The sequence below is a fragment of the Xiphias gladius genome, chromosome 4, assembly GCF_016859285.1.
Source record: "Xiphias gladius isolate SHS-SW01 ecotype Sanya breed wild chromosome 4, ASM1685928v1, whole genome shotgun sequence".
NCBI lineage: Eukaryota > Metazoa > Chordata > Actinopteri > Istiophoriformes > Xiphiidae > Xiphias > Xiphias gladius.
The window spans coordinates 15,290,576-15,551,145 of record NC_053403.1 but is presented as its reverse complement, the minus strand read 5'-3'; the positions used below and the strand labels follow the sequence as shown (position 1 = coordinate 15,551,145).

The window sequence follows — 260,570 nt, the reverse complement described above, 5'->3', positions numbered from 1 at the left end:
ATATATAGGCCACATGTTCCATAAAGATGGGACCAAGAAAAAAAAAAATAAAAATAAAGATGCACAGTAAATTGTAAGCCTTATTATCTATGTCAGACTTTATCTATAACAGAAAAAGTGGCAGAGTACATACTGTACACCACATAGCAACACTCATTCACATATAAGAGTTGCCTGTTTCTCCAATTTAGGCCACTCTCAGCAGCTCCAGTTGAGTTACTGGGTGGTTAAGTGTCTTGCACAATGACATGAGGTTAGTAGTTGTTTTGGAAGGGGAAACTATTTTTCTTCTCTATTTCCTGCCAGATTGACCAAGATTCCCCTTGTTGGCTCAGTCCACTTTTGACCTCCAGGCTGCTGCTAATGAAGAGCAGTCCTTTGTAACTATAGATTCTTCCAGCTGTGCGTCACAGCTTGAAAGTGGCATCGTGTTTCGGTAACACAGCCAGAGCAGTGCAACGCGGCATGTTTACATGTATAGTAAAACCAGCAGGGAGCAGCACTGTACAACTTTTGTTATTGCATTGCAACATTTTAAACTGCTCCAAAAAATTAGAGGCACGAATGCTGCATTTTTAAGCCATTTGTAAAATTATATTCTCCTTTCTCTGTATATGTATAAATGTGACCAAAATGTTTGGGTGTTGGATACACAGCCATAATAAATAAAGTGGAAATGTTTCTGGATCAAAGTTGCAATCAAAGCACATGGCCTTATACCGTGGAGACTGACCCTGTTCACTATATGGTGTGTGTGTCTGTGTGTTTTGACTGTCTGTGTATTTATCTGTCTCTCGCCGAGTGATGCGAACAGTGCTGATTAGCGAGATGATTGAGTTTGATTTTGGATTAAGCTCTTTCCTCAGACAAGCTGTGTTTTCTTTCTTAGCACCCAGCATTCTAGATGTACCATGGAGAGCTGAAAACTAAAGAAAAGTAAAGAGAGATCTTGAAACCAAAAGCAGCTGGGTTTTTTTTTTGTGTTTTTTTTTGTTAAGTCCAGTGTCATTCACCAGTTTGTCTGCAGGTGTTAGATGCTGAGTTTCCTCTTGGAACCCTTTTGGCAGTCACTGACAGTGTGTGAAGTGTTTTTCATTCCTTTTTTAAGAACTTCTGCAGGGGGCAAGACAGCTCTTGGTGGCTCTGCTCAGTCTCCTTCATGTATGATGGTGGAACAAGAGACAGTTTTCGTGCAAATCTGTCTTTGTAACATAGCGCTCCCTATGTAATGACATGCAAAGTCTGTTTGGGATTGTGTGAATGTTTGACTACTCCTTCAACAATTTAGCATTGTACCCAGGCAGCCGAGATGCTTTTGATATTAGATTCAGCCTTTGAAGCCTCTTCAGTGGCATCTTGGAACAAAACACAAAAATTAATTATGTCAATAGAGGAATTAATGCTTTATTTGCAATGAGTACAACCGAAGTTTTTTTTTTTTTTCATGTTTTAGTCTTTTATAAAAAAATAAAAATAGGTTACTCAACCATACATTGAACTGCCAAGCCTGTTAAGCAGTCTTCACTATTTTTACAAGCCGTGGAGAAACTTGCCAGTGGATGGTAATGGGGTATCAGGAGTCCATCTGTTTGATCCAGCAAATGCAGGAATCTTGATAGAGAAGTTTAAGGGCTGATTTGGCCTCCAGCCTATCTTTTAGATCAAGTCTGCAGTGCATCAGATGATTTTAGGATGGAGCCAACAGTTAACACAAACAGATGTCTCAGTCTCACTTGCTGGTGTCATTTGTGAACGTCAAGATTATATCAAACATGATTGACTCTGAGTAAGTAAGTCAAGATTGATTTATCGAGCACTTTTCAAAGCTAAAGCCTTTCAAATTAAAAGCACCCAGCACAAAATAGCAAGTAGGCAGGACAGCAACCAACATCAGATTAACAAATTTTACAATTTTAATCATTTAAATGGGATCATCTCATTTTAATAGGGAAACTGTTACAAAATTTATATGTAAAAAATCTTTATTTATAAAGCACTTTTCCAAACCCAAGTTACAGAGTTCTTAGCGCAAGTCAACAAATTACAGCCTACAACAACAACATCAAAAGTGGTCATTCCTGATTCTGGTAAAAAGCTTGGCAGCTGACCTCTGTACAGCCTATAGTCATTTAGTGAGTCTTTGGTTCAGACTGGTAATAAAGGCTGTTGCAATAATCAAGAGACAAAAGCATGTTAAACATTTTCCATGTCTAATTATCAAGACTCACATTCGGTCAAATTTGCCAAGACTCTTGTGAAGTGACAAAAATAGCTGTGTACATCTGAACTGCTCTTGTTTTAGACCACAGTTTGTTTGTTCAGATAATATTATACCCTTTGCCTGCTCCATCATCTGCTCTCTACTGTTTAGGGTTGACTTTGGATGCTGGAACACAAAGGCAATTGTAAAGCAAACTGACACTGGCAGAAATGTTTGCAGATGAGCTTAGACTTCTATGATGTGATCAGAAATATCAGACTCTTTTTCAGTTTGGATTGAGTCATGATAATAGGATTATATGCATTGTGAAGCCCCTTGTTTACACGTTAGTTACTTTACTCAATAGCAGTGAAGTGGAAACAGTAGCATCTTGGCAAATAACGTAACAGGTGTGGGTGTTTTTCTGCGACAATCCTCAATTCAGGAAATAATATTAATAATATATAATATTCCTTCAGGGAGACGGAAATGATTTGCAAGACAGTATAACAATAGGAATTAAAGGAATTCAAATTGATAACTGAACCATATCAGTTAATATACTGGAGGAATTCCTAATTTTGTTTTTTTTTATTGCATAAAATCCATATAATTTAGAAAACTAATGGAAGAAAACATTATGGTTCCACTGCAACAGTGAATGAAATCCAAAAGACAATCAAAAATGTGTCTCATGACTAACCATTTCTGCAATTCTCTAATCTCAATTCTCCCTTGCAGACATGCCACAAAAAGAAAAAATACAATTAAGCAGCAGTTACAGAAATAAACTCTCTTAATATCTGTGCATACTGGATAGAGCAGATGTTGATCTGTGGATGTTATATACAAGGAACGGGTATGGAAAGACAATGTGAAGTGGAGGGAAGAAATTCTAATGCATTTAGTCCTTTGATATGAGCGGCAGTGAGATAAGGAAAGATGAGAAGCTGCCATAAAACACGGAACCAATGATGCAACTCATGCTCCTTCACACCAGGAGTCGGATCTTTCCTTCTTAACATGCTCAATTATCGCAGAATGTGATTTTCTCTCATCTAGGCAGAAGCAACATGTTAGATTAAAAGTCAAGGCTTTGTAGACAGAAATTCACTCACACACACTTGCACACACTCACACACACACACACACACACACACACACACACATACACACACACACACACACATACACACTTGATCACAGTCACAGACACTGCCCTCAGTTATTATGCATTCATAAATCAAAAGGTTGTGACAGGAATTAATCTAAAACGATGGCGAGTGTAAGTCACCGGATGCAAATATGACAGCTTTATTAGAAAACTAGATTGCTTGAATTTGTCTGAATTAATGTGACACTTTTTTGATTAAATAGAACCCCCCTCCCCTCACTTACTGTGTTGGGCTGAAGGGGGAGGTGAGTTGGGCAATAGCAGAAAAACAGAGGTGGCTCATTCTCACTCCGTTAATTTTCCTGTTGTTATCCGTTCTCATACACGATACAGCAGTGCTTTTTTTTAATTATGTTTAACTATGTTTATAGAATGAGCATGGATTTCATCCTGAATAAATCTAAACCACAGACTGTCTATGATCCACAGAAAATGAGAAAATTGCTGAGAGTGAATGGCTTTTCATATTAAGCTCTTTACACGCTCATTTGACTGCCTCATAGCACTACACCCAAAGTCAAACTTACTGTCAGAGCTTCAAGTGCATGGCCTGGATATTGACAAGAATACTGGTTCTAAGGCTGAATTAATGAGTCAATTTATCAGTTAGTCTACTGAAAGAAAATTTTTGGACAACAATTTTGATAATGGATGAATTGTTTAAATGAACTTTTCAAGAAGTCCGTGAACCTGTTAGGCGCATTGTTGCTTTCAGCTAAATGCTAACTTCAGCATGGCAACATGCTCCCAGTGACAATGCTAACATACTGATGTTTAGAGGGTATAAGGTTTACCATGTTCACCATCTTAGTTTAGCATGTTAGCATGCTAACATCTGCTAATTAGCACAAAGTAAACAAAAAAGTATTTCTGATGCTCATGGGAATGTAGTTACTTTTAGAGGTATTTATTCATAAACCAAACTACTGGAAAAATGTTAAATTTGCCTTGATTGTTGCGCTTAATGAAATTTAGAGGATCGCCAAAATGTTTGTGATTCACCCTGAGTGGACCAAGAATGTCAATCGATGGGCAATCCATTCAATACTTGTTGAGATATTTCAGTCTGGACCGTATTGGTGGACTGACCGACTGACACTGCCATCCATGACAGTGCTATCCTTATAGCCATGGTGTTAGCTTGACTATAACTGCTAACCATTGAGCTTCTCATCGATTTAACCTGCTGCTTTCCTCTGTTTTATATCATTGAAAAGCAAATATCATTGGGTTTTGGACTATTGGTTTGACAAAGCAAGTGATCTTGAGACGTCACCTTGGGGTTTGGGAAATTGTGAAGGACATTTTTCACATTTTCTAATTTAAACAATGAACTGACTAAAAATTTGTCTTGATTAATTTATGGAGTAGAAATTTCAAAAAATAAAACCTTGCCAGACAATTGATACATGATTTGTATATTTTTTTTCCTGACCAGGTCTATTAGCTTTTATATGAACCACTTATGCACCAAGGTGGTGCAACAACATCAAACTGTTCAGTCTGTTGGTTCTGCCTATTTATTTTACTCAATGTCTTCCTCCATTGTCTCAATATTGCTCTTGCCCATTATCTCTCTCTCCCTCTCTCATGCTTTTTCCTATTCTCTTTGGTGCTTGTTCACCCTACAGCGTCCTCTGAGGAAGGAAAATGAAGCATTTTTAAGCTGAAGATTTAAATCCACTCAGCTTTACCTGTCTGTGCAATTTTATCTCTTTTACAACAAACACAATTTGCAAATGATCCCCTCTCCCAGTTGCATTTACGTAAAATATTAGAGGGAGGAGGCAGAAAGGATCAGAAGGGGGAAAATATATTTTAAAAAGGAGATGTAAGTCAGAGGTGACGTGATGTATTTATTGAAGAGACAGGGTTTGGGGTTATGATGGAAAAGTAGGGAGTGACTCTGCTGAGTAAAGTCACTCCACCTTTTGAGAGGAGGAGGTGGGAGTGTGGGGGGAGGCGATAACCAGCCTGCTGCAGGGGGAGGAAAGCTTAAGTGGCAGGTAATGACAGAATGCAGATCACAGGCTGACGAACCCAACTAGACTTCGGTCTGGAGGTTTGAGCAATGGAGTTTTGTATTCAATACAAACAGCCTCGTGGAGACTGCGGGATGTGAGTGAGTGTGTGTGTGTGTGTGTGTGTGTGTGTGTGTGTGTGTGTGTGTGTGTGTGTGTGTGTGTGTGTGTGTGTGTGTGTGTGTGTGTGTGTGTGTCCTGGGGAGAAATCTGGATGTAAGGGCTAAAGAGTGCTTTGGGAGTCGAGCCAGGAGGGATGTTGCAGCAGCCCAGGCAGGGTGACTAAAGCATGAAAGGAGGGGTTGGTTAGAGTCCCTTTGCGAGGTAGGCGGTGGGGGTTTGTTACAGTGGATGCTGTAGACTGCAAACCTGCAGCAGCACATCTATGATAATTGGTGGTACAGTACATCTTTAGAACAAAAATCTTAGCAAAGGTGCAGGTAGAAAACGATAATGGAACAATCACCAAAATACAACCACCATCTGTACTAGTCTCATAGTTTCTATGGCTTAGCTGCAGCCTTCAGACCATTCAAACGCCTCTCTGGTAGACATACTGAAATTAAAAGCAACATAAGAGTTACAAGCCTTTGCGTAGCTACCATTATGTCTCATAGTACTATGTTAAATGTGGGATTTTTACAAAACATCTAAACTGTTAGAAAATTAAATAATTTTTCTCTCTCTCTGCAATCTCAAATTGCGTGGGAGCTTTAACTGATCACTTACTCTCTTGTTGGAGTCTGCTGTGCAGCTGCTTTGAGTATTGGTGTGTGAGTGTTTATCTGTGTGTGTGTGTGTGTGTGTGTGTGTGTGTGTGTGTGTGTGTGTGTGTGTGTGTGTGTGTGTGTGTGTGTGTGTGTGTGTGTTCATTCTCCCACTGCTTCCCAGCAAGAGCCAAGCTTCTTAAAGAAAGCACAGAACATCAAGCGATAGTGAGATTTGGTTTGTGTTTGTGAATGTAAGTCGCAGTATTTGTGCTGTTGCGCTGTAAAGTCCATGTGAATGCACAGGTACAGTATTTGTGTCTGTATGTTGTACCTCTGCATGCCTGTAGGTGTGTATTCGTGTGCCTCATTTTGTCTTTGCACGTGTCTGCGTGGGCTGTTGTGTGTGATAGTCATGGGAGTATGATTCCTTTGATCACGACGGCAGCATGGAGTAACAGATTACCTTTGACTGGCGCGATGACAGAAAAGTGCTCTCAGATTGGCAAACCTCACTCACAAATTTAATATCCTCCTCATTTCACTGACAAACACTGGGCTCCAGGACTTGTATGTGAAGTCAGATTGAATTTGTTTGCGAATATAATGCTAAATAATGTGACAATATCTGTCCTATTATTCCATTCCTGCAAAATTGAGAATACAATGTTGTGCTGAGCTGCGGAGGGCTGTGTTGTGCTTTTAAACAGACCGCACCACTATGCCAAAATTCAGCTGTGAGAAGATTAAATGGATCTCCAAAAGTATTGATATAGCACAAGAATTGCTGGCTGGAAAATTAGAATTTACCTCAAAGATGCTGGTTGTATGATATTACCAAAGTGTAGTATCACATAACATGCTACTCTACAAGAACAGAAGAAAGAGTTTAAATCAGAGCTTTCACAGGACCAGTTGGAACAAACGAAATTTACTTTCAAAAAAGATTAATTTTGTAAGCGTTGTTTTTCTGTGCTTCTATTAGGTGCATGTCCAGTACAGTGTCTGTCATGCTTGTCTGTTCTTTGATAGATTGTTATATTCATTGTTACATTCATTGCATTCATGTGCTGTGCTGTGTTTTACTAGAAAGTCATCAGTCCTGCTGTCTTAAAATATTTTGAAATATACACCCTTCTCCCACACGCATGCACTCACAAGCACAAATGAATGCACACATTAGTAGACGTTCTGCCCAGCCTAAAAATAGCATCCTCTGTATTCCCTCACTACACCTCTTCAGGGTCAGGCTCCCTTAAAATGTTAGCTTTCCCCACACAGCTCTGTCCCTTTAAAGAAATAGTTTGACATTTCTGGGAGATGCCCTCATTTGCTTTCAGGCTGAGAGTTAGATGAGAAGACTGTTACCGATCTCATATCTGTACAGTAAATACAGAGCTGGAGCCAACAGCCGGTTATCCTGGCTTAGCGTAAAGACTAGAAAAAGGGGAAATCTGTACATAAACCAATCTCTAAAAATGACAAGTTGTGATTTTACAGAGGGATATAGTGTATGCTGCCTACTTTTTGGCCGGGCACAGTAAAATCCTGGAGTCTTGCCATTACTGTGATAATCAAACAGCTGAGTCAGTCTGTGAACTTTAGAGACGCTGGTAGATGGATTTTGTTACTCCCAGACAGAGTGAGGCTAGCTGTTTCCCACTGTTTTCCAGTGGGACTAAATAAATCAGCTGCTGATAGCTGCTTCATATTTAGCACACAGACATGAGAGGGGTATTGACCTCATCTAACTCTCAGCAAAAAAAGCAATTTGAGACAGATTGCGGTTCCGGTAATAACAATAATTAGGGACTTACAACCTTTGACACAACTGGTTTTGTTGCCACTAAGCTGACACACTTGCTGGTCAGGTGCTCATTTTAACAGTTGTTCACCTTACAACCTCGTAACCAGCGCTTTGTCTCATAGAATATTCAAAAACAGTTGCATAGAGACAGTCAGACAGTAGTTGCTTTCACACTTACATTAATATTAAAAGTGAACTCTTGATTTCAAGAATCATAGTTCAGGGTTTAGTATTTTTGTGCCATAAACCAAATAAGGCTCCTGCTAACTCCTAATCTGGTTGAATGGTGGCTTTTTGTGTTCTGTGTAATATTACCATCTAAAGAGTAATTAATGACGGCCATATGAAGATGTATGTGCAATAAACAGCTTACTGTGAATAAGAACTCAGCGGGATCAGTGGCAACTAACCACAGTGCTGTGAACACCATCTGTAAACACACTCTAGACTTTTGGCAACTTGAAACCAATCATGGCTCGAGTGCGATCAAAGGCTGGTGGCACTGCTGATCCTGGAATCTGTTTTGGATTTATGAGATGCCCCGGTTAGAAGATATCAGACATTAAAAAGGCTGCCGTCCCAAATCCAAACATGACTAGAGCCAGAGACCCGTGAGGCTGCATGATATTTACTGTATGTTAAATTTTTATTTCATGTACATGAAATGGATGAAAAATCATGAATAATATATCACAAAGCAACGCAAGTGTGAACATTTGACAGTTGTGTTGGGTGTCTAGTAGAGAGTTCACAGAGTTCAGTTACCCACACATTTCCTCATACATTAAAGTCAAACTGATTCTGAACCCCCCCATCAGAAGCTGGCAACCTCTGCTACATGTTACACAGCTGTAATGAGTTTGAACCTGGCAACCCAACCCTCAACAGATGCTGATGTCTGATCAGCAGACTTGGGGGGGGGGCACTAAATCTGGCAACCAAAAAGAAGTAGAAGAGAAGGAAGCTCCATGTTTTTCAATCTTTAGTACAGCTTTCAACAGAGTTTTGTAACTTGTTCTTCAAGCAGCTGCCAAGTATAATCCTGTCATATTGTATACATGATTCCTTAACTGTCTTTTGTGGCGGGGTGGCCTTTCGGTTGAACAACTTCTATTCCTCTTTGTACAGTCCTTGTAAAACACTGGAAATTTTAGATGGATGATGTCAGACCACATTAAATCAAAATTGCATACTGACACTAAGAAGTACAAGAGCAGCCGCCATTCCCGATACAGTTTTCCCCTCAAACACCGTGGTTTCTTTGAAAAAATTTTGACAATTTGAAAGGGACAACCATGCTACATGGTATGCATGGTATGCAGTGCCCCTGAGCACGTTGTGATCAGGGGCCTGAATCCAACCCTGAATGCAACATCCTGCATACAGTGGAATTCACTATTTGATTTAAGACTGATACCCTCTATAAGACATGTGCAAACGACCATCTTTTACAGTTTAATGCAAGTTAAATGGTAAACTTCTTTGATGGACAATATTCAACATTAATGAATAACTTAAAATAGATATTAAACTTAAATACACATTAACTTCTCCAATTAAAATAAATGAACATTATCATCTATAGAATGATAAAACAAACAAAAGAATAAAACAAACAGCAGATTTTTGAAGTAAGTATATATGACAACTAGAAAATAAGCAGCTGTAAAAGTTTCAAGATGCCGTTTTTGTTTCATATAATGATCATTCTGTGAAAAAATAATTACAGTGTTTGAATTCTTATCATTGAAAAGGATTTCATAATTTTTAAGAAATTCCCAGGGACCCCCTGCAGTTATGCCGACTGACATGACATTCACGCTTTGCCGCTCACCCCCTTCTACAGTTGGGAGTAGGGGTATGGGGATGGGGAGACGGGGCTGCTGAGCCTGAAGCTGCATCTGTTGGGCCAGGGGCAGGGACGCCTGATTTAGTATGGATAGCTTGCTAAAAGCTGCCCTGCGTTGATTAAATGTCGACTAAAAGAGGAGCGAAATCTTAACCCTTTTTTTGTTGTTGTAATTAATAGAAATCATGAGGTGATAGATTTTCAAGAAAATGTTACAAGAAAAAAAAAATGTAAAGCCTGTGGGTAGTGTGCTACTCTGCTTCAACCAACTATCTGCTGTGCGCTATTTTCAAATCTCACATTAGATACTGTAGCTCTGTCCTTCCTTCATTTTGTTAATTTGGGTGGTGCACCTGAAGAGGTTCATGACAGAGCCACAGCGGTGCTCAATCTCATCTTTAAATGATATCAAAAAAACTTCTTCTTGTATTATTTTTCATTCAGCTCCTGAAGTTTTCGCAAGATCCATGACAACGGAGCTCACCTGAGAGCCTGCAGCTCAGCCGTCTGTGTGTCTGTGTTGCACAGGCTGCTGCTGACAGGATTTTCGGAATAAAATAATGCCAGACATTGACAAACAAATCATTTTTTCACAAAATGCTAAAAGTTGTGTATGTTGCACGCACCAAGGAGACGACGTCAGGAGTTGGAACGAGCCAGGGACAGACGTCTGACGTGAGTGTGGTCAACCTGGGCCCGGTCTTTGTATGTGGATGTGGGGCGAGTCAGCATGTTTCCACTGTTGCACCGGGCTGAAATATAACAAAAGCTTTTAGAGCATCAGGTCCTGAAGTTCAGACCCCTTTAAACCACCGTGGGATCACGTTTGGCTTTTTACAGCATGTGTGAATTAACTGTTGGATCTGGATTTACTGCACATTTCCCTAGAGAGGCACCGGTAGATCAGAGGTGATGAAGTTAGTGGTACGTTAATCAGAAATGTTAGACAATAACCTTCATAACTTTGAAGTATACAGAGGGTTATAATCAGCAAGATAAAAAAAAAACATCCTTCTGGACATTGGGGTCTGTGTAGTAACATACTTGGAAGAGCTTTGAAGTTGGATTTGCAGATGATGTGCACGGCAGTCAGGGTGTTTTTGTGTGGGATTTATTGTAATGAAGGTACACACAGTGGGTCAGTGTGAAAAAGATGTTAACAGCACATGCAGCCCTGTTTAGTTCGAACTGGCATCTAAACAGTGCTTTGCGGTTTATAACATTAAATAATTATAATGCATTTTGTTGGAGTATGGCAGCAGAATTGTGACTGTACTTTGGTTAAATTTGATGATTCAAGAAACAAGTAGACTATCTTCTCTGGAAAAGTCTCTCGATATTCACGTACAGTGTCAATACTGGAAACAGACAGTGTTTGTGTTTTTCCTGGCGGTTTTATCCAAAACCACGGCTAAAACAGACAATTGTTTCTTTAACATTTAAAGGACGTTAGTGTTGAATGTAAATGCAATTAATGCGAAAGTATTGATCATTGATGTCCTTCAGTTCCCTTATTACTGGCCTATTGTGTCTATATATCAGAGAAAGAATGAAATATGGAGCATTAATCATTCTTAAATCTCTGCACAGAACACCAGTGATCATATGTGCTTTTAAATATGATAGAAAAATACATTTTTGCTTTCAGCTACTTAAGTTTTCTTTTACTAATTTATTCATTATTAAATAAGTCTGGACCATGACTGTGGTCTCACTGTAAAAGAAGCATTTTCATGATTACTGTAATAGAGGCAGGCATTCCATCTAAAAGATATTTAAATCATCTTTTATTCCTTTGTCAGTTGTACCAAGAGCCAAAATCTTTTTTGCAAACATTACATTTTTAGTGTTGACAAAATGTCCATCGGCAAACAGAACTTAGATTGGATTCACAGATTTTTAATGTCATGTTTTGTCTTCACAAAATTGTTTTTTTTTTTTTTTAATATGCAGTGTGTTAATGTATTTTTGCTGGGCTTGAACAACATGACTAATCTTGAATAAGGTTTTTTAAAACAAGTCCTTATGTTCTTCAGTGTGAAATGATGTGAACTGTGCTTTAAAGTCATAAATGCAGCTATTCTGACCTATCAGTCCAGGCTTTACTTAGCCCAATCATGTCATACTGACTGGTGTGACTAATGATGGGGTTTTTTGTTCTTCCCGTTCAGCTGATCTGCCTCGGCCAGGACGAGTCCTTCAGCTGATAGTTACCGACCTGAGGAAGCGTCCTCTGAGCACTCACAAACTGAGGGAGTCCATCCTGAGCCTGTGTCACAGCCCCATCACAGGCTCTAAGGACTTCCCTGTTATTCCATACAAAGGGTCCTTCCGCTCTCTTCAGACGGCCGCACCCTTCGTCCATGTGGAGCAGGAGCAGAGGGAGAAAACGCCACCATCTCCCCCAAACAGAGGAACCAGCAGGTATGATAGTGCCCGCCGCAGGCTCCAGCTCTGCTCCTTCATCTATACTGACTCCAGTTCTTCCTGAGAAGACAGAGCCGGGAGGACTGCAGGTCGACCGCAGAAACTGCGTCCAACGCATGGACTTTGATGGCAGGACCGTGACCAGAGTCATCTCCCCTGTGTACCGCTCTGAAAGCTAGCTGACAAGCCTCTGGAGAGTGAGCAACTACAGAGCGGACGGACACTTTCTCATGTCAGTCCTCTGTCAATTTACTAAAGAGTCTGCACAATGTGCAAAGACAGAGAGGAAGAAGACTTAGGACACTGAGGAAGAGAGTAGCAGTAGCAGCTGTCTGTGCTCCACCAAAAATTTTGGAATTGTAGGCCTGAAGTGATGCCTTGTAAATGTGACTGACCATGTATGTGTCTTGCATCGGGCAGGTTAACAGAAGGGAATATTTGTTTTCCTCAGAGCTGGCCTGAGCATCTGGCAGGACTAGCAATGCCCAGGGTAGCGTCTTGCACCAGGGCCAATTTGCCGTATACCCTCATGCAGGGCTGGCCTGTGTGTCTGACAGGGCTCGTGATGCCCCAGGTATCGTCTTGCACTGGGACCCAAGTAGACATGCTGCGCCATATCAAATATGTTTTGGGCTCAGGAGTAAATAGTGTGTATTTGTAAATAGTTTGTTCATCATGGTTTTGGTACACAGGTCAGTGTTTTCAGTGCGTCTTGCACTGGTGCTTCTTGCGCCTTTCTTTATGCCTTAGAGCTGGTCTGTGTGTCTGACATGATGCTGCAGAACGCTGTTCCTGAGACATGAGTTCTCTTGAAAGAAGCAGCCTTGAACAGCACAAGCGTTTAAAATGGATTTCTTCATCCTCTCTCCAGTAACAAATAAGGTTGAATGTGTTTTTCTTGAGCTAGGAAGCTAGGAACACATACAGCTTTGTTTCATGTTTGCTGAGTCCTCATCAGTTCAGATCACGCTTCAGAGTTCAGTCCGAGTGAGGAATGAGGATCCCAACAGAAAACATCCCAACTGCAGGGGCAGAGTCAGAGCTACAGCACTGCTGATCCCCCGGTGACAGGCACGACGAGCAGAAAGAACAGAGTGGTAGGAGAAGAGGGAGAGGACAGAAAGAGCTTGACGGATGCCGGAGATGATATTAACTCCACCTGCACTTCTCTGCCAGCTAACTGGAGTAGCCAGCAGTGGACAGATTGATAAACACTCATCTGTTTGTGAAGGATTGAAACCCAGGAGCCAAGATGTGTTTACTGTTAAATGAAGGTAAACTTTGCTTTGAAAGGATGTCCCGAATCTTAACTGAAGAGAAAAGGAGAAAGCTGTCACTGAGAAACTCTCTCATTAAAAAAGATAAATACGCAGTTATTGGATGTTATTATCAGAAATATTGATCAGTAGTTCTTCTGTTTACCCCCCTGAAGTTATTAACTGCTATTCTCCCTTATCTGACATTAGTCTTTTAGAGAAAGAGACAAGTAGGGCGGAGGCAGCATGCACTGTGAACCATCTCATTTACAAAGATTCATTTATTGTATGTGATTGTCAGAGTTTCTATTTTTTTTTTTCAGAGTGTCTCTCTTTATCAGTAGGGCTACTGTTTGTATCATTGCTGAAATAATTAGCTGTTATTCCCCTTTATCTGTCGTCTGTGTTTTAGAATGAGGATAGGAAACGACACAAATGAGAGAAGAAAGGACACAACATTCACTGTGAATCCTTTTTTGAAAAGATAGGTATATATTCATTCTGTGGTATTATCAGAATTTCTATTCTCTCTATTTTATTTTTTTTTCACAAGTTGCAGTGTGTATTTTCTTCATTTTTAAAACAGTATTTTTACAGGGGTTTCCATGGGGAATTTTAGTGTTGAATGACCCTGTGTTCCATTTGCATCACTGTAATACATGTGAGTGAGTTTGTTTAAACAGTAAAAGTTTGCAAGAAAATACATGCGTTCATCTCGAGTAAATGATCCAAGGGCTCTGAAAAATTACACACAATAGTTTTTCAACTACATGAAGAAGTCAAGAGGAGTAATTGAACCACAGCTTCTAATAATTCAGATTGTTTTGACTACGGATCATACTATGACAGGGAATCAGATTTGATCAGAAGGTTGTTGGTTCTAATCCTCGGATGTCTTTGCTCGATATGAATGACGCACACTGTCTTATTAACGTCTTTTCACGTCTGGTGTGAAGAGAAATGAGTAACTCTACTATCTTTTTTTTTTGTAAATGGAAATATTTTCCATGGAACGCTGGTAGACTGATGGTGATGGTGACATCTGTTATCACGACACTTTCATCGAATATTCAATACTAACTCGCACTGTTTCTTTGTGAATGTGTGAGGCCAACAGATTGTGTCTGAGATTTAATTTGCAAGCAAGACATACAACAGTATGTGGCATACCTGGTGTAGATGTGTTTGTGTGTATGTGTGTGTCTGTGTGTGTGTGTGTGTGTGTGTGTGTGTGTGTGTGTGTGTGTGTGTGTTTGTATGTGTGTGTCATATGCACACTTATCAGTTTATCATGCGTGTGTGTGTACATGTGTTATTGTGACCCCCCGGTGCGGTTCGGTTCTGTGTAATGCACCTAGCCTGAGGGCAAGGGTTGCTAGGTTGTGTAAATAAATTAAAGCAACAAATTATGTTTAAAAGCTTCTCCCTCAGGCCAGGGAAAACTAAGATCCATTATTCATGGCTTTTACTGCCGGGAATCTAAAGGCAGGTGTGTCTGTGTGTGTGTGTGTGTGTGTGTGTGTGTGTGTGTGTGTGTGTGTGTGTGTGTGTGTGTGTGTGTGTGTGTGTGTGTGTGTGTATTTGTGTGTGTGTGCGCGTGTGTGCGTGCATGTGTGTGTGCATCACTATTTTTCTTTGTCAATTATTCAAAGATTAAATGCCCTTATCCCAGCACATTATCTTGTTGATGAAATTGAATACCATTTAAATTTTGATACCAGTAATGAAAAGCACAACAATGGATGTTGATATTCAGTTTCCCTTGTCCAGTAAATGGAGAGATTCTGGTCACAATCTAGTGCAAGAAACCCTCAAAAGACAGAATGAAGAATGTGCTTATTATGTGCAAAATTACTTATTGCAATCATTTCTAGCAGAATAGATTTTAAAGGGTTGAAAAACCATGACATGCATGTGTGGCAATACTTCTTTAACATCTTATTTGAAGATTTAGTTGGAGTTTAAATGCTTTGTTGAAATTCTGAGCAGAAACCAGGTATTTGAGATGTACAACTTATCACAACTGAAACCACAAGCCAGGGACTCAAATGCACAACTCACAAATTAAAAGGTCCTTTACTGAGAAAAATGGTTCGGTACACAAGCAGGCAATTAGGAACAGGCAGACAAAACCAGAGGGGTTAAGCTAAGGTGAGGTCAAAAAAACTAAAAAAGAGTCACACAGAAAATATTAAAACTAGAAAAAAGGCTGGAACGTTTGTTGCAGAGAGCGAAGACGAACTGGCACAGGGGGAAAGGAGCACAGAGACTAAACACACTAGGAGAGGGGAGACAATGAGACACGGGTGCAACAGATCCGTGGCAGATAATCACAGTAGCAGGAAACAAATGAGGGCTGGAAGTGGGGAGCTGAAATGAGAGGAAAAAAGGGTTAGCGACACAAAATAAAACAGGAAATGCAACACAACTAAATAGAGCAAAGATACATGACACAACTGTAGAGAAGTACCACACAGGAGAGCTGCAGCAGTGTCTCATCCTGGTCAGATGAGTTGTAATTCTGCAAGCAGGTAGACGCATTTCTTTACTTCTGGACAGAGTCAGACAGGCAGTTTCCCTCGGTTGTCATTCTTTATGCTAAGCTAAGTTCACCGGCTTCACATTTACCTTACAGACATGAGAGTGGGATCACGGGTCTAATCTAACTCTCGTCAAGACCGCACATATGCCTATTTCCCGAGATCTCAAACTATGTTATAGAACAGTTTTCATTACATGCAATCCCATTCTCCAATCTGCATCCTTAAAAAAAAAATTTAATAAAAAAGTTAAACTTTTGTTTGTACTGTCAAGTTTAATTAAAAGTATAATTCTGTCCTAAATCATCATCTGGATGCTGCTCAACACCCACACAAACCATCACCAGAGTGGAAGTGGTGTTCATGTGCTGTTCATTTACTTTTAACTCTGATGAGACTGCGGGAGTGGGTATTGGAGAGGATGGAGTGTTTGCTCTCACAAATCAAAGGCCCCCTTTTCATTTGCATCTCCGCAGAGAGGAATAAGCTTATGTAAGGGAATTTATCTTCATATCTGAGTTGCTGTATATTTTCTGACGAGGATTTCAGTAATGTTGTCTGACCACTCCGGCTGCATCAAGAAATACCAAGAAATATGGTTTACGTCATATGAGGTTAATGTTTTTTTTCTCTTTGACCTTTTTATAAGCAGGCCATTATATCAGGAGACATTTTCTGTAGTAAGAAAAATTGTCTGATATTTCTTTTGAAATATCTTACTAATCATTGTCTTCACAGATGATTTTGTATAATGTAATGTCATTTACTGAATCAACTTCCTGTACAATCATGGAGATTTTCTGCCACACTTACATGTTCACTGCAATGTGGTTAAAATCCATTAGAGCCATAATAAAGTTATGATTTCATTGTAATTTCATTTTAATTTCTTGACAATTTCATTATGCCAGCAACACAGTCCCACAGTACTGATTGCAAGCCAGCTCATTTTAATTAAAAATCAATTTACTCTATTTAAATTTTGTAAATTATACAAATGCATCAATTTAAGAATGCAGACAACATTGAAGAGAATGAGAAAGGAAGAGGCAGGAGCAGATATATTTGTCTAGAAAATGCCATGGATGAGTGATAGCAGGGATGATGTTCAACGTTCAGCGGGATCAAGTGCTAAACTCGGACTTTTACAAGGGTTACAAACCAATTCACTGCTGCTGTCACTCATTTCTATTTACAGTCATAAAAAGATGACAAAAATACTGCTGTTTACCGTAAGCTATATGTAGTTTTTAAAAAAACCCCATTATACTACAAATAACACAATGTGACATCTGCTCAAGCACCAGCATCACAAATGTAACTCATAACAATAAGTACAAGATCCAAACCGTGATTACTGCTAGTACTCACCTATATGTGCAAGTGTAGGAGGAAAATTACTTTGGTATTAAAAATCTCCCCTCCGCCTGCTTTGCTGTGCCAGTGTTTGCATTAGTTATTCACACAGAAGTGCGTCGGAAAGGCAGTTAAGACACTTTCAGTATCAAGAAGGGGGTTTCTTGTCTCAAGCATTAATAATTACTTTTCAGATAAAGATTTTACACACAAAACATATAAACTCAACATACTCATCCTCCACCAGCTACAACATCAGTATACATCTTACATGTTAATGCATCAATAAGAATGATCTACAGTTACAGGAGCCATGATGAGTATATGTACTTTTGCTCTTCTAATTTTGCTGATTCTGCTCCTGAACAATTTTGAATGCAGGACTTTTTTTTTTTTACATGTAATTGATGCATTTTCATGTTGAGGTGTGGCTATTTTTACTCACGTAGCTCTGTGATCTCGTCCTCCCTGTGTGGAGTCGGCATGTTCTCTTTCTGTTTGTGTGGCTTTTCCTTAGATGTTCCCTTTTTTTGCAACAGTCCAAATACATCCAGGGTTAGGTGAACTGGAAACATCCCCCTCATTCTAATAATTTGTATTTCTTATTGAATTGCTATGCTTCTGTGCGGCTGTATAAGGTGTTCATATATCTTGCTGGTGTTCTTATGCTCAGGTTTACACTTCATTGTTCTTATTTTCTCACTTCTCTTATTCAGTCATGTTTTTTTTGGTTTGTTTTTTTTACTGCAGTTGCTACAGTCCTCCTTATCTCAAGAAGAAATAAATTTGCAGTTTGCAGTGTTTTCTCTCTGTTTTCTCTCTGTTTTCTCTCCTACCATCATCTATTTCTTATGTTCAAGCTCACTGTTGGAGTCACCCAGTCTGATACTGGAGTGACGCACTACAGGAAAGCCGGTCCTTATCTGCTCCATATCTGCTTCCTCCTGGCATAACTGTTCATCTCCCTGCTTGACAGGTTTTTACTGTTACCTCACAGTTTGCCTGATGTTGACTTGGGGGCTTGTTAGTCATTGGTCATCTTGGACCAATTATTAAACCAAACCCAGAACCTGTGTAAAAAAACAGTGTATGGAACAACATGGAAAAAGACAGTAATGATGTTCCAGTCGCACTCAGAAAAGAAACCAGAATCCAGGAATTTGAATTGGCAGTTTTTATTCATCAAATTCCAGTTAACAACAGACAGACAGAAAGAAATATTGCTGTGAAATACATCCTCCTCCTCCTGTTTCCATCTCTCCATTTTTCTCTCTTCCTCTTTTGTCAGACACACTCCTCTCTTTTTGCCTTCTCGTCATCTCCCCAGCTCTTTATACTTGTCTGTTTTTGTCCCCTCTCCACAGTCCTCTCTTTTAGAGCTCCTCAGAGTGGAAAGCTGAATGACAGAGGAGAAAAATTAGACGTTCATCACTCCCAGTAGTTCATCAATCACAGTTATTGCAGGCATAAATATTAGGGGAGGAAGAATGATACACATGCAAACTACTGATTGTGAAATATGAAAAATGTGCTCTTTTACATACATAAAACAACAACAGCAACAAAAAAAAGCATTTTCTTGGCAGATATTACTGAACCTAGCAAAAAATAAATATTATTTTTTTTCTTATTTTTCTGTCTGTCCACTGTTGTTTTGGCCTTGAACCTCTTCCTCTCACAATTAACTGCCTCTCGTATTGCGGATGCAATAACTCTGACTAACACATCTTTCTGCTCCTCATTGTCTGTCTGAATCAGAGCACGTGTTATGAAACACAGAAGTGCTAAAGTTCAAGCTTTTAATTACAAATAATTAGCAGTATTGTTTAATGCAGCGCCGGTTTTGATAATCGAATCAAAAAGATAAGATGGAAGGTTCATTTTCTGCCTAATGTATTCCCACAATTTTGCCGATTAAAAGGGGCATCATATTCATCATAACTCGGTTAGTCAGCAAGTGATTATCTTCTGACAGCTCCATCATTACTATCATCTGCACCATCATGGTTATCACCATGAGCATCTACATTAAAAACCTCAGGTTTTAGCATATACATTTGAGTTTGAGTTTGAGACACGATGTATAGTTTGCTTTTTACTAGTAATCCTTTTTACTAGTGTTTAGTAGTCCTTCTTAATCCAGAATAATAAAAATGTTTCACTCTTGATTTGGTGTACGTAGATGTCATGTCCTGAACAAAATGCTAGGTAGGGTAAACATGGACGGATTATGAGGCAACAGGCCCCTGGGCGCAAAAGACCTTAGACTTTAAAAGACCCTCCTACCCACCACCCTCTACGTAGGAGCAAGACTCCCAGACTGAAAGAGACAGAAAATTACCTCAAAGGACGCGGTTGCTTTGTGGTCATTTTGCATCTGGTTGTAGAAATTTGATCAACTTTCCAACAAGAAATGATAACGGTCACTTAAAACAGAGGCTGTGGACCAGGAGATCCCAACCCCTTGAGCCCCTGAGCCTGTGTCTGGTTGACCCGTTCAATAATCCATCCATGAGGGTAAGCAACTTATTCAAGATATCTGTTATTAATTCACTCTCGTCACTAGATGGTTAATTAGTGTGAGGTGATGTTTTCTTACATGTGAGGGTTTCGGTTAGCTGGTGAATACCTTCCTCGGCCTCATCCGGCGCTACCAAACTGGCTGCAAACGTCCACATCATCCCCAACCAATCAGTGCTCTCCTGAGCTGGGATTCTAGCAGGGCTGGATTTAATTGGACGGACACCACCTGAATAGAAGAGAATAAATAAATAGACCAGCAGAACAGAAAAGAACAAAACTTGTAAAAAAAAAAAAAAAAAGGAAAAAGTAGATTGGTACAGTATATAATCAAATATTTAGGAGATAATAAGATAATTTAAAAAGTAAAACTGGAATTGAACAAGTAAGCAGGGGTGGACAAAATATCAGGAACCCTTACCTACAAACTACAGTCTCAAAGAGCGGAAATCACTCCACACACACAGTTTTAACAAAAACGGAATAAGCTTCACAAAGTTTGTATGTATTAAATAGTGTATATATACTGTATAAATAAAATGCATATAAAATGTACATAAAATACGTTATTTTCTTCACCCCATGCAGCTGTTAGTGCTCACACACACTTGCTAGATTGATTACATGTATAATGTAAGTCTCAGTTTGGTCACAACCGGTTGCCAGAGAGATACACGTTAAATATATTTCAACTTAGTATGAGGGAGTGACTGGGACTGAGAAATGTATGATGACTTAGAAGTTTCTGCTTGCCTCTAGCCTTCAAACCTCTCTTAGCGATGGCAGGAGGAGGAGGGAGACCTGACGGGGAGAGACACATGAACACAACATTAACAGAGACAGCGTTATGTGAAGTGTAGATTACAGGTTGCAGAGAGAAAAGAAAAAGGGGAGCGCGGGCAAACAACGAGGGGCAAAATGACACATAACAGAAGAAAAAACACATAAAGCTATGAAGTCATACAGAAGAGCAATGATCACATACAGCTTTAGATTCATACCCTCACTTCAATAATGCAACAAACATGTTTAAAAGAAAAACAAAACTAAAAAAAACATCACGCACAAAGCAAACTTTTCATCATCCAGAACATGTTAGGACTTATCTCTCGATGATACAGAGAACGTGCTGAATGAGAACACAGCAAGACACAGCAGCAACACAAGCAGCTTTCCGGCCGCATTTAAACATGTGAAAATGGCACTTCAACGCCAGAAAAAAACATACTTGTACTACTTTTTAAAGGGTTTAAAGTTGTAACTAATGGCCTTATTAATGCCTAATAAATAGTTTGCTTATGTTTTGGAACAGCTTTTCATATTGCCAGGTTGCTGTTTATCCCCCTCCAGCTGGTCTCTTGCTTTGTCTGTTTAGGCCTTTAATTCATCAGGACGACACCTCCAATGGACCATTTGGCCTCTGACCTTCTAGAAAACAGTTTCAGAAGATCAGGAAAAAAATCTTTTTATTAATATATTATTATCATTTCAAAGTGCTGACTTAATCGATAATCATACAAGTAATTTATTAAAGACTTTATGTTTAATTATAATTTTAAATGAATGACTAACTTTTGCTGTTGGCCTATTAGACAGTGTGAAACCTGTGACACTTATTGATCACTTATTAAAACCATTAACAACTGCAGACTTAATGCCTAACTAGAGAGTTAAACTCATTACCCTTTATTTAAGATTTCATTATTTAGTTGACAATAAATGTCTCAGACTTGGACATTTTTTAACAAACTGGTAACCCAAAATTTGTTCTTTGTAATGACTTTATAACTGATCTATATAAATTTGATAGATGATTAACTGACCAAAAATGAAGCCATTAACTATCAATCCTGAACCCTTTATAAAAGGTCACTTAAGAGAGAGTGGTACCAATGTTTTGACCGTCTCGATTGTTTTTGTCGGTTTTGTAGGGTCACGTCTTGTGCAGCCAATTTTGCACACTTATTACCGAACGCAGGTGTTGAACACTCTGCAGGAGACAGGTGAAGTCAGAGTTCACCGGCTAACAAAGACGTGGCTGCTTAATGAGGCATTTTAAAGCCTTGCAGCTAGACAATTATAACAAAAATGATTATCATCATGTGCAGATTTAGTCAGTCTTTTGTACTTTGAGCCCTGTGTGCTAGCCACAGTGGATTTGTCGTAGCGATTGCTCTCAGTGCCTCTAAAATGTATTTTTTCTCATTTGCTTTAAAGTCTGGCTGCGTTTCACAGCTTCTTGAACAATTCATTAAAAACTAATTGCTGCTGCATGTGTTTAATGTTGTATTGAAATTCAGTGTGAAGGTGTTTTGATTTTATATTTAGTTAATACAGCATGCACACTATACTGTAAATATTATGACTTCCTGCTGCCCAAGTGTTTAGCTGCTGCTCTGCGTCTGTAATAAGCCAGATAATACTTGTACACTGGCGTAAGCTGCTCTGGCTGTGAAAATAATGACTGTTGTCAGAGTCAAGTTCTGGCTAGTGGCGTTAAAACAAACTGCAATCATATAGCTGCCGATGCAGTGCAGGTGTTTTGCATTTGTCTCTCCGAGGAACACGTAAATTAGCACATTCATCGCTGCTCCGTGAGTGTTATGGTAACTCTTGGCTCTAAAAGTGCTAAATGCATTGTTTTTGTTGTCTCCATGGATCAAATTAATTTTCCCTCTCCCAGCTTTCTGCCTGTTTTATTGCCCAGTGTGGAGGAGTCATTTAATGAATCCTCATGAACAACTGATTAATGCAGTGACATTTCTTTGATTGGCACTCCAGACACAGTGCCAGAGACACCAAGAATAGAAGGCTAGCCCCCCTCAGAAGAAGAGAGCATAAAGGAGCTGGGAGAGACACATCTGAGCCAGATAAGAGAAGCTCAATGATACATAGCTTTATTTGTTTGTTCTGTCTTTCTTTCTTTCCTTCCCTTTCTCTGTTTTTCCTTCCTGTTGCTCTTTCTTGTCTTACTTTCACTCTTTCTGTCCTTCCTTCCCTATTACTTTCTTTCTTGCTTTACAGCTGTGACAGTGACATTGCATAGGAGAATGATATTGTGGCTATCTGGCAAACTAGACTCCATCCAGTATAGTTTGAACTAGAAAATACATCTTGTTCCTCTTGCAACATCTCCATCTGTCTCAATCTAAGTGGTTTCTCTTTTCAACCTCTGTCTCTCTTTCAGGGGAAGAAGGGACAAGGGTTTGATGAGGTGACTGATTAAATGCTCACCTGTCTGCAGTGCTGCGTCTTTGTCTCTCCTCCACCTCCTCTCTTTCTCAGACAGCTCTGCATTTTTCCCCTGCTACCTTCTATTACAGTCTGCTTTTTATCTCTTCTCAATTACTGTATTTTTCAATACATCATGTCTACGTATGTCTCCCCAATTCTATATTTGTGTCTTTTTCTGTTGCAACTATGCCTGCTTGTTCTCTATACACACACACTTGCACTCAACGCATACACACAAAACTCTACGTGTGCTTTTTTACAACCGAGAGAATGGCATTTCTTCTTTATTGTCCAAAAATGTCTCCTTGCTGTTTCATTTACACACACTGGCCTTTATTGAAATGTCATTGTTGAGGAAAAGCCTGTGATTAAAAATGCAGCCCAGCATTTTGTCATTGACAACTTGCAAATATTTGCTTCATGAAATGGAAGATAACTTCAATGTGCAGGGGACACTTGTTCTTTGTGTGCATTTCTTCCTCAGTTCCAGACCATCCTTAGCCCTTGGAGAAATGTTTCCTTGACTTAGGGAAAGGATTTGTAACTTTTATTGATAACTTCATGAGATGTGAGTGATAAATGAATCAATCTCATTCAAGGACTCTATATTCCATTTTCTCTGTTAAAGTTTTCTTGGATGATCATGTTAGCCACATCAACTTGAACATATTTCTCAATGTCAGCGGTTATAATACAATAAATCCGCAAATTGCACCAATGATTCAATTTGAAATCCCAACAGGCTGGCAGATTTACTGTTGTCATGAGACAAAATAGTTGTACCCAGTACCTAGATGTCTATTTTAAGCCTCTGAATCACACAACTTCTTTGTTACTAAGAACTGTTTCAAGGTCCAGAGGAAACACAGACACACATGCAATCCCACACCAGTGATGCAGCACATATGTTGAGTTATCATGCACTTTAAGACTGGGATTGAGAATACACAGACAGGTGACAAATTAAATAAAAACCCCAATAAATGAGTGAAACATAGTGGTGGTTTGATCATTTCATAAAAATGATATTAATTATATGCTATGGCCTTACCAGATCTCAATTAACCTAACTACACACCTATGGGAAGTTTTGGACCAATGTGTTAGACAGCACTCTCCACTTATCACAAAAACACCAAATATGGGAAAATCTTTTTTAAGAATGCTGTTCATCCCTTTAGAAAAGATCCAGAGAATAGGAGCACTGAAGCTGTTCTGGAGGGTTTTGGTGGCCAAACACCTTTCTAGACTTAATGTAGTTTTTCCATTAATTGGCCATCCGTGTGTATCCGAGAGGCTTGATAAACACAGGGTTTTTGCACCTGACAGCAGACCAGAATAAGAAAACATGCTAGTGAAAAAGTAGATTAAGAAAAGGTTTATATCAGGAAACAATTCTCAAAGGCAAATCAACACAGAATCACTTAAGCTAACACAGCTAGTAAGCTAGTCACACCAAGGTCCTTTCCGTGCTCAAAACAGTGAATTACTTCAAGAGTCAGGTAACCAAAATGTCTGTCTTCAGAAGTACAAAACAGAACAGAAACATAGAATCACCGTGACCAATTTGCGTTGTTGACCAATAGCTTTGGACAGTGTTGATCTTCGAGGGAATGAAGCACCAGAGAGTCTGAAAGGGAGCAAGCTATGGTAGCGTATTTGCTGTGATGAACCATTCACTTTTATTTAGTATAGCCTGCTCGACAAGAGAGGCACAGTTTCTAGCCAGCTATGAGACATGAATGTCTCATGGGCAACCAAGCTAACACATTTGCTAACTGACAGTTAACAAGCAGTTAGCAAGCTAGTTAGCTCAGGAAGGAAATGCTGGGGGGGAGTAAACAGCAAAATACAGAGAAATTAGAAAGAAGGTGTGACCAGGCAGGATAAGATACAGACTTTGCTTTGGACAGTTTTCTTTGAGAACCATTTTTGAGAACCATAAAATAGTAAAAACTTTCCAGACTAAGGCAGAAAACTGTTGCTACACAGCTCTTAGTCATTTGAAACTTTCAAGCACGGCGACTTCACCCTAATCAGTGGTATCATGGGTCACAGCAGATGTCAAGACAGCTGGTTGAAAACGCTTGCTGGTAGGAGGTTTCAGCAAATGGAGACCACTAGGCTTTGTCCTGATTTAGTGTTGATTTGCCCTTGAAAAGGTTAAATACAGAGCCTCACAATTTGAAGTGCTGGACACACAATGGAAACGGATGGTCATGAATTTCACTGCTTTGTCAAAGGCACTGTTCTACTACGAGCAGGCAACTCAGTTAAACTGTTAGTGGTTTCGTTGTGGTTTTTACCGGGAGATAAACACACGGGGTCGTCACAGTATGATGTGTACTCTTTGGATGGGATGGCAGGTGATTGACAGCATGAGGATGGAGAAGAGGTGATGGGGTGTGGGTTCGGGGGGGGTGAAAAAAGGAGGAGAGTGAGGAGAAGCATTGAAGATGATTGTGTTGGATGTGTTCGACAGGTCTATCCTTACACTGTAGGATAGTCCAAATACATGGTGATGTGTAGTAGTTGTGGGAGTGGTGGGAGTGAGAAAGAACAGATATGAGTAGAACTGATAGAAAGGTCATTATTTCAGTAAATTAACTGAGCGCTGACATACACCAGCTTTGTGACAAAATCAAAATGATTGATTTTCTGTAGTGTGGTTGGAAGATCGGTGGCAGTTTGACCTTTGTGATTAGTGCATGCTGTACAGCTATGCTTATATATAGGGTAGTGCTTTTTTTTTTTTTTTTAATTCATGGTGCCAAGAAGTTTTCTGGAAAGAGCAATACAATTTGTTACAAAATACTGGGAAACTAGGAACATCCTTTAAAAAAATTTAAACACAAAAATATATATTGATTATTTATATATCACAGGAAATGTTACTCTCCATATACTGTATGTTGAATGCTTGTTGGTAGAAAAATTTCACATTTTTGTATGTTCAGCTCACCTGCTGACTAAACCAGACTAGGTCACATTCACAAGCTTACAATAGCAGTTCATTTAAGAAATATTTAATTGGAAGTGTAAATTATTGCCAAATAACATTGTTCTTTCTGAAAGACACCTGCATCATATCAAAAGATGTACAATTGCAACAGAAATACTTGTAGCTAAGGTGAAACTGCAACCTATCATCCTTTCACATACTGTTCAATACAAAAGTAATAATTTTACTGAGCACTGTACTCCACTGTTTTCAAGCCCTGCAATCTGCAATCTCATTGCACTCTAGCAGTGAAACAATGTTAAAGGATAGATTCAAACAATTTCACAAGTCGGTCTTAAAACACAACTCAAATGCCCACATGCACATCAAAAGGCCAATTGGTGGTTGTAGTTCACTATGAGAACATTAATATGCACACCAAATAATTTGATCCTACTGTACTGCTTTAACTGTAGCTCAGTTAAAGCAAAAGATCATCCGTTGAAACTGTCATGGATATATACAGTAATAATCTCACTGCAGCTCCTTAGTCTGGGTATTTAATGTACTTAATAACTCCAGCAAACTCACATTAACACAGCTATGTCTTTCTTAAGTCTTCTGATTTCTGGGGAAATCAACCCATAGGCTATGCTTACAAAAAAAAAAACCCAATATGCTGCAGTACAGCATGAAGTAATCTGAGATTGCTACCATCCTTTCACATACTGTTCAATACAAAAGTAATAATTTTACTGAGCACTGTACTCCACTGTTTTCATTTCTTCTTCTTCATCTTATGATGCTGCAATCAGGCGTTTCTCATTATCTCAAGATACTGTATAACTTAATGGGTTTGTAGAGCTTTGGAAGCCTGATCATGATGCCAGTGAGCAGAGCGTCTTAAGCAGGACTGAAAAGGTTTGAAGGAGAGCTCTGGACTGCTGCTTTAATCAATCAGTAACCTAGTTGTGATCTCGGGGAAATTCATTTTCTGTTATCTCATGACAATGAAGTAATTAAAGCGTGATCACAGAAAATGAAATTTGATCACTCATGACAATTAAGTCATGATAATAGGATTTAAAATCTATGAGGATACAAAGCCGCTTCCACCTCTGTAGAGCAGCAACAGTCAATGTATAGAATTTCAAAGAATTCCATATTAGAGAAATCATTTAACTTTAAACTACTTGGTGTTGTAATCAAAAAGAGGACTGATTACCACCTGTGACTGTGTTATTATTATGCGTGTTAACACCTAGTGCCCTTTATAATCCATCCTTTGAGTGTGTGAGTCAGACATGTAAGTGAAAATGAAGAGGAGTGGATAGACGTCGGCATGTACGCAGCTGTATCACTACACTGGTACATAAACTGTCAAATGTTAGAGCCTATAAGTGAATGTGTGAGTGTGAGAAAATGCCCTCCTAAAAACAGTGTGTCATTTTCAACACATTTGTCTGTCAAGTGACCGGAAACACACCACGTGTTACTTCAAACACAACTGGTGTTCAAGCAGCACCGATGTTGAGACATTATGATGTTATTAACGTGTTTAAAAGAAATATGAGACGGTGTGTGTCCCGTAATTTGACACAAATGTAAAATGACGACCTTCGTGAGAGCACGTCCACTTTTGAAGTCTGCTTCAAAAATGTCTGAAAGGCTGTTGAACAATGCTCAGATGAAATATGGATGTGTGAATGAAATGTGAAATATGGGTAATGTATGAGTGGAAGGAAAGTGTCATTAGGTACTGTCAAATATTACGAGCATATTATAATCACATTTTTATGGAATTATAATCATTGTGGAATGGTAAAAATGAAAACAACAACATGTTTTTAAAAAATTAAACTTCAAAAAAAGGAATTCAAATATTAATTCTTGTTACCTGTCAGAGTGTTATAATCAAGCAGATCAAACAGAACAATGGCTACTGCCGACCACGTGATGATCAGAGCCACAACCAGCAGCCAGGCCATTGGTGAACTAAAGGTTAAAATGACATCATCCAAAAATGTCCTCTGATTGTTGCGAGCCGAAGGGACTGCTCCCCTGCCGTTGGTCTGACTGCTCATTGGTGAAGAGAGCTGGTGGGACAGGAGGAGGGAAGAAAGGGAGTAAAACAGGGAAGAGAGACCGAAAGTAAACGTTTGGAAGAAGAGTGGAGAAGGCCCAGTGTTTGGATGACTAAAGGAAGTGCTTTCCAATTTTCAACAAAATAAAATGCAAAACTAGATCCAGTTTTCACCATGACAGTTTTTCAAAAATAAAGGCATCGGCTAACACAGTCACAGTTATCTTAACACCAATTTAAATGAGATCAAGTCCTTTGAAGAGAATCATTTAGTAAGCTTGCTTTTTTGAACAGCATATTCCACACCTGCAGTTTGTAAAGCAGGCTTTCTGCTCTAAATTTAAGATCTTCAAGGCCAAGCCGAGATAACCTGGATGACATCATCAAAGGTTATTTTTTCTTAGACTTTGCAAAGCTCCCCCTGCAACCCGGTCTCCTAGAAAATGATGTTTGTATGGTACTAATCTGCAAAAGCAAACATGTTTTGTAGGAAACATAATGCTGCTTAAATGATGTTTATTTTTTTAACAAAGGAAACTTTCGTAATATACATATCTGACTAAATCAGCGAAAAGTTCCTTGATGATGTATTTCATTTCCCTATCCACAACTGCCGTGCAATATCCACTCGCAGCAGCTAAGGCATGATTAACTTTTTATAGTCATGTTTAAGCTCTCACAGCACTTAAGCTTAACATTAGCCTGGGTTTGATACAGAAAAATTCCACTGAGAGTTGAAGTACCAGACACGATGTGTTTACTGCATTAACATTTAATTAAAACCACAGTCTTCCTCTAACCTTTCCCAAAGTGCTTTTGGTGCTTAATCGCTATCACGTGAAGGACTCAGGACACAAACACCAATCTCCAAGGTCAAAGTCTTTTTACACCCTCCCTCTACCCCGACAATCTCCCTATGGCTTGTGTGCGGTACAAAAATATAGCACTTCCTTCTCTCAAAAAAAACCAAACCCTGTGCAATAACGTTTCAAGTCAGTGTAATGGGGAAAATAAATTCGTATTTTATAAACATAATTTCTAGGGGGCATGGTTTCCACCAGAGCTACAGAAAACATTAGGTCTCTGTTCACAGGGTGAATACTACTCACCATGATGCCTAAACTGACCTTTAAGTGTACGGTTTTTGCAATACCCCTTTAAAGTTTTGGGAAAACATGTGACAGTGTGTACCCATCAGCTTTTGACAATATGGCCTTTTAACTTTAATGACAACATCATCTTGTTCACGTTTTCCAAGAAAAGGCATACAGTAGATCCCACAGTGTAACATATTTTGATGAAACAGTACTTTTTTTTTTTTAACGTCTCTAGAATTGCTGACCTTACTATTTAAAGTCAGTACCTCTAGAAGTCTATAGGAATTAAAGGGCCTTGCAACTAGTTTCTGGTTTAGGAAATTATGATTAAAAGGGAGATATTTGGGTTACACTTTGTTTTGAAATTTGAAGCAAGTTGTCTGGTTTTGGTAGTAGTTGGCTGTACCGTGAGGACAAATTAAAAGACAATCAGCAATAAAACCAAGCTACTGCATCAACTCAAACTAACTACAGAAACCTTGGGAGTATTGTGGCGGTGGAAGTTCCACCTTGCCCTAAGGTGTTTGGTAGCCAAACTGAGTACAACACAGGGTTATAGGCCATGGTGCTGTTGATACTGTAAGCACGGCTTCCCACCATGAATTCACCACTGAGCCCAATTTGTGTAACTTGTAATCCGTGCATTCTATGAGTAATATCTACAGTATGTACAACAGGCATATCTTTTGCAATCATGTCACAAATTCTTTTGACTAATGCATACAGCGGCTGTTTATTCACACGGATGTCAGTGAGTCAATCAAGTATGTTATATTTTTTTTCTTTTTTTTTTGTTCGACGATGAGATTGAGAGATATGAAGAGGAGAGATGAGCAGAAGGGGAATGAGTGGGACAGAGCAAGGAGACAGAGAGACAGACAGAGACTACCCAAGGTGATGAGGAGATTATATTCCATCTCACTTTGAAAAATCTGCTCTACAAGACAAATGACTTCTCTAAAGAAAGTTTTCATCATTGTATGGTTGTGGGGCTGTGTGCCATACCATGATTTTGTGCCAGCCGTAGGATGTTTGCGTGCTGTGACGAACTCCTGAGATGATTTATTTTTCCTGCTCTTTCTCTGCCTGCCTCTCACACATCTTATCTGCAAATGCAAAGTAATAGTTACCCTGGTGTGGAGTTTTGAATTAAAACGGTAATGACTCATTTGATTATTAATGAGGCCCTGAAGGATGCAGATCCACACAAGTCCTGTATGCTCTGTGCTGGTCCAGCTTAAGTACTTAACACCATTCATTATGACACACTAGTTGAAAGAATTAGGCGGTGGTTTGGATTCTAATGGCCCTCATCTTCTCTGCCAATTAAAGGAAACTCAGTCTGGTGACATTGTTCCTCTGTCCCTTCATTATATATTATACCTCACGGTGTAATTCAGGCTACATTTTTTCTCACTTATATATTCTACCTCTTATGAGTGAAACCCAATTCCTTGAGTAAATTGGCCATATTATCGCCTATTATGTAGCCTGTGCAGGCAAACTCGAAAGACGGGGTGCTCGACTGCAGACGATAAAACAGCAAATGTAGCAACAAGTAGTATAACTCGATTCAAAACGCAAGAGCACTTTGGCATAGCTGGATTAACCTGTTATATCACACTATACATGGCAGCATCACTATATGCCCAGAGACCAGGACTCCCATTATAGATACAACCTGGCCACAGATCATGTGTGAGCAAATTAGTTTTTTATAATTTGATTAAACACAACTTTATTTAGGACAATGAACTATATCAGCGCAATATAAACTAAAGTAATTGAAGTCTTACAACAAGATTTTGACACAGAGGCCCTCTACAAGACACGGCCACAAGATCAGGTACAACTGCACGTCATGTTGGTTGCTGATAATGTGGTTAACAAATTTGCATTTCAAAAACCAATTGACACTCAGGTCCTGGTCATATGTAGCATTAGCATGTGTTTTGGCTGATCCGATCATAACCGGACAGCTCTACGTCAGATCACACCTGACATTAAAATTCGTCTCCACATGCGTCTCGAGTGAGATTGATCTCACCTCCCCGCTCTATATGCAAATAAACCCGTACATGAATTCTTGCAAAGACCAAATGTGTTGTTGTTTTTAACTGGCGGGAGGCAGCAATGCACTTCCTGTGCCTAGTCTGCTGGAAATTAAAAGAAGAAGAACAAGAAACAATGTGTACGACTTGTATTTGTTTGTGAATGAGTATGTCTGCATATACCTGCATACACAGAGGACATCAGCTGAGTAGGCAGTCTTTCAGTGTACCCCAGCACACATTTGTGTGCAGACAGCTAAAGAATATGACGATATGCAGCCCAGGCCACCTCCAAATGTGGTCTAAGTGACCGGGTCTCAATGCTTCCTCAATGCGTTTTGGGTGCATTCGCAACTGTACTTAGAGCCGTCCACTTGTGATCAGATCACCTGAGACACATGTCAATGCCAGGTATGAACAGGGCATCTTGGAATCAGTGAGCTTTGGGGACCCCCGGGAGTCTGATAATCAAGAATGGAGGCATATAAACTTTCCTCTGTTCATTTTTGATAAAAGCTCATTTCTACACATTAGTCCTAGCTCCATATAGGCACAAACTCAGTAATCATTTTATCCTTTATCAGCTGACATTAATTAATTAGTTTTAAGTATTTAGTGTCTTCAATTTGGAAAATGTGATAAAATATACTCAAAAAACTCAACATGCATATTAAAGAAACATAGTTGAGTGCGCTATCTATCTTTCTATCTATCTATCTTCTGTACAGTATGGCACCCAAGATGGTTGTATAATGTGAAGTATTTGTGTGTTTTGACTCAGTAGCTGGTCTCAGGCTGACCTTTCTGTTGCTGCATTCAGATAACAAACTACAAAATCAATTTGACATAACTCTGTCCACACACACTTGAATGTGCATTTGTGTGTGCATCTGATTCAAGAAAGCTAAACATTGATTTGGTGAACAACAACTGGCGTGTGTGTCAACTCAGAAACAGAGCCAAGAGTGCTTCTGTGCGTGTGCGATATAAAAGCCATTGATCTAGTGAAGCCGTGGCAGTGGCGGGTCGGGCCAACTTATTGATCCACGGCAGGTAAAACAGTCACGATGTTACAATGACAAAAGGCTGGAGCAGTGTGGAAATGTCCTACAGCAGATAGAATAGGAAAAGCTGATCTGCGCAATCAGCCACTTCACCATTTTTCTTCAAACCATGTAATTAAAGTATAGTTCTCTTATGTTTTTATCAAGGAGTTAGTCACAGTCTGAAAACATTTTTACCTTACGTGTCTCTCCTCTTTTCAAAACCAGATGACCCAGCCCACCTGTTGTTACCATCAAGTGTTGAGCTGATCTTAACACACACAAGGACACCAACTGCTGCTGCTGCCTCCTCCACACCAAAGGAATGAACAGAATTAGAACGATGTGGGTGCAGGCTACTAACCGGCATTTGAGGTCAAATGGAAGGTGACAAAGGCACGGTCAGGAATGTGAGTCATTAAATGCATCCCCCTTTGTTGAGAGTACACAAACTTTCTGACAAATAGCCACGGTACTGCTCATAAAGTAATCCTGTTGGGTAATATTGCCAATGGTAGAGAGTAATTGAGTACATTTACACAAGTACCGTTCTTAAGTTACATATTTAGGTACTTACTGTTCTTGATTATCTTCAGTTTTCCTAGAGTAATAATGTAAGTGTGTAATAACAATTCCATCATTCTCCTGTAGGTTGTATCATCAACAGAATAAGCTGGTCAACAAAACTAATTGTCAGAAACTCAATCTGTTCTCATGTGTGTTAAGTACAGTTCATGCACTGTTTTACATTTCAAAGATTCCTCTTGGTTACTTTTTAGCATTTACCTGATGACACTGTCAGACAAAAAAAGAGAAAAAAGATAGTTGATCATCCTAACATCAGAGTGAATATTTTCTAATGCATCTGTTCCCAACCCGGGGGTTGGGACCCCCTAAGGTTCCCAAGACACATCTGACAGATCCCAAGTTGATATAAGGTAAACGAAAGAAAAAATATATCTTCATCTTTTCGTTTCTTGTGACATACTGGATACTCTCCACACTTAAGGCTTCCAAATATCCTGGGGGACAAGTAGATATTGCTTCATTTAAAGCCAAACACGATGGGAATCACTGGTTCAGCGGACTTCTATGAGAATAGCTCATACTGTAGCTTACAAGGTATAGATTATAGCACAAATGGTCATTATTTTGGCTAATTTGACCAATACATTTAAATTCCATAAACACCACATACATTAGTTGCAGCTCTCCACCTTATAAAGTTATTTTAAATCACAGGGAGAAAGAATAACTGTGTGGACTTAGCATTGACCTCCAGAAATCAGTAACACCAGTATCAGATCATTATTCTAAAGATCACGCAGAGTGAAATGGATTTTTACTGTACCTTGGACTTGCTGGACGTTCTTGCTGGATGTTCAGTCCTTCAGAGGCCCAGTGAAATGCAGTGTTACCATAGAAACAAGCATGTAACTCCTTCGTTAAATCCTTTTTTGCCCCAGTTGAACGTGAGAAAAGATGATGTAGGCAACACTCAAATCCAGCAGCAAAACGCGCACAGCAATAGTGTTAAGCTGGATCACACCGGGGTCTAAAAATATACTGAAACCTTCCTCACAGGAGAAAATGGAAGTTTTTCATGTTGTTATCGGTATTCACAAAGTTGTTCTAGAGGTTTTCAATTTGTATCCAGGAAATTCTTGAGTAAGATTTTCTGAGATTCTGTTTCTGTCTGATTAAGTAGCTGGAGAGAGTGAGACAGAAAGAGAGAGAGACAGATACACAGAAGCAGGGAGAAGGGGTTGACCGTCTGAGATTCACCCTCCCCCCTCTGACTGTCCAAAATAGAGAGAGAAAGAAATGGAGGGAAGGAGGGGGAGATTCAAAAGAAGAGAGGGAGTGAATAAAAAATGGGAAGGAAGAAAAAGGGGTGTAAAAGAGCAATAGATCAATGGATGGAGAGGAGAAAGAAAAAGGAGGAAAGAATAAAGTGAGGGGATAAAGGTAAAAAAATCCCCTGCACTGTGTCTCAGAAAAACAGAGCTTATTATTCATGTTATAATGATGGGTGTAGAGGCCTATTACTCCATTCCTGACCTATCCTCCACTGATCTGTTAAAAGTATCAGGGCAATTCCCTTACACCTGTAATGTGAATCAAGTGGTACTTTCATTCATTTTTTAATTCATTTCATTATATGTTTTAATATGGTCTAATAATATTAAATGACTGGTGGGTCCCCCAACGACAACAGCACCAATAGTTTGTTTTCGAAACTTTGTCAAGAGACCAAAAATATACCCTTTGTGCCCTTGACAACAACTTCAAGAATAAAGCACTTAGAACTTTAAACTTCTAAGTCTTCCAAACCTTCCGGCACTTCCTCCAAGGGAAACATATTTCCTCCAAAGTTGCCAACCTTGTCAAGCAGAGGTCAAAGTGAGGAGTAAATAAGTGAATAAATATCTAGTTGAGCCCCATGTGAGTTTTTAAGCCCTGTCAGAACCTGTCCACATTAAAGGAGGGTGTGTGTCTATGAGAGAGCACAGTGGGAAGGAGTAACCTGACCCCCAGCCTTGCCCTGGGGGCCTGCGCCACAGAGGCTATAATTAGAAATACAGACAGCAGCTGGTGTTAACGTTGGACTAGACTGCTTTATATGTAGGGCACAAATAGGGGGCTGAGGGCTCGGGGACACAACACACACACACACACACACACACACACACACACACACACACACACACACACACACACACACACACACACACACACACACACACACACACAAAAAAATCAGGTGTTATCTTTGCGGGTCCATGTATGCAAGTGACATCTAGGGACTGTGAGAAAATTATTGGGGTGAGAAATAGAAAACTTTACATTTAACAAAGCAAGATCCTCCCAAGTGTTATTAATATTTTCGTGGGACCCTAACCTAACAAAAAAAAGTACCGTACAAAGTACCAAAATACCATACAATTATGACATATTTACCCATTATTACTACATTCCAAATTATTCTGTTTATACAAGAAACATCTTGAATAAACATCATATCATATAATTTTATCTTGTTATATCTAGAAAATATCCCTGTATTCAGTGGTGGAATTTCAAGTACATTTACTCAAGTACTGTTCTTAAGTACAGTTTTCGAGTATTTGAGTATTTCCATTTTTCCAAGTTACTTTATACATCTATTTTACTACAATTCAGAAAGATATTGTACTTTTTACACCACTACATTTATTTGACAGCTTAAGGTACTAGTTACTTTACAGAAAAATAAAATTTTACACACAAAACATATGATGAGCTTTTAAAATATGATACACTGTTACAGATAAAACTACTGTATATAAAATAGTTAAAATTAGTTCCACCTCAACCAAGTAACGGAATACGCAGCAATACGTCAGGAATAATAATCAATTAATATAATATATGACACTCACAGGAGCCATTTTTTAAAATTGTGAGTTGTTTTACTTTTGTTTATTTTGCTAGTAATACTTTCATACTTTTAGTTAAGTAACAGTTTCAATGTAGGACTTTTACTTATAGTGGAACATTTTCAAAGTGTGTTATTGCTAATTTTACTTGAATAAAAGATCGGAATATTTCTTCCATCACTGCCTTTATTGGACAAAATTCATTTAAAACAAGACACATTTCTCATTATAACATGATTGGTATGTTGTTATAACAAGTAAACTTCCATATGTTATGTTACATTGTAAGTTAACTTTATATCACACATTTAACTTTATTTCCTATATAATGCAGAACTGAGTAAAGATGTGAATGACTGCTGGTAGAGATAAACCAACAATTAATCACTAATGTCCTTAAAGACTGAAATGTTTTCTGTGATTCTCAAAACATGGACATATTGTCCTACAAGTGGCTAGCTGACTGTGATGCGGACGGGTAAATAAGACCCCGAAAAAGAAACAAGATTGTTGTCCTCTGCATATAGAAGAGAACACCTTTATGAGCATTTGTGCATGCTAATGCTTACTATTTTATATTTGTTTTTGTTTTTTTGTTATATTTACAGCAATTAATCTCACAAGGGATGGCTGAAATAAAATAAAAACTTTGAGTGAAAGAAATTAAAAGGGACAGTTTTCCTATAGCGAACAGGAAGCAAAATTTAAAAAAAACTTCCCCCTTTTCTAACCTCCCTGACCCTCTAATAATTATCAAACAGTCCCTTATCAGCCCAGCTTTCTGTTTACATATCCTATGATGCAAATAAGCAAACAATGTATTCATACTACAGCCCTGTCTGCCACCTGATGAACACTGAAAGATTCACTCCAGTTACACACAGTTCTGAAACAGTACATATCAGTTCCGTGAAGAGACAAACTAACAAAGACAGACAGGCACAGAGTTCCAGTAGCTCTAATGCTCATTCAGGCTCAGTCAAGGTGCTGGTTACATGACTTCATCTCAGCCACCTAATAAATGTTTACTGTTGGCCTCGTTTTGATTTTTAGTTATTTATCTGTCATTTCATTTTTTTTTCTTTGTCAGATTGCTGCTATACTATATGCACACACAAATGCGCGAACCCATGAGAGATGCTCTGAACCATCCAAAGTACATCTGATGAAACTAATAGCAATCAACAAGAACAATGCTCATGTCTGCACTACAGTACTCTGTGTTAGTGCCTGTGTGTGGCTTTTTGTCTTGGTGTGACAGTGAGATACACTGATACATCCTGAATAATTCTTCCTTCCATCTCTAAATCCAGATATTGAAGAGATATCTGGTAGCTGTGAGATGTTGAAAGGTTGTATGAGACATTTCTTCTGAGCATCACACTGAGAACTGAATGATGTTTTTGGCACTTGGAAAGTCTTAAGAGTTACACAGGTTCTCAGAGTCTGGCTGAGGTTCAGAACCACGGAAAAAGCAACAGAGGTGCCCGGTCCCGCTGGTGCCAGTTCAGCACCTTGGACAGCGGACAAGGACAAGCTCACACCTGGGGCTGCTGGGAGACTCGGCTGGGGCTGATCACCACCAAGGAGTGGTTTCAACACCCCAAAGGTGAACTGTCGCACATCCAGCACTTCACTTCTCACATAGACTCAAATCTCTAAGGGTCTGCATAGTGCTATTGTAACTTCCTACTTACTTTTGCCTTTACGCTTCAGCCTTTCAGCATGGTTAAGCTTGAAAGTTTTAGCGTTACCCCAGAAACAAGTCCTTATATATCACGACTTGCATGACCTCAAGACATACATTTAAGACTCCAATTACTGTTATGTACAAAGGTCTGAGTCCACTAAAAGCTCTTTTGATGGTTAAAAGTCATTGAATCAATTTTAAAATACTGTTACTTGTCTACAAATGACCCATAAGGCCAAGACCAAAGTATATTTTTGACATGTTTTGTTTACATATGGTCCCTGTAGAACTTTAATTTCTTTTGACGTGAGCCTGAAGAGGCAAAAGGCTCAAGTCCAGAGAAAGCCTGAAGCCTAGAATCAAATCATTGGTGGTTGTGATCTATTCATGGAATTCACTGGCAATAAGAAAAATCTAGACTATCACCAGCCTTATCCTTCAATCATTCAATAGAAACGGATTAAAAATAAACTTTCAATCAAATGATATTTCTCAAATAAGATAATATAATTATTAACAATTTAGAATTTATTATTTGTGCAAATTGTTCAATAGTTAGTTTGCCATTCCTATCTGGGAATAAAAAATTCCCCATATATGCCTTTTTCATTGCAGATATTTTTGACATGCCTTGTTTTGTCTTTCAGTGGTTGTTTTCTGTCTCTCTGAGGTCGTTTTGCGTCTTTTTGTAGTCGTTTGACTGAGTTTTCAGCAAGAAATGTTAACCATCACTTCAACGAGCTGATGGGTCCCCTGACCTCTTGGGCCCCTGCGCCTGTGCCCTGTAAGTCTGTTCAATAATCTTTCCATCACTATACTTAAGTGGCATTTGTCTGACTCTCCTATTATTTTTCTCTTACCTGTTAGGGTAGGATAGATACACTATAAAATGAGAATAAATTAGTTAAATCATTACTTATCTGGTGAGACTGTCTAAAATATATAATTTCTTACGGGTACACAATGAAGTGCCACTTACAGTATTGAGGTCTATATTTGTCTTCACTTGAATAGTTGGGACATCTATTATGGAGTATGCTACGACACACTAAATATCCACAATTTCTGTGTGACTTTAAATGATTTTGGCTCCACAGGCTGGCTAGTGCACTGTGTGTTCGGTTAGTAATGCTGCCACAGGGCTACAGCTACCTGTTTTCGACTCACAGACAGCTGCAGGCCCTTAACCAGCAGCGGACAGGTAAGACACCAAGTCTGTGATTAAAACAGAAGTGAAGAACACAACAGTCACACATCAGCCATATATTTCAGTCTCTCCAAAACACTCTCTGCTTCTCCATTACTGACTCCTTCACCTAACCATGTCCTTTGTCTTTGTCTGTTCTTCTCTGCCCTGCACCTTTCTCTTCTTCCTCCCTCCATCCACACTTCTCTCTGCCCCTGGAACTTGATGTCCTCCTTTCACCATCACCTGGTCCTCTTTCTCTTCCTCTTTCTTTCCCATAGTCACCTTTTCTGTCCCCCTTTTCTTCCTTTTATCCAACCTGTTCTAGTTAAACTCCTCGCCTCTCTTCTCCTCTGCTCCTGAACTTTCTTTCTTCCCCTCCATCTTTCTTTCTCTCTTCACCTCCTGCACTTAAATATCTTTTATCCTTCTCTCTACACCTCACTCTGTCCATCGCCATCTTTGTTTCTCTCCCTTCCCCAAACACACACACACACACACACACACACACACACACACACAAACACACACACTCAACTCTTCTTATTAAAATAGTAATAATGTCACCATGCTCCCTCCCAGGAGGCCAGTGTTATTGACTTCATTATGCAAATGTAAACCAACCCAAAGCTATACTACTGATGGGATAAGACATACACACACACACACACACGCTGTTTGTAGGCCGAGTGTGCCGGCCAGGAAAAATTTCTTGCTGTTTCAGATAATTATGTCAACCAGTGGAGTTGATATGTATATTAGCATGAAAGCTGATAAATCCAGTGGGCCTGGGGCTTATTATAGATGTGTTATGACATTATGTTAGAATAGAATAGAATAGATAGAAAAATAAATGCCCACGATGCAAAATTTGTATCACATTTATAACACTTCAGGTATTTTTTAAAAACAGAGATGGGAAATTATTGTTGATATGACCTGTGATTGAAAGGTAGGTGGTTCGATACCCGCCGTCTCTTGTCATAATCTCAAACTGCCCTTGAGCAAGACACTGAGCTCCAACTTTCTTCCGATACTGTATGTTTATGTGGGTATAAAAAACAAGTCACTTTGAACAGAAAGGAATTTGCCAAATGACTGTGATGTTTTAAAACTTTTTTAATTTCATTCCATTTCATGTTTTTTTTTTAATATTAACTGGATCTTAAAGGCTTTTTAAAATTATATCTGACAGTAAAAAGTGTGCAGAGTCAGGAAGATTTTCAAAGCTTTTATTACCAGAAACACGTTCTACTTACCCTAATCTAAAAAAAAACAAAATTATTTTACATTTGTGTTGGCTCTGCACTGTGTTGTCCATGCCAGCTTTAAAAAACATATTTGGCTGTGAACAGCTCTTCACTGGAAACAGACTAATGGAAAAGCAGGCCAGGTTGATGTACCCAACAAGCACCTGAATGGCCTATAAGCTTCTGGAGTAATTTTGGCTTTGTAGCACAGCCAGGAAGTGAAAGTCCTCTCATCTTAACTCTGATCTGCCGGGCATGCGGTTCTCTCAGTCATACTGGCACTCGCTGGTCACAGTTCCTAAACCACACTGTGCCTTGATACGAGTTCACAGACATGGAAACGTTTCGGAGAGTACACAGTAAACACACATACACACACATGCACACACAAACACCGTCAAACAGAGTATTGGCAGTGGCAGACGAGACAGATGGAAAGACAGCAGAGAGCAGGGAGGAAGTGGAAATTAAAGTCACAGTGTCAGGGAGAATAATTAAAGCTCAGGCACTAATATTACACATACTGACTGTGTGAATATTAGTTATCATGTTAACAATCTAATGTTATTTTTGGTATATTTATTATGTTGGTCAGTGTACCATTTTGGCCAGGACTGAAATATCTCAACAACGTCTAGATGACTTGGCACAAAATATTGTACATTCATGGTTTCCAGATGATGAAGCCCAATAACTCTTGTGATTCCCTGACTTTTCATCTAGTGCCACTGGCAGGTCTTCCCTAGCCAGGGAGATATCTTTACATCTACAAGATGGATTGGCATAAAACTGTGTGCCTTTTTCTGCTCTTCAAAGGCAGTGAGCAGTAACTACAGAAAAACTGAAAGTGAGAAAAAAATGATTTCAGGTTTTCCAGGCTGACTGGGTAAACAGTGTAACAAATGGATAGGGTGTCAGACCTGATGAGCTAATTGACATAGATCACAGATACGACCTTAAAACTGCACTCTGTCTTTTGGGAAAACTTAAAGAATGATGAAAGTATGAGGGAAAACAACACAGTGTTAGCAAACAAATGCACTCTTTCAGCTTTCCATCTATTACTTGTTAATATTTAACCTGAAATGAACAAAGTTTATTAGTTTACAATTTTATACATTCAATTATGTACTTTAAAACTAGCTTCACCAAACCAAAAGAGTGCATTCCATTACAGTCAAAAGCTGAGGTTGCAGTCGATGCTACTCTGCTAACCTAGGCTAGTCAGCCTACCTTTTAGCTGTTTTTATTCTCTGCGACCAGATTGAGCTACTACCATATGTGTTTGGGATAAACTAAATTACCAAGATGTTAGTTTATCAGAATGGTTATATTTGAATTATTGTAAATAGCTAGAGGGATTTAAAAAAAAGAAGTAAATTTTGCTTTAGCTTTTAGGTATCTTACTAGCAAGCTTTAACTAAATTTAGCTCTCTTGCTTTGATTTTTTGGTTTTTAGCTGTCTTCTGTAATTTTACATTTATATGGCATCAAAATTTATACAGTATGTTAAAGTAAACAAGTCAGACTCTGGTCTTGACTAAATCTTGACAAAATATGTACATACTGCAATTTGGCATTGCAGGGTAGTAAGGTAGTATTATTCAACTTTTCATTTAGTGCCACCATCAGATAAAAATTTCATTCTGTCTAGTCCTGTAGTTTGTGATCAAATACCTGAAAAACTAATGACATTCCCATCACCCTCAGCTGAAACTGAACCAGTACTTTTTTCAAGTGTTAGCATGGTAATACGCTAAACTAAGATGGCAAACATTACATCTTCTTAACATCAGCATGTTAGCATTGTCACTGTAAGCATGTTAGCTTTTAGCGCAAAGCACTGCTGTTCCTAAGGAGAGCCTCACAGGGACTACAAAGTAATTTTCAGAGAAGAGAAAGTAAAAAGTAGGTCACTGGTGAAAGAGAGGTACAAATCAAAAGTAAGTGACAGGGACAATAAGAGGAAAGTTGAATAAAAACTGAGCCAAGGGACAAAACCACCATAGGAGAATGAAGTAAAGGATCTGATTTCACAGTTATTTAAAGAACCAATTTACTGACTGGTGCCTGAAAGGATGATGAACCAGTCTGACAGTCCAAGGCCTTTCTGTCTTGGTTCTGCTGTACAGAACCAATGCCAGACAGGCATACCACTTCACTCACCTGTTCTCTTTACAGATTCTCTTTCAGTCCATCTACAAGAACAGAGACAAAGAAGGTAAACATGGAGCTGACATTTTCAACCAATTTGTTTACGCACGACAGTTTACTTTCCATTTCAGCGTTTAAAGTTTAAGGTACTTCAGGTGTGTAGGTCATGTGTATTATATCTGTGCATTTGTAGTTGGCATTTGACTGTGAAAATAGGCTGCCTTTAAAACAACTGAGAGGAGACAGTCTTTTAAAATGGTGATTTATTTTTGAAAAAGATTATAGAGTGACTAATTTATCTACTGACTGGTTGTGTTAGAGAATGAAAACTGAGCTGAATTACTCACCTCATTTCCGTCCGCCTGACTGACTGACTTATTCAGTGCATCAAATGATGTAAAAACAGCTAGAACAGAGTTACTCGGGGAGACAGAGTTTTAGCTTAGGAATGTCTGGTCAGACGGCATTAAAATTTGAGGAGCTGTGCATCAGACACGTCATGTATTTTTAACCAATCAATATCCTTTTTTCTTCATTTATTTCTCCTTCTCTATCTATCTCTCCATTTTTCTCTGCCTCTCTCTTTCCTCCTTTCTCCTTCCTTTCTCTCTACTATTGTATTTTCTGTGCTGCCGTTGTCTTCTTCTTTCTCTCTCTGTGACCTTTTCTTCTTGAACAGCTGCAAAGTTTATTAATTTGTCTTGTCTCTCTCATCTCACTCTGTCTGATCTCTGTCCATCTCTAGCCACATTATCTTTTTCATCTCAGTCTATTGTCCTTTTTCTGCTCTCTTTCTCTTTCTATCGCTCCTTGTTTGTCTTTGCTTCAATCATTATGTTCCCTCTGTCTTCACTCGCTGTCTTGATGCTCTCATTATTGACTGGGGTTGTAAATGGCCTTCACCATTTGACTAACTTTGGAATTTTTCCCTCCCGGTTTACTTTGTCTTACTTAGAGTAAGTACGTGGTCTCTCTGAGCACAGACCCCAGACTGGGTGCTGAGACATGCAGGCATGAAGGGGCTCACAAGGCCACCCCTACAAAGACATTAACACAAAAATTTTAAAAGGGTTGGTTCACCAAATTACCAAAAAAGAAAACGTATTTTCTTACTTTCCCTCCTGATATCTATCCATAAAGACAGATATCATGATGAAGATGATGATGATGATGATAATTATTATTATTGTTATTATTTAAAGAATCTAATGTAATGTCATGTATTGGAGCGAAATGTATCATGATTTATTAGGTGAACACATCATTTATAGGCTATAGCTTAATAAATTTTAATTGATAATTTTACAAACCATAGGCATTTTTTTTTTACTATTCTCTGTTAATTACTTAATAATGTGTTGAAATGCAAGACAGCTTTCCTTTTAAATAACAAGCAGAGTTTCGCGGTAAGAAGAGTGTTCACGTGCCCAAAATGTGGACGTAAGAGGGAAGGACATCCTTGAGAATTCTTTCTGTTGTTAAATAAAAAAATGCAGGCACTGCAAATTTAAATGTATTAACAGAAATTGACCCAGGGTTGAGTTCAATTATAGGACTTAAGGCTTATCATGATTTACATTATGTTTTTTAGACTCAAGTCTTGATAAAAAGGACAAATGCATTGAATAGTTTTGAGCTCCCGTGAGCTACTGCTGTAATATCCAGTTCTAATAGCACTTACAATTCCGCCTCAAGGCACTCACACATGACTGAATACGTGAGCCCTCACACACACACACACACACACAAACACACACACACACACACACACACACACAAACACAAACACACACACTGCTCATTTTGCAAAGCAAAAAGGGAGGGGGGGGGGTAACATCTTTGATTGCTGGAAAGAAGAAGGACTTTTCATCTCTAAGTCTACAAACACATTTGGTGGGAACAGAAATACTGGGATGCTTACTGTAATCACATTGCTGTAGTAATTATAGGGGGTAAAGATACCTTGACTGTTGGATCACTCAAGAATATGCTTGAAGGCGAATGAAATAATTCTAATTATGAAATTAATGACAATCAAGTCGCAAAGCCTGAGGCAATGCTTTACTATGACTGTTGATTTAATTCCCTAAATGGGATGTTAATCAGATTGTATTTCAAGGGTGGAAATCAAAGATGGGAAATATATATATATATATATATATATATATATATATATTTTTTTTTTTTTTTTTTTTCCCTATCTTTCTGTTCCCTGAATAGGTAAAGATATGCAGTGTAATTCTTGCACTCTTGCAATCAATTACAAATGATTAAAGAAAATATAGTGAAATTACAGCACTTAACCAATATATTTTGTTTTACTCGATTGTTAGGGCAACCGATCACGGTATTAGTTGGACTGATCAACTGCCATGTTTCATTAAGATCTCACTGATGCATTGGAGCCTTTTATATGTGTTCAATATCTGTTGGGAGCTTCTGTGTTTTCTGCACTGCACACAAAAGAAGAATCCAGCCATTTTGTTATTACTCTCATCAGAACATGTTCTCAGATAATACAATTGTCTTTTTCAAGGAGGACTTTTATTTTCTGGTCACAGTTATTGTCATCGCTGTTGTTGTAGGTAAACCTCCAGTTAACATGGATGTGTACTGACTTGTGAAGTACTCTACAGGTTAAGCATGTCTCAAAAATTAGTATGAAAACGAAAAGAGTTTTTAGACTTTGTGGGGATTTATCCAACCTTTTAAAGTGTTCCATGGATGAAATTGAAAAATCGCATGTGAAATTGTCGTCTCATTTACAGGTAACAAAATAAGTGAATAGAATCTTTAGCAACCACTGAACTGTCTTCAATCCCAAGGGCATACACGGTCAGAAAATGTATAGCTACACCTGGTGAGGTGTGTTGAATAAACCTCTGAATTAATTACAGCTCGAAGGTGAAATGTACTTCGCCTATAGAGTGATTTCTTGAGTGACAACGTTAAGGAACATAATGAACTTTAAGGTGCATGCTGCTTCAGTGCCAATGACTGTGTCAGAAAGAAGACTGTGAGGATGAAATCTGAGTGTCTTTATGAACCACTCTGGAGGTGCTGAGCCAGTAGCTAAAAGCTGTGCTCTTGCTGCACAAGCACATAAAGAGATTTGGAGACGTTTGCCAAGATGTTGCTCAGTTTGGACCTTATCCTCCCTTCTGCCACCAGTTCCACATAAGTCAAAGCTGTTTTATAATAAAGCAAAATTTAGATTGAGCTACATGAGTGTTTATATTGATGTGGCTTTTCCTCCAGAGTGCATTCATGTCATCAGACCTGTCCATACTGTTGATATGAATCTAGCAAAAGGTAAGTCTGTGCCATCAGCACTTTCCTCACCCTGGATGATGACAGGTGTCTGAATCTCCCTGCTCTGTCTGAAATCTTTTTCTTTATCTTGCTGGCATTGAGCTGCAAATGGTCCAGCTTTTACCAGACAATATGGCTCTCCTCCTGTCTTCTTAACTGTGTTTTCTTGGTTTTCCAATGCCCCCTATAAATAACTAAAGGTCACTAAATAAACCCCCCAAAATGTTCAAATATTTTCAAAATCATGATCTGATCCAGCTATTATAGTCAGTATCAGACAGATATCCCATCTCCGTATCAGATCAGTGCATCCCTAAACTCAATTTTTTTTGTTTTTGAGCCCACAGCAATACTGTTTTGCTTCAGTATAACCTCTATTATGACTTCATTTTCAGCTGCAATATCTCATCTTGCAGTACAATAAACGGTTATAGTGTTTACACCATCATTAAACTTTTTTATGGTTATCTTTAGGCACTCACAGAACCTGGTTAAGGTTTGGTAAAGATCGTGGTCTGTTTTAATAAGAAAAAAGTCTATTTACATTTAATCAAATCTATGGTCTTTCAACCAAAGAATTTTAGTGTCTAAACCTAAACACATACGGGAGTCTGGATGCGAACCCCGGGCCCTAATGTGACTTGTACATCCGCCATCCACTCTGACAACCTCCTGGGGAATCCAGTGCAGCTCATAAATGTAGCACTTCATTCATTAGAACAGAACATTTCCTCTGAACATAATCCAGCCAGTGATAACACTGCCACCACAACGTAATACACAAAACACTTCAGTGATACAGTATATGAACCTAATTTCTAGGTGACAGGGTTGTACCTGCCCGGCACCGAACGACAGACAAAGCTGGCAACTAGCTAGTGGGGCTAGCCGCTAATTTTTAGTGGAGCCTTTAGCGGCTATAGCGCCCTTCAGAGTTAATGGTGACCAAAAACAAAACTAAAATGACCGAGAATATTTGACTGAGAAGGTGGCCTGACACACCACTCCAAATGAGTGATAATGTTCCTGCATGTTGGCTGGCTGGATGTGTAAATAAGCAACAGTTTGCTAACAAGGTCGCCATGTCAACTTGAAAGGTGGTAGTATGTCAGTGTTGTGTTCTAGCTTGTTTCTACTGCCCCCAAGTGGCCAGAAAAACAGTTATCGCAGGTTAAAGGACATTTTCAATAAAACTAATTACATCTACTCTAATAGTATTTAAGTGAAACAAATTCCTTCTGTTTTAGTGTGATACTGTTATGCTCTCCTCACCACTGTTATCGTCATTGTTTTCATTGTTTCTCAGTAACACAAAAAGTGTCAATCTACAATGTTTTATCTTTGTTTACCACAGTTGTCTGCACACAGCTCTTTAGTCACTTTAACATAACTCAGTCTTAAAGTTCAGGTTTTTGTTGCTATGATCTGTATTTTTATTCAATTTTTACAACAAAACCCTTAACATGGAGGTTCCCTTTACTCAATAGCACATTATCCCCTTGTTTTTCGATGACCCTTCTTTTTTCTGTCATTTTTCTTCCCCTTCCATCTCTTTCTGTCTCTTGCTTTCCCGCTCTTTATCTCTGTCCATGTCAACTTGTATCTTGATCTGTCTATCCTCAATTATGAGTCTTCAGTGGTTCAGTGACTGTAACTGTAGTCACTGTAGTTATATTCCGCGGGCTATTTTCAACTATCTGGCCGTGCAGTTAGATTGCTTTCAGACAGGACAAGGTGTAGGAGGTATAACATGTCAGAGTGGCAGAAGGTCTGTGTGTTTTCCTTGTGTTTATGTGTGTGTGTGTGTGTGTGTGTGTGTGTGTGTGTGTGTGTGTGTGTGTGTGTGTGTGTGTGTGTGTGTGTGTGTGTGTGTGTGTGTGTGTGTGTGTGTGTGTGTTTGGGTGTGTGTGAGCTGAGATAGGCTGGCAGCAGCAGGCATCTGGTGACATATGGTCCAGATAGATAAAGTAATACACACATACTATCTCACTATCTGGGAAGAGGCATAGCCTATCTCTCACTCTTTCTCTCTCTCTCTCTCTCTCTGTCTCTCTATCTGTCAGTCATTCCCTCGCTCCCTTTGTCACAGTTTCTCTCTGTCAAAAATCAAATTCAAATATGCTTTTTTGACATGACCTTAAAGCAGCGTGTGTTGGCAAAGCAGCACAATGTTTCAAATGAGGTAAGCGACTACAACAATAACTAATAACAATGAATAAATATTAAAAATAACATGTATCAACCATTATATTTAGAACAATATAAGGTGGCGTCCTTCATTTCTGCCTGTTTGTCCTCACGTCTTTCAGATATGTGATGTTTCCCTTCTTTTCCTCCTTCCTTGATTATGGTCCTTCTCTTTTCCTTTTCTTTCTTTTCACAGTCCAATGCAATCTGTATTATTAACTGAATTTAAAATGACTGTTCTACTAAATGGAAATCTGAACATATATATTTCCAAGACAGCTGAACAACTCCATCTGCCAAAGAAGATCACGTTCTACAATTGATAGGTCCAGTACCTCTAATGAATGGACCTTGTGGGGAGATGATTTTTGTCAACTGCCATTTGTAAGACCAAGAATGAACGTTTTAATAGTAACTGCTGCTCTCTGAAGGTTCATTTGTCACATACCAAATTACGGGCAGTGATCTGCAATGTGGCATGCTGCTAATGTTGGGCTATGAGTATATAAAGGATAAAAATTATAAAAATATTAAAAAATGTAACATGTACATATCACAAGTGCAATGTCCAGGTCAAATGATTCACCAAACTGACAAACTAGCTCTTCATAACAGACATTCCTTGCTTGTCAATTTCAGAAGCAATGCGCACAGCCAGCTTTTTTCATTGATCCGTATTCTGGAATCATCAGTCATGCTTTTGGGCTTGTGTCATTTTAAACAGTTGGCACCTCATCTGGTTAAACTCTGATAATTTTTTTTTACTTACTCCTAAGGTAGCAGCTAACAATTATTTTCATTTACTAATATTATTGTTATTACAAGTTTTATTAATAGAACTATTAGTATAGTTATTGGTTTTATTATTAGTGTTATTATTATTATACTTATGTATACTTATGTGGAACCTACATCATTGTACAATGCCCCCCCCCCAAACGGTCCAGGCAGACCCCCCCCCAACCATGCTCTGGGTTCTGTTCAAAGTTTTTTTTATCTGTTAAAAGGGAGTTTTTCCTCGTCACTTTCACAAGTGCTTGCTTGTGGGGGAATGTTGGGTCTCTGCAAATATAACTATAAAATTTACAGTCTAGACCTGCTCAATATGAAAAGTGCCCTGAGATATGATTTGGTGCTCTATACATAAAATTGGAATTGAAGTGAATTGAATTAATGCTCAATCTCCCAATTATTTCCTTGATTAAACAAATGTCAGAAAATAGTGAAAAATGCTCATTACAAGTTTGCAGGGCCCCAAAGTGACAACATCAAATGTCTTGTTTTGTCTGACCAGGCGATCCAAAGATATTCAGTTTACTATCATAGAGAACAAAGAAAACCAGAAAATATTAACATTTAAGAAGCCGGAACAATGCTTAAATGATATAAATTGTTGCTGATTCATTTTCAGATTCATCTTCAGATTAATCAATTAATCATTTCAGTACCTGTTTCATGTCATGCTATTAGCTCTGATTTTCACTCAGATTCCCATGTACAAAAAATTGTACAAATTTCTGATATTCACCTATGAGCTGACAAGCCTCTGACCACTGGGGGGACTGCACCCTGAGGCGACCCAAGGCCAAAGTCTAAGTGGTCAGAGGCCCCCGGGCACAGGCCCAAGTGGCCCATTCGGTAACCTTTGTAAATGAGCAGATGATGTGTGACAAAGGGAAAATTAGAGAGGCTGAATGTTTGAGCGACTATTAGAAAAGGGCAGATAAATGACAAAGAAGGAGACTGAAAGGAAGAAGAGAAGCTGGGAATGATATAAAAAGAAAGACTGATGAAGATAAAAAAGGAAGAAGTTGAGAGATGGATGGATGACTAACTAGGTAAGATGATAAATAGAAAAAGAGATGGATGGATGAATAGGTGGGTGCTTTGACACATGGCCCTGGGGAATCAGCCATTATACATGCCACTGTCACTCAAGATTAGCGGCATAATTAAAACTCCTGTCGCACTGCGTGTGGTTCCACGGCGGGTGTGTACATGGATGTGCATTTGTTTGTGTATGCGTGTGTGAATCTGGATGTGCGTGTGTTGTTTTCCTGGGTGTGTGGGAGGGGTCGGCTGTGACAGAGATTGATGGTGAGGGGAAAGCAGGCCATTATGTTGTATAGCCAAAGCAGTGATAGCCTCTACACCTCTGTGTCTGTTTAAACTGCTGGCCATTTTATAGGCGTGGCACAAGTGACCCCACAATACACACACACACACACACACACACAAACACACACACACCCAGATTCCCCCACCTTTAATTGGAGGGAAACTGCTTGTTTTAAGGAGCATTTTGTTGCTTGATTTGGCTGTAGTCTGCTGGTGTCATGCCTTGGCTTAACTCCGGCCACTGTGGGATCAACACAGAGCCACTGAGCTAAATTAATTGTCATTCACAAATAAGGCAATCACCCTCTGAAGTGTTAACCTGAGGCTCTGTCCAATAATTGATGGATAGTTTTGAGCAATTTTAATGTGCTACATGAAATGTTTAACCCCCCCCCCCTTTTTAAAAAAAAGATTGTATTCAACCTTAATAGTTGTTTGACATGAAACCCTTCAACCTTCAATTCATGAATGAGGAATGAGGATAAAATGATTATCTTTACAAATCAGACAGGATTCCCCACTAGAAAAGATAGAAGATAGAGAGAGAGAGAGAGAGAGAGAGAGACAGAGAAAGAGAGCATAGTCTCATTCATTATAATGCTTGATGGTTGAGGGCCATGTTCTTGAGCAGCTGCACGTCGGCCAAAGCTACATATTGCTCTTTCTATGTTTGTGTATTTCAGGGAGTGAAAAGAACCCCGCCGCTACCCTGCCGAGCGGAACATCAGCCTCATCAAGCCAGAGGCAGCTACAGCAGGCATGGATGTCAGGCCCCTTTGCCTTCAAAATAAAAGCACGGAACATGCCTCTGTGCAACTATCGTTCCAGATATTGAAATATTCTGAGGTGTCTTTACAGGTCTGAAACAATATATGAATATTGATACTACATAATAGATCTCTTATGGTGACTTTTGTTTCCTGATGCCTGCTCAAGAAGTCGCCAAAATTTTAAGTAAAATAAAGTAATAAAAATTGAAACAAAAATCAAGGCAGGCCACAACAAATGCAGCAGAAAAATCTGTTTTGTTGTCATTTTTTGCCATACATGGCATAAGTAACTTAAAATGCCTAAACTGTGCTTTCTGTTGTATCCATCCATAAAAATTAAAGGGCTATGGTTTCTAATTAAGTGCATGCACAAGCTAGCCCAGACTAGGTGCACAGCTGAAACAGACATGCATGGGGCTGGCCAATTTTAGCAGTGTTTACCAGAGGTGTGGGTGTGCGGCAGTTTACACAGCTCCAAAATACTTGATTTGAAATGAAAGCACAGTCAAACTCAATTTGAAACAACCTCAGGATAATAAGCCCCTAATAAAAAGAGAACCTGGCAGCCGCATGATGTGCACCAGATAACAGGTATTTGTGCCAAAGATTAGCAAATGGTTATTTTTTCCTAGGCTTGACAGTTAATATTTTCTATCTTGTGTCAAAAAAGTTCATAGTCTCTGTCTTGTAATAGACATACTGACACACAGATGCAAGCCTCAGAGCTACTTGACCTGATTATACTAAATATAATCTGGACCGGGTGTGACTTGGGGCCCATATCAGGTCTTGATACTATCAAGTCAGTGGACCTGGACGTGCAAGGCCAGCTGAGGCAGAAGAGGATGCTGGAGTAAGAAACGACCACATAGGTTGCTTGTCCTTGCCCTCAGATACAACCTATAGGAGCATACCAGCGGGAGGCGTACCAGACCTTCATCATCATGGTAGCAATAATAAACATGCAGATAACGTTGTAGTCATGGCTTGGTTGGGCTTAGGCTCAAAAACTACGCGGTTAGGTTGAGGAAAAGAATTTGGTTTGGCTTAAAATAAGTACTTCCTTAAGTTTAGAGGACCTTTATCGTCATGGTTACGGTGATAAACACGCGGCTTTTATTTTGGAAATCACAACCGGAACATCTATGTTGTCGCGTGGTGTTTGACTTGACAGATGGCAGGCGAGAGACGCTCCTCTGGGCTGGCTCTCTCGGTCCGTTGGTCCATCCCGGTTCCCATTGTCTCCCCTTTTCACTCCTCGAAGACAACCCCGAGACGACAAAACTAAACTTAGGCCGTATTTCGCCGATACCGCCTTTTGTACGTTCCGTTTAGAGACTTATCTCGACCTGAAATTTCACCCTGTCCCTCTCCACCCGAAATGTGGACATGCTTTCTGTCTCTTTTTTTTTTTTTTTTTTTTTTTTTTTAGATTGTAGAGATTTACCCGCTGTACCGGTGGAGGCACTGATCGAACCGACCAACGGCTGACGGGGCTGACGAAACGGCAGTTGTGTTTTTGGAGCTGATGGGGAGATGAACCGGAGGAGGAGGACTTACCAGCCAGCGGAGACACCGAAATCAGCTTCTAGTGGCTGTTGACATATCCCAACATCCTAGCAACAATTTGACTCATCATTGTCTGAGTGGATAAAAATTCAGGGGGGAAAAAAAAAAACTAAGACTCGGGATTTCAACCGCAGGTTTGGAGATTAAAACAAACAAACAAACAAAACAAAAAAAAACCGCTGTGTTTTGTTACGGTGTGAATGAACAGTGAAGGATGTTGCCGCTACATGCCCGTGACTTCCCCTGAGAGGAGAGGAGCTGGTCTATGAAAGGAGGCAGGGACCACTTTCACTTGTTTTCTCCACCCTAAAACAAATTAGGCTGTTTCAGTCAGCCAAATACAACTGGGGCTTAATCGGATTATTAAACAAGACGGTCTCTAATCTGGTGAATCTGTCAATCTAATCTCACCATCTCTAACTGCTTTTTTTCAGTCTTTCAGTAAGTGGCTGCTGTGCAGGACCTTGCCGAGGATGCTACTTATCGAGGTAATCGTCGACCGGACTTTGTAGTCCAGTAGGTGATGACTGGACAAGTGGATCCTTTGTGGGCTTAACCGGAGAGTCACTGTAACCTCTTTAAATGCAGGTGTCCTTTCTTAAAACAAGGTGGTTTTTATTTGAGACCCACATAATCAGAAATCAGAAATAATTCAGTGTTTTGACCAGTTACTCAAAATGCACCACACCACCTGATTTATCGAGGTACTAACCTGCCTTCAGTTGCAGAGGCGAAGAAAGGGTTTGCCTAAATAACCGAGCTCTGTGGATAAAACAAGGACAATTTGTGGACTTGAATCATCCCTAAGGCCCAGCTTCTATCTTTGATCCCTGACCCCCCCGTGTGTTGGAAATCCAGGGGACCGCATTTCAGGCTGTTAACCTGTCAGCAGCTCCTCCATTTGAATGAAGTAGTAGCCTTTCATTCCCCTGAGCTCCAGCGAGTACAGGCACTGTGCTCTGTTCTCTTAGGCCGGGCAGCGAGCGCCTCTACCTGGGCTGCCAGCCAGCCAGACGGTCCTCCGGGGGCTTTTGGATTTTGAAGGTCCAGCTGGAGATTTGGAAGTTACCCAGAGTTTTATTTACCACGTGGACCACAGGAAAGAAGGAAGGAGGACACCATGGGGTGCTGTAGTGGCAGGTGTACCTTGGCCTTCATCTGTGGCATGCAACTGGTAAGTGTTAAAATTGCTATTGATCATGTAAGGGGTTGGCTAAATGGAAGGATTAGAAAGGAGAAAGTAAAGTTTTTTTAAAAACCTTTAAGAGTTTAACAAAAAAAAAAATCGTGATGGCTAATCAGCAAAGCTAAATCTTTAACTTGGTGACTAGACATGAAGGAGGAGAGTGGTGGATAGACGAGGGGATGGAGGATGGAGGGGAAAAGATGGATGACTGAGAGGTCATATTTCAGAAGTTAATAGGTGTGTAAAAAGGTCATGATAGAGGGTAGGATCAGGTTTGAGGGACAGATTGAGGAATAGGTGGATTGAATGGATGAATAGCTGTTGGTGGGAGCTCTAAGACGGCACTAAGAGTCCTGATGGATAGATTCAGGCAGGGAGTGATAAATGGAGAAATTGGAGAAAAAGGAGGAATGGGCGGATGGATGGCAGATAGATAGATGTATGGAGAAACTACATGTGATTTATGGAGAAAAATGTATGGATTAAGGGAATAGGAGGAATAGACATGATATAAACTCATGTTATCAACTGCTGCCATTCTCTATCTGTGCCTGTCTCTTTTGGTATCTCTCTTTCTCCCATCACCATCTGTATCAATGGAAACTGGTTCCAGGCAAGACAACAGGGAGGGAGGGATGGGTCTGTAGGTGTAGGTGCGCATCCATGTGAGGATGTGTGAGAAGGAACACAAATTATTTCATTAGCTCAGCCTTATAAATTCTTAATAATAAAATGAAAATCCACCCAACACTAACACTGATATAAAGCAGCAAACGACATGTTGGTAAGTCTCTTTTGTTTCCAACAGAAAGATCTGTCAGGTCAGTAAATTTCAAGGACAGCTGTGGCACAGTGGGTTTTATTAGTGGAGAAATTTTCACCTGAAACATTTTTCTTCAGTGTTAAATAATCATACAGAAAGAAATCTATCACAGAAAAAGTAGGAGAAACTTAAAGCAGCATCAGTAGTTTTTTTTTTTTTTGGCTAGGGCAAGTGGAAGAAGCTACAAACATAACATTGACATGTTATGGCCTAATGAAGTTGATATCCAAACATTTTAGCAAACAATTGTTATTACAGAACAGAATTTACAGATCTATGCAACATTTACATTTGTTTAAAATTATGTTCTTAATCCGTGCACAAATGTAATTTCAATATTTTAGGCTCCTTTTAGCTTTGTTTTTGGTCTCCAACTCCAAGGGGAAAAAAATATCAAGCTCTTCAGCTGCTAAATGCTCCACTATGTTCCCTACTTTCTGTCGTCTTTGGTTGTCTGTTGCTGGGCAGGGAGTGTACACTGAATTTATCAGATCTTTTTTGCTGTCAGTAGTTGTGTGCTGCAGCTGAAAACAAGATTGATGAGAGAGGTTAGAGTGAAGCAATACAAGCGTTGTGGGCCCCAAAACCAAAAAAATCACCTGAAAGATGCCAATATGCCCAGTAGATTTGGAGAGAATTGCAGAGGTGGACGACATCTATCTGTGCGTTTGTCCCTACAAAGAGCATGTTTCACAGTACATTGAGTAATTTGACCCCCTATTCATAAAAAAATTAAAACATTTTTAATTAGTGCTGCTTTAATACACCATAATAAAAAGGACCCACAAGACATTTTGACTGAGATACATGACTTGTACTGTTTCCCAGCTGTAAAAAACAGGTTACTTGCTGTTACTACTGCAATCTTTACAAAGCTCTTCACCTTGCCTATATGTAACACCAAAGAATCAACATTACTGTAAATTTTATTAGCAGGACCAACAGTTACAGTACAGCAATAAGTCCTGGCAGTAATCACTGGAGGCTACCCTGGGAAATGAAGGAAATCACAGCCTCAAGTAGAAGCAGAGGAGAAAGGGTTTAGGCAAAGTGGTACCACTCATCTCAAAATGGAACCGTGAATTTCTTTAAACCTCACAGACTGATGATATGTAACATTGTATGAAGAATTTAGGGTGGAGTTTTCCTTCAAGTGCGTATAAAAAATGAAGGCATATTGTGATATAGAATGGCACGCTGCACATGCATGTGCACAGATGCATAAACATGAGCAGAAGTGCTCGTGCTGTAGCATTCTCAGCTCATGGAATCATATACAGTAAGTATGTGAAAACCGAAGACCTATTGTCACCTTGAATAGAGCATTGGTACTGACATAATACCCTGTGTGTCTGCATGCATGTGTATTTTTGTATTCAGTACAAAAGATTTATGAAAATCACCTAATTTACTGTAGGATATAAATGTGAATGACCCTTTTTGTGTGAGTGTGCGGTTGTAAAAGGTCTATTGTGTTGTGGAATGGGTAATTACTGTGCATATTTTCATTCAAAAAAGGAACAACGGCTGTTTAAGTCAACATGTCTACGATAGAATGCCAATGACATTGCCACATGTGCTGTACATGCACAAAACACACCACTGAGCTGTAAATGGGGATGCTGTGTATTTCCGTAGGTGAAATAGAGGGAGCGTTTGTGTGTTTGTATGTGTGTGTGCTTGTGAATGAGATGCTGTCACAGTGATAGTCATTGTGTCTAATGCGGTGGAACTAATGCTATGCCATAGTCAACAACATGTTTTGCTCTGCTAACTGTTGTAATAGCTAAGCCAGATGATACCACCACTAGCTGAGCTGGAGGTCTAACACTACTGTATGTTACAGCTTGGCCATGCACAGTTAGCTCTGCTATAGTTGAAACCATTCAGACACAAGCCTCCTGACTGTGAAATCTTTGTCTTCACAAAAAGACACAAATTCTCCACATTGTAAGGATTATGCAAGTTCTAGTTCTGTCATTGCTGTAGTTACTCACAGGAAGGCACACTGCCAACAGTCCTCGTTGTTAAAAGGAACCTATTTGACCACAAATTAAATGTCAGCCTTTTTCTCTGCTCGAGACCCCCTGTCGGAGGTAACTGTTTTTGCCATGTGAGCTTCTACCTAACAGATGACCTCGCAGAGTAGAAAACAGTGCTCATGAGTGTGTCTTATGTAGTGGCACTGATATCTTATGGAACTCTTAACAGCTGTTTTTCTCCGGCTTCATTAGCTAGGTTAATTGCTGAGGTAGCTGATGTCACTATAGCTGAGCAGAAATCAATGATCCAGGTTGGAGATATGTCTACTTCACAGCTGACGTCAACATGCGCCAGGTACAATTAGTCCCAACAGGTGAAACTATGCCAGCTTGTAATCCATAGAGTAAATGTAGGGTTTTCCCGTGTACTAGGCTTATTCATTTCCTTTAAGGTCACCAGTCAATATAGAATAATTGTTTTCTGCTTTCTTGCAATAGCTATTGGTGTTGGTTAATTTCAGTTTGATAAATCTAGAGACTTGGACACTTTTTTTTGTTTGTTTCTCCCATGACCATTTGAAAATTACTTTAGACATGTGAAAGTAGGGCTGCATCTATCTAATTACTTTATTTTCATTATAGATAAAGCTGCCGGTTATTTTCTCACTTAATCGATTAATCAGTTGATCTATAATATGTCAGACGATACTTAAAGATGTCAATCAAAATTTCCTAAAGCCTAAGGTGACATCCTTTTTCATTTTGACAAACAATCCAAAAAATTAAAGATATTCAGTTTACTATCACATAAAAAAAAAACAAGAAGCAAATCCTCATAATCGAGAGGCTGAAACCAGAGAATGTTTGTCCTTTTTGCTTGAAAAATTACAAAACCATTAACCTCATATCACTGTTGCCAATACTTTTTCTGTCAATTTACCAATTCGATTTATCAACTAGCTGTTTCAGTTAAAGATATAATGTGTAACTTTTCCACATTTAAATGTCTAAAAATGACTAGACCAATGTCATATATTTTGTTGAGTTGTGTACTTACATTATCCCAAATGTTCCCAGCAATTTTTAAACCTAGAGAAATACGTAATTTTAATCAAGGTAACATTTCATTTCATTTGGTCGCCTGTCGATGGCGTCATAACCCCTCAGCACATGTGCTAGCATGTGGTTATCTACTAGAAGGTGTCAAAATTGATCTTCTATCAAGCTTTAATAAACATTTTTAGAGGAAAAGACCCCTGCGGATAATTCCGCTCCCAGTAAAACCGTCCTGAACGTCTGGATCATAAGTTATCAGAGAAACAAGCTGAGCAAACGTTAGCAGCAGATCGGCTCACAGCCCCTCTGCGACAATTTTTAGCGTGAAACTGCTGTATTCAGTGTTTATTTACTGGTTTTAGTCACCTTTCACCTTTAATTATTTTGGAGAGGAGTAGACTGCTGCGGATAATTCAGCTCCCGGTAAAAACCTCCTGAATGTCTGGATCATAAGTTATCAGAGAAACAAGCTGAGCAAACGTAAGCAGCAGCTTGGCTTGAAGCCCCTCTGTCATATCTTGTTTCCAATGAACATCGTCGGAGAAACACTGATTTTTAATGTGAAACTGCTTTATTCAGCATTTTTACTGGATATAATCACTGGGTCCATTTGTTTTGGAGAGGAGAAGACCTCTGCGGATAATTTGGCTCCCGGTAAAAACCTCCTGAACGTCTGGATCATAAGTTATCAGAGAAACGAGCTGAGCAAACGTAAGCAGCAGCTCGCCTCGCAGCCCGCCCACAGCCATTTTTAACGTGAAACTGCTGTGTTCAGTGATTTTACTGGTTTTAATCACTCTGTCCAATTGTTTTGGAGGGGAGAAGACGTCTGAGGATAATTAGATTCCTGGTAAAAACCTCTTGAACAATTGACACTGAAGGAATCCTAAACCGGGAGAAGCTGACTGCAATGACGGTATTGGTGGTGAAGACAACAACTCCCATGATCCGACGCTACTTCCCAACATCACCAAACTGCGTCTTTTGTTATTGTTTTGATTGAGAGACACCCTAACGGCAGAAATTACATACTGTGCAATTAAGGGTATTTCCCAAAATTTTTAACTTTTTCTTTAACAGTCCTATTTTGAAGAAAAAAGTCCTTACTAGTTGGAAAATAACAGTGACAATTTTCTTCATTATTCAGTTAATTTCAGTTCAACTTACTATGTTTTCAAATAGTAACAGTGATAAAGATGAAACACATGCAAACTGTAAAAGGTGTGTCATAGTGAGCAGAACAGAGAGGAAGATTATAAAGTTGGATGGTACAAAACACAACCGAGCAAAAAGATCATAGCAGATCAGATGTTGTTTTTGCCAACACCTTTGCACACACCCACACATAGATACACATATGCCACTGATGACTCACTTTACTGTGGCGATGGTTGTGGTCCTTGTTGCTATATCAGTCCACACACCCACCAGCTGCTGTCACAATGATGACGGCTAAATCATCCAATGGCGTGATAGGTAACTGGACGGCAACTGGTGGCCCCGCTCCATTGGCTGGTTCAGAGGAGCCTGTACAGACGGTTGGTGGGTGTTAATGTTGATGGAGGGTTAATTATGTTGTTGGTGTGTAAGTTAATTGAATAAAGTGAATGGAGTAGAATTATAGCCTTGTAATTTAATGTAGTGCATAATCACAGTGAGATGATAATTCATAATCCAATAGAATAGATATATAATCGATCTTTCAAAAATAAAACACTAAAGAATAGGACAGACGGACAGACAATTGTTTTAGGTGGAAGTGCAAAAACCATTTTGGTAATTTTCCTAAAACATATTTTCAGAAACGTCAGGCATAAACCAAATTGTTTAAAATAGTAATCTTTGTACAAGTGTACAAGACAAAGATTGTATACATGCGACGAGGTTGGACATGTACAGCAGCTATAGGCTATCACAGACACAGTGCTTGTCTGTCTGTGACTGTACATTCATGTGACATTTCCACCACTGAGGGACATAATGAATAATTTACCACATGGAAACTGTGACATGAATGCAGAAATGGTGTTACCTGATTGCAAAACAGTGACTGTGCAGTCATTCAAACCCAGAAGTCAGTAACTCTTCAAAAGGCATTTCGTGGTGGTGGTGCTGTCTCGTAGTTGAAATGTTGGATTTTCCAGAAATACAATTAAAAGTTATTTTGACTTAGAAATTATCATCAAAACATCAATTTCCACAACTTAAAATGAAATAAAAAATTTACTGGCGACATTGGTTTAATAATTTCCGTTGAAATGGTTGCAAAATGGCATAATGACACTGGTCAATTTAAATAGCAGTTTTGCAAGAAGGTTCTCCCACTCAGTCTGATTCTTGTTCAACTCCCATATCATTTTATTAGTGATATTAAGTCACAGTTATTTTGTGACTATATGCATCCACCTCACGCTGTCAGTATTTCAGCATATTAAGCAAAACCAAATTGAGAGTATCTTGAGTTGAAAGTGAATGTAGCTCCCGCAGTCTGGCAATAAACATAATCTTCAGACCTGTTTCCTCATCGCCATAACTCTGTGAGACAAAAAGGCTTTGCTATCCTTGATGTACAATGCTGTTTTCAACGAGTACCACACACGATTTCTGAGTCTACAGATTTTCTGTTGCTCTTTTGTTTTCGCCGTCTCTAATTTGTCAGTCTCTCATTTCTCTGTCTTTTTATATATGCCCACTCTCTCTGTGCATGTCTTTTTGGCTTTTTTCCTTTCTTTATCCTCTCTCTTTCTGTCTTTGCTCAGAGGAATGCAACCACCACACCTTGGCCACTGACTTGACTGGCGTTTCATTCAATGTGTTCAATAGAGTATGTGCACAAAACACGCTTTCACCGACTGCTGCTGTTGAGGAAGTTCCATTGTGCCAAATAAGTCCAACATCAGACCTGGAACCTTGTAGATCAGGGCAAGCTGCATTCATATTGTTCAGGTTGTTCTCAGTGAATAAGGGGTATTGTACTTTTCTACCTTTCAACTGGCAATAAAACACACTGTCTTGAAAAATGCTGGCTTTTTGAGAGATTGCTGGTGAATGTAGGTAATTTGGTTTATACACAGTGGGCACTCCCATTCCAGCTGACCTTTTAACGTTTCCGATGGATACGCGGTAAACGAAAAGCCTGTAAAAGGGTTTTAAATACTGTATACTCATGATGGCTACACAAATGATATTGTGCTAATGGACTTAGGTTAAAGCAACATGTCCCAGACAGAAAGTCAGCATCTTCACCAGCAGATGATCCATAGAAAAATTGAAATAAAGAAAAGAAACAGCATTGTGATTGCAATTCAGGGTAGAACTAGTTAAGCATAGCATTGAAGTACAGTATTATTTATAAAAACTTAATTTCATTAACTTTAAGGTAACCCTTGGATGGTTTGGATTCTTACTATAGAAAAGAAACATACTAGGACAAGCAACACAGTTGTTAGATGTGTGCTTTAATATTAATATTTTAATACAGTATGCTAAGACTTTACAAGAGAAAAGGATTTGAAAATGAGGAATAATGTAGATATTAAGCTAGGTGACTATGCATGCTAATGTTGACAGCTTACGTTAGAGCAGATAAACACAGAGTTTGATGCATTCCTTACCCATTCACTCTTATATTTTTGGTTTAGGAAAGGCTAACAAAATATGTCGTGACGCAGCGAACTTGCCTTAGCATGCGGAGAAATCTAAAGTGTGACAGGTTTGTCGTGCTTAGTTGCGGTTGCTAAGCTATGATTGAACAATTGGTGTTCCCGGGTGAGGTTTAGCCAATGGTCAATTTCTTTTTGTGTGTATGAGTGTTTCTAAGTGTATCCTTTGAAGTCATGCAACTGAAACCCACACACTAACACCGCATTTGTAATAACCTTTACAAGGCTTTGCTAGTTCAGTTTATTTGCAAATGTCAGACAGGAAAAAACCAGGCCAATCAACCTGTACCAGGAAACAATGGTTAAACTGTTACCATTTATTGCCATGGTGCAGAAGTAATATTTCTGCTGCAAAAATTATATCTACAGTGGCTGAACTCTCCCAAAGCAATTACACTGCTATTGACAGTCAAACTCAGTAGGGGATGTTCAGTTTATTTCAGTGGTGCTGTGATACACATTATTTTAGGTCAGACAAATGGATCAACTCTGTTGAAGCCAACAGATATTTTTAATTTCTCAGTTGGAACCTCTGCTACTTCTACTTCAGGACACTAACACAGAGTGAAAACAGTTCTTCCTTTCTTAGTTCTCAGCATTTATTTTTTGTCTTTTGCTGTAGTTCTTCGCAAATTATCTTAAAATTCTTATGCTCTCAACAGTTATACAGTTATATCAATGCCAAATCAATGCCTGTGCTAATAAGTGTAAGTAGCAGGACAAGCATAGCTTCACTTTGCTGTTGACAGCAATACGCTGCGTGCACAAACAGGTCATCTTTGGGGGTGGGTCTGAAAAATCGGCATCATCAAAAGTGTCTGTGTCAGCAAATCCAAAAGTTTCTTGGCAATAGCTGGCTTCTGTGTTCCACTGAAAACTCAATAAAATAAAATGATTAATGACTGGCTCTTTCTGTATCATGTCTAATTTAACTAAAGCTGTTAAAGATGTTAAAGTTTTAACGTGGAATATCTGGAGTTGTGATAAATAGTGAGCCAGTAATACTGTATTGTGGGAAATCTTGCCTGGTCTACTCATGCTGTTTGGTTGTAAATGTAGTACTATATTTGTTGTCCTGAAAAATAAATCAATCAGCCAAAGAAGTCCATCAAAAAGCTGTCAGCAAGCAGCACAGAATTCTGCCCCACCTGAATTCTTCAAGTTCAGTCGATACATTAAGATTTGGAAAAAGAACAACTTTTGAAATGGAAAATGTGTAGTAAGGTGTATTTTTTATGCTGGAGTGTGTCCAAAGGCTGAGCAGAAGGCTGTTAGAGCCTTCCAGCCAGGATGTTTGGCTGCTGCCTGATGACACAGTGTATCACAAAACATCTGGAGGTGACAGAGCTTCTCTGCCATGACCCTTCACCAATTGATCTCTGATGGCTTAGATAGAGTAACGGAAGTGTGTAGTTGTCAAGCCATTTGAGTGCCTACTCTTAACTCCTGGTATAAAATTGAAGTTAATTAGCCGCTTGTGTTACTGAGAGTTGTAGACCCTCCCCCTGTTTTACCTATGCTGTGTTCCATTAGCATCTGTTATTCAATATGTTTTGTCATACTGATATTTCCTTACATTAGCCTTTTCTTCAAGGCTGAGACATGTGACTGGGTTTCCTGTCCATATTCTAAGCTCAATATATATCTACTACTTTTCTGGCTGCAAAATTTTTAATTATAGTTTTTTTACACCAACACTTAGCCTAATGTTGTTTGCATTTTAAGACATGCTCATTTCATGAAATTTAATGAAATCAGGTTTGTCAAGTCAGTAGTTGTCATTGTGGGTTCATCAGATCCCAGGGCTAAACGATATAATGTATTACTCAACTAAGAGTCTACAGCTCTGAAGGCCTGTACTTAGGTACAGCTTTCCTTTTGGCTAACACCAGCATGTTAAATGTTCACAGTGGATCAGTGGATCAACAAAGGTTCACCAAAGTTATTAAGTTGTGATGGGGGATATGGATGTCTAAATAAAGTTTCAGGGCAGTTCATTCAATAGTTGTGTCAACCTCATGATGGTGCTAGAGGAAAAGTCAAAGGATCACCAAAGTCATTAAGATACATCACCTGGGAACCATGAATGCTTCTACCAAATTTCATGGTAATCCATCTAATAGTTGTCAAGATACTTCCCTAAAAGCCAGAAGTATCAACCTGCTGGTGGTTCTAAAGGAAAAACCAAGAGATCATCTAAGTCATTAGTATTCATCAGTATTTTAGACCGCACCAATGCGGTGGACCAGCCCATCTGCGATCCCTAGAACTAGCTGTAACGGCTAAAATTTCAGCCATTATCTCTATTCGTTTCCTACTGTAATAACTTACTGTATGCGATACTGCAAAGCCATAAAATGTAAAACAAGAAATCTTGGCTCTACTGGCTGCTCCAAAAACAAGATGTTTGCATATTGGGGTTTCTGTCCATATGTCTATCTCTATGGAAGTCCTTGACCGAATTGAACGAGAACCCAAAATTGGACACGCACTGTATTATAATACAGTTTTACCCCTTAGTTTAAAGACGGATGTTCCCGTTGGGTGCAAAGTTAAAGAACTTTTAGATATTTCTGTAAGACAGATTCACCAGCACCAGGATCACTGCAACACAACTGTTCTACTTTTTTTCTTTTTGGGAAAGCTTTCTCATAAACTGCAATTTTCCACCCTAGATGTTTTTATTGTAAAAACAACATGAGTTTTTCTCCCAGCTGAGATTGTGGCATGTCTTGTAAAATCATTCAAAGGCTCACAGGAAGGGTGCAAAACCATGATACTGTATCAACTCACACTGTCATCATAAAAAAGGTCTGTGGAACACTGGAAAAGTGGAATCAGTAAAAAAATGAAATCTTTTTATTCGAGTTGGAAAAGCTGACTCAATCTATAGTCCTCCACATCTCAGTGGAGGCTTTAAATTGAACCCTTACATAGTTGGTTTATTTGTTCTATAGTCTCAGTCATACTGACACACATAATGTGGAATCAATTCCACTGTATACTGGGGTGAATCTATGTTGCACAGCACTGGCCTGTAGCACACATTGTTATCTAACAGCAAGTTATGTTGGTTATCACTGAATACTGTGAATGCAATACTTAATTTGTTCAGATAGACAAGGTTTTGGTTCAGGGCAGGCCAGGCGTTTTACTTTTTCCAGATGCTTTCAAACCACAGTTGCTACAGTCTCTGCTTCCAAGCTTACAAGTTGGAGAGGCAGCTGGTTCTGAAAATATTTTCCCCCACTCCAATGTTTTCTCTTAATTATATCCTCAAACAATCAATAGAAAAACGTACAAGTGTCCCACATAGCCATCAGTTTTAATTCTTTTCATGTTTGGCAAAGGGCTAGGCTCTAAATAATACAATATCCGTAATACTTGGCCATTGCTATGTAGCAGTAAAACAGTCAGAGGTGCAAATCAGTGTAGTAGCAATTTTTAAAAGATTTCCAGTGATGAACTGTAACGTCAGTTTTCTCAACAGAGTAATATTGAAGGCCTTTTTCACTGAAGACAATTTAACTTGTCGCAGTTAGGGGTTGGGTTCAATAGCATTTTATCCAAGTCAAATCCTGTACTGAATCCACTCATAAAATTTGAATCCTTTTGATTTCCTCATTAAATCTAGCTAGGATTACCCTTAAACATTTGCAAGTAACTATTAATAATTACAACTCAAAAACTACAAAAACATACATATATACTCGACACTCATGGTCATGCATTGGTGTTATAGAGTGGCGTGTCTTTTCATCACAAACAATCTTTAGCTGGATATAGACAACAGCTGCAGAGTGCACATTAACAAGAGAACCTAGTAGAATTTGTGTTAATTACATACAGGAGATCTAATCCTCTGCTGGTGATGTGTGTCATTTTAATGGTTGATGTTTTCCATTGCTCTTTGGTAAGAAAAAACAATGAGGGTAGATAAAAGGTTTGATAAGAGATTCGTTTGCATCAAAGTTTAATGAATAGGAGGAACATGCACCTTGGGAGTTGTAGTTAACAACTCACATTATGTTTTTATATACACAGACTTGTACATTTAACCTCTTTATCAAAGAACCAGATGTTTTATAATGTAGTTGTTCATCTTTTGTACTGATGAGTCAACTGGGAGAGTTTCATGTGTTCCAACTGAGTCACCTCTTATTGTGTATGAAGAAAATGAATGGATGCCCAAAATACCTCCTCCCAAACCGCAAGTCATTAGTGTCCACTGCCTCCCATGATTCTGCAGTTCAGTTTCAGGAACTTTATCCTTTGCAGAAATGGCAGTTATTTTATCTTATCTGTGATGCAAGAAACAATGAGGCAATGTAACATGCAGCAGACACATTGTTGTAAGTGTTCTTGTGGAAGATGAGGCAAAACAACCAAACAATGAAAAAGTGCACTTAACAATGTTTTGAATCCTTCAAAGCCTTCTTTAATTCACTCATTAGTGAGTGTTTTTATAGATCTAAATTTTCAGAGTAATCTTCACGATGTACCCCAAATTATTCAAAACCTTTCATCTTAAACTGCAGCTTTGGAAAGCACTAACTAAGCTACTGCAACCAGTTACATTCTAACAGGCTTGTTTATTCAGAGCAATCTGGTGGCCAATTTCAATCTTCCTGCATGATATTCCCGAGTCCTGACCCCATCTTTGAAAACTGCAGCCGGTTTTCGTATCAAGGCTTGGCAGTGGAGAGTGAGAGGAAAGTGCGGCGACAACATGCAACAGAGGTCGTATCACCGAGTGCACCGGCCCGCTGAGCTGCTAAGATGTGTATCAACAGTACTGCAAGATGCCTTGTGTGTGACCACTGCCTATGGATGAGCTGAGATGCTGTTTGTCCGAATGACGCTGCATCAGTATTTACACACAGGTCAACAGGCAGTCTGACATAGAAGGTGGACAGACAGACATACCGACAGACAATTGCTTTTCTTTCTGTTTTATTTTAATACACTTGAAACCGCTGTGGTACCGACTTTCTGTTGCTTGCTGCTCCTGTATTGTTATTTACCCCTCAAGGTGAAACACTCCTCTATTGTTTTTTGAGAACTCGTATCCTGTTGATGTAGTTGTTGCTATTGTTGTTGTTGCCATGTATTCTGATATTCCGCCTGCGCAGTCGTTTTGATCTTATTACATCAAAGGAGTGCTTGAATTAAAATGGCGAGCAACTGCAAAGCAATGCCCCAAGCTTCATTACACATAATTATGAGATGGCAATAGGACTGGTGTCAGATGAACACCTCCTATCTGGAGAGAAAACAACCGTATTTTCACAATGACAGTGATGTTTTGTTGAGTCTAATAGATTCTCGCTGGCTGGGAAAGTTGCTCAGAATAGAAAGGAGTATAAAGTTATCCACACTTTATATTTAGCTGAAAAACCAAGAAAAATGGGTTACAACGTCCTCAGGTGGGAGCAGTAATAAAATTGAATTCTTCTGTTTTTCTTGCTGTTTCCTACAGAAATAAATTCTATTTCTACTAACGATTTAACCATCCTCCCATCAGCAGTAAACTTACCCCTGGTAAAACATCTTTTTAGACAGCCTATAAAGTTTATCATATTGTCTACAGTTACATAAACATGGTTAGAAACTTGTACATTTCTCTTATATCTTGTTTTATTCTATTTACCATCTTTCTTTTCTCTGGTTTCGTATGCTGTTCCACCATATTTTCTCTTTCTGTGTCATCGTTGCCCTTGTTTCCTTGTAATTTTTCTCTCTGTGTCTCTCAGTCTTTCTCTCAGGCTTGCTCTCTCTTTTATTCTCTCTTTCACTGCACTGCACAGTCTCTCCCGGGCCATTTGAGTTGCTCAGGGAGCTGTGAAAACGATGTCTGTGGGTCTTTGCGTCTGCATCCTGTTGGGAGTGCCTTTGTATGTGTGTATGGGTGTGTGTGTGTGTGTGCGTGCATGTGTGCGCGTACGTGTGTTCACGTGCAGGGACAGTGGATGTAGTGGAGCATGTTAAATCTTGCTGTAGAAGCCCTTCGACTGGGATAAGGAGCCAAGGGAGGAAGGGAAGAATAGATGGTTGGATAGATATATTCTTAGAGGATAGATGAATGTCTTTGTGTGGATCGATATTAGGATAGAGATCGAAATTTGGATGAATAAATGGAGAGAGGGCTGGGGAAGATGAGTTTGGGAAGCAGGGGAGGAGCAGATGATAACAAGAGTCGATGGATTGATGATGGAGAGATACCCAAGATGTACGGATGAACAGATGATTAATGGATGAATGGGTCGTTTAACACTATCAGTAATGACCATAGATGGCAGGCAGTGGAGAGAGTCAAATATGTTGGGTGTTGACTTTGTGACAGTGGAACAAATAATGTGCACGTGCTGTAGTCTGACAGGAGACAGGACTCAGAGCCTGTCAAAGCCAAAATTAACCTTTTGGCTGACCTGCTAAGGAACACTAAGCTAAATAAATCCAAAAAGACCCATTAATGGCCACTAGAGGCCATGATGCTCTTTACACCGGACTAGACTGGTTAGGCGTCATAGAGATACCTGGTTGGGGCAGGGGTAACGGTGTTTTGAGGTTTAGCATTGCAGAAAATGACTGGTCTGTGTTAGGGATATGTTTGGGTTTGGGTTAAGGTAAGGGGAAACAAATAAATGGGGAAAAATACTTACGGTAAGCCCATCCAAATAGCTGTCAGGTTCCACGTGATGTAAATTTTGTCTTCTACCCATGTACGTGAAATTCTGCGCAGACCAAAAACTGTCAGACTGTGGCGACCATAAGCAAAACAGGCATGCCAGCTGTGCACTTACTATGCTTCTCCTCATCAAAGCATCTCAGGGGGTTCTGTTCCCAATCCTTGGTGCTGTTCTTGTTAAGCGGTCGCGCACACCATTTTATCTTATCTTATCTTATAGACCACAGTGGCCTTAATAGATCTACACTGTGGATTTGACAATGTTGCGTTTTGAGATTGTATTAGAATATTTTACAATGGATACATTCCGGTAGGAACTGATATTGAAAATGACATGTCTTTCCTTCCATTGAGTTGTACTCTCTTCATTATCTGATAATGTCTGTCTGATACTCCAGACAGATATAATAGAGCTGATGGAAGTCTTTTGCTGGGTCACAGACTCGTGCATTAAATAATTTGAGAGAAAATTTTTTGACAGTAGAACTGTAATAATTTGGAGAGTAACTTATTTTGAAGGGATGGTTTTTTTTTTCTTATAATCATCTTACTGTTATTTGAAAATTATTGCTCGAATGACAGTGATAAGGTACTGCTGTGTCAAAACTGAATAGAGGTGACAGAAGAAACACAGCTGGTTGATTAACAAGCATTACCTGATTTTTCCCTTTGCTGTAGAGACAGTATGTTAAGAACTTCATCACTGAAAGCATTTTTATAATCCCAGACAAGATAACTAGGCCACTATAAGTATCCTACTGATGCCTTTAGCTGTTTCGTTCGTTCTCGACTCTCTCATCTCCATATCTCAAAAGTCTCCCATTTGATATAGAGCCTTTCCTTTGCTTTGATGTGATTGGCTCACAGTCAGATGGAGTGGATGGTGGCCAGAAGGTGACAAAGTTTTGAGAACATGCCAAGGACAAACTGTATTGTCTGAAAAAGTTACTGGCCAATGTGATGTGTGACCTTTACTGATTTATCAGCTAAGGATTTACCGTCACTCGGTCAATACAGACTCTTCCTCAGGCTCAGAGGTTTCGATTCACACAAGGACTAAAGATCTAATAATAAACCTTGACTCCACCCATCCATGGCTGTTGAATCAAGAAAAAACTGCATGCTGTCTAATACGTCCTTGTCCTTGCAACCACTAAAACCCAGAATCTGTGGTGATACAGATCTTTCTGTCCTTCAAATTAAGTATTAATTATTTTCGGATCTCGTGAGTATACGATGAATAAAGCTCAGATGGCTTTCAAAGTACTTTTGAAACTGAGTGCATGTAGTGCTGATTAGCACGGTGACAAGCAGGTGGTTGCTTTAGGCAACAGGAGGGAAGCTCTAGGCTATTATCACACCAAGTTCACCTCAAATTCATTGTGAGAATAATTAAAGAGACCTTTAACATTCAGTTTTAGACAATAAAATCACATCTTTCCTTTTCTCCTTGTGTTACTTCAAGTGTCAGATAGTTTAAGTTTCTTACTTATTTTTTGCTTTTCTTTGGGCTTCAGTGCAGCAACACAACAGATGGTACAGTGTTTTTAGCCTGCAATTACAAGGTAGTTTAGCACCACACCTAATGTTGTCCTACCCATCACACTGTCTCTTTGTACGTCTTTTTTTTTTTTTGAAAATTATTTACGCTTAAAAAGTTATGATCATGGTTTCTGTAATATTTGGCAGGGTAATTTAGAAACAGATGTACTGAACGTTGCATTTTTCTTTGTATTGAGGCTGCAAACTTTATGACAAGATCATATTTACGACAGCTGGCACCAGGGAATTGGACAATCCGCTAATTTCAATTTGCGGGTGATGCCCCGTTACAGGGTGCATTTAAGTGGAAAAATGTTTCCAAGATGGGCTTATTATAGAGCCATTAAATTCACCACAAAAAATTAACACTTGTAAATGTGGGAGCTTTAGTATATTTCAACTGCCTATTTAATTGCATGATGCTACCATGCACCTCATAAAATTTCCCCTAAATGACGGATTCCAAGTTTGTTTGATATCTGTATCATATGTTTGTGGGCCAGAGTGCCTAAAAAACTGCTTCTAAAGCCTCAGAACATCTGGCCCAGAGTGTGATCATGTTGTTAGTGTACAACTGAACTTGTCATAATTAGGCCAAAAAGACCCTTAAGAGGGACTATAGAATAAATTATAAATACTGAGACTTTTTCTGTCCAACACATTTGGTCTGCTGGTACAATAAATTGCTGGCTCAGTATATTTACCGGAATATCCACAGAAAGACATGTTGCCCTTTTCATAGTTACATTTAGAAACCTTTTTCTGTGCAAACCGCTTCTTTTTCCTTCCTTTACCCATTTAATGAGGGATAATAATCCACTTCCCCCCTGCATGCCCACAACCTGGTCATCATCCTCTCCATTTTAAACCTTTTTCTCCTCACTCTGTTGTCTGCTCTGTAGACCACACATTCGACCGGTGCAGTGTAATAGGTTGTATTTCAAGCAATACAAGTAAATAAGTAGCTGGGTTTAACAGAAATAGTTCAACACAATGGGAAATATGCTTATTATTCACCTTCTTACCTGAGAGTTAGATAAGAAGATGATAAGCAGGCGATGATAGCCTGCTTATCATCGCCTGCTTATCAAGATGATAGCTTGGCAAGCAGATATATAAAAACAACAAGTTGTGGTGTTATGGGGGGAGTTGAGTGATGTTCCAGTTTCTTGGTCAACAGCAGCCAGGTGTAGCTCCATCCTGGAGTCTCTGCTGATAGGCATATTTTCAAATTTTGGAGAAAGCCAGGCTAGTTGTTTCCCTCTGCTTTCCATTATTTATGGCAAGATAAGCTCATCCTCTCCTGGCTCTAGCTTCATACTTAACGTACAGACATGAGCGTGGAATCGATCTTCTCATCTAACTCTTGGCAAAAAAGCAAAAAAGCATATTTTCCAAAGTGTCTAAAGATCTATTCCTCTAAGATGTTTTTTCTGTGATTGCTAAATAACATTAGGAAAATAATTGTTTTTTATGTCTTTTTTGTTTTTATACATTTAGAGAATTGTGTCTGTTTTTTTTTTTGTGATTGACTGATGAAATAGTTTTTTCTAAAAATATCAGGAATTAGTTTAAAATGGCTATCACAAAGAATTTAAGGTCTTCATTTTCCTTGTTTTGTTCAATTTACTGTCCAAACCCAAACAAAATATATAAAACAGTAAAACAAATTATCCAGTATAAAGCCAGAGCCGCAGTGCATGTTTGGCATTTTTGCTTGATAAATGATCTAAATAATTAAACAGTTATAAAAGTTGCTGTCAATTAATTTTATTTCTGTTACCTAATTGATTAATCATGCGTTTAAGCACTAATCTTGTCCTTTATTTAGCTATAATGCCAAAAATCCGAGTCATGAAAGTCGTACCATCCAGTTCCGTTTCTTATATTTATAAGACACTTGTATATCAGGCATGTAGATCGCTACCGTTTTGACAAGCATGTTTGTATTGTGAAAACAAGATTAAGCACATCATTTTACAGCCCTGATACTCGTTAGCCTCTGCGCATGAAAAAATAACAGCACAAAATGTGTTTTGACAGGAGCTTTTTTTATCTGTGATGGGTCACATTTTCACTGCTGCCTGCCAAGGTCTCCTGTCGCTTCTCCAAAAGCTGCCATTATTTTGATCTATAAATATATTACTTTGGTATTTGTTCTCTCTCACACACACAAATGAACGCATATTGTCATGCAATGCACAAATTCATATCCATGCACTGCTAGGAACGTACAAGTCGACATAAAGATGCAGTCTTGCTGTTTTTTGCTCTGAAGTCTTGCAATATGAATCCAGAGAATCCTCTTCTCCTTACATGGTCCCTGAAGGCACCAATGAAGAAGAGTTTTGTTTCAGTTTTGAATCCCTTTAAGGACTACAGAAGACATTGGTTGATGTGGGTAAGCAGAAAGAGCTCAACATTACACTTTCATCTTTACCTGTAATCATTTATCCACCACCACTCATTCCTTTCTCATGCCCTCCCCTCCTCTCCCCTCTCTTCCGTTCCTCCTTTTCCCACTCAGTATGAATTGATTTAGTCTTATTACCTTACACACCTGCTCTCTGGTTTGGCTCCACTCTTATCTCCCTCTCTCACATAGACACACATATACCAACTACTGTCTTCTATTTTTGCTGCACTCTCTGTCATACTCACACATACACAAACACACACAGACACAGTAATCAGATCCGGCAATCTCTTGTATTTTTGAATTCGGCAGCTAAAGTGAGATGCGGATACAGTCTCAACTTTCAGCTCAGCTCCGTATCAGCATATCAGCCAAACTGTAGCCACGTCGCACCAAAATAGAAGCACAATGTGTTTTTGAATGTAGGAAACATGGTGGTGGCAGCAGTGTTCAGCGTGTGTGTGAGTGTGCACGTGTGTGTGTGTGTCTGTGTGTGGAGAGGGAGTCCACACATAGTCTTTTGTATAGAGCAACATTGTGCTCCAGTAGCATTCCATTAAACTGGTAGGTTTAGGGCTTGCAACCCCACAGGGCCACCTGTATTAAAACTGGACACATTCATGGCATTATGTAACACCTAAGTTAAAAATACCATAAATCAGAATATATGAATATATACAGTATATTGAACATTTAGTCCAATGAACTTGTGTGAGTTGGTGTGTCCTATCAGCCACCACAATAAAACCACCTGCCTAATATTGTGTAGGACCCCTCGTGCCGCCAAAACAGGTCTGACTTGTCGAGACATGGACTCCACAAGACCCTGTGGTGTCAGGCACCAAGATAGTAGCATCAGATCCTTAACAACCTTTAAGTTGCAAGGTGGGGCCTGCATGGATCAGACTTCTTTTTCCAGCACATCCCACAGATGCTCATATTGCTCAGATGCCATATTCCTCAAACCCTTCCTGAATAATTTGTGCAGTGCGACGGGGCATTTAACCTTGCTGAAAGAGGCCACTGCCATCAGGGAATAGCGTTGCCATGGAGGGGTCAAAGTAACATCCATGAATGCCAGGACCCTGACTTTCCCAGCAGAACATCACCCAAAGCATCACACTGCCTCCGCCTTACTGTCTTTCCATAGTGCATCCAGGTGCCATCTCTTCGCCAAAATGTAAAAGAAAATGTAATTCATCAGACCAGGCCACCCTCTTCCATTGCTCCATGGTCCAGTTCTGTTGGTCACGTGCTCATTGCAGGCGCTTTCCGCAGTGGACAAGGGTCAACATGGGCACTCTGACCAGTCTGTGGCTAAGCAGCCCCATACACCACAAGCTACAATGCACTGTGTGTTCATACAGTTTTTTTTATCATAGCCAGCATCATAACTCTACTGTGGGACCACACAGGCCAGCCTTCGCTCCACACGTGCATCAGCGAGTCTTGGGCCCCGTGACCCTGTCACCCCTTTCCTGGTAGTCCTTTCTTGGACCACTTTTTGTAGGTACCGACCACTGCATACCAGGAACATCCCACAAGACCTGCAGTTTTGGAGATGTTCCGACACAGTCGTCTAGCCATCACAATTTGGCCCTTGCCAGATCCTTACACCTGTCCATTTTTCCCTTTTCCAACACATCAGCATCAAGAACTGAGTGTTCACTTGCTGCCTAATATATCCCACACCATGACAGGTGCCATTGTAACGAGTTAATCAATGTTATTCACTTCACCTCTCAGTGTTATTAACGTTGTGGCTGATTGATGTATCTCAGTATTTAATATTTTTCCTCATTTTACAAATTGAATGTGATTTAAATGCCGTATAAGAATTTGGGATAGTAACTATTCAACAAGTCCCCACACCTACTGTAAACCAAAAATAGTCATTTTTCAGTGCCTTCCGAAGTGGCCCATGTACTGTATATAACTTTAAAGTTACTCATGTCTAATCAGCCATGTCTGCAGTTAGGTATGGATGCATTTAAGCAACCAAAATGGCTTGGTTAAAGTTGATGGTTAGGGAAAGATAACCCTCGTGGTTAAAAGGAAGTAAAAGAGTTGACCACAGTTGTAGTTGTCAGCACTTCTAAGGCTTAGATGTATAGGAAACTCTGCCTAAATCATTAGTACAAAAGATGAAGAACTGTTTTAGAAAATATCTGGTTCCCGGATAAAAAGTCATAGGTACAAGCATACAGTATATACGTAAAAACTTCAACTTTGAAGTTAACAAGGGCTCCAAAGATGCATTTGGTAGAAACATCCAATCATTGAGCCTAAATTTCTGTTAGAGTATATCCACTACTTACAACAACTAGAAGCTAAAGATTTTGTCTTTTAGAAAACTGATAATACAATATACATCTTAAAACTAATCCACTTTCAGATTCTTGGTCAATTTTGGATGAATTTAAAAACTGAGTCGCTTGAATTTCCTGCAGCTTTGATTTGCACCTCTGGCTGGCCTCTTCTCTGTAGCAACGGTGATCAAAGTTTATGAGTATTGTTGTATTTAGAGCCATGTGCCATGTCAGACTGACTGAGTAAACATGAATTTGAAACATTTTTTCCCATTTTTGAAATGGGAATTTATACTGTGGGAAAAAACTCCGGCACTACTCCTGGAACTTTGCAACTCTATATACTGTATACCATCACTACATGGTTGTTTGTCAGGAAAATGTAAACTTAGGTGACTCTAACAACAAACAACCAATTTCTGCTGAGGAGTGTCTCAAGTCTTCATTAACTGTTGCTGAAGTTATTATTACAGTATAATAATAGTAATTACTCTCTTTATTTAATAGATTGTTCAATATGAAAAATTAGATATTGAAGATAAATTGTTTTCAAAAATAAAGACAATAATCTTCAAATGTCAGCATTCAGTAAGACCTGCAGAGACACTAGCCCCATCTGGATTCCCATTTCCAGCCACCAAACCAATCACACAAGAGTCCACAAGAACAGCATTCAAAATGGTATTTAAAATTATATATACATAAATACCTTTTTCTCCTCCCGGCATTTCAGCAATTGGTCAGTGACTCAGACGACAATTGATTTTTCACTTTTGCTAGAGGTATGTGTGTGGGAGCTTTTTAAAACTTTCCTCATACTCGTGGCAGTGTTTCATTTTGAGGTAATAGAAGAGGTTGTTTGTGTTGCCGCCTCTGGCAACAACTGTTGCTGTGTAGTCTGCAGATAATTGCACGTCCAACTTTTTGAAACCAAACCAAGGCCAGACTGTGTCTGTATCCCTGTCTGTTTTTATTGGCTTATGAGTGACATTGCATACATTAGCAGCTGCACTTTGTGGCGTGACATTTAAAATCCATTATATGCTGGTACACACTGTATAGTTGAATCCATATCATAGCAGGAGGCATGTCTACCTGTTTGCAAGAGTTATCATACTTCCCATGTGTAACAGAGGCAGAAAATTTGAAAATTCTAAGAAAAATACTAAAACACATAGCCTGAATATACATTTCCACAAAGTGAGTCTCTCCTCTGAGTTCGACATAATCGTTCACTGAGTCTGATGAAAGCAAGCCAATATCATTTTGCAATCTGTAGGCCTTTTGTAGTGCGGAGGACATGATCGATTGAAATAAAGGGAGACGATGCATAATGCCGACACTGTCAGCTGTCCAATCCCCAGAAAGGATTTTATGATTGATGGCAGGCAGTAGCATTTAGAAGTCTTACACCTCTGCACTGCACTCTCAGCACTCACGGTGATTACATCTGAGAGTGTGTGTATGTGTGTATGTTGGAGTTAGTGTGTATGAGAGATGTAGGAACAAGAGAAATAGAGGAGTGGTGTGTGAGTCTGCATGTGTGGGGTTGATTATGGTGGCAAGTGTCTGCCTGCTTGCATGTATTTGTGTGTGCGTGCGCGCTTGCGCGCGTGTGTGTGTAAAGGTGATGGTGCTGCAGTCTGTCCACGTGTGATTGTGTGTGTGTATGTGTGTGTTGCTGTGGAAACCTGAGTGCCAGTGGTGATAATGTGAACTAAAGGAGGGAGGGAATTGGTGAAGGACAAGTGAGGATGTAGCAGAACGGCATAGATCGAGGGAGGATTTGTCAGGGATTGAGGGATGCATGGGAAGGAAAAGACAAATAAATGTGCACCGGACCAAGTCCGAGGAACAAATTAAAGGTGTGGAGGATGGATGGATGGTTAAATAAAGCTGCAGCAGATAGTGACAGAGAGACAAGGTGGTGTGAAGGGGAGGAAGGGATGGATAAGGACAGAAGGATATAGGTAGTAAGGAAAAGATGGATTTGAAAGGAAGGGACAGAGAGGGAAGGAGTAATGTTTGAGCGGAGATGTAGACGGATAGGTCTCATGGATGGAGGAAGAAGGATGGGTGTACAGAAAGGAGTGAAGGACACATTAAGGTGCGGCAGAAGGGAACAAAAAGTTGAAATGGAGAAAGGGAGGGGAGTAGATGGGATAGGTGTTTAGGGGTGGGAAGCTTTAGACGTGTTTACTGCAAGTGGTGTAGTTACCACTTGTTTTGAAACACACAAAAAGTGATCAAATGAAAATTCCGCTGAAATGTGAAAACGGGGAAATGGGGGTGGTTTTTAAGGTTTTGGATTTATTCAATAGATCATAAGTTAGTTTTGTTTTTACTGACACAACAAACAACAAAATATATAATTTGTCCATGCCCCCTATCAAGAGGACAACATCATTTGTCTGTGCCTTCAAAACCCAATTACAAATTAATGTTGATACATTAATCCGATTTTTGATGTGCCAATCCTACACAATGGTTAAGATTTGGTTAGGTTTAGGGAAAGCTCATAGGTTGGGTTAAAATAAATACTTTGTTAACGTTAAGGGACCTTCGTCATCATGGTTACAATAATAAACACATGTTTAAGGTTTATTTATAAACAAAAAACCGTTGACTGTTGGTCTGATATGGGTAACAGCCATCTTCTTTGTTAAAGTTGTATGTTTTGTGATCCGTACAACCACCCCACCCAAACTGCTATGGCTGCTATAGTGCAGAAAATAATTCCCCTACCAGCAACTCTAAAGCTTACTTATTAACAACTTATATATACACCTCTTCCTGTTTGCTCGGCCAAAAAACAGTTTCGCACATAACCCTGGACTATGGCTCCAGCTTCACATGGAAAAGACAGACACTATAAGAGCGGTTTTAATATCCTCATCTAAATTTCGACAAGAAAGCAAATACGCCTATTTTCCAAAATCTCAAACTATTCCTTTAAACTCCCTTGCAGTAGCCCTCTCCAGTCACAGAAACCTCTGTGAGGAAGTGTAGCTGCTTTAGCACTTAATTTAATGGCTCAGTGTGTCAACAGATTGATTCTGTAATAAATGCACAGTGGCCTGGCACAGACTTACTTCCTTAGTTTCCCACAAGAACAGAGAAAGAAATGTGGCTCAACCAAAACAGTTCCTTGTATGAAACTTGACAGGTCTCTGCTCACTTACAAACAGTGCTCATCTACTGACTATTATGAATTTGAAATCCAGTTTTATTTAAAGCTGGCTCACACCCTAAATAATGTCTAGTTCTTGAACTTAATTCATTTGAAACTGTTCTCTTTTTATAAAGTCAAACTCGCATTGTTCTTGTGTGTCATTATAGCTGTCTCCTTGAAATAATGAGACCGGTAAAATTTCTGGTTTGTGTTTTTACAAACACTCCAGCACAAAAGTTATTTTAGGCTCTTTCTTTTTTTTTAATGCAATTGCAGATTGTGACCCTCAAAGTGATTGTGAGGAATGAATCATCCTGAGGTCTGTGTGTGCGTGTGTGTGTGTGTGTGTGCGCGCACACTAATTCATCAGCGAGGGTTGTGTGACTATGAGTGCTTCTTTGTACTGAGATGCACTGTGTATGAATGCGTACGAATGTGTGATCCTGTGTGTGTGTGCGTGTGTGTGTGCGTGTGCACGTTTGTGTGTCTGTGTCATTGAGTGTGGTTTCAAACGTAGGGTCAGTGACAGGGCAAAGAGCACGTTAATGGAGACAGTTGTGTACAATATATGTGTGTGGTTTTCAGCAGTGTCAAGAGGACAGAGCGGAATAGGTGAGATGCCACTTGACTAATTTGTATCTGTGTGTGAGTGAGTATGCCCGTCAGTTCAGTGACTCCCCTGTGACTGACTCATACTGTGTACAGCCACCTATATGTTTAAAGTAGTGGACGAAACCATTCTGCAGTTCAGTTCTGATAAAGAAGTTGTCGATGATGTAAATTGCAGAGTTGTGGGTGTGTTGCTCTTTTTTCCAGTCAGTAACTGAACAAACACAGACCAAGCAACCAGGTAAAAAACACTTAAGGCCTGGCCACAGCAGAAAGTGGTGCAGTGAAATTAAACTACATGTCTTTTTGAAAGATGTGACTGTATTTGCAGGGCTAGTTGGTGAACTGCGGTAGCTGGCAAGCTAGCCGTTAACTCGCTAGCCAGCTAGCTAGTGCTAGTCAGTCACAATAGCCCCTGGAGATTCTCTCTATTTTCTTTCTGCTGTTCTGTTTACTTCCCCATGGTGTTTTGTTCACCAGTGCACACCAATTTGTTCAATAACAAAGGAACTGAAAATAAAGCCCTCTGAGCTATCAAGTTTGCACATTCGTTAGCCTGTCAGCTTAGTTCGGTCACTAACGGAACAATAAGTGATACGGTGTATTCAAGACCTATTTGTATCATTGACTCCTCTCTCATTATCATTGCTCAACAGCACAAATTTGAGGATCAAAATTAACCAAAAATGCATTTAACATGAGAAATTTTTGCAGATTAACTTTACCCTCGTGTTACCAGACCAGAACAAATTCTTACACAACTGGTTGAAGCAGCTGTGCTGTTCTTGCTTGGATATCATCAGGAGCAAAGTGATCCAGCTAAAACAGGGCTATTTAAATCTAAGTTCTTTTCTCTTTGTATCATAAGTATTGCTTATGATAGTTTCGAGCTCAATACAATAGTCCACCCATCAGTACAGCATGTTGGTCCTTATATAAGATGACCAGGTTTCTGAAATGAAAACCAGAGACATTTCCAGTTTGGCAGTCATTATATAATTAAAATAATAAATGTTTTTGTCTATGACATAAAAAACAGGGACAGTTCCGGTTTCATGTATTTTGGCCATGGTAACTGTTGTGCTGTAATAAACTATGGTGAAGGCCGATTGATAAAATTAGGTACTAACTAAGTGACTTTGTAAACCGTGTCAGAAAACCATACAGTAGCTTACCATGGTGAGTGAAGCTATGATAAATTATGGAACACTCAAGGAAGATAATGGCTTTTAATTATAAAAAAAATTACACTATTAGATATAATACTTTGGTTAACAGATTCCCGTTGCTTGCCTCATCTTTGTATTTTATTGTCTAGAATGCTAAATTGGCAGGCTCTGTAATCATTTTCTTACCTTTCCTCCTCTGTCTCCTTCACTCTTCTTCCTATCCAGTCTTCTTCCTCCCCTCTCCTTACAGGGATTAGAGCAAAAAAAAACCTTCCCCATCCATTTTGCCCATCAACAATTTGAAAAACCAGTTACAGAGGCAGCCCACGTTAACCTTTGACGACTGCTAAGCAAATAGCATGTTAAAAATGCTAAATTAAAAATGAAGCACTATATTTATAGATCGCATGGTAGCCTACATCCAAGATTAGATTCTATGCCTACAAATCAACTACCTATCACCTGGTAGTATGATTCCTAAATCCCGTAACCCCACCCCTGATTCTAACCCAGGGTTACCTCCTGGCTTGAAAAGATGTTTTTGCTGATGTTATGGATTCACTTGACACTTGCTAGTGTCTAGTCGAGTTTTACACAGCAGTTTTCTCTAAAACTATGCCAGCAAGAGGTTAGTAGTAGAAGAAGAGTAATATGAATCTGCTATAGCGAGCAGCCAGCCCCCTTTGTTAGCTAAAACAAGCACACAGCAAGATGTCTGCTCTGCTGCAAGGTGTTTATTTCTAGTCTGTTTTTAATTCACTGTTAAAAACGGGGACATTTTCGGGGACGGCTTCAGCTGGGGACCGGCAAACAAAAACGGGGATGGTCCCCAGAAAACAGAGACGTCTAGTTACCCTATCCTTATAGTAGCAACATCTCTTGTCGGTGCACAGGAAGCAATTCATTTGCATATTGGAATGAGAAACATTTTACAATGTGCTGGTTCTTTGACTTTTCACTCTTACAGTGTCGGTGTGGCAGGGCTCAAGCCGCTCCACAGAATTAACTTCCCAATATTCATGAAAAGAAATTACATCTCTGAAACTTTCGAAGCACACCCCATACTGCACCTTAAAATTAAATATCCATACCAAAGTAACTCTGCTGTGCAGTTATCTTTAACATTAGTGATTTGGGAACCATTACAGCATTGCACAGCAGAGTTTATCTGACAAAAATAAATGGCCCAGTACTAATATTGAATCCATAATTTACAGCTGTACACAATAAAATTCACCCATTAGCACTGCATGTACCCATCACAGTTTCTGATTGACAACCAGTTGCACGAAACTATCTTAGTGCACGTAAAGTGATTTGTGTATCTTGTGAGTGATTTGTGTAAGTTTACTGATTCATATTCATTTGGCTATCAGGCTAGAGATTGTTCATTTTACAGGGCTAAAGACTCCTTGTAATACATTTGATGTGGCTGCTAGTTGGAGGGAGCTTATATTGGCTGTGATAGTTTAATTTTATTAGATACAGAAAGGAAAATAAACAGTCCAATAAACAGTCTAATACAGAACTTTAAGATTTCCTCTGAGCTTATTATAACTCAGATCCATTTTCTATATGCATACCATTTAGTGTTAATGACATTTTCATTTAATAAACGTCCTACCCTAATGCTGAGTGGTATTACACATTAGAGATTCAATCTCATTATAATTATTAATAGAGGAAACTGAGCAGTTTGCAGGCACAGTTATCACCGTGGTGGAAAGAATAGCAGCAAGATGTGGCAATAAGGACCTTACCAAAATCCCCCCCAAAAGCAAAGATTTTAATAATAATGATAATTACATCAATTATAAATCGGTCATGTTTACCACCACGTCATTCCCACAGTTCTTATCCCAAATGGCCACCAAACGGAAGTGCTGACTCCCTTGTCATGCGGTTAAGTTAATGAAAAACAAACATACAGACAGAAACACACACATGCGGACACACAGTTGTCCTTTCTGTGTTTCCCTCTGTCTGTGTATAGAGTAAAAAAAGCCAATAGAGCCTTTGTTTTGCACAGGCGGACAATGCTGAAGCTGGGATTTTTGTTTTTGCAATATCTTTAAGTAGTGTGACAGTCGGAGTGGCAAGTTGGCATTGGGAGGATGGACACAGACACAGATGCTGAAACACACACACAGATGCACACACCCACACACATACTTGATGGATTGAAGTGGCTGATAAATCACATTACAGAAAGAGCATTTGGAGGACCACACAAACAGTATTGTAGGTAGCAACTCTAGCAATGTGCGCATAAACCCATGCTTTTACACACATTCATTCATTTATCAATGTATTTAGTCAATTGAGAGAAAAGTAGTCGCCAACAATACTGATAAATGTTTATTCATTTTAGTAATTTATCAGGCAAAACTGTCATAAATTTGCTCTTTCTACTGTTTTTCTCCATTTTATATCTTTGTAAATGAAACTGAATATCTGTGTTTTGGACTGTTGGTCAGACAAACCAAGCAATATAAAAACGTCACCTTGGGCTCTGGAAACAATGATATTTCATTATTTCCAAGCATTTTATAGACCAAATGACTATTCAGTAAATCCAAAAATTCACCGACAGATTAATCAATAATGTGAATAGTCACAAATTGCAGTGCTAATACAGAATATCAGTTTATTGACCAGTGTCCCTTTTTATTTGTTAGTGCTCTGATTCCATCTTGTCATGACTCAGTAAGCACCTGCAGACCTAGTTGGTCCTACAACTAAATCAGTTTCTGTGAATCTCTGCCAGCAAACATGTATAAAACAAATCACAGATAAATTAAGGATTTGTAGACATAATGAGTGCGCTACAGGTGACCCAGGTTGGCTCTGCACTGGAATCCAGGCCAAGTGTCAGGAAGAAGAGGTCAGGCTAGTTCAGCTTAGCCCTGAACTGAAAACACGTTTGGCCTTATTTGAAAACGCTGTCTGTTTGGTGTGTAGTAGCAGGTAGCCTACTGATGGAAAAGCTGCAGAGGATTCCAGATTTACGGCATCATAATTGGCTTACATGCAGTCTGCTTGTGGGCGTTGTTGTACAGTAAACACACAGATGAGCCTTCATATCCACATGCACCAGGAGCAAGTGCTGTCTGGATGTGCTCCACTGACAGTGAATGGGCGATCAGCAATGTGGTCTCAGTGATAGCACCCAGAGTAATATTATGGCCACATTTTCTGCTTTATAACAGTGAGCAGGAGGAAATAAAGTGTCTGGCGCCCATTGATGCTATGAGCGCTGTGAGCACAATGAAGCTCATTTAAATAAGGTGACAAAGTTGGTCAGCAGTTCATTGTCAGCTGGGACACCGCAGCTTCTTTTCATGTCTCCCATTGAGCCCAGGACAAAAAGTTAATTTAGTCTTAGCCTGCAACCTAGACACAATAAACCACAGTGATGCTATTTTATCCTGACTTACTGAAGGAGCTGAAATATTTTGGGAAAGTCTACCTGGTTGTTTTCATGCTGCAGTCAGTTCTCAGATACAATAAACTAACATATGAAGCACACCCTTTCATGTTTTATATCATTTATTGACTCAGAGTAATCCTTTTTACCAAAACGCTCAAATAATGCAACACAAATTCACTTGCTTTCTGTTTTTGTACATGTGTATAATAGACACAGATGCACACACCACAACCACCAATGATGTGGTTGATTTCATTTGGTTCCCATGAGGTTGTTCAGAGAGAGGGAGAGGCCAATATCTACTTACCATTCTGTGTGTCTGTGTGTGTGCGTGCGTGTGTGTGTGTGTGTGTGTGTGTGTGTGTGTGTGTGTGTGTGTGTGTGTGTGTGTGTGTTAATGTGTGTTAATGTGTTTGTGCAATCTTAATGTTTCTTAGCCCGCTGGGCGTCCATCTGTGGGTTTGTCTGGTGTCATTTCCACTCTATATATCCCACTACTTCACACACACAAACATAAACACACACACACCCTTAAAATACTAACTAAACTAAACACACACCACATGCAGTACCATAACAATGTTCATGCACACATAAATGAACACACACCCTTCATACAGAGACATACACTTAACACACACACACACACACACACACACACACACACACACACACACACACATGAAACAAGAGCCCCTGGGTACAATAGAGGTGCCTCCTAATACTTCCTATTTATCATGCAGCAGTTGAACCCCCATATTTCTAACCAGCGCACACACACACACACACACACACACACACACACACACACACACACACACACACACACACACACACACACACACACACACACACACACACACACACACACACACACACACACACACACACACACATTTTATTCTCATAAAAGCACTGCCTGCATAGATCAGCCATTAAGATATAAGAGTATACGAACAGAAAACCATTGGTGGTCTGATAATTCATAATAAGATAACTGACTGAGGAGGGATGATAGTGTGTGTGTCTTTGTGTGTGCAAGTTTGTGTGCGTGGTGCATAGTAACACAGAAACCGATTAAGTGAGGGAGAGATGGAGGCGTGGAGTGAGAGGAGGAGGGACGAGGAGGGAGAGATAATGGAAGCAGAGGCAAGAAGGAGAGAGAAAAAAGCTGATAGCAACAGAAAAGAGGAAGAGGACGAGAAGAAAAAATGATAGAGGAGAGAGGAGGAGGAAAGACCGAAATGAAAGGAGAGAGAAAGAGGAGAGGGATAAAGAAAGAGAGACAAGCAAAATGCAAGACAGAGGACAGAGTTTTGTGATAAAGGAAAGAAGAAAGAATGAGAAGAGAGAAATGGAGCACCAGGGTTGAAAGATAAACAAGGAGGGAAAAGGCAATAACCACAGGAAGCCAAAGGCATTAAGTAACCAGGAGAGGAAAAGAACAAAACAACTTGCACAAATTGTATAACTCCTAAAGTCTGTTTGAAATCACCGTAGCTTTACTACAAATTCTTGATCCACAGGGCATGACAAGGTTTTACCCCTAACAGCTCAAAAAGCTGTCATGAGGTTTTGATTTATGTATCATAAATATGTGAAATTTAAAGAACTCCCACTTCTTCATCTTTGAGCAAGTTATCTAATCCGAACAATAGCTTTCATGTGTTTTGTCCATCTCTGTTGTCCTCTCCTGTGTTATGTGCTTTTGTCGAAATCGGTCCAGTTTAGATCAAAGCTGCACAGTAGATAAAACATATTGAGACAAAGCAGAGCATTTCACTCTTTCTCCTTTCCTCTGATAATGTCGGTGTTCTTTGGTCTGGCCGGATCACAGACAAAAAAGGCAATCTTACAGACAGATAGAGGAGGCTTTCAAAGGCAGCAAACAGATGGATAGGCTTTCCATCAAAGACATTAAATTTGCTACTACATAGTTTGATTAATAAGGTAGAGATAGCGCATTAGAAAGAGGGTGTCCAGACAGGGGACACAAAGAAATAGAAGAAGAGAACGAAAGGAGGGAAGAGGTAAAAAAAAAAGGCAGTGAGGAAAAGACAGGTGCATTTCTTTGGCTGATGTGTACGTTATTAATCATAATCAGTTGGTCAGTCATGCTAAATAACTGTAAAGAGCTTCTGCTGCAACCTTCAATTATTAGTAATGACACATTCAGTTCAGTATCAGCACAGGGCAAACACACGGTCCAACACGCACACAAAGTCATACACAGTCAAACACACACACAGACTCACACACTCACAGACATGTTCTTGTTTGAGGCAGTCTAATGTTATCTGATAGATAGACTACAGAGAATGTCCCCCAGTCCTCTGTATGCGTGTCTTCCTATGTATGGCTTTGTTTTATGTGCGTGCTTGACTGTGTGTATTTGGGTTTGTGTAGATGTGTAGATGTAAATGCGTGTGGGTGTATTATTGTGCACAATTCAGATGCCAATGCTATAAATAACCCTCTCGCTGCCTTTACTTTGGGATGGGGACATGTTATTAATTGTGCTTCACAGTTGGAGGTTTGACTCAGATCTTCTTTGACAAGCTACAACTAATTTGATTGGATGAGTGAACCTTAAGTCCCTTATGATACCACCTAAATTTAAAATGAATGCCAAGAAATCAATATATGTATTGTATATCCTACGTGTTTGTTTTGACTTGTTTACTTATTCGGTATATGTCGGGGTACTAAAAGAGTACCTCAACTGGTTTCAGCATTTAACACTGCAAAATTTTTGCAGGTAAATCTATTTACTCAAGTAGAATTGCTGTAACCAAGCTAACTAGCTTGCTAAAGGACAGCTACTCTGCATTCAAACAATGGGAGGAACAGGAAAAAATTAAAAAATTAGATTGAATTGAAGTCTTTAGAGAAAAGTCTCGCTACTCAGCAGCCATCTTGGCTACGCCACCTGGCAGCTGTTTTCGGGCTAACAAGACCTAGCCTCCATTTAAATAAATGTGGAGTTAGCCATAACTTTACTTCAAATATTCATTTGACATTTGCCCCCAAAATAAGGTTTAAAATGTTATTTTTCCACAGGTTATACTTTTTTGATGCAAGGCCAAGGTTTTCCCTTGTTCCCCTATGTTTCCCATGCAGCTGTTTTAAAGCATACAACTGGTTTATTGGGGGAAGGGGCAGGATATGTGTCATACAACTGCCATCTTTGGCGTTATGGACTTTTCTGTTCAGGATTCTTAAAGTGGTTTGTCTCTCACTAATAACGACTCTGAAATGCCAGTGGTGGAGCATTTGCGGGAGATATCATCGGTGTCAGAAATTCCCAATACTACCATGCTCTTTGCTGGGAGTTCTGAGTCTGGCCAGTTACCATCACAGACTAAAAGAGAGAGATAAAAGAGAGACAGGTAATGCTAGCTCGACAACCCTCCTTTCTATAATGTGGGATCAACACAACTCTGAAAGTGTGTGACAACTGCCAATAGTTTAGGTGGTGTTGAAATAACATGAATTAACTTCCACTTGCTGAGTAAAATACAAAATTAACAGCATAATGGTTCCTCCCAAATGGTGAACATTGTACAGCGATAAATATCTTAAATTACTAACTTTACATAACCAACATTACATATGCTTCTAAACAAAAAGGGGAAAAAAACAAGCTAACCAAAGCTATAGCTAAACAGGGCTATGATCTGGCTCTCAAGTGTCATTCAGCCACTGCCATGGGAAATGCTCACCTAGACGCTTGAATTTTAGATTTTGGTAGATACATCCAAACGAAGTTTTATCCTATTCTGAATAATGGAAAAATATGCACAAAGCTGCATTATCATTATAATCACCCTTTGTTAACTGTCATTCGATTCAGTTGTCCTTCTAAAAATGTGTCAAATGTATTATGTATTATATATGCTTCCACTGGGGTCTGTCTTTTGGAAATCCAATATTCCTTATCACTGCTATGCTGACGACATGCAGCTGTACTTCTTATTGAAACTAAGTGATACAATCTTCAGTCCTTTTTAAGTTGTTTTGAGGATATTAAATGCTAGATGGCCAAAATTTTTTACTATCAGTTCTGAAAATTTCCCAGTTCTCTGGGTTCTCTCTCTTCAAATCTCAGTACACATGCCAGAAATCTAGGTGTCATCTTTGACTCTGTGTTAAAATTTGACAAATAATTAAATTCTGTCAAAGCAGTAGCTTTTTCCACATGATGCTAATAGCAAAGAAAAGAGACCATATCTTCACTGTACTGGCGTCCCTCCACTGGTTGCCAGTCAATTATAGAAGTTTCTCTTATTTGTTTTTATAACTCTGTATGGTTTAGCGCCAGCCTACATCTCCGATCTTCTCAATCCACATTCTACATCCAGAGCCCTCGGATCCTCTGTTCAGTTACTTCTCTCTGTTCCTCTCTGAAAGAAATTCAAATGACAGTACCAGGATTTACACTTACAAAAACAGATTTCAGTCAGACCTTTTCTTTCATTTGTTGTTTCCAGGCAGAGAGAGCAGAATCCAGCTGACAGAAAACAAAAGATCATTGGCAGTAATAGATAGAAACAGAGGGGTGGACAGTCACAAAGAGAGAGGGAAGATCTGTTGAAATACCAAACTGATTAGCCGATGTTTCTGACATTTAAATGCCACGTTTACATAAAGAAATGTTTCGTTGGAATATTAATCACTATAGTTAATTCACAAGGAGATGTGAAATGGATCCATGGTGTACTTGGCAGGAGAGAGGGACAGAAGGAAGAGGCAGTGAGGGACAAATACAGATGGGGCATTGGCATAATGGTGTGTTGTTTGTATTAATGGCAATGTCACAAAAATAGGGACTACTGTATGTTGAAATTAGTTATTATTATTATTCTGCTACAAGTCTTAACCTTCTTTATTATCAGTCACAAATGCAGGTACGTTAATGACCCTCAAAACCCAGTGTTGTTCAACAAACCATGATAGGACCAGCAATACATAAGAAATAACATTTATTTAATGGCTTTTATCCAAGGTAAGTGAAAGTACTAGGAATGCAAATGTTTCAGAATACAGTAGGTTGTTTCGTTGTAAAATGAAAATTCTGGCAACTTCATCATTTCAGTCAATGGGCCAAACACAGCACAGCCCATTGAGTTAATAGGTGAAATTATGTTGTCTACCTTGAAACATCTTAATCTTGACTGCTTGGCTGAAACAGCTTCTCAACAAATGGCACACAAATGCTCTTGTACTAGTTTGAATTGAGAAAGAAATTAGCATATTCCAGCACTGAAACACTTTGTCAGTGGCATTCCAAGCTGAGAATAAAAACGACAAAAGGAAGAGGACAAGGAGACAAGGGGAAGAGAAGCAGATGAGAAAGGGAATTCCCTTTGTGGCATTTCTGGTTAGGCAGTAGAAATAAGATTTACATAAGGTCTATCTGTCTGTCTTTCCAGTGACATTCCATTTAACTATGTTGGATGTCCAATCCACCTAAATTGTAGTTACAATTTGTTCAGGTGCTGGCGCTTATTATTGCAAATTAGGCAAGAACCTGGATTTTGCCTGTGAGCCAGCAGTTGCTCATTATATTTCTAAGTAGTCTGTCCAGAGCTGTAGCACGGAGTTGAGTGACCATAATGACAGCCTACAACTGGTCCTCTACAGCACAGCTTTCATTTGCAAACTGCCATCTCGATCCATCTCAGTTGTTCCACATGACACATCAGGGTACTTACAGGGTGTTGCTAACTGGCTTACACTACCTCCATCTTCTCTTCCATCTGTTGATAGCCATGGCAGCCAGATATATAAAAACTTATATTATGACAGGCCAGCAAAAGTGCAAAACAGATTAACCAAATGTGTATAATCTGGACAGGGATCGGCTACTCATGCAGTGTACTGTAATTATGACTGATGGTTTTCCTTGACAGCTACATAAAAGCAGTTCATAGACACTGCAATGGACTTCTACATTCTTGCACATTGTATTAACTCTACGGATTGTTAAATGACATTTTTATACATTGGGCCTACTTAATGTAAAGGCAATAATGTGTCCCGTACCACTGAAATGATGTATGGGTTAAGGGTATGCAACTGCCACAAGGGGCCATCTAGTGTAAATAATTTCTTAAATTTGAATTTCATTGGTGTGTTCTGGGTACATTTACACTGAGCTTTAATTCATCTGAACCCTGGAGCATGTATGGTACAGCTTTAGTTTGTTTTGGCAAGCCAGATGAGTACCATTCAAACTCTGGTGCAGAAACCGCCTGTCTCTGGTCTTGAACCTCTTCCAATGGACCGAATTGCTTTTGGTATCCACCGAATGTTTCCACATTTTAACTGAGTCATGTGGTTTGGACATCATTGTTAAACATAGTACACAACTTTTGACCTCTTGAGCTAATCGGATCAGTTATTGAGTGTAATATTTATTTTTTTGTGAGAATTTATGAGCTAAACTGATCATCAATGTTACCATTTTCCACATCACATTGCAGTATACAACACAATGTGATGTCTCCCCCGTTTTCTAGTAGTCTTTCTTTGATGTATTTAATAGATGATGTCCAGGTTCAGTCTAAGACCCTCAGAGAAGTTCATTAAACCTAAGTCATGGATAGAAACTTTGGTACTTTGTAATGGGGGGAAATACAACCAGACAGTGTTGCATGATAACAACACTTATTTCATTTCCTAGAAGGCGGTGCTTAGGTGTCAGCTTTGACCTGACAATCTCTTGATCGGCATGTGAAGTGTTTGATTCATCCTTGTTTTTTCCAGCCTAGGAAAATTGAATATTTTGCTTTATTGTGTCATGTCTAGACAACTGTAAATCCCTTTTCACTTCTGGGCCACCTTGTTTACAAGCGATCAAAATGCTGCTTCAAAGCTTTTACCAGATCCTCTTAAGGGGCCAGTACACGCCATCAGACATGTTTGTTGGATGTTCACACAGCTTCAGAAACCTCCTCCCCCCACACCTTTTGGCATTGGAAATGGGGGTGGACAATGTTCAACAATTTCTGTAACTTTCCTAATCCAACAATCTGACATTCACACCCACTTCATGCAGTGATTGGCCAGCTGTGTGGCGGTGAGAAAGGAAGCAGACCTTTAACTTCTCTCTTAAGCTCTTTTTTTCATTCTTGGAACAACTATCTGGCACTTATGCTAGTACAACTGAGTGCAACACTGCAAAAGGAGAGACTGTCTGAAAATGGGCACCATTATCCACATATTTACATGGTTATCGTTTCTTTCTCATCTCAGTATGCGGACATCCGTCCAAATGTCAAGAAATTCTGCAAAAGAAAATGCAAATTGTACAAATTGCAAACAATGTAGAAACATGATTGAAATATAGCATTCATGTTTGTTTGATTATTAATTTAATGAATGTTACATTCTCTCTTCACACAGATCTGATGTATGTGTCTGCTGATATTTTGGGTCTCTTCCATGGAGTGGAAGCTTCATCGGATGTCATGCTTCATGTACATCATGATTTATTCACTAAGTCTGTTTCCGTTGCTTTTTGTTGTATTTCCCTTTAATCAATACAACAACTTTTTCACCTCAGCCAAGTGTAAAAACTTTTTTGCGATTTTTTTCTCCAATGGATGGAAACCTACCTATTGATGGACGGCTTTTCACCCCCCTCTTTCAGTGTGTTTGTTCGGAACAGCTACAAACACATTTGCTGGTCTGATGACAGCATACAAACTAGTTCTTTTCAAGCATAACCTGGCGCATAAACATCTCATGTCACTTCAATCTTGATCTCTTTTCATTGGCTTCCCATTAGAATGCAATTTAATCTTCTTGTGATTGTTTTTAGAGCTCTGCCTACAATTAGAGATCTCCTCCAGCCTTATACCAGTAGATTTTCTAATGTCTTCTGATCAAGGCTTATCGGTTGCTCCTCACTTCAGGCCCAAAACTAAAGGAGACTGTGCCTTTAAAGTTTTCTTTGGACTAACCATCTGTTCGACACTGTGGGTATCTTTAAAAAAGCAGCTCAAAACCTAGCCGTTTAGACTTTAGACTTTTGTCAAAATAAAATTCCTGTGTAATTTTTTTGGGTGGTGTGGAAATAGTCAAATTTATAGATTCTGACACAAATCTTAGTTCCAGACAGGTACTTTTCTAGAGTCAGTTTCAAACACCCATATTAGTCGAACCCTGCTTTTTTTTTTAGCCTCACCTCCACGTGATAAGCTGTAGAGCCATATGATGAAATGCTAGCACTGAACAAAATATTAAGCCGTATTGCCCCAAGTATCTTGATAATCTCCTCCACCAGCCTAGAAAGTCCTTAGGATCAGAAAATTTGAACGGTGCACCGCAGGGCTCAGAAGGAGCTTAACACAACTCTCTGGGAAGTTCAGCCAACTCATGCAAAGGTAACCCATCAGCTGTATGAGTAGTTGGTATTTTACCAGTACCTATTCCCATGAAAACACTGTTAGAATGATTATGACCACAGCCCAAGTATACCTGCCTAATGGCCATCCTGTAATGTTAATTTAAGTGGGACGCTCAGTTGGAGTTGTGTGCAGTCTGTCTATAGCTGAGTGACTATGGATATTATGGCTATTACAGATATGACTGAATAGTTGTGATGACAATGAGCGGGCCTGAGTGGGGGAAATTGGATATTTAATGGAGATATTTTCACCTTTGATTATCATTGTCTCTTTCCAGCTCCACCCTTCTTCTATCTAATTCTTTCCTTCTCCACCATTTGCTCCCACTGCTTCGCTCTCCCTCCCCTCCTTCTTTTCCCTACATCCTTTTATCTCTTCCCCTCTCATTTTGCTTGTCCCATCTTCCCTGCCGTCTTTCCTCTCTCTCTTAGCCCTAAGTAGCCACAAATGGTCCCTAATAGCCTCCAATGGAGATGAATTGATCGTTGTGTGAACTGAATCGATAGGAGATTGCTTTTGCTGTACACAGTGGGATACTGTGCAGGCAGGTGGCCTTAATTAAGTTAACAGTGAACCACAATTGCTTCAGAGTTTTATTAGGAGAATAAAGTTTATGATGATTACAGAGACAGAAAAAAATATGGTTTCGGAATGAAAGTCAAGGAGGGAAAACCACTGGCATATATTTACCTCGATGTGTGTCTGATACGCTTGGATGTTGCTACTCAGTCGTGATGCACCCTGTCTGACTCATAAAGTGATTGTTGGACGTGATCTCGCTCTCTCTGCCTGTTTTTCTCCCTACTTCATCCCTGCTGCTTTCGATACTTCCTCTCCTCTATCATCTCCTTCTCCAGATCCTTCTCACTATCTATCTCACCCTACCCCGTCTGACCTCAGCTCCTTCCCTTCATCCCTCCCGCCTTTCCCTCCCTCTCTGTCGTCTATAATGGGATGAGCAGCAGAATTTGATCAGCAGTTTTTTAAAGGTCACAGAACCAAGTGAAAACTCTCAGCCAAAGCTCTGAGGGAATGACGGAAGGAAGGATGAGACTGAGGAAGGGAGGAGGCAAGCAAGAGAGATAACAGGCCAGCAGATTCAAGGGAGGAAAAGGAAGGAGAGCTAGAGAGGTAAACGCCACATGGAGAGAAGAAGGAAGGTGGAGATGGAGACGATGGAGACAGAGAGGATGGAGAGGTAAAGAGAGACAGGAGGGGGAAGGTAGTGCAGTAATGGAGGAATGAGATGGAAGAAAAGGGAGGAGGCAGATGAGGTAATTTTCTGTTTGACACAACAGATATGATAACAGATGAATGCATATTAAATATGTAGGAGAGGAAGAAGAAGGAGAGCAGGGGCTGACAATTAGAAGAGGGAAAGAAAAAGAGGTGGGGAGGAAATGAGAAGATGAGAGAAGATTAGCAGAGTGAGGGAAGAGTGGGCGAGGGATGGAAGAAGGTAAGGATGGAGGGTGGAGTGACAGAAGGACAGAACATGAGACATTTTCACTTCTCTCACCCACTGCTTTTCTGTCATCTTCATCTCTTTCCTGACTAACAGATCTTAATCACCTCTCCATCCCCTCAGGCCCTCACATCAGATCTCTTGGACTGTATCTCTGTGTCCCACACCATCTCATTCTCTCTCCTCTTCGCTCTCTGTCCTCTTCTTCTGTTTAAGATAAAAGACACTTTTATCGCTCTGCAGTGTCTCATAATGGTCACATAGTGCAGCTGTCTCCCTGTCTTGAGCAATAATAATTCTTTGATTCAATTCTATCTTTCACTATCAAATAGACCAAAATCTTTCCCAAGCTCATTGAAGATTTTCTCCTCTGCTTCTCCCTACTGTCCCTTTCATCACCCTCATCTTTCTGCTGCCAATCTATTCCTTAAGTGTTGAGTGTGAGTGTCTTTCTTTATCACTTCAGCTGCATGTCTGCAGTGTGTGTGCATTTGTGTGCCAGTGGCAGAATGTATTTGCTCATAGTGTGTAGAAATGCAAGCACACGCACAGGTATTTGGTTTTATGTTGTGTTTTTTTTTTAAATCTGGCATTTACCACAATAAATGGCCAATATCTATCTCTGTTTGCATTTGAAAGAGCAGTTTAACACAAGCTTAAAGTCTCAGTATTTCCTGACCTCCAGTGCTTTACCCTCTTTCCTTGATGCAGTGATGCAGACGTGTACTCCAGTGTGTGTCAGTACACAGTGACATCACTTTTGGGTGTGGTTACAGATGCAGTTTTTATAGTCGGGCCTTGCTTAGAGGTGAAACAGGCCTAGAACTTTCAACCAACTTTCAACCAGCAAAATCTCTGCAAACAGAAAAAACTTATTTGATATTACCAGGTAAAAAATGACACATTTTAGTAAAACATATTTGAAATTCTTGCTGTGAATTTTACCATCTAGCCAAAGCTAGGGCGGGACAATTTGAGGAAAATATCTAATTGTGATTCTTTTTACATACATAATTTTACATAACTTATCTTGTTTATACATGAACAGAATCAGGAAAAATAATGCAGTTTTTTTGTTTTTGAAGGCTCAAACCATTCAGAGAAAGTTCAACATCAAAGTAAACTTAGCTAGTGTTCTGTAGAAAAATTTACCACTTTAGCCCACATTTCTTAAGATACTACAGTAGTATTATATCAGTTGTATAATTGACAATACTCACTACTATTTAAATATAATATGACAATCAAAAGTGGTGTTATATTTATTGATATTTAGTCATCCAGTTAAGGTAACAACAGACAGACTGCTAGTTTGTGAGAAAGGACAACAGGACAGTGGTGCACGGTAGCTCTTTAGTCAGTCCCTCAGCTAACTACTGCATTTTGGAAACTCATGCCAACAAGAGCACGAGCATCAGTCTATGCTAACAAAGCAGTAGGAGGAATAAACATTCTTGGTCCCTGAGGGATTCTGTGCTGGGATTAGACAGACTGACAGAAGGCTGCATGGCAACTTGTGCCAAAGTTTCTATTCATGACGCGCACACACACATATACGCGCACACACACATGCGCACACGAACACACACACACACACACACACACACACACACACACACACACACACACACACACACACACACACATATATACCGTACATGCATTCATAGATGCTTAAAGACTTCACCATGAACAGTATTTGTTTAGCTCTAAAAATGGTTATAAATGGCCACTACCCAGCCTTATCAGCTTTATGATGGACAAAAAAGAAAAAAAAAACCCTGCAAAATCAACACATATTATGACTAATGTTCTGCATCCACTTTGGATGCAAAGTACAGTATATACCAAGATAGACAAGCTGAATGTGAACATGCCTCTGCCCTCAAGCTTTAACCAGCAGAACTGAAATGAACATCTCTGTCGGCAGCATCAAAGCCCGTCGCAGCAGATCCCAAAGGACGCCGCTAGCCAGCTTGAAGCTCCACCTGTACAACACAGAAGCTTTCGTCAGCTGCACATATCAAAAAATTGCCGTATCTACTAACATAGCTATTGCAAGTGACTATGCTCCGTGCACAACTCCATCTCTCTACCCCCCAGAGTCATAGCTGTTGAAAGGCCAGGCAATTGTGCACCTTATTCGAACTTTCTGTCATCTGACACTAGCAGAGGATGCCGGGATTATGGCAGTGGGGGCTGGATGCATGCTTTGTCTTCTGTATGTGAGGAGAACTCACTTATCTTGACTTAATTACAAAGAGTGATGTACCGAGGCAGCTGAAGTTAGTTGTTTTGCAGCTGAGCCATGTAATGAGAATTTCACATCAAAAGCTGAGTGTGGTGTGAAGGAGCAGATGGTCTTGTTTTGAATATTGCTCTTTATTGGCTTCCATATTAACCCAGTTTTGAACAATAAAAACCAGCCAAAAAAAAACCCATTATTTTTTGCTCACTGATGTGTGTTGTAATAACCGGGATAAATCAACATGGTTGTTACCTATAGTGTATAAACAAATTCTTTATCCCTCCTATTAATTTTTCTCTCCCCACTTGTGCTTGTGTGATTTTTCACGTGTTTTTCTGGGTAGTGTGTGTGTGTGTGTCCCAGCTGGAGTGAAGACTGTTTATATTATTGGTGATGAAAGAGGGGCCCCCAGGGGCCTCAGTAATGGGCTGGGAGGCCTCTGACTTCTTATAATGACCTCTGTACGTGTATGTGTGTGTTTTTGAGAGTGGCACAAATGCAGCACTATATAATTGTCAATGGGAGGACACACTTTTTACATAATAAAATGAAGCCGATACACAAAGAAACACACACACACACACACACACACACACACACACACACACACACACACACACACACACACACACACACACACACACACACACACACACACACATATACACACACACAGAGATGGCGCCTGTCAAAGACAAAGAAACACAATGTCTCTCTCTCACACTCACACACAGACACTCACACATTGTGGTGCCAGCTGAGCCCAGTGTGTCCAATAACAGCAGGTGCTGTCAAGTGCAAACACAGCAGACTTGCCCTGACATGGAAACACATGCACACACACTGGTGAATGCACATACTGTGTCGGCACACCACACAGTCTTTCACACAGCTTCCTCTTCTTGTAAATCTCACATCCAATAAACATTCTCGTATTTAAAACTAATGTCAGAGAGGTGCTGTTTATACAAGGTTACAGTTTATATGTGTGTTAGTCATTATTTGTCGTTCTGTGTGTGCCTGTGTATGTGTGTACCTGCTATCTGGCTGTGAAAGGCTGTAGTGTTGCCATATGGTATCACATTAGGGCACTCTAAACTCAGCCATCCAGAAGTGTGTGTGTGTGTGTGTGTGTGTGTGTGTGTGTGTGTGTGTGTGTGTGTGTGTGTGTGTGTGTGTGTGTGTGTGTGTGTGTGTGTGTGTGTGTAGAGAGAGAATGAGAATAACAAAAAATGAAGCCCTTGATTTGAGATGTTGGCTGTTGGTCTTGAAACACTGCTGATAGTATACAACAGTAAATGTCATTCTCTTTTCTAAATGAAGCTAATAGTGGTCTCCTTGACGTTTTCTTTCTTTCTTTTTTTGTCTTTTTTTCTTTCTTTCTTAATGCACCATTTTCTATGTTTCTTGCTCTCTCTTTGCCTCTCTCACACTCTGTATGTGTGTGTGCTGTGTATTAATATATTTAGCAATGCCATATCATACGCTGTGCTGACTTCATTAACTACAACGACTGAAGGATAATAAACTCACACACACACAAGCGCGCGCGCGCACACACACTCACAGCCTTGGGAACCTAACACAAACGGATAGATAACTGATTACGATACGTTATGATTAAGGCACTAATTGTAAATACATCCGATTTAACCCCATGTACTCTTTAGTAAGTCCATTGTTGTGGAACAGACTTGTCCCTAATTTGAATTCTAATTAACCTTAAGTTTTCTGAAGATCCTAAATGGACTCAAAATAAGATAATTGGAATCTGTCTTGAACAGGGTTGTCTTCACATAGAGAAATTATGCTAGTCTCATGTGCTTCACTTAACTAATTAGTTGATTTAAAATATGTACAGTGTATTAAATTTGTCTTAAGTACCACTGACTTCATCTGAAATTTTCATTTGATCAGAATTTTCAATCACAATTTCCCAGAGCTTAAGGTTGCAGTTTCAAATTGCTTGTTTTTGTCCAACCAACAATCAAAAAACTTCTTACTTTTAAGCAGGTGAAACCTTCAAATGTTTGGCATTTTTGATAGATAGATAGATGGGTGTTTTGTTTGTCCAAGATTTTATAGAAAAAAACACAACTTGTTGTATTCTTGCCACTAATCTCTTCTCCTCTGTCCTCCTCCCAGGTCAGTGTGTTGGAGCGTCAGGTGATAGATTTCTTGGGCTACCAGTGGGCTCCCATCCTGACCAACTTTTTCCACATCATCGTCGTAATCCTGGGCCTGTTTGGCACGATTCAGTTCAGGCCGAGATATGTCACTGGGGTGGGTTGAATGCGCGCACACACACACACATACACACACACACACACACACACACACACACACACACACACACACACACACACACACACACACACACTCACACTCTCAGTCTTTGGAAACAGCCATTTTACATATCCTTTCCTCTAGATTTAGCAACAGCGTCTTTTCTGTCTCACCGCCATGCATGAAAACTGTGTCATAGTCATATAAAGAACAATGTTACATATAATGTGTAACAGCTTAACAAGTGATCCTCTCTCCTATCTTGAAAACACTTCCTTCATAGCCAGAGCAAAGCTGTTCATATACAACAAGAAATATGACCTAGTCTTCATTAATTATTCATTTATTTCCCTACTGGTGGATCCGAATTTGAAAGAAGACAATGTCAATTCGAATATATTATGTATATAGTAACTAAAAGGTTAGAATAGTGATATGGAGTGGGAGTAAGATTATCTTGCCAAGTTGAATTAGGTGTTTCTTCTTCTGTCTCTCGCAGCTGTTGATGAAATAATTCGTATTTAAGAAAACTTTCAGAGGTTTTCCCCCCCTGCCATAGACCTTCACATGCACACAAACAAACACACACACACACACACACACACACACACACACACACACACACACACACACACACACACACACACAGATTCAGATAATGAAAGGGAATCCTTTCATTGTCTGAATCTTCTCACTAAGATTAGAAGTTTGATCTAAGCTTATAAATTCGGCCTTTCTTCCTTCCATTATTCAATCATCCTTTCCTGCCTTTTTACACTCTTACACACTCGTAGTCCTGCTATCATTTTTCTCCCCGTCTGGTTAGATTCAGATGATTGGTTGCTCTCTTTGCTGTTGTTTTCGTTTCTCTACATCTTAACAACATCAAAAGTGAAGCTTCCCTCTATCTTTTCTCTCCGTCTAGTCCAAGTGTTAATTTTGGCAGCTGTTTTTAATATAGTTTTAGTCTTAAGTCTTTTGACAAAAAAGTTAATTAGTTTTAGTCGAATTTTAGTCATTTGATTTCTGGTAGTTTTAGTCTAGTTTTAGTCAACAAAAACTAAAGACATTCTGGTCTGTTTTTCGACAGTGACATGTTAGTCTCATTTTCATCATACATTGTTAATTTTTATGTCCTTTAAGCATTTTGAGGCTACAGCTGTCGCCATCTTTTTGTACAGTTACGAGGTGTCCATGTCACTCTGCTCTGCAGCAGTACAGGCTGACTCACCTAAGTAAATCCAGTTGTCATTTTCAAACTCTGTCTGTTTGAACAGAACCGCTCTCTCTAATCTAATCTAGTACAGTTCTTCCTGCTAACCTAGCATTACTGCAGCTATATACTGTTCTTTTTCTGGGTTTAGTTTGAGAGGAGACTTTATATCGTTGCATAATATCAATACTGTGATCTTTGTTTAGCGAACATCTAGCGGACGATTTAGATGGATCGCCAACATTGATCCTATAACTTACTCCCTCCTCCTGACACTAAAGATAGTCGGCTGAAAGGAACGATTATGTTACCTTCACATCAATTGATAGTTACATTAGCTTACCTTTTTATAAATGTTGCTGTGCTGCCTGCATGTTCTCAGAGTTTTTCTCAGCTGTTTTGTTGCTGCTTCTCAGTGGATTGTGGATGACTTCCAAGATCAGGAAATGTCAGATAACATTACTGACAATAATGTTACTGGGCACATAACTTTGCATGGTGTTTCTTATTAATAGTGGTGCAACAGGTCAAGCAGCTAAATCATCTTCTGAACAGTGGAGGAAACTGTTGTACTACAGTGTGTGATTCCACGGATGCATGCTGTTGAATAAGATTTTGCATTAAAACTTGTCCATTCGTCCCGTTTTCACATCGTTTGCTCTTTATTCTATGAAGAAAATTGTATTACATTTCGTCATCGTTCTCGTTTTCAAAGGTTACTTTTTATTTAGTTTTAGTCTTGTTTTCATTGTGAAAAATAGGAAATTAATACTGTCTTGCTCGCTCTGAATGCAAGACATGAAAATGCTTTTTAAATTCTCCTGTCAAATCTTGTCCGCTTCTCACTTTCCTCTCTCTCTCTCTTTGTCTCTCCGTGTCTCTGCAGTACGCAGCCTGGCTTGTAGTGTGGATGACCTGGAATGTTTTCATCATCTGTTTTTACCTGGAGGTTGGGGATCTATCCAGAGTAAGAAAACATTTTCTTGTGCTATTTCTGTATCCTTGTTTTCTACAATACTTGTCCAGAGTAACAACCACTGACAGGATTTTTGGAGTAAGTATGGATCTCTAAGGCCCCCCTTTCCACTTGCATTTCAAGTTTCTCATATCCAAATCCAGATGCAAGAGTAAGGCTGGCAATATTCTATATTTTCATTTATATTCTACAAACTCCATGAAAAAACATAACCAGCAATAAACTGATCCTATTAACAAGTATTGCCTGTGTAGCTAAAGCCGGATAAAGTTTACTCATCTGTTCCTATGACCCCCATTGTGGTCCAGAAAGTATTAAAAACACTCTGCTGCCATTAATACTGACTAGTGTGCCCAACATGTATTAATCCGCAGATGAAAATAGCCCCACAAAATGAACTATATGCTCCTGTTGCCCAGCTGTTTTAGCCTTTAAAAACTATATTTATTGTGACACGTTTTTTATAAGATTTACATTTTTCTTAGGTTTCCATTGGTTTTTGTCTTGTAAGAGGATTTGTTCAAAATAAGAAAATGTTGAATAACACCAGTTGTATCATTTGATATGCTTTCATTTAAATTTAGACAAATATTTGCTTCTTCCTTAGCCAGACCACAAATCTTATTACATCTAGGTTTTTCCATGCACAATGCAAATCTGGGCACACCCTACTCCAGTCCAGAGAAGGATGGTAACACACTTGAGGCTGTCTGGTAACTGTCAAAGAAAGAACTACTTTCGCAAGACAAAAGTTTTGACTTCATGTGCACTCACACCATGCTCTCTCTCTCTTTGCCTATAGAAATCACTGCTCTCTGAAACTCATCAGACAAATGCAACTTTTCTGTATAAAAGGCTGTGGAATGGTGTCTCTACTTTGACCGCAAGCGCTGATATCTCTGAAACGACATCTGACAAGAATGGTCAAATAATTTCAGTGTAATTTTAGTGTAACTTCAGCTGCCATAATCACGGGGGCAAGGCTCTGTCAGTGGCTACTTCCAGAGACTGCTTACTGACACAGTTACACTCGTGAGGAGGAAAGATTAGGCATGCAGCTTGGAAAGATGAATTCATTCACACCTTTTCAACATGTGGCTTGAATGTGAAAAACAAATCCCTGGTCTGTTTGAGCAATCGGATGCCGGTCCTTCTTTAATGTTTCTTTTTTGTATTTACACTTGGCCTTTTTTGCCAGACACCTGCATGATTCACCCAAGTTGCATGAAGTGGCTTAGAGTAAATTCTCACCATCTGATTTGCAATAATGTATGAAATCATGTCAGTTCTTTGCATTGGAGTTATACACTGATATAGACATAAGTCATAAAAGTCGAGGTTATTAAAGTCTCTGCAAAAGGAAAATTAATTAGGGCAAATCGGCATGTTCATAAACAGAAGAAATCAGTTGATGGGCGTGCTGATTGTGGCTGATTACACTGTTTGATGTGGTATTGGAAAAAATTGTACTTTCCCCACCATAATTTGCTGGAAATTACTCATTCTATTGGACAGTTATGTAACATGTCTCCTATCCATTTGATAAATCCCAAGAAATTGCAGTTATAGTACCACATATCATTGCTCTTGATCCTCATCTTATTGGTATATCAGTCTTTTCGATCTTAATTAGTAGTAGTTTGGGCTGAAGCGTAATTGGCACATAATCTTCAGCTAGTATTCGTCTCGTCTGGTATTCACTTACTGTTCCATACAATCATCCCGTCTGCCTGCTCTTTGAACGCACGCATACACGCGCGTGCACACACTCACGTACACACACACACACACACACACAGAGACAGTGAGCCGTGTTAAGTTTCGTTGCCATCCAGACTTTTGCAACAAGTTTTACAATGAGTCAACAGCTTTATAAAATCCCTCTACCTTACGTCTAGAAACCTGCACCTTCATTGATCTCTGACTTTAATGATATTTACACCTTTCACTGCCCCTGAGGCCTAGTTTTAACAGTTACCGGCCACTACAGCTGGGAAGTCCAGTTTTGGCTTTGTCGCTATCACACTGAAAAAGCCTGTTTTGGAAGCTAGAGGAGAGTGGGGAAAATCTGGAAGAAGCAGCATAATAACTAGTCAAAGGTTGATGAAATAGAATGAAATTAATTATATCACCACATTTAGAATTCATATTCTATTATAAAATTACACAGGTCTAATAATTCTTCTAATTTTATTAGAAAATGCCTGTCTTTAAAGTTCTCAGCTTCCCTGGCCAAAATCAACACATCTGGTTTCCAACGAGGGTGTAGCAGCCAATTAATTAGCGATACTGTTATCAGTTACCTGCTGACCAATCAGAGAGAAGCATGCTCAAACCAGATGCTGAGCAGCTTGTTTTTATGGCCAGAACAGTTTGCGTGTGCCTCGCTCAAGGGCATATCAACCTTGACCCAGTTACTGAGGGAGAGGGGAGCCACAAATGCCTGCTTCTCCCCACTCCCCGGATTCACCAGCTGTTGTGTGAGACACAAATCCATCACCTGCCGTTCCAGGGCTTGTTTACTGACCTGAGGGTTATTATTACATGGAACCATATGAAAAACCAATATGGCTATGATTTTTGCCACTCATGTCAAAAACAAAAAAACTCCCCAAAATATGACAGAACCAGATTTACTCTCTGCTGCACAGTGTCAAAAATGTTGCTATGCTGCTGTTAGTAGAGTGTCTTTCTTCATCTTGGTTAGCCTAACAAAGGGTACCATTTTACTGTTTCAGTGTTAATTTTATTAGTGAAAACTATGATGAAAAATGTTTCTTGACAACATTTTTTTCACATCAAAAACAAGACTAAAACTAAATAAAAAGTAACCTCTGAAAACAATAACCATGATAAAACTTTGGAAACAATGCTTTGAACTAAATCAAAATCATGTCCCATATTAACACTGTACTATTACCATCAGAGAGAACTAAACAGGTTCAAAGTTAAAATCTAATGTCATGATAGCTTAGCAAAAAAAGATTCTATTGGTTTAAATTTGGGTCAGAGAGGATCAAAAATACATGGTTTATTTAGATCAAAGAGTGAGATGAGTAATCACCATAAAGACATGTTTTTCCTGATTAGCCCTGCGTCCTTTTGTGTATCTTGCACGCTGGATCAGAATAACTCATTGGTATTTGACAATGGTAATGATGGTGTGCTCTGTGCTTCAAGACTACTGTGAAAGAAATGAAAATTTCTCAGTCTCCCTTTCTATTGCTTTCTGATGCCGCCTCCCTCTTTCTTGGTCCCCCTCCCTCCCTCCTCCTGTGCCTCGCTCTCTTCATCTCCATGTAATTCATCCTTCGTCTCCCTCTGCTCTCTCCCATCCTATAATCAAGTCTTTTTCATGTTGCTTTGCAAAGTGTGAATCGGTCCGATGCTCCTCTTCCGTTCTTCACTTCTTCACCGTCTCGCCTCCTTTTCACTCACTCTCTTCCACTATATTTCCAATGACAAGACTTTAGGAAATGTGTCCCTGTCAAGAAGGCACTGCTATTTATGGTCAATAGGAATTCATAGTGCCGGGCTTTATGTATTGGCCAGTACTCTAAATGTGCCAGTTTAATACATTTTCTTTATACACTCAGGCCATTACTTTGAGGTCACAGGACGAAAGTGATTGCGACAGACTCAATTTTTCTTCATTACAGAGATCTGACATCTTTCTGTGTATGAAAGAGGCAGAGAGTCACCCTCACTTTGATTTATGCTGTGTTATCACTGACTCTTGGATTTGTACTGCAGCTTTGATGTAATTTTCCAGTGCTAACACCCTGTTTTATCCATAATTAGACCCAATATCCAGATTGTGCATACCCATTGCCAGCAGTCTAGGTTTATTAAAACAATGATCAGACTGTCAGGGAGTTAAGTAGATACTTCGGCCTGGCATCACATTATAAATTATTATAATAACATTTCCTTTGTATAAAAGAACTGAAAAAGTTTTGCAGGCAAAGACAACAAATCCATCCAATTCAATGCATGGTGACAGACATTTAGTTTAAGTGTGTAAATCACTCCTCATAGACTATTCGATGTTCAGCAGGTGAACTGCAAATATTCCAGTTGTTGTGTAGCGCAGCAGCAGGAAAGTCAGACAGATTAGGGCTGTAAAGGTTTGCAAAACACCTATGACATTTCTTCTTGATAAGGAAAGTAAACCCAAGACAGTTAGTGGAAAGGTAGGATAGAAAACAAGGAGGAGAAATGTGTCAGAGATTAAAGTCCTGAAGTCAGTTGAACAGATGGACGGACGTTGGAGGAACACATGGTTGATATAATGGTAAATTGGGTTCGATGAGACATCATGACACTGAATTATCAGGGCATCGTGAGGTGCATGCTGCAAGTCAGTGATGAGTCACTGACATTGTCCCACGCAATACAGTAGGGCTCTAACTCCAAGTTGGATGTAACACAACTTTTTTATTTATCAGTTATTTTGAGTTTGATGGTTTGTTCTTGAGATTAGAGAGGTCCGCTTCAACTACATCACTATATCCGATCAGCAGATTGCGTTTGCTCATTTGCCATAGACATGCAGATGTTATGCATGCATCTGTAATACTATGTCCAAAATTACTCGCTCATTCACTCATTCAATCATCTATACTCTATATTCACTCTCCTATATAACAGACACTTGATAGTCAGATTAGTAGATTGAAATCGCAGTCATTTATAAGTCATAATCATTTTGCATTATCATTGACAGGTGAAGTATCACACAAATGTAATTTTCACATTCATAAAATTCATCGCATTGTGTTGCATGACTTAGCAGAAAATTATTGACCTTGGAAACAGCAGTTGACAGTCATTTATCCGTGTATAAAATGTCACAAATAATGACAAATTACCAGTTATATAGACCAAAATTATGTCTTAAGCCTCCCATACTCTGTACTTCAAATGTACAGAATATGGGAGTAAGGGAATGAATTGTACTGAAATGCTTTTCAGATGTCTGAACAGCATGTGAAGCCCCTTCCAGCTTCTCAGCGTTGAAATTGGAGTGGCTGTGTCTGAAAATCTTTGTAGCTTTCCGAAACTGACAATCTAACAAGCACGCCCATTTGAGGTAGAGATTGTCCAGGTGTATGGATGTTTGAAAGAAGGCTGGATTTGAACCTCTCTCAAGCACCTTTTTCATTCTTACACAACTACTTAATTCACTTTATGTTCGTACAACCAAGTGTTGAGAAGAGACCAAAAGCATGCAATGCAAATCCTCATTTGAACGAGTAGGCTTTTCACCATGCCTTTGAATGTGGCCATATAAAAAGCAACATTATTCGGACTACACATTGCATGAACTAGTTTGTTTCAAGGATACATCAGCCGTTAGAATTGCTGGTGTGGTGTGACCAGCGCCAAAAACCACTTTTATAAAATACATTTTATGCTATAAAGGAGAAAAAAACCAGCAAGTCTTTGTGTGTGAAGCTTTAACCAACAAATGTCTGGTATTATCCCAGAGTTAGGTAAGTAAAATTTAATTAAATACTGATTATTTAATTTTCTCCTAAACAACTGTTTAAGGATAAATTCCTTTAACACCAGCCTTGTTGTGACGTGTTTGCCTTTTCAGCCATTTGTGTTTGTTATATTGTATCAAATTTGTATCTTCACCTTCCAGAAAGCCCCTGTGGAGCCCCAGAGGCAAGATAAGGTGTACATCCTGTCTTGACAGTAATTTAAGCCCACAATACATATCATACTGTATATCAGTCTGTCACACTCCCATCCTTCCTGTCACTCACTACTGCACTATCTAATATAGCAGCAATGCCATAAAATTAATCTTTAAAACGATTTCTGATGTGGCATCCCTGACAGAGTTGGAGAGGAGCCTGTGGAGAGAGAACTGTCACCATGTTGCAAACACGCACACACACACACACACACACACACACACACACACACACACACACACACACACACACACACACACACACACACACACACACACACACACACACACACACACACACACACACACACACACACACAAACACTTGCATATTCACATCAGCTCTCTCACACACAGACTTAGACAGCTAACCTTCAGTAGTCCACTGTGTCATACAAAAGATGCAGCCACCCTCTAGGTGGCAGATGACACGCAGATACTGACACATAGTTATACACATACGCTACGCCAGCTCGCAGTTATTTACTGAGGAGGTGGGGAGCTGTGTGGGAAAGTTATCCTGTATGCATTTTTGCATACTGTATGTGTGTGTGTGTGTGTGTGTGTGTGTGTGTGTGTGTGTGTGTGTGTGTGTGTGTGTGTGTGTGTGTTGCTGTCTGCTACACCAGTAGTTGGAGAAAGTGTCATTCATTATATCAGTTACAAGAAAACAAGGGGGACACACGCTTGCATATGTGCACACGCCAAATCCGGACTGTCTCAAAACAGTGCCATTTCGAATCCCACATCTGTCCAGGCATCTAATCTCAGTCCGCAAACACACAATGGAGCCACGACAGAGAGAGACAGGAGTGACTGCAGGGAAAGAGGTAGAATGAGAGATAAAAATGAAAGATAGAGAGAAGAGAAAAGGAGGAGAAACTAAAAAGTACTGAAAGATTGGGGGTAGAGAATTGAGGCATCAGGGACAGACAGAGAGACGGAGAGGTTTAGACAGGCGAAGGTATGATAGGAGCTATAGAAGATGAAATGGGATGGAGCCACATGTGAATCAGTGTCGCTTCCAAGAGAGGAAAGAGAGAAGAGAGGGGAAGAGGGGACAACGGAAAAAGAAGAAGTAAAAAAAGAGAAAGTTGGAGGAACAAAACCTCTTTAAACAGAAAATAATCAAATATGTCCCTTTCCTATCAATTTCATATCAACATCATTAGTTGCTATTGTCAGTGAGGGGCGAACTTTTTACTGCAGGATAAATTGTAGAAGAAATATGACAGTAAATCAAACTGCAATCCATTCAATTCATCCCCTGAAGAAAGTGAAAACAGATTGCCATGGCCAGTTTGAATAGTAATAGTCACTTAATTTAATTCCCCTCTGTATTTATTCAACACCAATTGAGACGATGAATGAGAGGATCCCACACAGTTAATCATAGATGTTCTAGTTAAAACCCCCTCCCAGATTCTCTGAATTAATGCATCAATTCTGACCATGTTTGATGAATGGATGCATTTGTTGAAATCATGGCATGAAATTGCCTTTTTGCATCAGCATGTCTCTAGTGGGACATTCCAGCTAATTTTATCATTTGAGCCCTGAGCTATTATTATTGGTGATTCTTTTTGATTATTCATTGTTACTGTATAGTTTCATGTGCAACGACAAGAGTTAGTTTTTACTTGCTCAAATGGAACAAATGGAGATTGGAGATTGGCTGTATGCTGCAGTAGATAAAAGATTTGATTGACTTGACTGCCGCAGTCAAACTTGTTCCAGGGTTTGGATGGTGGCTTGCATTAATTTCAAGCCTTGAATGTAATGGATTAAGTCTGGCTGTAATAGCAGTAATGTTTTTTTTTATTGTACGTTCTAGAGGAAACTGCTAAACTACCTATACTATGAAACAGGTTTAATGCATGCTTTTTGAAGTTTTGGTTTAATTAACTTTCTAAGACCTGAGGAAGGAAATGGTCTGAAGAAGGTCCATTGATTGAAACAATCGAAGATAATTCTGTTTTATTACAACTTGGATCTTATTATGTAGTTTTGTCCATCATTGGCATTGGTCATAAGAAGGTTGTACTCACTAAAACAATTGCAGAAATCTGGGAACCTGACAGCCCCGCTACATCTCGATCCAAAAGGCGCAAGTTTCACTAGTACAGCAGGTGAAAGTTGATGGATTAATAATTAAAACCACAGATGTAATAATTTAGAAGGATTATTCTACACAACAAAGACATATAATCATCTTACAAAGTTCATATGGTGAATGCGTTAGCAAACAGTTGCCTATTTACATATCCTGCAGACAGAGAGCAACATTAAAATGCATTTGGAGTCATGTCATCTGGCTAAGCAACGCATGTAAGTGCAATATTCATTCTCCTTTTAGCTCTGTTCGGGTCTCCACAAACTTATGAGGGAAACATCTGGCCCTTTGGCTGCTAAATGCTCCACTATGTTCCTTAGTTAGTCACTAACTTTTTCCACCATTTAGTGCTCGGCAAGTGGCTTAACATTGATTTATTAGCGCTGCCTTCTTTGGCCGGAAACAAGGTTGATGAGAGCAGTGAGAGTGAACAAAAACAGTAACGTTAAGGGCCGTAAAACCAAAACAAACAAGCTGAAAGACGCTAAAATGCTCTGTAGAGCTGAGGATAACTGCAGAGTCAGGTGATAATAACCTGTGTATTCGTCAATACAAACATTGCTTCTCACATTACACAGTTATGTGATCCATTGTTAATATAAACATAATGATTTTTGCAGCATTAACATGCAGCTGGTTTATTTGTGTGTGCAGATATTCTTCTATTTTTCATAAATTTTTCAATGTGACAAGGTAATACACCTGCCCTGATTTCCTAGAGTTGTGATTTTTCGCATAAGCTGTGGCTAAAGTGTTTACAAAAAGCCAGTTAACCCATTGAAAGCTTTAATTAGCAACCCCCTCCTTCCTGCAATTGTAGATCCTACCAGGGGTACAGGGAGAAGCACAGGGCCAATTACAAGCAGCGCTTGTAATTGGCCCACATATCTGAAAGATCGAAGGGGTTAAAATGGTTATGTTGAGGCATTTGCTTAGAATTGGTAATGGGTTTGGTGTGGTTAAGGGCATGGTTAGGATCTGGACTTCATCTCTATGCACCACCCACCCGACAGCACATATGCATGCATGCACGCACGCACACACACACACACACACACACACACACACACACACACACACACACACACAAACACGCAAACAATTCCCTAACACCCCCAACCAATCTGATAGGAGAAAAGTGCTTTAGGCATTATGGGTTAAGGTCTCATCTCACCCATGGGAAATCACAGCAAAACAATGTAGGGAGATTCACCGTGACTGATGATATTGGTGTGAAATAAAACAGAGCGACATAGAGAAAGAGAGAGAAAATAATAGAAAAGGAGATGAAGCCATAGAGATAGAAGTTTTGTTAAATAGAGTGAAAAATTGACATTAGAGAGAATAAAGCTACAATTGTCAGCTCCCTGATTTTCTGCCCTTTAGTTTGATAATATGCTGATCTTTATGGCTGCCTACTGGACTCACTGAATGTCTGACTGTTGTTGTCTGTTAGAATGTCAATCTACATGTTTTATGTCCGTCTGTCTGTCTGTTTCACTGAATGACTGATGGAGCTTGAATTGTATGTTTAGTGTATGTAAAAAAATTTTAGATTCTGTGTGAGTCTTTATGTGTTATACAGTGTGGGCACAGCATGTGTGTGTCTGGGGAGCAGATGCTGAGGCACTCATGGGGGAAAAATGGCGCACCCTCCCTTATGCCATCCATCCATCCATCCATCCATCCATCCATCCATTCATCCTTCCAGAATATATGTGGATGTGAAGACTACAAAATAAAATGATCTCACTCCTTCAAAATTGACTTTAATGTTGTTACTTAAGTAATACAGTTGTTACTTTGCAGTATCCAGTCCAGACACAGTCTGGAGATGGGACTAGGCTTCTTGAAAATATAGTGTATATGCATGAAAAACTGGGATAATAGATTAGAAAAAACAAGTTTTATCACAGTCACATCTGCTCTAATCAGATTTGGACACCATGTTGCTTAATTGTTCATCTCCATTTTCCCCCCAAATTATCAGTGTATTTATTTTAACTGTTAAAATAGTCTCAAATTTAGCTCCAGGCAGCATTAAAATTGAATCATTCCTCCCTTACTGACTATCAGACCATCAGAGGAAAGACCATTCTGAGTGGTCTTTTCCCTCTCCATCCCTCCATGTATTGGGAAAAGAAGACAAAGGGAAAAAGAGAGATGGGAAATTGGGGGAAATCAAGATAGAGAGAGAGATAGAGAACGACGGAGGGGTGGAGGCAGAATGAGACAGAGAGGGGGAGAGAGAGGATGAGGAAAAGCAGATGTGGTTCATTGAAGCGGCACTAGCCCACAGACAGAGACAAAGACTTGAGAGCATGAGTGCATGATCCTCACCTAGCACACTGTGTGTGTGTTTTATAGTGTGTGTGAGTGTGTGTGTGTGTGTGTGTGTGTGTGTGTGTGTGTGTGTGTGTGTGTGTGTGTGTGTGTGTGAGAGGGAGAGAGGGGAACAACAAGAGAAGTAAGAGACACGACAAGAGGGGAGGAAATACTGTATATGGAGGAAAGATGGAGAGAGAGACTGGGAGACTGGAGATTAATAGTCAAAAATGTTGCTTTGTAAGAAACTCACACACATGTACAGACAAACGCCTTCAGAAATGTTAATACAAGTCAAGTCGATATTTTTTATTCGAGGTTAAAAGCTAAACGGGTCATTCATCACCAGACAGATTAACATTTCAAAATTATTTTGGAGCTATGGCTTTATCATCCTGGTGGGTTAAATGCTGCAATGCTAAATAAATTACACCATATAAAATCCATACATCAATGCCAGTACACAGGTGCAATTTAATTGTTTTGTATTCCACTGCTGTGTGTTAATAGTAGTAATTTGAGTTTTGCCTCTAAATCCTTTGTGCAGGTTGTGAACACTACAACTCTCTTTATTTGGATTATTTGTTATTACAAAAGCACAACGTCCAAACAAATGTGCTATAATTGCTTTTTAAAAATAGGCTTAATTTCAAATGTGTTTTTTTAATACAGTCCTGGTTGAAATTATTGGCAAAAAATTTAGAATATCTTCAGAAATAAATGCAAATTGCCCAATTTTGTATAATCAAAATATTTTAATAAAATGTCCAAGGTTATTGAACAGTAAAAAATATAGAAAACAAAACTTCAATAATAGTGAAAAAATACAATCACAAAATGTACCCCAGACACAATTAATGGCATCCTTCACTAATATTTTGTTGCAGAAACTTTGGCAACAATGAGACAATTTAGGTCAGGACTAATTTCTGAGCAGTTTAAAACTGTCCATCTGTTCCTTTCCAACCATTCTTTTGTGCTGCTGGATGTGTCCTTTGGGTCGTTGTCCTGCTGAAACATCCAAGACCTTCACCTGAAACCTAGTTTTCTGGCACTGGGTAACACATTTCTCTCTAAAATGCCTTGGTAATCCTCTGATTTCATCTTTCCTTTGCTACATTCAATGCCTTCAGTACTAGAGGCAGCAAAGCAGCACCAAAGCAGCATGATAGAACCTCCACCATGTTTTACTGTAGGTAGGGTGTTCTTTTCTTTATGGGCTTCAATTCATCGCCTATAAACAAACTGTTGCACTGCATTCCCAAAGAGTTCTACTTTGGTTTCATCTGTCCATAGAACATTATCCCAGAAAAACTGTGGCTTATCTCTGAAAGTTTTTGCAAAAACAAGTCTTGCCTTTTTGTGCCTTTCTTTAAATAGTGGTGGCATTTGCCCATTGAGCCCTACTTGGTTCAGTGTGCGGCGTACGGTATGAAATCACCACTCCAGATTGCTCCAGGTCAACGTGAAGCTCTTGATATGTCTTGTGGGGTGTTCTTTCCACAATTCCCATCAGCCTTCACTGACTTCTCTCATTGAGTGTCTTTTTAGCACCATGTAATGGAAGCATCTCAAGTGTTTTATGACTGTAAAACCTAACAAACTTTTGAAAGAGGGATTTCAAGATCTTTGGCAATTGCCTTGTAGCATTTCGAATTTTTTTTTTTTTTTTTTTTTATAATAGCATTTCTGATGGTCTCAGAAAGCTCTCTTTTCTTCACCATTGTGAAAAAGAAACCTGAAACAATCAGCCCCTTTTTATGCAGTAAAACCATCATTCATTGGCTAATTCAGGTCATGTGAACTCTGAAAATGAAGCACAGGTGAGTCTTATTTGTTTTTTATTTTGTTTGAGAAACTCATTTAAATTCATCAAAAGTTTGCCAGTATTTCTGTCAAATGGACATATTATTTCACTATAAGGAAGCATTTTTGTTGTTGTTCAGTAACTTTGGTAATATTTGTTAACTATTCTGATTATACAAAACTGCTTAATTTGCATTTAGTTCTGAAGATATTCTGAATTCTCTACTTAAAAATCAGGGGTGTCAATAGTTTCAACCAGGACTGTATCACATTTTCTACATCTGTGTTGGCAGATGCTTGTTGTGGTGGCTGACTGCAGCTGGATGATTAGAAAGGATTTTTTTTTTATTAGTAGTATCAGTCTGGTTCCAAGATATACTACAATCCCTGTATCCTCAATGAACTCATGCACAAACCCAGGATCTTCAGACAGTGCAATGGAAAAGGAAAACAGAAAAGACTATTTTTTTTTCCTACCTTTTCTAGGTCTCTTTTGTTGTTAGTTTTGTTGTGTTTTTTTATATTGATATTGATAAGTGTAACCACAAAGACAATGTGACATCACGACGTTGCTTCAGTACAAGTACAATAGCATTTACAGGAGACAGTTAGCTTAGATTAACACACAGGATGGAAAATTAGCTACCTTGGCTTTGTCCAAAGGTAAAATAACATCCACCTACCAATACCGCTAAAGCTCACTAAATATAGTCCAGCATGCAACCCCCCCAAGAACCCCCTATCTTTACATTTTAGACTGATTGAACAGACAAGATGTAATATGTTAATGTGAGCTTTGATAGGTGTTAGCAGGTAAATTTCGTTAGCTTTGGAAAAAGCCAAGCTAGCTTTTTTATGCTAAGCTTGCTAACGGTCTCCTGGCTCTAGCCTCATATTAACCATACAGATATGAGAGCGGTATCAAGCTTCTCATCTAACTCTTATTTTCTAACATGTCAAACTATTTCCTTATAGCAGGCATATTGAATCTTAGACCGCTACACAATTGTGAGAAGGGGTTAGAATTACTTTTTCTTGATTCTATTGTTTTTTCTCTCTCAGCCTAAACTTTTTGCTGGTGATATTGCATATATTTTATAGTTAAAACTCTTTTTAAAGTGTCCTCTGTGCTGTTTACAACAAAGCTCTGTATACATTAATAAATGCTGCTTTTTATTTGAATTAAGTTGCAGCTTGTTTTGTTCCCTTAAACTACACAACTAACTTTGCCAAACTAACAGCTCGGCCAAGTTCGGACAAATTCTTCTTCATGTTATATCCCTTTTCAGAGTGATAGAATATTAGTAGCAGAATTAGTAGCATTGCATTCTGCTTGGTCTTGGATGACATTTTGCCGAATTCAACTTTTCACAGATAATTACTTTTGTGTTCATGCGTGTGTGTTTGTTTGAGAGGCTCATTTGTAAAATACTGATACAGACCATTGAAATAATTATTACCAAACCCCATGGTGAGAGCAGGAAAAGACACAGAAACAAGAGCAATAAAGAAAAGAGGTGAAGGAAAGAAATATCAAAGAAGAGAGGAAGAGAGGGGGGAAATATTTGAAGCAAGGCAGTGACAGTAAGAGACAGACGGAGGGATAGGGATGGGACAGAGGGAGCAAGAGAGAAATTTTACTCATTAAAAAGAGGAACACAACAAGGGGAGATGGCATTAATCAGAGCTCTGCGCTAATGAGGCATTTGCTCATTATGCTGAAATAGAGAGAGGCCAAGGAAGAAAAAGAGGGTAGAAAAAGGGGAGGGGGGGACAGAGAGGTAAGAGAGACCACAATATATATAATTAATAGAGGATAAAAGGAAAAAATTAACCAACAATAACGAGGGAGGAGACAAGAGTTGAGTGTGGATGTGGTGGGAGGATAAAGTGGACAGGTAAAGATAAAGATGAAGTGGGATATATATTGTAGAAACAGACAATATTGACTTGGGTGTTGATGGAAGAGCAGAGTCTCTTTTTAAAGATTTGTGTTCTTCACTTCCCTTTTGAAAATTAGTGAGCTTCCCTACCTTTATTGGACTATTTGCCCATTCATTCTAGTATGCTGTAGTTGTTAAAGGTGACAGTCCCATTGAAAATGTACTTTCTTTAGCATTTATGGTTCGACTTTCATTTCAGTGAGATAACCATAGAGATACATGGCTTTCTCGGAATGAAAACTAATTGGATTTTGATAGAGAAAATACAAGAAAATGAGGAGAAAGTTATTTTTGCTTTCAGCTTGCTTTTAAAGAGATTTTCATTTGACAAATGGCAAAGCAGCGCAAGAACACGTGTGTGCATTGGTGGACGTGTGTATTTGGGTGTCATTGTGTGTCAGGGCGGTTTGCATGGCCGTGTGATGAATGATCTAAGTCTATCCTAGCTAAGCAGAGTCGTTAATATGTGCATTATTTAAACCAAGACGACTATCATAACAGATTTATTGTGCATCTTTCACGCCTTTAAAATTAAAAGGTTTGAAGAGGATCCAAAGCAGAGACTCTGCAATGTAACTGCAGGGGCCCATTGCTACTGTATGTGGTCTTTCTGTGCTGCTGTGAAGTAGAAATGAAACAGTGAGGAACAGAAAATGTTTGTTTATTTATTTAGTGGTTGTCAGTTGTGCTATTCCTTGAAGCTTCTGGCTGTAATTTTTAAATATCTCTGTCAGCGATGGGGCAGTTCATGCTATGGTGGACAATCCGAGCAAATAAAGAGAATAGTTGTCACTCTGAACCGGAAATGTCAGCCTCATATCAGCACTAAAGGAAAAGTCAGGGGATTTCCAAAGAGTAAGAGTAAGACTCATCCTCTGGGAACAATGACTTAGTTTTCAAAATTTCATGGCAATTTATTTAGTATTTGTTGTGATATTTCAATCTCAATCTCCAAAGTGTCAGATTAATTGACTTGCTAGCGTGGTTATGAACCTCATTGTTAATGTTGCCCCTCAGCTTTCGATGGCTCCCAGTTTTGGGATTGTCCTGCTTAACGAGTAATAAATCAGGTGAATAAATCATAACTGTGTTGCCTAAAACCATAACAGTAACATTTTAGTTACTGACCGTTCCATGACACCACAGTGCAAACCCCTCTTTCTCTCAGGCTGGAAGCATTGTACGAGAGTTTCTGTTGCATGAAGAAACCAAATCAAAACCAAGCCCTTCAATCTGTCCTTTTTTTGTCTCTCGTCCTTTCTCTTATTAGCCTCCTCCCAAAGTTCTTCTCCCTCTGTCCCTTTTTGTCCTCATCATTACCCTGCATTTGTATGATTCAGATCTAATCTGAGTGATCTCAGATCCTCGGAATTATAAATCTGAGATCCATTTTTAGTTCTAGCCAAACTATCTCCCCTCTCTCTTTCTGTCTGTCTGTCTCTCAGACTTGTATATGACAAACAGTTTGGTTTTAATTAAAACTCGGTTAGAACCTGCCCTGACATTCAGCCTGTCTCTGTCTTGTTCCCGATCTGTCTTCTGTCAGAGGATGTAATTCAACTCACTTTCTGTCCGTCTGTCTCTTCCTCTGCCTCGCCAGGACTCTGACCTTGTCTTGACGTTCAACCTGTCCATGCATCGCTCCTGGTGGATGGAGAACGGCCCGGGGTGCAGGGTGACACCCATCACCCCTCCCCCCTCCTGGGCGCCTGAGGACCACCGATATATATCTATATCTGGCTGTCTGATGGATTTTCAGTTCATAGAGGTGGCTCACTCTTCGCTGCAGATACTTCTGGCTGTAAGTACTTGAGCTAAATAAGTACTTTGTAGTATGCATTGTAATTTCAAACTCAAGTACCTGAATGTAGTAAGCTGTTACATCTGTGTTTATGGCTTTAAATGTACCTGTTGCTCTTTTTCTTTTTTTTTTCTGATAAGAGACAGTTAATATTAACTTGTGTAGCTGGAGTCAGGACATATTTAGCCTAGCTAGCATAAAGACTAGAGGCAGGGGGAAACAGCTAGCCTGGCTCTGTCTAATCATGGTTGGTGAGCACAGGTGAGGAACATTAGGAAATTGGTACTGAGAGCAACAGATTTATTTTAAATGTTTCGTAGCCTACTGGACGACTACTATGAAAAAGTGGGAACTGACCATTTGCTCAACCCTCTCCAAAATAGTGCCTGTCCACACATAGCTTAGCATTTTTAACTAGGCACAGCAGGCCTCTAAATCTTTGGATTTCTCAACATCCTACAGCAGTGTGTATGGGGTGCTAGTAAGAGTTTATCACCTTTTCAAAACCAAAAATACAAGAGCAAAAATGTAAGAATTATATGCAGTCATCTCATGGTGTTAGTGTTAATTAGCTAGCTAGCTACAGCTGATAAAATCTGCTAGTAGAAGAAAGCGATAAAAAAACGAGCCAGCATGTAACAAACCACAAACTATTGTATTTATATATTTGTTGTATGAGTGAAACAAACAAGATGCTAGTTAGCGTGTGCTTTTAGGAATATGTTTTTTAAACTTTGGACAGAGCCAGGCTACCTGCTTCCCCTTGCCTCGAGTCTATAGTGACTCGACTGTATTTAAGTCAGCATTTACTGATTTGTTTGCTTGTTTGGTTTTGGATTTATTTTTGTTTCGTTTTCGGCCAAATAGTGGCAGTGAAACAAGCTGCAACATAACATTGACATATATCATCACGTTATAAACCTTTTATGGCAAACAGGTTAGCAAACAGTTTCCTATTTGCACATCTACCAGACGCCAAGCAACATAAGCGTTCATTTGAAATCGAGGCTCTTTCCACAAAACAAATGTCAGTCCAATATTCACTCTCCTTGTAGTTGTTTTTTGTCCCTCCAACTGCTGAGGGAAATATCAGGCTCTTCAGCTGCCAAATGATCCATTATGTTCACCAGATAATTGCAGACTTTCTATGTCTGCCTGTTGCTGCTGGAAACAATGTTGAAGAGAGTGGTGAGACTGAACCAAAAAAGTAAAGTTGGGTTCTGTAAAGCCAAAACAATGTGCTGAAAGATACTAAAACGCTCCTCAGAGCTGAGGGGATAATCTCATCTAACATTCAGGAACAATCCCAAGGTTCCCAAAATATTAAACTATTCCTTTAGTTTCTCTAAAGTTGTGACAAGCATTAATTATAAAAAGTCTGGAATGAAAGCGTATGAGTTTGTGTGAATTTGTTTTTGTGTCGAGAGAAGTGATATATGCAGTTGTTAAAATCTGTTCTTTGTGTGACAGATCGCTCTGAAAAATAATGCAGTGATTCAGTTGAGGTTCTATACAGTTACACACACTCGTACATTAAGTTTAATATGTTCTATTCCTATGCACTACAACCCTGCCAGCTTGTTTGTTTGTTGCAATTGGTTAGGGAATGGTGGGTGGCTGTGCAACTTCTGTGCTATCTGTTTAAGAGTAAAGCTAAGCATCTAGGCTCCTTTGAGTTAATAACTTCATACCCTCATTACCATAGAATAGGCTGGATAAGCTCTTTTAGGGACTCTCCCTCTCTATCTCAGTATTTTTGAGTCTCTCTCTACTCTGTCTGTCTTATTTCATTGTTGCAGAAACAATTTCGTTCTCTCTGTTTTCCTCTACCTGTCTCTTCCCCTTGCCCTCTGTATTTCTTCCTCTGCACTGTCAAACTGTGATAATTAGCAGGATCAGAAGAGACAGTGGAGAAATAAAAAGCAGGAATGAGGGAAGCCTGTCACTTTTCATCCCAGTTTTCTCTGTACTGTACTCTGCTCTGTTTTCTTCTGGATGTACGCATGCATATGAATACGGGCGCACACGCAATAACAGACACTTTAATGTGACTGCATGCATCATTAAACCATTACAAAAAGAGAGAAGAGTTTGGGAGTTTCAGTCTGCCTGCCTCTTTTATTTTTCAATTTGCATCTTCCTCCCTCTCTTAGCATGACAGTCTGTCTCACCTTCTCTCCTCATGCACTCTCTGTGTCTCTGTCAATCGATAGTGGTGCCTCTAGTGTGGCTGAATGCCAAGCCACCACACAGCTGTACCACTGTCTCGCTATAATTGGTGTGTGGAAACACTGTCATGATCCATGAGCACACCCTCAACGGTCTGACTGGTTCACTGGCTGATTAGCTGGCTGGTTTACTGTAATCGGTGGAAACACTGTCAAGGTGCTGTGAAGTAACTGGTTGTGTGCCTGTTTACTTGGTTAGCTGGCTGGTTAACTGATTCCAAAACGAGGGGAAAGGGAACAGTTGTTACTCATGGGGCAGACGCTTTCCAGAAATCAAGGCACTTTTGGACACACAATAAATAGAAAATCTCAAATTAGGATATGTCAGGACAGTGTGTGGAAGTCAGAACAGCCACTGAGGCATATGCAGCTGTCAAGGTCTTCAGCAGAGCATGTTTTTGTTTGGCTGGGTGGTCAGTTGGGAATGATTGACTGGTTTGCCTGTCTAACTGGCTCACTGACTGTCTAATTGTGTTTCTGGCTTACTGAGTTACAAACTCATATGTTGTAGAAGTTCATTTCTAACCAAATCTTATGTTATTTTTTATTTCTACATTAGATAAGAACATTTATCTGAAAAGAAAATGACCTTTCACACCAAGCTTCTTCAAGCATTGGTCATGGTTCATATATTTCATACGGTTTACATGTTGTTAACTGATTCACTGACTTGTAATGACTGCCCGATTGTTACAACAAATTGCTTTTTTATTTTTACCTCTGTCTTTTTACAGTTTGGTGCACAGTATGAATATATGAACTAAAGCCAAGCATAGGGCCTCTTTACGGAGAGCCAGTGTTTTCTACAGAATTAGATTCTATTTGTGGCGGTAGCTGATCAGCGAGGGTGGGTGGGTGGGCTCATCACTGCCAGACTGTAGCACAGTGAGGGAAAGCGCAAGTGTGAATCCTGTGATTACAATTTTTTTTCTACCGGCTAATAGCACAGATAGAGTGATAATTAAATATTTCACAAAAAAACATCTAAGATGAGGCTTGCTGCTGGCTTAGTGGTCTAGAGTGCATGCCTGCAAGTAATTTAAGTGATTAACATAACTTCAGCCGTAGTGGAGGAACTAATCAGCAAAATCACCAACTGTTGTTTTTGGTAGGAAAGATAACCTGCATGCACTCAGCCTTCCTCTGCACACAGTCAAATAACCTTGACTACGAAACTTTATGGGTTCACATGAAGAAAAGTATCATAAGCCAGGCCTGCTTGTTTGCATGCTACACCTTTTATCAACACTGAAGCAAGCTGACTGACAGAATTTTCACAAATTGCAGTCATTTTAAGCTAAATACTGAATAATATCAACACCCATAGTCAATTATGTTGTGCTCCAAATTGCCTCATATTTCTGGTGTAAAATCCAAAATGTTGAGATAGTTCTGTCCAAATAGCCTGTAACCAGCTGGCAGTAAAAAACTTTATTACCAGCCGCAACAGTGTGGCTGGTATTGTTTTCACCTTTCTTTGTGGGGACCCTTGTGAGTGTCTGTGTGTGTGTGTGTGTGTGTGTGTGTGTGTGTGTGTGTGTGTGTGTGTGTGTGTGTGTGTGTGTGTGTGTGTGTGTGTGTGTGTGTCATCATGGCAAAATATGGTCCTGGAGACACCTACTGTAGAGGGAACTACCACACAGGCAGTTTTGAGTACTCTGGCAGGTGTTTATATGTCTAGCATCACAACTGTGCAAGATGCAGTCAGGAAACTTTACAGGTGTGTAGTTGAGATCAAAATGAAGGCCAAGTTTGAAAATGGGTGTGGTCCAACCCATGAATACTGAGTACCCATTTAAGATTATAGTAATAACTACAGAGTACTCATGTAATAATATAGTAAGGACTACTGAGTACTTGTGGGTGTATGTAATGTAATGATGTTTTCACAAACTCACATGGTTCATTTAATGATTACATTTCTAACTCATACAACACAGTGAGGAAAATGTTAAAATACAGTAAATAACAAAAAAAAACCCAAAAAAAACCAAAACATTTTAAAAACAGAGACAACCGTGACCCACCAGGTGCAATCCTCATTTAGAAGAATCCAGGGGAACGCTGTAGACAACCCAAGGTCTTACCTGTCACAGTGATCAGCAGGACTGCAGTGGTTTTAATAGCCACAACCAAAAGGAAACATACTATGGATTCTGATAATTCAGTCAATTAATCCATTTCAAATGAAATCAACATACGATTGTTTATACTGTACACTAACGTCTAAAAGAATCTAGGGAAAAAGTCACTGAGACAGTTTCTATGTTTCCTTTTTCATCATTGGGAATGTAGGAAATTGGGTCATTAGCATATGAAGTGTTGTTTATATTTTCATTTTTGTTGACTGAATTGAATGTGACGTTGTTGTCGCTGACAACAGACAATGATGTCATGTTAGGGTCAAATTTTATTCATGGAGAAGCACTGGGACCAGATTGGTTTTCATAGCTGTTGTAATTTAAAGATCAGGGAAGAGAAAGGAAAGAGAAAGTACAATCTATGAGAATTGAATGTCAGTCAACCAAGGCAACCGCTGTGCTCTATAGCACTAATCCCTATCTGCTGGATAAGTAAAACTTCTCGATTTTTTGTTTGTTTGGTTTTTTTTTTCAAATTCTGACAGGTAACACTAAAATTCTTAAATCAGTCAAACAAAAGCGTGCAACAGGGGATGGTAGATGGCAGCTGCAAAATTTGTGCACACAAGAGCTGTGACATCAGATGAAAACAAGCATCCTTTGCGGGTGAGCGAGGTTGATACTTTATTTTACTTGATTTGTGATTCATTCATTGTTGCTGTAATATGTGTGCAGTTTTACACTAGCATCAAATGGCACAAACAAATTTAGATGAGAGTGATTAGACGTAATTATTGATTGTAGTGTTAGCGATTTTTCAGTGCAGCTCTGACTCACTGACAAAATACTTTCATCACAAATAATTTACAGAAAGCATGAGGGAAGAAACTGTTGCAAAACATTAGTTTGAATTTAAGCAGGCATCATCAGTGCATAAACAGATTTAATCAAATGTATGTGATACTTTCATCACAGCAGAATTTATCTGCAGGAGAATGATGAAGCAGTAATGGATTCTTTCATTTTCGTCGTAGGGTAATACATTCAATACAAAGCAAAAGAGATAAACAACAACTCTACAATTCCTCATCAACATGGAAAGTTGTGGGGCTAAAGAAGAAAGCAATGGGACAGAATTCATTATGGATCTATATAAAGTCACAAGCTACTGAAATGTTGGTCGTATATCAACCTGTGAGCTGATTCAGTTTTACAAGTATTACAGAACTTGAGGGAAACAATTCAGTGGAGTCAGCACTATCCACTGTGATTGTTTTGGCAAAGTGCAACCTCCCCTTCCTGCTTGGTGGAGGACAAACTGCAACACTGAGTAACTGACCTACAGCTGCCTTTCCCGTGGCGTCTGTCCTTGCTCTTCTAAAAAGTCTCCTCCCATGATGCCTTCCCTGGATTTTTGGTCTCGGGCTATGCAGAACACATAGTGCAGGTTTTCCCTTCCTTATCGAACACCAGCTGTTTGACATTCAACTAATTTCTCCCCAAGCTCCTTTCAGAACTTCCAGGTGTTCTCACAGTCTCTGCTAAGGGAGCTTTTGGGACTTGATTCTTGTAGGAGAGAATGATGATTCAGTTATCTAGTTTCATGGCATTTCCTTTCATAGGATAATGTAGCCCTACACTTTTATGGGCCTCTTGATCATTTTGGGTGCAGTTTGTAAAGTTTTTAGAAGAGCTTTTACCTGCAAGATGGCAGTAAAATCATGTAATAAATCTAGTAATGTACAAGTATCCTGACACTGTAGGCTACACCCTTAATTAAAAATCCTACTGTATTTATTACATTGATTTATTGGTTACTAAATGTAATAGAAAATAAATTGGTTGTATATCAGGATCTATTTCACTGCCTGAAGGATTCAGTTTTCCAATTTTCATATTGCATTTTTTATATTGTGCGTTTTTTAGCCATGCTAGTGATGTGGCTCTAGGGACTGCTAGTCCATTGGTCAGTCAGTCAGTCCACCGCTTTGGTTCAGACGGACATTCATGATGCCCAGAGGATGAATCCTGAAGGTTTTGGGGATCCCTTGACTTTTTGTCTAGCGCCGCCATGAGGTCAAAACTCTTAATTATCAAGTACTTTGCTTTATGACCAAATTTAAAAAAAACTAAAGACATTCCCACCAGCCTCGGCTGTACTTTTTCGTTAGTGCTATTTGGCAAATGTTTCACTCTAACATGCCAAACTGAGATGTTTAACATTACAAGTCCTATCCCAGCCCACCCATTGAGCAAGGGGCAGGATATACCCTAGACAGGTCAACAGTCTTATACAGGGCCGACAAGTAAACACAGACAACCCTTCACAATAACAATCACACCTAAGCCCAGTTTAGAGTCGCCAGTTCAAGTGTCTTTTGAGACCACAGTTGGCTGGCAGGTTCACACCCAGGACACTGCAACACCCCATTTCATTTTCATTTCATTCCCTCAATTCACTTAATTACTGTTATCACATAAATCTGATGTTAAGGCCAAATGGGACCCATGATCACATTTCCCAAGTAGCTGTAGATAAACTTCAGGGGGTTGAGATTGAAAACATGGCACTATGCCTCGGTCTAAAAATGGCCAAAACTGGGAAGACATTGTGAAACTAGAGGGTGTATGTGCAGTGCAGGAAGCTCACTTTACTGTCATCATCATTGCAAACATTCGTTCAGAACATTCTGTTCAAGCTCTGAATGGGAAAGCTGTTAAAGTCAACTATTGTGGAGAGGCAAGAACATGTACATTTGACTGTTTATTACCCATACCATTGCTCTCCCCTTCCCTTAAGAGAACATGGTTTTCCTGACTTACTGTTGCATAACTATCCACATTTGCTGTGTTTACCATGGCAACAAGCACATGCTGTACAGTATCTTTAAGAAATGGGTTAAAGACTGTCTTCCTGCCTCCTGCAATAGTAACTGACACCATGCACATGAAACCCCATAAAAAAGGGTTTCTGCTCCAAATGAGATACGTGCCTCTGTGAAGTGAAGTGGTGAAGTTGTACAAGTTATTGCTTGTCAGGTCTGTCAGGTCAGGGATCCTGTCTGAGTCCATGCTGAAGTGGTGCTATTTTCATTTCTACTTGTCACACTAAACATCCTTTAGTTTTGCTGCAGTAACTAGGTAACCCTAATCCACAGACAAAATGAAAAAAGGAACCAGTCTCTGTCTGAGAAAACTGAGAGCAACTCATTTTAATTCAGTCCATCTAAATGCAGTCATAAGAAAAGTTTAGAAAAAAAATCATTTTTTATTTCTCACACACATTAACAGTCAGCCCCCATTATTACCACTCTGTAGTTGCTATTTTTCATTAGCTCCTCAAAAATAATTTGAAACTAGAAAATGAAAATTTAAGTGTACTCACAGATGGAAATTTGGAGTTGAAATAGTCAAATGCCAAAAGACTGAAAGATGTCAATGTCAGCTCAAATACAACCGAAGTTGAAATGTGATCTCTGAAAGCAAATGGCCCATATTCAGTTAATTCTGACAGCTTCATTTTTCCCGAACATAAACCTTGGTAAAACTTTCACTTCCCTTTTACTTGTTTTCTCATTTCACTTGTTAGAAATATAATAATCTGAATGCCGTGCGCTTCAATGAATGAGTTATTGTGAGTAAAATATTTTGGTCTAGAAAAGAAAAAAAATTTACCTTCAAGGAGAAGGTCAGTGTCATCTGAATACAACGTTATGGGCTAAGAGATGTGGATGGTTGTTTGAATGTATATTAATCCAAACCTTAGTCATAATACCTGTTCCTGGAGATTTCGTTATGTACTTTAGATATAAAATATGTTTTGGGTACCATTTTAGCCCTTGCAAAACTCAAAATGCTAAATACATAACCATTCAGGGTTCATGAATGGGAAAGTCCAAATATGACTGCAGACGGCAAACCAGATCAGAGGAGCATACACATCATTGCTAATATTGGTGCCTCCTGGTTATCGGGAGAAGATATAATCGGGATTATTGTAAACAGGATATTATGTTCATATGCAGCAAAACAGAATACCTGAGCCTCCAGAACATTAACAGGATATTGATGTGCAGAGAAACACACTGTCGCAGCTGATCAGATGTTCTCTATAGCAGCATGGGCACGCCTCTCTGCACTCTGTTCAGTGGTGCTAACAAAACTGCACCCAAGAGTCATTTTCAGAGGCAATGAGGCTGCAGACGACAGAACGGGTTCTGGATCAGATTTTACTCCATGTCACCGAAAAGTCTCTTGAAACTCTTGAAAAACTTTTAAACAGCATTTTGACTTTGTAACATTTAAAGTCTCCTTTAAAATTAATACTGATGATAAATCATTTTAGCTGGAGTGGCAGCAGACAGGGGAGGCAGTCTGTGTGCTTGAACGAGGTCATCTTAATCTTTCAAAATAAAGGTATTCTGTTAAACTCCTGTCAGTGGTCATGGCAACTAATATTTTTTACCCAGTAGTTTATCACCGTCTTTGACCAGTGGTAATTTTTCAAGGCACATAAAAGCCCCTATGTTATCCAGATTGATTTTCCACTCCCGTTGATCCCCATGATGATACGGGCAGTGCTGTCTACTTCTAGTATTTGGCTCAGCTTAAAGTAAATTCATCCCCCACTGAGCAAAACACTATATTTCTATGACTCATTTACTTGTCAGAGACAGGAGAGGAGAGATGGACAGAAATAGAGAACGGGTGGAGAAAGGAAATAGTGATGTAGGGGAGAGAGTATGAGAAAAGGATGGAGGAGAGAGGAGCTTTGGGAGCTGAACATTATTTAGATTAAATGAGGTCAAGACCTTGAGATATACACTGAATCTCAAATGTAGTTTCTCACATTTGCAGCTCGCTGGGTGTTTATGTGCTTGTGTATGGCTGTGTGTGTGTTTATGTGTGTGTGTGTGTGTGTGTGTGTGTGTGTGTGTGTGTGTGTGTGTGTGTGTGTGTGTGTGTGTGTGTGTGTGTGTGTGTGTGTGTCAATGTAATTTTTCCTAAACTTAAAGCATTATTTGAGCGATAAGGTCTCCTTATTTGGGATAATATGTTACAAACACACCTACCTCGATCACTGTCTGCCTGTATCTTCCTCCCTTCCCACATTTCTTTTCTCTCTCTGTCTCTCTTTCCTCCTGTATCATTGCGGGATAATAAGGTCACTAAAATGCTGACCCCAACTTGGCCACACCTTCCTACCTCTTTGCTCCAATCAGCTACCTACTATCGGTCGCCTTGGAAACAGGCAGCCGGTTAGAGAGCAGATCAGAGAGCAAAGGTGTTCCGCTAATGTGGACTGCTATATCAATGTTAAACACTGCACATACACACACACACATACACACATGTTTAATGTTATCTTTTTTGGTAACAATTACAGCACACAGAAGAACAGCACCGTAGCTGCCTTTTTGACAGTTCAATCTGCAGCCGTTATTGTTTTCAGATTTGTGAATGGCCTCAAACAGATGTGAGACCATGAGGTAGAACAATGTGAGGTATGCCTCCGTGTTTGGTTACAAGTCCAACACAACAAAGCCCTGTCAGAGTGGGTGATGGCGTGAGGTCCTCGTTTTGACCATAGTGACAAAGAGCTATCTGCCCTGACATCATTATACCAAAGCAAAATGTGAGAGAAAAATTCAGTTTCAGTGATCACAATCTCACTTATGTTTATAACTAAGAGAAGTTTATGACCAATCTTTCTTTTATTTTTTATTTTTGTATGGTTCTAAGATGTGTATTAAAACAGTGTCAGTGTGGTTTTGAAACCATAACCTTGTGGTTGTCATTGAAGACTGTGTGTGTGTGAGTGTGTGTGTGTGAGTGTGTGTGTGTGTGTGTGTGTGTAGCCACTGATTCAAGTGCTCTGTTTCAGAGCAAAATAACACAGTGCCGCTCTGTTCCATTTACACCAACACCTGTTTTCTCTGTCTGTTCCAACTAATTGTCAATGTTTTCTCTACTATCTATCTATCTATCTATACTTTATATTTTACACACACAAAAAAAAATCCCTCTTCTGTTTCTGCTGCTCTCTTTGTCTCTAGTTGGTGGGGTTTATCTATGCCTGCTACGTGGTCAAGCTCATTTCTGAAGAAGAGGACAGCTGTAAGTACATGGTCATACACATGCATTTACATACATTTATGCGCACACACATTTTGCAAATTACCCAGAATATCAAATCAGGCGTAGCAACACTGGAGCAGCCACTTTCCATTCCAGCTAGGTACATATGCCATCAAGATTCGTAGTAATTTCTGAAACAATAGGTACTTGGTTTCAGACAGAGGTAGAAAAAAGAAAGCCAATCATTCAAACCAGAGAGCGTTGATTAGTAGACTTAAATAACAACCCTGGCTGGCAGATTTTATCAGTTTTAGCTAGCTAGCTGATTAAGCTAACGTTAGTTCCATGAGTTGGTTGAAAATGCTGTCTCCGGGTGACTTTTTAGTGTTTTCAGCTGACTTGTTTTAGCACAAGAATCTTGGGTCTTGAATATGTGTTTGATGGCTACATACATGATATCGTGCTAAAAGACTGAGGCTAAATCTTCACGTCCCAGGCTAAAAGTTAAAATCATCATCTGAAATGTTAGAAGACATGGAAATAAAGAAACAGATATGTCCGTGTATTGTAGTGTAGAGAAAGTTAGTCCTAGTGTTATTTGATTTTAACCTGACCCTGTTTGGCTGTTTAGCTTATATACTTGTTGTTATCTCCTTGGCCTCCATTATTACTGTAGGTAGCTAGCAGGACAGTCCCGGCTTATGATAGGGCAAATAAACTCACTGTTTAATCAATCAATTGAAATGCCAAGTACTGCTCTTACTACAGCCCGATACACACTTCAACATGTGGAGGAATCCAAAGCTCGACAGACCTGCTTTACTTAGTTATGGCAGCCAAGCTATGACTCAAAAAAAAAAACATTTTTGGCGAGGTTTAGTGAATGAATTTGGTATATATTTGTTTAAGTAGGTCTTGGTGGTTTAAGTTAATGCGACTGGTGCTTCTGAGTTCGGAAGTCATGTCAAAATTGTGAAACAAACTCAATCTGTTGCTTGTGTTTCTCTCCATTCCCCTTTACTGGCTCATCCTTTGGTTCTGCTGGGCTCATTCATTTATAGTAACACATGGAGGAGAAAGGGATGAGAGAGAGAGAGTGGAGTGTGAAGACAACTAGGTAGATTCATACTAGATCAAAGATGTCTTTCATTCATACGTCTCTCCCACAAACTTACCACTTTCAACCACCATCACTAAGCGACAGTCATAATGAAAAATGCAGAGCTGAGACTCAAAGAAGAATAAAAGATATTTCCCCAACCATTCACACATCATTTATCTTTATTCAGTGTTTTATCAATACATCAGTTCATCAGTACAACCGTGCTGATTCTTCAGCAATGTGCAATTTGTACAGTAAAAGGCAACATTGACTTAAATGGTGTAGTAAATAACTACTAAATAACTGGCATTTGAAGCGTAATACCAGCAACAGACGAGGAAAATGAGGCAAATCAACATGTTAATTCTGTGTCGTATTTAAAATGCAGTGTGTGTGTCTGAGAGCATTAACTTGAATAAGCCCATTTACCTGAGCCCATCAGTTTAGTTATTCCATTAAAGTAGACACAGCTTTTCTGCGGGACGATCAATACCCAAGCATGTCTTATTCAACACTGGATTGAGAATGCTGCTTGCTAACATATAAATATTGATTGGTAATAAATGCAGACGGGATCAGCGGAAATAGTTTGAGGCGCTGAAAGTAGACACGTTTTCCTGCTTTCCTTCCCATCCAAAGCAGGTTGAGTATTGAGATTGAAGGAGGAAAAAAATTTTCCAAGTAGCAACTGATATAAAACCGTAAAGGGCACTGGATACAAGACCTACTACTGTTTCTAAAGGCTTTTTATGTGACAAACAACCTCTGTGTGCATTGAGCTCACAGCTAAATATTAAATCATCTGATTGTTAAAGTTAATTTATGTCTAACAGTTATTATTTGACCTTTTGCTTAACCGTTGTACTGTATTTTGTTTATTTCACATGAGCGATGTCTGCATTTGTGTTTTTGTCCGTCCTTTTATCACTAATTTGAAGTGGGCGGGGCTCAGTTGGAAAAAGGTGATGTCACGATGTTTCCATGCCCCCATCAGTGTAGCAAGATTTGAATCAAAACATAATGGCAGTCGTGGGGCAGTTGTGTTTGCATATGTTGCCAGCACTGTCAAACTATTAATAAATAATGACTGAGAACTTTTTTCTCTTCAATTTTTTTTTTTTATTCAGTCATGAATTTTTAATGTGTTAGAGAAAAACCTGAAACTTGAAACCAGGTTTTCAAGGGCTTCAACAAATTCAGACAAATTTCACCTCTATACACCATCAGCTAACCATCAGTTCCGCCATTTTCTAAACCACTTATGCTTTTAAACATGGTGTGGAGGTGGAGCCTATCTTAGCACACAGTACCTTGCACAAGCGGCAGGGTACACCCTGGACGGGCCGCCACTCTATGCTAGGGCTAACACATGCTGACCAACACACACACAATCACATTAACATGTACAGGCAATTCAGGGTCTCCATTCACCTAAATTGCAAGTCTTTGGACTGTGGGAAGAAACAAGAACACACAGAGGGAACCCACACAGACACAGGGAAAACATTCACACTCCACACAGATGAGCGATAATAATACTTTTCATTTTCACACTTCTTCTCAGGGGACAAACGTTATCAGAGGGAATGAGGACTCAAATTCAGGTTTCAGGCCACTAAAAAGGCCTAATGATTATGTACGCAATGGCAGTGTCGTGTCACATGCATCATTTTCTGTAAAAAAAAAAAGATAGTTGTCTCTAGAATAATTTTTGGATCCACTGTAGTTGTCATGTTCCCGAGCCTTCAGTCCTGAATGTGGCTGTAGAAAGCGCTGCGCAATAATGCAGTCTGGGAGACTAAACAATAATCAGGGAGCTTAGTAGGGAAAAGTGCCTTGGGTGAAGACGCTAATACTCACTGAGGACCAATGAAGATTTTGAGTTGCTGAGAAAGCTAATTACTCTGATAATTATTCTGTTCATGTGTGAGCATATGTGTGTGGTTGTATCTGCATGGGGATATAAATCATTATAGGCAATCTTATCTGTCTCACAGCATCTCAGATGTGCCAGACAGATTCTTATCAAACACTCTTGTAAACGAACACACACCTTAAGATAACTAAAGCAATCTATGATCAGTCTTTGTGTGAGCGGATGGGTTTCGGATCTTCGGTCAATAGCAAACATTCACAACTGAAAAATAACGGAATACCACAGTAATGAAAAACAATTTGACTGTGGAAATTCAGGAAATTTCCATTTTACTGTTTGGTGCTTGTATCTAGTAAAATTATCACAGACCAAACTACAGTTTCTGGCTTCTGGAGAGACTTGTTCATGTTCTTATGTGCTCATAGGAAAGTCCTGAGCCTTATGAATAACATATCTGAATTTTTAAATCGGGCCACTACAGCTTGATAGGCAGCACACTGACAAGGTTGGGGGCTCCATTTCCTCTTTTGTTCAAAGGGTCGTGCATGGCCGAAACTCTGCCGAGACTATTTGACTGCAGCATGAATCAGCAGGAAAACGTTACCATTCACACCAGGCAATTCTTCCACAAAAGGATAAACACAAAGAAGGAGTACATCAGGCACAGGCAGTGGCTCTGCGTTGTCTGTATGAACAACAATAATGAGGCGAATGATGGTAATATATCACCGCACTGCAGCAGTCCAGGAAATCTGCTGGTAGACAAAGAAGATCATCTGTTGTCCCGTTGCTTGGTATAATCAAAATTTCATATGCATACATTAAGAAGATTAAGGGAGAAGTATGAAAACTCACAGCTAAGATGTGGTGACTTATAATGATTTTTTACATGAGTTCAACTGAATTAAAAGAACAAGCAAGATATGTGAATGTTTTTCCCAAAATGTCAAACTGTTCCTTCAAAAGGATCAGTTCATCAGTTTTTTACACACGTAATTTGTGATGTTTTGAATAGGCATGCACAAACGAATCAGTGTAATCTAACTGCGTTGGCCCCTGCATGATACCTGGACTTACTGTGTATCCCTCCGTATTGCACACCTAAGGTAAACTTATAGCCACTTTCATCTCGGCAGTGACAGCCAGATTCCACATTGTACTTAATGGTATGAAATCTCACTGAATAAATGGGAAAGTACGCTGCTGATCAAGGCAAGGAAGTACCCTGTTATGAGCTCTACAACATCAAAGTGAAAAAATATCATGGCCTCCTCTCTTCAGAAGTCCAGGCTTTCTACCTCAGTCTGAGGCAAGCAACCACCTGCTGGCAGCTCCTCTGCCTGGGATTCTGGAGAGCTATCCTAGATAATTTAGGAGTTAAGAGTATTCTCACGATATAAATATATTGCTGCATAAGTCTTAGTCTTCTTCCTAAAAATAGAATTAGATTTGCATCACAGGATTTTCATGCAGTTGCAAAAAATGTATGCCTTTGACTCTGATTAGCACCAAGAGCAGTGATAGACGTGGTGTCTCTTGTACAAATTGTACTTTTGAGATCTCGATAGGTGTAGGAAGCCTAAGGCAATGAATCATCTGTGGTAGGAGGTTCCCAGTTCACCATACGCTTTCTCTAATTGATGTTTTTGCTGTTTGTTTTTTTGTGCAGTTGATTTTATAGGAGGGTTCGATTCGTACGGTTACCAGGGGCCTCAGAAGACCTCCCACCTTCAACTACAGCCCATGTACATGTAAGTATAGTTACACTCTTTACTTATCTACATGTCTAGCTATAAGTGCTTTTCATTAAATACTTCAGTGGTGTGTTTAATACATACATAGACCATTATTCAGTCACAAAAATACGATTGATTACCGTTCATCGCACTGAATGTGAAAAAAAAAAAAACGGTTTGTATGCCGTTTCGAATCTTCCTAAAAGCAAGGAAATAGGCTTTAGATTTACAAATGGGAGGCCGACAGGTCTTACCTTCTTAAATTCCACCCTGCCATCAGCAAACTGTGTTTAGGGACTAAGTTTCAACTGTGTTTGATATGTCGAGGTCTTCATAGGAAGATATAAGCACATTCTTGCTGCATCAGCATAAGGCCTTATCATTTATCAGCCCAAGGTCTCATCAGTTGTCACTGTTGTAGCGCTTTTATCACTCCCCTCACACGTTAAATAAAGGTGGGGTATGTGATGAAAACCGTTTTATCCTTGATATCATTCATGCTGAAGCAATTTTTCATAATTAGCTATTTTACCCACAGTGAATGGAAATGGTATCATCCAGAGAATTATTGTTGCATTATGAAATTAATTTTGGCTCAAACCATGGATTCCAGTTTCAAGATCGTAGGCTATCCTTAGGCCAAAGAAACAATAGGATAACACAAAATCAGTCTGAGTCCCAGACTTAGACAGTCCTTCATCCATCTCACGGTCTCAATTTGTCCTGTGGAAAGCACTAAGTACTACAGCAAAAGCTACACCACTATAACAAACAGCAAACATATAGAATAATGGTGAATCCACTGATGTGCAGCCAACAGGTTATCAATAACTGTTTTTATTAGAAAGAAGAGCTGGAGTGAATTAGAGAGAGATAGAGATGGACAGAGAGAGATGGGAAGTTGAGGAACACGGAGTGATGGATGAAACATAGGACTAAACAAAGAAGAAAGGCAATAAAGGGCCATTCTGTAGTTTTTTATGTCCGCTGAGGAAGCCATAAGATAGATCATAAATCATCGACCCACAAGATAATGGCTGCAAACAAACACACACTCACACATATCTACTGTATGCACACACAGACACAGTCAAGCACTGTGTACTGTACATACAAACATTTAGACACACACAGTGGGTGTGCTGATAGACGGCTTGTCCTTATACACACATTAATGTACACACACACATGCACAAAGATCATCAATATGCTATCATTGTTCCCCAGCTGTTGTCCCTTCACTTTAGTGTTTATTGGCTCTGGCCAGAGGGAGCAATAAAACAGCATCAGCTGTACGGTCCCAAAGGAAATCTCTCTCTCTCACTCTCAGTCGTAAGACACACACCCAACCACCATCCCACACCCACATACAAATAAATACACAATTTACAACAATTGCCATCTACAGACTTTTGCATTTCTTTGCAAAGAAAAAAATGTCTTATATCAACTTATTGTTGAACCCTAAAAATGTGTTACTTATGTGCCTTGCAATGACAGTAAGAGAGTTAGGCATCAAAACACATCCAAAGAAATTCTACCTCTAATAATAATATTACCACAGAGATGAAATAACATATTCTAGTAGTCATTTTCCTATAACTGATGTTTTATTTCTGCTGAACCTTTGGTGAACACCTTAAAATTGATTGTTAGATAGTTCGTTCATTTCAAAGCTCAAAAACATTAGATCATAAATACAGGAAATTTTCCTCAGGAACCCTGGACACTGAGAAATGGTGATTGGTATAAGTGCTATAGCAAGAAGTTTCATCTAAGAAGTGTATTTAGTAAAGGTGTGTTAAAGCTGTGTTAATAGCTTCCTTAAAGCGAGATCTTGCAACTTTTGCTGAAGAGCAGCTACTGAGGAGTCAAGTTATAGGAGAATGCTAAATGCTAAACCACAACTACTACCCCTTCTCGTTAGCTATTAGCTACAATGCTAAACTACTGTAACAGAAGTGCAAGTGGAGAGTAGTCATAAAGTCAGCCGACTCACCCAAAAATGTCCATTATAAAGTATTATTTACTTCAACTTTGCCAACGTTAGCTAACATTAGCCACCAGACTAAGTGCTGTTGTAGCAGAAAAATCTTCAGTGTATTGAACTGAGCAACGGTGTGTTTATCACTTAGGAATATACTTTTCATTTGTAAAAGGAAGAATGGGCTATTTCCTCTCTTTAAAGGTCTCATTTACACTGTGTCAGCATTTATATTGATTATTGTGACAACCAAACAAATAGTTGGGGGGGGGGGGGGATCATAGAGCCAGTACACCCATGAGAGTGGTAATCTGTCTCTTGAGTGTCATTATCTTTCATAAAATACACAGGACAAGTGCTTCCGATGGTCTCATCAAGCAACATTATGTTTTTCAGTGAATTACTTTATCAAGGACGATACTGAGCTAATGCACCACTTTGCATTTCATCATAAACCTCTTAACCTTAATTGTTTTTAACTATACCTCAAATTTTCAGGTAGATTTAAAGTGACATAAAACAATTTTTTTCACAGTGTACCGTATGACAACGTCACATATACTGTATGTCGTTTAAACTGTCTGCTCAACATGCATTTTAATTAATGACTTACCAGTAGGAACAGTTGCAGAGGTTAACATAATAATAATTTGCCTTTAAATCTGTACTAAAGCAGTAAAGGAGATTCTGTCACTATTTTGTATAACCCTCTCCTCTCTTCTCCTCTCCAGGTCAAAGTAAACCCAGGATATACTCCAGGAGTGCTGCCTTACCAACCACCACTGCTTAACATCCTGCTTTTACTACTCCAACTGTCTTTTAATCAACAACAACTGAGACATAGACAAGTAGACAGGATACATAAGACACTAAAATATATTACGATTCAACCTACAGATCCTCCTAGTACTTTGTCAGAAGGCTTCCCTGATCTGCCTGTTTGTTGTTTTTAATGCAGTTATGGCTGTTCCTGATGAAACACTGGCCTCTTGTGGTTGAACTGCAGGACATATGTTTGTGCTGTTGAGTATCTGCATTGTGAATCAAACCAAGGGGATGAAGGGAGGGCACAACTCATTGGCGTTGTGTATCTTGAGTCTTCCACTGAGAACTCATGGATTTCTGCTGTCAGATAAATGTTAACATGGAGCCCTGTTCCTTCACGCCACTGCAGAAATGAGTTGTTTTCTCAAGTGTTGTGGTATCTAACAGCTCTCGAGTGCAGATATGGCTGACCAAAGAGTTTAAAAAACCCCAGAGACGCATCCCTGTGTACACAATAGAGCCTGTTTAACCGTCTCGGGAACTGTTTTGCTCATTGTGCCTGATAGATTAGACACTGGACTTCAACCAAACCGACCAAGCATTTCCTAACAAGACTACCAATCAAGGAATGTCAGACTTGATTTTTCTAGGATTACTTTATGGTGCATTTGGGTAAGAGCGATAACAAAGATGGAGGCTTGATATAAGTATAGGCTGGACTCAGCACATTTTATTCTGCTGTTTCATCAAAAACTCTGAATGTTAAATAACAGTGTGATGTGTCGATTTACATATTATCATCACATATGTGCATGTGTACAGGTAGCAGACACATACACACAGACATATTACGAAATGCATATGTGAATACACACAAGCATGCACACACACATGCACACACACGCTCATTACAGATCTACAACCACTTAACTTTTTTACTACTAATGTGAATCTTAACAATGTTTACAACAGGAATTCTGTCTGTGAGATAGAAAGACTGAACATTTGACTGATAGGTGCAACAGGTAGATAGACAGGCAGACTGGGAGACAGACAGGAGACTCAAGAGAGACACTTTTTAGCTACAGCATCCCAAAGGCCATGGGGTGTTTTCTTCCACATATACATACAGGACAGTTGTTCCAGATATGTTTCTTTGGTCTCTTGCTTTCTGAATATTTTGTCTTCCATCCAAGACAGACAGGTAGAGGGAGATAGAGACAGAACATGACAGAGAAAACGACCACAGAAGAGTGATTGAGGTCAGGCAACAGTTTCCCATCCACCTCAGTCCTCTTGGAGACACCACACCCATCTCTTTCAGAAGGCAAGTTTTTTTTTTTTTTTTTGAATTATATATTTTTTTTTAAATGCTGGAAGCCAGATAAAGTGCCCAATCAGCCTCATCATCTTTAGCATCCAGCTCTTTTTAATGACAGAAATAGTTCAAAAGCAGCCAAAATCTTTCACAGGCAATGCCTACATAGAGAGAGAAGACACACCCTTTACAGAGATGACAATCACAGTCAAAGTGGCCTGAATCTTGTCATGGATTGGCATTTTTGTATCATAAAAAATGTGACAAAAAGCTGAAAAGTGGCGTCATCATCGTGTGAGAAAAGAGAAGCCTCTAAGTTAGACAACATATGATTAATTTTTTATTATTGTTTATGTATCGCAACTCCTAACCTCTGGTGAATGACAAAGCTCGGTGAAGGAAAGGAAAAGGAAACAACAGATGCTGACACTGTAGGCATCCACCCTCACCTGCAGACTAATGAGGACAAAAATGATACAAGAGAAATGCCAGAGACTTAGCAGCTCCCCCCTTTCATCTCACTCCTCGAATTTTAATGTTGAAAGTGCCAACCGAATCACCACAAGGACATCTGTAAAGCCTCGTATCTGAACGTCACCGACTGGGACCAAAAATAATGGGTCTCAGGTTCATTTTTCTCTGGTTCCCCTGTAAAAAAAATAGCGAGGATATCACAAATTTTAAAAAAATCACATTCGCATTCCAGACAGCCAGCAGGTTTTCTGTTTTTATTCTGTCCAGAAATCAACTGATTCCTTCTGGAAATGCGGCTAAACATGTCACATTTGTGTTGCAATCAGTGGACCAAAAGTTTGAGGCCTTCCCTGTCTACCAAGGAACAATTTCGGGGGGGAAACAGTGGCTTCTCTTGACGAAAGGATGGACTAATAGACCATTTCCCTCTACAAACCGATCTCAAAGTCCATCTTCCAACCCCCTCTCTGCCAGTTATCTTCAGCAGTTTATCTGTTTGTCAACAAAACTTTGTGGGTTACGTTCAGTTGCTGCCTCACGAGGCGCCTCTGACAGTCACTCTGGAGGACAGAAACAACATTTTGTGTGTTTGCATGAGGTGTTTCCAAGCTGTTGCGTATTTAATCTCATGCTGCGTGTGACTAACTAGCTACTTAAAATGGGAACTGTTTGGTTTGTTGAATGCTCCTCAACTCTCTTCAAAGAGTCCTAAATGTGAACTTTGTGATTTTTCTATAAATAACACAGTCTGAAATGTCTGCCAAGTAAAGGAGAAAAATAGCTACTACAATGTAAAACAATGAAATGTAACTTTGAACTTCTAGACGTTTTTTAATCACGTGGCCGTGTTTACTGTTTTTTCTAGTTGACTACTAATTTATGATGTTGTGTACAAGTGGGACTACTATGTTTTATTTCTTCTAATTGTACAGTGTATTTGAAATGAGAGAGTAAGAGGAGAATGGGAGGAAAGAGAATTAGTTGCACTATAGTCTATAAGTCTTTCATTAAACGTCTTGTCAAGGCTGGAAATTCACTTTCATTTCATCACATAATTAACTTTACATAATTAATTTATATTTAAATTGTCAAGCGAAACCACACAATGCTTTTTAATCAATAAAATCACTGCAGATTAAGTGTCTTTACGGAAAATTCAAATCAGGAACTTTGAAATATGTCACATATCCGATATTTAAAGGCTTAATTGAAAAAGATTGTTGGTTGTGTCATTAGCAAATAACACTATTTGAACTGAAAGTGAATTTATTTGTTAATTTATTTGTCTTAATGGAGTCGGATCAATTTAATATTACCTTGCACTGTGGAATCAATATCAACCTTAATACCAATCTGGCAGACACCAAAACAGAAAGAATTTCAGAAGTGTAATGTGACCCAGATAGTGTGTGTGTGTGTGTGTGTGTGTGTGTGTGTGTGTGAGTGTGTGCGTGTTTGTGTGTGTCTGTGTCTGTGTCTGTGCGGTGTGCTAGAGACTTTGTACCACTGTATATTGTTTTCTGTGTCATGGTGAACTGAACGGCACTGAACCCAGAACGTGCAAAGCCACGACCTGCTCTGAACTCAAAACAAATTTCAACTAAAGGAAGAACTCATTAAAGATTGTTCATGAACAGCAATAACAGTAATAATATATTTCAAAGTAATAATAATAATAATAAAGACACAATCTACATAGTCCATTATTTATCTTCAGAGTTGCTTGATCTCATTTAGACTTTGGAACAGTCAATAGAGCTTTTGTCTGTAGATCTAAAAATGCACTTCTGTACACAGAGAGTTAAAAATTTGCAGAAGAAGCTGGAGCCAGCCATTATTTTGTTGAATGGTGTCAATAAACATTTAATCAAGCCATTGTAAAGTTACACGATCTCTCCTAATATCTAACTACTCCATTCTGAAGCTTTACATTTACAGTTTTTAATATGGTATTGAGTATAAATAATAAGGAAAAACAAAGTCTGTATTTGGCTATTTTTTCACATCTGAAAAGAACATCGGCATTGGATAAGCTGAATCCAGCATTGTCAGCTTTATAGAAATAGTGGTACAGTGTTTTTACAGTTTAAAGCCCCCCAAAAAAACCTCAAAATCTTAAGGAATTCTCTCTAATCTTAAATATTTGTGACTAAATAAGCAATGATCAAAGTTAAAGTTAAAAAATAAAAAAATTTCTTTAGTTATTATTTATTAAGAGTTTAACACTCAAAAACCTGTGTTTTCTTTAGGACTGTGTTGGTATGGTTTGATTCTAAACTCTGCTTGGTGCTCAGATGTATGTGACATCATGTGTAGCCAGCTGAGCTACACCCACTTCAAACCAGTGAAACCAAGACAGACGGAAACACATATACAGAAATCTCTCAGTTGAAATAACAGAAAACTTTCTAACTTTGGTGAAAATGTTGTATTCATGTGGGACCCCATCCCTTACTGAAGAAGCTGAAGTTTTCAGGGTCTTTAAGTATTCTCATTGGTGTTGGTGCTTGTACAATTAGTTCAATATCAGAATGCAGTTGTAAAGGGCAAAGAAGTATTATGTCAATAATTCCAGTGCATGATCAAGTAAGAATATCAAGCAAGAGAAAAGTGTAGGACCCATGACAGAACCCTGAGGTACTCCACCATCCAGCTTAGCTACTTTATGTAGAATGCCAGTATATATTGTAGACACTAAAAATGCATTTAGTTTTACAATTTGTCTAATTCTTTGAACTCGGATTTGCTTTCATTTAATCTGAAATTAATCTAAGTGAGCTCAGCAAGTGCAATAATACATAATCGTAATACATAAAGAAAATACCACACTGTCAGTACTTCAATGCAGGAATATGCTGCTAACTGCCAGCGGGAAAAAAAATCTCCAGTCTTTCTCCTTGCTCTGGGTTGATTTGTAAATGTTCACCACTGACAAAAACCATCTATGTTGGTTTAACCTCTTCTCTTTTTCTGATGGTTTTCCCACAGGTGACTGACTGTACATAAACTAGACAGTTGGTAATAAAGTAGACAGTGAAGAAGGAAAGTCTATAATGTGTCCTCTGTTGTCTGATACCTTTCAGGAAAGATTTTGTACTCAAAGTATTTATATCTGCTACATTATACATACAGTGTTCATGGTCTGAGTTATTTCTTTTGGGGTTGAGGGTGTCTTTCTTGTCCAGCCAAGGGTTTTCCAGAATTTCAGTTCTGAGGAAAATACACTTTCTAAAATGACTGAGATAAAGCCAAACATGTTCTCCCATGAAACAGGATACTAAATGACAGCTGAGGGCAAAATCCAAACCCTGATCACTTTCTTTTCTTTTCTTTTTCAGTTCAGTTCACACATCCTGACCAGCCATAGAGTACATCTGCATCTCCTTTACTTACTCACACACACACACCAAAAATCATTGCCAGGAAGCACTGTCATTCTTTTGCCGAGGAAATATACCGGTGCTTTAAGGTAAATTCAATGTTTAAATCCGTGGGAATAATAGTGTTTAAGTAAAACATGAAACAAATACCCAATTAGGACTAAAAAGCCCATGGGTATGTTAGAAAAACCCTCTTTATAGATGCATTTGGCTGAGTTTCTGAAAACCCAAGGTTGGAAGTAGTTCAATTATTTATTTGTAGACTGCACACTGTCCCCCCTTTTTGACCTGCTTAGTGTGGAACTACACACTCCTGAAAATGTCTGATGGGTTTTCTGGCTTTGTGTAATAAGCCTAGACTTGCACTTGTAAAGGCTTTTTAACATTGTTGGCATTCTCCACTAAAACCAATTGGGCAAAGCCAGGACAAGCAAACTAATTACCGTGTGGCTTGCGCCCTATGGCATTAATGAGGAATTGTAACAGAGCTAACAACCCATTTTACAGGCGCCCCAGTTAGATTTATTTGAAAGTTGTGCCAACAGCGCTGAACTAAAAATGTGTCAATCCAAATTACTTTCATTCTTCAGTGTTCAAGTGTCACTTTCCCCATCAAAATTAAATGAGTTCTGGTTATTGGGGGACTTTATGGTAGTGAGAATTGTGTGTGTGTGATGCAAGGAACAGTAATAGGTCTACAATCTTTCAAATACTATGGAGTGTAGTAATAACACATTTATGTCAATGTGATAACATTTTTTCTACTAGATGAACACAACTTAAGCTGATGGATTCAGTGTCTTGCTCAAAATCAGCAGCTGAAAAGATGTGCACATGTGAGCCTAAACCAGCAACCTCTGGCTGAAAGGTGTTGCCCCTCTCCATTATAGCACCATATACAGTGCATACTTAACAAGAATTGTTTAGTTGATGTGAAGCAACCATAACCAGGTGCAGCAAATACTGTATCACCCAAGTGCAGAACTGCAGGTATTTATCTGCAGTTCCAGTCCTACCTGCACCACCTATTGGCAAGAAAGCAGCAGCAGTTTAGATTTCATATCTAGAAGTGCGCCATCTACAGGCAAATAAAGTCATAGTTTATGCACTCTTTATACTTTTACGCAAGTGTTGTAAGTCGTTTTGTTTTGTTCTTTTTCCTAGAGTTGTGTGAGCGTGTCAAATTTCATATTTTACTTGACCGTGAAGTTTCAATAGTAAAGAAAGAGTCCACTTAGTAGCATTTTCCAGAGCTCACAACTGCATCTCATGGTCTTCATCAGCGGATAGAGTTTGTTCAGTTGTCAAGGATATGACTTGACTCTGTTCACATCTGGTCGTGTCATGATAAATGAGCCATTTCCATGACAACTGAGCAAACGCCATCCACCGATGAACACCATGAGATGTGTTTGAAGACTCTGGTAAAAGCTAGTAAGTCTACCCTGAGCTAAGACTGTTTTGTAAAAACCTGCAAAAAGTAAAAGGTTTCTTAATTGGAGCATATTTTCTGCTTTATAATGATTTAAGTATGGAGCTTTAAGCAAAGGTTAAAAAAAGAAATAATTTAAAAAATATTGCAGTGTATTTTCACCAAGGTATTTCTCTGGTTATTAATAGCTGAATACATATGCACCTATAATTGAAATAATTTATAAAGCTGTTGTTTAGTAGTATAGGGTAGTATGCTCCAAACTGCAAACAGAAGGCTACCACTGTAATGTGCAAATCTCCTCCACGATAACCGATTATTTGAAATATTAATAACACACATACTGTTTGTCTTTCATGTATGAGACAGCCATCTTCACCAGAGACTGTGGCAATCATCACTTTGTCACCAACATAGCTGGACCTACAGGGGCCCAGGGAAAGAAAGCAGCTGCTGGCCCCCGTTAAGTCCCTGTTTCATGCCACTTTCAGTGCAGTGTGAACAGTTTCTCTGCTGGCCCCAGATTTACTTGTGTGACAATTTAACTCACTAATGGAGGAATATGCAACATATGCCCAAAACTGAAAGAATTTGTCTCGAAACTTTTGACACAGGGGCTTCTGTCAAGACAGGGCCTCAAGATTAGGTAACGAAGCAGAAACCACCTTAAGGCCCTTGTTATTTCAGCCGATATTGCCTAACAAAGTTTTTGTTAAATTAGCACAAACTAGTTTACACACAGTAACCCTGGGGTCTTTTGGGGCCCTGGGGTTCTGGAGACCCATGGCCAGCGCCTGCTGTGCCCAGTTCCAGTCTAATCCAGCCTTGGCCATGCTACAGCTGTGCATCCACTGTGCCCAAATCTGCCAGGGCTGCAGTCCACCACCCTCGGCCTATCGCTGCTCTCCCCGCACGCTGACGAGGTGACCCAGACTCCCGCATTGTTTTTTCCAACCCAGTTTAGATGAACCCACGCCCACTGACGTAGCGGTTGGGGTTTAGGGCTTCGGTCGTTCTGCCGAGGCTTCGTCACACTGACGTGGGCGTGGCTTCATCTAAACTGGGTTGGCAAAACGACAGACGCGACCCGGAAGCACCGAGCTGCCTGCTTTGTTTTGTTTTGGTAGCAGGAGTTGTACGAGAGAGAGAGAGAGAGACAGGAAGAGGTCCGTCCGGGAGCGAGAGCGAGCGAGAGAGAGAGAGAGAGAAAACCGCTCACCAGATGGGGAGAGCTAAACCGGGGATGGAAGATGACGGACCAATAGCTGACGCCTGTAAAATGCCGAGTTTTATCAGCAGTTTCGAGGAGGGGAGGGTGAAATTGTCCCGCAACCTCCCGACAGAAACTTCCCTCACGGATGGTAAAGTTGAGCGGTCGGCCAGAGATTTGAACCGACGTGTCACCGGATCCAACTCTCGGTTATCACTCGAGGGAGGAGAGAGGGAGTCGGAGGAGAGGGGCAGCGAGGAGGAGAGGGATGCGGAGGGCAACAACAACAACAACTGCAACAGCGGAGGAGAGAGGAGGAGGGCGAGCGCTGTCGAGATTTTGAGGCGGAATTTCGGGGTTTCAAAATCTCCCTCTCTCCGTTTAAGTACAAGCAGTCGGATGCAGTGCGGCGCCGAGCATGAAAACCACCTGGGAAACGTTAACAACGCCGTTCCTAGCGGCCATGAAAGTGACTGTGGCGACTGTAAAAAGTCGGACCGAGAAACGGGCGAAGCTGGGACGCGAAACGAGCCAACCTTGAGCGAGCTAGCGACTTCGGACGCTTGTGTAGTTAAGTGCCATCATTTATGTGACAGTGACAGCAACACGGTAAGTTTGGACGAGGCGCTTACTGTCAAAGAACACGTCTACTGCACTGTTTACTGCATCGCCAACGACCGTCATCAAAAAGACGTTGAAATCACAAGCCGCTACGATGAAACGGTCACGTCTGAGGCACCAGAAATGGACTCGGGGACAGGGCAGGATGGAGTCGCGAGTCCCGAGCCGGCGCTGTACACACTGGACGACCTGGTGGATCCTTTCGGGGATATGTCCCATCACCTGTACACGGAGCAGGCCGGTGCAGAGAGCGCGATGCAGAGTTGCCGGGTGTGCCTGGAGGACAAAACCATCGCACCCTTGTCTTGCTGCAGGAAGGCCGTGTGTGATGAGTGTCTGAAACTCTACGTCAGCTCCCAGGTCGGTGGGGTGGTGGTTGGGCGTCGGGGGGGGTGGGGTAGGCAGGCATTGCTGGGTCAGTCAGCAGCTGGTTAAAGTGTCCTTGAGAAGCAAATTAATTCACACAAACTATCGTCTCCGTCACAGTTTTTATGTGTTATGTCTGGCATCTTATCTACCCCAAGGCAAGGGCATGACCAAAAAGTCTGGAAACCCTGGATAAATACTCCGATCCCTCATCAAGGAGCTGATGACCCCACGTGTTTCAAATACTTTAGAAAAATATGTGGGTTAAGGGCCCAGTTTGGCTCTCCATTGTTAATTCGGAAAAAAAAAAAGTTTTATGTAACTATCACTCAAATGTCGCAGCTCAGCATCTGCAGCCCTCCTCATCTTGTGATAACTTTTTTCATTTTTCTGTGAATCTGGGTCACTGACACAATCTGCACTAAATTTGGGACCTGGTCAGAACTGCTTTTCACAATAGCAGACTTTGTGCGATGTTAGGGCTTATTCAGCAGAATTTCCTTCTCTAAGGCTCACCTATTTAAAGGGGTTTTTCATACTCTGATGCAGCACTCCATTGAGCATTAATAGTCCAGCTACAATCCAGCAAAGCACCAGGGTGTGCTTCACCTTGGATCTCCTTCTACTGCATTGTTTCCTCCGCTTCCCAAAAAAAGGTCTTTTGTCAATGCCGAAAAATATGCCTGAGCATCCCAGCAGCGTGTTTAGGTTGTACATGGAGAGAAGTCAGTCAAAACAGAGTCACAATAAAGAGACTGCATGCCTTTGTTGCTACAGTGCACTCGAATTGCCGGAGAGGCACTTAGCAGTGTCCTCTACAAAAGATTTCTTTCAGTATGGCTTTTGAATATTGATGCAAAATAAAGAGTCTAGTCCGAAATCTTATTCATTGACCCTGATGATGATTTACACTGATACATCGAGGAAATTAATAATGGATAGATGAAACAATTACTTCCATTAATCTTCGGTGTTGCTGCCATGGAAATAGGGACTCGGCCATGAAAGGCACGTTGCCAATTGCTGCCTCCTACCAAAGCTTAAGTGTCTCATGATGGATTATTTTTCTCTTTTTTTGTCTTTAAGTGCCTTGTTCAGGAGTTGGTGCCAGTCAGCGCCTTCTTAATATAATGTCAGTCTAGATAAACTTTGTAGGCTTGCCCTGTTACTGAGGTTTTACGAGTAGCGGAGAAGTTTCAGTCTTAAACCCTTGCTACTGTATCAACAATCTGCTTTAATCTGTTTTGACAAAACAATTTTTATCAGCTATACAGACTACTTTATATCTGCAATTGTCTTTCTTTGATAACAAGGAACGAATAATCACACAAACACAGAGACAAGCAGACTCTTTGATAAGCACACTGAGTATGAGATAAGGGTCATCTAAACCATGCTGTGTAGGTGGAATTTTTTTTTTCTGTTAATGTACCGCACACTTAGTTTAGCATGCGTGGTGCTAACCCTCAGTATGTGCAGTAATCATTAAGTCAGAGAGATCACAGTATGCGATCATGGAAAGGGCCATTGGGGGGGGATTCAGTACCTTGCTCCAGGGTACTTGGGCAAGGATGGCAGACAGGGCAGATGGAGGCAGTAGGAGGCTGGATTGCACTGATTTGGTTCTAACCATGCTGATGTGCCACAGATTAAACCAGAAATGTACTTGTCATTTACGAGCCTCCTTAAATTAAAGCAATATTGTTGAGCCTATTTATAAATTTATAAACAGGGATGTAGTAGCTATGGATTTTGATTGTTTAAAGTGACAAACTAGAATTCACTTTACCTAACATATTACGGTTTTTAGATGGATTAGATGTGCTTAGATTCATTTGGGCAATGAGCTTTTTGCACCTTCTTACATCACAGTGAAGTTATTTAACTCTAAGGAATCCCAACCGTTTTTTTCAGACATCATGGACCAAATATGTTGTTATAAATGGATTATAAACTGGAATTTACTTAACACTATTATGGAATATAAAAGTGGATATTGTCACCATCATTTTTGATACAATTCAATTGTTAATGTTCACATTGCCTTTGTCAAGTTGACATAATTTTAGATATTTCAACTGTGTATCGAGCAGTGTGAACCTGTCCGACCAGTCTGGCAGTGGTCATCACAGTGTTAGTGTTGTGGAAACAATACTAACACAGCTCTCTTCCCTGCAGAGGGTACATTTTCATAATCATGTAATAGGCTTTTAGTCTGTGTGTGTGTGTGTGTTGTTGCGCATGAGTGTGGGTGTGTGCACGTGCTGTAGGGGATGTTAGGTGTAACACCATCAGAGACCAATGCTATTGTTCTTTGCTATCTCTCTGCTGTCATTTCACATCTCACATACACACACACACGCACAAACGCACACACACTGACAAAATACCTTATCTTGTGTCAGCACAACAGGTCTCGCTGGCTTTGATGGACTGAAAATGCGGTTAGAGAGAGAGTAAGACAGAAAAGAAATATGAAATGAGGAAGGGGAAGAGAGAAGGAACTAAAGAAGAGATACCCTGGGAGGAAAAAGAGACAAAAAAGAGAGCTAGATGGTGAAAAGGAAACAACGGAATAAGAATTGAAGTTAATGGTGGAACTTAGTGTCTCTCCAGTCTAATTCAGTGTCAAAATGTAGTTTAATGTTTAGTTTGACTCATTTGAAACCTTTTGGTAAATATTTTTTTGTCATGGGCTTTTTTGGGCATTTGGGACCATTTACCTTGGCTTCATACACCTTGGGAAGCCTAAATTCTAGGAGTGCAAACCTTTTAACATAGTTTAATTTGAACTTTAATTGTGTTTTCCCCCATTTGGCTTTGTAAATGCCTGTGATGTTAAAGTTAGTTAGTGTTTGACTGAGTCACCAGACTGTGTAGACTGGTAGTCCATCTCTATATCACAGAAACCACCACAAAAACAAACCAAGTGTGGACAAACACACTGTGGAACACTTGATGTTGCTTGAAGCACATGGATTCCAAATGTGAAATCTGTATGATGTCTTAGTAGTAACATTTAGTTGATATTTAGGTATTAATTCACATTAAAAAAACTGCTAAATGATTTTCCTGCCGTTCTTGCACAATGCCATCTGTCACCTGTCTGTGATGCTTCCCAGGTGCGAGTGGCCAAACCTTACATCAGCTGTCCAATCCCGGAGTGCAGTGGCTACCTGGAGGAGGGAGTGGTGATTTCTCACTTGGCCAATGAGGACGTGGCAAAATACCGTTACTTTTTGGAGCTGAATCAGCTGGATTCAAGCACCAAGCCCTGCCCCCAGTGCAGTCAGTTCACGTCTCTGAAGAAGCACAACCCCAACCACTCTGAGCACAAGTACAAGGTAAGAGGACAGTTACAATACACATTCCTCCAGCTGCTGCACAGATGACAAGCAGAAGATAAGAAAAATACAGAACATTTTGCAGCAATATTCAGTGAAATACACAAAATTAAACTCACATTAAACTTACAGCTAATATACTGTCTACTATATAATAAAGTAATAGAAAGTAATCTAAGCATGGGTCTACTGTCTTCTGTCCCTTCTGTAGATCCAGTGTAGCAATTGCCAGTTTGTGTGGTGCTTTAAATGTCACGCGCCCTGGCACAATGGCCTCAAATGCCGCGACTACAGGAAAGGAGACAAGCTGCTACGAACCTGGGCAAGTGTCATAGAACACGGACAAAGAAACGCCCAGAAATGTCCACAGTGCAAGGTAAGACCTGGGGATAATAGAGGATACAAGCTGTCCTGATAGGTGTGAGGGTTGCTGGCTGTGGCCACAATATAAGGTGGGTGTGTGTAAATGGAGAGGCAGTTGACTGATGGAGCTTGGAATCAGTGTAGATGAATAAATCGATGAAGGTTAAGAAACATTAAAGGAGGGACGGATGATGGATGGGTAACTAGATGGATGCACAGATTAAAAAGTGTATGTGTTACAGCAGATCAGAGGCGTATAGACAGTGAACATATTGGAAAAATAATGATGTCTCTGCTACAGAAAATCATCTCTGGTAGACTCACAGTCTTAAATCTCTTAGTCTCATTAGAACCAAGCTAGTCTACACATTCTCTAATTTTACTGTCAGACGATGACAAAAGAAGACATAAATGAAGCCAATTACTGGTATTTGGGAAATGTTTGCTCACAGCAGCAAACGCTTCCCATCTGTGTTGTCTCACTGCCACTCCATGTCTCTGGATTTCTGCTCTGGAAGCAGGTTTACACTGCGAAGCCAACAAATTGGTGTCATGTTGTGTTTAGCTGGAAAATAGGCTGAGAGCAGCTTAACGTAATGTATAGTTTATAGGAAGACTGCTCACTGCCACAGCAGCCAAGTGGTGAAGCTCCATTAACTGTACTACTGCATGTATATGTGCCATTCAGTGGATGCTGAGTCAAATTCTTGTAGCTTTAAGCGTGAAAATAAGAGAAACCTCTGCCAGAATTTCATTCAAAAGCCAGTAACGTTGGGGAATTGTGCTCATTTTACAATAAGCTCTTTCTGTCTGTAGATCCATATTCAGCGTACAGAGGGATGTGACCATATGACCTGTACACAGTGTAACACTAACTTCTGTTACCGCTGTGGAGAGCGCTACCGACACCTACGGTTAGAGTCTTTTACTTTTTTTTTTTTTTTTCTGCAGCCATCTTTTTTCCTGCAGCTCTGATTTAATATTTTGCCATCTTTGTTGGCAGGTTTTTTGGGGACCATACATCCAACCTCAGTGTGTTTGGCTGCAAGTATCGCTATCTGCCTGATAAACCTCATCTGAGACGGCTAATTAGAGGGTCTGTCTGTGGTATGTTGGTGTGTATTTATATGTGGTGGGGGGATGACAATCCTGAATTTGCACCTTCTTTAAACAGTGATAAGCTTTTTAATCCCTGTTGATTTTAATTTTTTTTCTCAGCACGCTGTCAGAAACTAATACAGCCACTGTGGCTTCTGTTATTAGGCACTGATTTTCTTTACTGCGGTAGTTAAGGGTATTAACGAAGTACCAAATTCAGTGCAGCTGATGAATTAAGCGGCAATAAACTGTTGTTTGTGGGTTTTTCTGTTTGGTGTATGTGACTTTTCTCAACCGGCCTTATTTAGCGTAATTCTGCTCTCCATGACTCAAATGAAGCGTTGAGACCACTTTGCACTCAGCAGGGGATCATAATTGTGTATTAGAGAGAGCAGTACTCATAGAAATTGCAATGGAGTAATTTTTTTTCTTTTCTCTTTATGTGTTGGATAACACGAGCCTACAGCTAGCTACTGCTAATGCTAGCAGCGCTGTGCGGCTTAGGCACGGCTGCGCTTTGAGCTAAACGCTAACATCATCATGCTAATACATTCACAATGACAGTGGTAACATGCTGATGTGAAGCAGATAGAATGTTTAGCATGTTCAACATCTCAGATTAGCATGTTCGCATGCTAACATTTGCTAATTAGCAGAAAGCACAAAGTAGACCTGGGGCTGGTGGGAATGTAGGTGTTTGGTCATAAACCAAAGTTGAATCTAAATCCATTACTTTTTTGAGCCATTTCAGTCTGCACTAAAGTGGTGGACTGACCATCCAACAGACCGACATTGCTATCCATAGAGCATTCTAGAGGTGTAGCTTTATTTAAAAAAAAATAAAACTGTAGTCACAATGCAACATACAGTATCGTATAGCTGCGACATGAGCGGACGCATACATACCTGACTGTACTTGCGGAGGCCATTAGGAAAGCATTATAGTGACGTGTGAAAGCATTCCGTATCAGGTAATGCTAACCATTATTATCCTTTCACAGTTGTCAGTGTTTTGCACTAGTAAGCCTCCAGGAAGTTGAACTCCGCTGATAGATCAGTTTGACTCTGCTCTCCATGACAGCTACAGCTAGTTATATCAGCATGGAGCCTGCGGAACTGGGAGCTAATTTGTCCCTTAACAAGAACCATTTACCCTCTACAGCTCCCATCGCTGCTCTCATGCCATGAACTGTTAGCGCCACAGATTTTGCATCTGATATTAATCATTTTACTTTAGATGGAGCTGATCATTTTCACTAAAATCTGTCCTGCATTCAGTAACTTCTATGACCATGCACTGGTGAGCAAACATCTTAAAATTTCTGGAAGGGATGCATTAAAATTTTATATACAATGTAACAAAGCAAACCATTAAAGTTGAACCATGCAATTTCCGTCCCATCTGAAAGAGCATATATTCATTATGAATGATCCTTGTTCTCCTCACTCTTCCTCTCTCTCTGTCTCTTTCTGCAGCCACTAAGGTGCTGATAGCTCCAGTGGTCATTCTGCTGGTCGTGGTGCTTGGAGCTCTCGCACTTGTGATAGGTGCCATAATTACACACATGAACACACATACGTATTAATCAGGATGACGCTCGGGGGGGAGAAAAGTACACAGTTGACAGCTAAGTGGTTTGGTTCAATTAGAGATATTTTCTTCCGCACAGCAGAGCAGCTGCACTGTCAGTGACATTCTCAGTTATGTGGGGAAAGAGAAGTCAACATTTCCTGTTTTTTAAAAAAAATGCAAAACTGTAGATCCAGATTTTCACTCTCTGGGTGACTGACATCTACTTCTTGGAACTACATTTACTAGTAACTTCGTCCAATTGGAGACTCTGAGCCACATGTCAGGCATTATTGTGCACTAAGGATGCCTCAGCTGAACTGTAATTAGTGTTAATCTCTTTCCCGTGTCTGTTTGTCTGACAGATGATCCGCTGGAGGCTAACACGCCGTGATGGCAGATTCATATTTATTTTCATCATTAATAGAATCAGTGTCTCCAATCCTCTCTTTTTCAGCTCAGTTAATTTCAGATATGCCTAATCTGTTTACAGTGTACTGTAAAATGGAATAATCTAATCAAATCCATGTTGAAAAATCATGAGATTTTAACATTGATCGACAATTGAAAAATTCAAGTCAATCAGGATAGGAACAAGGATATTTGGCCTTAATCCACCTTTTCCTCTCTCCCACTTTCTGCCTTTATCTCTACAACCACCTTCCTTGTCTACAGGTTTGGTAGTTTTCCCAGTCTACTATGTGTGTAAGAGGAGGAAGAAGCAGCGCACTCAGGGCTCTGGACGGTGGATCTGAAACCTGCCCTGCACTACATCCAGACCACACACACACACACACACACACAGCTTGAAATGGCGACGCCCACATTTCCTCAGGGACAGAAGCGCCAGCCTGAGTCATCGCAAAAGTCTGGGAGGAACATCAGAAAATGGGGACTGGCAATTAGTGCGGACCTGCATTTTCTGAGCTGAAAAGGACATAAAACCCCACAAATTTAAGATAAATTCTTGAAGAACCACTGTCCTGTACAGTGCTGTACAGAGGAACACATAATGAATAGTAAGTCTTTGAATCCCTTAAAAATTAAGAAAATTTCACAGCTGTCAGGAATTTCCTGCTGGCCAACTCTTGTCCCGGATGCGTTACAGAAAGTTTCAGCAGTGCACATGTGCAGCTTCTCAGTCTCACATTTAACAACAACTACCTTTCAGGAGAACAACCCTAAACACAGGTAACAGACGGATGCAGTTTCGTTTACACCTGCACTTTTGAGAATGCGTTAAAAGAGGAAGCTGGGAGCCGGTTGGTTAGATGTTTTGACTTATGGATTTTGTGGGCAAGAGGCTTTGCCAGTGTTTCAAGGAACATTCAACTGCTGGGAGAGCTGGAAAATGATAGGAGGAGCTCAGAGGTGACCAACATGGAAATGTGAGGAAATAATAATGTCCTTATTTGCAAAGGTTGTTTGTTCTGCAGTTAGCAATGAAGAAGTGCAAGATGGAAACTGAATTTGGATCAAGCCATGATGGAGAAATGAGTTCTCACTAATGCAACAAGACCCGGACATTGACTTAGTTCATCTTCCTCTGTTGGAAACTCAATTTTCATTGGATATTGAAAATGTCTGTTGCAATTTGAGTCTTTGACAAGCGCCCACTGTGGAAAATAACATAAAAGGACTAAACTTGGAGGGATGGAAGGATGATGCTACTCTGATAATGCTAATCTTGGCTACCCTGGATAATACTGACTCTGCCTGATCTCAAGTTCTTGTGCTAGAAGCCTTGAAAGATTGGGTTGTGTGTCTAAGAATGACTTTTTCCAAACACACATTCTTCGCACTGACCCATAAATGAAATATTGGAAATACCAATGAAATTTTTGTGAGCCTCCATTTTTTCCTGTTGTGGTCTTCCATCAACTCCTCCCTCTTTCTGTCTCTGTCCTTCTCACTTTCCTTCCATCCCTCCTCTCTTCCTGGCTGGATGGTAGCTCTCTCACACACACACCCTCCCTGCCTGGCAGCTCTTCTCTGCTGTGCCCACATACTGTATGCCAGTATCTGCATCATCAAAAAAAAACAAACAAACAAACAAAGCCGCTGTGTTGTAATTGTGCCAAAACAAAACGCTGAACGTGGCAGGACACAGAGTTGACCCTAGCCCTTTGTTAGTTTTTTTTTTTTTTTTTTGTTATTGTGTTTTTAGGGGCTGCCTTTTGCAGAGGTTTAGGTGGTGATGCTGTCAGTGTGTTGTGGAGTCTGCACAAGATCACACGAGTTGCAGGCAAAATTATGGATAAGACATTTGGAAACCATTCAGAAGTGCTTATGCAAACGCTAAGAATTAAAATGACTGAACATACTGTTGCAAATTGTACCTGTAGATAAACAGAATAACGTGTTTAAGGTTTTACTTTGTTTATTACTATAGTGTGGGTGGTGGTTTGCTGAGAAGGTAAACAGGATGCTAGATTTTTTTTTTTTTTTTAATTAGTTTAGAGGTTATCATCAGGTTGCTGTGCACTGAATATGTGGCTGATTAAGTTTGGATGTAAATTATAAGGAGATCAAGTTTTCAAGCTTTTCAAGAATATATATGAAACGTTTGGTACTGTTGCAGGATTTTGCAGTGACCGGAGGATTTCTGTCTGTTTGACAGTTTGCATAGTGACATAGTGGTTTTTAACTTGCACTCACACCCCCTCTTAGCTCATTCACACTGGCACATAAGAAAGCACACACGTGGGGTGCTGCCAGGAAACTAGAGATTTAAGAGAGCTTTAAAGGTCGTCACCTGGCAGCAGCCAGCTTGCTGTCCTTGCTTATCCCACTATCTTCTCCACCCTGCTGTCATTCCCTCATTTTTGTTTTACTGCTTCTTGTTTTTCCCCTTGATCTCTCACTTTGCTAACATCTTTTGAGCATCCTATCCTCTGAGGTGTAACTGGATTTACGTCCCTCTGACCTCAGCTGTGAGTAGAGGTGGATAGGCTGACAGTTACAGTACAAAAGACTCAATTGCGAAAACAGGTGCACATCCATCATTTTATTGTGTGTGTTTTTATCCCATCACCTCGTGGAGCTATTTGATTTTTATGTTATGTTTCTCTTTCATGAGAGGTTTACAAAGACATTTTACTGGAGAGATGAAAGGAGAACAAAAAGACGAGGAAAAGCACAATGTGTCTGAATGTAGGAGATGCTACAGAACAGTGAGAAAAAGATATAGAATGTAACAGTAACGGAAGGTTGAGGGAGAAAACTGCACTGTGTTTTAATCAATGCATTTTAAAATCCATAGTGGTTACCAGTGGAATATATCCTGAGCGTTACAGCATGTTTCATCACTGAATCTTCACTAAATGCAGGATTTAAGACATGAAGGACAAGCAGGGTTAATGTTCATGCATGTGGGACATTTTGCAGTGCAGTGCCATTAGCTTGGCTTTATCCCAGGGATCTGAAACATTTTTCTACATCTGGGAGTTAAAACAGCTGTCAAGTACACTCAAACTGTACATACAAGGTTCCTAAAGGACACAGAAAATATATTGCTACACGCTGATTGCAGAAGTCATAAGAGGTCCTGAATCTGGGTTTGAACGCACTCTCAGGGAGTCTGTTTTCTGTTCACTGTACCCAGAGCTCTCCATCTACGTGAGCAATGCCACAGAAATCGCTGAACAGCACCGCAGATTCAAAATGCTTCCTGATACGTTTTTCCCAGAGCTGCTTAGCAACCATATTTAATTCCAGGAAGTAAAAGGACACTCTAGCCTCAAATGAGATCCAAATATCTCAGTGTTGCAAGCGCTCTCTGTGTTTCCCAGCATAACTCGACTGTGCTGTGAACCCTCTTTGGAGGTCAGCGGTCGGATCTGGGAGTGAAAAGGGGGGAAAAAACAAGCAAATGTGTATTAGTGAGTCAGCACTGGGAAATTGAATGTGTAAGTTATGCGCCAAACAAATAGATTCAAACTAGGTAGCAATTATTGACTTGCAATGTCTTATCACATACTTCATGTTTCTGTATCTGACTGCTCAGCTAGTACTACACTGATATGTTGAATTTCTGATTGTTTTTTTTTTTTTTTTTTTTTTGATTGACATGTGACTGACAGAGCACGATGGATGAGTTAATTTACTAGGGGTCATCTTTCTCCATTACATGAACACATATTTGTAACTATTTCCACAATATTTTTCAGAGAAAGTTGCCCTGTAGTGTATGCTGTACCCCCGCTGGAGCGGCTATTCTATTGATTATTGCCAGAAAATTAACACATGGCATCTTTGATTCCAAATATTTAGTCAGACGAGGTAAGCAGCTTGGGTTTACAGTCAGATTTATTTGGCTAACAGACAGTAAATGCAAATATGAATTTGTTCCATCTGTTTAGCTACAGGACAAATGTAAATGAATAAGGCTTGTTAACAGGGTGGTATTTGCCACAGTTATCCAGCCGTATCTGATTTCTTACCCTTCTATTCATGTGTGTTAATTCAGAATTCTGCCCACTGATGCAAAGTAAAGATGCCATCATTGCTTTATTTTATTGTTGCATTGCTACATATTACTGACTTAATCACTGACATTTATCTTGACCAGAAACAACTGTTTGGTTGGAGCTTTACATGCAAAAAGAAAATGTTCTATATTAATTCAGTCAGTGAGATGAGAGTTGTTTTAGCCAATGATTTTCCTTTGCTGGGGTGTATTGGCTGGCTGATACCCCTGGCCTTTTTGTATGTGTTACGGTCCCAGTGATACTGGCATAAATATGCAATGGTGCCTTCACAGCCACTGTAGATCAGGGTTTGCCAAGCTGTGGTTCGGGGCCCCTGCGTAAATCCAAAGATTACAAATAGGGGTAAAAGCTATCTCCTCCCTGCCAAGGTACAGATGTCTTAGAACAGCTAAAGCAAAGCAAAATCTACTGTAGCATAAGTTAGGACTCCCTAATGTAAGAGGAAAGTATGTGGAACCATTGTTGAATATAGCTGTGGATCTGTTACCCTAATGCACTGGGCAATGTCCAGTACCTCAATAAACAATGTGTGTTTTTCTGTTTGTTTTTAGTAAAGATTAAAAGATTAAGCCAAAACGTCTAAAATTTACAGGTACCACAATCCAGGGTGCCAGCTACATCCCAGATACTACTTGTACTTGTGCAGAAGTGAAACTGTCACTTTATTCTGGCTCATACTAACCGCACCTTTTGACTGTGTAGATGAAAAAAAGGAAGCAGTAGCACAGTGAGCCCCTGTTTCCCACATCAAAAGACTGTCATAAGGAAGGTGATTATACCAAAAAAGACTTGACATTTTGCAGCAAATAAAATGTCTAGTTAGGGACGATTCATATACGGTAGGTTCACTCCAACTCAGGAGGCCTGTGGATATTCCGTTTGCTGTACAATGTGTAGTGTAATATCAGTAACATCAGAATCTAGATGTGCACTTGCTGGAAAAACAGCAGCATATTTATATGTATACACCACTTTGTTTCCGAGGGTATTTCTATTCAAAGAGATGTCTTAAACTTTACTAGAGTGCTCCTTGTTTGCAACCAAGAACTCACTGTTCCAACCTGCTGCCACTGTTAACAATGTCTGCTGGTGTTGTTATTGCTCACTTAGCCAGGCACAAACACTGTTTCCATCTGAGGATCCCACGGAGAATAAATTCAACTGGGTCAAATGCCAAAACGTCATGGTTTGACTTATTTGATATTAATATATCACACCACTAGACCATTAGCCCACCTTTTTCTTGACAGTTTTTTTTTTTTTTTTTTTCTCTCTTGATTTAGGTCATGCGTTTTGAGGCACTGGGTCTGTGTGTAAATGTCTGTCCGTGACAGCAGCACCAGCCTCAGCTGTTTTTATCTGCAGCCACAGTCGTGACTACAGTTTTATGTCAGCAGGGGTCATAGGAGTGCCGCGGGAGCCCGGTCCCCATAACCTTAATTTTTAAACTGAACAATGCAAATACAGAGTTTTACAAGCATATTCAGTGTAACAAGTAAATGTATTCCTATATATTATTATAACAGATTAGTACTTAAAATAATAATACTCATTGAATTCCTTTATCATTTCTTATTGCATTCTATCATTATTATTATTATTGTTATTAGTAGTGGTAGTAGTTAAGGGGTGCATACAACAACACTTACTGTGCTTAATAATAATGTTAATCTGAAGTATAATTTTTGAGGTTCTTGTATCTTTCTTGAGTATTTCTATTATATGCTCCTTTATAATTCGGCTCCGCTACATTTACGAGGGATCTTACTCTGCTACATTAAGGTTAAACTTCCTTTAACTTTTGATATTTTAAATACATTTTGGTGGGGATACGTTTGTACTTTGATTTCCTGAATTCAGATGGTTAAAATTTTACTTGTAATGGCATATTGTTTTATGGAAGCATTAGTACTTTCAGGTACGTTACTAACTGTACGAAATCGTATAAATACTAACTCCACCACTCAGAAAAAAAAAAAAATGTGTTAGTGTTTGGAGGATTTAAAAAAAAAAAAACAGCACGCTCTTTCTCCAAGGAAATACGTCCGGTAAATTAATTGAGCAAATCGCGACAGCGCGAGCCCATTGGCTCGTTCTCCTGGCTCCGCCTGAGAGCTGAACCGGCGCGTGACATCCCGAGGAAACCCGAGTCAAAATACGCCCTGACCCAGCGGCCGGTACCGTATCTGTCTCACGAGGTCGTTTGGGGGACCTCACCTGGCTGCTGCTGATGGAAACCAGACAACAAGGTGAGTCAGTGTCGGCTCGTGTGGAAGAGAAAACTTTTGTTTTTTTTCTGCACTGTTTTTCCGACAGACGTTATGCTTGTTGCTGTGCTTGTGTTTTTGTTTTTTTGTGTGTGTGCTGATGATCTGATAATGAGCTGAAGTTGGACACGTCACTGTGTTGAGGTTGGAGGCGCGGAAAGAAAATAGTATAAATCCGAAAATCCTGGGAAAGTTAAAAAAAAACAAAAAAACAAATCTGTATCGACTTATGGTGCAGCATTGGGGTGATGACTTGGAGCACCGTTTATTTGCAGCTTCCTGTTGCTGCCCGCTCTCTCGCATACGTTCGACTGTACCAACTGGGCATGTGCCGTTCGTTGTGCCGAGGAGAGTTGTGGTCCATTAGCACTGGTTCAAGAAGCAAATGAGCGGACCTGAGGCGTCCGACGTCAACACGTATACAGTGGGCCGGGGTGCAGCAGGGCTCGTGTCACTGCCTCCTCGAGAACACCACAGAGGAAAACCCAGACCGAACGAAGTCTTTATGGCTGGATACTGTTTCCTGGCTCGGAGGCTCCCCGGTAGTCGAATGCACGAATGCATTTTCCGTTATTTCAGCCAATCTTGCCACAGTCTCCCACCACTCTGAAATCAATTCAATCGACCTGTTATCCACACAAGGTCTCCAGCATCTCCACTTCCTTTAAGCCATCCAAAAACTAAGCTGTGTAGTCTTTTGTTATTGGTGAAAAGCTTTATTCCAAGATTTGTTAGTTTTTATATTAAAGCAGCGGACACATTCTCACTGAGTGCTAAGTGCATCGCTGCTGTGGACTTCTGTAACAAAGAGTTCCTGTGAAGTAAATAGTTCCTCCTTGCGGTTCATGAAAGATGTGATTCTATAAAGTCCAAAATTGAAATGGTAAATGGTGTGTAGCAGAACAAGAAATCCCAATATTAATGTCATTTTGTCTTGTGTAGCTGTAATGTACATGTAACCCTTTTATGTTGATGGATCTTGTCGTATTATGCTTTAATTGCCAGTGTAGCGTAAAGAATTCGGGTTGTTTTACAGCTGACAATGAACTCAACTCTAAAATTTACTGTTGTTTCGAGTCAGAAAAACTGTGTTCTAAAGGCAGCAAGTAGAAGTTTTGCTTAGGCATATTGTTGTTTGGTTCAGCCTTTTTTTTTTTTTTTTTTTTTTAAGAATGATTATTTACTGATTATTTAAATGAGACATGAGACAGAATCTGATCAAGTAGGGCAATAGCTCTACATCTGTGCAGTCAGTGGGACAAATGTTTGGTTATGGTCTGAATGAGTACCTGTTATAGCTAACAGGGGGGCATTGGGGCTTTGAGGCCAGAGAAGGAGCGGGGCAAAAGGATTCTTATCTGTGAAACTTCGGTACGATTGTCATTTATCACGGGAAAACTTTCCAAAACATTGCAATCCATTAGGTGTTGTAAGGGAAGAATTAAAGGCTAAGGCCTGTGAACTCAGCTCTTTTTAACTTCCCCATGTATGTGCAGCTGAAATGACTTAAAGTTCAGTTTCGGACTAAAAAGGTTTACATAGAGTATGTACAGTATTGTTGCTGTTAGTCCATGCTGCAGGCAACTTGGCCTCTGGTTTAGCGTCAATTGATTTTGCAGCCATATGACCATCCCCAGGCCTCTGATTTAGCATAGCCTCATGACCACTGGGCGAAATGGGAGTCTTGTGACCAAAGGTATTCCACCCCAGACAAAAAAAAAAAAAGGGGGGGGGCACAGAGAAAAGAGAGTAAAGAGGGGGAGTGTTAAAATGCATATTTTTGAAATATTCTTCCATTGATTAAACAGCAAACCAGACAGCCTATGAAATACACCAGAGTGGCCTAATGAGTGCTACCTTATCTGTGAGTATCAGGTGAGAAAAGCGCTCTCAAAGTCACTCAATAGCTGCTTTGATCAGCTTAAATGATGCTTTATCATCTGAAGTATTTTGGTACATGCCGCTGAATGTGACTCACTTCAAGATTTTCAAAAAGGGAAGGTGCTCTGAACTCTGAAGCATGGTTTCTTTGGAATGAAGTCTTACTGGTTTAGCGGACGGTCCTACCACAGGTCAAACCAGAAGGAAATGACTGTTGTTGACACATCACTGGCCTTATGCTGGCCTGCCTCCCCCTGTAGTGCCATAGTATGGTGTAATGATATTTCATCAGATACCAAAGAATTCAGATTGCTCAAAAGCCTTGGATATTCTTGCTTAATTGTTTTTAAAGGTACAAAATATCTCATTGTCCACTCTGTGTTGCACAGATTTGCTATTGGCTTGCTTTTGGATTACAAGAATTGAATATATCCTGTCTGAAGAGCTCAAATAACTTCAGATCTTCACCAAAAAGGGTCAAAGGTCAAATTCCCTGTTCCTGTGCAAATGAAGATTCAGATAAGCTGCCTGCACCAACTCCTGTAACGAACCACCCTTCCTGTTATCCATTTACTGACAGGGCTGGAATGGACACTGGAGAAAAACACCACATCCCTGTGTTTGAGTGAATATAACCAGTTTTCTTGTCTCCTCTCGCCCTGCTGCCTTGCTCTGCTGCAGAGCTGTACTCTAGTGTTCTGAGTGAAGCAGTGGTGGACTGGGGCAGTATGGGTCCTGGAGAGGAATGGGTTAACTCAGCCAGACGCGAGGGAAAGCAGGGTAAGACTCAACTCTCCAAAGCTGAAAGCATAAATCCATGCGGAATCACGCGGCGCAGAAAACTGCTGCTGCAAAATGCATGCATTACAGGAAGTGACATCAAAGAAGGTGTTCACTTTCTTTGACAACAGCAGTAAAAGGCAAAACACCTGAAATGACGTCACTGAAGTGCGACGTGTTTGAATGTTTTTATCCATAAAAATCACTGCAGCAGCACCTTTCTATCTTTTATGTGATTTAGTGTTGATGTAACTAATGGTCAGGAGAGTGGTTGAGTGTGGTCTGAGTGGGTAAACTGACGACACGGAAGACGGCAAGGCAGGGATCATTTCTCTTTGAAAATAAAACAGGAACTGTACTTGATTTGTTTATTTCTGTGCAGTTTTGGTAGGTCTTTCTGTGAAGAAAGATCAGGCTATTTGATATTTGATTCGTTTTGACTGATGCATAATTTCTCTGTTCATGGATTTCAAGTATGAATTTACGTGTGGAATATTTTTATATTTACAATACACAAATTACTTTTTGTAACGTGAAAGTTGTTGCCCATAGTCACCAACACACAGAAAATGATCACCCTACTATGCAGTTCCCCTCTGCTCCATGTTGGCGTTTTACCATCTTTCAGCTCATTGTTTTGGTTTTAAATTCATTGGATTTTGCTCTATGTGTACTGGATGTATAAATTAGCAACAATTTGCCAACATGTTTGTAAGGTGATACTGCAGAATGTAAGTTTGGTGTTTACAGCTTGATTACTGCCCGAGTGGCCAAAAAAAGTGCAGTTGAAGTCAATAAATCAGTTTGCTAGCTCTCAAATATGTGGTCAGGCTTGCTTTGTCATGGATGACTATGTGATGAATGATTGACACATCATTAGAACAAAATTATCATATTGTATTTGTGGCTGATAGGATGCTTCCTAGTACAAAACTGTTCATTGATTGATTATTTTTCCGGGAGCTGAGACGTCTGATAGAAACTTCCTGTATGTTGTAAACATAAGGCCTGTTCAACACAGCTCAAAATCAGACTTTGCTTTTTTTTTTTTTTTTTTTTAAGCTAAAACAGTCAGCTAAGCTAAAACATCATGAGAACATGACAACTCATCACTTGCAAAATAAGAGGAATCAAGCAATTTCTGTTTCGTGTAAGACACTGAAAATGTATTCAGCTGTTACTTTGCTCAGGTTTGATTCAGGGTATGCTTTACCCCTCCGGTGCAGAGTCGGTTAAGCGGAACTCATGTGGTCAAGAATTGGCTCCTCGGGTCCAAAATGGGGAAATCCTGACAGAATGGGGCAAAACTTCACCACCAGGGGTGGATCCGTGGGGTCACACATCAGTGTCCCACTCTGACAACTGGGTCATGTCCACCATGTGGGATATGCAGCTGGACAGCACAGGTGAAAAGGGACATAGATTAGAGCCCGTAGAGTAGACAATCTTTCACCTAGGTTGATCATTTACTTGTAATCATAATTGACCTCTGTGGGAAAATATAGCCACACTAGCACTATAGCTGCCACTGAGGTCAAGTCCTAGCAACCTAGAGGTTGCAATTTAGGAAACTACAAACACATTGTGGATATATTAAAGGCAGAGTTGGGTTTTGTGAGATTTTGTTTTTAATTTAAGGCTGATCAATAAATAAGTAAAAAAGGAGTTAGTATTTCCCCACCAGGATTTTAGTCTTGGCAGTGTAGATAGATCACGTTGGGCCTAAATAAAACAACAACGACAAAAAATTTAGATAATATAATTAAACAGTCAACTAAATTAGATCATCCAAGTCTGGCAAATCAAAACAATTAAAGCCTTTTAGAGATTTGAATTTTGGTGTGTGGTCAAAATTTTCTTAGAGATGTAGTATGTGTTGGAGGGGACTTTAATATATCTAAATCCCTGGCTTATAGTTTCATTTTTAAATGTAATAAAGACGTATCTTAATTGTAATCCATGTTTATGGATGTATAATGCACGTGATGAGCGCCTAATGAATCACCTAATCACCAATTAAAAATGATGAAATTAAACATTTTACTGCAAACTTTCTAATGTCAATGAATCAACATATTAAACACAGCAAATATCTACAGTATACTAGCAAAATTTAAACAGCATGTTGTCCATGTCCGGTGGAACTGGAAATGATTGTCATTGCGGCACCTTCTCCATTATACTAAACCAGTTCTAATCTATGATAATAGGCTGTGAAAGTGAAAGCACCACATCAGAAAAAAACTGCCATGGCCAGGTGTGTTAAGGTCTAGTAATTACTACTAAACCCTGAAGGGGAAAAAACTGAAATTTGTTGTGATGGTTAAAGGCTCTTGCTGAGTTAACCTGAATGTTCCATTATTTCATCTCTATGGATGAACAGTATGTTAAATGTTCAACCAAAGGTAAATGTTTCCTTAAAATGTAGTTTTGACCCTCACTGTCCTAGAACACCATTAGCTTCTACAAAAGGTCTACGCAGGTGATATTCACGAGCAAGTTTCGAAGCAATGTACTCAAGATGGCAAATTCAGTGAATAATAACAAATATACTTAAATGGAACAAAAGCATCATAAAAAAATAATCATTTAATAACTGTTGGCAAAGTTGCGTGTCCACAATCCTTTGCAGTTCAGCTTTCATTGACCCAGTCCCTATAGTTTAGTAGAGCACTGTTATACGTAGTTGCTTATTTTGAATCCTGTTCTGAAAGTTGATCTGACCAATTCTGCACAGTGAACCGTGACTTTGACCATTAACTTAAAAGAATTTCAGCATTCTTCTCATACCAGCGAATTGGCAATGCTACATCAGTGTATCATAGTACAAATGACAGCGACGATACTTTAAAGCATATCATCAGATTTTCCCCGTAATTTAATTTTAAAACTGACCATAGCGTCTTTTAACTTCACTCACACACTGTGCCTTTTGTTTCCATAATGACAAACTGTAATGCATGTGACTCTCACAAACCGACCTTACATCTGACACCCAACATAAACTTCCGTAACACAAACACGCCCTGGTCTGAATTGTGACTCGAAAAAAGGCTTTTGATTCATGCTCACTTTTCCGCAGTCATCGTTTTCCTTTAAGTTTAGTGAGCGCTGTGTTAGCTAAAAAGAAACCATCTCGCGTAACCTAAAAAGAAACCAGTTGAAACATTATCAATACTTATACAAAAAAATCCCTGTGCTAAGAAATGTAGTGCCAATATGCCTACCCATTGTTACCTTTTTGAAGTAATGAAATCAGTAGCGGTTTGGGAGCATTACTTAACAGAAGAAGAGACGAATTTAAGCGGAGATGGTTATCATGCTGTGGATGAAGCGTCCCTCTCCAGTGTTCATTTAAGTGCTCTAAGTTAATTTATGAAACTCTGAATGTTCTAATTGTTTTCCTCCAGTTAATAGTGAATTTTACACTGGTAGGAAATATTTAAATCAGTGCTCTTCCTGGAATTTCTAAGGTCTTCTCATGGCTGTGTGAACAGCGACAAATACTCAGTCTGATTTCTCAGTGCACTTAGGCATGAAAAACCTTCCATCTGAGCCACAGGGGTTTAAAAACTCACATTGTCCTGCTGCTGTGTAATGTAGGCAGAAATAGCTCCCCACCATTGAAAGGTCTAACTTGTACTGATGCAAGCTGTGCTTGAGTTATGTGCTGTGAGCTGCACTTGTGTGAACTGTGTGTCTTTGCTGAATGTGGTGCAGCTGAGTCCCTTTAGATAGTTAGTTAGTGACAGAGTTGTGCGGAGAAATTACTACTATAGCCAGTCTTTGCTAACCTTACTTTCTCCTGTCCTGTCTTATAATGCGGCCGCATCAAGAGAGAGGACACCTCGCCGCAGGTACAGTAATAGTTTATTTCCATTCTGTCAGAAATGGTGTCAAAATTTTGAGGTACAGTTTACATGCAAAACCTTTACCGGTCCACTACGAAATGTGTATGTGTATGGGCTATGTGTACACAGTTGTCCTGCTGTTGCCTGTTGCCGTGTGGTACCCGCCTGCCCCGATTTGCCTTTCACAATGAGAAATCCTGCAACAATAAGCACAATCAGACGGAAGCAGTCTGTGTGTAAACGTCTTGTTATCTTTTTTTTTTTTTTTTCAGTCTTTTCTCAGTGTTGGTCGTTATGCTTTTTTTGTTTGTTTGTTTGTTTTCTTTAATTTTTTTTTGTTGAATCTTTATTCAGTCAGCATTTCTGAGTCTCAGCGTCTGTATGTGTCTGTTCTGCTAAACTTTATGACTGGTTCAATGTATTTCTGCTGCATCATACAGTATATATGAGTCACTCAGCTGAGGCCGATCAGCTGTCAGTGCTTACCACCTTCACTGCTTTACCTGAGCACAGTTCAGTTTCATTCATAGAGACGCTTTAAAATTATCTTCTTTTCTTGGAAGTATTGGTTTTAGTACAGGATTAGCATCTAAAGAGTTTGCTGGTGTTTGTGGGTCTGGCAGTGTAATTGTGTGTAGGAGACATAGCGTTGTCTCCATAGTAAGTACAGTGTGCAAGGCATATAATAAGGTCTGTCTGTAAGAGGCAGAAAAGGACGGTTTCTTCTAAAGACTGTTTTCTGAATCTTTGAAATAAAGCATTTTCCTCATAAAACTGTCTTGAAGAATCTTTGCTGCTCACAACATTTATTTTGTTCGTTAAATCTTGTTTGGATAGATTAGATTTTATGCCTGTGTTTTTCATGCTCCGCATGTAAACAAACTCGGGTTTTACATAATGTCTTTCATTTTGGTTGGAAACCTCAAATTCCCCGTATTCCCAGTTATATACGCGCTAAATCACTAAAATCAATTACTGCAAAAATGGAATTCTGCCATCTGACAAGTGAAAGCATCTTGTTTATTTGTGTGTGCGTGCGTGCGTGTGTGTGTGTGTGTGTGTGTGTGTGTGTGTGTGTGTGTTGTCAGTCAGTAGAGTTAAAGCAAGATAATCCACATCGGTTAATCCAGATTAGAGCACCACATGCTGCAGCCACAGATTACATAACTGTCAGACAGACACACAGACAGACAGATACATGGACAGACGCACAGACAAAGTAAAACGGGAAAAAGAACGGAGGGACATACACACACTCTAGAAATGCAGGGTGGGGTAAAGTAGCTTTTCCTTCAGAAATATGCGGTACTTCTTTGACGTTGACGTTTGTTGGGGCAGGTTATAGTGCTTCGCTACAAATGATGGTAATACAAATACAATGTTTTGAATAGACACATCAATTAGTATATTATAGCGAAACACTCCTCATGTCAGTCTAATGATTTGTAAGGTGAGTAATGGACCGATGCTTAATTGTACAGTGTTTGACTTGACTGACTGCGTAACCCCCTTTCTGTGAACATCAAAATATCTCCAAAGAGACCAAAGTGTTTTTTCAATCAAATTATTATTTTCATTCACTTTTTTTCTCTCTTAACCTTCGCTGTTTTACAGGTCCATTAATAATACATAATAATAGATAATACATGTAAACATTTCCCCATGTGTGTGAATACTCCGTACAGGCTTTCTGGACTCTGAGCCACTGAGAGAGGCTGATGAAGAATTGGTGTCAGAAGTCAACTTAAACATCTCCGTCATGACAGAGGAAGAGAGAGAGGAGATTCAGCAAGAATTGGCTAAAGTATGGTTACACACGCACACACACATACATACACACACACATTGGGTAGTAAAAAGGACGAGCATCAGTTAAGTAGGTCTTTGTCTTTCTGTGTGTGTCCAGCTGGAGGAGGAGATCAGTACACTGAAGCAGGTTTTGTCATCCAAAGAGAAGCAGCACACAGAGCTCAAACAGAAACTGGGCATCACTCCTCTGAGCGAGCTCAAAAACAACTTCAGCAGAGGCTGGCATGACATGCAGAGCTCCACGGCGTAAGTTCATGTGTGTATGTGCGCGAGGGAGGGAGAGAGAGAGAGAGAGAGTCAGGTGATACAACTTCAACACGAAGAAAGAGTTTTCAGGTTCAGGTGAAGGGTGCGTTTGAGTGTGTGTGTGTGTGTGTCCATTTGTGTAGCAGTGGCGGTAAAAACAGCAGCATGTAGCAAAATGGCTTTTTTGTTTGCTGTCAACATAGATGCCCCTCACAGTAAACACACACACAGAGCAGGCAGTTCTTTTTTCTACAGCCAATGCAGCAGCAGCAAAAAAAAAAAAAATCATCCTCCAAAGTCTTTTGGAAACAGAGATATCAGAAAACCTGATTTAAAAAGACATAATCCTCTGCTCCTAGCAGCACCGCATGCGAGTGATTTGTTATCATTGTTGTGTTCACTGTAACAGACATCATAAATCTGATTAAAAACAGCATCCAACAGTGCTAAAGGCTATTGTTGACCTCACAGCACCATCAGCTTTGCATGTCCTCTTCAGTCTTTGCACTGGAAGAGACAATCGTGGACTGTCTCGTCTTTTCTGAAAATTTAAAATCCCTTAATTGTGATTTACTGTATTTTATCACGGAGGCATATTTCAGCGTAGGACTTATTTGAAGAGTAAACGTGCCTTAGTCTTTTATTGTGCAGAGAAATGATCCAGTTTCCTGAGTAGATGGTCAGCGCTGAGCTCTTATCCAGAGACACAGAGACGAGAGAAGAGCAAGAGGATAGTCTCTACAGGCCGCCCTCCTTATCCAGTTACACCTGAGCCTGAAGATCACTTTACGCACCGTCCTCATCCATAATGAACCAGTTTGACCACAGGAGTGTGAGATGCTGGAGAGACATGGAAGCAAGATTGGCTAAAGCTGCAATTTATGATTTAGATGTAAAACAAAAGGGTCTCCGGACCACCAAAGTTTTTAGAGACAAGACTTGATAACATAAAACTGACTCAAATATTTATGTGTTTAAAAAATGATTAGGACATTAAAGTGGTAAGAGTGATAAAGGGCAATAAGGTGATGTTGATTAGTAATTTGCACCGAGGAAATCGGTGTGTGCACCTTTGTGCTTTTAGTGTGAAGTAATCATTCCCTGAAGTAAAATGGTTTGTAGTGGGAAAAAAAGGGTTGCGAGGCTGGGCTGTTTAAAATGCAACCAGCAGATGTAATACAGCGCGTGATGATTTCAGGTTGTATGGGTTTTATTGCTTTTAAGGAGGATGATGATTCATGAAAATAGATTTTCACAGTGGTTGGTCATATCACCCAAATGCACATTGACTATAATTGTTGGAGTTTCTCTGACTGCCTCTGTGGGGAAAAAAATCATTATTGCAGGTTTGTGTGTGTGTGTGTGTGTGTGTGTGTGTCCCCTTGGAATACATTTGTACATATTTGTGTGCGTGTATGAATACTGCATTAATTTGAGCACGAGTATGAGTTGAGGTCGTAAATGTGCGAAATAGCAATGGAATATTTCTGTGTGTGTCAGCTACAAGAAGACATCAGAGACGCTTTCCACAGCAGGACAGAAAACCTCAGCAGCCTTCAGCACCCTCGGCACCGCCATCACCAGGACGTTCGGAGACATGAGGTACGGCACATCACTCATTTCACTGACAGATCTAAATCTCCTGCTGCTCGCCTGCCTTTTACTAATGTTAGCAGTCTGTCTGTCGATCGGATGCAGTCAGTGGTAAATCTATGAGCGTTAGGTCAAGGGCAGCTGGACTTACTTTGGATTCTTCATGACGTTCCACCTCTCGTCCCAAGGGATACTTCAGGTCTCTGAATGAGAGGCGAAACGTCCTCAGGAATGTAAAGGAAAGCCAGTTGCCTTACCACACTAATTACAGTTTTTGAACTCTTCTCCTTCACTGGTAAACCATAAATCATTTTTGAATCTCTGCGCCATCCTCTGTGTCCTTGCGGCTTGAGTCCCAGGCTCCTTCGAAGATCAAGTGACCCCTGCACGTGTGTCTTTTGCAGCCCAGGCTTTGCATTTGCAAATCATGAAAGGTCTATTCTCAACTCATCTTCACAAACCAACCTAGTCTAACCCAATCCACCCATCCACCACTGATGCATCTCCACTTTTACCCACTTCACAGTCATGTTTTTCATTTGTGCTGTCCATCTCTGAGCTTTGACTCTTACTTTATCCAGCTCAGAGGAAGCTGAGATTATGTAAGACCACATTAAGCTGCTTTCTGTGGGATCTGAAGGACGAGAGCAAAGTCTGTCTCCCTCAGTCACATTCTTTCTCTTGTTGTATCTCTCGTCTGGTAAAAAGTGTGCAGGTGTCTGGTTCTGCGTGGAGAAAAAAAAGAGAATCTCTGTGTACGCCGAGACGAGAACGCTACAGAATGTGGGCCTGTGTGAGTGTGTCCAGTATGTGCAGGAGAAAACACAGGTGAAGCTTTGATTCCAAAGCTTCGCCTGTGTTTTGTTTTGTTTTTTGGAGAAACAGCAACATGTCAACATAAAGCATATGCCGGCTCATTTCAGTAGAACGAGAGTTCATTTTATTCCTGTGATGTTTGTCAAATGAGTCGTGATGTGTGATTTTAAAAGTTTAGAGCTAATAATCTATCATGCAAAGACCGCGGACACAGTGTTTGCATGCGCTGCTTTCAGCATTGACCTGTAAAAACTTTGTGATGGGTTGATGGCACGTATGTTTTCAAAGAGAAAATGCTTTTGGTTTTTCTTGAGGAAACTACAGTTTATTGTGTTTTGGGGATATGGATTACAGAGAGGAAACGATGCATTATCTTTGGTGTATTTCAGCATGGTTGGTCTAGAGTTACTGTTCCCGCGGAGGTATGTTCTTTGAAATTTCTGCTGTGGATATGTTTGACATGTGTTCTTGCATGTAATTTGGTGCCATCAGTCATTTTTTTTCAAATATTCAACCACTTTCAAACTAATTTTCTCTTAAATTTAATATAGTTAACTATAATATCTATCTATCCCACGATCCTTTCATTTTATTTATATTGACATTGTGTCCTGCTGCATGAATAAATAATTCACTATAATAATTCCCATTATATGTGCAACAAAAATAGTTTATAAATATTGTATATATCTAATATACAAAGAAAAATAGATCCCAAACTAGATATGCAAAAGTGAATACCACTCCCAAGAAGATAGGAACTACCTATCTGATATAACATGCATGTAACTAAAACTCAGTGATTCTGGAAAGGTGAGCCTCCTACAGTTTACAGTTTACCATTGGACAAGGTAACAGAAAAGTTGACTTTCATCCTTGAAAAATCCAGTTCTGCTGTTTTTCTCACCTCAAATCAGCCATAAACCTCAACTATTTGTAATTTTTGCGAAGTTAAAAATCTGATTTTCCTCTATTTGGGCATTGTGTGATTTTCTTGCAACAACTAACTCTTTATCTCTATCTTTGCTGTGTATAAGATTTGTGTTTGTAGTGTGTGACTTCAGTAAAGCATTCTCATTATGTTATCGTGTCTGTGTACAACTGAGAAAAAGTCCAGTGATGTTGTTCACTTGCTTCTAGCTTAATTCCCCTAACAAATATGGCTGCTCCCTTGTGGTTACCTAGAGTGAAAGTTAAAAAACAATACCATTAGCAGTTTACCTCTCACAGAGAAATTGTTTGTGTTAATAACATAAATAACATAGACTCTTCCAGAGTGAATTTGAAAGAGTTTAACTGCAAAGCCGTCAAGGCCTGTCAGAATATCTTAAAATGTTTTCCATCTTCTTCCATGCTTCCCAAGGTCCAACTCTCTGGGGTAAGGATCACACAGCTGATTATGCCACATTAGTTGTACCGAGCGAGGGACTCTTAGGCAGCAAGTCTTAACTCAATAGATCTCTAACTGGTCGGTACGGTTTGGAGTCCAAAAAAGTCCGCTGAGTCCTGTGGAGTAAATGCTGCTGCCATGCTGCAGTTCTCAGGCGAGTGCTGATTGAATTTGGTCTCTGATAAGGCCGAAATAAATTGTCTCAATGAATCATGTGAACAGGGTGCCATGAACTTTCCTGCACTTCCCTAGTTGTGAAGAAGAGCCAACGCTAAGCTCATTTCTTATTTTTTTTTATAAACTTTTGTACTATTATCTTATTGGTTAGATTGATGAAGATAGATTCTTGAGATTCACTGATAGTTGCAGCCTTGTATGATATCGTACCGTAGATGTAATATCCTTTTGTCCGTGTTTACTGTTTCTACCCGTAGAAAAATCAGTTTCCCTGTAAAACCAGTTTGTACCCTGTGAGCATATCTCTCACCTCTAGCCTTTTCTCTTGTTTCATCATCTATATGAGAGATCCTGGTCGTTACTCTGCATGTGCACAATATCAAAAGGAAAAATGTTTTCTCTTGATAACCCTGTGGGCCAGTTAAAGTCTGGCTTTGTTTGCGTGCTTGCGTGCGTGTGTATGTAACGTGCTAATCATTAACTCCTCTCTCACCATGCTCTCTGGGGACAGCTACTCTATCAGACACTCTATGAGCATGCCCACCATGAGGTAACCAATCCCTGGGATTGCTTGCTTTGTGTGTGTGTGTGTGTGTGTGTGTGTGTGTGTGTGTGTGTGTGTGTGTGTGTGTGTGTGTGTGTGTGTGTGTGTGTGTGTGTGTGTGTGTGTGTGTGTGTGTGTGTGTGTGTGTGTGTGTGTGTGTGGAAGAATTTACTTAACTTTTATCTAAATGAATGTTAACTTAATGTAACATTGCTTATATAGGTGAATGTGCTGCTTCGATTGATATTTATACAGTTAATGGCTGTGTTTATCAGTGTAAAATGATTTGGCCATTCGGACGCTGATAAAGCCGTGAAAGCTAAATACCTGCTGACACCTGCTTACACCCCCTACCATCGTATTGTTGTCAGTTGCCTTCACTACCATGGTTCGCTTATGTTTATGTGTAAGCTACCATACATATATAACATAATAATAACATAACATAATATGTTCTATAGAAAACACATTCCCACAGGCTTTACCCCAAATAACCAGGTTATAAACTATCATTCACAACTCGGTGCGTGAGACGTCCATTTTTAACAGACAGCACATTAGTGATTTCACCCACATTATTACTTTAGAAAGTAATTCAGGCATTCTAAAGTAGTAAACAATGGGGTTTTTTTTCCCTTCTGTCTTCACAGAAATTCTCCCAGCTTCAAGTCTTTCGAGGAAAAAGTTGAGAATACAGTGTCGACCATCAAGGTAAACAGTGTGTGTGTGTGTGTGTGTGTGTGTGTGTGTGTGTGTGTGTGTGTGTGTGTGTGTGTGTGTGTGTGTGTGTGTGTGTGTGTGTGTGTGTGTGTGTGTGTGTCAGAGAGAGAGTTTGCATTATTGAGTGATGATAGACCAAAACTCTTCAAACACAATGTGTTAGCTGCTGAATAGTCTCACTCTAAAGCCATAAAAAAAATCTCATAGAGATCGTATTTTGAAATCGTCAATTCCATATTTCTAAACCACCTAAAGCTCTAGTAAGAATTCAAAGAACAAAAACACTGTAATCTGTGTGTAATTGCTAGTTGTCTTAGCAGACTTGCATCCTTTGTATATACTTTATGGGCCTTCAGTGCATAGAGAGAGATGTTAGAAAAAGTGTCCTTATTTGACTTGCGTCTGCAAGCATCTACTCTGTCGAGCAAGTCTATAAATCGCTGCTTATTTCTTTCTTACTTTGTGACTTTCAGTCCTAATATAATCTCAAGGACAATCTCTAAAAAATGTACACAGTACTCGAGTTGAAAAAAACATTGTTAATGAAAAGTTTACATTAGGCTCAGGTCAACTATGCAAAAAAAAAAGAAAGGAAATGCCTGACAGCTTGGTCTTTGTATAATTCTGCCACCTTGAGACTATTCTGCAGCACAACAGTGGTGACGCAGCAGCAAGGGAACAGAGAGAGAAGAGGAGTTATTTGTCAGTGACCTCACATCTGAGGTTTTTCTGCATTTTTCATTTTTTATTCTTTCTTTCTTTATACCAGACAAAGGTCGGTGGTACGGGGCCCGGAGGCAGCTTTGAAGAAGTCCTCTCATCCACAGCAAATGCCAGTTCTCAGGACACGCCCACTAACAACCTGACGGACAGCTCTGAGAGGCCATGTTAGAGCTGCGTCCAAACCAGGGGGCAGTACTAAAACCAGGAACTTTATTACTGCAGTAACACAGCACTTTGTCACATATCTACCCAAAGCTATGACTGAAATTTTACTTTTTATTTGGTCAAAAGTGTTAAGATGCGTTTGCAAACAGTCCCATATATGTTATAAGGTCTCCTCACACTTGGATGGAATTCCCTGCAACCCTAAAAGCTTAGACTCAATAGAAAATTAACCCCATATCACGTCTTGACCTGGTTTAGAGCTGGTTGATCTCTGTGGCTGAAGGGCTCTTGTCATACTTCAGTGTGGTCGATTTTTTTCAGCAAAGACAAACATTACCTTGCCTCCCATGTTGCCTCCAAACCACGTTAAAGCATAGATGTCGGTCAGATGAGCTTGACGGGGGAAACGCAGCTAAGCCTTAGTTAAAAAAGATAATGAAATGGAAAGAGGATGAACAGATTCCAAGTCAGCCCCAGGAGGCAGAAAGAACCAAAACCCAGTGGTTCTGGTCTGTATTTATTCTGACACTTAAGTGGAGTGTCTCACGGTTTGGCTCATGTAGTTACCCTGTCATCACAAGGGAAAAATTCCACTGTCAGATCAAAGCTGGAACCCCTCAGACTCAAAACAAGATGTTGTTAGTTCCTTGGTTTGATATGTCAGTTCAACATAAATGGAAACAGTCGTGCTGGACTTGGTAGATGTTCGGCACATTTGAAAGTACTGCTTGAATCCACATTATCACTTTTATTTTTTTATATATATAAACCCAAGTTGATGTGATCAACCCAGAACTCCTGGGTGAAAAAGTTGTATAAATGATTTTACACTGTGACAGGACATCGTGCTCTTGGTTTTGAAAAGTCTTAAAATGCATTAAAATTCAGTTTCCTCAAAAAAAAAAAAAAAAAGAGGCCCTAGAAGGTATTAATAAGTCTTAAAACCATCCATCAATCCAGAACTAATTTACTATTGTATATGACCAAAACAAAAACAAATAAAACACGCAAATGTTTGAAATTTTTGCTTTAAAAAGTGAAAAAATTAATCGATTATCATAATAGTTTATTTTCTTTCTATGGCCTGGCAGCTCTAAAAAGAATTAATCCTTTTAAACTGGTTAATACATCCATCCATTCTGCTGCTTAGCCAGGTCCACGTTGCATCAATTAAATTAATTATATTATAAAGAATTCATTTTTACATACTGCTGGGAGGCACTAATGTGATTTAACGTGTTGAACCCTACAGAAACCCTGTCTTATGATTTGGTTATAGCAACTAAAAATATCTTTTGCGGGCGGGCATCGCAGATGCACCCAGTCATACAGCTTTCTGATATTCACGATTGACTTCAATACACTTTTGCTGGGGACTGTTTGAGTGCCGGATCATACTAACGGCACTTGTTTCTAGTCTGTTCATTAACACTATAGGACAATCCAGTCTACAGGAAGCACTGAAACACTGTCATGTGCCATGTGCAGTGCAATATGGACGAATGCTACATTTTGTTCATGTATAAATGTGATGAGTTTTGCTTTTCTCATGATTTTCTGACAAGAATCTGATTAATCACTTTGGACAATGAAATCTGATGCTGGATATAGAAAAAGAAAAAACCCCTACAGTTGTACAAACTGTTCTCTGAAAACATCTCTGCTTCAAGACACCCTAGACCTGGGATGTTTATTGTGGAAAATGGAGATCTTTTTAACCTTTAAGAACGGTATAGCTGTATTTGAACAGATAACTTCAACTTGGCTCACAGGATTGAAAATCTGTGACCTATGTCACTGATGCACCGTATGCAACATTAATACAACATCATACTGTAACTGCTACATAGGGAAGTTATAATACAATCCTCGGCTGTAATGTGACCCTGGAATCCAGTACATGCTCTTACTTACTTTGCTGTGGCGCCACAAGCTCAGATCTGATTTTTAACTTACTTTTGCAGAGCCAATTTATAAGCCGAAAGAAATAGTGGAATTATTTTTTTTTTATCTATACAATGAGAAGGTTGGTGCCCTAAAAGATTAAAAATGAAAATACAAATCTGATCATGTTGTTTTTGGTCTCTTTGGCATGACTTGCCGTCAAAGTAACATTGTTTTCAATATATAATCTGTTTTGTGTTTCATTTTTATCATACTGTCTTTCATGTGTTTAAAGACTTTTTTTTTTTGTCTCTGCTGTGGTTTGAGAAGATGCCCAGGATCATTTCAGGTTTAATTCAGTCTGTCCATGAAATGTATGTAATAAATTCATGTCAACTTTCAAAGCACTGAAAGATTTTGTGCGGCAGGAAGAGGTTGTCAGGTCTGACCTGTTACCGGATAAATGAGGCGTTGCGGGTTCCATCATTGGAAAATGAGTTACAATTTATATTTGAACCTTTTTACAAAAGCTTTTACTAAAACTAGCACCCAAACACACAAACTGTGACATTCAAATACAGTAACATTGTGTTTAACAGTCAGATGTATTCATGCAATTAATTAATTAAACAGACCATTTTAAATAACTGGTTTTATGGCTGATGTGTCAATATTAAAGATTGTTTAAACCAAAACACATATGGCAGGTGACTGTTTTTACAATAAACACTGAGAACTGTGACTGAACTTGTTGAAAAAACTGAGATAAAACAAACAGATGGTAACAAATGTAATAGTGTGCAACTGAGGTTCTATTCAACGTACTAAAATAGCAGTTTAAAAAAAATGATAAATGACTTCAAGTCTATTCACTGTTTTCTGATTTGCAGTTCTGTGACTTCCTGAGTACAGTGTTTTAGCGCCTCTCAAATATACATTTCTAACATACGCTGTATACTGTACAATGAGACTGCATGACAAAATGCATTGACACTGTTTTGGAGGTGGAATGCTGCAGCAGTACAGTCTGATGGAGCAGCATCATTGTTATTTTTTTATGGATAACCCTTCTATGTAATATCTGCCAGATAATATATCTATAATAACATGTCAAAATGTAAAACAAAATGTTTCTGTCAATGGCTTTGAAACGTGCTATTACGATATTTGATGTAAAGAAAATTTTGGCAAAGTTATGTAATTTCTCTCTACATTGGCAGTAAATGTATAGCCAATGTGAGAATGTCAGAACGTTATCGGTTTTATTGGATTTCCAACCCATTTACGGAAACCTTTAACCATATTGCATTGATATATCATCTGGCAGTTTTTGCATTAGTAAGTGTCGGAAGGTATTTATCATACATAGTGATAGATACTGATACTGTACTGTCCAGGAGCACACGGATTAAACTCTGCAAGACTGTGCTCCATCTCAAAGTCCTCCAGTACAGCTGAACCAAGCACAGACACTAGACAGACGCATTGAGGTAAAATAGAAAAGATGTGTAGATGACAATCAAAATTCCCCAAATACAGTTTTCCACATCCAGGCGCGGATCTGGTCATGTGACGCAGTCGTGATTCCCACATTTTGCGTTCCAGTCCAGTACCTCTGTCCCTCCACTAAGGAGGTGCTTGTTGTGTATGTGTGTGTGTGTTACAGTCAGGAGGTGTGTGTGTGTGTCATGTGTGGCTGTGCAGATGCTGAACCGGCGGTCTGCGAGTCCCCAGAATTCTTTGTGTCATCAGTTTTAGTCACGCGACGCCCCCTCTCTTCAGTCAAAGAGCTGACAAGCTGCAGCACATCTGGGTGGTGGAAACGACCTGAGAACAAAAAAATTTTAAAAAAAGAAAATGATTTTAAAAAATGCATGTACAGGCAACCTGCTTCAAAATCTGAGATCTATAAATATTCACGTGCCCTTTTACTCGGACCAACACACACAACGAATAAAAAGTCATGACAACATGTCAAAATTAAGTTTTTTTAATGACTTGAGGCCTGACAACCCGTTAAATCAAAGTATATTATTTGGAAACAGCAAACAAAGGTCAAAGGGCTTTTTATTTTGAAAGACCTACAACCATGGATTATTGACTGTTTTATCAATCAAATAACTCCTTCGATACTTTAAAAAAAATGTAATAAGAAAACTCCTTAATTGAATATGTTTACATTGAATGAATACTACAAGTGTTTATTTCCGATGTTTACAGCACAGTTCTGAATCATCTTCTCTGCACACAGGCTATCCCCAAGGCCCGAACCCAAATGTGAGTAACTTGGGGTCCAGTGAAGAAGAGAGCAACGGATGTGAAACGAAGAAGACGACGGTGGCTGATTACGAGAGCAAAAGCGAGACAGGCGTGAGAGACTTACCGTTGGTGGAGTCAAAGAACTCCTGAAGTCTTCCAGGCGTTGCCTCTAACTCTTCGTACTCGTGAGCCTGCAGGATCATCTCCAGGAGGTCAAACTGTTTCACCAACCTGGCCTCTGGACTGCTCTGGGTTTCATATTCCTGCACATAAGACAAGTCTGTGTCACACAAACGCATTCTATGAAAGTGGCCTTGGATCAGGAGGTAGAGCGGGTCGTCCACGACCCAGAGGGTTGTTGGTTCGATCCCCGGCTCCTCCACATGTAAAAGTGTCTTTGGCCAAGATACTGAACACCAAAATTGCCCCCGAGTTATCACGGGTTTGTGAGTGTGTGTCTATGTATAGAAAAGCGCTGTAAGAATGTGTGTGTGAGAGGGTGAATGTGGCATGCAGTGTAAAGCACTTTGAGTGGTGAATAAAACTATATAAGTGCACTCGATTTACATGGTACACGTGATTAAGAAGCACAGTCAGCTCTGCTGAGCCTGCTATTAGATTAGTTTCATTATTTACCTCCCACAGTCCGTAAATCTCCTGTTTGAGCCCCTCTGGCAGAAGACCCGTTAGATGTCTCATCGCTTCCTAAAAGAGAGGTGAGGAGGTATTGGAAAAGCCCAACACAGCAAAGACTTCTTTTGTATAAACCACCTTCCTGACTTTTATTTTTCTCTATCATCGCTCACTTAAAAATGCCACGTGGTTACACCTGACCGGGTTTTGGGGTTTCATTCAGCAAACAGAAACATAACCCAGAACGCATCAGCAGTGATACAGACACCGTTGGATCTAACAAGTCAAGTGACCTTAACAGACTCTGTTGTGTGTAGATGTAATGCGAGTGCTTCTGGTCTCTTGCCTCCTCTCGCCTGTGTTTCTCTGCTTTACTGACGTTGTCCGACGGAGCGATATCTCCCACAATGCACTCTGCCATGTCATGAACCAGAGACAGCTTTATACACCTAAAGACAGCCAGATGCGCAGACAAGGTAACAGTAGACAATGTCAGTAGATAAATGATTTTTCATTTCGTGGTGAACAACTCCTTCCTCAAAAGTTTACAATTTTACAAACTTTAATCAGATAAAGTGTAAATGTTCAGTGCTTTAATCTGCACATGAGATTATGGTGTTTTCCAGCCTAAGGTGAATCAACTGATATGCGTTGTGTGTATGACCCACCTGTCCTTGTCCACTGTGGGGTCAGTGATGGTCAGAGACATCAGGGCCATGCGGTACATGTGGTCTGATACGCTCTCTGGCTTCTTCACATTCCTGTACACCCAGCCGGTCCTTGGGACCCTCTACAGGAAACATCGCCCACAACACACACAAGACATCAGCGGCACAGAGGACGGAGAGGAAAAATCTGTCCTAAAATCTATTTCTCATGACTTTTCTCACCAGCTCAGTGAGTCTGCGCGTGTACACACTGACCTCACTGCACAAAATCATTGAAACATTTTGTTGTTTTCTGGTTTTCTTAGTTTTTTATGATTGTAAACTGACTTTCTTCAGGTTTTGCACTGTTGGTCGAACAAAACGACCTCTGAAAAGACTCAGGAAACTTGAGATGGATTACATATTGTACCGCAAGCGGTTAATCAGCTAATTAATCACAATTGATCAATAATGAAAATATTTGTTGGGAACAGCTCTAGGGGGAAAACTGCCATTGCCAGGAAAAAATGTGAAATTAAAATCAACATTGTGAATTAATCTTACTCCCATTTTAACAAAACGATTTGTATAGTAAATTATTAATAATTTATTCATCACTATCACTACACAGAGCTAGAATTGGGTATTGTCATCTGGATCTTAATCAGTAATCATAATCCAAGATAATGATAAATTATTTTAGTCCAGGCAGCATTTCTTTGAGCCCACAAGGACCTTGTAAAACAGTCGTATTGTTTAATCACATGTAAATTAATCCCTCAGTTTACAGCAGCCAGGCCAAATGGTCCAAAGTACAATAACAAGGTGCTTTTTCTCGCTGTCAAGCTGTTATAAATAGAGGTATAAAGTGTGTTTGCAGAGAGAGAATGATGAGCTTACTGTATCAACACAATCCAGCACCAGCAAAACAGTTTGAAAGGACAAGCTACAGACTAAGACTCAAATCAACCAGTCTCAGATCCAGAGAAATCGAGCTTCACTTAATTTGTCGTCCATTGTTGGACAGGGACAAAATCACAAGAAAATCAGCCTGAGTTTGGGGAGAAGTCTTACTTTGAGTTGTCCGATAAATTTCATAAACTGCAGCATATTGCTCACGCCGGGTGCTGTCTGCAACGTGGCCGCCATTACTGTCCGTTGCTAATGTAGTAGCCAGCGCGACCGCAAGGTGGCAGCATTAAGAGATGGTATACTTAAATCCCGGTAAGTGGATTTGCTTTTTGGGTTTTTATTGTTTTCGTTTTTTATGTGCACATCGAGAGAATATTTCACTTGACATTATTTTGTCCTCGCTGTGGACGCGACATTTTAAATTATTCACTAGAAGTATAGAAATAAGAAAAATGTAGATGGCGGTAATGAAACAAGCGATGATGTAATTGGCAAGGAAAGCCACGAAGAAGAAGCACTTGTACCGGAAGTAAGAGAAGCGGGAGATTGGAAAACGTAAACAAACTTTTTGTTGGTGTGAACTTTTGTTTCACTGAACATTTGAAAAAATGCTGAACAAGGCAGCAAAACTGAAATATACTATTAAAACGAAAGCGAAGAATAACATAAATGTGAGGCCGGCGTCTGAAGCGATGGTAGGAGCCAAGGATATGAATTCTGACTGGTCGCTTTGTTTTTTGGCTAATTTAGCTAAGCAGGCTAACTTTAATAACAACCAAATTTCTCCCTGTTTCCTCAGATTGAACTGCTGACATTGTTGTTTCTGAGCAGTCTGGCAGAGGAGGCGAAGGCCAAAGCTTTTGAAGAGAAATCTGCAACGATCAGAGCTCAGCATGTGAGAGCAGTCTCCAAGGTTAGTTCAAAGACGGCACAAATCGTGGGTTTTACTTTTTTACGACGTTTTATTTGTATTAACATTATTCTAAAATGTCACCTAACGTTAAACGGGTCTACGATATGGTCTTAAAATGACCACACGTATATGTTAACAGAACCGTAAATTACTGATACACACGCTGCAATTTGAATTCCTTTTATATTACACGTTTAAAAATATATCTGACGAGAGCTGCAGCTAACGATTATTATCATTGTCATTTACTCTGAAAAATACTTACCCAGTCAGTCGTTTGGTCTATAAAAATGCCTTTCACCGTTGACTTTAGGTGGTCTCTTCAGATGCTTATTTTGCCCCTCCAACTGTCCAAAACCTTGAGATTCAGTTAACTATCAGATAGGACTAGGGCAATAGTCATATTTTAGAGGCAAACAATAATGAAATTGTGCATTTTTTGCTTTAAAAAAGGACTTAAATGATCTATCAGTTATCAAAACAGTTGCTGTAACTTTCTGTCGAAGGACTAATTGATCAATCGACTAATCTTTTCAACTCCGCCTCTGATCAACCCTGAGGTGCATTTTACAGTGGTTGTTTCAGTCCAGAAGATTGTCTGATGGGCCTATCCCACAGCATTACAACTAACAAATACACAATACTAGTCTCAAGTTTTTTAGTACTGTATATGTTTGGATTTTTATTGACAAGGTCGGCATACAAGTGAACAAGAAAAATGAGAGGTGTGTGATGCTTTTTTTCTGGGAATGGCTAACATCTTGAAGACTATTGGCAGGTGCCAGTAGCAGCCTACATATTGTAAAGTTAGGTCCATAAGTATCTGGACAGTGACACAGTTTTTGTAATTTTGCCTTTGTACTCCTCCACAATGGATTTGAAGTGAAGCCATCAAAATTTGATTGAAGTGTAGACTTTCAGCTTTAATTCAAAGGGTTTAACAAAAATATCACATTAATGGTTTAGGAATTAGAACTATTTTTATACATAGACCCTCATTTTAAGAGGATCAAAAGTAATTGGACAGTTGACTGACAGTCACGTCAGTTTCATGGCCAGGTGTGGCCTGTTCCCTCGTTATTGCATGACAAATTAAGCAGCTAAAAGGTCTGGAGATGATTCCAAGTGTTGAATTTGCTTTTGGTAGCTGTTCATGGGAACTCTCACTATACGGTCCAAAGAGGTGTCGATACAAATGAAGGAGGCTATCATTAAGCTGAAAAAACAAAACAAACCTATCGGACAGATAACAGAAACGTTAGAAGCGGCCAAATCCACAATTTGGTACATTCTTAAAAAGAGAGAATGCACTTGCAAGCTCAGCACCACCAAAAGGCCTGGAAGACCACGGAAGACAACTAAAGAGGATGATGACAGAATTCTTTCCTTGTTGAAGAAAAACTTTTCACAACATCTAGCCAGGTCAAGAAAACTCGAGGAGGAAGGTGTATCATTGTCAAAGTCTGCAATCTAGAGACGCCTTCACGAATGTAAATACAGAGGGTTTACCACAAGGTGCAAACCACTGGTAACACTTAAGCACAGATAGTTCAAATTAGACTTTGCCAGGAAACATTCAAAAAGCCTGCCTAGTTCTGGAACAAGATTCTTTTGTGAAACCAAGATTAACTTGAACCAAAATGATTGGAAAAGAAGAGTATGGAGAATGAAAAGAACAGCTCATGATTAAAAGCATACCACATCATCTGTCCAACATGGAGACAGTGTTATGACATGGGCAAGTATGGCTGCCAATGGAACTGGGTCACTGGTGTTTATTGATCATGTGACTGCTGATAGACGTAGCCGGATGAATACTGAAGTGTACAGGGCTGTACTATCTGCTCAGATTAAGCGAAATGCTGCAAAAGTGATAGGTAGGTGCTTCACGGTACAGATGATAATGACCCAAAACATACTACAAAAGCAACCCGAGAGCTTATCAAGGCAAAGAAATTGAATATTCCTCAATGGCCAAGTCAGTCACCTGACCTCAACCCGATTGAGCATGGTTTTCACTTAGTGAAGACAAAACTGAAGGCAGAAAGACCCATAAACAAGCAGCAACTGAAGGCAGCTGCACCCTGGCAAAGCACCTCAAGGTTGGAAACTCAGCATTTGGTGATGTCCATGGGGTCCAGACCTCAGGCAGCTATTGACTGGAAAGGATTTTCATCCAAGTATTAAATATAATCCTTATAGAATATTTATAACCGTGTTGGTTTGACCAATTACTTTTGAGACTCTGAAAATGACGGACTCTGTATAAAAATGGCTGTAATTCCTAAATGGTTAATGCATTATTTTACTGTTTTTTGTGTTAAGTGTTAAGAATTAACTGGATCGGGAACTGTTAGTTGTCTGCTAGAGGTACTTACTAGATATCATCAGGATCTCTTCCCCCTGTTCAATTAACATAAAAGTCGAACATTTCGTCAATTCACTTACACCCGTTTGTTATTTATATTTCAAAACAAAATGATTTTACATTGTGTGCACTTGTCAAAATATAATAAAATACAAGTAAACATTAAAAGACTCAAACATACACATTTACCACATTTTTAAATACTAGTATTTATATGATATGTTATTGGTATTGACAGTTTTTGATTGAGATGAAGAAATTGTGCTTAGTAAAAAAAAGATCATATTTCATCTCATGAACATTTTGAACATGAAGTAGATTTACAAAGGTTTTTTTCCTGTCTTTATAGAAAGTCCTGAAAAAAGCAAGAGGATGAAGACGGTGAACTGCATCATTGTAATTTTAATGAACATCATTGTGAATGATAGCAGCAATAGATTTGCTTTTTTATGATATATATTTTATTTTATTCTGACATTTTTTTGTTCTATTCCTTGTGCAAGCAAATTTCCTGTATCTCTTTTCCTTTCATCAGAGTTTTCTTGTTCTTTATTAAATTCCTGTGAATCTTATAACGAATCTTATAATGCGTCATATTTTACACGTCTCAGAGCCGCAACTTACAGCTGCAAATAATAGCTTTCTCATCTTAACATATTCATGAATGCTGCCACCATCAGGTCAATCTTCACATTAGAAAGCTATTAGAAAAAACAGTGTGGATCCAACTATGGACAATACCAGCAATACTCAAAAGCAGTAGCAAAATAATTTTATCAGAATCACTTGGAAGACCTAAAGCAGACTAATTTTTTAAAGATGTTGAGTCTATTAAGCGTTGAACTCCAAGTTGCGGATGGTTCAGCGTACATTAGTACTTTCAGATCTCTTCACCTCCTGTCTCGCGCTCTCCGTCATCTAATCCATCTAATGCTCAGTCTTCGCAGCCTCTTCGCTGAGCGTGGGCTCAGCCTCCTTGTAAATTCCTCCCTCCTTCACACTTTATAGATTATCTGCGTGCTGAGATGCTATCCTGGTCATTCCCTATCACCACAGGGTTCTTGACGGTGAGACTTTTGACTTTTTTTTATGTGTGTGAGTGCTGAAAAGGTCAACATTAGATTGTTAATTTTGCTCAATCGTGCAGTATTTTATTAACCTGACAGTGCATCTTCTGTTTCACCAGAACCTTGATAGCAGGTGGTGATCTCAAGGATGTTGCCGGTTTGTAGTGGACTCACATTTATTGATCTGTTCCAGTGCAAGTTCAGGATTTATCTTTATAGAGTCTTGGCAAGTATAAAAACAGCATATCAAGTGCTTTAATACAAAAATGTGAAAGGTTTAACTTTAGTGCTTGGATTTGAATTTTAGACGGGTTAATGATGGGTTAACATGATTACAAGTACATGTCCATATGCTTTACATTGGCCACTGACTTTATTATTCACTTGGTGTACTCCGTCTTTATCATTTTAGTTTTCCCTCTTTCTTTTTGGCAGCTCAGACATTCCACGGCCCCCAATGGTTATTTTCTTCGAGAATCCGATCTGGCACCCCAGCGAGACCTTGTTATATTTATGTTCCCTGTCAGCCCTGTCAGTTTGAGGGGATGTTACCGGGTTTGTGGACACCCCGTGTCACAGCTATTCTCTGCTTGATTCACATGTTGTTATCACAGAGCCCTCCAACATTTGATAATACATCTGCATATATTTTCAAATCTAAAGGGGGTGTTAAACTTCTTCGCACTCGCCTGTTGAAGATATGTACTTTACCGGCACAATCTAATCCATAAATCTATTACATGTAGACTGATGGATGATACTGTTCTGTAGCAGCTGCCCCTTCAGAGGCTCCTCTGAGGTGTTACTTTATCGTCCTTCTTTCTAGGTTTGCTCTTGTTCTCGAAGGATTCAAGAAACATACCCCTCTTCCTTTATCAAAATAAAGAGGTAGCCTAGCCTCACTGTGTGTGTGTGTGTGTGTGTGTATGTGTGGGTGGGTGGTTGGATTCGGGTTCGTGTCTGAGCACCTGTTGACAATTTAAGCCAGCCAGCGTAGCCCTGTCCAGCCCCTCTGTGTGGCAGTGTGTCTTTTAGCTCTTTCTCTCTCTGATAAATCACCTCCAGTGTCAAATCCCACTGCAAAGCTCCTGCTGATTCCTCATTTTGACATTTTTCCAGATAAGCCAAGCAGTAAGAAAGCAGGTCAGTCCATTTTGGCAGAGATGTTGTTATGATAACTTGCCGTGCCTTTCTTAATTGGGAGCACATGGTTTCACAGGTTTCAAGTGTGTCCCTGTTACTGTCCATTTCTTTCTGCAGAAATAGCATCATATCAGTCTAATATGAGAAGTCATTTAGAAATAAGCACAAGGCATATCACTAAATTTGGCCTTTTAACAAATTAGGGTATTTTTGATGCTATAAGAACTGACAGGCTCTGAAAAGATTCGGACCAAAGCACAGATTCATGAATTGCATAGAAAACCAATTCCAGGAAAATGCTTTTGCATGTAGGGGAACACTGTATAATTCAAATCTGTTTTGGAGAAGTGAATAAAGAACCACAGATTTCCCAAAACAGGCGATAATACATACCGGGATGCCAAACAACAAATCCTCTGGAGGGCTGAAGCTTTCATCATTTTCCAGTGGTTTTGTGGGAATCACCGATCCTTTCTGACACCTCCTTTTCTCTAGTTTTGTTTTCTCATTCAGAGGGGCTAAAATCACCCTGTATTTTTGGTTTTCATTTCCTGAACTCATGTCTTAATTGAAAACACGCAGTGCCCGATCGTGGCTTAAGTCAAACTAAATTTAATAACGGTGGGTACATGGGAAGTGCAGTTTTTCTGCAGCGGATGTTTTTATTTATATATATATATATATATATATATATATATATATATATATATATATATATATATATATATATATATATATATATATATATATATATATATATAATATATATATATAATATAGAATATATATATATAATATAGAATATAAAAAAGCTGTTCCATCATTGTTACTTCATCCATCCCATGGGAAGAGAATTTGAAAAGTTGGTATCGATGTTATGATGTCCTGCCATTTTAGTTTAAACTGAACAAAAAGAGATATTTGGTTTTTAGTCCAACACTCACCCTCTGTGCCATTACATTTGGCAGTTATTTAAAGATGTGACATGACAGGGTTGGAGAGGTTTGTGCAGTTAATGTGCTACACTCACCTCTAAACATGCACAATGAACCCCCTGTTATCGTGCCAGAAGGGAGCAGGTTTACTTCTTCAAGGCTTGCATGCTAATGCTTTGGCACATTGTGTATTTTAGTGGAAGGCACAAAAATGCATAATTTGAAAAGCAGTATAGTTGACAAAACAATGAAGTTTTAGCAAACAATGATTAAATGATCGAATGGTTGTTGTTGTTTTTTTTACCAAAATAGCTATGCATTTCTTTTTGAGAATTCTGAATTACAGTCAATATTATTATGCTGTTAAAAGGACTCTAAAAATGAGAGACCATCCTCCAGACATGTTTTAACACATCTAAAAGATACTTTGCTTTGAATAATAATTTGAGTCTAATATTTTTCTTCCACCAAAAAAAAAAATTCCATTACCTTGTTAAAAATTCTTAAAATTATATCTACTCCTCCCTCATTGAAAATGCAGAATCTATCAACATGCAAATATTTGTTGTTTCAAAAGTCTAACTACTGGACACAAAATGTCTCCAACCTCACATAAAAAGTCAATTCTCAATCTATTTGTGGTGGATTCTACAAGTTTCCACATCACACTTGTGTAAGTTGCATACTGGACCGTGATTGGTTTCCGGTTGTGATGTCACAAAGTCCGGCTCGTGCGTTCACGTGTTAAACTCTGATTTAAGGTGAGCACAGAGAAGCTTTGCCCCCTTCGTCAGATGAATACGAGAACGGCTTTCTCTCGTTAAATTCTGCAGAGGTGAAGGTCAAACATCCAAGTGAATTAACATTTTTGTGAGGGAAATTAATAAAGGACGCAGAATTGCAAGATTGGCTAACTAATAAATAAAGAGTGCATGGTTTCCAGTATGTTATATCATATGCAGAAAATACAGTATCATCTGTCACATTCTTTGTGCTGGTTAGGAGCAAGAGACAATGTTCATGTGATAATAGATCAGGAGGAGGGTCGAAAAAGAAGGGTAACACTGGAGAGGAGGGAGGGAGTGAGTGTGAGAAACAGAGACAAGCTCACAGCAGCATATCCAAACTTTATATTAGCTCTGGGCTGCGACTGTCATATGATGGTTTCTCTTCTGTTTGCATTCTTCATGGCATTCTGCTGGCTTGAGTGATCTCATGGAATGCACATGGGATTTTTTCCTCAAGAAAACATTTCCGCATCACACTGCTGTCTTACCCACACTGTAGTGTCTGCATGGGTCCATTTGAATTAATTCTGTGTAGAAATTCACACCTTTGTTTTGGGGTTTTTTTTGTTTTTTTGTTTTGTTTTTTTTTGTGTCTGTTTTTTTTTTTTTTTTTTTATGTACATCATGGGATTGGAGATGTGATGCGAGGTGTCTTTTCTGACTGGATTGATGCCGTGCTGAAGGTGAAGGAAAATGCGGATACAATCATTAATTTGGATTCTGCAATTCATGAATCTAACAAAAGGCCTAGACCAAACAAAGATTCTGCAAAACAGGCGTAAGTATTCAAGCATAAATTGTCATCTCCACTTCTCCAACACTACTCTTTGATATGGCTCCTATGAAATGAACGTTATCTTTACCCATTTTTCTTGGATAAGATAGTAAACAGACGCCACATGTGGAGACAATAAGTGTGTTCTTTCCGCTTCCAGGGAACAATGTGCTCATTAATTTCCATGGTTTTACCCACTTGCGCATTACAAATTTCAAAGCTTGGCTTTGTCTGTTGGCCCTGTTCTCATAAAACGAAGTTGTCTGTAGAATTTCATACTGTAAATTGATCACAGAGTATTTCACTTGCATGCGCTTAGGAAGAATATAAATCTCACTCAGTGATATTGTGGTCAGGCTCCCCGTCCAATTGCACACACACACACTGACACAGACATTTCATGTCCTAATTTGCCTTTAACCCATAACAGGTAGCTCTTCAGTGAGCAGACTCTGTCCAGCAGGTTGTGCATCATGCTCGGCCCTGAATGGCTGTCTGTCCTGTAAACCTCGCCTCTTCTTCCACCTGGAGCTGGATGGGATAAGGCAGAGGGGCACCTGTCTGTCCTCCTGTCCCCGGGGCCACTATGGCATGCGCTCGCCACACATCAACACCTGTACTAGTAGGTACCAATGAACACATAGAAAAGCTTGAGTGAGACAAGACTGGATCAAGTTTGTCTGATTTTATCGAACCAACATTTGGGATTACAATGGCAGATGGCTTTATTGATGATTAGTTTGCCATTGTATTTACATGAAGAACTAATGCTAAGGAAAGGAAGCAAAGAGCAACATTATTTTGTTTCCTGGTATTGTGGTCAATCTGCGCTGACCAAGGCTCCCTCCCATTGCAGGGTGCAAAGAGGAGTGCGCTTTCTGCTTCAGTGAAAATTTCTGCACTCGTTGTCATGCGGCCCACTTTCTGTTCCGCGGTAAATGTGAAAATAGCTGTCCAAATGGGCTGACGGCAAACACGGCACTGCGAGAATGCACAGGTGAGACACCGTCTCTACTGCGTGTTATTCATGTAGTATTGTAAGGCATGTGGTGTGCATTTTCCATATTGTCAGGAAACTACAGCACATTGTAAGATGTTTGTATCCCTCTGTCTCAGAGTGCCCTATAGGCTGTGAAGTGTGTGTGAGGAGGAACGTGTGTCTGAGGTGTAGAGCGGATCTATACTTTCTCCATGGGCAGTGCCACCTTACCTGCCCAAGTGGATCTGAGCCTGATGTACAGGTCATGCAGTGCATCCCCCAAGGTGAGGGAGATTCCCTATCTCTAACGTCCACCATTCATTTCTGCTATCTTACATTTTTTTATCCCCTCCCACCCAAAGAGTGTCTCATTCATCGTCTACTGTCTCCTCTAGTGAACTGTGAAGTTGGGGAATGGACAGAGTGGGGTCCATGTATGCAGAAAAGGAGCATGCGGCCCTACAGCAGGGGCAAGGAGACGCGCACCCGACAAATTCTGAGGGCCCCGAGTCTCTTCGGTGACCCCTGCCCACATGTCTCAGAGATCAGGAAGTGTGTCCTCAAAAAGAGACAGAGTCCAAGGAAGTTGTCATGAGTTGAAACCTTGCTGCCATTGTGGAGATTTTTAAATTGTTATTGCACATTTCAAATTGGCTGGTAATAAAATGTAGAAATTTAAGTAAAAATGGCAGTTTAACATAATAAAGGGATGGATGGATGGATATAGTGATCTTTGATACAATTCCTATGTACCTAAAAATGCAACAATTTTGCTACTTTACTTTGGCTGAATTTCATATGATTAGCAATCATGTGCTAAATTGGTATCACTGGTGGCCAGACGTGGCAAACTTGCTTATTTGTTTTACATCCCGATTGCCTTACTCGACTGTGGTTCGGTTTGTGTTATTGCAACTTTTTTGAGAACGCCTGCACACCGTTTTCTTGCTGGCAATAAAATTTATTAAGAAAATATTGTTTGGTCCTTAGCTCTTCATGAAAAAAAATGGACAAAACAAACAGCTATTTACTGTAAATCAAACGATTCTCAAGTGCAGGCCAATATTTGTTTTCCATGGAAAACATTTTGGCATTTTACAGAAAGGAAAGCACAGGGGGAAATGATACAATGATTAATAGCTGAATTCCATTTAGCTGATTTGGTTTCAGGGCCCTGGTACAGTGCATGCTGACTCACAGCACAGAGCAGAGAATAGAACAGAGCCATTGTTAATGTTTTTAGTAAATCAGCCCTACAGCCCATAAACTAAAAGTATATAGTACAAAAAATGTCGCAGTGTATCTTAATTCCTATGTAATATCAATGCTTCCCTGTAAAACAGACCTAGAGGTCTATACCTCTGAAAATAAGCTAATAATTTGAATAGAATTAAACATTCAATTCAGTAATACAAGAAATATGGGTGTATGTATAATTATCAAATAACAAAACAAGAATCTAGGTAGAAATTGTATAAACATGCGATGATATTATCAATAATAATTAGTACGTATTGATATTTTAGAGGTCCACAGTCTGGGCATTTTGCAAAGAAAGGAGTGAAATACACGACACTAGGCAAGAAAGAATGAAGAATCAAGTGATATAATCCACAGACTTTTATCCAGTTTATAATATATAGCAAAACAAAACTATACACTGTGAGGAAAAGGAGGCTCGGCTTCAGTCCGAAACGCTGTCCTTTTGGTAAACTAGTGAAACTCGCTTCTCCTATCTAATCGGTTCACTAAGCTCTTGTCATGACTCGTATATTTACTAGATCTACAGAACATAGACATTGGTCCTGGAAACGATGTGAGGCCGATCCAGGCGCGCTGAAGTCAGTTGGGCTTGGCCAGAGCTGTGCTCCAGCAGCGCAGTCATTACTTGGCGTACATAACTTTGTAACTAAATATAAATGCGGCTATATAAATACCTCCGTCTGCACTTCTGCAAAGAACGCTTCTAGGGGTGCCCTATGCCCAGGTGAGTATATTAACAGAGAAGTCAAACTGCCAGGAATCGCACTGACAGATAACAGGCTAGCTATATATGCTATAGTAGGTGTCAAGTTACCCTTAGCCTAACGTTAGGTGAATGCTAAACCTGTGACGGTGACGTCTATTAGCTACAGTGTTATAATACAGACTATTAAAATAACAGCTAGTGCAGCTCGCAAATTAGCGAGTTAGCTAACGTTAGCTTAGCGGTAACCTAATTGCTTGGGTAACGTTCACTGTCGAACAGAGGGACGGGCCTTTGTTATGCTGTTTGTAACAGTAAAGTTATTCCATAGTTCAGGCACGCTAGCCAATTTCTCCTAGTAATTTGCAATATTAATTTCAGTAGCGCTAATGGATAACTTTGTGCTATGTGAGTACGAGGGGCGTTTTCAAGACTGTCAACAGAGCAGCGCATGTCAACTGGGAACAAAGCCAAAAGCATTCTCATGTTATAGTCACCGAGACACTCATTATTGCAAGTACACAACTATATAATACGGCACACGTGTGTTGCCAGCCAGACTGGTTGTCAAACACAGGGCTGTGTTTCTCTGCAGCATGGCAGGCTGTGGAGAAGTGGACCGTTCAGTGAATGCCCTGGCTCCCTCCAAGCTGATAGAGGAAGTAGGAGATATCTGTGCCACAGACCCCTCCAGCTCCACCACCACCCCAGAGTGCGCCATCTGCCTGCAGAGCTGCGTCCACCCCGTACGTCTCCCATGCTGCCATGTCTTCTGTTTCCTGTGTGTGAAAGGTGCCTCCTGGCACAGCAAGCGTTGTGCTCTCTGCCGACAGGAAGTCCCAGAGGACTTCCTCGAGCGGCCAGTTCTCCTCTCACCTGAAGAACTGAAGGCAGCGGCTACAGGGGTGAACCGAAGTGGCGGGACAGGGGGTGGTTCCCATGGAGACTATGCATGGTATTATGAGGGGCGCAATGGCTGGTGGCAGTACGATGAGAGGACCAGCCGTGAGCTGGAGGAGGCCTTCTCCAAGGGCAGGAAGAGCACAGAGATGCTCATTGCAGGGTTTCTTTATGTGGCTGACCTGGAGAACTTGGTGCAGTATCGTCGGAATGAGCTTGGCCGCAGGCGCAAGATAAAGCGAGATGCTGTAGATATCCCTAAGAAGGGAGTGGCGGGACTGAGGTTAGACCCTGAACCTGCCCCCAGCCCTGCTTTACCAGTTGTCAACCCAGCTGCAACAGAACGCGTCAGCTCAGCTGATGGATCGGACACTGCAGGCCAATCACAGTCTTCATCATTTAGGATTTTGTCTCTTCCTGCTGTTAGACCTCCAACACTCCTGGGGCGCCATCTCACCAGTCCTTTGTCCCCCTCAACCTCAACCCTGGAAGAGTCTTTCTCTCAGCTCCTAATCAGCCAGCCAGAGGGGGAACTGGTGGAAGGAGCCAATGAGCTCCAGACGCATGAGTATGCATCCGGCAACAGTGAGAGTGAGGAGGAAATGGAGAGCGAGAGAGGGAGAGCAGAATTGATGCCGCGGAGAAGACATAGACAAAGACCACTAAGAGAGAGCCAGCCGGCCAGAATGCCTCCAAGGGGTGGGCCCTCCAACCCTGCACTCAGTCTTCGCTCACGTAGTCCTGATGGACAGTGCACTGTAACAGAAGTGTGACTGCAACTGGACAGTGGTATCCCTCTTCCAGATGACAGATGCTAAACTCTTATCAGTTCAGCAAAAAAAGTTTGAAAACTAGTATGCACCTTTTAAAGGTCCCTTGAAATGAAAAATCCTTTTATTGTGATGTTAATTCTGTCACTGGGTGAATTTCCCCCCATTGATCATGTGCCAGATATTATTCTAAAATTCAGTTTACCTGTTTTTATATCAAAATATTTTCTGGTTATTCAAAGCTGTCCATCCAGTTGATTGTAATCTTAGTTTTGTCAGCCAACCCTTTTTTTTAAACCTGCAGTTCTACAAAGGTAACTAGCAGTAGCAGCAATGACATGGGTCACAGCTGTGCTGTACTTGAATGTTAGTTTGCAAAAACAAAAAAAATAGCTCTTTCCACTACTAACATTTAATTTCTTAACACCTGAGAAACTCATGGCGGTCTTTGTTATCCTACAAATGATAAGAGTCCTCCACCCAATATTGTGTTTCATGCAGAAATACCTAAAAGTTTCAAAAAAGATGCAATATTGAAGCCATTTCAAGAGACCTTTTAAAATGTCTTTTTGCTTTTTGTTAAAGACTTTAAAAAACTAGTTTCTGCCGGCAATATTAGACAATGGTAGTCATGCATCGCTCTCAGCAACAGTCTTGTTTCCAGCCCAGAAAAAATGTTGTGATGAACTGTGGCAACTACTTGAGCAATGCTGTCAAAAAACTACCCTGTCACTGCCTTTACATCAGTATGTGACAGCCGAATGCAACTTCTTTGAAATCTAACTACTCCCTCTTTGTTCGCTAATCTTTTGAGCTCATGGTTGAGGGTTTTTTGTTTTTTTGTTTTTTTTTTTTTCCTCTTTTGGAGTGATGATATAAAAATCAAACTTAAATGTAGCACCATATGTACAAGTTACATATGGTTAAAACTGCTTTTCCTACTTTGCTGATTTAGGTTATTTGAAGTAATGAAGTTTTAATCAGGACCTAATTAAGTATTTAAACTGGAGTTTGTGTGCACGTGTGTGTTTGTATGTTTAAGTTTACGAAGGGGCGAGACGTTGTATTCTCTTGTTTTAGTGTGAAAAGTCTTGTTTTAGTAATGACGTGTTTGTGTTGTCGTGAGCGGTGTTGAGTGCCGAAAAGCTACTGGCAGAACCACTGGAAAGTGTTAGGCTATATGTGGAGAGACACATTTGGATTTTCTATTTCTTGTCATAATACTCTTGATAGGGCTCCTATCAACGCACTGGTATTGACTAACTTGGACAAGCTCAAGCTGTCCTCACACGCTCTGTTTTTTTTGTTTTTTTTCAGCTGCTATTATTTTAATTGTCAACTTTTCATAGCTGGTGTCTTACTGTCTGGATTACCTAAAACAAACCTCTGTCTGTGTGGTGTAGTCTGCGTGGTATTTTTGTCAAGTTATTAAAGTATTTATGTATGATTTAAAATCACATGTTGGCTTTTTTTTTCAGTTTTTTTGTTTTTTAATTGAGGATTACACGGCAGAATATATTACAGATTTCTGGGAAGACTGAAAAAAGAGGTGGCACTGATCCATAGATCTGTTTGCAATGTGTGTCTGGATTTTATTCTAAATGCAGTGTACCTTCAGAGTCCATAGGATGGAGCTGTTGCACAGAGAGGTTGGGCAATTGTGAACACCTGTTAAACATAGTCCGAGAGCTCAAGTCAAAACAAACAGGCTGTTGTGGTTCTAATCATAACATATTGTGTAAGTATACACTGTACTTGTTCCCTTCTGTTAATTTAAAGGAAGCTTTATTGCTGAAGCTAGATGTCAAGATTGGCAAGAAAGCGAATAAGCGTTATCCCATAATGTCAATCTTTTTCTTTGATAATTACCTACAATGTTGGTTTCCTCCTGTCTGCATTATTAGATGATTCAACACAAAGAAATGTGATCAGGATACTGAAATTTGTAGTATTGGGGTAATAGCAACTAAAAGTAAAAAGGGATGTTTATGGTTTTGAGACTTGATAGGAAATAATTCCAAATTTTGAAGCCCAAGCTTAACATTATATTTTGTGTTTTACAATAATTTACTACTAATTTACAATCCTGGGTATGCCACCAGATTTGTTTATGTATTGATCCTACTACTGTATACTCAGGATAGAGAATTAAAAAGAAATGTCTTAAAAGACTGTAGGAGAGACTTGCAGATACATTCTTTATTTGTATTATGACTATTGTGTTAGGTGATAGACATTGATAGAGATCTTGGGTATGGCAGATATATAAAACATCAGAAACTTAGGCTGAGGGGCCAGTTTCTCCTTTTTATTATAGAGTAAGTTGTTCTAACTAACTAGATAATGAGTTTTGTAATTCTCTACAGAGAAAACAGTTAATTATCTAAACTAGTTTATCTTCCTACAATATTAGCAATAACATTTTTTGTCGGTTGTCTTTACAGCCTTGTGGTTTAGTGCTTGTCTCACACCACTGTGAGGGACTGTGGGGCCGTGGCTACTTGCTACACAGCTACTGGTTCCGACTGAAGTATAGGCCTCTGAATGTACAGGTTTGTCTAAGATTTGTGTGATGATGAGATGTTGCCTAAAACAAGACCACTGCTACCAATGCAGCTGAGCTACAGCATTTGGCAGCTGAAGAAAACCACAGGCTCATTGTGCAGTCCGACTGTGACTTGAATAAGAAACAGGTTTTAATGAGCCAGACTTTGGCTTGTGTAACTTCAATGACGAGGGTGCCCAAATGTTGATTGGCAAAAGATGTGTTTCTGCTTTTGGATACTTTGGGTATAATTGGCCCGCCTCAGCAAATGTCACAACTATCATTTCGACATATTTCCATTCATGTATTGTCCTCATGGCAGGGTTCACTCAACAAAACCATGGTGACACTATCAATTAAGTTCATATTTATGATGTAATGTTTTCCAGTTCTTCAGAAATCAAACATTCATTTCAGTGTTCACTATATGTACAGATTTCCTTTTTTTTAAGCAAGTGAAAAATGGGGATTAGCAGCCAATAAAATAACATTAGTCTATGTTTTGGCTTTGGTGTATCAAACAAATTTGCAAAACAAGAGTTCGACATTACAGAGGGTGTATTTAGTTTTACTAAAAAAAAATTTTTTTAAAAACTGCTGGGATCCTAGTTAACACGTACTGTACATCCACATAGGTTTTGATGGGCAACAAACTAATTTAATTGATTTAAAAAGATGAAAAATGCCCCAAATTGATTTTTTTATTTAACTGTGCACACTAGCCTGCATGGCAACTTAAGTTTAATAGTCGATTGCGCAAACTAAGTTTAACCCATAAGGTAACCAACAAATATTGTGCTTGGGGATCATCTGTTACTTGTAGCCACTGTTAGAGACCCACATGGGCAGACATTCGTGGAACATATATGGAGGCTATGGACAAATTTATATGGCCCTCTCTTGTTTGTCCTAATTGACCCATACTGCGTATCAGCCAATCGGTAACATGCTGTATGTGACACCCACACGGACAAGTACGCTGGGATGTTTCACAGCCTCCAGCGTCGGAAAATCTTCATACTGGGTATTGTCCGAACACTTGAATGAAAGGGCCATGAATGTTTGTACAAAATTTCATGGCAACCCATCCAATAGTTATTGACACATTTCAGTCTGGAGCAAAGTGGTCAACCAACCAACACGTGGTCATTAGAGGGAAAAAAAAATCTGTTAAGTTAACATTAACTCTCAATCAACTGAGGAAAATCTAATTAATTCAATAATAGTGATACACACAAGACATAGATAAAACAAACCTCCAGACCTGTTTATGGCTGATAAAGGCCTGCTTATTAGCAATCAACCTGATATGACCCATCATTGAACCAATGATTTTATTATGTTTAATTACTTAAAAGCTATTTTCCACCAGCTGTTGACATTGTTTTTCTACCTTCTTGTGGAGCAGGCAAAACATCGGACATAAAAATATGTGATCTTTTTTCCGCTCCAAAATTCAGCAGCAGCATGTGCATGCTGGACTGTATACAGATACATCAGCAATATGTATTATGTAGGGCATGGCCTTCGCTAGCATGCTATGATAACCTTATAGACAGATTTATATGTCATGGAAAGAGGGACTGTATTTAGATTGAACATGTATGGCGCAGCATTTGGTGGAGGACATACAGAGACATGAGAGATGTGGTGCCAGTGTGAAGGACAACAGCAGAAGGAGAGCAGATACCGTACAGTAAATGATGTTGACAAAGAAACAATGACATTATGTGTTTCTCTTTGTGTGCATGATAAGAGGTCAAGACTACTTGTGGTCTTGGCATCCACTGTGTGATAACGCCAGACATATTTTGCCCATTGAACATGCAGGCCGGCCGGCAGGCCGGAGACAATACTTCTGTACGTTTTCAGACACATAGCTGCACTTTAACTCCCCCATACGTGCTATCATATCCTGGACAAACGCCTTCGTGGCCTAACTCCATATGCTACAGAAAATACACATGCCGTCTCCAGTCCCTCCACAAATAGTCCCGTCATAACCACATCTCTCGCCACCCTGAGGCCCACAGTAGAGCATTGTTGTTGTGTGGATTATTTATGACCTTGTTTTTGTAAAGGAAGGTCAACTGGTGGTGTCCATTAAGTATATGTGTTCTTAGAAAACTGTTATTTTTAAATCTCGAAAGGTTTATTGTGTAAGAAAACAAAAAACGTGCATGCTAATTGATAGTTGTTTTCACTTGACTGACATGTTCATACAGTATCTGTGTAAGTGTAATAATGCCGTTGTCATATTGTTACAAAAACTGTGAGTATGTGGGTTGTACTCTGCAGCTGTGCATGTTGTGTTTACACATTTATGTGCAGTATGTCATCAGTATTTCTAACCATAACGCTGAGATTCACAGACAGGGTATCTCATTCATATACAGGAGCCAGGAATGACCTCACTCCCACTGCAGCCATCATCAACCTTACACCATTAGAGCCTATCAAGTGACATGCCTGACTAAGCCTGGTGCTACTGAACCATTTATAACAGCGATGAGTCACATTATTACTATGATGACTTCTAAAATCATAAAGATTATGTCTGTGCGCATTCTCCATTTTTAAATAAAGTACCATATGATTGAACAGTCTTTTTTTGGTTTGTATTCTGTCGTTTCTGCTATTTAATGCAGACTGTGATATATAAGATGCAGAAAATGGAAAAGGAAGAGTACACTCAGTGGCCACTTTATTACTGAGGTAGAAGGCTAAAGTGTTGTTTTAAGCATGGATAAAAATATTCTGCAGTAACATCAGTACTGTTTGGCTGATAAGTGCCAGATTTTTGGTTGGCTCATTCATGCTACGTCATTTTCCACCAAACTATGTGTCATTCGTTGAGTTTGAAGGTGAGTGAATTAAAATCAGTGTCATTTTACTATTACCATATTCAAATGATGTGTTTAATCATTTTGTGTCTGTTTGAATAAATGGGGGCTATGAATGTATGCACCTTGTTCTTTACAATATTAAGGGTATGAAAGGGGCCTATATGTGCCAAGAAGGTATTCCCAACACAGGTACGCAAATGTAATTCTGTACTGTTAACTGCAGGCAAAGTCAAATCATGGATTTATGCTTGGTGACCAGAAGACTACTGGACTATAACATTTAGAGGTGTTGGTGGGCAGAGTTTTTTAAACTTTTGACAGAGCCCAGCTGGATGTTTCCCCCCTATTTCAGACATTATTCTAAGCTAAGTTAATCACCCTCTAGCTTCATATTGGGCATACAGACGTAAGAGTGGTATCTTCTCTTCTAACTCTCTCCCCAGCAGGCTTCTTTGGTCTCATCTTCCCTTTTCAAACGTAGTATTCAAGTATACCTCAAACACTTTTCCCTGCTGTTGTAAAAAACAATCTGTATCAATATCTGAATATTGATACTTATAAAAGCACCATTTTTTATAAGCCAAAGACCATAATTTGAGTACAAAACTCAGCGCAAAATAACGTCGAAAAGGGTCCTTTGACCACTTTAAAGAGGTGATGCAAATGACTTGCAGAACTATATCTTTCTTGAAGGTAGGATTTATCGCAGGGCTGTTACGTTAGACTGCATTACTTTTAGCCAGGTGTACCTTGTAAACTAGCAGCTGAGCGCAGTGTAAATGTGTGATGGACTTCTTTAATGATAAGTGGGCTTCAGTAATTCCGTAATTCAGTAATTCCAATAACATTATCACGCATATCGTAACCCCTGGATCAGTAACATCAACACTAAATTCTTCAGAACATTTGTTAGCCGCCTACATGCTCCTGAGGAGTTTCTACATATTAGAAGGGCGAGATGTGTCTCTCTTGGCTTAGGATCTTATTCCAGCCTGTCAGTCTCTGTCAGTGGAGTGAAGACAATCAAGAAATGTGTGTGTGTTGTTCCCCTAGTCTGCCACAGTGAAAGCAACCCAGTGACCCTATCTTCAATTTACCTTTTATCTTGCATCTTTTATATCTGGCCTGCCTCATTCTTGTCCAGACAATGACAGAGCATAAAATACAGATAGATGCGTGTCCGTGCTTCAAATACAAATGCAAGTGCGTGTGGGTGTATAATATGGTCCATGGCTACTCTGAAGTATATGTCTGACATTTTAGCCACACAAGCGGCATGGTTCAATGAATGTCAGTGTTAATCAATCTCCTGGTTCACATCTTTGGTCCAGACTGAAATGGTTCAACAGCTAATGGATAGCAATGAAATTTGGTACAGGCATTCAGGGCACCCAGAATGAATTGCAATAACTTTGGTGATCCCAGGTCAAAATTTGAATTTGTCCAATACTTTGGTTTGATGTTTGGCATCAGCTGTGCTTCGTTACGTTCGATGCTAATCAACAAATGTTAGCATGCTAACACACAACACTAAGATAGTGAACACGGTAAACAATACCTGATAAACTTCAGTATGTTGGCATTGTCACTGTGAACATGTTAGCATGCTGATGTAAGCATCTAGACTCTTTTAGTCTTGTTGTTGAATGCACTTTATTCCTCTGAGCTGTGTGTGTGTGGGCCAAAGGCCAAACAGTAGGTCGTAGTCACTCCCAGGTGACTGCTCCACTGAATCCAAATCAAAATTGGTCATTCATCACACGATATATAGACCACTATAGTCACCTCTGCCGGGCAACACCAGCTAATCCCACGAGAGCACCTCTCTCTTGTTTTGAAAGGCGAGCCTCAGGGGTTGTTTTTCAAAGGGGAGATATTTGGGCCCCATTCTATTTTAATGGAGAGGACTGAAATTCTTAAGAATCCTTTCAGGTCCTCCCGGCTGTCCTTGATGGTTCCATCTCTTGTACTGCTTACACTCATCATCCGGCATTTGAGATGGCCGTTTCAATGGATGGACGCAGACACACTGACAGTTCGGACAGCTGGACAAAGATTGAGCGAGTTGAATCGTGACACTACTTCCAGTCCAATAGATGGGACGTTTTGTACTTAATAAAGTGGGTGAAAAACAGAAGTGTAGAGTGGTTGGGTTTGAAAGTACACCTATGGTCTAACAGGGCTGACCCCGGAATTGATAATTTAAGCCTTCAACACTCTCAGGAGTTGAAGAACAGCTTAGAAATCCATGTTGTGCATGTTATTGATACACGTATTTAAAAGGAGTAGGCTCAGCAACTACTGAAACTATGTGAATTTGATAGGAGGCTAACCTTCTTAAATCTTATTTAATATCTTGCATATCTCAGGTGTAATTTCATATCTTAAATCTGTGAGATACAAAAAGGCAGCACTCAATTGATGTGGTGTCTGAAGTGCTTTAAATTGTTCTTGGTCTGCATCAAAGTCATGTCCTAAGCCTCTAAATTCCATTCAACACCAAAAGATCATGACAAGACTGCAAGACAGGTGTCCATTTTCCCCGCTTGTTTATGAAACCATGCTCTCAAATGTCCTGTGCAGGTGGATGCCGAGGGGGGGCCATCCTTTTAAAGATGACGAAAAATGCAAACACTGTAGAACGTGAAAGTACTCTAAAATGCATGTTGTTTGAGTCTTGCAAACATCTTTGGTTTTAACAAGAGAAAATGTACTATATAATGCAAAGAGATGGACTGGAGAACCCTGTAAAACAGTTGTAAAACATCTCAGTTTCAGGTTGTATGTTTTACGCCTTGAACAGGGTGGTCCTGTCACTCTTCTATTCACATTTTTGTGAGACATGCACACACACACACTCATACAAGTGGCTGTTAACCATCTATTTTGAGTCTGTCGCAGTAGCAACTGACACATGCTGAGGATTTCATTGTGGACCCCCAAGCCCAGCTCCAATGAATGAGGGGCTTGTCAGGGCAGACATGCAGCACATGAGGCAGAGGGCACGGGACAGGGGACAGGCGTGTCTGAGCGAGAAGAAGCAGGAAGGAGTTTGAGATTCACACGTGCCTCAGCCAGCCAAGAAGACATTATGTCAGCCACCAGAGGCTCATTCAGATAGATGTAAAACTCATAATCACGCATGTATAGAAGATACAGTATATCCAGCTTGTCCTCATGAATAGAGGCTGCCTAGCAACTAGGGCAGACAGTCTGTCTCTATCAGTGTACTTTCAATTGTCAGAGCTAAATAAACCCAGCTAAGGCCCATATCCAAATGCAAAAATATCATACATAAGATTGAAAAAGTTATTCTATTTAACATTGATGAGGTAATACTTGTATCTCATCAAAGAATTAAAAAACGTCACATAACGTACTTAAACAAATCTGTTTTCATGCGAAAAACACATAAAGCATCATCCCCCTCCAATGCCATTTTGTCACAACAGTAAATACATGAAGGCTTTTGTGATTTTATATCAAAAGCTAAGATAAATATTACGTTTATTTTTGAAAAATTGCAGTAGAACTACACATATCTTTATCTGGCGAAAAAAAAGACTTGGTATTTTCTTGAATATAATTCTCAAACATAATTCTCAAATTTTGTTATCTCCAAGAATTTGCTTTTATTGTGTCAGCAGTGGTCTTCATTCAGTCTAGATTTGGACTGAGAACATCAAATTCAATCCAAACCTAACTGATGTAACAGATCAGTCAGATCACCTCAAAAAAGTATTTACAAAAAATTTAAAAAAACTGAAAGCTAATTTTGAACATTTTATCCACAGTTTGACAACAGACTTATGTTAAATGTTAATTCATGTTGCTTAGTATTGAAGCAATGCACATCATTTCAACCAAATAGTGGGTAAAAATGTAAAAGGATGGTTTTCACAGCAGACATTTTGTCTTTTCACTGTAAGGAAAGCACAGGTGTAACTAAAAACCATAACAATGACTCTCTTCTGTAATAAGTTGTTTTTGTCTTAATAGAGGGGAGGTTAGATTTAAATTTTGAACATCACTCTTACTGGTTCAAGTCTTTGCTGACTTCATGGGAAACAAATGCACATGGGTCTGTCGGGGCCAGTCCGAGGAAGGCAGCACACTGATGTGCACATGCATACACACACCCTTGTGCACACTCTATAGTAACTCACTCAAAAGAGCAGATTAGAACCCTTATCACAACCAAAACCATGAGAGCAGATGCTGCTTGTACCAAGATGTCATAAATAAGGCTAAAGCAGTATGCACAGATGATGGTACATCTTGATGGAGGATGTGTGTGCATATTAATGCAGAAGAATTGATCAAAGAACTGGCACACAAAAGTAAAAAATAGAAGTTGTGAAACTCAGTAGAAACACTCCTAGAAGTCTTCCGTGCTGTGATGCGAAACTATTTTTTGACCGGTGTTTCCTCCTCCGGGGTTGGAGTTGGTGTGATAACTTGCCCTGCTGACGTAAGAGGAGCCATGGCTACAGTTCAGCTGTCTGTGCTTGTGCTCCTTTTCTTTCTCTCTCTGTCATCTGTCTGTCGCTGCTCTCATGAATAGCCTGTCCAGTGGAGGACATGCTGTGCCAAGCTCTGACACGCTGGGGGAGGAAGGGGGGCTCGCACACCAAAGAATGTATCTTTTTTATACTTTACACTGTGGATCTCCCGTTGAACAGTTAGAGGGGCCTGTTGAGGACAGAGGAGTGATGGCTAACAGGACGCCTTGTTAAAATACCTTTATGCAGCCCAAGAAGTTGCCAACCTGTAAGATTGGCTCTCATTCACACACACACAAACTGAGAGTGGAAACAGGAGGAGGCAGAAGGAGAGAGAAAGAGGCTTAAACGGGGTAGCAAATACTGGAAAAGAACTGCCTCGGAATCAGCAATAACAGGAATAAAATTGAAATATTGAAGCTTCGACAAAAAAATAAAAGGTTGAAAAGATACTGACTAATGGAGAGAGGTGATGGGAAGACAAAGGTCTAACCTTGAGGGGGCAAATTAAATCTCAAATTTGAAAACTTTCATTTAATATTACATATTTGATATTTGATTTGGAGTCAGAAATAGCCACAAGGAAGATAAAAGAAACAGAACTAGAGAGACAGAGAGAGGACCCTACGCCCCCCTCCCACTCTTTATTTATACCCCCTAAGACAGCAGGCTAAGATTTCTGGCACCAAAACACACGTCACGCCTGTTATTTCTGTTTGAGGTGCAACATAGCACCGACAGGTTGGGTGACAGGGCTGAAGCATCATGGGCAAAAGGGACTTCTGTACAACCACCCAGCCTTTACATGACATTTCACACTTAAGCTACCTGTACCAGGAGAGAGTGTATGTGTGCGTGTGTGTGTGTGTGTGTGGCAGAGCACGCACATGTGCGTACATAGCTGCAAGCTATGTATTCTGGTATAACTGAATTTTTTGCATGTATGAAATTGAGAGTATGCGAACGTGTTTTCTAACCTTCCACGGAGAAGGTGTTGGGGAAGCCAGATGTTGTTGGTGCAGTCTTAAGAGGCGAGAAACACAGAGCATGAAAAGTGATCCCTCATGGTGCACAATCACTCTGTCTGTGCTGCACACTGGATATCCTGCTAACGATGGGCAACATAACTGCTCCTGAACCAACACTGTGCAGTGTTAATGCACTTCAAGGCATATTAAATGTGACAAAAACATTTTTTTTAAATAAAATTAAATCTACATAATGTATGAGCTCTGAAAATCCATGTGTTCTTAGGACAATCTCTAGGTTGTCACACATTTTATCATGCAGTTGCTGAGGTATGTTTGAACCAGCTGATATGTTGCGCATGGTGGACAGTTAGCTCATTTGCAACGGCAACTAACACTACTTGAGCTGCCACTGCACTGGCGTGCAGAGAGCCGCTGGTATGACATGCAGTGAATCAACACCCTGAAATATGAACCATCATTAATGGGACAAGACAATGCAATTCTGCAATAGAGAGAGAGAGAGAGAGAGAGAGACAGAGTCTTTATGTCAAAGCACTGTCATATTTATTAACAAGGAAAAATACATTAAAGGCATATCATAGTCATCTGTCACGGCTGTTATTTGAACATCTTAAATATATTACTTTGACAATATGATACAGTAAAACACACAGTTGAGGACAGTTAGCAGGTTGCTGCTGGGAGCACAGTTGCAACATAATCCACTCCCACTGGTGGCCAGGTTGAATTTGATTCAACATGGCAACCGTGAGGATTAAACACACGAGCACGCACCCTCTAACTAGGGCTGCATGCTAAATCTCTTTATACAGAAAAGGCCTGAAATTCAAATTTAAAAAAAAGAGGAAAGTGGGAAAGGGGGGAACTGCAAAAAGCTATATGTTGATGGGTTGGCAAATGTTGGGCACAGAAGAAGCAAAAAGCCACAGCAACACTGGAGGATGTTTTGGATGTTTTTTATCTTGAACGTGGCATCAAGATGAAACGAAGCACTTCGCAGCAACTCTCTTAAAGCACTTTATCAGATGTCCTTAGTATTTACAAAGAGAGAGGGTGTTCGGTGGGAACCACAGGAGGGGTTTCCCTGGGAAGGGATCAAGCTTTATTGAAAGGGAAGTAGAGAAAGTATCACATTATGACAGTCTCAGTCTGAAGAGAGTAGGAGATGAGAGGCCGGTGCTTCAGGGCTGGACTTTGGGCTCTGATCATGGGGCTTGGGGGGCGAGTAAGAGGGCTTGGGGGACGGTACATTGGGCCTGATGGGACGGTGATCCTGGCAGTCGGGGTGCAGCTGGCCCATCTGGAGGGAGGTCGCTGGTTGGCTGGTCGCGCGGGACGAGAGAAGCTCCTCTTAGGTTTAACTGGGGACAACTCAGCTTGGTTTACCTGGACAGAAACATGTCAGAATTTATATGCTTCATTAGTCGCTTTTATAAAATTTAAAAATGAAGCTCCTAAAGTTGGACTTAATCAAAACGATGAAGCAGAAAAGAACCTACCTGCTGTGGCTCCTGTCTGTAAATTGTGTGTCCTGTTCTGGGACTGGAGCTGTAATCGTGTTGGATGTCCAGCATGTCCAGCAGCTCAATAAGTCCTTCATCCCTCACTCGGCCACAACCTGGCAACTCCTGTCCTGTTAACCCACCCCTCTGAATCCTCTGAGCTCCAGGAGAATTACTTAACACCCTGTAGTCCATTTTGGGCTCCGAATGTTGGGGTGCAGGCTTCCTTCCTCCATCTCTGTCTGCCCCACTGTTCGCCCTGGGTCTAATCTTTGGGCTCCCCATCACCTGTGATCTCCTCTGGGACTGCTGTGGACTGGCATGAGACCCTTTAGAACCGCTGTAGCCTCCTCTCTGATCCTTGTAATTCTGTCTACCAGAGTCTGATACTAACCCCCATTCTTGGCCGTGCTCTATCTCTGCTGTCAGCAAGTCAGAGTCTGCCTGGCATTTCTGAGTAGGCGCACGCATGGGTGTCCTGCCGGCGACTGCAGCAGCTCCTAGAGCTCTGCGCTGACAGCCAGGGGTGAAGCACTTTGGCTCCGGGGCCAGTCCCTGGTGGGTCACCACCCCTGATTCAGTGAGCATTTTGCCCTCGTTTTCCTGCAGCATGGCTCCAAACTTCCTGAGAACAGAGGGGCTGCTGCACTTTCTATCTCCCAGGACGCATGGATTGAAGGACTTCCTGTCCAGAGTGGGAGATTCAGTGATTGTAATTGGGAGCTGGGAGCGTGGTTGCACAGCAGGAGCATCCCTTTGTCCAAGAGGGGGCTTGGCACCTCTGTTTTCTTTGTTGGGGGAACTCTCTCTGCAGGGGAAGCTCTTCATGTGAGACACGTGGTTCTTCCTGTTTTCAGTCTCCTCAAAACTGCCCTGAAACTGCTCTTGACCAAGCCTGGATAAACATCAAAACAAAACGAATCAGAAACACAAAATAAGCTTGATGTGTAATTTCATAAAATGTTCATGAATGTGGCTAAAGTAAGAAACTTCTTACCTGTCATTTCCAGATCTTCCTCTGATCTCACCCTGGTATGCAGGGACGTCCTGACTCACTTTGATTGTGTCACTGAAGTGCTAAGAGAGATGGGAAAACTGATTAAACCACTGTGTACTATATTTGACAGCTTTAATTAGAGCGTGCTACTTCAGGATCACTGGCGAGGTTCCCTTTTAACCAAAACTGAAATTCAACTGATCATCGCTCAATATAACACAGTTAAAACTATTCTGATCTACTGTTCTTTAATGTTGCCCATGCATGTGGCGTTTCATGTGGACCAAGAAACAGTTTAATGTCTTGACTTTCTTCTCAACTGCTCTGTAAGGAATTAGGAAAGTGCAAGAGTTGGATTGAAGTATGTAAAACTAACTCCTATTTGGTAACTTGTCTGTGTAAGCAGACTTGAAGGAACCATCTTACTGTAATCTATATGTTCCTGACCGAACCCCAGCTTCGACTCATATCATGTCCACCTATCTGGTTTCCCTAGATGTGCAAATGCCAACAGAAGGAGGCATAAGGGTGGGAAATGATAGGAATTTCCTTTGCCTCTACTTACCACGTGGCGAGCTCCATTGTTCTTTCGGCTCATTTGGTTCCCCTGTCCCAAATAATCTTGCAATAAATCTCCAATCTCTGAGATGCCGTTGGTGTGGCAGTAACCGTAGCCACTCTGTTGACTCACAGGGTAGCTGTACCCGTTGGGGTTATAGTTACAGCCGTTACTGTAGTGATGAGGCACAGTTATAGCTCTAGGTTGAGTCTTGCTGTGATGGCCGGGCGCAAAAAGGCCATTGCCACGGTGCCCCAGGCCACACCCCAACTGGCTGCCATTTTTCTGATGGTCAGTAGTGATGTCGTTTGCCCCTCTGCGGGCCTGAACTTCGTTGTACAACTGGAAAATTAAAACAGGAGAAAAGGTTAGCAAGTTCCTGCTGGTTTCCATGAACAAGTATAGCTTATTAGGAACAATACAACCAGTATTGTTCCCAATAAGCCTTACTTCTTCATGCGTGTGTTGTACTTAACTATACACAAACCCCAGCTAAACAGCAGGAACTGTGTTTACAAAGCAAACAAGTCTTATAATTAACACAAAAGCATTGCACAACCTAACCTATATTTATTATTAGCACGTTATTCCACTTTGCACAAGCATCTGTTTCCCATCACAACCTTTAACACTTCCTTTAGTATCGACTTTCAGACTGTGTCTGTGTGTGTGAGCAAGAGAGAAATTGTGTGTGTGTGTGTGTTCAGCATGTCTGTCAGCATATCACAGTTTAATTAGCTTGTTAACATTTGTCTATATCATTGCTCCAACAGGGCCACAAGGTTGAATCAGTCCATGTGCTGCCAGCAGTTTATTATCGAGCACAAGCGCAAGCACACAAACAAACACACACACACACACACACACACACACACACACACACACACACACACACACACACACACACACATAAACACACACACACACGCACACACACACACGTGCAATGCACATACACAGATATTACACAAACTAATATGCACTCTAGACACTACAGATTCACTTCATAACCTGCAAACAAAACCATTAGCATGTTGACACACTCCAGTTTCAACTGTGAGACAAAACAGTGTCATGTTTGAGGATCATTGTTAAGCCAAATTCCTAAATAAATCTTAGTGATTTTATGCAGCTGATTTTCTTTATCTTTTTGGTAAGGACCTGAATAATTTAATTACACAGTTGAAGATGGAGAATATAATTAACCATGAACTCAGGCTACTGAATTTTACACCTATACTTTTACATCAGTACATGTAGTACTTTTCAGTAGAGATCAGTAAGAGGAGAAAGAAAAACGTGTGATTTATAACACCGAGTGTGGTGTATCAGAGGGAAGCTTAAAACTATTTTTTAAAGTGAAATTCCCTTTCACTGTCCCAAACTCTCCACTATTCCAAAATAAGTTTACACTGAATAGCCCCAGCTACTGTGTTTAATGTGTCATCAGTCCAATAGAATGTGTGTTGTCAGAGATTTTATAGCAAATGGCAGCTTGGGATCATGTTTTCATCTTTACCTCTTCGATTTTCCTCTGGATGTCCTGTAGCTGGTCCTCCCACTCCTGCATCTCAGAGTCGAAGTTGTCCATCAGCTCTGGCCTCTCTTGCCCCCAGACCCGGCCGCTGTGCTCCAGCCCACGCTCCAGATCAATGGCAGCCATGACGCAGGCAGCTCAATACCCAGAGGCCTTTTAAAATGGCAATTTCCCCCTTCTCTTGATCCACTTTTCTGTCAGTGGTCACCGTAGGGTTAGCCGTGAGGGACGATAGGATCGATGACCTTGAAGACCTATGAAGAGAAACACATGGAAGAGAGAAAAAAAGGGTTGGTAGTGGTTGACATACTTTTTAAAGTGCAAAACAAAATCCTGCTTTCAGCGTCTTCTCTATGTATTTCTGAAGGACAAATATGGTTTTGAAATCTCACTTTTATCACTTTTTTTCAGTCCTTGTTTGAACCTCTTCAAACAACACAGGAATAAACGTACTACTACACTAGTGGCAATGACACCTGAGGTTGAATTGGAGTAAACAAAACCTTTTTGACCCACTGAATTTGAGTTTTTCACTTGTCTCAACTGCTTAAATGACTTGTTATGTTGGACACTTTCTGCCCTCACAAAGGTCAGATATTTGCAGCCATCTCCTTTCGCATTCTTGACCAAAATTCACAGGCATGTAAGCCTACCTATGCAGCACGTGTGGATAAGAGTGTTGCGTGACAGAACTACAAGTGTTTAGACTCTTGGTCACTTTGACCTCCAGCCTGCCTCTGTACGCCTTGCGACATGGTAAGAAAAAAATGTCAAGCATGCCCAGGGGTGGCCAATTTCTTGGAACCTGACCCAGTGGTTCACACGTGGCGTCAGTGGGGTATGCATGACGGCATAGCGCTGTAGCTGCATCTAATGCCGTTTACCACCAAAATTTCAGGCCCACTTGTCTTGGCTTTGTCTTGAGGACAAGCAGATTAACAACTGATGACTTACAATACAATATGTTAATGATATACTGGTATATTACTGTAATTATTACATTTTGTATGTGGGGTCACCAACCTTTTTTTTTTTTCTGCACAGCTGCACAAGGTTTAAAAGTAACAGCACTGATTCCTTAACGGTGTGGCTTCAAAACGAACTTGCATTTCCTGGACCCTGTATTTGGCCGTTGACAACTACAACAAACTAGCATCTGTTCGAAATGCCCCTCAGATGTATCCCTCAAACCCAGTGAATGTGGCCTGGTCAACATTCGTTAATGGCATGTTGTGTCCCAATAGGAATACTACTTTCCTAACAATTCTTGAACCTCCTATCAAGTAAACTTAAGACAGCCAGGCTTTGTTATTATTGTTGTTGCCATCATTGAATATGACAAGTATCTTGCTCGAAAGTGCCCGAATGTACCAGTCGCTTCCCTCCAACCTGTGATGTAAGAGCGGAGATATTAATAAATCTTGTAACTATGCATAGTAACTTGGCTGCATTGCCTCTGTGCATGGGACAGGGACAGAAAGAGTGAATGTACCTCAGAGGCATAGACAAAGAAGATGTAAAAGCATTACATCCTAAACATTACAAATACGTAAAATAAAATGAAGAAAAACTAACTTAACTTAAACATGACAAGTTGTTTTAGGCTTCAGGTTTTTGTATTCATGCATCTTAATTGTTGTGATATTTTGAGCCTCAGTACAATGAAATTTTAAATGAACCGATTCACACCAAACCATTAGAAATTCATACTGCAACTGTCACTAACGCCTCAGCAGTAACCATCTATCCTTACCTGCTCTACACAGAGGCTTTCTCTGCACCCCCCCCTCCCGTACAGATCCTCGGCCTGGTCTAGCTCCTGCGCGCTCTGAACCCCTCTGACAGAGTCACTCTCGTCAGTCCGTGGAGTCGGCTCTCTCCGGCGCTTCCCCCCCTCGCTGAGGTTGCGTAAAACCGCGCGGACGGGATTTAAAGGGCCCGCTTCTCCCACTCACGCCTCGGTTTGTCGAGGGTACGTCCGGAGCGCTGCTCTGAAGGGTAAACAACCTCCGCTCCAGCCGCGGTGCCCGGCCTTTATACCGCTCCCCGGTGTTTACGTGAGCGCGCCAATGGGGCCGGGATCGAATATCATAATGTCAAATTTATTCCAGCATTTGAAGTCTCGATGGGACAACTGTCGTCACCTGCATCCTGGCTATAATTACTGGGGCTCACGGAGAGAGAGGGAAAGTGTTTACATAGCTATTTCAGCTGCTGCGAACTCTCGGCCAATAGGCTTCTCTGTTGCTACTCTGCTTTAGGATGCTCGGGCAGATTTGGTCTTGTGACCATGCTCTGCTTTAAATCATTTTTTCCAAGGGATGCCAAAGGGGTGTCGGTGACACAGTGTGTAATAATGTGTCACAGTAAATAATATCTTTATTGAAGATAGTCACGAAAAACAGGCATTCAGGTGCATGTCTGGCAGCCTGGCCAGTCATTTTTTTCAATGTCATTTGTGGTCAACTTCACATGGTCTCAGATTTTAATGTTTTACAATATTATATGGCATATATTGGAAAATGACACTCCGGTTGCACAATCAACACACATGCTTTGCATATTTTATGTTGCAAATGTGGGAAAAAAAAGCAAAATATGTGAAATCTCATACAATGTCCTGGAGTAACCTGAACCTGCGACAGTGTTCTTGACTCATCCTGCTGCAGTGACGTCTGAGGACAGTTGCTACTGTTCCTCTGCCACACCATCAATTACTAAAGCCTGCCACTTATCACGGGTCCTGTTGGGAATTTTGGGTCCCCCGGACAAGATCTGACATGTGGCACTTGACATGATTATCAGAATTCCTTCCAGTTTGAAGCCCCTGGATCATCTCCATCATTCCTCCACCTGTCGTGTTCCCTAATACATGGCAAATCCTTTAGGAGTTAAGGAGGGGGATAAAAACAAGCTTTGTCCTTACTCTACGTTGAGGCACCAACAGCATGATGTCGCAGGAAGTGTTGTTCTGAAAACCAAAGAGGACAAGACTGCCGTCATAACTTGTTACAAGAGAAAAGAAATTTAGTAGCAACATTAAATTTGGGCATATAGTAAAGGGTGATTTAAGGTTTCTGCCCCCACTGTCTTGTGACCCCCATAAAGCTCACTGTGAACTATGTGTGTATGAACCTCCATTTCCAATTTGTGTAACTATGTCTTTGTTCTCACAGTACCTTTTCTTGCCCACATCAGATCATTTTTTGTTGAATGTATTATTTGTTTCATTGTGAAATTGAATATCTGTATATATGTAAGAGATTATACTGTATATAAACACATCATCTCAATTTAAAGGTCCCCTAACTAGCCTTTTGTTGATTTTAACTGCTTCTCATGGTCCTCATCAGCAACCAAAGTTGGTTTACGTCCACTTTCCTGTTGGCTTTAAGAATTCTCTCAGAGATAAGATCAATACCGCTCATCTTTGCTAAATATGAAGCTGGAGCAGTTGGCTAGCTAGCTAGCTTAGCATAAAGACTAGCCACGCTAACTGCTTCCCCCATTTCTGGTCTTTATGCTAAACTAATCCGCTGCTAGTTCAAGCGTCACATTTATGGTACAGATATGAAAATTGTGTCAATCTTATCCAATTCTCAACGAGAAAGCAAATAAGCTTCTTTCTCAAAATGTTGAACTATTACTTTAACACAGATGTAAGCCAACATGGACGAGAGCTCCTAAAAGTGCTCACTGGACTCCATGGACCCTGAGGGTTAATTAGTTTTGACACACTTGATGTGCCCAAGGTGAAGAATTAACTTCTTTAATCAAAACTATCTATAATTGGTTCAAACAGAAACATTTACATATCCTGAAACTGCTAACATTTCCAAATACAGAGGACATATCATGCGACTATTGCCTTTTTATTGATTGCTGTCATGTAACAATCTTATCCCTACTAAAAATGAGCTTTGTGGTCCTCAGTGAAAGGGATGCTAAATGATGATGATTATTTTTGTTTTTATTTTATTAAATTTAATTAAAAAATTTTTTCACGCTACTGCACTACGAACATCAGATCTGTGATACATAGTTGGAACAATGGATACTTTTATAGAACTAGGGAAGTATCAACTAAAGTATAAATAAGCTTTTATTTTCCGTAACTCACCTTCTCGAGGGACTGATGCAGACATAACATGACGTGTTATGGGTAATATAGACTCCAGTGTTGAATCCAACCACAGTTCCTTGAGTGTGAGTGCAGCCGTGGCAAATGCTGAGATTTTTTTCTGTGCTTTCGGTTACCTTAGCAACAAATGATGCGGGGAGGAAAGAAAATCAACAGAGCAAAGAAAAAAAACAAAAAAAACCAAACAAACGAACAAACAAACAAGGGATGATGTAATTAAGGGAGGCGTACATCACAGAACAAAGAAGAGAGTAAAAAGAAAGACTAGTTTAAAGATGGTGGCATAAGAGAGGGATGAGAACAACACGAGGATGAGGATGAGCAAAATGATGGGCTGGAACATCTGGGTGGCAAACAGTAACAGATGAGAAACAAAAGGTTGGATTAAGTGAGAACATGGAAGAAACAGAGTCAGCATTAAACTGTATGAGACATTTCATGTGCCACCATGAAACTCATCCATTTTTACTCTTTCTCTCACCGAAAGTGGCTCCTCTGACTCTCTGTCCTCCAGCCTCGGCACTTCCAGTCTGTCTATAAAGGCCTGCAGCTCTTTTCTGAAGGCCTTCATCTGGGCGTTAATTCGATACAGCAGCTCATGTTCCCTGATCCTGCTCCCATCATCCTCTCCACCGTCCTCCCCTCCTCTCCCAAGCATCAGGTCGCCATTGGAAACATAGACCATGGCCTCTGAGATGATGGTGGCCGTGTCAGCGATGAGCCGGTCGATGGTCCGAACAAGCCTCTCCGCTTCCACACGGATGTCAATCATTTGTTGCCTGTCGCGCAGGCTGCACTGGCCACCAGTTAGGAAGCGGGTCAAAGGAGAGGAGGCGGCGCCCTCGGGTCCGGTGGGGGTGTAGAGGCTCCGTGTGGGCGTCAGGCAGCGGCTGTTGCCATTATTGTTTCTGACCTCGTCTGAGTCACTTTCCCCGCCGACAGGGCCCTCGCGTTTGCGGTGAGGTGGGACGAGGCGGGAAGAGGTGGAGTCTTCGTCGCTCTCGCGACGGCCACTTGTCGCACCACCGGCATCGCTCTCTGCATCGCTGTCCCGTGGGCTGGGCCGCAGGGAGAGATGGGAGGCCAGGTCATAACGCTGCATGTTGGAGAGGAGCACACGGTTCTCGTACTGCAGCTGCATTACCTGAAGAAAGACAAAGAAGTATGCAGTAACAACATATTATAATCAGGCTTCTACAAAATAGGACATAATGAGAAAAGATTTCGAAATGAGGCACAGCATGATACTTTTGAGCCACTCTAGCTACATGGATCCATGGATGGCAAAGTGTGTCACTCGGTCGGTCGGACCACCATTTTGGTCCTATTGGATGGACTGTCATGAAATTCTGTGCAGCTATTCTTGTTCCCCAAAGGATTATTCTGAATGCCTTTGGCTATCTGGTGGCATTCATTGAAATGTCTCGACAACTATGAACTTTTTATTTACCGCCAACATCAGGTCAAAATTTAACTTTGCCCAACACTTTGCTTTATGACCTGCAAAAACTAATGACGTTCCATCAGCCTCAGATGTACTTCGTGTTTAGTGCAGCAAATTTTTTTAGCTCATAATCAAAAGGAAATTATCAATATAATCAATGAAGCATTCATACCTTTCCACTTAGGTCATTAATCTGTAGCCTTGCTGCCTTCAGCTCCTCCTGCAGGGCCTCTGCCTTTGCTCCATCAATCCCTGCACCTCCTGTGACTCCTCCTCCTCCATGCCTAGCACCTCCCTCGTGGGTGCCGGCTTTGAACCGTAACTTGTTCAGCTCTGCGGTCACCCTCTTGTTCTGTTCTTCAGCATCAGCTAGGTTCCTCCTAAGAAGCTCTGCCTCGTCCTCTACCAGCTGCAGCTGCTGTCGGAGCTCCGTCAGATCGTCCCCGAGTCCTCGCCCCGTGCCCGGCCCACCCATTCCTCCACACCCAGAGCTTCCAGCTCCTTCTCCTTCACCTCGGAGGTCATCAAGCTCGGCCCTCAGGCCTCGGTTTTCAACCTGTGAGAAAGAAGGGAGACTGGCTCCATAATCACATCACTTCCACTCCGAAAAACCCCGTGTAGCATTGTACGCTCTTACCTCCAACTCAACTATCTTCCTCCCCAGGATGTTGGCCTCCTCTTCCACCAAGCGGAGCCGCAGCTTCAGTTCTGACTCGCGGGTGGTGGGTGGCCCCCCAGCCTCTCCTTTAGGATGGGTGCTGTCCAGTTCTCCATAGAAGGAGCGGTACTTCTGCAGCTCTTGCTCTAGTCGGTCCTTCTCTTTGTCAATCTTGGCCGTCTTCTTTCTCATAAGCACGGCCTCCTCTTTTATAAATGCTAGCTGGCATTTAAGGTCCTCATTGTCCTCCTGGAGCACAGAGAGTAAATATGAATGTGCATTTAAGGAGAGAAGGGTAAAACTTAATCCTTATGTTCAGAGAGTTGCTTTCTGCAATAAGATATAAAGACGGAGGACTTAAGATTAGAGAGAAGATTTTGTGCCACAGCATTATTTATCTTTGGACCTAGAGGATGATTTACGTCTACCATCGCTAAAGTAACTGCTGGACTCTGCAAACAGTCTTGCTTTCATCCAAATATGCTTTTCTTTCAAACGACTGCAGCACTTGCTTTGGCCTGTTGTATCCAGCGGTGAAAAGCAAAGTGTCCGACTCGAGTACATTACACAAGGATGTGAGCTAAACCTGCAGGATCCATGTATTTTATTAAGTCTTATTCATATATGTCCATGAAAAGACAGCAAAAAGATATTAAGATAACTGTTCTCTGAATGACTTTGGAAAATGTGACTGTTTATGCAAGACAGAGAAAAAAATAATGACAAAATAATTTCTTCATTTGTTATGGTGTCTCACCTCAGTAGGAGTCTGTGCTGCTTTCTTGTCTGTCTTCTGGATATCCTTGCTTCCTCTTCTCTTCTGAGACTATTGGAGGACAGTAAGTAGAAAGATTAATGTTTGAATTTCCCATGTTTTTTTAATTTGTGTGATCTGTGACAGTTTAAAGCATTTTTAGACTAAAATAAGGCTATGATCAAAAATTGTCAGCAGACATTTATATCATATCACATTTTCTTTTCTCTGTTGTACATCACTGATTTCTCCGTTTTCTAAAATGAAAATAAATTGAGTATTTACAGCTCAGATTAAAGTGCACTATGCATAAACAAAAAGATGCCTGGCTATATGACAGCACATCAAATTCAATTACCTTGTTCTCATTAATGGATGTGATGTAGATGGATGGGGGTTAAGTGTTTACTTACCTCTTTGGTTTTGTCTAATTCGTTCTGCAGAGCTTGTTTGGTCACCTCCACCTCTATGAGTTTTTGTCTCAGTTTTTCATTCTCCTCTTCTGTCTTTGTGCGTTTCTCCTCCACTTTTTCCAGCTCATGGTGCAGCCTCACAGACACATCTTTCGCTACCTGCACGGATGTGTGGTGTGATTTAAGTGAAAACTGCGCTTATAAAAGCACTGCTTAGACAACGTGAGAATTTAGATTTAGAATATCTGTTCCCTACCTGAAACTCCAGGTTTTGTGAGCATTAATGTTCTATCTTCACTTTTAAAGTTACATAAGCTTTGAACACCTTCCCGAAACAATTTATTCACCAAAAAAATGCATGGGAGTTAGGCTAAAGCTATTCTAGTTTGTCGTAGCTTTTGAAAAGTTAGTTTAGAAATGCAATATTTTCACCTGTGGCAGGGGCACATCCTTGGGGGAAAAAAAAACAATCATCCAAATGCCTTGCACACTGCATCAAAACAGACACACAGAGTCAAGCAGCTTCCCCTCCCCTCCACACCTTCAGGTCCTGCTCCAGACTCCTGAGCAGCTCCTCATCGATCTCTCCCGTCTGGGCGTAGCGCAGTCTCTTCCTCTCAGCCTTCCGCAGACGATACTGCAGGATCCGGCAGTTTTTATTGGCTCTCTCTAGCTCACGCCTCATCTCCTGCAGCTGACAAGTGTCTTCTTCATAGAAAGTGTCTCTCATCTCGTCCATCTCGGTCCTCATCTCTTCAATCTCACACTGGTGGAACCACAAAAAAGATTACTGTATGTGTTAAATTACAATATGTGATATATGTAGTTTAGATTAAAAGCAGCTGTGGACAATCTCTACTGTTTTTTTTGTCTAAAATCTGGCTTTTAACTGCACAGATGGGGTGATGGATGTTTTGGTCACGAGTCATATATAGTCAGCTTCAGAAAAGAAAAACAACACAATAATCTGATGTTTTATTATTTCGAGATGTCAGCAAAGGGATTTTTAAAAATTTTATTTTGCCAAAATTTATTCCACATATATTTCCTGCAAAGGCCAACATGTCATGTCCAACATGCCAGGCTGTTTTCAGTCTTCACTTTATATTTTTGGCGAGGACATGATGGATGAACAGACAAATCAACTGGTGTGTATTTGTATCTTTCAGTCAGTAATGACACTTCAAACACAGGATACAGTCCAGAAATCGGGGTTTTATGGGCCCACGGGCTTCAAATACAAACATTTTCTGCCATACCGATGTGCAGAAGCAAATGTCGACCGTTTTGCTACAATTCTTGTGAGGTGAGACGTTGTATTTTTGTATCTACTATATTTGAAATAACTCCGAGCTGATGACAGAGCGCCAGCTTACATAGAAAGTAATCTGTATCAAACCTTGAGATCCTCATTTTCCTCCAGCAGTCTCTCCATCTCGTCCTGAAAGGCCTTGTCCTGCTGTGTCACGGACCCCGCCTCTGTCGCCTCTGCAGCCGGCTCCAGCTCCGCCTGAGCGGCCTCCTCTGCGCCCATCTTGTCCACCTTGGCTTGCATCTTGGCACCGCTTCTCTTCAGTCTCTTCTGCAGATGGAAGTGGATCAGCTCAGCCTGCAAGCATCCTCCTCTCCACAAACCCACGCCGAGGCCCGCTCCGCAGCGCGCAGACCCGCCGGCTCCCTCCCTGCGGCTGCCCTCCTCTCCCGGTTTCTTCTCTTTCGCTCTCACCGAAAAAGAAGGCGAGGCTCTGGCGGGCAACGAACGCTGGCCGGAGTCGCCTTTAGAGCAGGGGAAGCGCAAAGTATCGTGACGGGCCGCTGCCGACGGATCTGTCGGATCGTCCCCGACAGCATCCGCCCTGTTTGCTCTGACTAGATCAGCTTCAGCACCGTCCGGGTGAACAGCTGCCCCGCCGCGGCTCTCGGGCTCCCTCTCCCTTCCGTCGGCGGCCCTCAGGCTGTGCTTCACCCGGATGCTTCCGCTCCTTCCTGCTTGGAGAGGAGACCTGCACCTGCCTGGGTGTCTGGGAGCTCGCTTGGTCGCCCCTCCGTGGGCTCTAGCCAGCGAGGGAGCCCGGTGCCGCCTCCTCCTCCCCGCGTTACTGTCTGCCGATGATGCTGATGATGATGTAGGAGCTGCAGCGCCGCTGGCGGGGGGGTTCATCCTCCATTAAACCGAACTCCAAACATACAGCTTGGAAAAAAAATAAATAAATACTCTGACCTTTTTAATGACTCAGCTTGGGTTGATTCAAACGGTGTTCCACCTTACAAATAGCTAAAAAAAATGTCATTTATAGGAGGATGCTCCCAACAGGGGAACCACTAGATGCCGCTTTTTCTTGCGAGACTTTCTCTGAGCTCCTCATCCTGACCCATGGCCTAACTTTACAAGTAAGGTGCAGGCCCAGAACCACTGAGGAACCACTGGGGAGGGACTGTAGCCAGTAAGACGGCAGAATTATTTAAAAAAAAAAACAAACAAATGCATTTTCACACAGGGCTCCTCGTGATGGGTGAATCCCTACCGCAGCACGGCGAGGAGTCGCTGACACAGGGCACCGCCAGGCACTGCAGGGGCACGGGCCACATGACGTCGGGATGCACGTCAAACCAGGAAGCAACCCCCCCACAACCCCCCAGCCCACAATTAGGTGCTGTTTCGCTAAAGCAGGTGGCAGAAGTTTGACAAAAAACAACAACAACAACAACAAAAAAAAAGGTCCACAAACAGTATCAGTTCAGCGCCTCCACACCTTTTCTGAGTACTCACAATTTTCTGTAGAATATTATTAATGGTGTAAATGTTTTAAAATTGACTGACAGATTGTTTTCTTCACAAATGGATTCATTAATTACTTAATTTTATTACTTAATTAATCTCGGTATGCACACCTTGTTCTGTTGTAATCATCCGAGACAAGTAAATACTATTCCCAAAAAGAAAACGAAAAAAAAAAAAAATCCAGTTTCTGGAGCTGCATTAGTATATGGAGTTTGGTTGGTGTGGTTGTCATGACAACAAACACGTGGCTGAAGGCTCAGGGAAATTTCCAGTTAGAGTGTTTTTTTTGTCAAAATATTTCTTCCAAAGTAAATAAGGAATCTTGGAGCTCAAGTTTGTACTAGGTTTACAGCGTAAGGATAACAGTTCAAAATGTAAGAAAAAGCCAACATTAGAACAATAATTTGCATTACCTACTTGAAAACATTATAAATGACCTTGCTTTTAATGTCTGCAGAGGTTTGAAGTAAATAAAGATTCCTTATAACAGTAATATTACCATTATTACCAACCATTACCATTACCAACCATTCTTGTTTCTTAACAATACTGAGTTTAATACATAAAGCTCTCAGGTGTGCACATACAGCATGTCTCACCCATTTTTTTGCAGACATCACATTATGTGGCCCCTTCTCTATCTGACTCACAGAAGCAACACACTAGCTAGCTTAATTTGGGCCCAGCAGAGGGTGCCCTCCGCACATAAAACCCCCTCAGCACAAGCTCTGACGGCAACCTGTCCCACACAGACGGAGAGCCAGTAAAACGCTGACTGTTTCCACCTTGTTAGGCTAGAATGAGCTCCTTAGTCATATAATTGCTAATGAGATGAGTGAGTGACGGGTCGGGTTTGCAAGGATTTATCCCCTGCAAACTGACCCTTCACCTTCCAACAGACCTGCCCTGTCAGAAGACTGGGTGTGTCAGTCAGCTAATAAAACTCTGTTTAATTTTGTGACACATTTTCAAAGACAAAGAAAGAATGACATGTTTAGGGAGCGGCAATTTGTTTTACTCTAAAATATTGTTTGCTAAGAGAGTCGCATCGGGATATATTTACTTAAAATTCTATATCAAAGCGCACTTGCTCGTTAATCATGGACGGGCACATATATATGTGCCCAAAGTCTGTATGTGCATATAGGTTTGTGTGCACATGTACCTGCAGCAGCAGGGATGCAGGTTATAGTGACCTGTGCCAAACGCCTTTGATGGAAAAACCTTGGCCTTTTGCAATCCTCTTAGTCTCTGGCTTAGATCCCTCAGCGTTCCTGAGGAGGACAAGTACACCTCATCTCACTCATCTCCTTCAGTCAATCATTTCGCATCTCCTCCTTCCATCTCCACCGTGATGCCATGGGTGGAAAGAGACAGGTGGTGGTGCAATTGGGATAAGACAGGGGAGTGTAAAGTAGTGCATGAATAGTAGGACGGAGGGGGGACGATGTGGGAAAAGTGTGTGAGTTAAGGAACCAAGGAGGAAAAGTGAAAAACTTTCAAGAACACACAAGAAAAATAAATAAATAAAACCTATATATGCTAAAAGCATTTTGCTGGGCATGTTAAGATTCTGCAACCTGAGACATGACGTATCAAGAATAACAGAATGGGTATGATAGTGGGTAACTAATTTTATAGATGCTATTAGTGAATCCACAGTGTGGTCAAACAGCAGTGGGTTGTGGTGACCCAATAGCTGAGCGGTTAGGTCGAATGCGACACGGGCCTAAATGCCCCGACCAGCGAGTCCCTGATTTGACTCCCGGCCGGCCGCTCGCTGTCTCTCATTCCACTGCTCTCTTTCCCCACATCTACTGTTTTTCTTAACTGTCCCTGTCACAATAAAGACGTCAAAATGCCCAAAAAAGTAACTTAAAAGAAAGAGCAGTGGGTTATAGCGTGTTTGTCACAGGCGATTGAAGAAATGGATGGCAAGAGCATGTGGAAGAGAGGGAGGGCTAAAGTCCTGGAATGTACCAGTATATTATATTTGCAGACTAATGACTAATTTCTGGCTGTTTCTTGTGAAAAAAAAAATCTTGTTTTTACTAATATTTGGAGCCAGAGTGTGCAGGACTTTTTTGCTCTTTTATCACATGGACATACATGTATAGTAATGTAAATCACCACCGTTTGAGGGCCAAATGTTAACTAATCCATACAGTTTTAGCGCAGTAGCGACCTGAGGGCAGCTTAGTGGAGGCTTCTCCTCCAGTGACCTGCTTTCCTGGGCAACTCATGGAGTGACGTGGAAATAAGCTCTTTTGGAGCTAAAGCCAATTTACCCCCAAAGATTAGGGCAGATCTGTCTGGACAGGGCAAAGACACAGCCTCCCTCTGCACCCTCTCTCTCTCACACACACGCCTATAATATCTCTTTACATCCTGCAGATCCCAGGATGGAAGAAAGAGAGAAGATGAATAGAGGAGGGAGAAAATGGGAATAACTCGGCTTGAGACACACGCTCACACCAAAAACTAACACAAAGACACACAAACATAGTTTATGGGGTGCTGGTCTTTATTTCAGTTATGTGTAGCCAGAAGCTGATTCGCTTTCACTTTAATAAGACAATGAAATTACCATTTGTTTTCATTAAAAAAACAAAACAAAAAAAAAAAGGATCAGGATGAGTTTCCCTTCAGTCCTACATGGCAGTGAGATAATACTGAGCTGAACTTCAAGCTCTTTTTCTTGCACCTCAGCTACATCGCACAGCAAAAAGAAATAAATCATGAGGACCCACAAAAAAATATGTATTATAACAAAGATACCCACAAATTTGCATAAATTCTAAAATAAGCTACAGCCCCTCCCCCTTAAACCAGATTTTTAATTCACAATGGACACCACGAAAATAACAAGTCATTATGTAAATGCAGCACAGTTACATCAGTTTGAGACAGCAAAGAAATGTATAGTCCATGAAATGTTATATTGTTATAAGTATTTATATTCAGCTGATGGCAGGTGTGAGAATTTTGTAATGTGATATCTTATCTGCTAACCTTGTTCAACTCTAAGTATTCGTAAACATAAATTTCCTCTGAAACCGAGAAAAAAAACCTTTGGTATAAACCTCCGCATGTTTCTCTGCTGGTAAGAGTAAAACCATTAAAATTCTTTTAGAGCGCTAGAAAATAAATCAGCATATTAAAGACTATTTAAGCTTTCAGTTCAAACAATACTGGAATCCAGAGTACAAAAGTTGGAAGGTGAACTTTGGTTGATAAGATAGTGGATGCTGAGCAGGTTGTAGGTCCTTAAATATTTTGGTCCTATTACGGTCCAAAATACAGTTGGACAGAAGAGCACAGAGCCTACATGATCAGCAGTTTGCTTTTCTTGATTTAAAAAAAAATGTCATGGAGAAAACCAACACCCCTCTCTTCTTCTCAAAACCAGGAACCATTACAGACGCACCCACAAATACACATGGCTACCCATTCACTTTCTTAAGTTGCTCACAAATCACATCCGTCTACATTATTTGCAAGGATGGTCGTCTGTTTTGAACTCTGTTTATTCCTCCCCTCCCCTCCCTCCTTCTCTGGACCTTAAATCAACTGTCTCCTTTCTGTTTATCACCAAGCAAGCCCCTCTTCCTCCTCTACTCCCTCTTCGCTCTTCCTTTCTTTTGCCTTTTTCCGTTATCCTCCACTTCCTCCACTTTGCTATGACCGTTAGTTACCATAGAAGTGCCGTTTGCAACGGGCTTGCCTCCTTTCTGCGAGGAGGAAGGTTTGCCTCGGTAAGCGTGGTAGTAGAAGTTAGCGAAGAGGATGATGAAAGTGACGGCGTAGCCAATCAGAGCCCACTGCATCCAGAAGGGGAATGGACAGCCGGTGTATAGGGAGTGGCCGGCGTGGCCGATGGTCACGTGGAACTGGATCTGTTGAACACACAAAATGTAGACACGTAATAGAATCCTTTCGTAAAAAAACACAGTAAAAATGTAACAGAGTTGCAGGATGTACCACACAAAAAACAACAAAGCATTGGTGTGACCATATATCAATAAAAAGCTGTTTCCTTCACAAACAAAACTTCAGACAGGTGACAAATTAAGGAAAAACTTGAATAAATGAGTAGAGAAACATAACAAGTGCAGATACTTCCACACAGATGCACTGTGTGGTGCAATTAAGCAATTAACATCCAATCATGCTCTGTGGCTTGTTGAAAATGCTGAGCAGACCCAGTTGATTCTGATTTAGTATCAAGGTGGCAAGAGGAAAAGATCTAAGGGGGTTTGAAAGAGGGTTCATTGTTGGGGCACGGATGGCAGGAGCTTCAGTCGCAAAGACTGCTCAGCTTTTCGACAGGAACAGTGGCTAGAAAGACAACAGTGAATACGGTCGGAAAGTAAGTAAGTAACTCTTCCTCAGGTGACTGCGGATGTCAGAATGGTGTTCCTCCGTCCAGTGGAAGTCCAGAGACTTTTAGAGTCAATGCCAAGTCTCACTGAAGCTGTTAATGGCGGCGGTGGTGTCCTAACACCTTACTACGGCACTTCATGTTGGTTTTTCCTTTAATTTGTCACCCATCGGTATGTTGTTTTTTTTAAGGAAATTCCTTTTAATGTATGCACATAAAATAACTTTTATATAGGAACAATCATTGAAATTGACAGAAATCAGATACAAGCTAAGAACCGTCACATATCTTAACTCCCTCTCCTTAAAACATTGGTGTATTTTACTCAAAGCCAAACAAAACAACAGCTTTTAATATTATGAAATAGGTATATCTCATTTGCCTTTCTCTAGTGCTTCTAATTGTTTCCAAGACCTAACTGCAATACTATGACTTAACAAGTACAGCAGTAAAATCAGTGCTAATACAATGGTGTTATTTTAAAGAGGCTATTTAACCAAATTTTTTTAAACATCTGCACAAAAATACACGTCTACAAATTTTTTACGACACCCACAGAATGCAAAAAAAAAGAAAAAAAAAAAATGGCCATAAAGTTAATACCCACCATCTGAATAATGGTGAGATATTTCTTCCACCAGAGGTACTTTTGCATATGAGGTCCCAGTGCTGCCAGGCCATAGTAACCGTACATGATGACGTGGATGAGGGAGTTGATGGTTGCACCAAAAAATGCTGTGGAAAGTTAAATTTGTATCAGGTGTGATGGTGGTCATGTTATTTAGAAATGGTTAACGTGTAACTAAAAGCCAGTTCTGCGTAAGCCAGTAGTGAGAAGATCTAAGAACAAAGACATTTAACAGCTTGATATCATAAACATTAAGATCCTTTTACTCACCTTGTCCACCGGGGACCCACTTGATTCCGATCCACCAGAGGATGAACATGGTGCAGTGATGGTAGACGTGGAGGAAGCTGACCTGGTTGAACTTCTTCCTCAGGATGAAGAAGACTGTATCCAAGTATTCCACTCCTTTGGAGATGTAGTACCACCAAAGAGCAGATGCTATCTAAAGACATAAAACAGGGCAGAGTGAATTATTGCAGCGCCCTCCGATGGATCCCAGACACTAACACCACAGTGTGCGCTAGCATTTTTTGATAGATGACAGCTTAAGTCTGCGAACACAATTTGCAGACATTTCCACAGACACTCCTGCAGTTCAGTCCGTTAAGGTCCCCTTCATCTCTTTCCAGCCTCTGTCTGATTCCAGTCATGTAAAATGAAGTACTATCAATAATTGCCCCAGTGCAGAGAGCTGTTTTCATGATTACATCTGTGAACAAGGCCTAACAGAAAAGAATTTAATACTAAAACAGAAAAAAGGGAGGGAATTAGAGTAAAGCAAGGGAAATCCCTTACCTGATATCAATATCTCCTTCGAGAGTAGAGATATTTTATCTAAGATAGTACAGGATGACAATTTGTTGATCTCAGAGTGGAAATTCAGTTCAGAGCTTAACTCCAAAATGATGTGTAGAGATTTTTTCACTTTAAGACTTCCCACTGTCCTGACACACCATGTCACAAATCATCTCTCTGCCTTCTCCTAATTAAATCTGCTTTATTCGTCCCTGTCTGATACACACATGCACATAGTAAACAAGCCTGCTCTCTATGCCATGGCATCTCTTATCTCTCAGTAATGCTATCATGAGAGAGCAAGGCCTGAGATGGGGGTGGAGTTTTAAGGTGGCGAGACCAATTACTCCCGCCTCTCTGTGTGTAGGGCCACACCTTCTTTGTCCCGAAATCACTAGAGATATTGCCTCCTTTAACCCCTGACAAAAGTGAATACACTGGTACATGTACACGACAGAAATAGTGATCTTCTTTACATCAACAGTGAGATTACAGCATCGTTCCACCTGGTAGACCTGGGAAACCTCATTGCTTCATATGCGACTAGCGCAGGTTAAAACATTTGTTTAATTCAATGCCGTTATACTCCTAAGAACCATTTGGTGCTTGTGTACAGAGGTGTGCGAATTTGTGCTCTGGCGCGGGATGGGCGCAGACCTATTTTGGTGAAGTGTGAGCGGGAGGGAACTTACCCTGACTTCATTGACATCATTCGAGTAGTTGACAGGCTGACAGAGGTAGCTGTACCCAGCTGCTCTAGTGCCTATTACGAGCTGATGAGAGACCACAAAGTCAGAACAGGGTTGAGAGGAAAAAGAATGACATTTCCTAACTCTTGCTTGGAAAAGCAACAGCTACTCCAGTGCACACAAATAACCCCCTTTTTTCAAACAAGCAGGGTGGAAATACTAAAGGATGCTTGCAACACAGACATAACTAAACAAGTTATTTCATGTAAAATATCCAAGTCCTTTTATTTATTTTTTTTAAGAATTTCATATTTTGCCAACTATTTTTGAGTTCTCTATAAAACCCTTTCAGAATCGGAGATCATTGTTTGAGTCTATCCCCTGCTCAGCACACTGCAGCAGCTGCTACAGTTTCCATCTGAGGGGAAAGAAGAAGGAATGAAAAGGAAGACAAGTTAAACTTACTGTTCAACCACTTAAATGTCATATTAGAGTGAGCCAGCTGTAAGGAAGTGTTTCTTTCTTTATGTCAAGCAGTAGGTTTGTGACGGTGGAAAGTATCGTTGGTGGCATAAGGTGCCTTCACTGATGTAAACTGGAATAAAACTGTACCCTGTGAGGCTCACTGCAAACATGCAACACGCTAAATGTGCATGATTAATGACACGAAACAAAAGAAATGGCCACGAAGAAACAGCTACTTCCACGTGGAAAGGATTAAATTTAACATCCTCTGAACTGCGGTGCCGATGTTGTTGTTTCAGTACAGTGTGGCAGAGATGCTAAAGTCAAAGCAGCTTCTCCATATAAGCAAGTGTCTATTCAATTTATGAGGGAAATTTCATTTGTTGTGAGACCTGAATTTTAATTTTATGAGAAATACAGTCTATGAGGCCAGACGGCAAACTCACTGTTTGACCTGCAGAGGTTGTCTCATACTTAATAAGTAGTTGCCCTTTAGAATCACGATAGACACGTCATGCCAGCCAGTCATGCGTGTTGCATTTATGGGCAGGCGTATTTAATCGTCTACATGTCCTTCAAAGGCTGCGCCGGCAGTGGCACTGACCTCTTTGGCGATGTAGAAGTTGAGGACCACCATGCTGAAGTTGTAGACTATGAGAGTCCTCCTCAGTGTGTAGGGCTGGCGGTCCTGCATGTATCTAGGCCCCGCCCACAGGAAGAGCAGGTACAGGCAGCTGATGGCCAGTGTGGGGAAGGGAGATGACATCATCGGCCAGTCCTCCACCCTCTTGTCTGGAGGAAGAAACAGGTCGAGGCCAGCGGTGGGAAAATGGGAGAAATAAAAGTGAGGCGACCGAACGACAATAGCGAAAGTTATCACAAATGCAATGTGCACTGTATTAAGCTTACTTTCCACAATTAACCTCACATACAAACAACTATAGAACATACGCGCTCTCTTCCACAACCTTTATTAACCACTTGACACTTCAGTGTGACACGAGTGTACCTGGTAAGCCGTAAGCTAGATATTCTGACAGTAAAATCCAGAACTTTTCCAACATACTTTTCTCGCTTTTTGCCCTTTAGTTTCTGTTGACGTTATTCGTATAGTCAATGATGACAATTTACTTATCAGCATTATAGCAAAGATACGGTGACAGTGCAAAGGACATTGCGACATGAATAACTGAGCAGGTTTTTTTTTTAAGCAAATGCCCAGTTTAACCTTGTTATCTAAACCATGTATTTGGAGGTGAAAACAAACTGAATGCTGAAAATTACTGCACAAACTACCAGTGGCTGCTTCCTGACTCAACTTTGACCTGCCAGATTTTACAATGTATTTATTTAATGTATCATTTTGCAATGCAATAAATGATCATAATATACTTATAATGTGGTGAAACCGGGCACTTGTTTGATCTGTCTTACCTTTTCTTTTCTGTGCCCACCCCTATCTCTACAAGTAAACTGGTGACTAAAATCTTATCATAATCCCCAAGATTACAAAATAATGGACATTAATCAGTTTCAGTCATTTTTTCAATAATCATGCAAATCTACCGTGATTATGCAGCCAGTGATGCGAGATATTAGTTTGTAACCAGCATGCATCTGAAGTGGCACATTGCTCCTGTTCATTTTAGAAACAAGTGATGGTAAAGATCTTACCTGCTATAGTAAGGCTCCATTTGTAAAATTCTACAGTGTCATTCACAAAATGTGTTACAGCCTCCATGGCTCTGCCTTTGGTCTTGATTATACTGCAGCAGGGAGAGACAGAGACAGAGACAGAGACAGAGAGAGAGAGTGAGAGAGAGAGAGAGAGAGAGAGAGAGAGAGAGGGGCAGACGAGAGAGTCAAAGTCAGTCAGGATCGCCCAAATTAAATTACAGGCCATTTCAGGCCTATCAGTGTAACCAATAGCACGAGGAGCTACACTGTTTACTGATTTTTTGATCTCAGAATGCATTACGCTGTACACATACTCTTGTAAGCTACGGAAACACATCTCTGCCATGATAAGCTTGCAATTGTTGATGTGCACATATTTATCAGGGCAGCGATGTCTGGACTGAACCCCAAGATAACACCGCTCAGCACCCTACCATACTGACTCCCCGAGGTGTTGAGATCTTGCCAGGTAATGCGTTAAAAACAGAAAGCACCAGCCGTTTAGTTTGGGATTTGCATAATGCTGTGTCACATTATGTGCTACAGCATGGGCTTACTCAGCTCATAACAAATGCATGGAAAAACATTTTTTCCATAACACGCTTTTCGGAATTGCTGCAAACATCCTAAAAGGGCACATTAGGGCCTCTCTTCACTAGCACTCCTTTTGAAACAGCGTGGTAACATTAAACTCCACGAGATGATAATGCACTTTCCATTGATTCTTATGATTGCTGGTCTGTCACAACAGTTTGGGATAATTGTAGGAAATTGGACGGAGGATATTGGGCAAATCCTTTCTCTCTGTTCCCGACACTCCTCTTTCTCTCACAGACAGACAGATAGAGAGATGGATAGATTTAATCATTCTTCTAGTAACCCCTAAACCTCCTTTAATTTACTACCTAACAGGACAAATATGACATAAAAAAAATCTAACTACAAGTTAGTAATAATGAGACATTGTACATCGAGAGAGAGAGAGAGAGAGATGAGAGACATCTCATTGATTTTAATTAAGCATCGTTACATAACAAACTTCTTATCGCCCTGAGAGCAGGTGCCTCTATATTAATCTATAATTAATCCAATGCGTCAGATCAGCTGCCCTTTAAATATTTCATTGCTAAGCATCCGGTAACTACTGTCCACCAATGAGTGTTCACTGACAGGAAAGTGCTGCGTCTTTCAGAGCGGTATCGCACATTGGGTGTGGACCATTTCTTTTTTGCAGGACTTCATATAATAACGGACCCTCTCCGGGTTTAGTTTAGTTGCAGAGGGAGGCCAGATAGAGCGGGTTAACCGGGTTTGTGCGCACACAAAAAGGCAGGGGCGCATGTGTCAGCAGGTTTCGCTCGGACCGCTCAAGAGGCTTAAATTCAATTGATCAACGAGCTTAGATGTAGGCCTAAGTACAAATGCCCAACGACCCACAAGCCCGTTTGATGGCTATCTGCCTACATGTGCTACGGCACGCTAAAAAAAAAAAAAGCCTGGTCCGTGAAGGAAATCTGAGAACAAAACCTGCACACTGTAATATCAACACTGTTATTGAAATATTGCAATAATAACATGACAATAGGAAAGACCTCGGAGATCGCACAATTTTGAAAAAAAAAAAAAAATAGGTCCAGCTCTTCAAAAACCAAATATAATCCTTTACACCTCTTCTTATCTGCGGGGCATTGGGTTAATTCAGACGTGCATTTTTTGCCCGGACTTAACAGGTGGGTGGCCGAACGGTGCTGCGAGCGGATGAAGACGAGAAGATTAGCTAGCAACGTACAGCAGATATGGCGAAATGTGTCTCCCCTCGGCGCACTAAGAAGGATTTGAAACACATACTGTTGAAAAAGAGGCATCTACTCACGTCGTCGATATTTAAGAGCGTTTAATGACATCCGGCGCAAGTTGATGCCCGGCTCCTTTCAGTTAATGCTTCGCTCTTCGCTCCTTTTTTTTTTCTTTCTTCTTCTTCTTCTTCTCCTACTTCTCCTTCTTCTTCTGCCGTTACCGCTAATCACTTTCTACACCGCTCCGGTTATAGTTCGACATCAAGCAGCAATTTGGCAAGAAACTAGACAAGGCAAAAGAAATTCTATGACTAAGGTAGGCCAATTATGCGTCCGTGCATGCTCAGCCGCATCATCTTCTCCCAACCTCCGGGACACAGAGAAGCCAGATGATGTTGCGCATGCGGGACTTCACTGTCGTGTCTCGCGTGCGTGTGCGCGCGCGCGGCGGGTCCTTGGCAGCTCAGGTCGTGACTGTACTCTCCCTCGGTTCATCCTGTCTGATGCCCGTCTGTGTGGAAAAAATCACCACTTGACCAACAAACTAACCTATGAACTAGCCAAACAACATGACCAATCTCAATAAAACGGGTAAAAATACGGACGCGAGGCTGAGCGCGTCATCCCGAGAACAATTCTCGTCATCCGCACGCTCTTTCTCTGCGGGGAGCTAGCGTGAAAATCTTGTCGTCCCTGCCTGGGTTGTCCCACCAGATGGTGCTGTCAAGCTGTCGTTGGATCCCAAAGTCACCTGCTAGTCTCGAGGTACCAGGTCTCCTGCTCTGGCACATCGTCAGGAGAGACGAGGTTTCTCTGAAGGAAACCTGACTTATTCTGTTACAGTAAGTCAACAGCAAAGTTCTTTTTTTTTTCCTTTTTTTTTTAATGGCAGACACCATGCTAAGGCATATAGTGTGACTCATTCAGCTCGTATTGCTCTATGCTACTGTTAGTTTATTATGTTATTTTCCATACAAAAACTGGAAATCACAAGTGAATTACCAAATGTGATAGGAAAGGTAGTACCCGTAGTGGCTCTTGCGCTGTCCAGTTTCTTTTGGCACCAAGGTTTAAGCCTTGTGTGGTCTGTGCAGTCTTTCAGGTTCATTTAGAAAGGCTCCGTTGCTCTATCCTTTCCCAGTTTCAATTATGGATTTGCTCTGTTACTTCGCTTTTCCATGAGCAACTGTGACAGATCCAGCTGGACAGTCCTAAGCTCTCTCTCTGTGTGTGTGTGTGTGTGTGTGTGTGTGTGTGTGTGTGTGTGTGTGTGTGTGTGTGTGTGTGCGTGCGTGTGCATGAAACAAATCACCTTAGTACATTATAATGTTTCAAAATAAAGGTTGTGGACACAGTAACAATAACACGGACACTTCTACAATATAATGTCAGATTTTTACTGGTGTAATATTCACTGCAGGTTACTATCTGTTCCCTTTCTCTTGGCTGCAGTGTGGTAAAAGACTGTTAGTTATCTTGGAAACTAAAGATTGCATGTAAATTCAATGGTAATTTCTGTATGCACACTACAAAAACGCACAGGAAAGTTTTTTTCTTCTGGCGCAATTTATTCTGCATTTTCCTTGATGGTTCATTTCATGATTCAAATTGCATGGCAATTGTGGTTCTTGCAGTTATTTGTTCAGGCAACAGAAAACCTCTCATTTCTGAAATTGACAGTCGTATAAGCATCCCCCCCATCCTTGCCTGAGGATGAGCAAAGAAAGCAATTGGTTTATTGAGAAGAAGGTTGGTGTTGAAGAAGAATGTTTGTCATTCAGGCTGTCTTTTGTCATAGATGCAGTGTTTGTAGATTAATAACTTTTGTGATTACAAAAAACCAAAGGGCTCCACTTTATTGAATTAAGTAATATTAATAATTGAAGTTGAGAGTTCTTATATAGACCTGCAAATCTAGAGAAATCAATACATGCCATCTAGAGGCACTGCAGTCTCTGCACTCTCTGTCTGCAGGTTGCACATTTGTAAATAATGTAATAGCTATTACTTTCTTTGACTGTAGATGTTGACATTAGTATGTCTATATCTGCAGGCTAAACTGCCTCTGGTATCACTTTTCCATCCGGCAGGTTGGCACGTGTAGAACTGGTCTGACAGTGACCAGAATAGACCCCCCCATGAGGAGTTTGCAGCTTCCTCAACATGAATGTTAAGTATAGAAAGAGACATTTAGCCCAACAGTTTTTTAAGATTCACCTGCCCGACTGCACCCTGTTGGTCTTACCGCCCTTGTACACAAACATGCACACGCATTCATATCTGCGTGGCCCTTGCATCTATTTAGTTTTGGCTCATGAGAATGTGAAGGAGGCACCTCAGCGATCGTAAAATCAGAAATGTCATGACTGCCGCTCTGTAGTTCCACTGACCACATGACTGTGACCTGGAAGGCTGGGCTGGCTACAGATTGCGGGATGAATAGAATAAACACTTAATATTAGAACAGCCCTGAATAGTGCACTAACAACTCTTGGCTTCTTTACAGAGTTTCTGTGAAAATTGCTACGGCTCATGTGACATTCCATCTGGAAAGTGAGTCCCATTGAGTTGTGGTTGTTCAGCTTTGTGGTTTTTAAAATGCAAGATAAATTTTGGACTTGCTGCATAGAGAGAAAATGTAAAATTAATGTGCTTTTTATATTCCAAGTTATTGGAAAGTAAAGATATGGAACCATCAGTTTATAAAGTGGTTACTACCTTAGTTATATGCAGTGCCATACATGTAAAATCATTACATTTTTTAGGGGTTCAAATATAAGACTAAAATATAATAGTAAAATGCTAAAAAAATCCTATATCCATTGCACGCTTGATATGTAATGTCTTATCTATGACCCAGTGGTGTTTAAATATAATGAAAAATAACATAATAATAACATATTAATTGTGAAGTAATTCAGGTTGATGGTGGTAAAAATATAAAGTAAAGATAAAACTTAAAAAAGACATTAGAAGACATTAGGAACCATACAGGACATTTACAAGATTTCAAAGTGAAAAGAGGGGCAAAAATATGGAAACGGAAAGTATTTAATGATATTCGGATGAATTTTACCGGTTCCACGTAGAGTAGGAAGAGCACCACTGACCACAAAGACGAACCTAAATTCTCATCATTAAAGAGACATACACCGGAGTTGTTGTTCTTTTTTTATGTATTATGTTCCATTCAAAATGTGTAAAGGTAAGTAAGGGCTGCATCAGTTTTCAATATTGTCGTTAGCGAAGCATGTGTGTTGTATTACCACTGAGTTTCGATTCTCATGTTGGAAAGTACTGGCAACGTTTAAGAGACAATTTAAAATGGTGGTTACAACAAAGCCATCTAATGTTTCTTCAACTGCCTTTTTGACTTTCTGTATCTGATGTGCTCTTTTTTTGTGTGTGTGTGTGTGTGTGTGTGTGGGTGTGTCAAAGTGGCTATATAGTAAAGTTTAATTGTCACGTCTTGGTGACTGAACTTCCTCTTTTCACCCTTCCTATTTTCTTCTTCTTTTTTCTTTTTACTTTTGTCATGTTAGTTCTTTGTTTCTTTTAAAGTCATGCTTGGCTTGTGTAGTGTGCTTTCCTGGTGTATAAAGTTACTGTCTGTTACACTTGCACACTTTCATCACTCTTTCTGGTCTTCATATTTCAGTTTACAGCTGGCAGTGCCATTTTCAAAAGGGTAAACATTTCAGTTTCCAGCCCAGAGAATGCCAGAGTATAGCCATCTCTTTTCTAGCCGCCAAAGCATCCATCAGAGATAAATTAGCTTATGATTTATGCTAGAACACACTGTGCACAAACCACCAAAATCTCTATAAGGGGAATTTTCTTCTGTAGGGCACATTCACAGCCAACCCACCTGGGACGAACCATTTTCCACATACCTCTGGAGCAGCTCACGGCTTTAAAAAAAAAAAAGTCTTTCGGGAAATACCACTTTTCCAAAACATTCTCCTGCTTTACTAAGGAGGTAATTTCTTTCACATGGGGCTCCTGTAACTGAAAGAGGTGGGAGGTTAAAATCTTACAACCTGAAGAATTTATTTGCACATATTCATAACATGCAGAAAAAATCATACAGCAGTGGACGACACATAATGCACATCAACGGATCATCGTCATCACCACTGGCAGAGATTGTGGAGATTTTTGATGATGTGTTAGAGGAGTAGCACAGACAGGAATAACTCAGTCAAGATGTATTCTCGGGTCCGGCCTCCGTTTCAGCACGTGCGGCCAGGAAATTACAGGATTAAGGCGATTTGGTTCTTTAGAGTGTGTATATATGCTTATTTTTCTCAATGGTTTCTCTGTGGGTATGTGTTCATACTGTAGGTGTGTGATGACTGACAAATCTCCGCACAATGCACGTGCATCCTAAAGCAGGAGTAAATCATCGCAGTGTTTTGGTTTCAGGTTAAACACAGTGGATTCCATCATTCTCATATGCAGCAAAGTGCAACCACAATTTTCCATAAACGGCCGAATTCATGTTGCTTTAATTAGTGCCACTGCCCTAACTATAGTTTCTCCAATTGCATCTAATTGCCCTGAGTCGTTTTCTTTCACAGTTTCTGTGTAATCTGGATTGGGTCTTTTCCATTAGGGTCTTTTCATATGGTTTTAATTTGAGGGGCATATGTATCAGGCTGCGATTTAACTGGCTTCATTCAGTAGCTGATCCCTCTTTGTCTATAGTGGTTCACTAGATGTGGCATTAGGTCACAGCCTGTGCCATTTTGAGGATAACTGGGCTTTTTTTAACTGCTTCCCATAAAAACAGGATTTGAGCCGCACACATATATATGTACTCTACATGTGCGCACACACAGTCTCTTGTCCTCATTTGGCCTCTGTGTAAGGGGAACCCCTCCCCTGATGTAGTGTGTGGCCAGAAGTACCCAGGGCCCACATGCAGAAAGTATGTCAACAAAGGGCTGATGATGGAGGACCAATTTTCCTGTTACATTGTTTCTCTTCTCTTCTCTTCTCTTCTCTTCTCTTCTCTTCTCTTCTCTTCTCTTCTCTTCTCTTCTTTCACTCATTCACTGTATTATGCTTTCCTTCTCTCAACCCCTAGCCATTTTCAGTCATCGTCATCTTTCAGAGACAGTTTCTCTTCTGTTTTTCTTTTCATTTGCTTCCAAATGTCACATGTCCGTCCAAGCTCTTAGTCTGCATTTTCACCCATTTTTTTAGCCTTTTATACATACAGTGTAGGTTGGCTGAGCATGCAGCAATGTCTTGTTTTTACTTGTACTGAAAATTAAGCATGATACTGGGAACAGACACAAAAACAACGCAACAATAAACACAGAAAATCTGTTTAAAATAGTTATACACAGGTATGGGGTGATTATTTAGAATTTTACAAAGGGGGATAAGGGCTTTAATTTTTATTTGTCTTTGCAAATCATTCCAGTAAAAGAAATCCTTACTGCATTACTTCTGGTATTTGTGTCAGTATCGTATAGTACCACTATCAGTTAATCATTCAAATGAAATATGAACCATAGTTCCAGAGAAGCAAAAATGAGATGTAAATATAGATAAATTCAGGGAAGGTCGACCAGCCATATCATTTAAATTTCTGACTATTGTAATTATCTCCAGTAGTGTATCTAATGGCAAAATGGTTAACTTAATCTGTGGGTTTAAATGTGAGACGGACCAGACCACTGTGTTTATGTCCTATCAATTTAAAAAAATCACTCACACTCTATTAATTTCCCAATGGCTAATTGACCAATCATCAATGGTGTTTAACAGTACTGTCTGCATAAAGATGTATTTGATATTCATACGTAAAAGAGACTACATCATTTATATAAATGGTGAACTGGGCAGGACCCAAATTAATCCCTGTGGCACACCCTTAGTTACAGGCTGGAAATCAGATCTGGATGTATCCATTCTCACACACTGATGTCTGTCTGATAATTAAAGAAAATGATTAATAACATGAAAAAAGGAAAAACATTTAATGTATTTAGTAAATACTCTATGTGTAATGCTAGATAGCTAAACAGACTGGACGCGCTTCATCGTGTTATCATACACAGATAGATAGGATCAATCGTGTTGCTAAGTGATAGTGTAAAGGAATTGTCCAAAAAAAATTTTTTTCGCACCAGACATGCAACATTTCAGGTGTTTGCAGAGCACAACGTAAAGGACTATGTTACAGTAAAAGCATGAAGTTTTGCAGTTTATTTTTGTAAATGTGTCTGTTTCATCAAATAGGTCCAAGCATTTCCATAAGGCTGCAAAACACACATGCACGAATGCAGAGTTGCACATCCTGCGATAAAAATAAGGAGCAATATGTACAATGTGAACGTTTCATACAAGGGCACATGTACAGTATGTGTGTGTTCACCATTTTTGTGAAAGTACAGTCTATTCTGCTGTGAAAAAAAGCAAGAAATGTTCATTCCTCTCAATATATATTGAACAGATACTCAACAACGTGAGCTTTAACAGGTTGTAAGATCATTACTGTAGATGGCACGATATGGTCTACTATAATATTTTCTTTACCTGTAGTACAGCCAGTCAATCACTGAGGAGTGCAAACCACAGACATAATACAGTAGGAGATCTCAGGATGGTGTCTCTGTGGGCGGACTGTGCTGGGCTACTTGGCTCGTTCACTTGTTCTCCTCTGATGAAATCTGAGTCTCTGCACTTTCTTGCACTTAATGAAAACTGGAATTGTAAAATCAGTGGTAAAATAACTGCTGGACATTATAGTTATATTGCCGGTGAGAAGATAACAATATTATGAAGACTGATTTTCAAGTGAAATAGTTCTCCAAAGTTAAAGTCTGTCACCGTTTATTATTAGGTTATTTTATATTTTCTGTAACCCTATGATGATGTGAACATAGTTAGTTTACAGCACATTCAATTACACCACAAACACAGCAGCAAATGGAGCCAAATAACCTCTATAGCCAAACTCCACTTGTAAAAATCCACTTATTATTCAGCTACCAACATTACATTAACAGTGTCTTTGCACACTGTGAAAAACGCCGTCACAAACTCCTCATAAACCACTTTATTGGCTCTCACATAGAATGTGATGAATGTGGGTTCTTAATTTGAACAATATTGTTGTCTCTGTCAGTAAGAGTATGATAATATTTTTTGGGAAAATATTTTTCTCCTTAGACTAAAGCTAGCTGGAAGCGGGTACTCTTTGTTCACTGACCTGGCATTACTACAGGAAATCTGATTCCCAGGATTTTTCCTCACAGGCACCCAGTGCAGCCATTTATTTGGACTCTGCTGAGCAAAACTTTGTCATAGTGGGTGGCAAATTGCGAATCAATAAAACACAAGTACCGCTGTGCAAAACAAGAGTTATTGGGTCACTATTAGTGTCGCAATAAGTTTGAACTGTGGCCTGGAAAGCGGGAGTCAACACGAGCTACTTCCAGCGCAATGTGGTCACTAATTATATTTACAGCTGGTTCGGGACCAGCTATTCCAATAAGCCCATAATGGGGACATAGTTAATTGGCAGATAGGCTACACTGCAGATTGATCTTACTTGAGCGGTCTTATCTGGCCTATATTTCATTCCAACAAACTTTTCAGTCATGCTCAGGGGAGATTTAGGAAAAATAAAAACCATTAATTAAAAGCTCAGCGCTTTATCAAATGTAATGTAAAAATTAAAACTTATATTATCAAAGCTATGGCGCTATTGTTGATTGTATTAGCATTTATCAATTTTTTAGACCAACTAAATACTCAATCAGTACAACACAAAGCTAATATCTTCCTAAGACTCAAAGACAGATCAATTCAGTTCACTCAATTATGTATATACAGTCTGATACATTATTATTTTCATGTGCACAAAGTACACAGACTTGTGAGAGACAGATTTCAAAAAGAAGCATTAAAATTGGTTAATCAGAAGCCCAGATGTCCTGCTGTTTAGTTGCTGGTATGGGTCAAACTCTAAAAACACTGGTTCGTACAGTTAACATGATACAACTTTCTAATGAATGCTTTTGGAGTTGCCTGTTAAATGCCCCCATCTTTCAAACTTCATACCCCAACTTTATAACGCAGGTTTTCTGTCAACTATTTGGAAGATTCAAGCCTAACTCAAGATAACCCCAATGACATAATCAGGGTTATGTCCCCAATGATGTCAGGGAGATGATGAACAGTAAATTTAGTAGGCATACTGATATATCTGAATATACTTTAAACCCTCCTATATTAGTATGTAGTATGTAATTGGAACAGCGTCAGTTCTAGTAGACGCTGCAGATATAGCAGTCGGTAGTTAATCCCTTGCCCCAGAGAGCTCAAAGCCTCTCAGCACTGTCACGTTCTGTTAATGGTAATCTGGACTGGATGCACCGCCAAGGGGCTGACCCAGTGCCTACGACCCTGCCACAGCTGAGGTCAGTGTCTGACGTCACTCAGAGAGGCAGGGGTGACCTGTGCCAGTGTGCTGCCCTGTGATAATTACCTCCGAGAGCCTGGGTTTAAAATGCCAATGACCTCTCGTAACATTTCGAAACTACAAGTTTTGGAGTTAGTTGGTATATATTTTAATCAATTGCTAATTTCACAAAAGAACTGAGTGTATAACTATTAAATGTTTGTCTATGCATGTATATGTGTGGTAATAGCTTCATCTGACTTGCTTAATAGATGATGAAAACAGAAACCTACCTTCTAAAAAAAATTGTCTTTTATAGACCCACTGAGGTGAGTTATCGCGCAGACATCTGCTGTTCTGTGTGCTATTGCTGCACAAGATTTGTCAGCCAACTGTTTGTGATGGGTAGCCTGTCTAAAAGGATACACAGAACAGAGGGAAGCACTTTAATTCAGGACATATGCAGCCATTACCACTTTTTACCTAACAGGCAGCTAGTCGATAAATTGGCTGCATCGAGCAAGCAAATTTGAAACAGTTGTTGTTTCCAGGAAGAAATTCAAATTTTTGTGTGGGTCTTCAGTACAACAAATTACTGCCACTCAGAATTATGTGGTCTTACAGTATAGCCCATGTGTGACAGGGATAAACCAGCCATGTAGGTATTTGTTAGCTTAACATGCAGCTGAATATCCATGTGGTTTTTACTGAACAGACCATACTTTCCATAGTTCACCACAGTGCTCCTGTGTTATCATACTGTTATTGGAGTTTGAGCAGGGATGAGCATCATTATCCATAGTCCTTGCCATTTTTGTGTGCAGGCATATAGTAGCTAATCTTGTGTAAGCCATTAATTCAAAGCAAAGGTTAACTGAATTATACAGTACCATGCAGTTTTGGCTTGAATTAAGGCTGACTTTGCATATCTCCTGTGACTAACTTATACGCTAAGAGGCTTTACTCAAATAGAACAAACAAGGATTGTTTTTCAATAAATTATAAGTCTATGGGGCCCATTATACGGTGTGTGAAGTAGAATAAAGGTTATGTATTGTAACTGACTGCCACTTACTTTGGGGATGCTGTGATGGGTAAATAAAAATAGGGATGATACCATGGTAGAAGACAAGACACAGCTCTTCCTCTGCTCATAGGACTAAGGTTACAATGCATAACCTTAAATTACAGTGTAACTCATAAGGCACAATTTACAGAATAAAATATTCTTTTATTGTGTACTTTTATGAAAAAAACAGGTGTGTTTTATGTACAGGCTGATATAAATTTAACGACTCCTCTAAACTAACTAACTCAGCAATTACACTTCCCCACAAACTGGAATTGCCCAATGTTTTTCCACAATTGTCCTTAAATTGCCACGAGTCCCACAAGTGCATACGCCAGACTATACAAGAGAAGCACAGGCAAGAAAAGTTTAGGCAGGATTTGCGTCCATGTCAGTGGGGAAGACAATGCATATTTTATTATTTATTAATATCCCCTTTTTACTTGAAGTCAATTAATTGACTTTAAGCATTCCTTGTAGTAAATATAACTTTTTCTTAAAGTTTCAGTCACCACGGAGAGAAATAATGGGTTAAATGGAAAGTCCTTCTGGTAGTTTGTTATTGTAGTGACTCAGACACAGCTTTTACTAATATTTAATCTGTCAGCTTTGGTTAACTGGTTTGTTTACGATAATGCCAAACAGTAACAGACATTCTCTTTGTCTCAGGGAGAGAGAAATATAGGAGCGGAAAGCACCAAGGCAGTGAAGGCGACCGACCATCATAGCCCTTCATGCCTTCTACAAATGGAACATTAAGTGCCAGTTTGCTGTATATCTTTTAGCAGAAGAAGGATTACCTCGTATAATATTAATTTTGCACGAAAGGCAAAACAGAAGACTTTTGGGACAGATTTGTGCTGCTTGTGCAACCCCATGCTCCATCTTTCCTGGACCATTTTGCACCCAGTGTCCAAAGCCCGACCTCTAAAGACCGTTGGGTTGCCCTTTGTTATATTCAGCCCCGGTTTCTGTTAGTGCCAATAGACATTTGTCATTCTGATATGCCAACACAGGTGTAACCAATAACATTCATAATGGCTTTATTCCAGTTTCGTATGCCAGTTCCAGGGCTTTGTTGCTGTGTGTGCCGGCTCAATATCCTTCTGGCACAACTAAATGGAACAGAGCAGTGATTAATGTTATTTGTTACACCTGTGCTTTGTATGCTGTTAAAAGTGAGATACCACACAGAAAATATTACAAAGAAATACATCCAATCGAGGCTGTCATAAATCACAGTTGTTGCATGATTTTTTTTTCCTACTGCCTAGCCAAAAGCTAAATGTAAATGTGAGGGGACATCCCTCAGCAGCTGCTGTTCTTAGTCAGCCTGTGCTGTCTCTGCTCAGTCATCACAAACCACACCTTCTACAGATACCTGGGATACGTATCTTAACCTGCTGCATGTTTGGCACATTCTATCTGCAATCCCTAAATATTTTCTGTGACAGTTTGATAGTAAATGAGGGAGCAGTGCATTATGGTCTTTTGTTAATGTGTTTGCTTTTGCTTAAGTGCATATTTGTATATGTCTGTGCATGTGTGTTTGAGAGCACACGTCTTACTATTGGAACTTAAGGTGGGCTCCCACTTTTTTTTTTGAATGTTCCTTTCAGCAATGAGTCTAAGCTCTGACTGTGTTAGATCAGATAATGTATGTTATTCTGCATAATGGCTGTAAATCTGGAGCCACTTTAAAGGCTAGTCTGCTTTAGATTTGAAACCAACAGCGTAAGCAGTGTTCCCGGGACTGAGATTAAGACCTAAACACCCTATAAATTGTGGAGTCAATCTTGTCATTACCTTGGATACAATTTATCTTACTATGTCTTTGTAGTGTCTTAAATGCGTGTCTTGTATTCCTTAAAAAATAGGCCAGGCTGGCCATCCCTGCTTGCATTCAACTCAACACTTTCATCTCAGTGCCGTCTATAAAGCCATGCTAGTGGCAATGTCAGTCTATTGATCCATGAAACGTTTGTGCAGATATCCACAAAACGCAGAGGATGAATCCAAATGAATTTGGTGAACTCCTGACTTTTCATCTACTGCCACCACCAGGTCAAAGCTCTCACTTGCTTTTTTGAAACATTTCAATATTTTACTTGATGCAATGGCACACAATTTGGTATAGACATTCTAGATTCACAGATAATGTATCCCAATGACTGCGTTGATCACCAGACCACCATGAGGTTGACTATTTTGATTCATTAGCACCCATGTTAATTTGTCCAATACTTTGCTTTTTGACAAAATACCTGCAAAACTAAAAGCGTTCCCATCTTGATGTACTTTGTATTTAGTGCTAATTAGCAAATGTCAGCATGTTAACACACTAAACTTTAATAGTGAACATGGTGAACATCGTACCTGTTAACTGCAGGGTAATACTGTCATTGTGAGCATGCTAGCATTCTGATGTTAGCATTTCGCTCAGTCTTAAAGTCTACAAAATTTGCAAAGCTTATGCCATGTCTTAGTAAATGATTAAAACAAACATTTTTTACATGTTTAATAATGGATAATGGGATTGGGTGTCAGGGGTTATCTGAGCTGGATATCAGCTTATTTACTGCTTTGGGGTTAAAACAGCTACATAAATGACTGTTTAAATATCCACGTTTTAAAAGCCTGCAAGAGACAATTGTGTTGAAACCCCAGTGGTTTTCCCAAATGAGAGATTACTTTGGGAGTTAGGAACAGAGCAGCACAAAATTCCCCAAACTTTCCCCAAGCTTTTAGAACTATTTCACAGATCTAATGCTGCATACCATATGTCAGCCTGAAGTGATTTAAGACATTTCTTATCATTCATAAGGATAAGTTTTCAGCTGGTAAGATGCCATATGTACATTATGATTGCACACACAAAAAATATGTTTTCATTACTGTGCCTCTCTTTTATTTTTAAGGCTGTAGTTTATGATCCAAAAAATGTGAGTAAAGTAAAGCCAAAAATACAATAATCATACAATACAATAATAATTTACTATAATATATAATAATTTATAAAAAAGGTAGTGACTCAGTAGAGTACAATGATCAGTCTTTGGCCTTTCAGTCTCCTGCTAAGAGTTACATGTACAGTTCTAACTGGGTGTTCTTTTCAAAGGAAGTGGCCTGTTATACAGCCATGCCTTTCAGATGTAATGGATAAACACAGAACTGGTTGTATTGCTGCTTTTGCATACCATTTTAAAGAAGGTCTTTGTAGTCTGTGGCCTGTGATGAAATTTAAAAGCTTTGCATTTAACCATACATCATTAGGGTTTTGTCTTTGAACGATAAAAGGACTTTAATTTGTTTACTCTCTAACCAGGCTTTATAGTTTTTGTTTGTGAAGTTATTTCCAGTCTCCTAAGGACTATTGGATTTTCCACAAACACATTTACATTATTAGTTTGATGAGTCACATTATATTGTTTTTTTGCAGTTGCACTTTCAGCCAAAATATATGTACAATGGTGCCAGTGAATAAAATGCAAAGTGAGACAGACATAAAAAGAGAGAGTGTGTGTATGTGTGCTTGTTCATGCATATTTGTTGTGTATAAAGAGGTCTGTAGCATATTTTCTAGCCTGTCGCCAGCTGCTTGACTAACCCCACTCTATGATAACTCTTACCTACATAGTGTAAATCTATTTTGTAATTTTTAAAGCGTGAGTAAATACTACTAATTACACATTTCATTGACAGATATGTATGTTAATTGATCCTTTCCTGACCAATTAACCAGAACCTCTGTTATGGTTTTGTGATTGTGGCTGGGAAAAAACATGATGAGCATTCTTTCGGGGGGCTGAATCACATGTTGTTTTATTTAGCAAAAAAAGAAGATCTTCATGGTAGATTCAGTCCGACGTAGCAAACTTCAGAGGAATAGCTTCACCGTGGGAAATATAGTTAATCATTTCCTTGCCAAGAGTTAGATGAGTAGATTTATACCTCTCTCTAATAAAATATGAATCTAGCTTAGCCTAGCATAAACTGGAAACAGGGGAAAACAGTTAGCCTGGTTCTGTCCAAAGTTAAAAAATCTGCCAAACAGCACTTCCAAAGCTCTTAAATTAACACGTTACATCTTGCTTGTTTGTTGTTTTCTGTACAAAAACTGAAATCATACTTTTGTTTTTGTACAGATTAAATAAACAAAATGTGATGAGGTGATTAGTAACTTTGACAAGTGCGGGTAGGCTAGCTAAAGCTTCAGTGTGCCTTGACATTGATTCAGAGACTACAAGTCTCTGGACCTCTACACCATTCTTCCAAAAGATTTTCCCTCATTTGGTGATTTGATGATGGTGGTGAAGAGCACTGTCTAAAATCACTGTCTTGGTCCAAAATCTCCCATAGGTGGTCAGTTGGGTTGAGATCTGGTGACTGTGAAGGCCATAGCACATCAAACCATTCACTGACCCCTTATGCCTAATGGATGGGGCGCATTGTCATCCTGGAAGAGGCCCCGCTCCCATCAGGATATAAATGTTTCATCAGATACCTAGATCACTCAGAACAACTTGGTAATGATTTACAGTGACCCTTCCCTCTAATGGGACAAGTGGTCCCAAACCATGTCAGCAAAATGCCTCCCACAGTATAACAGATCCACCAGATCCCCTCACTGTAGGGGTCAAGTATTCAGGCCTGTACCATTCTGTTGGTGTACGCCACACATGCACTCGCCCACTTGTCTTGAATATTGTGAAGGATGACTCATCTGACCATATCACTTTTTTCCACATCTCTGTAGACCAGTGTCTATGGTTTTTGCACCACTGAACTCTCAAATGTGTATTCATCTTTGTAATGAGGAGTTTGTGGTTTGCAACCCTACTATAATATCCCTCTCTATGTGACTACCGACGGACTGTTCTTGCTGAGGAGGAGTTGCTCCTCTGTTTTTCCTCACATATCAAACTAATGCACGAGCATCGCAGTTGTCAAATGTGCGCTGTTGACCACAGTTTCCGACCCTATTTACTGATGTCTTTCCCATAGATTTAAATGCAGATGTTACTTTAGTCACTGTTGCCTTTGAAACAGAAGCTAAGCGGAGCAGTCCCTTTGACTGAAGCTCCTGCCATCCGTGCCCCAACAATGAACCCCTCTTTCAAACCCACTTAGATCTTTTCCTCTTGCCATCTTGATACAAAATCAAAATCGACTGGGTCTGCCCAGCATTTTTATCCAGGCCACAGAGCATGATTGGATGCGAATTGCTTAATTGTACCACGCACTGAATCTGTGTGGAAATATCTGCATTTGTTATGTTTCTCCACTCATTTATTCAGGTTTTCCCTTTAATTTTTCACCAATTTGTATTTTTTCCAATATTTAGTACTGTTCCTTTTAACACAAAGACGTGTTGCCACTTTCATTACCCCAAAAATGCATATAAACATTCTGGGTATATTTTAGTCTTTGGGATATTTGACATTTAACTGATAAATAGGGGGACAGATTATATAAAAATGTGATAATAATGATACATGGCTTTGAACTGAGAAATTGAAGCAAATGTTGTAGAATATATATGTAGAATATTTACATATGCTGCATGGTAATTGGTGAGTAGGAGCTGAAGATTTTGGTTTATCCTAAAAAATTCCCTACCTAGGATGTGAGGTTTTGTTGTATGAAAATACTTTCAGCCAAATGGCGTAAATGTAGCATAATTTCTTTGAAACTTATAAAGGGCTTGAAAAGGAAGCAGTGAGTATTTAAAAGGGAAGTCAGTAGAGTGTGCTTTCTTAGCTATGGGGCTGATTTTGATTTGCCTGTTGAGATGTTTTCAAAATGACACATTGTAGGTTATGTCCTATGTCCAAGGAGCACATAATTGGAGACAACATTAATGCAGTTCAGAAGTGTTTAATTTTCTTCCACAATTCCAAAAAAAAAGAAAAAAGAAAAACAACAACAGTATGTTTCATGTTAAATATTAAAAGGTACAGTATCAGTCATTTTTAAAACCTGTGCTCCAAGGATTGTGGTACAATAAAAAGTTAATAAACTATTGTCTGTCTGAACTGGAATCTTGCTGCAATTGATGTCATGCTCACATTCTTTGTTGCAAACATCCAATCAGGCTGTCAAAACATCAGCCAATACCGCTCCTGGTGGATTATTGATTAAGTATGAGACCTCTGGAAGACATAGTATGGGTCATTAGAGTGGTTGGTGTTTCGAAACAAACATTCCTGCTTGAGGATTTAGGAAAACAGAAAAATTTGCACAGATGGACATTTAGTTTGAAGACTTGGCTGTATTTTTGATTTAATTTCTCTCATCTTAATCCCAAGGAAATGTTTTTCTCACCAAATTTAAAAAAGAAAAATGTGGGATTTGATTTTTTTCTAAATGGTGATTGTGTAAAATATCGGACCATATTAGGCAGACAACAGAGATTAATAAGTCTAAAGGGAGATAGTTGGCGATGCCCTTGGAATATTTTCTCTCTTCAGCGAAATTTCACAAATGCCAAGATTCAGACGGCTCCACCAGCGGCACAAAATGGTCTTAAGGTCTCCACTCAAAACACCAAGGACACAGGGATTGCTGTTACAGAGGACACAAAAAAAGCATACCCACACAAACATATATGCACATGCACACCATCCAGACACCCCTTCGAGGCTCCTCAGAGATGAATCATCCAGGGTCGGATGTGGTTAATGGTGTCCAGTATTTCCGTGTTTGTTCAGATCCCAGCCTCACAGCCACATGGGACTTAATAGGTTGAGTAGCTGCATTTAGCTGAGTCATCAGAAAATTTCCTTCATTCCCATGATTTTTTCCCTGTGGTTACTGAATCAATGAAAGAAGGCCTCTTTGTTTACTGAAACAATACAGTTAGACTTCTAAGTGTCTAACGTGGCATTAGAATATATTTCCATTGACTCAGCAGCTGCGTTACCTGGGTATATATTACAGATTTGGTCTGTAAAAGACCTTAAAAGAGTACCAATTTACCATTGCATTATTAAAAGATAGTTGGATGGGACAGTTTAAAAACACTGTCAAATGGATGCAGCAGAACCAGAGAGATCGTCTTTTTTATTCCACATATCTTCTTCCTCATCAAAACCTGGTGCCTACATTACCCACCATGCAACTCAACAGTCGACAATTCAGGTGGAGATTCGGCTGTGTTATGCTTTTGGTGGCTGATATGGCCTTGAGCCACTAGCCTCAAGCTGTAATGAGGCTACAGAGTTCTGGTAAGTGCACTTCCTTCTACATCCAAACCCCGATTTTTTTTAAACTTTCAAACTTGTAGTCTTCAGCCCCAACCGAGGTTGACTCAAGTGACATCACTTGAGGATATTCATTCTCCCTCTGAGGCCACAAAAAACTTTATAAAACTTTTATTTTTTCACATATGTAGTAGTACTCCCCAGCACCTGTAAACAGATGTTGATCTATGAAATTGGTAGATTAACTCCCTACTCTATGTCACAACACACATAAGTAATGAGCAAATCCTTTACTATTTACTTTATAGGTAAAGCAGGAGCTATATCATATTTTGCTTTAGTGGTGCTTATTCATAAAAAAAAATTCTATTAAATTAGCAGGAACCTACTAACCAGTTGTTAACCTTTATTAATCCCACAAGGTGAGATTTAAGTGTCTCAGCAACAAAAGTACAAAAGAACATTTGCATCAATAAAGAACTTTAGGCATGGAAATAATTAAAGTAAAAGGCAAGAAATAATATATTAACTAACATAAATAGTAACTATAAAGTGCACTGACTAAAAAAAACGGTCACAAATTAAGTGAGAAACGTTGCAATAAAATGTACAATACTGCACTTGAATCAGAAACTGCTCTTTTCATATCCAGACACCTTGTTTAACTTCAGTAATACACACATGCACACAAAGAGTATCTATGTGTTAAGAATAACACTGTCAGACTCCAATAAGCGGTTATATCCTGTACATATTCCACAAGGCTCTTTCTTTCGCGCTCTCTCCCTCTCCCTGTAAATGCTTGGCCCACACATGCTCTCACCCACACATGCACACACACATTGACAGTCATGTCTGGAAGAGATTGTGCTAAAATAGGAGATGACTGAGTGCATCGTAGACGTCTGCTGTCACTGAAATTCCTTTATTCTTTCTGATAATTTACCAGACAAGTCGTGGTATGTGCAGTTGTGACTTTTAAACCTTACAAAACAAACTTGAGCCTGTGTGGAAAAAAAAAAAAAAATATCATCAATACCTATTTTTAAAACCCTTTTAAGATCCTAACTAGAGATACGTCTGCAGTTTGTTTGATCAGTTGGGGGAGCATGTGGACAGACAGTAATTTTGGGTCTGTTAAAACAATTTAGTCAAAGATGTGTTAGAAGTTTTGCAGTCATGTTCTAGTTAGTCAGGCATGTAAATAAATAAATTTGTTCTTTAGTCCATTATAATCAGTGTCCTTTCCACATCAGTAACTTTGCTAAGCACTTCAAATTTCACTTCATATCCTCTGTCTCAATTTTTGTTGAGTTTGTACAAAGATATTTTGGCATCAGGCCATTCTAGGTCTGCACCTTCTGCAGGATGTAAAGCTAAGTATATGATAAAAAGTCATATAGTGATACGGGTCCGGGCTCCTCCAGTAACACCAGGACACCAGAAATAAAAGTGGTTATAGTGATTCTTATCCTGTTGTAGTATTTCGGCTTTCACTGTCAAGTAATCTTGCACAGAGTAAGACACCTGTCTTATTTTCCAGTATAATCATCAAAGCAAGGAATAAAGGCAAACTTCTCTGAGGCAATAAATTACGTATCTTACACTGACAGACAACAGCGAAAATTGTGACCATGTGGTGAAGGAAGGTAAAGGTTGTAATTTGGAAGAGTAGAGGAATCACTGCTACATTTTTACAGCCCTTTATAACAGCTATCACTATTATTTATGATTTTGTCAGTGTAGGGCACATGGGAGGGGTCAGGATATTTTTGTCAGGAATGTAAAATGAAATTTGTGTTCATACCAGCAGGAGTGGGATGGGCTGCAGTATATCACAATCTGGAAGACGCTGAGAGTGAGAGGGAAAGATGTAAAAAAAAAAAAAAAACAGAGCACAGGAAACAGTAAAAGGATAAGACTGATGATGTTCCATATTTTTCCCCAAGAAAAGACCACACCAAACAGGTGGTCGTCCGTCTCTCAGTACTTTCCTTATATTTGGGGCTCTCAGCCCCAAACCCATCTTATTCCTACCGAAGACAAATAAGTTTTGTGACTGACAAATATTTAGTTTAATTAAAAAAAAAAAAAAAGACTCAGTAATTTTCTAAAACAGCTGAGCACTGCAATTTTAAGCAAGCACTACTAAAATGGAAGTATACATTTCATTTGTTGGGGACTATTTTCAGCCATGGATAAATACACATTTTGTGAACTAGTGAGTATTTCTGGCAGCAGGATGGTGTATTTGAGTTTGACCCAAAGTAAACTACACTGACCATGTTCATCGTGATAAAGGAACATGTCACCCAGTGCAACAGTCTGGCTCACTGATATGTTTTTAATAGCTTATATGGCACAAAGGAATAAGATTGATTAGTTTTGGTTTTTTCATGGGATATGTTGACTATAAGAAAAATATAGAATATCACCAGCCTCATCCTTATTTAGTTATGAATTTACAATTAAATAAAATGATGAATGTAAATTGTGAGTTTGTGGTTATCACAAAAATATGGTAAAATATATAAAATATATAAATATAACATATTTCACTTGAGTCAATTGTTTTAAATTTCCACAGAGAAAAAAAAAGTTTCCCTTTTTAACAAGAATAGAATCATCTATTTGTTTGTTATATTATTTATTTTCAAACGTTCTATCGTTTATGTGTGCATTCATCTTTGTGTGCGTGTATGAGGCGTAATGGAATTTTCCATTTTTGGGTCAGTAGTCAGTTCAGTTTATGTGCATGTTGCTCTCTTCGTCTGTTTTCTTTTCAGGTATTACAAACATGAAAGTCAATGAAAGAAGTTTCCCTCTTATACACATTCAATTATTTCCTGCTCATTTTTTGTGGCAGATGAATGTTGCATAAATTCAACATATTCCAGTGGAATTCGTTTTCTGTTTCCAAAATCGGAAGCTTTCATTTGAGTACCTTGAAGTATTGTAAGCATTAAAACTAAACCCAGTAACACCAACATGTTGTATTGGTAACTGAGCTTCATGGCTATTTACGCTGAAGTAGAGAAACAGAACATGAAAAATCCCCGGTTTCCAGAATACTTAAGATATGTACTGCTGATTTCAGTATGCAGCTGTACTGAAATAAAAAAATCCCAGTGTAAATTGGTATTTATATTCATCTTTATGGAGCCTTCTGTTTTGGGGGCCATTTTATTTGATCTAAATGGTAAGGTCCCAAAAATGTAAATGACTGTAAACAAGACGTAAATGACTGTAGTGTGCTACAGAATGTACTGTAAACAAGAATTTTCATCACGCCTCACAAGTTTTATTATTTGCAGCGTCATCATTCATTTTTGACATAGTCTGTCTTTGCAAAAGGAAAATGGTTTAGCAATGATTTCAGCACCTTAATGTTTCAGATTGTGTTTGTTTTTACCGTTTCAGCCATTCAAATGGAAAGAACTGCCTTTTCAGACGATGAATCATATTCTCTCCTTTTTTTCTGATCAAGTGCTGTCATGTCTGGGACGTAAACCCTGCTCGTCTTCTTCAGCCCTCTCTGGCTATTTCTTCCTCCTTCACTCCTGCTCTAGGAGAGAGACAGGAGCTAATTTTATTCTCTTTCCATCTTTTTGAATCCTCTTTCTGTTATTTCTTTCCTTTTTCAAGACTTTGGATTTGATCTTAGTTTGAAGTTTTCCATCGCAGTAACCCCACAGCGTACACACCAAATCCATAACAAACCCACTATAGCCAGCAGCTTTTCACTGGCAGAGGTGTGTATTATCTGTGCATATGTGTGGTTTTCAAAACTTCCAGGGGAAAGGAAAGACAGAGTGAAAATGAGGAAAAAATATACCAAAAATATTTTTTTAATGTTGTGTTTTCGTATTTTCTGACAACCCTGCATTCACATCATGAAATTGAACAAACTGGAACTAAACTACTGTATTTTCCAGGGAAATCTGTGATATTTGCAACTGCAAAACTCATCCAAACCTGAGTAGCTGCTCTCCCCTAATCCCTGCAGACCAAACACTGAGGGGTACTGAGGGAAATAAGCACATAATATATAATTATTTAAGCAATAGCACTCTAAATAATAAGCGTGCCATCAAGGAAGCTTTCATCTAATACTAGAAAGGTAACCAAATTCTTAAAGCTGTATCAATTTCCACAAGTCGAAGTCATGCTTGAACTCAAACTTACACATCCATATTGTTCCCCTATATAAGTTAAGTCTGTCTCACCCAGAATTACCTTTGTCCCCGCTATCACCCCTTCTCTATTTCTCATCTCTAAGTGTCTTTGTCCCTCTCTCTTTTCCCAGATGTCTGCTCACCAGCTGCGCTCAGATGGCCGAGAGGAGCAGACAGGATGGGTTTTTATAGAGCGTGCACACACACAAACACCCACATGGTTGCACATGCAAACATACATGCAGAGAGTCTCGCAGAGTGACCTTCTACAGCAGGGATCCAGGACTTTTGTCCCCGAGCTTAAAGATTTCTCTCTGTTCTCATTTTTCAATATTTTTTCACTGTCTGTGACCACATCAATATGAAACAGATGCCCCTAACTCACAAGTAACTGCAGACAAAACTTGGGTTATGGTCAGAGAAGGTCAGGAATTTGGCTGTTTCTCTGCTCTAATCGGATTAGTGTTTCTTTCTTTTTTTGTGACTAATATGAAAGTGATTAGACTGCAGCTTTTGGCCCAGAGAATGAGGAAAGTTTGTGTTAAAAACAGGGCTGATTAAATACCCTCTATTAAAGTTCAATCAGTATTTTCTTTCTATTTGTAGGATTGTATATGATTTATAAATGTATGTATGTGTGGTAGATTAAGCATTTTTAGGAAATCTTCAAACATTTAAAAGCTGTTTCAGATCTAATCTTTTGATAACTTAGTAGGGGACTTCACAGGCTGAGGTGCTGGAGTGTTAACTTCCCCAAGTAGCACAGGAAAGAGTGACTAATGTTAGCCTGCACTCTGATGTAGTAGCATCCAACCATCTCCCACACAGAGGATGTGCTATTCTGAACAGAGCTTTTTAAATGTTACGTGTAACCCCATCAAATATGAAATGCTTCTTGACCTTGAAAGGTAACGCTGGGTTTCCACTGCAGGTATTTATCCAGACATGCTAATGTCTGCACTTTTACTCTTGTATTTTTGGTCTTGACACCACCCTGCATATTTTACTGCTATAATGGCAATCTGTATATCCAGACTGTGTTGTTGCCATGGTGACAGGAAGGCCAGTTTGTTGCCAGCCCCTTTGACCCTCCAGGGTTTCCCTCTGATCGACTTTTGATGGTGACATAACTGCTCGGGTCGTTTTCTTGACCTCCCAGCAGAAAGGCGAGTGTGAGAGTTTGTGTGTGTGTGTGTATTTGTGTGTATTTGTGTGAGTGTTCGGTAGGTGGGTAGGGGTAAAGGAAGGGTTGAAGGGGAGGAAAACAAGGTGAACGTGGGGTTATGGGGCAGATGGACTGAACAGGTTTCAGAGGATGTGAAAAACTGTGAGCCTCATGAGTAAACATAGCTATAGTGTGAGATGAGAGAACACTCCGAAGTGTGTGTGAGTGTGTGTGAGTGCACGTTAGGATTACTTTCCCATGGTACTCCAGTCCAGCTCATCCCGAACATCAACCTGGATTTCCGACCATTGAGATTATAAATAATAAGGTCATTTCAACAATCTGGACATGAGAGGGTTCCAGGCATGAAAGAATAACTTGTTTGGTCACATCTTCAGCTTTTTTGCTGTCACTTGGCTCTCTCTCTAAAGCCCTCTCCTCAGCAGTCTGACTCCCTTTGTTCTACCCTTACCTCTGACCTTTCACCTCAAAGCACTTGGTGGGGTCATTCGAGAGCCCACAGTCGAAGGCCATAAATCTGTCGTCAGGAAGACAAGCAGATCAGTGAGTTTAGCTTCTGGATTTCTCCTTCAATGACATCGGACTCCTCAACTTTTGAAGGGTAAGATTCATCAGCTGGTGTGAACCAAAGAGGAGCTTGTCCACCAAGAGAGAATAAATAAACGACAGTTTGGGTTACGAAAATGATAATTATGAAGGATGAGCTGTAGGATGTGCACTAAAATATGTTGCACGTAACAGAAACTTTCCTTTAACCTTGCAAATACTTCCTCAGTTTGAATTCAGAAGAACTTGTATCCCCTTTTTTTTATGAACTTTCAATTCACTCACACATACACTGTACATCTGTGATTCAAGTCAAGTTAATTTGTTTAGCCCGTTATCACATAGAACTTAAAACATGCAAAAACATTTGTAATTTCATGTGTTTAGAGGAGCACGTTAGGAAGCCAGTGCAGGGAGACAAACACTGTAGTCATTTGGTGAAAATTTACAAGTCCTTGTTAGAATCCACAGTCTGTTATTTTGAACAGAGAATTTTCATATCCTTTTTGTTTGGTCACAAACTCTCAGTAAAAACCCCACAAAAAAAATCCTTTTAAATCTGTGCAGCAATTTTAGCATCAGGCAAATTGCTCTTGACATTTACCTTCTAACTAGTATGAACCACGAAACATAGTTTCCTCTCTGCACATCATTGAAGCCAATTTTCAGAAGGGAACACTTGATGAGAACAACAAACACGTACACTTCTTTCTCTTTGAGGAACTCTTACCACATGTGTGTAAAAAATATACGAACCTCACTAAATCAAATCAAAGCAAAAAAATAAATTCTCATTAGATCGCAAAACTACCCTTGAACTACCATTAAATGATGGCGGGAAGGCAGAGGAGAAAGCGAAAATTAGAAAGACCAAAAGAATGAAATACAGGTAGAAGGTGGGGGGGAAAGCCAGGAAAAGGGAAAGAGTTGGAGAAAATGTGAGAGTGAGAGAAAAAAATGGGTTCAAATTTTTAAGTCTGGGTAATTGTCCCTGTTCAACATGTTTTTGAACTTGGTTAGCAGGCCATGGCTAAAGGGATATCATCTGGCGGTTGTGGTCATAGTAGTGGTTATAGTTTACTTGACTGCAATTAAAATACACATTATCATGCAATTAGTTGTTCTTTTTTTAAAGATTTTGCTTTGGTAAACAACCAACAACATCTGTGGAACGGTACCAATTACAGCAAGAGTCTGATCAGACAATCGGAAAAGGAAGTAACTTTTGTGCAGATTGTTAATAGTTGGATTGGAATCACTGGTTTGTCTGAGAGGTCAGAGTGGGAATACTGATATTGGCACTTGAACCCTCTAACCAATGAATGGTCTGAGAAACTTCATGAATAGGGTCAGTAATTGTTTTGCAATGATATTAACCAAAAAAAAAGGGAATACAAAGAAACCGATTTAATATACTGCGTATACTGAATCAAGCATAGATATTTTTGTTTAGTACAGTACCTTCCACGTAGATCTCAACTATGAGCTATTAATGTGACTATGACCTATTAGTGTGACTAAAACACATTACTGATATACAGAAATGTCACATTCCTGCTGTATATACCCATTATATTTATCTGTAAGCTTGTTGAGTGTTTGAGCACCGTATTTACACAGATAAGTGTAAAGCAGCTCTGAAATTTTGCTCTCAATTTATGAATAGGAACATCATCACCAACTTAAGATAATCACTTTGTTTGCTGTGCAAACAAGCCAGACAATATGCACATGCAGCGGCAGCAGTATGAGCACACACGGCTCACAATCACACACAGACATGGTCATGCATGCTGCACGCTTTCCATGTATGCTGGTGCTGGACAAACACCAGGAAATGGGTGGTACATCTACATACTATTGCTGATTTTGGCAGCTCATGAAGTGGTTACCATTGTGTGTCTGCAGAGTAAATCATCTCCCGATATTGGCTTATTGGCGACAGTCATAACCTCTGTCAAACACTTCCCTATACATCCGCAGAGTTAGTGGGACAGCAAAAGAGACACAGGGCCACAGAGGCTAAAGATGATCCAAGCTCCCTTCCAGCTTGTGATTGATAGAGTTCAAAGGTTGTGAGGTTCACACTGACATGCCCACATATGCTATCTCTCAGTCAAAGGCAGCACTTTGGTGCAACAGTTCCAAGATTAACTAAGGGGAAGTGTTAGGTATATCAGAGCCATGAGAAAAATGATTAAAGGCTTTATATCTACCTGTGTGTTGTAGCATCTCATGCAAAATACACAAACAGGTCACATACTTTCCTATCAAGAAATATCCAATATCCTCAACACCATGGATATTTGCACCGAAATGTCATGGCCATCCATTCAATAGCTGTCGACACATTCAACTAAAAACCGAAAATGTCAACCTTGTGGTTCCACTACAGGTAATGTCAAAGGATCACCAAAGTCAGTAGGATTCATCTTCTGGGGACCATAAATGTCTGTACAATTTTGATTTATGGCAAATTTGTCCAGCAGTTGTTGAGATACTTCAGCCTGGACCAAAGTGGTGGACTGACCAACCAACCAACAGTCTCTTTCCAACATGGTTTCTTTAAACCATGACCGTGATCTTTCCGTAACCTTTACCAAGCAGTTTTAGTTGCCAAACCAACCCTAACCATAGGGGTGGCAGATTAGAAAATTCTAATGGGAAAAATTTATGAGATGGTCAGTGGGTCGTATTGGACGGTACTAAAAAATGTCATCTTTGTTTCTTATCCTTTCTTATCCTTTCTTATCCTTTGTTGGATCCTTTGTTTCATTGGTTAATTGCAAAACACTTTCTCGATAAACTTGTATTTTGCAGTAAATTTATCCTATTATGTATGTCTGGCTCTTGTTTCTATCTATATTATTAAATATATGTCATATGGCTACAGCAGCCGAACTTGCTGGAAACTGAGCAGCTGTGAGAAACTGATTAGTTTGTTTTGGTTTTCACTGGCTGGGAACATTGCTGTGAAACTGGAACCAACAAACCCAGAATCTGCAGATTTAGCATGATCTGCTCATGTTTTTCTGACCAGCAGCTCTAATAATGCATAACTCCTCTAAACCTTTGCCCAAGATGCTGTTTGGAGACAAGCTGTTGTGACTAAGACAGTTTCTGTGATTAATTACAGAAAAGTCCTTCATCGCACAGAATACAACCACTAAAACATTTCCCTTGTAACATTTTTTTCTTCTGCAAAGAGAGGAAAACATTACTGATTTCATAGAGCCTTCAGGAAGTGCTAAGACATGAATTATCAGTGATGTACAGCGCTGTAGATGTGATGATATACGATGCTATAAAGCTGAATACAAAACATGCTCGCATCGACACAGTCATTTCTTGAGGCCAGTTATAACTTTCCGTTTCCCTATATAATGGCAGAGCTATACTTGCACAGGTGTGTTTTTGGCACGAGCAGCGAGCTGGCAGGTGTGTTTGTTATTACAATGTGATAATGACTATCATTACAGCCCTGGTAAGAACAGGCATGTTAGCAGGAGACCGGGACAGAGACGAGAGGAAGGCAGTAATGCTTCAACCTGAATGTGTTCGCACAACTGGCAGTTCTACACTCTACATACACAGCCATAAACACGCATTTACGGAGCTACACATACACACATCAAAACAGTGAGAAACAGATACACAAACAGAAACTCACACAAATTAGTGCCTTGGTGATTTAAATTTAGCTCCAAATGAACCCTTCAGTGGGTATCAGTGTTGAAAATAAATGCCCATTACAGATTACTGTTATTTCATTAAAGCAGAAAACTGCAAGTTAGTGCTTTAGACTATAATTGCTTATAGACAGTGTACATAAGTGATAAAATGCTGAATCTATGCATGAAACATTTTAGAAAACCATCTTAAATCTAAAAAAGTTCTATTAAAATGCACTTTTATAATTCATAAATAATGTACACAAATTGACAATTTTTATTTTTTGATACTTAATACAGTATACAATTTGCCATTTAAAATCAGCGGTCTGTGTAAAACTAGGACATGTATGCCACAGGAAGTTTTCTACATGTTTACATGTTGGACATACATTAACATGTCTTCCTAAATCAGACTGAGTTATGACTAATCCCCACACAGAGAACACATACATCCACACAAACACACACAGATCCAGGTGGCTGTAGTTAGAGAAGAAGCAGATATTTTCTCAGGCTTGCTCTTTATTTCTGCCTCCTCCCCATCTGGGGCAAACCCATCATGGCTTTTCAGTACCTCCTTGGGCGCAGTCAACAGAAACTTCCAAACTCCACACCATGTTACTACTACTGCCTTTAACCCTTAAATCTATATCTAATCCTACCTTTAAACATAAATTTAACATGACTCTAACCCCTTAAAAAATTAAGGTTCAGCAAAATGTCCTGTTTCCTTGGTTTTCTATGATTTATTTTTCATAACTTTGGAAACAAAAATGCATACATTCATACATGCACTTTGAGACGTGTTTGCAGTGCATTGCAGCAAGTGTACTGTTTCAAATAAACTAATATTTTCAAAATGCTGTTTCAATGACCAGACTCTGGGGCAGAACAAATGATCTGGCATGATAAGCACTGACCGTGCTAGTGGTAACACCAAGTGTATTTATCTTATTTATGGTAATGATGATGATAATTGCGACAATTTGTATCCCGATTTGCTTGGTACGCATATTTTAAGTGAGTATTATAGCTGACTTTTTGTACTTTAAGCAGCTTGTTTTGTGTATTTTGTAGCCATAATGTTTTCAAAGTCATCATGTACTTAAATGGTAATATATCGGATGCTTTAACACACAATGCAACAATTTAAGGGTCCCATCTAGTTCCATTACACTCCATCTTTTCTTCTCTTCTCACTCTATGTTCTAGCTAAGTGCTATTTTAGTGGGATTGTGTGGGTTGGTGCCTGTGTGTTCATGTGTGTGTTAGAGAGCAACGTACCAGATGTTATTTTGCAGGAGAGAGCAGACAAGCCTCTCATGCATTGCTTTAGAATTGTTACAACGTAGTTGAGGTAAAAGATAACTATCTCAGAGGGTACAGTAGTCAAGGATAGTCTGATTTAAAAACTGGTACCACTTTCCGGTAAGGTACCCTTCATGAAGAGTTTATAAGCTGTAACGAATGGCTACGGTAATGGTTAATAAATCAGTTACTAATGTTCCAAATGGCTTATTAGAAAGTGAGAAACCCATAAGCATTTATAAATGATTACTAAGAATAATAACTGCATTATTACCAAATAGAGAGTATCAACAAAACCTGGCAACCCCAAGCTTGTTCTTAATTAATCTAGAAATCATCAAACATTATTAAGCATTATTATTATTAATGTTATATCCATTAATAAAGCCATTCAGTGCTACTTACATTTAACCATGCTAGCAGGATGGCTCTATAAATGGCAATGTCAGTCTGTTGCTTGGTCCACCTCTTTATTCCACAGTAAAATTCACCAATATATATATATATATATATATATATTTACACACATATAGGACTAACTGGGTTAGGACTAACTGGTTGTTTTGGCAAATGTGCTTCTGGTTAACTGATTAAGAAAAAGCACAAAGTCGCTTTCCAGAGCTTTGCTATGGGACCTTCCGGGACTGTCTCCCATGCAGTGGATGAGACAGTTACAAATGGTGCTTACACAGAACCACTAACTTGAGCAAGCTCTCTTTTACAGGGAAACCCTGATTACAGTACATTTAAAACAATAAAAGCACACGAAAGTTACCTTATACATCAAAAAATTATACAACAAACAGGCCAAGGACATCAACATAAGGGACAATATCGATTCCAAGAAAACACATTCATTCACACTGCTCAATGATAGTCAAAAGGTATTGAAATAGATTAAAATTAAAGACATTAGCTTGTCTAATTTTACAAGCTTCTGCAGATTGTTCCACCTGTTTGGAGCGTAGTATTAAAAAGCCAGTTTCCCAATCTCTGTATTAATATGAGGATTTTTGAGAACCAATCTTGGGAGTTCAGTTTGAAACTGATCTATAGTTAAAAAGACATGTAAGATACTCAGGAAGTTTAACAAGAAGTGCTTTATAAATAAATAAAGTACAGTGCCCTTCTCTTCTTACTGCCAATGACTGCCATCCCAACTTTTTCATATAAACAGCAATGTGTTCTAAAGACATCCCCAGTTATGAACCTAAGGGCAGATTGATAGAGTGCATCAAGAGGTTTAAGAGTTGAGGCAGGAGAGTGCATGTTATTACATCACCATAGTCCCTAATGGATAGACAGGTTGACTGAACAATTTGCTTTCTTCAGTTCTGGGTAATAAATGCCTTATTTCTATAAAAAATGCCAGTTTTGCTTTTAAGGGTATCAGTATAATAATATGTTTTTTGAAGCACAGCTTGTCTTCGAGCCAGAAACCAAGGTATTTATAAGAGGATACTCATTCAGTTGGTGTCCGTTTAAATGTAGTAATATTCACTTAATTGGAACTGTTGTGATTTTTCTGATAAATTGTACTGTTTCTAATTTTTCCACCTAATTAATTTATAAAAAATTTTGAAGAATGGTGGTGCTACAATAAAACCCTGTGGCACACCTTTGTTAACACTCATAAATCTAAACTAATAACCATCAGCCACAACAGCTTGTGTTCTACCACTGACATAATTTGCAAAACAATTACACATATTCTCATCAAATCCTATAGCTTCTAGGTGTTTCCAAAGAATTTCATGATTTACACTATCGAAAGCCTTAGATAAATCAATAAAAAGTGTTACACAATCCTGGGTTTTCTAATGCACTTGCAACATTATTCCAGACTTTCGATATTGCCACAGCAGTATGCCCTGGCCCTGGTCTGAAACCTGATTGATAAGATTTTAAAATGTGTGAGATATACATACATGCATACAGACATGGACACGTGAGAGACTTTGCAGATCTATATATGGATTAATTACAGGGTAACTTGTGTTCCTATTGACAAAACAAGCCAGTAATTTTCACTGGTATGTGTCAAATTACCAAAGTGTCTCCATTTTTGTTAGTGGATGGTCTTTGCACTGCAACAAGCCAATCTGTATTCCAGTGCCGGCCCAGGTCCAGCTGGCCAAACTATTTACACTGCCAGGCATAAACACTTAAGATTAGGGCTGAATCTGATTTATTGCTCCAGCCAGCCAGTTGTTTGGCATCTGATGTCACACAAAACTCTCTCTGTGATGAGTCTGGTCCACAAGTATTAATTATTATCATTGTGTTGCCTAACAATCAAGAGGATCGAGTTTTGCTTATGGCAGCTATTCATAATCTCTAAAAGCAACACGGTCCGCAGATGTCTCAAACTGAAAACTAGACACTCACTCAAGTTTTCCTGTAGCACAAATACACAGACAGCACAAATACACAAATGTGGACATGCATGCCCACACACACTTTTTTCCTCCATCTAAATGTATCTCTTTTGTTCTCTTTCACACACACAGACGCACACACATCGCTGTTTCTCACAGTCTCGTCTTGCTGTTGTTTGATTTACTCGGTGACTTCTGACCCTGGCTGGTCTGAGCTGGATGGACTCTTGGCCCTGCTGCTGCTGCAACTGGTTCATCTCCAACATAACCCCACTGGACCTCAGTGTGTGTGTTTGCATTCGTGTATTTATGTGTGTGTATGTTTGCATGTCTAGATACATGTATTCACATTGGATCAATTCTAACTCATAATCAAGAGTATAAAGTATAAGATGTATGAGAGTATATTTTGTATATATCATATACAATACTATTTTGTACAATTATCATACCATTTTCTTTGTATTATTGTCATTTTTGTGTCTCTTAAAACCTGCACCTGAGCTACCTGCTGCTTCTCAATAAGAATTAAACTAAATGAGATGTCTTCATCTTGATTTTGACTGAGTTTCCTTTGTAGCCCACTTTTGAACTTTAGCCTGCTTGTTTTTCACACCACAACTCCTTCAGAACTCAGCCACCATCTATCTTATGTTAGCTTGTGGATAGGCTTTTTCACAGTGGCCCTTCCAAATGCGATTATCATTTCATTTAGAAAATCATACCCTCTGAGTGATTACATTTTAACTGACGTTTTGACCTCAAATTATTTTTAACAGTCTGCCTCAACAGAACCTTCGGCGCAATGCAGATCATCTATCATGTCTATCTGTCTGTCTCTCCAATTTGAACCAGTGCCTGTAAAGCTAAAACAAAACAGTGTGGTGATATGATATTATATCCTCCAGGACTATAAGAAATAAGTCATAGCTGTGGTATATTGCTAAACATATAAGTCTTATCTTTCAAGTATCATACCTCATATTTTTTAAACACTTGAGATTCCCACTTTTTTCTGCTTCACATGTACAGTCTCAAAATATGGAGTTAACAAAAACACTCAATGTGGGTTACAACTTCTTAAATAATAGTTTGACACGCTGGGAAAACACTTTACATTGCCAAGAGTGAGATGAGAAGATTGATACCACTCTCATGTCTTTATGGTAAATATATGTCTTTAGCCAGCAGCAGTTATCTTAGCTTAGCAAAAGACTGGAATCAGGGGGAAACATGTAGCCTGGCTGTGTCCAAAGGTAACAAAATCTGCCAACCAGCTTATCTTAAACTCACAAATTATGACACATAAAAACTAAATATAACATGTTAAATAGTGAGTTTTAGACAGAGCAGGAAGAGCCAAGCTAGCTTTTTCTTCTTGTTTCCAGCGCTTGCCCAAACATGAGGGATTTAAATCTTCTCATGTAACTCTCGGCAAGAATGCAAATGCATTGAACTATTTCTTTAAATTTTTTCTGCATCACTCAGTGTATTCCACACAAATTACTGTTATGTTTCTGAGGACAATACTTTACTTTCAAGGACAGAAACCCGGATTTTTTTTTAATTTTTCATGAGCTGGATATAGGTTGAATTAATGCTGAACACAATCATTCAGCAAATATAAAGAAAAAAAAACAACATTAATAAGTAATAATTTTAAGCTATATTGGGCATCACATTGTACTAGGAAAATGAAATTGTATCCCCAATAGATGGTGCAGCTCTCCCTTTTCTAAGATGTTTTCAATCTCTGACTCACTCCAAAAACTGCATTGACACACTTCCCCAGCTCAGCCCACCTGTTCAGACACTACACTACTTTAAAGCACCATAGTAACACACTTCCTAAGCTGCCAGTGTTATTGGGTTAACTCTTTTCCTTGTTGTGCAACACACTAAATGCCTCAATCCCTTGTTCTCAGTTCCCTTTAAGCCCTTGATAAGGAAGTGGACTGAATGTTTTTGTCCTTTTTCGTAGACGGCATTGACAGAGATGGGGGAGGTATGTGTTACAGTACAATAGCTGGTAAATCTCTCCGCAGTAACCACACCAGAGAACTGAGCACATGCTCATGGAGGGAGGCTAATCAGCTTTCTGTAGATGGGTTAATGTCCTTACAGTGGCTGAGAGGGGGGCCTATATTTAGGTTCCACTCTCTCCCTCTTAACTGGGGATAACATTAGCCCTGTTCTCCTCTCCGTAGCTCATCTCTCTCTCTGCATAAATTCATCAAGTAGCCCATGCAGGCAGAGATGAAGAGAAATAAGTGATGACAAAAAAACAGAGGGCATAGATGACATGCCCCATGTGTACTCACTGTGACTCAATCAGTACTCAGACCAACCAGATACGAGTGACAAAACAGCTGCATGCATCAGAAGATTTCCAAAAGCAGCTTTTTGGTCAAAGAAATAAGGTTAAAGGGAAAGATAAAGAGGAGAGAATAAGTAGGGTGACAAAGAGACAGACAGAAGAAAGAAAAAAAGATGAAAGAGATTATGAAAGAGAGACTAAGTAAAATATTTATTCTCAGTCTCAGCAGGGAAAGTGACATCTGGAGGCTGAGGCCTACGGGCATTAGAGTGATGCAGACCTGGAGCCAGTCTACTCAGACAGTTACCATGTGTCCCTGGAGACCAGGGCTCTGCTGGTAGTTAGGTCTGTGCATTTACATGATCTACCTGCTGTTGCAAGTTCACTCCCAGTTAATGAGGTCTGGCAAACAGCGCGATGATGATTGCTGATGATTGTTGACGCTCATCGGTGACGTCTCTTGGAGGGGAAATCCATCACGTTCAGCTGTCACTTGCTGGCAGCAACAATCGTGCCCGCTGGGACTGCGCAGGCACCTCGGGACATTGACCCGATGAAGACTTGGCCTTGGCACCAAATTTAGATGCCAGAGCTATTTAAATCAGCTAAACTGAGGTTCAGTAAGGTAAAACGTCTAAGAAATGTAATGTAGGTTATTATGACTGGTAGTGAGTGTGATGATAGTGATAACAAAAAAACTGAACTGAACAACTCTGATGGTCTTTTTTTTTTTTTTTTTTTTTGCTTTTAATCATCAAGTTGATAATCTCAGATCATTATTTTCATGTCCAAACAGAACGGCAGTGAAAATCACACGTAGAACAATCTCTTTGGAGCAACAGAAATCCATATGAAACAGCTCAGAGTACACATCCAATGAATGAAAGGTATATCTGAATCTCAATGTAGCCACTCTGTCCACCTGCGCTGCTTTTCATCAACCAAAAAAAAAAAAAAAAACAACACAAGTTTGCGCGCACAACAAAAAATACTCTTAGACTCAACGACATATCTTTGAATATGCTTGCTACGTCGCCCAAACACAAACTGTACAAAAATAGAGATTGATAGAAAAATAGGAGCTCTGACAACATGTTGTGAGAATATGCTGAGTCTCTTGCACTTGTAAAGCTAAACATTTACACCTGTCATTTTCATGATCATCACAAAAATCCTAGATCTTACCCAATTTATCTTATCGCCCTTCAAATATCCATGTGATTGTCATCATCTGTACTCTACATTTTTTACATTATTTCCATATTGTGTGGTACTTTTCCATGCAAAGAGGAGATAAAAATGTTGACAGCTGTCAACCGGTCATGCAGCCAAATTTCCACACATCTCAAACTTTGTCTTTCTCATAAAAGCGAGGATGAAGTACTGTACATTGGCCAATGTTCATTGGGCTTACATGAAGCTTTTCTGGCTTCATGCATAAAGTATCTGCTGGGACTCTACTAGTAGTATGCTTGTACACTGCTGCAACATCCCTGCATACACAATCCAACCTCCACCCCTCTGGCAAACACACAGATTGTTCTATCTCTGTGAGGTCTGCAGATATTTGCAGATGCCAAATATCCTGAACTTTCTGTTTTTCTTTCACATGGAAAGCAAACATTTTTCTTTTATAGTGCATACAGTATGTCAAAATGCCTTTGTACACAAAATATGTAAAAAAAAAAAAAAAAAAAAGAGACCATTTTCTATATTTGATTTTTTAAAAAGATATAACATATCATAATTAAAAATATTATGATATTTTAATTGCATTAAAACTTTCCAGTGTAATTTTAAAAAAACTGGTTATCACTGTTTCAGAATGCATTCCAGACACATTGCATATCTGATTTACTTTCTCTTTAATATGTTTTTGAAACTTAAAGGTACCTTTTTTTGACCACAAGTAGTGCTGTGAAACAATTTTTTTAGAAGTGGGTCCCTGTTTTGTTTGTATCGTGCATGCACACAAGGATGCACATGCACACATGTGCCTCATACGGGCAGGGTGATTTATATCCCACCATCCATTTCATGCTGTTCCACTGACTGGTAATGCATGAAGAAGCATACAATTTTTAGTATGAAAAGAAGAAGGGCAGTAAAGAAGAAGATCGCAAACACGGATGTAAACAATACATGGTTTAAAATATTTCAAAAATTCAAGCGTTTTGCGAGGATGAAAGCACACTCAGCAGTGTTGTTAGACCTCAAGGATACACAAGGTGTCTTTTGGTGAGGAACATTCAATGTAAGCACAACTTTTTTTTTTGTTTATAAGGAAACTCCACAGGACACCTTTAAGTACGCTTGAGCTGTATATTTCAGATCAATTTATTAATATGCATTTTAGCATGTGTATGCCAAAATCTAGTAGAACATTTCAGCATGTAGCACGTATGCTTTATGAAATACTCTAAGAATTACATGTGGTTGGGGAAAAACTTTTATATATTCCAAATATACCTCCGTTCTTAGCATCCCACAAATGATTAGATTGTCTTCTCTCTGAGAAAAATTGCATTTTTGGTTATCGGGCTGTGCGCTGGTCCACCTTATTTTGCAAACCAAGAGAACTGCAGATAAGAGCAGTTTATTCTGTTCATGCCAAACCTCTTTCTCTCACACTTACAATCTATTGTACTCTATTAAGCATTTATGATTCAACCACCAACCACCATCCACCACAACCCCTCCCCACCCACCCACCCCCCACCCTCCCCTCCCCCCTACCCCCACAGATGATGAGATTATGATGTTACTTCCTCTTTCGTAATCAGGATGTGCATTCGTCCAGCAGGACTGCAGATAAGAGCAGTCTTTACTAAACATTGCCAAAAGTTGGTCCTATAGCTCCCTCAGTGTAAGAGACCTTACTCAGCATTGGTAAACTATCTGATCCTCAGTACATTCATTATCACCTTGAAAATGTCAATGAGACAACTCAACAGTTCTCTACAATAAAGAATCACAAAAATATCTCTTCCCTTTAGGCTTTATCTAGGCACTTAAAGAAAATTATTCCTGTACAGAAATAAAGCATGCATTGTTTTGTTGTTTCTTTTTTTTCAGAGTTCAGATAAACTTGAGTATCAAAGTAAATCTGTGGATTTGTAAACAAATCCCAAATTTCAGATCCCCCACCCCCTACCCCACTCACACACACAACAGACCACATGTAAAAGGTTGAAGGGTTGTTGCTGTTGTCTGACCATGAATCTATATCTTCATCACATCGTGTGTCTTAAGTTCATCTCCGTGGCTGTGCTGAATGTGAGTGTCTGTTTTGCTTTGTAATGTCAAGAGGATATGGATATTATACAAGTTCAACGTTTGAAATTTGAGTTCCTGTGAGCCGTAACTCACAACACAGGAGGAAAATATCATCACGTCCAGGCTGTTGATGACTCCGAGGCTGAGCTCGACTTGTGGTTTGCTCTACCGAATCGATCTTGGCCCTGATGGAAGAACCGTAAAACTGATGGGTCAGCGTCTCTCATTGGCATCTGTCCCTGTGTGCTCAGCTCTTCCATGCTGTGGCACCCTACCCTCAGGAAAAGCCTCTCTCTGGCCCTCTGCCTTGATCCAGGTTCCTTGTCCTCATTTCCCTTCCTTGCCTTATTCTCTTATTTTATCTGCACTCTTTGTCTAATTTTGTCTCCTGAATTTCCTTTCTCGTTTCCCTAAATTTCCCATCTCACGGAGAAGATAAAAGGATCATCATTCATCCCTTTTAAGTGGGCATGTGTTCCACCAGTTACGCAAATTGCATGTATGTACATAAGGTTTAGTTACAGGGCAACCAGGTGGCATACATCGGATGCTGCGGAGGAGTAAGGTACTGCTGAGGAGGCGAGGGAGGACAGGAGTAGACAGGCTGAACTTGTGCTACGTAATAGTTGCTGAAGTTGCCATCTGAGACATAGGGGGCCGGCTGGTAGAAGCAGGTGACGTTGGCAGCATTAGGAATGGCGTTCTGCTCAGCCAGGACCCGCAGTGCCAGTGATGAGATGAGGCTGAGTGTCTGGCGCCTCTCGTGGCCCATCAGGCACACTGTGCTCTCCTGCACCACGTCATACAGCGTGGCCAAATAGTCATACTTCCTGTCCTCCAGGTCTACAAAGTGGTTCTGCAGATAGGACTCCAGCTTTCTCCTCTGCTCGCTCACATCAGGAAAGTCTATGAAGAAGCGTGAGCACATGTAGCGCTGCAGCAGTTTCATCTCAGCGTCCGAAGCTGCACGGAAACCCCGCACCAGGAGGTGGCAGTACTTCAGCAAGCCCCCTCCTCGGATCTCCTCAGGACTCCGTGTGCAGATGAGGCGCTTGCGCAGGTGATCGAGGGCGGTGGGGAAGTCACCGTAGACACTCTCCCCGAGGATCGTGGGGTGGAAAGTGGCAGCCATTGGGTGCTCTGAGCACTCGTAGAAGAGGAGAAGTGAGTCCAGGCGGATCTGGAAGGAGTCCACGCTGAA

The 260,570-nt window shown here is 39.9% G+C and overlaps 12 protein-coding genes across 25 annotated transcripts in view; 6 read left to right on the top strand and 6 right to left on the bottom strand.

Moving 5' to 3' along the window:
* Positions 1 to 18,568: 18,568 nt before the first annotated feature.
* Positions 18,569 to 34,097, bottom strand: trdn (triadin). 3 transcript variants are annotated; one of them, XM_040125622.1, is made up of 6 exons: positions 33,658 to 34,097; positions 30,218 to 30,318; positions 27,930 to 28,128; positions 20,611 to 20,658; positions 19,967 to 20,086; positions 18,569 to 18,733 (listed from the first exon to the last, which is right to left on the bottom strand). In XM_040125622.1, the coding sequence occupies exons 2-6, from the start codon at positions 30,218 to 30,220 to the stop codon at positions 18,711 to 18,713; spliced, it is 393 nt and encodes a 130-aa protein (XP_039981556.1). In that variant the 5' UTR covers positions 30,221 to 30,318; positions 33,658 to 34,097; the 3' UTR covers positions 18,569 to 18,710. The 3 variants fall into 3 exon arrangements, with proteins under 3 accessions (XP_039981556.1, XP_039981554.1, XP_039981555.1); XM_040125620.1 differs by having other exon boundaries at positions 19,937 to 20,086; positions 33,658 to 34,092; XM_040125621.1 differs by lacking the exon at positions 30,218 to 30,318 and having other exon boundaries at positions 19,937 to 20,086; positions 33,658 to 34,090.
* An 18,984-nt stretch (positions 34,098 to 53,081) lies between these two features.
* On the top strand, positions 53,082 to 132,214 carry nkain2 (sodium/potassium transporting ATPase interacting 2). Of its 2 annotated transcripts, XM_040125644.1 has the most exons (7): positions 53,082 to 53,135; positions 96,278 to 96,415; positions 98,518 to 98,598; positions 114,099 to 114,299; positions 124,665 to 124,725; positions 129,334 to 129,415; positions 132,116 to 132,214. In XM_040125644.1, the coding sequence occupies exons 1-7, from the start codon at positions 53,082 to 53,084 to the stop codon at positions 132,123 to 132,125; spliced, it is 627 nt and encodes a 208-aa protein (XP_039981578.1). In that variant the 3' UTR covers positions 132,126 to 132,214. The 2 variants fall into 2 exon arrangements, with proteins under 2 accessions (XP_039981578.1, XP_039981579.1); XM_040125645.1 differs by lacking the exons at positions 114,099 to 114,299; positions 132,116 to 132,214 and having other exon boundaries at positions 129,334 to 129,419.
* A 7,660-nt stretch (positions 132,215 to 139,874) lies between these two features.
* On the top strand, positions 139,875 to 149,245 carry rnf217 (ring finger protein 217). 4 transcript variants are annotated; one of them, XM_040124391.1, is made up of 7 exons: positions 139,875 to 140,944; positions 144,073 to 144,294; positions 144,506 to 144,670; positions 145,474 to 145,571; positions 145,661 to 145,764; positions 147,232 to 147,303; positions 148,001 to 149,245. In XM_040124391.1, the coding sequence occupies exons 1-7, from the start codon at positions 139,976 to 139,978 to the stop codon at positions 148,078 to 148,080; spliced, it is 1,710 nt and encodes a 569-aa protein (XP_039980325.1). In that variant the 5' UTR covers positions 139,875 to 139,975; the 3' UTR covers positions 148,081 to 149,245. The 4 variants fall into 4 exon arrangements, 3 of the variants coding, with proteins under 3 accessions (XP_039980325.1, XP_039980326.1, XP_039980328.1); XM_040124392.1 differs by lacking the exon at positions 147,232 to 147,303; XR_005707261.1 differs by lacking the exons at positions 145,474 to 145,571; positions 145,661 to 145,764.
* Positions 149,246 to 153,958: 4,713 nt separating this feature from the next.
* tpd52l1 (tpd52 like 1) lies at positions 153,959 to 169,514 on the top strand. Of its 3 annotated transcripts, none has more exons than XM_040126150.1 (7): positions 153,959 to 154,064; positions 156,645 to 156,743; positions 162,280 to 162,398; positions 162,501 to 162,649; positions 164,150 to 164,251; positions 167,820 to 167,880; positions 168,659 to 169,514. In XM_040126150.1, the coding sequence occupies exons 1-7, from the start codon at positions 154,046 to 154,048 to the stop codon at positions 168,779 to 168,781; spliced, it is 672 nt and encodes a 223-aa protein (XP_039982084.1). In that variant the 5' UTR covers positions 153,959 to 154,045; the 3' UTR covers positions 168,782 to 169,514. The 3 variants fall into 3 exon arrangements, with proteins under 3 accessions (XP_039982084.1, XP_039982086.1, XP_039982085.1); XM_040126151.1 differs by lacking the exon at positions 156,645 to 156,743 and adding an exon at positions 160,580 to 160,600 and having other exon boundaries at positions 153,982 to 154,064; XM_040126152.1 differs by lacking the exon at positions 156,645 to 156,743.
* Positions 169,515 to 171,298: 1,784 nt separating this feature from the next.
* hddc2 (HD domain containing 2) lies at positions 171,299 to 175,396 on the bottom strand. The gene is made up of 6 exons (XM_040125765.1): positions 175,275 to 175,396; positions 174,222 to 174,343; positions 173,900 to 174,002; positions 173,557 to 173,625; positions 173,045 to 173,183; positions 171,299 to 172,488 (listed from the first exon to the last, which is right to left on the bottom strand). Exons 1-6 carry the CDS (start codon positions 175,347 to 175,349, stop codon positions 172,328 to 172,330), a joined length of 669 nt encoding a protein of 222 aa, XP_039981699.1. The 5' UTR covers positions 175,350 to 175,396; the 3' UTR covers positions 171,299 to 172,327.
* Positions 175,397 to 175,576: 180 nt separating this feature from the next.
* On the top strand, positions 175,577 to 178,965 carry cenpw (centromere protein W). Its single transcript, XM_040125767.1, has 3 exons — positions 175,577 to 175,807; positions 175,912 to 176,025; positions 178,743 to 178,965. The coding sequence occupies exons 1-3, from the start codon at positions 175,721 to 175,723 to the stop codon at positions 178,767 to 178,769; spliced, it is 228 nt and encodes a 75-aa protein (XP_039981701.1). The 5' UTR covers positions 175,577 to 175,720; the 3' UTR covers positions 178,770 to 178,965.
* Positions 178,966 to 179,788: 823 nt separating this feature from the next.
* On the top strand, positions 179,789 to 184,675 carry LOC120789337 (R-spondin-3-like). Its single transcript, XM_040126005.1, has 6 exons — positions 179,789 to 179,798; positions 180,526 to 180,603; positions 183,532 to 183,723; positions 183,958 to 184,098; positions 184,218 to 184,364; positions 184,476 to 184,675. Exons 1-6 carry the CDS (start codon positions 179,789 to 179,791, stop codon positions 184,673 to 184,675), a joined length of 768 nt encoding a protein of 255 aa, XP_039981939.1.
* Positions 184,676 to 185,911: 1,236 nt separating this feature from the next.
* On the top strand, positions 185,912 to 192,831 carry LOC120789342 (E3 ubiquitin-protein ligase rnf146-like). Of its 4 annotated transcripts, none has more exons than XR_005707373.1 (3): positions 185,961 to 186,067; positions 186,642 to 189,454; positions 190,161 to 192,831. XR_005707373.1 is itself a non-coding variant. In XM_040126010.1 (2 exons), the coding sequence occupies exon 2, from the start codon at positions 186,643 to 186,645 to the stop codon at positions 187,717 to 187,719; it is 1,077 nt and encodes a 358-aa protein (XP_039981944.1). In that variant the 5' UTR covers positions 185,912 to 186,067; positions 186,602 to 186,642; the 3' UTR covers positions 187,720 to 192,831. The 4 variants fall into 4 exon arrangements, 2 of the variants coding, with proteins under 2 accessions (XP_039981944.1, XP_039981943.1); XR_005707374.1 differs by having other exon boundaries at positions 186,642 to 190,268; positions 192,658 to 192,831; XM_040126010.1 differs by having other exon boundaries at positions 185,912 to 186,067; positions 186,602 to 192,831.
* Positions 192,832 to 199,335: 6,504 nt separating this feature from the next.
* Positions 199,336 to 200,591, bottom strand: LOC120789268. Its single transcript, XM_040125881.1, has 2 exons — positions 200,101 to 200,591; positions 199,336 to 199,987 (listed from the first exon to the last, which is right to left on the bottom strand). The coding sequence occupies exons 1-2, from the start codon at positions 200,572 to 200,574 to the stop codon at positions 199,730 to 199,732; spliced, it is 732 nt and encodes a 243-aa protein (XP_039981815.1). The 5' UTR covers positions 200,575 to 200,591; the 3' UTR covers positions 199,336 to 199,729.
* A 6,978-nt stretch (positions 200,592 to 207,569) lies between these two features.
* LOC120789229 (protein SOGA3-like) lies at positions 207,570 to 212,044 on the bottom strand. Its single transcript, XM_040125811.1, has 9 exons — positions 212,006 to 212,044; positions 211,148 to 211,372; positions 210,607 to 210,765; positions 210,197 to 210,265; positions 209,419 to 209,688; positions 208,954 to 209,337; positions 208,176 to 208,481; positions 207,807 to 208,133; positions 207,570 to 207,680 (listed from the first exon to the last, which is right to left on the bottom strand). Exons 1-9 carry the CDS (start codon positions 212,039 to 212,041, stop codon positions 207,570 to 207,572), a joined length of 1,887 nt encoding a protein of 628 aa, XP_039981745.1. The 5' UTR covers positions 212,042 to 212,044.
* Positions 212,045 to 215,931: 3,887 nt separating this feature from the next.
* elovl4b (ELOVL fatty acid elongase 4b) lies at positions 215,932 to 224,871 on the bottom strand. Of its 3 annotated transcripts, none has more exons than XM_040126115.1 (7): positions 224,846 to 224,871; positions 222,021 to 222,112; positions 220,951 to 221,138; positions 219,885 to 219,965; positions 218,668 to 218,839; positions 218,377 to 218,504; positions 215,932 to 217,284 (listed from the first exon to the last, which is right to left on the bottom strand). In XM_040126115.1, the coding sequence occupies exons 2-7, from the start codon at positions 222,085 to 222,087 to the stop codon at positions 217,003 to 217,005; spliced, it is 918 nt and encodes a 305-aa protein (XP_039982049.1). In that variant the 5' UTR covers positions 222,088 to 222,112; positions 224,846 to 224,871; the 3' UTR covers positions 215,932 to 217,002. The 3 variants fall into 3 exon arrangements, with proteins under 3 accessions (XP_039982049.1, XP_039982048.1, XP_039982050.1); XM_040126114.1 differs by lacking the exon at positions 224,846 to 224,871 and adding an exon at positions 223,897 to 224,175; XM_040126116.1 differs by lacking the exon at positions 224,846 to 224,871 and adding an exon at positions 223,194 to 223,279.
* Positions 224,872 to 258,844: 33,973 nt separating this feature from the next.
* Positions 258,845 to 260,570, bottom strand: part of LOC120788609 (terminal nucleotidyltransferase 5A-like) — a 4,165-nt gene continuing 2,439 nt past the window's right edge. Inside the window, exon 2 of the mRNA XM_040124502.1 lies at positions 258,845 to 260,570. This exon is cut by the window's right edge and continues 129 nt beyond it. Within this exon, the coding sequence (XP_039980436.1) occupies positions 259,884 to 260,570 (687 nt within the window). The 3' untranslated portion in view covers positions 258,845 to 259,883.

Bases quoted from the DNA above. Each gene is read 5' to 3' on its own strand.
- cenpw (XM_040125767.1), top strand. From the start codon at position 175,721: ATGCTGAACAAGGCAGCAAAACTGAAATATACTATTAAAACGAAAGCG. The intron at 175,808-175,911 runs GTAGGAGCCAAG...CTGTTTCCTCAG, and splicing joins GGCCGGCGTCTGAAGCGATG to ATTGAACTGCTGACATTGTT. The intron at 176,026-178,742 runs GTTAGTTCAAAG...CTGTCTTTATAG, and splicing joins ATGTGAGAGCAGTCTCCAAG to AAAGTCCTGAAAAAAGCAAG.
- LOC120789268 (XM_040125881.1), bottom strand. From the start codon at position 200,574: ATGCGTGCGCCTACTCAGAAATGCCAGGCAGACTCTGACTTGCTGACA. The intron at 199,988-200,100 runs GTAGGTTCTTTT...GTTTCTGTCCAG, and splicing joins ACAGACAGGAGCCACAGCAG to GTAAACCAAGCTGAGTTGTC.
- LOC120789337 (XM_040126005.1), top strand. The intron at 183,724-183,957 runs GTAGGTACCAAT...CTCCCATTGCAG, and splicing joins ACACATCAACACCTGTACTA to GGTGCAAAGAGGAGTGCGCT. The intron at 184,365-184,475 runs GTGAGGGAGATT...TGTCTCCTCTAG, and splicing joins CATGCAGTGCATCCCCCAAG to TGAACTGTGAAGTTGGGGAA.
- tpd52l1 (XM_040126150.1), top strand. The intron at 156,744-162,279 runs GTAAGACTCAAC...TACTCCGTACAG, and splicing joins CAGACGCGAGGGAAAGCAGG to GCTTTCTGGACTCTGAGCCA. The intron at 162,650-164,149 runs GTAAGTTCATGT...TGTGTGTGTCAG, and splicing joins GACATGCAGAGCTCCACGGC to CTACAAGAAGACATCAGAGA.
- LOC120789229 (XM_040125811.1), bottom strand. From the start codon at position 212,041: ATGGAGAGACTGCTGGAGGAAAATGAGGATCTCAAG. The intron at 209,689-210,196 runs GTGAGACACCAT...TCTGTGCTCCAG, and splicing joins CAGCACAGACTCCTACTGAG to GAGGACAATGAGGACCTTAA. The intron at 208,134-208,175 runs GCCGCCTCCTCT...ACTGGTGGCCAG, and splicing joins CCCCCACCGGACCCGAGGGC to TGCAGCCTGCGCGACAGGCA.
- hddc2 (XM_040125765.1), bottom strand. From the start codon at position 175,349: ATGGCGGCCACGTTGCAGACAGCACCCGGCGTGAGCAATATGCTGCAG. The intron at 174,344-175,274 runs GTAAGACTTCTC...TGTTTCCTGTAG, and splicing joins AATTTATCGGACAACTCAAA to AGGGTCCCAAGGACCGGCTG. The intron at 173,626-173,899 runs GCAAGAGACCAG...CCTCTCTTTTAG, and splicing joins AGAAACACAGGCGAGAGGAG to GAAGCGATGAGACATCTAAC.
- rnf217 (XM_040124391.1), top strand. From the start codon at position 139,976: ATGGGGAGAGCTAAACCGGGGATGGAAGATGACGGACCAATAGCTGAC. The intron at 144,671-145,473 runs GTAAGACCTGGG...TTCTGTCTGTAG, and splicing joins AGAAATGTCCACAGTGCAAG to ATCCATATTCAGCGTACAGA. The intron at 147,304-148,000 runs GTGCCATAATTA...CCTTGTCTACAG, and splicing joins AGCTCTCGCACTTGTGATAG to GTTTGGTAGTTTTCCCAGTC.
- elovl4b (XM_040126115.1), bottom strand. From the start codon at position 222,087: ATGGAGGCTGTAACACATTTTGTGAATGACACTGTAGAATTTTACAAA. The intron at 221,139-222,020 runs GTAAGATCTTTA...TTCTTCCTCCAG, and splicing joins ATGGAGCCTTACTATAGCAG to ACAAGAGGGTGGAGGACTGG. The intron at 219,966-220,950 runs GTCAGTGCCACT...GTCTCTCATCAG, and splicing joins ACTTCTACATCGCCAAAGAG to CTCGTAATAGGCACTAGAGC.
- trdn (XM_040125620.1), bottom strand. The intron at 20,087-20,610 runs GCAAGCAGAAAC...TCTTCTATTCAG, and splicing joins GAGAGGTTTGAAGGCTAGAG to GTGGTGTCCGTCCAATTAAA. The intron at 18,734-19,936 runs GTAAGAAAACAT...TCTGTCATTCAG, and splicing joins GCTAACCGAAACCCTCACAT to CTTTCCACTCTGAGGAGCTC.
- nkain2 (XM_040125644.1), top strand. From the start codon at position 53,082: ATGGGGTGCTGTAGTGGCAGGTGTACCTTGGCCTTCATCTGTGGCATG. The intron at 53,136-96,277 runs GTAAGTGTTAAA...TCCTCCTCCCAG, and splicing joins TCATCTGTGGCATGCAACTG to GTCAGTGTGTTGGAGCGTCA. The intron at 114,300-124,664 runs GTAAGTACTTGA...CTTTGTCTCTAG, and splicing joins CGCTGCAGATACTTCTGGCT to TTGGTGGGGTTTATCTATGC.